General features: G+C 42.8%; 2 protein-coding genes across 4 annotated transcripts; one reads left to right on the top strand and one right to left on the bottom strand.

Moving 5' to 3' along the window:
- Window positions 1-10,891: 10,891 nt before the first annotated feature.
- ids (iduronate 2-sulfatase) lies at window positions 10,892-82,422 on the bottom strand. The gene is made up of 10 exons (XM_063061146.1): window positions 82,245-82,422; window positions 63,039-63,175; window positions 60,893-61,070; window positions 42,783-42,871; window positions 40,771-40,971; window positions 35,578-35,748; window positions 21,898-22,024; window positions 18,468-18,641; window positions 15,381-15,645; window positions 10,892-14,279 (listed from the first exon to the last, which is right to left on the bottom strand). The coding sequence occupies exons 1-10, from the start codon at window positions 82,357-82,359 to the stop codon at window positions 14,267-14,269; spliced, it is 1,470 nt and encodes a 489-aa protein (XP_062917216.1). The 5' UTR covers window positions 82,360-82,422; the 3' UTR covers window positions 10,892-14,266.
- A 14,083-nt stretch (window positions 82,423-96,505) lies between these two features.
- On the top strand, window positions 96,506-247,008 carry zgc:66433 (uncharacterized protein LOC321250 homolog). 3 transcript variants are annotated; one of them, XM_063061145.1, is made up of 12 exons: window positions 96,506-96,646; window positions 192,309-192,385; window positions 205,726-205,888; window positions 215,432-215,564; window positions 218,754-218,912; window positions 220,057-220,125; window positions 224,704-224,895; window positions 229,254-229,353; window positions 231,465-233,045; window positions 234,796-234,977; window positions 235,524-235,641; window positions 243,154-247,008. In XM_063061145.1, exons 2-12 carry the CDS (start codon window positions 192,319-192,321, stop codon window positions 243,321-243,323), a joined length of 2,934 nt encoding a protein of 977 aa, XP_062917215.1. In that variant the 5' UTR covers window positions 96,506-96,646; window positions 192,309-192,318; the 3' UTR covers window positions 243,324-247,008. The 3 variants fall into 3 exon arrangements, with proteins under 3 accessions (XP_062917215.1, XP_062917214.1, XP_062917213.1); XM_063061144.1 differs by lacking the exon at window positions 96,506-96,646 and adding an exon at window positions 150,494-150,781 and having other exon boundaries at window positions 243,157-247,008; XM_063061143.1 differs by lacking the exon at window positions 96,506-96,646 and adding an exon at window positions 150,494-150,781.
- Window positions 247,009-288,358: the final 41,350 nt, after the last annotated feature.

The following is a 288,358-nucleotide window of genomic DNA, read 5'->3' as shown; positions in this document are numbered from 1 at the left end:
CTTTGGCTCAAACAGGCTTTGGCGAGAACAGGCAGAGGCCAGGGTAGGTTCTGGTAAGTTTTTTTTGTTCAGATTGTCTAGCGTAGAGAGAATGCCAGGCAGGATGTTGGAATGCTCCTCTTGCAGAATGTGGGAAGTCAGGGAGCCCTCCGGTGTCCCTGACAACGACACCTGCAAGAAGTGCATCCAGCTGCAGCTTCTAACAAACCACGTTAGGGAACTGGAGCAGGAGCTGGGTGACCTGCGGATCATTCGGGAGAATGAGGAGATTATAGATCGTAGCTACAGGGAGGTAGTTACGCCAAAGGAGCAGAGGACAGGAAATTGGGTCACTGTCAGGCGAGGGAAGAGGAAAGGGCAGGCAGAGAATGGTTCCCCTGTGGCCATTCCCCTCAACAACAAGTATACCACATTGGATACTGTTGGGGAGGATGACTTACCTGGGACTAGCTGCAGTAGCCGGATCTCTGGCACTGAGTCAGGCTCTGCAGTGCAGAAGGGAGGGGGGAGAAAGAGGAGACCAGTAGTGATAGGGGACTCGATAGTTAGAGGTGCAGATAGGAGGTTCTGTGGTCGTGACAGAGAATCCAGGATGGTTTGTTGCCTCCCAGGTGCCAGGGTCAAGGATGTCTCTGATCGATTGCATGACATTCTGAAGTGGGAGGGTGATCAGCAGATGTCGTGGTGCACATCGGTACCAATGACATAGCAAGGAAGAGTGAGGAGGTCCTGGAGAGTGAGTATAGAGAGCTTGGTAGGAAGTTGAAAAGCAGGACCTCGAGGGTGGTAATCTCAGGATTGCTACCTGTGCTACGTGCCAGTGAGGGTAGGAATAGGATGCTCTGGAGGAGGAACAAGTGGCTGAGGAACTGGTGTAGGGGGCAGGGTTTCAGATTTCAGGATCATTGGGACCTCTTCTGGGGCAGGTGAGACCTGTACAAGAGAGACGGGTTACACTTGAACCACAGGGGGACCAATATCCTTTCAGGGAGGTTTGTTAGTGCTATTGGGGAGGCTTTAAACTAGATTTGCTAGGGGGATGGGAACCAGAGTGCCAGAGCTGACAGTGTGGCTGGGGTGAAAATAAATGATGTTGAAAGTTTAAGCAAATCCGCTGATAGAAAGGTTGTGAGTGGTGGTAAAAATCTTCTGAGGTGTATATATTTCAATGCTAGGAGTATTGCGGGGAAGGCGGATGAGTCGAGGGCGTGGATTGACACGTGGAATTATGATGTTGTAGCAATTAGTGAAACTTGGCTACAGGAGGGGCAGGACTGGCAGCTTAATATTCCAGGGTTGCAATGTTTCAGATGTGATCGAGGCAGAGGAATGAAAGGTGGGGGAGTAGCATTGCTTGTTAGGGAAGATATTACAGCAGTGCTCAGGCAGGACAGATTAGAGGGCTTGTCTACTGAGTCCTTATGGGTGGAGCTGAGAAACAGGAAAGGTATGGCCACATTAGTGGGATTGTATTACAGACCACCCAATAGTCAACGAGACTTGGAAGAGCAAATCTGCAGAGAGATAGCAGGCAACTGCAGGAAACATAAAGTTGTGGTGGTAGGGGATTTTAATTTTCCATATATTGATTGGGACTCCCATACTGTTAGGGGTCTAGATGGTTTAGAGTTTGTAAAATGTGTTCAGGAAAGTTTCCTAAATCAATATATAGAGGGACCAACTAGAGGGGATGCAATATTGGATCTCCTGTTAGGAAACGAATTAGGGCAAGTGACAGAAGTCTGTGTAGGGGAGCACTTTGGTTCCAGTGATCATAACACCATTAGTTTCAATTTGATCATGGACAAGGATAGATCTGGTCCTAGGGTTGAGGTTCTGAACCGGAAGAAGGCCAAATTTGAAGAAATGAGAAAGGATCTAAAAGGCGTGGATTGGGACAGGTTGTTCTCTGGCAAAGATGTGATTGGTAGGTGGGAAGCCTTCAAAGGGGAAATTTTGAGAGTGCAGAGTTTGTATGTTCCTGTCAGGATTAAAGGCAAATTGAATAGGAATAAGGAACCTTGGTTCTCAAGGGATATTGCAACTCTGATAAAGAAGAAGAGGGAGTTGTATGACATATATAGGAAACAGGGGGTAAATCAGGTGCTTGAGGAGTATAAGAAGTGCAAGAAAATACTTAAGAAAGAAATCAGGAGGGCAAAAAGAAGACATGAGGTTGCCTTGGCAGTCAAAGTGAAGGATAATCCAAAGAGCTTTTACAAGTATATTAAGAGCAAAAGGAATATAAGGGATAAAATTGGTCCTCTTGAAGATCAGAGTGGTCGGCTTTGTGCGGAACCAAAGGAAATGGTGGAGATCTTAAATAGGTTTTTTGCGTCTGTATTTACTAAGGAAGCTGGCATGAGATCTATGGAATTGAGGGAATCAAGTAGTGAGACCATGGAAACTGTACAGATTGAAAAGGAGGAGGTGCTTGCTGTCTTGAGGAAAATTAAAGTGGATAAATCCCCGGGACCTGACAGAGTGTTCCCTCGGACCTTGAAGGAGACTAGTTTTGAAATTGCGGGGGCCCTGGCAGAAATATTTAAAATGTCGCTGTCTACGGGTGAAGTGCCGGAGGATTGGAGAGTGGCTCATGTTGTTCCGTTGTTTAAAAAAGGATCGAAAAGTAATCCGGGAAATTATAGGCCGATGAGTTTAGCGTCAGTAGTAGGTAAGTTATTGGAGGGAGTACTAAGAGACAGAATCTACAAGCATTTGGATAGACAGGGGCTTATTAGGGAGAGTCAACATGGCTTTGTGCGTGGTAGGTCATGTTTGACCAATCTGTTGGAGTTTTTTGACGAGGTTACCAGGAAAGTGGATGAAGGGAAGGCAGTGGATATTGTCTACATGGACTTCAGTAAGGCCTTTGACAAGGTCCCACATGGGAGGTTAGTTCAGAAAATTCAGTCGCTAGGTATACATGGAGAGGTGGTAAATTGGATTAGACATTGGCTCGATGGAAGAAGCCAGAGAGTGGTGGTAGAGAATTGCTTCTCTGAGTGGAGGCCTGTGACTAGTGGTGTGCCACAGGGATCAGTGCTGGGTCCATTGTTATTTGTCATCTATATCAATGATCTGGATGATAATGTGGTAAATTGGATCAGCAAGTTTGCTGATGATACAAAGATTGGAGGTGTAGTAGACAGTGAGGAAGGTTTTCAGAGCCTGCAGAGGGACTTGGACCAGCTGGAAAAATGGGCTGAAAAATGGCAGATGGAGTTTAATACTGACAAGTGTGAGGTATTGCACGTTGGAAGGACAAACCAACGTAGAACATACAGGGTTAATGGTAAGGCACTGAGGAGTGCAGTGGAACAGAGGGATCTGGGAATACAGATACAAAATTCCCTAAAAGTGTCGTCACAGGTAGATAGGGTCGTAAAGAGAGCTTTTGGTACATTGGCCTTTATTAATCTAAGTATTGAGTATAAGAGCTGGAATGTTATGATGAGGTTGTATAAGGCATTGGTGAGGCCGAATCTGGAGTATTGTGTTCAGTTTTGGTCACCAAATTACAGGAAGGATATAAATAAGGTTGAAAGAGTGCAGGGAAGGTTTACAAGGATGTTGCTGGGACTTGAGAAACTCAGTTACAGAGAAAGGGTGAATAGGTTAGGACTTTATTCCCTGGAGCGTAGAAGAATGAGGGGAGATTTGATAGAGGTATATAAAATTATGATGGGTATAGATAGAGTGAATGCAAGCAGGCTTTTTCCACTGAGGCAAGGGGAGAAAAAAACCAGAGGACATGGGTTAAGGGTGAGGGGGGAAAAGTTTAAAGGGAACATTGGGGGGGGCTTCTTCACACAGAGAGTGGTGGGAGTATGGAATGAGCTGCCAGACGAGGTGGTAAATGCGGGTTCTTTTTTAGCATTTAAGAATAAATTGGACAGATACATGGATGGGAGGTGTATGGAGGGATATGGTCCGTGTGCAGGTCAGTGAGACTAGGCAGAAAATGGTTCGGCACAGTCATGAAGGGCCAAAGGGCCTGTTTCTGTGCTGTAGTTTCTATGGTTCTATGGTTGACACAATTACAAAGTCCTTAGTGGTGTAAAAGTGGTCTTAGTGGTATTCTGAGGCAGGGAGTAAGGCACAGCAGGTTGGTTCAAGAACCAAATGGTTTGAAGGAAAGTAGCTGTTCTGGAACCTGGTAGTGTGGGACTTCAGTCTTCTGTTGCTCTTGCCCAATGATAGCAACAAGATGGCATCGCTGGTGGGGAATCTTTGATGGAGGCTGCCTTCTTGAGGCAGTGCCTGCTGTAGTTATGACTGATTCTGGGGACACATATGCCCATAATGAATTGGGTGGAGACCACCACTTAGTAGCTTGTGTTCCTCCACAGTCTAATTACTGTACCATATCCAGACATAATTACATCATGATTATAAAGCTACAACTGTGCAGAATATACACTGTGGCCACTTCATTAAATACATCTCATTTATGCAAATATCTAATCAGCCAATCCTGTGGCAGCAATTCAACACATAAAAGCATGCAGTCATAGTCAAGAGGTTCAGTTGTTGTTCAGACCAAACATCAGAATGGGGAATAAATGTGATCTAAGTGACTGGTTGCGGAATGATTGTTGATGCCAGATGGGTTGCCTTGAGTATCTCAGAAACTGTTGATCTCTTTTGGTTTTTAAACTCTCAACACTCTCTAGAGTTTACAGAGAATAGTGCAAAAACAAAAAAAAAAATCCAGTGAGTGGCAGTCCTGTGGGCAAAAATGCCTTGTTAATTAGAGGTCAGAGGAGAATGGCCAGACTGATTCAAGGTGACAGTGATCTAAGTAACCACATGTCACCATCAGCGATGTGCAGAAGAGCATCTCTGAATGTACAGCGCATCAAACCTCGAATTGCATGGACTACAGCAGCAGAAGCCCACAAGCATACACTCAGTGGCCACTCTATTAGGTAGAGGAGGTACACAATAAAGGGGCCAGTGAGTGTAGCTTTGGAGTTAGGGAGAGAAAATGAAGGTAGAAAAAGAACAAGAGCCACAAAGATAGACAGGGAATTCAAGTTGAACTTTTAGTGTATAAAACAAATTAACATGCAAAAAGGGTCCTGGTTGCTTGCGTCAAAATAAAAGTTTAATGCGAGGATAGACCATCAAGGTCAAAAAAAAATCCCGCTTACACCTGCTCATGAGGCTGCCAAATCTGCTTTCACACACTTTGGCTGTATTTCTAGATCCTCGTTTTCAGTATTCACCTGCCGCATCAACCCAGGGCTGATTTCCTGTTGGTTTTTATACAAACACAAATCAAAAGCTGTGCAGTTTGGGGAAAATAGGCCCAAAGGGCCTGTTCCTATGCGCTACTGATTCTGTATGTTCAACTTCATCTGCTTGTTTTTATAAAATCCCATTGATATAATCTCAGTGGCCTCTTTATCGTGTACTTCCTGTGCCTAATAAAGTGCCAGCAGAGTATACGCCTGTGGTCTTCTGCTGCTGTAGCCCATCCACTTCAAGATTTGACATGTTGTGCTTTCAGAGATGCTCTTCCGCACACCACTGTTGTAACATGTAGCTATTTGAGTTACTGTCACCTTCCTGTCAGCTTGATCCAGTTTGGCCATTCTCCTCTGATCTCTCTCATTAACAAGGTGTTTTTACCCACAGAACTGCCACTCACTGGGTGTTTTTGTTTGTTTGTTTTTCGCACCGTTCTCTTTCAACTCCAGAGACTGCTGTGTGTGAAAATCCCAGATCAGCAGTTTCTAGGATATTAAACCATCTTGTCTGGCATCAACAATCAACCCACAGTCAAAGTCACTTTTCTTCCCCATTCCCCATTTCATCTGAACAACTAAACCTTTTGACCATGTTCGCATACTTTTATGATCGGCTGATTAGATATCTGCATTACCGCGCAGATGTACCTAATAAAGTGGCCACTGAGTGTATCCTTTGTTTCTTAAGTCTTTTCCAAGCTTCCTCTCCAGACACCATCTTTTATACATCACATCCACAACATTCTGAGAGATATTTTATTGTACTTCAGAACAGTCTGTCTCTGTACACAGATGTTTCTCTTCTGAAGCATAAAACACCCAGTAAAGATAATTTCTCTACCAAGGAAGGTCCCAAGCCCAGCTGCAAAAGGAGGAGTGCTGGGCATAGGGCTAGCAACCCCATCCTGTATAAACTCAGAACTACAGAAATACCAACAGAAGCTCCAAAGGCCTCATCACTTTGAGAGGAAGGATCTGACACCAAAAAGATGGACTACTTCTCAGGAAAACTTGAAAAACTGGCCCAGGACAGAAGACTTTGGCAAGTTGCTGTTGGCGGTAGGGGTGTTGGGTTTAAGGAAGGAAAGGTTTATTTCATAAGACCATAAGACAAAGGAGCAGAGGTCGGCCATTTGGACCATCGAGTCTGCTCCGCCATCTTATCATGAGCTGATCCATTCTCCCATTTAGTCCCACTCCCCTGCCTTCTCACCATAACCTTTGATGCCCTGGCTACTCAGATACCTATCAATCTCTGCCTTAAATACACCCAATGACTTGGCCTCCACTGCTGCCCGTGGCAATGAATTCCATAGATTCACCACCCTCTGGCTAAAAAAATTTCTTCGCATCTCTGTTCTGAATGGGCGCCCTTCAATCCTTAAGTCATGCCTTCTCATATTAGACATCCCCATCATGAGAAACAACTTTGCCACATCTACTCTGTCCATGCCTTTCAACATTCGAAATGTTTCTTTGAGGTCCCCCCTCATTCTTCTAAACTCCGAGGAATACAGTCCAAGAGCGGATAAACGTTCCTCATATGTTAACCCTCTCATTCCCAGAATCATTCTAGTGAATCTTCTCTGTACTCTCTCCAACGTCAGCACATCCTTTCTTAAATAAAGAGACCAAATCTGCCCACAGTACTACAAGTGAGATCTCACCAGTATCTTATAGAGCCTCCATTTGACATAAACTCAGTTTCTTCAGAAAAAGAAAGACATTTCTTTTTAATTACAAATAACAGAATAGCATTCAGAGAGAAGGTGCAATAACCATAACCTTTCATTCAATGTAGAAAAACAAAGTAACGGCTATCAATTTCAGGCAAGCAAGAAGGTATGAACAAGCTCCATTACTCCTGAACAGTGGAAGGAGTCTCCAGCAATACTCCATGATGGCATGGAAGGCTCAGCAGTGCCTGTACTATCTTTGGAGTTTAAAGAGAGCAAAAGCTGCTAGTAAATCTTTATCGATGGTAGTGGAGTGTATTGTGACCTACTGCATGACAGTATGGCAGACCAACCAAAAAGCACATCAATGAGTGATCAGGACAGCTCAGAACATAGAATAGTACAGCACAGTACAGGCCCTTCAGCCCACAATGTTGTGCTGACCCTCAAATCCTGCCTCCCATATAAGCCCCCACCTTAAATTCCTCCATATACCTGTCTAGTAGTCTCTTAAACTTCACTAGTGTATCTGCTTCCACCACTGACTCAGGCAGTGCATTCCACACACCAACCACTCTCTGAGTAAAAAACCTTCCTCTAATATCCCCCTTGAATTTCCCATCCCTTACCTTAAAGCCATGTCCTCTTGTATTGAGCAGTGGTGCCCTGGGGAAGAGGCGCTGGCTATCCACTCTATCTATTCCTCCTTTTATCTTGTACACCTCTATCATGTCTCCTCTCATCCTCCTTCTCTCCAAAGAGTAAAGCCCTAGCTCCCTTAATCTCTGATCATAATGCATACTCTTTAAACCAGGCAGCATCCTGGTAAATCTCTTCTGTACCCTTCCCAATGCTTCCACATCCTTCCTATAGTGAGGTGACCAGAACTGGACACAGTACTCCAAGTGTGGCTTAACCAGAGTTTTATAGAGCTGCATCATTACATCGCAACTCTTAAACTCTGTCCCTCGACTTATGAAAGCTAACACCCCATAACTACCCTATCCACCTGTGAGGCAACTTTACTGTTACATAATATAGAAACATAGAAACATAGAAAATAGGTGCAGGAGTAGGCCATTCGGCCCTTCGAGCCTGCACCGCCATTTATTATGATCATGGCTGATCATCCAACTCAGAACCCAGCCTTCCCTCCATACCCCCTGACCCCTGTAGCCACAAGGGCCATATCTAACTTCCTTTTAAACATAGCTAATGAACTGGCCTCAACAGTTTGCTGTGGCAGAGAATTCCACAGATTCACCACTCTCTGTGTGAAGAAGTTTTTCCTAACCTCGGTCCTAAAAGGCTTCCCCTCTATCCTCAAACTGTGACCCCTCGTTCTAGACCTCCCCAACATCGGGAACAATCTTCCTGCATCTAGCCTGTCCAATCCCTTTAGGATCTTATACGTTTCAATCAGATCCCCCCTCAATCTTCTAAATTCCAACGAGTACAAGCCCAGTTCATCCAGTCTTTCTTCATATGAAAGACCTGCCATCCCAGGAATCAATCTGGTGAACCTTCTTTGTACTCCCTCTATGGCAAAGATGTCTTTCCTCAGATTAGGGAACCAAAACTGCACACAATACTCCAGGTGTGGTCTCACCAAGGCCTTGTACAACTGCAGTAGTACCTCTCTGCTCCTGTACTCGATAATGCTCATCACAGGACACAACTACCAGATATGGAAACCAACTACAATTCACAATGTCCACGATGGGTTCTCAAAATCATGATGGATCATCCCATCCCAGTAATCACTCGTTTAATCTCCTCCCATCCAGCAGGAAATACAGAAGCATCTCTGCATGGACAACCAGACTGAAAAACAGCTTTTTTTCCCCCAGGGCTGTCGTGCAACTGAACAATGTCCCATTTTAGAGCTGCTTTGAATTCAGTTGCATCTTAGATGCCACTCTAAGTAACTCAGATATTATTTTAAATTTGTTTTTAGTAATTGAATCTCCAGTATGCTGTTCTGTACTGAATGAAATAGCACTGCAATCTCACTGTCCTGAGCAACTAACTAACTTAAAAACCAGACAAGATGGATCACATTCACATCAGCTTTACTCCTGATCTTCTGTACTCCACAATCACATTAAATGCTGGGCTCTGGCAAATATCACAGCATCTGTGGAAGGGAATAAACCATCACAGTTTTAAGCTGAGACTCTTCATCAGGACTGAAAAGGAATGAGGAGAAGCCAGTATGAAGTGTAAGGAGAGGAAGGAGAACAAGCTGGTAGGTGATAGGTAAAATCAGATGAGGGGGAATGTAGGTGATGGAGGATGACTGAAGAAACTGGGAGCTGATAGGTGGAAGAGCTATAGAGCTGAAGAAGGAGGAATCTGATAGGAGAAGACAGGGCACCTTTATCTCTTCCACCTTGTTTATGCTGAGGCAAATCTTTCCTTATTAACTGGTAAAAGATTCTCCAAAACCAACCAATTATGTTGTCACCCATATGGAATTGTTTTAGTAAGTTGCAAGGCCATGGGCCACAAGACCCTAAGGGATGGTTATAAAACTGCTGAGATGATCACTACAGTCTCCCTCCCCCCCAATTTGTGACATTTACCGGAAGCTTTGTTGAGGATCCCTACCACCCATCCCACAATCTCTTTGACCCATTAATGTCAGGAAGGAGGTACAGGAGCATCAAATCTAAGACTGTCAGACTGGCTAACAGCTTCTTCCCTTAGGCTGTGATACTAATGAATACCCTGCCACCACCGAGGTCTCATCACCAGGACAGCAAGCAGTTTAATGTTCACCGTATACCTATGCAATACACCACATGTATTTAACTTATTTATAGTAACATTTTGCTTTATGCGCTGTGTGTGATGTATGTGTAATGCCCAACTGCTGTGCTGTGAGGTATTTCATTTTAGCAGTTTTCTATAAAAGCAGTGTGCCCTGCTGGAAAGTGTGTCTTGGCTTCGGCTGAAGATAAGGAGCCACGTTGTCCAACCTAGGAATGTTGCGTCAGTCAATCAGAATTGTGGGATGTGAGAGAAGGTTCTGGAGAGGTGGTGGGCAGGGAGAGTTTTCTGAAGGACAGTGGTCTGGTTTGGGGTCACCTGGCAGATCCCATCCGAAAGGAGACAGTATTGCAGGGAGTGCCTCACGAGGCAGAGGATTCCAAGAAGGGAAGTACTAGCTGTGGTTGGTGAGGAGAATTCAGCGCCATGAGTAAAGCAATACGCCCAACTATTGCAGAAACGAGCTCCAATGTCTATGTGCATATTTAGACTGGATTAACTGTAATGGGCCCTTTTGCCTTTCTTTTTCTTTCTCTGTTAACTATTTGATAAAGTTGAAAATTGGTAAATATACTTTCTTTATAATTTTATGCTGCTGTATGAACTGTCATTCCTGGACTACTGATAACTGTGTATGGGCAGTATTTACACAGCATTCGCTCAAATCGAGGTTCCTTTAATTGAACATCCCAACGTTCCTGTTTGGTTGCACCCCAAATCATACCGACCCTAGACATATATTGCTTATGAAAGGTAGCCTTCTCACCATTTAGTCACATGGCTGTTAGCCTGTGGCCTGTCATGTCCATTCTGGGTCACTCATCAGCTCTCATCTGTGCTTCCTGCAAAGGTTTCCTGTCATCGTCAGGACACAATGGAGAATCACCATTTATATAATCAAATGGCGATAAATTTGAATGACAATTCCCATATCATGCAGAGCAGACCTGATGGACCGAATGGCATAAGTTTGCTCCTATGTCATTTATGTATGTCAGATGGTTTGCACAGACGTCAAGGGATGAAGAGCCTGTTTCCCTCTTATATGACTATTTTACATTAGAATGTCAAGAGCAAAACTTGCCAAAAAAGAAAACATGTTCAGTTAATTTTTCATCAAATTTAGTCACAATAATTAAGGCAAAACAGGACTGACATTAAAAATACCAATTTTAATCATAATGTTCACTTATGACTTGCAGTACAGCTATGTTATCAAAACAAGCGTATTGTAAATAATTACAGAATTCAATTTGTTCCTGCAGTAGATATCTCCTCTTTTGCCAGCAGGGGTCAGGGTCAGGAAGCATTGCTGTCATTCACCACACTCAAATTGACTGTGGGGACCTCAAAAGCAGCTTACACGAGTGAAAATAGTTACAAATGAGTCCGAGATGGTGTTTTACAAAATACCATATGTCTCCAATGCTGACAATTGCAAGTACTTAAAACATCAGTGGATCGTAATGTTAGATGCTTGCAAATTCAACTCAAAAAAGTAGAAATCAACAATTGTCTGCATTCTTCCTATTACATCCTTCAGATCAAATTAGGAATACCTACGTTGATTTTTACATTGTCCTATGCGGCCCCCAAATTAAGTCTGGCTCTCTGCCTAAGCAATCCAGTCAATCCCATTACCCAAAAGCTCAACTTTTTTTGATCTCCAGCATCTGTATGGTCCCATTTGGGAAATAAAAACAAGTGAATCTTTTCTTTCCCACACCTCTTTAAAGGTGTAAATTCCGATCACGATGATCCTTGTATAGAATGGTATCTCTTTAATGATGACCCCTGGATCTTCAATGCCTCTGGTTATTAAACATCCTGTCTGTGGGGACAACTTCTTTTGTTGTTGCACTATATTCCATATTTCTATACTCAGTGGCAAGTTTATTAGGTACAAGAGTAGAACCCGATTTGTTCTTCTCCTGCCTTAGCCCATCTACCTCAAGATTCAACGTGCTGTGCATTCAGAGATGCTCTCCCACACAGCACTATTCTAATGCGTGGTTATTTGAGTTATTGTTGCCTTCCTGTCAGCTTGAACCAGTCTGACCATTCTCCTCTGACCCCTCTCATTAACAAGACGTGTTTGCCCACAGAACTGCTGCTCGCTGTGTTTTGTTTTACGCACTATTTTCTGCAGACTCTAGAGAAGGGGTTCCCAACCTTTTTATGCCAGAGACCAATACCATTAAGCAAGGGGTCAGTGAGCCACAGATTGGGAACTTCAGTTTTAGAGACTGTCAAGCATGAAAATCCCAGGAGATCAACAGTTTCTGAGATACTGAAACCACCAACATTCATTCCACAGCAAGTCACTTCGATCACATTTCTTCACCATTCTGATGTTTGGTCTAAACAACAACTGAACCCCTTGACCATCTCTGCATGCTTTTAAACACTGAGTTGCTGTCACATGATTGGCTGATAAGATATTTGCATTAATGAGCAGGTGTATAGGTGTACCTAATAAAATGGCCAATGTACCTAACCTAGGAGACTGGCCTGGAGTCTCAAAATATTTATATTCACCGTGAAATTTTCTTATAATCTATTCTTCTCATACTTCCATCAAGCCTCCTCCGCCCACCCCCCCCCCAGGATCTATATCTTATTTCCTGCATATTTCAAGAACAAACTGCAGAGGACAATTAATCAAATATTCAGAATGTCACAGGAAGAGGAAGCTCATGCCGTCGCAGGTAGAAAATCCGAACACAACACCTACAGTGGTGGGTTAGGACTGAAACTGGAAGACGGACAGCAGCCCCACGAGCTACATCATTTGCCACTCACAGACCCAATGCTGAGCCCTGCTCAACCTTGGCTCCAACCAGGACAGTTCTTGGTTCTCTGCGGACTGGGCCTTGATTCCTTCTAGCTGTTCTAAGGAGTCCGTACATTCTCCCTATGTCAGCCACTCCCCCCCCCCCACATTCCAAATATGTATGGGTTAGATTTAGTGAGTTGTGGGCAGTGAGCATGCTCGGCTGCCACTGAAAGCGTGCAAAACTTGCGGGCTGCTCAGCACAAGTGTCACTGATTTGATTTGACACACACAACACATTTCACTGTCTGTTTCAATGTACAAGTAACACAGTTCCTTAAGGTTTTTATAGTCAGGGGTGGGTCCGGAGAGGGTAGTGGAGATAAGCTCTCGCTATCTATTAAATGCTCCCACTGGTGCTCCTGCCCTTCACGTGCGGCTAAGCAACTAAGTCCGGCGGGACCTTTCTTTTCCACTGGCAGGAGAAGGGGAAAATGTGGGTTACTGGCACCTTAAAACCAATTGCACCAGGCAAATAAGGCACGTCAGCCAGGGCTGGCAGCTCATTGAGGAGGAAAACTCTGATCTCAAACCTCCACTGTTTTGCAGCTAGACCCACTCATGGGGAGGATTTTGGGAGTAAACACGGAGGGAAAAATCCAGAGCTGGAGTCCCTAAGGCAGTCCTACATCGAGTCCAACACTGACTGGCAACTCCTGCGATGCAGCTGGTGCCAAACTTCTTCAGTCTCTGCCATTCCTTTGGACTCATCAGGGGAGCCTGCTGTATGGGCAACAGCTTGCCCTCCACAACACACTGTCCTGGTTTGCATATCACTAGAACAGCTAGGACACAACAACCACGCTCGAAACCAACCAACAGAGGGCCTCGGGCCCAAACATGTGACAAATAAAGCTATTCTTTATCTTTAGTGTATCCATGCAACTGAAACTCCACGTCGCTTTAAACAATCTGCTTTGCACCATCAGTCCTTCCCATTCCATTGAGGACATTTGAAAGAAATGTCAGTTTAGGCCTAATGGCCATAACCACAAAGGACCTTCCCTTAGTGAAATATTAGGCAGTCCACACCTTTAAGCTTCACAGCTCAGTCACAGTCCTGCTCCTAATAGTCAAGTAACAAACCTTGTTCAATAGTCAAGAAACAAAGAGTGCAAAGTGAAAGTGGTGGGTACACTCCAGCCCGTCGCAGGCAAAGCCTGCCCCCTCATGGAGTGCTGCCACAAGAAAGGAACACCCCTCATCAAGTACACCCACCATCCCAGGCAATGCTCTCTTCTCAATGCTACCAGTCAGCAGGAGGCGCAAAAGTCTTAGGTCCCACACTAACAGGTTCAGTAACAGTTATTACCCTTCAACCATTAGGCTCCTGAACCAGTGTGGATAACTTCAATCACCTAAACTCTGAACTGATTCCACAACCTACAAACTCACAATCAAGGACTCTACAACTCACGTTCTCATATTATTTATTATTTTTACTTATACCATTTGCCTTCTTTTACACATTGGATATTTATGTATAGTTTTTTCCACAATTTCTATTGTATTTATTTTCTTGCAAATGTCCACAAGAAAATGGATTTCAAGGTAGTACATGGTGACACACTGTATACATACATACGTTGATAATAAATTTGCTTTGACTTTGGATCTGTTCTGAACCTCCTCAATGTTCCTCAGTCAGTGCATCTGATCCATGGAGCCTGAGAGGAGCTGTAGCTGGACATACGTCCTCCAGACATCGTCACCAGGGACATTCATCCTCATCACTTGATGACCCTGTTGTAATTTTTTTACATATATTTAGAGATACAATAAAAGACTTTGCTGCCCAACAAGCACGCGTCACCAATTACACCCATGTGACTAGTTAACCTTCCAGCCAGCACGAGGAAATCTGCAGATGCTGGGATTTCAACCAACACACATAAAAGTTGCTGGTGAACGCAGCAGGCCAGGCAGCATCTCTAGGAAGAGGTACAGTCGACGTTTCAGGCCGAGACCCTTCATCAGGACTAACTGAAAGAAGAGCTTTTAAGAGATTTAAAAGTGGGAGGGGGAGGGAGAGATCCAAAATGATAGGAGAAGACAGGAGGGGGAGGGATGGAGCCAAGAGCTGGAGACACATTCCAAGAAAGGATATATGGCTGTGATAGTGAGCACGTTCCAAGAAAGGATATATGGCTGTGATAGCGAGTTCCAAGAAAGGATATATTAGTCCTGACGAAGGGTCTCGGCCTGAAACGTCGACTGTACATCTTCCTAGAGATGCTGCCTGGCCTGCTGCACTCACCAGCAACTTTTATGTGAGAACCTTCCAGCCAGTACATCTTTGAAATATAGGAGATATCGGAATAAAAAAATACCAGATTTAATCATAACAGTCCCAAACCCGGTGCAAAAGGAGAAGGGTTGTCATGGGGCTGTAAAACCCCATCCCATAAAATCGCAGATCCCATAAAATCCCAGAGCTACAGAAAAGCCAACACAAGAGCTCCAAACACCTCAGCCCAGGGATCGGAAGGATCTTTGCCTAGAAGACATACAAAGTCGTGTGCTAAATGCAGAAGCCACAGGGCCGATGAACTTTCTATAATCCCAGGACAGAGAACTTTGGTGAGATTCTGTTAGCAGCCCATGCCCTTGCAGGGAGTGATGGGCTCAAGCAACAGCAGCAATCCTCAGGTTTTAATTAAGGCTGAAAATTTGCGGACCACCCCAACAAATTTTGCATTGTTATATAGGTTGTCATCTTGTCCCGGGTCAGTTTTATAAAAATAGAGCTCTCCGGCATGAACGTCACTGAGATTGGCTCTGAAAGTGGATGGGTTATAGCTGACCCACAGGGTGTATCTGTAGTCAAAAGAGCGGATGGAGTACCCCATGATTCGAATATCCTTCAGCAGAGGGATGTCGGAGTTCAGCTGGGGTTTGTCTGCTGGCCGGGGATACTGGGTGAAGGCAAATGATTCTCCCTTGCTTCTGGTGGTGTCAGCGTTTAAACGACTGGCCAGAGCCCATCCTTCCGTGCACAGCTCCACGTGAAAGGAAGACGAGGGACACGCAGGTGGCACAGGTAATCCAAGGAGCTCACAGAGCGTTGGGAAAAGGTCAACCAACTCCACATTGGTTTCCACCATTGAGACTGCAACACAATTCAAACACTTCAGTTACTCAAATTAAAAAAGGAAAAAAAATAAAATGCCCCTATATGCAGAAAGTCTTTTTCTTAAAGGAAATAAAACTTTATTCATAATAAAAATAATTTACAAGAATAAACCATTCAATGCCTTTTCATTCCTTTCATTCATAGTCAAAGCATTCCGTACTATTCTATTGCACTCATACACATCAATAGAACTGTTGCCACTCTGAGGTGGTATACCGTTACAATAAAACCCAGCTCCTCCCTCACAAAGTTCAAAAGTTCATGTAAATTTATTATCAAATGAAAAAAGATTTTCTCCAACAAACAGATCCCAAAAACGTTTACTACCCAACCTGTCCCATTCTTTAAAAACTAAATCAGTCATGGAGGGTTTAAAAAAAAATTAGAATAAGTGGGACTTGAAAGGGAAAATCTCAATAAACCAAAATGTTCTCTAAATTGTATCCAGATCCTCAGAGTCTGTTTAACTATTAAATTATCAGTTAGTTTACTTACAAACAAAGGAAGTAAGGATCCAAGAAGAGAAATAATAGAAAATTTATTGACAGTGTTAGCTTCTAAAGAAACCCATACCGGACAGTCTACACGGTTAATATAATATAGCCAAAACGCAAGATATTGTATATTAACTACCCAGTAATAAAACCTAAAATTAGGTAAGGCTAAACCTCCAGACTTTTTAGATCTAAATATAGCTTACCCAAAATTCACTTTTTTAGATATCTACAAATCAGAGACTTCCCAAGATCTCAATTATGCACATTTCCTATAAGCTCAGATAAGAACTTACGAGATGTAATTTTTAATTTGACACCTTTTTATAATGGTTCAATATCTAACATTTGTGGTATGTTACTGGAGACTAGGAATGTTCCTTTAGACAAAATTAAGAATCTCTGAGAACACGATTTACAGACATCAATATCTGAGGAAACTTCGAATGAAATTTTTAACTGGTTAATACTTCATCGCTATGTGCTCGCCATTCCCACATACAATTTAAGGTGGTACATAGAGTCCATATGACTAAAGATAAGCTTTCTCGTTCTTATTCGGATATATCACCCTACTGTGACAGATGTAAAAATGGAAAAGCTTCATTAATTCATATGTTTTGGACTTGTCCATGTCTTGAAAAACATTGGAAGGAAGTTTTTCAAACTTTTTCTTTACTTTTCAAAGTCAATTTTAAGCCTAATCCTTTGATGGCCCTGTTCGATATTGTTGCCGGACAAGATATCAAGCTGAAGACACCTGATTTACATATTTTGGCATTTAGCTCTCTTATAGCTAGGAGGGCACTTTTGTTTAAATGGAAAGATGTTTTTCCTCTTACTCATGCTCAATGATTATGCGACGTTATGTCATGCTTTGATTTGGAGAAGATTCATTGTTCAATTTCTGAATCTCGTCAGAACTTTCAAACATTATGGAGGCCTTTTCTGAATTATTTTCAAAACTTTTAAAACCTTTAATTCATTGTTTAAATTCAGATGCTGGCTATTATTAATTTTTATTATATGAGAAGGTACTTTACCTTTTTTTTCTCCTTAATAAACAGCTTCGGTCTTGGTAGGGGTTAGACTTTTTTTGTAATAAATTAGTATATTTCAATATAACTATTGATTAACTTACATGAATACAGGGTAATGAGATTGTTATGAATAGATATAATGTAATTGGTAGTTTTTATCTTTTCTGACCTTTTATATATACTTTCTTCCACTCTGCATTCTTCCATGTAGAAACTAATAAAAATTTTGAAAAGTAAATTTATTATCAAAGTACAGAGCAGTGGCTGATTGGCAAGAGGCAAACAGCAAGAATATAGGGCGCCTTTTCAGGTTGGCTACCAGTGACTAGTAGTGTTCCACAGGGGTCTGTGGTGAGACCGCTTTTTACGTTATATGTCAATGACTTGGATGACAGAATTGATGGCTTTGTGGCCAAGTTTGCGAACGATACGAACATAGGCACAAGGCCAGGTGGCTTTGAAGAAGTACAGAGGTTACAGAAAGAGAATGGGCAAAGAAATGGCAAATGGAAGAGTGTGGGGAAGTGTATGGTCATGCTCTTTTGGTAGAAGAAATAAAAGGGTAGACTATTTTCTCAATGGAGAGAAAATACAAAATATTGAGACACAAAGGGACTTGGGAGTCATTGTGCAGGATTCCCTAAAGTTAACTTACAGGTTCAGTTGATGGTGAGGAAGGCAAATGTGATGTTAGCATTCAATTTGAGAAGACTAGAATATAAAAGCAAGGATGTAATGTTGAGGCTTTATAAAACACTGGCGAGGCCTCACTTGGAGTAGCGTGAGCAGTTTTGGGCTGCTTATCCATGAAAGGATGTGCTGACATTGGACAAAGTTCAAAGTAGGTTCACGAAAATGATTCTGGGATTGAAAGGCATGTCATACAAGGAGTGTTTGATGACTGTCTCTCCACTCACTGGAACTCAGAAGTACGAGGGGAAACCTACCATTGAAACCTACCAAATATTGAAAGGCCTCGATCAAGTGGATGTGGAGAGGATGTTTCCTATGATGGGGGAGTCTAAGATCAGAGGACACAGCCTCAGAATAGAGGGCGTCCTTTTAAAACAGAGATGAGGAGGAATTTCTTTAGCCAGAGAGTGGTGAACCTGTGGAATTTGTTGCCACAGGGAGCCATGGAGGCCAAGTCATTGGGTATATTTACTGGTAAAAAGTCTCGGCCCGAAAAGCCGACTGTTTACTCTTTTCCATAGATTCTGCCTGGCCTGCTGAGTTCTTCCAGCATTGAGTGTGTGGTACCTACCTCTTGGCAGCTTCCCCACTTTACTGGTAAGAGGACTGATAAAGGGAAATATCCTTTGCTTTGGAAGAGGTGAAGTCGCAGTCAGCCCTGGCACGTAAAGCATCAAAGGGACGCGAGTTGCCACGTCAAAATTGCTGTACTTGGCCCATTCGCCGTGCTCACCCAGTGACCAACCTAATGGAGACGAGAAGAAATATCAGAAAGAATTCGAGATCTTATAGGTCTTCAGTAGTGAGCATTGCAAAGTTCAAAGTAAGTTATCAAGGTATGTATATGTCATCATATACTACATTGAGATGCATCTTTTGCAGGCATTCACAGGGAAAAAAATAGAATTTACGAAAAACTATACATAAAGATCAAGTTTAATTATCATTCAATCATACGTTTCCAACCAAATGAAACAGCATTTCTCTGGGACCAGGGTGCAAACTACACCATCAGCAGCACACAGCACATATAGTTATGACAACAGAAAAAAATACAGTCATATAAAAAATGAGATAGCCCAAATCCCAGAGTAGCATGGCATGTAGATTGGTGTTGTCCTGGTCCAGCTTGTTCTTCCACCGAGTGTTGCTGGACAGCAGCCAACTCCTACCTGAGTGCAGATTCCAGCACACCTAAAGGCCTCTGCTCTCTCCCACACCTCCTCGGCATCTTCTGTTCTGGATGGCTGCAACAGGTGACTCGAGGGCACGAGGGCCAGGTCTGCACCACAACTAAGGCAGAACAGCTCTCTCGCCGGTCTCGCCAATGAATCAGTAAACCGGACATGCAGTACTCTATATTACCAATGTCCAACAGGGTCTTGCAATCACCTGAAAAACATCCAAGACTGGTACCATTTGTTGGACTATGCACTCCCTTGGCACAACCATACTTAGCAAGTCCAGGAGACAACACAACAACTTGCGCAGTAAGTCCAGCTCCATTGCTATCAATGGGGTGGACCTGCAGTACTTAACATTCTTAATATCCAGCAGTGCCTTGTGATCATAAAAAAGCACAAAAGAATGAACAGTTACACCTTTGGTTGGATGGGAGAGACCACTGCAGCCAAGAACATCACCATCTTCCCAAAGATTCAGAAAGACTGACAAACATCCAACGTGCAAAAGAAGAGAAACTGTGCTAAGTGGTTGAGTAATCCTTGGCAAGTTAACAAACATGTAATTCTGAAGAAGTTTTTCCAAGCTGTTTTCCAAATTTCTCTGCTTGATTTGTTTTCCTTTACCTAAGCTCTCTAATGTCCCTGAGGAATTCCTTCATCACAGGAATTCCATTCACATTCATTCTATCCTCCCTCAGCAGTCTCATGCAATTTCCAGAAATCAGAGTTCCCAACCTGATTTCCACTGACGCCTCAGTTGATGGTAGGGGTTTCATAGCATAAAAGAGGTTGGGAACACATCAATTTCACATGCTAGATGTTCCCTTACGTCCCATCTCAATGAGATTCTTGTGACATTATCGATGAGACAACCAGGCTCCCTGTCTAGGTACCTCCTTAGTTTTGACAAGCATTCAAGCCTGAAGGGTATTATTAAAACACAAAATGAACACGAGTCCCCATTTTTCTAATCTCCAGTGTTATACCCGGTATCACATTCTTTCCCACGTCTTAATGTTGAAGTCAGTTTAAGTAAACCCAAATATTTAGATTATGCTGCAACAAAACTTCAATTAATTATTTCACTATCCAATCTCATAGTGAAGTTTACAAACACTTGATTTCACTTCTTTTATATACTGGATGTGGTTGAAGCAAACTCCTTCCACGTTATGTGCCAAGTTCAAGACTCTTCAGGAAATTTGCACTTACCCTATCTGCACTCATCATAATTTTATATATGTCTATCAAATCTCCCCTCATTTTCTTATGCTCCAGGGAATAAAGCCATAACCAAATTAACCTTTCCCTGTCACTCAGATCCTCAAGTTCCGGCAACATCCTTGTAAATTTTCTCCGTATGACAGTCATAGAACACTGTAGCACAGAAACACTCACAACACTCTGCAGGAACTCAGCAGGTTGGGCAGCATCCGTGGAAACGATCAGTCAATGTTTCGGGCTGGAACCCTTTGTCAGGACTGAAGAGGGAAGGGGCAGAGGCCCTATAAAGAAGGTGGGGGGAGGGTAGGAAGGAGAAGGCTGGTAGGTTCCAGGTGAAAAACCAGTAAGGGGAAAAATAAAGGGGTGGGGGAGGGAAAGCAGGGAAGTGATAGGCAGGAAAGGTGAAGAAGGAATAGGGGAAAACACAATGGTAGTAGAAGGAGGTGGAACCATGAGGGAGGTGATAGGCAGCTGGGGGAGGGGGCAGAGTGAAATAGGGATAGGGGAAGGGAGGGGGAGGGAATTACCAGAAGTTGGAGTTGGAGAACTGCAGCACAGAAACAAGCCCTTCGGCCATCTAGTCTGTGACAAAACATTAACCTGCCTAGTCTCAACGATCTGCACCCAGACCATCGTCCTCCACACCCCTCCCATCCATGTCTCTGTACCAAATTTCTCTCAAATATTGAAATCGACCCCACATCCACCACTCCTGCTGGTAGGTTGTTCCACACACTCACCACCTTCTGAGTGAAGAACTTCTCTTCATATTTCCCTTCAACCTTTCATCTTTCACCCTTAACCCATGACCTTTAGCTGTAGTCTCACCCAACCTCAGTGGAAAAAGCTTGCATTTCCCTGTCTATACCCCTCAATTTTATATACCTCTATCAAACCTCCCCTCATTCTTCCATGATCTAGGGAATCAAGTCTTAACGTATTCAACCTTTCCCTATAACTCACATCCTCAAGTCTAGTCAATATCCTTGTAAATTTTCTCTGTACCCTTTCAACCTCATTTACATCTTTCCTGTAGGTAGGTGAAGGAAACTGCACACAATACTCCAAATTAAACCTAACAGAAGTCTTATATAAACATAACGTCCCAACTCAACATGACATGCCAATTCCTGTACTCAATACATTGACTCATGAAGGAATATGTGCCAAAATCTTTCTTTACGACCTATCCACTTGTGACGACACTTTCAAGGAATTATGGATCTGTATTCCCAGATCACACTGTTCTACTGCACTCCTCAGTGCCCTACTGCTCACCGTGATAGACCTACCCTGACTGGTCCTCCCATATGGCAACATCTCACACTTGTCTGCATTCAATTCCATCTGCCATTTTTCAGCCCACTTTCCCAGCTGGTCCAGATCCTGCTACAACCTTTGATAGTCTTAAATTTGACACTTGGTAGTTAGTCACTCTTGATCGTTTTAACATCTTCCATGTTGGTAGATAACTAGACCTACACACGATACTCCAAATTAGGTTAGGCCTCATCAACGTCTGATGAAATTATTTTACCTGTATGCAATATCAACAAATATACAAACGGCTGAGTAGACCCAGTAGCTCCTCACCGTGGTCAGACGTAAACACGATGATTGTATTATTGGCCAGCCCCTCCTCCTCCAATGCATTCAACAGTCGGCCCACTTCACTGTCCATATAAGAGACTGCAGCAAAGTAACTCTGGCGGATCAGCACCTACAAAATATGAAGGGCACACTGGGGTAAATCTGTGAATGACGCACAGATTGGAGGACGTCATGGACAGCAAGGAAGGATATCAAAGCTTCCAGCGGGATCTGGACCGCCTGGGAAAACGGGCTGAAAAATGGCAGTTGGAATTTAACGCAGACAAGTGTGAGGTGTTGCACTTTGGGAGGACAAACTAGGTCTTACACAGTGAGCGGTAGGGCACTGGGGAATACAGAACAGAGAGATCTGGGAGTGTAGATCCATTATTCCTTACAAGGAGAATGGGGTTCAGAGTGATATGGATCAGCTGTGACAAAACGGCGGAGCAGATATGTTGGGCCAAATGACCTAATTCAGCTCCTATGTCTTATGGTCTTAGGGTCTTGTGAAAAGTGGTATTACAGGTAGATGAGGTTGTAAAGATAGCTTTGGCACATTTGCCTTCATAAATTAAAGCACTGAGATGGGATGTTATGTTGAACTTACAATATACAAGACATTGGTCAGGGCTAATTTGGAGTATTGTGTACAGTTCTGATCACCTACCTACAGGAAAGGTATTAATAAGATTGAATGAGTGCAAAGAATATTTACAAGAATGTTGCCAAAACTTGAGGGTCTGACTTATAGGGAAAGACTGAGTAGGTTAGGAGTTTAATCCCTAGAAAGTAGAAGATTGAGGAGAGGTGTGATAGAGGTGAACAAAATGACTAGGGGTATAGATAGGGTAAAGAGTGACAGGGCAGAGATATGTCTCTACCAAAGGAGGTGCAAGGCACTCAGTCCCTCCGCTAGCCTGTAGGTCATGCTTGGACAAAGTGTAGCACCTGCTTAGCTCTCCACCACCCCCCGCCTCACTTGCACCACACTGATCACGGTCTCATGAAACCATGAGAGCAGATGGGCGTATGAGCAGCTGATGCACATCTCAAGTCCTGGTTATGCAGCCACTGACGCCAGGCAGGCAATCTCTGAAGAGTATTGATAATGGCTGGGGTCACCCGCTTTGTAAAGACGCTGCCCAGAAGAAGGCAATAGCAAATCACTTCTGTAAAAAAACTTGTCAAGAGCAATCATGATTATGGAAAGACCACGATGGTCTACGTCATACATCACAGCACATAACAAACAAAGAGAAGGTAAATGCAAGCAGGCTTTTTTCCACTGTGGTTGGGTGAGACTACAACTACAGGTCATGCATTAAGGGTGCAAGCTGAAATGCTTATGGGGAACATGAGGGGCAGCTTCTTCACTCAGAGTGGTGAGAATGTGGAACAAGCTGCTAGCAAAGTGGTGGATGCGATTTTGATTTCAACATTTAAGAGGAATTTGGATAGGTACATGGATGGGATGGGTATGGAAGGCTATGTCCAGGTGCAGCTTGGTGAGACTAGTGATATTAATAGTTTAAGACAGGATGGGTCAAAGGACCCGTTTCTGTGTTGTATGCTCTCTGACTCAAATGGTATGGGCTTGTAGCCTCATCCCCCTTCCCCCCCCCCGGTGTGGGGTCACAGGGACAAAATCCTGAATTGCCCACCACATAAGGTGGCGAGTCACCTCCCCTGTCAGACTTTTCCCAAACAGTTGAGCAGTGTTAAAGAATCAAAGGAAGCCTTTTGACGGTGTTTCTATAAAATTAACATTTGACATCAAGAGGTTTGTTTTCCTCTATTTACCGACTCCAGAAAGAGCCAAGCTCAGACAAACATGTAAGTTGATGTTCCAGAAGCTAGAGGAAATGAGCAGATCAGACAGTATCAGTGGAGGAAAATTTACAGCCAACATTTCATCTGGACTGCAAAGAGGCGAGATAGCTGGTATAGAAAGGTAGGTGAAGGAGTGGAATATGTCAGTTGGATCGGGTGAATGGGCTGATAGGAAGGCAAAGGTGAAGGGAGGAAATTATGTCAGAAGTTTGAAGGTAATGGGTGGAGTTCATTGCCACAGCTGTGGTGGGCAAGTCATTGGGTATACTTAATCATAAGTTTATAGAGCACTTTTCATACAGATGATGTAGTTCAAAGTGCTTTACAATAGGATAAAAGTACAAACATGAAAATAAAAATAAGAAAAAAATACAAAAATAAGCATGAAAGTAAAAGGCAAGGAGAGGTTAGTTAAAAGCAAGGTTAAGTAAATAGGTTTCGAGCTGGCATTTAAAAGTGTCAACTGAGTCTGCATCCCTTGCAGCTTTAGGTATTGAGTTCCACAGTTTAGGAGCATAGTTCGAAAAAGCTGACCTGCCAATTATCTTTCAAGGGAAATAACTTAATTTTAAGAGACTGGAGCAGGACCTGAGAGCTCGAATATGGTTATAAAATGAAAGAGATTCTGTGACGTACTTTGGTCCCAGACCATTGAGAGCTTTAAAAGCAAGTAAGCGATCTTTAAAATCAAATTCTAAGAGATACAGGAAGCCAATGCAGAGTAGCTAGCACGGGAGTGATATGTTCCTTAACCTGGTGTTAGTTAGAAGTCTAGTACCGGTGTTCTGAATGAGTTGGTTAGTCAATAGGTTGCTTTGGAAGGCTAATAAAAAAGTGCATTGTGGTAATCTCATCTATTCAATCATCATCATCATAGCTTGTTACACCAGATAGCCAGCCACTCTAGTGTTGTTTAGTTGATGTTGAGCAGGTGAATCAGGTGAGAGTGGGCAGTTGCGCAGAACGTGTTCAACATTCTGCAACCTTTCGCCACACTCACAGGATCCGCTGGTCTTTAAACCCCATATATCTATTCAATATAAAGGTGTGAATTAATTTTTCAGCATCATTATGTGGCAGAAAGGGACGTATCTTTGCAACATTTCTCATGTAGAAATGCTGCTCTGGTCACTTTATGTGGGATTTAAAAATCAAATATGAATGAAGGGTAACACCCTGGTTAGTGCCTTCTGATTTTATAAGGGGAGCCAAGTTCCTAAGTTTAACAAGAAGTTTATCTCTTTTGGATTTGGGACCTATCAAAAGTATTTCAGCTTTATCTTCACTTAGTTTTAGGAAATTGTTGCTCATCCAGTTGTTCACTGTAGCCATACCAGAAGTCAGAAAAGATTCTCGTTATAAGACGACAAGACACAGGAGTAGAATTAGGCCATTCGGCCCATCAGGTCTGCTCCACCATTCTATAATGGCCGATTATGTCGGGCTTTGTCATAACAACAAAGGCGGACAAAGACAGACAGGTCAGAGCAAGGTGGAAAGGTGAACTAGTGTGGCAGGACGGTGCCAGGAAGCTCAGGATCAATATCTCATCTACGTTTGGTTTCTCCAATGTAGAAGGAGATCACATGGGGAACACTGAGTGCAGTTCACTGGACTGGAAGATGTACAAGTGAATCATTGTGCGGGAGGGGCTTCACGTTTTAGTTTGTTTTTCTTTGGGCTATATACATTATTGAAGTACTGGTTGCGTCCTTTTCCCCGGTATCTTTTGTATGTTCTGTTTCCTCTCCGGGTTTGTGGGTCGCGCCTATTGTCAATCCTCCTTGTCGTGGGTTGACTTTAGGATTTATGGAGTCTATTATTAATTTTGTCTCCTGGAATACTAATGGTCTTAATCATCCTATTAAAAGAAAAAAAGTTTTTAAAGTGTTCCGGAGACTTAAAGCACAAATTTTATTTTTACAAGAGACCCATGTACGGAGGGGGGACAGACTACGTTTTTTCAAATTCTGGAAGGGACAACAATTTCATTCGAACTCCAATGCTAAGATTCGAGGCGTCTCTATTTTTATAGATTCCTCAGTTACTTTTATACAACAGGATATTATCTCTGATCCGAATGGTAGATTTTTATTGGTTAGTGGTTAGTGGTTTACTATTTAATAAAAAAGTAGTTTTGGTTAATGTTTATGCTCCTAATATGGATTGTCCGGAATTTTATAAATCATTGTTTGATCAGTTTCCGAATTTGAACGAGTTTTCATTGATTTGGGGCGGAGATCTTAATACCTGTTTATCTCCAGCTTTGGACCGTTCGGCTCCTTTACGGACTTTACCTAATAAATCTGCAAAATTGATTAATTTTTTCCTTTCTGATTCTGGGTCGACGGATATTTGGCGTTTTCTGCATCCTCAGGAAAAAGATTTTTCCTTTTTTTCACATGTTCATCATTCCTATTCAAGAATTGATTATTTTTTTATTGATTCTCGTCCTTCAGTGATTAAATGTGATTATGATTCTATAACCATTTCGGATCATGCTCCACTTAAGCTTTCTATTAAAATTATGGCCAATATACCAAACAATAGACAATGGCGTTTTAATTCGCTGTTGCTTCAGGACTCGGACTTTGTTAATTTTATGAATGAACAGATTGAGCTTTTTTTTATAATTAACCATACAGAAGATATTTCGGTTAACACTCTTTGGGACACTTTTAAAGCCTATATTCGGGGTCAGATTATTTCGTATTCCGTTGCTTTGAGGAAGAAACAGAAGCAGGAGGAGATGGCAATTGTGGACAAGATTAAAGAAATTGATAAGAAATATGTTATGGCTCCTTCTGAGGAGCTATACAAACAAAGAACTGAACTTCAAATGGAACACAGTTTACTACTCTCGTCCTCGATTGTAAACCAATTAAAGAAAACAAGAAGTGATTTTTATGTTCACAGTGATAAAATTGGCAAGCTGCTGGCTAATCAATTGAAATCTAATTATGTTAAATCTCAAATCAATCAGATTTATAACCAAAATGATCGATTGATATTGGATCATGTGGGGATTAATCAAACCTTTTGTGATTTTTATTCTTCTTTATATCAATCAGAGTCTCCTCGAGATTCTAAATATATGAATGATTTTTTAGATAAGTTAGACTTTCCTCAGATTTCACAGGATATGTCTTCTTTATTAGATACTTCCATTACAATGGATGAGATTAAGAATGTTATTTTTTCTATGAATCTGGGGAAAGCTCCTGGCCCTGATGGGTTTACCGTTGAATTTTATAAATGTTTTGCTTCTTTATTGATTCCTTGGCTCTATAAGGTTTTTGAGGCTTCTTTGAAACTTGGTAAACTTCCGGAATCTTTTAATAGAGCATCAATTTCTTTAATACTAAAGAAGGATAAAGACCCTGCTCAATGTGCATCTTATAGACCAATATCTTTATTAAATGTTGATTCTAAAGTTTTTTCTAAGTTATTAGCAAATAGACTAGAAAAAGTACTTCCTTCTATTATTTCGGAAGACCAAACGGGTTTTATTAAAGGTCGTTACTCTTTTTATAATATTCGTACATTGTTAAATATTGTTTATACTCCCTCACAAAATGTTCCTGAGTGTGTTATTTCTTTAGATGCCGAGAAAGCTTTTGATAGAGTAGAATGGCCTTATTTATTTAAGGTGCTTGAAATGTTTAATTTTAGCCTGAAATTTATATCCTGGATTAAACTGTTATATCACTCCCCTGTAGCCTCGGTTCGTACTAACTCTTTAAACTCACCTTTTTTTCCTCTCTTTCGTGGTACTCGACAAGGCTGTCCTCTTAGTCCCCTATTATTTGATATTGCATTAGAACCTCTTGCAATTGCTATTCGAGAATCTTCAAATATTACTGGGATAACTCGGGGATTAAAGTCCCATAAATTATCACTCTATGCTGATGATTTACTTTTATATATTTCTAATCCTGAGAGATCTATTCCTGCTGTTTTAGAGTTATTAGCACAATTTGGTCTTTTCTCAGGTTATAAATTAAATCTTAGTAAGAGTGAACTTTTTCCGATTAATAAACATCTTCCCTTATATTATAAATTTCCATTTAAATTGATTAATAATTACCTTTCATATCTTGGGATTAAAATTACTTGTAAACATAAAGATTTATTTAAGACTAACTTTTTACCATTAATAGACCATATTACTCAACTTTCATCTAAATGGTTTCCTTTATATTTAACTTTGATTGGTCGTATTAATGCAGTTAAGATGTTTTTTTTGCCAAAATTTTTATATGTGTTTCAGGCATTACCAATTTTCGTTCCTAAATCTTTTTTTGATAAAGTCGACTCTAAAATTTCTTCATTTATTTGGCAGAATAAGAATCCGAGACTGGGTAAAATACATTTACAGAAAGCTAAGAGAGATGGAGGTTTAGCATTACCTAACTTTAGATTTTATTATTGGGCTATTAATATTCGACATATGAAATTTTGGTTACTTGACCGGGATATACTATCTATTCCTAAATGGGTAGCATTGGAATTACAATCTGTTCAGGGTTATACACTTGGTTCTATTTTAGGTTCATCTCTTCCTTTTGATTCGAAACGCCTTAAGCAGGTCTCTAACCCGATCGTTAAATATGCTTTGCGTATTTGGTTTCAATTCAGAAAATTTTTTGATCTTAATCAATTCGGGTTAGCGATTCCTATTTTAGGTAACATATTTTTTCCTCCCTCTTTTACGGATCGCGCTTTTCAAACTTGGAAGACTAAGGGTATTTTACGGTTTTTGGATTTATTTTTAGATGGTTCCCTTATGTCTTTTGAACAATTATCTAATAAATATAACCTATCAAGAATACATTTTTTTAGATATTTACAAGTTAGAAATTTTCTAAGTACTATACTTCCTTCCTTTCCAATGCTTCCTCCTATATATATTTTAGATTCGATAATTAACTTTAATCCATGTCAGAAAGGTGCATCGGCTATGATTTATAATATTATTATGAAACTCAGGAAAGTTCCATTTGATAAGATTAGGGTAGATTGGGAACAGGGATTGGGGCTTACCATTTCTGTGGATGATTGGGGGCAGATTTTACAATTAGTTAATACTTCCTCTATTTGTGCTAAACATTCCCTAATTCAATTTAAAGTGGTGCATAGAGCACATATGTCCAAAGATAAGTTAGCGCGTTTTTACTCGCATATTAATCCTTTCTGTGATAGATGTTCGGGGCAGATAGCCTCTTTAACTCATATGTTTTGGTCTTGCCCTACTTTGGAAACTTTTTGGAGAGATATTTTCAATATTATTTCTAAGGTATTAAATATAGATATCTCTCCTCACCCTATTACTGCTATCTTTGGACTACCTAAAATTTCTAGTAATCTTTCCCCTTCAGCCCGTAGAATGATTGCATTTCTTACTTTAATGGCGAAAAGATGTATTTTACAACATTGGAAAGAGCTTAATGCTCCAACTACCTTTTTTTGGTTTTCTCAGACGATTTTATGTTTGAATCTGGAGAAAATTAGAAGTAACCTTTATGATTCTTCATTTAAATTTGAACAGATTTGGGGACCTTTTATTCGATATTTTCATTTAATGTAATATTTACCCTTCTTGTTTTTTTTTCACTGTTTTAATGGAGGTCGGGATTGAGGACGTGATTTTAAGTTTAACTCTGTTTGGTTTCAAGTTAGCCCATTGCTTTGCTTTGCTTTTAGTTAGTTGCACGGTGGGTTTTTTTTTGGGGTTTTTTTTTCTTTTTTTCCATTGATATATATAAAATCTAGTATACTATTATGTTATCTTGGTTTCTTATGCTTAAATTACATTGTTTGTAGTATTTTCTTTTTGGTATTGTTATCTTTTGGAATTTTATTATACTTTAACATTGTATTAATGTTTATATGGCTTACTTTTTTTGTATACTTACTCAATAAAAAGATTTAAAAAGAAAGAAAGTGAATCATTGCTTCACCTGACCTTTTGGGGTTCCTGGATGGTGGCAGGGGAAGCAACAAAAAGGTATTGCATTTGCTGTGGTTATATATCTGTGGAATGGGAGTAGTCGGTAGACAATGGAAGAGAAGACTGGGGAGTTACGAAAGGAACACCTCCTTCAAAACCCTGAAAGGGAAGGTGAATCCCGCCCAAGGCTTTTCTGTTCATTTGTTCATGTTCGCCCTTTCTAACCGCTCCCACCAATTTACCAACTAGATGATCTTGATTACACCACATCCTCATAGCAATGCTGGGCTCAACTCATTAAAGATATTTTCTATCCCTTCCTCACCCAACTTCAACTTAAAACCAACCTATCCTCTCTCTCCCAGCCCTGATAAAGGTCATTTGAACTGAAACATTAAGCACCTATCTTTCCACAAATGCTGCCTGAACTTTTAAGTGCTTCCAGTATTTTCCGCTTACCCATCTCTAACAGCATATTGCTGACTTGTTTTTCTCCAAATTGATAGTTTTAAAACTAAAGTAACACACACAAAATGCTGGAGGAACTAAGCAAGTCAGACAGCATCTAGGGAGAGGACTAAACATCAACATTTCAGCTGAGACTACTTCTGGTCTGCAAAGGAAGGGGAAAGACGCCAGAGTAAAAAGGTGGGGGGAGGGGAAGGAGGACAGCTAGAAGGTGATAGGTAAAGCCAGATGGGTGGAAAGATAAAGGGCAGGAGAGTAAGGAATCTGATAAGAGAAGAGAGTGGACCATAGGAGAAAGGGAAGGAGGAGGGGACGCGGGGGAGGGGATAGGCAGGTGGGAAGAGGTCAGGGACCAGAATGGGGAATACAAGAAGAGGAGAGGGGGAGGGAAAAAAAATTACTGGAAGGAGAAATGGATATTCATCCCATCAGGTTAGAGGCTACCCAGATGGAATATAAGGTGTTGCTCCTCCACCCCAAGGATGATCTCATTTTGGCACAAGAGGAGGCCATGGACCAACATGTCGGAATAAGAATCGGAAGTAAAATATTTGGCTACTGGCTTTTGGCGGATGGAGCGATCCTCGACAAAGAGGTCCCCCAATTTACGACGGGTCTCACCAGTGTAGTGGAGGCCTCGTCGGGAACACCAGACAAAATAGACGTCCCCAGCAGACTCGCAGGTGAAGTGTTGTTCACCTGGAAGATCCGTTTGGAGCCCTGAGTGGAGGAGAGTGAGATGGTGAATGGGCAGTTTGCAGGGATAAATGCCGGGAGGGAGATAAGTGACGAGGGAAGACTGGACAAGGGAATCGCAGATGGAGCAATCCCTGCGGAAGGTGGGTGGGGAGGTAAAACTATGCTTAATGGTATAATCCCTTTGGAGATCGTGGAAGTTGTAGAGGATGATGTTTTGACGTGGAGGTTCATGGGGTGGTAGGCAGTTAAAATGTTCAGACATTTCTGCCTTGTTATTCAGAATATTCCTCCAAATTGTTTCAGATTTAAGATGGGGTGTTATCATCATCAACCCCATCCGAGATATACAATTGTGTGTTATCTGCATAACTAGAAATCTCTAATGATATCTCCTAAGGGGAGCACGTACAAAGACAAGGGTAGGGGACCAAGGCAGATTTCCTGAGAAACACCAAAAGACATATTGTATCTCTTAGAAAACTGGTCTCCAAGACAGACAAAAAAATTCTCCGAGCTATATGAATGAAATCAATTAAGGGCACCACCAGAAAAGCCAACGCAGTTCTCAAAGCAATCTAGGGGAATACTGTGATCAACTGTGCCGAAGGCAGCACTTAGATCTGGAAGAATTACTTATATGGTCTCCTTCAGCTTTCTGTGTTTTCTTTCTTGCTGCCAATTGGCGGCTGGGCAATATGTTAGTTTTTATGCGAGGGAGGGGTTGGGGATTTGGGGTCTGACGTTCTTGTTGGCATTTTTCCGTGTGGGCAAGCTGTTAGTTTTTTGTGTGAAAGAGAGGGTTGGGGGTTTGATGTTATTGTCACTGTATTTGTTATGTGGGAGGGGGTTGGGGGTTTGACTTCCTGCTACTGTTTCCTGGCTGGGCGATCTGTTAGGTTTTGTGCGAGGGAGGGGTTGGGGGTTTGGGGTTTGCTAGTTTTGTTTCTTCTACTTTTTCGTGTGGGGGGGTGTTGTTTCAATGAATTCCATCATTTTCCTGTATTTCATGGCTATCTGGAGAAGACAAATCTCAGTGTTATTCTGCATACACAGTTTAATAAAATGAACCTTTGAACCAGAACCGAGGCCCTGTTGGCATCAGTGCTGAGCCTAAGGTAACTGACAACTGCGACAAGAGCCATCTCCGTAATTTAAACTTTTCTAGCGTATTGTTCTCATTCAGAAAGTTGTTGAGTTGGTTGAAAATGACTTTCTGCAGAATCTTGCCCAGGAAAGGAAGATTTGATATGAGCCTGTATTTAGCTAGTATGTCACTATCAAGGTTTGGCTTTTTAAAGTAAGGGTTTGACAGCCACCGTCCTGAAGGCATCTGGAAATACTCGGCTTCAAGAAATGTGTTTATAATTTTCCTAACAGAATTGAAAACACTAGTAAAAGAGTCCTTAAAAAGTGTGGTAGGGACAGGGTTGAGATAGCAAGTAGACTGTTTACTCTTTGTTACAATCTTATAGTTCTTAATCAGAAATACAAGTTGATACCTCTTATCTGAAATACTCGGCGTTGCAAGTGTTTCAGACTTGGATTTTTTTTTCAGATTTTGGAATGTATAATGAGATACCTTGGGATCACCATCATTTCTGACTGAATATCTATGCTCCTGGTAAGCAGTCTTTGTCTTACTCTTGGTCATCACACACATGTACTGAGCAGTAAAAACTATAACATGCTATTAATGAAAATGTAATGTGTGCAGGATAACAAAAGCAGCATAGAGCCATCAGAATACCTCCAAAATGCCAGCGAACATGACCAACAGCACATCCTGCTGATGGTTCACCAAACTACTGCTTTTATTAATACTACTTTTAAATATGATTCTACTAAGCTGTGTGCACTTGGAATCTGTAATTTACACCTTACTACTGTGTTTTTGGACTGATAGAGCGATCTGGTTCTTTGCCATCTCCGAGTGAGTTCGGTGAGATTGGGAACAGAGTGTGCAACTTGGAGGTCTGGCAGCCTGAAAAGGACCACAAGCCCATAATCGACTCCTCTCCTTCTCTCCGACTGAGGGATCGAGCCCATGTTCAACTCCATTGCTTCCGTCCAACTGAGGCATCAAGGTAGATGTCGATGAGGATGAGGGCGGAGGACGGGCAGGTGTTTGGCGCCGCCTGCCTGCGTTTGACCGGTCTTCCTCTCCCTGTTGCTGACTGCTGCCGGAGGAAAGTCTTGGGATCAATGTTGCCAGGATTGATTGTTTTAGGGTGACTCTGAGATTCGTGTTGCATGTGTTCCTGGATTCTGGTTACTCGTTTTTTCGCTGTTCTCGAGCGGTTTGATTGGTGTGACTGGGCAATTGGCAAGCAAGGGCCCTGCGGCCCACATTGGCTTGTGGTGTGGCAAAGAACTGAACTAAACTCAATACTACTGATTTGATGTTTGATATTCTATGTGCTGTTCGCTTGCTTTTTGTCACTTGTGCAATTTCTTTTTTTTCCCCCACATGTTGGGTGTTTGATGTTTTCTTTGAAAGGGTTCCATTGTGTTTCTTTGTTTAGTGTCTGCCTGAGGAAGGACGAATCTCAGAGTTGTTTTGTATATACATACTTTGATAATAAATGCACTTTGGATCCTTGAAACAGCTGTTGAACAACAACAAAGGCAGGCTTTCAGTCTCCACCTATGATGCCATGGTTTGAATAAAAGGTTAGAGTGCACTATGTGTATTTTACTTTTTTTTAGGTTTATAAAAACAATCAGCTTTGCAGACTTCTGGTGTTAGATTCTCATCAGTGACAATCCTCAACAACTAATGCTTCTGCTGCTTTGTGATCAGCAGGCACTCTATCACCACAAATCTTTAATAATTTAATGTTATGCATTTCCTTAAATTTCTGCAACCAGCCTGCTGCATATTCACAATTACCTTCAATTTTCAATTTGTTGTGATAGATCTTTGCTTGTCTCATGGTCAGCATACTGTTAAGTGGCATACGTGCTTACAAATCCACTCTTTCAGAACACGATTGAGATCTTCATTTTTTTTGTCTTATGCAGTCTATTTTCTGTTTTTCATTCATTTCTGTTAATTCCATGTGTGAGGTCACTTCTCAGAACTGTCTGCAGTGCACAGAGAACTCCACGTCGCCTGGGAACCTTCGAGTGCCTCGTGGAATTTTCCATTTGTCAGTGCTCAAAAAAAATCACAAATTACTCAGGTTTTCGAACTTTGGATTTTCAGGTAAGGGATACTCAACTTGTAACTTTTGACATGGTTGCCACCTTTCTAAGAGGTTGGCTGAAGAGGTATGGAAGTTGATTTTAAAAAATTGCAAATTCCTCACATATTGTGAGAAATGCTTGACTGAGGACATTATAGGTTGGGGCAGGGTTCCACAGTCGGTTTATAGTTGAGAACAGTATTCTTGAATGCCTGCTATTCTCTGTAATATTCAGGGAGAAATTGACTTTTCTTGCAGAGCATATAGCAGTGTTATAGGAGCCTAGATTTTCCTTCTATGTGGTCATGGCAAACTTGAGACATGCAGCAATGTTTTCTCCATGGTGTCCTCCCATGAACACCATTTTTGTTCAGTGTTTTTCTTATAGTGCACACATGAACAGAGACTTTAGCAAATTCTGGAGATTTCTGCAGGTCTTTTGCTGTTACCTTTGTGTTTTTTTTACCTCCTTCAGCATTGCACATTGTGCTCTTGGTATGATCTTTACAGAACGTCCACTCCGAGGGAGAGCAGCAACAATACTGAATTTCCTCCATTTGGAGACAATTTCTTTTACTGTGGACTGAGGAACACTCAGATCTATAGAAATGCTTATGCAGTCTTTTCCAGCTTCATGCATCTCTATGATTCTTCTTCTAAGGTCCTCTGAAAGTTGTTTTGATTGAGGTATGGTGCACATAATGAGATCTTTCTTGAAAAGTGCAGGCTCTGTCAGTAACCTGACCTTGTGTGTCTTTTTAAGGGCAGAGCACCTCTAAAAACACACCCCCATTGTTAAGTTATTGATTGGAACACCTGACTCCAAATAGTTTTTGTAGAAGGCATTACCCCAGAGGTTCACATACTTTCTTGAACCAAGACTATGATTGTTGAAATGGAGTACCCAGTAATGACGGGAAGTAGTACAACTGCTTGTGTCTTATTAGCTTAGGCAAACTGTGTTTGTCTATTACTGTGACTTAGATGAAGATCAGACCACATTTTATGAGTAATTAATGCAAAAAAACAGGTAATTAGAAAGGGTTCACAAACTTTTTCTTGCAACTGTAGGCCATTTGGCTCATACAGTCTGTTTCACAATTCAATCAATGGTGATTTATTATCCCCCACTACCCCATTCTCTTGCCTTCTCCCTGTAACCTTTGACACCCATACTAATCAAGAGTCAATCAACCTCTTCTTTAAATATACTCAATGACTTGGCCTCCACAGCCATCTGTGGCAATAAATTCCACAGATTCACCACCCTCTGACTAATTAGTTCATCTCTGTTCTAAAGATACAACCTTGTATTCTGATGCTGTGCTCTCATGTCCTAGACTCTTCCACTACTGGAAATAGCCTTTCCACATCCACTCTATCTAGGTCTTAGGTTTCAACTAAATCCTCCCTCATTCTTCTAAACTCCAGTTAATACAGATACAGAGCCATAAAACACTCTTCACACATTAACCTTTTTATTCCTGGGATTATTCTCATAAGCCTCCTCGAGACCCTCTCCAATGCAAATGGAGATGAAATGTGTACCTGAAAGTCATCAGGAATGGGTCCATATGGAAAACTGATGTTGAGTGCCTGGACATCATGTCTTGATCTCACGTCAGTCCATGGATTATACGCCACTGGAGGTAGTTTCAATGGGACTTTGGGATCAGGTGCAAGGTGGATCTCTTCGCGTGGATACAATTTTAAAAACTCCTAAACAGAACAAAATCTAGAAATTAAATTTACCATTCTAGTGACAGAAAAAAGACACTGGCAAAATACATTTAATGATGCCTGAAAGGTGCACATCCTCAAAACCCAGTTCTTTATTCACAGTTTTTAAAAGGTCACGTTAATGAACTTCAAGAATTGTAGTATCATAACAAGACTAGCTTGTAAAGTTCCACTAAAATTCTTCTTCTTAAACCCGTCATATCGACTGGGGCATAGGCCGCCAACAGCAGCTCAACAGTCCTGCACCACTCTCTCAAGTTGCCCCAGGTGTAGCACATCTTCTTGGTGTATCCTTTCTCTCCCGGGGATGAGATTGTTGGAGCTTCTGTGGCATTTAGTTTTTACAGGATGGGGTTGATAGCCTGCAAGTCTAACACTCCTTTTCTCATCCAGGATTGGGACCTTCCATGGTAGAGTTGTAGGTTCCCATACCTGCACCTGAATTTTAGTTCAAACTCTCCAACTGACTGCCATTCTCCCATGTTGCAACATTATACTCAATCAGGATAGTATTCATAGAACAGTACAGCACAGTACAGGCCCTTCGGCCCATAATGTTGTGCCAACCCTTAAACCCTGCCTCCCATATAACCCTCCACCTTAAATTCCTCCATATACCTGTCTTGTAGTCTCTTAAATTTCACTAGTGTATCTGCCTCCACGACTGACTCAGGCAGTGTATTCCATGCACCAACCACTCTCTGAGTAAAAAATCTTCCTCTAATATCCCCCTTGAACTTCCCACCCCTTACCTTAAAGCCATGTCCTCTTGTATTGAGCAGTGGTGCCCTGGGGAAGAGGCGCTGGCTATCCACTCTATCTATTCCTCTTAATATCTTGTATACCTCAATCATGTCTCCTCTCATCCTCCTTCTCTCCAGAGAGTAAAGCCCTAGCTCCCTTAATCTCTGATCATAATGCATACTCTCTAAACCAGGCAGCACCCTGGTAAATCTCCTCTGTACCCTTTCCAATGCTTCCACACCCTTCCTATAGTGAGGCGACCAGAATGGGACACAATACTCCAAGTGTGGCCTAACCAGAATTTTATAGAGCTGCATCATTACCTCGCGACTCTTAAACTCTATCCCTTGACTTATGAAAGCTAACACCCCACAAGCTTTCTTAACTACCCTATCTACCTGTGAGGCAACTTTCAGGGATCTGTGGACATGTACCCCAAGATCCCTCTGCTCCTCCACACTACCAAGTATCCTGCCACTTACTTTGTAATCTGTCTTAGAGTTTGTCCTTCCAAAGTGTACCACCTCACACTTCTCCGGGTTGAACTCCATCTGCCACTTCTCAGCCCACTTCTGCATCCTATCAATGTCTCTCTACAATCTTCGACAATCTTCTACACTATCCACAACACCAACAACTTTTGTGTTGTCTGCAAACTTGCCAACCCACCCTTCTACCCCCACATCCAGGTCATTAATAAAAATCACAAAAAGTAGAGGTCCCAGAACCAATCCTTGTGGGACACTACTAGTCACAACCCTCCAATCCGAATGTACTCCCTCCACCATGACCCTCTGCTTTCTGCAGGCAAGCCAATTCTGAATCTAACTGGCCAAACTTCCCTGGATCCCATGCCTTCTGACTTTCTGAATAAGCCTACTGTGTGGAACCTTGTCAAATACTTCACTAAAATCCATGTGGATCACATCCACTGTACTACCCTCATCTATATGCCTGGTCACCTTCTCAAAGAACTCTATCAGGCTTGTCAGACACGATCATGATTCACAACAAAGAGATACTGTGAAACATTAAAATTAGAACTTCAAATAAACACAATTTCAGTGATAATTAAACTTAATATCAGCCAATCAACATGGGACAAAGGTCTGCACTGATCACCAGGATCAAGCTCCCTCCACTGCTGAGAAGACCTCCAGGGTCTCCCCTCTCCCCCTATTGCTGACAGGGTCACCGGGGGTCTCCCTCCTCACTATTTTATAATTATTACTGGGAGTGTTGCCTGAAGCATTGTTGAGGATCCCTCCCTCCCATCCCACAATCTCTTTGACAGTCAGTAATGAGGCACTTTCCTTCATGAGGGATGTCACTCTAGCTGCAGACCCAACAACATTATTTTCAAGATTAAGAGGGAGGTCACCTCAACCCAATATTGACCGCCAACCTAAAGCTCTTACAAAAAAAAAGCGAGAACTCTTGAGGTCTCCTCTATATTGGGAAGACCGGACACAGACTGACAAACCCACTTTGTTAAGTGCCTTTGCTCTGTCTGCAATTCTAGCCAGGACCTCTCAGTGGCTAGTCATTCCAATTCCACTTCCCATTCCCACACTGACATGGTTGTCCTTGGCCTCCTCCACTACCAGTTCAAGGCTAAGTGCAAATTAGAGGACCAGCACCTCATGTTCAAACTAGACATGTCCAAACTGGTGGCACAAACACCAAATTCTATACCTGGTAACTATTCCCTCTTCTGTCCGAACCCTTTATCTCTTCTCCTTGCAGCAGACTCAAGTGGCCTAATTTTGCTCCGATGTCTTATGGCTTCATCCAGCCATCCCCCATCTTTCACCTTACCACCCTCTCCACCTGCCCATCACACACACTGCTCCCTCACGGGCTGTACACCCCATCTCCCTCCCAAATTACATGCTCAACCTTCCTCTCCTGTCAAATTCCTACAAAGAGTAGCGGAAAATCCTACAGAAGGTAATGGATACGGCCCAATCCATCGCTAATAAAGCCCTCACCACCACTGAGCACATCTACATGGAGTACTGACGCAGGAAAGCAGCATCCGTCATCAGGGACCCCCACCATCCAGGCTATGCTCTCTTCTAACTGCTGTCATCAAGCAGGTACAGGAGCCCCAGGACCCACACCACCAGGTTCAGGAACAGTTACTACCCCTCAACCATTCTGAACCACAGGGGATAATTTCTCTCACCCCATCATTGAAATGTTCCCACAACCTATGGATGAATTTTCATGTACTCTTCATCTCCTGTTCCTGATATTTATTGCTTAAGTATTAATTATCGCCATCGTTTATTTTTTCTTTTTGCATTTGCAGTTTGTTGTCTTTTGTACATTGTTGTCTGTCCTGTTGAATGCAGCCTTTCATAGATTCTATTATATTTCTTGATTTACTAAGAATGCCAGCAAAAAATGAATCTCAGGGTTGTATACAATGACATATATGCACTTTGATTATAAATTCATATTAAGCTTCGACAATTCCATCACCTTCAGCCTTCTGTCACCTAAAACCTTCCAGCTATTGACATCAGTACCACTCTTCGACAACCCCCTCACCTGGTTGACACTTCCCCACCCGGATCCACCTATCACCCACCAGCTCTTGCTTCTCCTCTTCCCCCCACCTTTCCATACTGGCCAACTCCCATCTATTCTTTCAGTCCAGGAGAACGGCTGAAAGTTCAAAGCACATACATATCAACATATACAACCCTGAGATCAATTCTCTTGTGCACATACAAAACAAACCCATTATAGAATAATAACCATATTAGTATTAACGAAAGACCGCACCAACTTGGGCTTCCCACCAGCGTGCAAAAGACAGCAAACACTGCAAATACAAAAGGAAAGAAATAATAATAAATAAATAAGCCATAAATATCAAGAACACGAGATGAAGAGTCCTTAGAAGTGAGTCCATGGGCTGTGGAAACATTTCAATGATAGAGGGAGTGAAGTTGAGTGAAGCCATCCCCTCTAGTTCAAGAGCCTGATGTTTGAGGGGTTCCTGAACCTGGCGGTGAGACTCCTGAGGCTCCTGTACCTTCTTCCTGATGGCGGCCATGAAAAGAGAGCATGTCCTGGGTGGTGAGGGGGTGGGGCTCCTTGATGATGGATGCTGCTTTCCTGCAACAATGCTCTGTGTAGATGTGTTCAATGGTGGGGAGGGCTTGACCTGATATATCGACAGTCCATTCTTCCCCCAGCCCACCCCCCCCCACCAAATATGCTGCCTGACTCGCTGAGCTCCTAAAGCACTTTGTGTATCATTCCAGAATCCAACATCTGCAGTCACTTGTGTCTCCAGAAATGGATGTTATTGCATTTCACTACAGAAATATGAAGGTGATTTTCAAATGGATGAAGCCAAATAAAAGCCAAATAATGTTAGGCAGTGAAGTCTCTTGACCAGTGGTGGCAAACCTACTTTGGGAGTATGTGCCCAAAATGGCAACAATCTTCTGAAATATTCTCTCCCATGTCATGGTAATTTTTAGTAGAGATTATCATTGATTAAGGAATTAATTACAATAATCATGGTCTTTAAGGAAAATAGAGGAATCCCACTGATTATTTTATCTTTTTATCTTTTATTTTTATGTTTGGATTTTATCACATTGTAAAACACTTGGATTTACATCACCTGTATGAAAAGTATATAACTAAGTTATTATTATGTGTATTCATTGTTTTATTAAAGATATAGAGACAAACTGAAATAAACAAGATTTTAGAAAACATTTTCAAATATTAATACTAATCTTTTAAGATGATAATTGAAAAATAAAATTCATGCAGGTGCTAAACTACATACAGTATTTACTGTCATCACTAAATATCCAGTGCTTGCTCACAAATGACAAAAGAATAAATATAAATGACGAAGCTATTGCCAATTGGCCCAAACAGTTCTATCTGACACGTACACCAGATCTGTGAGGATTTTATAACGTATCATTCAATGTAACATGTTCTCACAACTACCTAGCTGGCCCCAAACCCTTGTGAGACATTTCCTGTGAAAACACCTCACTGCTCTCACATTGTAAAAAAATTATTTGCTGCTTCATCTGGCAGTGAAGATAATGCCGATGTGGCTTTTCATTATGGGCGGGGCATGAAGATTCAAGAGGCGACACTGCAGGCTGTGTGCCAACATTTTTGATTGTGCCACCTTGGGCACCTGTGCCACAGGTCTGCCACCCCTGTTCTAAGCAATAATGTGCAAACACAACAGTACTTTTAACTTGCTACCTGTGGATATTTGAGTGGAATGTGTGGTTTATGATAACCAACGGCTAAAAAGAACGAGCTTCCGGTGTTTTTCGTATTTTTCAGTAAACGAATTGCTTCATTCGTGCTCTGGATATCAGGCAGTGTGCGCTCTGGCATCTCCTCCACATCCACTGGACAGACCAGGTTTGCATATCTTTTACCATCTGGTCCTTTGCACACCTAATTGGAGATAAACCACAGGTGAAAAAGGTTCGCCGCCTGAAACATTGAACATTTATTCCTTTCCACAGATGCTGCCTGATCTGCAGAGATACAGAAGCCTGAAGACCCACACCTCGGGGTTCGACAACAGCTTCTTCCTTGTCAACATCAGGTTCTTGAACTGACCTGCAAAATCAAAACACTATCTCAAACAATACTTCTTTTCCACCCTCTCAATCTTGTGCCAGTGTCATTATGTTGTTTCTGTTGTTTATTTTTGCACAAGTCTATTTAATTTGATGTTAATTTTTGCTTTGATATACTGTACTGCTACCGCAGAAAGCTGATCTTCATGGCACTTGTACCTACGTCTGCGCACTCACTGGCCACTTTATTAGATACACCTGCCCATTAATGCAAAATACAATCAGCCAATCATGAAGGTCTTCAAGCATTTTTCTGAAGTAAATTGTGGTAAACTATCATCGCAAACAATGAACAGTTAAGCGAAGGAAAAGCAAATTCGCAATATGTGCCCTGATGCTACACTTGGAGTTGGTGCCATACTGGTTGGAGTGAATGATTCGGAGAGCAGAAGGTGAGACAGGGGAATTCCGATGCATGTCCAACTAACCTAGGTGCAAGGGTAGATTGCTACAAACGCCAAGCTAATTTGGAGGGGTCAAGAATGGCTCTTTGGCAGCGAAATCTTGACTTGGAACATATCACTGGGCAGCAGGCTCTAAGCCTGGAGCAATTCGCCATGGCGAAGCCCAGGTCTTAATGCGAAGCATGATTCGCTGTTTGAACAATTTAAACGCCAGTCCAGATAGACTGGAAAGGCAGAGTGTTGAGTGTTGGGTGAAACCTAGGCCCAGAGCCATTTGCTATGGCAGAGCTCAGGTCCTAATGCGAGATATGATCGACTGTTTGGGCAATTTAGTCACCAGCCCAGATAGTCAGGGGAGCTCTCTCCACAATGCTAAGACAATGAGATTAAATCCAGCTGCTGTGCTTGCAAACTTTGCAGTGATTTGTCCTGCTAATGTGGTGAACTAAATACCAAGGCTTTGGGCCTACTTCAGGCTGTTCCCGGGATTTGGAATTAAGGACTCTATTTGGTTTGGAATGCTGTTATTGCTTGAATGATGTTTCTTTTTTTTTACCCCTATCTCTGTAAGTACTGGGGTTAGTCTCTTTTTTTAAATTGGGTTCTTTAAGGTTCATTGCTTTGCGACTGCCTATAAGCAAACAAATTTCAAGGTTGTATAATTTATACATTCTTTGAAAGTAAATGTACTTTGAATCTTTGAATGTGCAGCAACTTAATGCATAAACGCATGCAGACATGGTCAAGAGGTTCAGTTGTTGTTCAGTCCAAACACCAGAAGAAATGTGATCTAGGTGAACTTTGACTATGGGATGATTGTTGGTGCCAGAAAGGGTGGTTCGTATCTCAGAAACTGCTGATCTCCTGGGATCTGCCACACACAGCTGTCTTTAGGGTTTACAGAGAATGCTGCAAAAAGCAAAAAAAAAAAAATCCTGCGAGTAGCAGTTCTGTGAGTGAAAACACTTTGTTAATGAGCGGTCGGAGGGGAATGGCTGACAGGAAGGCGACGGTAACTCAAATAACCACACGTTACGACACTGATGTACAGAACAGTAGCTCCAAACGCACGTCAAACGTTGAAGTGGATGAGCCACAGCAGCAGAAGACTGAACATTCATTCCAAGTGGCCACTTTATTAGCTACCTCCTACCTCCTGTATCTAACAAAGAAGGCACTGAGTGTAGGTCTATGACAATAAACTTCAACTTGGACTTGCCTTGGCATTTTTATATTTCTGTGTTGAAGGATGAAATGGAGGGAACGACCAGCTGTACGGATAGTCATCAGTATAATTGGACACGATTCCTAAAAGATGAAGAACACCAGTTAAGCTTCAGGCTCCTGAGTTATGACAGATAACCACCCAATGATTAGAGTCGAAGGGCACTACAACACAGAAACAGGCCCTTCCACCCATTCTGTCTGTGCTGCAAATGGAGCACACTCTTCTGTACACTTCCCTTCCATGTAGCCATCCAAATTTCTCTTAAACATTGAAATCAAACGCACATCAACTGTACCTCTTCCTAGAGATGCTGCCTGGCCTGCTGCGTTCACCAGCAACTTTGATGTGTGTGGATTGCACATCCACCACTTCCGCTGGCAGCTTGATCCACTTCCTACCACCCTGAGTGAATTAGTTGTCTTATTCTGACACATGTAATAAGAATGTTGACCAAAGACGTGCAAAGGTTTACGGGGTGTAAAATTCACAGCAGATTAACAGATAGGACAGTTATCTTCACACAAACTACCATCAGCTTGACTCTGCACCCAACTCAATGCTTTGACCTTCTGGGAGAAGATACAGGAGCTTGAAATCACCCATGTCTTGATGAAATAATGGCTTGTTCCTCACTGCTGTCACAGACTCCTCAAGCAACCCGTCTGTCACATTCCCTTTCAGTGGTGCTGCCATGTTGTCGCACTCTATTCTACCTCTCAGTTATTCTGTTATTGCCACTTCAGCATTCCTTTTTGCACCATTTTATTGTTCTGCATTTGTCACTGTGTTTATTCGAACAATGCACACAGTGAGCAGAGACTTCAGATTGATCACATGTACATTGAAAAACAAACAAGCCGGGGGACTTCCGGGTCATCAAGGGAATGGCGGCGTAAGGAAAAGGTCTCTCGACAAAAAAGAAGGTAAACTGCCCCAAAATCGAATTTAGACAAATACTTAATATTGCATAACTATATTAATAAAAGGGGCAAGGATGATGTCTAAGAACAAGATTAAAAAGTCCGCTCCGAAGGCTGATAAACACAAAGAGATGCAGCAAGGCGAAGGGCCTATCTCCCCCACGGCAAGCCAGGACGGAGATAATGAGGGGGAATCGGTGACTCTGTCTTTGATTCTCGGAGAGATTCGCGAGTTCCGACAAGATAACAGCAAACAGCTGGAAGATATTAAAGGAGAAATAGTAAAAACTAACTCGCGGATACATGAAGCCGAAGCGAGGATTGTTGGAATTGAAGAGAAGCTACAAAATGCCGAGGAATTGATAGCAGAAATGCTGACGCTACAAGACCAACTCCAGTGGAAACTAATAGATCAAGAAGGCCGCTCGAGAAGGGAAAATGTGAGGATCTACGGAGTTCCCGAAGGAACCGAAGGTAAACCCGGATTGATGATTCCCTTCGTGGAGAAGCTGCTTAAAGAGAACCTTGATATACCAGCCGCAAAAGACCTACAGATAGAAAGGGCTCACCGCGCGTTGGCACCACAGCCTCCGGCAGGCGCCCAGCCCAAATCGATTCTGATCAGATTTCTCAGTTACAGAACGAAGGAAGAGGTGCTTAAAAGAGCATGGCAAAAGAAAGGTTTCATGTGGAACAACTGTAAAATCAGTTTAGACCACGACTACGCACCGGGGATTCTTGCCAGACGGAAGGAATATACGGAAACACGGAGAGTCCTGAAGGAAAACAACATCAGATTCCAGACCCTGTATCCAGCTCGGCTGAGAGTCTTTTACGACGAAGGGACAAAAACTTACGCTACGGTGGAGGAGGCAGCGTTGGACCTGGCGGACCGGGGACTACCTATTAGAGTTATCACCCAACCAGAGTCGCTACTGGAGAGGATTCGGCAGAAGTCGTGGCAGTCAGTGGGGCGAGGACGCTCCACTCGAAACAGAGTGTCAAACTACAAGGAAAAGCTGCAAATATTCAGACGCGAATGTACAGAGAATACAGATTAATTAAGAGAAATGACTGAAAAGAGTAAATCAGACTTAAAAGTAAAATGAAAACTGGTAATTGAAAATAATCTAGGCGGAATAACTTGAATGATAGCAATATGGTCGAGACATAAATAGGAGAAAATTCTCTATGATTATTCAAACTGCTGAGGGCCCTCTAACACAGGGTGAAGATAGAGGTTATCCCTCTGAACTGAGGCGGGTCGGTGCTCAGGCCTCACTGTGGGAAGTCGGGGAAAATTTTCAAATGTTATACGTTCAGAAATGTCTAGGGTGTGGTTATATGTCTTGGTTTACTGTTGAGAAGGGATTGCTTACTGTTTGGTTAGAAAAGGAGAGTGCTTTTTTTCTACTAGAGAAAAATGCAAACTGAATTGGTAAAAATAATTTCCTATAATGTTAATGGGGTTTTGAATCCAATTAAAAGAAATAAGATTATGTCTAAATTGAAAAAAGAGAGGGCACAAATAGCTTTCCTCCAGGAAACACATATTAGCCAATCTGAACATGGAAAATTAAAAAGAATGGGCTTTAAGCATGTATTTTATTCATCATATAAATTGAGTCACAAAAGAGGGGTACCTACTTTAATATCAAGTACTCTTAATTATGAACATATTTCAGAGACTAGAGACAAAGAAGGACGGTTTGTAAAAATCACAGGAAGAATAGAAGGTACAGAAATAACATTGCTGAATGTTTATGCTCCTCCAGGTAGTGAATGGTCATTTTATAGACACATTTTTGACCTAATGGTCAGTTCTCGAGGGGTAGTAATTTGTGGAGGGGATTTTAATATTAGATTAAATCCTATATTAGACTCTTCAAGAATAGTTACTCAGAATAAACCTCTGACTCGGAAAGTGAATTCATTGATGGAGGAGTTGGGAATTATAGATGTCTGGAGGGAATTACACCCTACTAGTAAAGATTATACATATTACTCTTTCCCTCATTCAGCCTATTCAAGGATAGACTATTTCTTTATCTTTAATACAGATAGACTCAGGATAAAAAACTGTAATATTGCAACAATTGATCTGTCGGATCATAGCCCAGTCTCTATGTCTCTAATCCTGGAAAGGAAAATGAGGAAAACACTATGGAGGCTAAACTCACATATACTTAATAACCCAAAAGTAATGGAGAGATTAAGGGGAGAAATCAAAGAATATCTAGACCTTAATGACACGGGAGAAACATCACCAGTGATTTTATGGGATACATTGAAAGCTGTACTGAGAGGGAAAATTATTTCCATTACTACTCACATGAAAAAAATCAATGCACAAAAATTAGCAGACCTTCAAGGAAAATTAAAACAACTTCAAGTTGGAGATAGCAACAAAAGTAATTCAAATCGAAAACAGGAAATTAGGAAATTGCAAAGTGAAATTGATGATATTTATACGTTGGAAACTCAAAGAAATTTTCTTTACCTGAGACAAAAGAATTATGAAGTAGGAGGTAAATCAGCTAGATTATTAGCATATAAATTACAAAAACAACAAGCAGACAATACAATTCATAAAATAAAGAATCCAAAGACAAAGCTTGTGGAGAGTACAATAGGGAAAATTCAAGAGAGTTTTGAAACGTATTATCGAGAGCTGTACTCCCAACCCCGGGCCCCCAATGAGCCCTATATAGACAGTGTATTGAATTTTTTAGATCTACCTAAACTTACAGATTTACAAAATGAAAGTTTATTAGAACCAGTAACTGTCAAAGAACTGAACGTGGCCATCTCTAGGTTAAAGGCTGGAAAGTCCCCGGGTTCTGATGGGTTTACCTCAGAGTGGTACAAGTCCCTGAAGACACAGTTAGCCCCATTACTACTTAACACCTTTAATTGGATCTTGCAGAGAGGAGAAACTCCACCTTCCTGGAGAGAAGCGATTATTTCAGTTATTCCTAAAGAGGGTAAAGATAAACTAGAATGTGGCAATTATCGGCCAATTAGTGTTCTTAATTTAGATTACAAACTATTTACATCTATATTAGCGCGCAGATTGGAAAAGCTTTTACCTGGCCTAATCCATTTAGACCAGGCTGGATTTATTCAACAAAGACAAACACAGGACAACATAAGGAGAACTCTGCACATATTAGAACAGGTTAATAAGAATGAGACAGAGACAATGGTAGTAGGATTGGACGCTGAGAAAGCTTTTGATTCGGTTAGTTGGGCATTCCTATACAGAGTGTTAGGAAGATTCGGCTTTCAAGAAAGGTTTATTAAAGTAATTCAGACTCTGTATGACAGCCCAACAGCCTGAATTAAGATAAATGGGGACCTCTCTGACTCCTTCATAGAGTGCCTCTAGAGACACTAGACAGGGATGCCCAATTTCTCCTCTCCTTTTTGCGCTATATATTGAACCACTTGCCCAACTAATAAGACAGAGCGAAATCGTAAAAGGTATCAAGGTGGCAGGGATTGAACAGAAAGTGTCGTTATTCGCAGATGATGTTTTGGTCTATCTGAGTGAACCAGAAAAATCATTTATAGGATTGTTTACACTGTTGGATGACTTTGGGAAAATATCAGGTTATAAAATAAATGTAAAGAAAACGCAGGTTATGTCCCTAAATTATACACCATCCAAAAAATTGCAGGATACATACGATCTTAAGTGGGAAGCTAAATCATTAAAATATTTAGGAATAACCCTGCCGAAGGATCTTTCAACACTGTCACAGGTAAATTATGGGCCATTAATCTCAGAGATAAAAGCAGATATGCATAGATGGAATCTTATCCCCTTTTTAAGTTTAAATTCAAGGATAAATACTATAAAAATGAATATTCTTCCTCGGTTATTATATCTTTTCCGTACTTTACCAGTGGAGGTGGATGATAATCAATTCAGGGAATGGGACAAATGGATTTCCCGCTTCATTTGGCAAGGAAGGAAACCTAGAATTCGATATAACACTTTACAGTTAGGGAAGGAAAGAGGAGGTATGGTTCTTCCTTGCCTGAGAAATTATTTTTATGCCTCACAGATAACCCCTCTGTTATATTGGTGTAATAGGGAATATAAGGCTAGATGGAAGGAAATAGAATTTGGATTAGTTGACAGTTTTCCTCTTCAGGCCTCAATAGCTGACAAAGGATTGATGGCCCAGTTGGAAAAATTTAATAATGCTTGGATAAATCTTACATTAAAAGTATGGCAGAAGGTGGTTAATTCATGTGGAATTAATAACATGCTAAAACTCTTTAGATGGTGTGCATATGATACCGAATTCCTTCCCAACAGAGGAGATAAAAGATTTGAGCTATGGATAAAGAAAGGTCTTACAACCTACCTCTCATTTATAGATAAAAGAGTATTACAAAGTTTCCAAATCCTGCAGGACAAACAGGGCCTCGAACATAATGACTTTTTTAGGTACCTTCAAATACGAAACTATGTTAACCAGAGTTGTAGATATACAGACCTATCAACAGTAGAATTAGAATTTTTCAAGATTCTGAATTCGGCTTGCAGTTCAATACCTAGTAAATCAGTTTCTCGCCTATATAATGCACTCTCCCATGTTAAAAATGTAAATACACTGTATATTAAAGAGAAGTGGGAGAAAGAAGCGGGGTTGGTACTTTCAGAGGAGGCTTGGGGGAAAATCTGCAGCTTTCAATGGTCCTCGACTAATTCTTTGACTTGGAGAGAACATTGTTGGAAAAACATTATAAGATACTTCAAGACCCCATATCAGGAAAAATATAAAGATACAAATGTGATGTGTTGGAGAAGGTGCGGCTCTAAGGAGGCAAATCATTTTCATATTTTCTGGGATTGCCCTAAATTAAGTCTATTTTGGGAAGGTATTCATAGAACATTAGTTAAGGTACTTAGGTCCCAGATACCTCTGAACTTTGAGACGCTCTATTTGGGGCATGTATTGTTCCTTGAACAGAAGGAAGATATAAAGTTGCTGCAGGCCCTCTTAGCGGCAAGTAAGAAATCAATCACTAGAAAATGGCTAAATCCAATACCACCTACATTAGAAGATTAGTACGAAATTATCTTGGAAATATTTAAAATGGAAAAGTTGACCTACTCCCTGAGAACTCAAAAAGAAACATTTTATCAAATCTGGAATAAATGGATTGAATATATAACCCCAATGCGAGCAGACTTTAGATGACTCTCCTAATGATTTATATTGCTCTTCTCATCAACACAGTAATATTGCTAACGTAAGCACCCCTAGTCTAAATGTTTGTTGTTTTTTTTTGGAAAATAGAGATTTAACTCAAGTAAAGGGAAAGATTTGGGAAAGGGATAAAAAAAAATGAAAAAATTAAGTAAATAAGTACATAGGGATTGGATAATTATGTCTGCGGGCAGGAACAAGCACGAACAAATTGGGATATAAACACCTACAATGGTTGGTATATAGGCTTGTATGACTTAGCCTAATAGGTTAGATTTACCACAGTACATAATTATCTATTTAAATGTTTATTTTGCTTTTATATCATCTCAATGTGTACTTAAGAATGTATAAATAATTGTAGTTTTATACATATAAAAAAATGGAAAAGGTTATATGTGTGAAAAAAGTACATGATAATTGTGAACTCCTTATCCAAATAAAAATAAAATTTAAAAAAAAGAAAAACAAACAAGCCAATGCTGGTGTTGGAGACCACGCACGGGAAATTATCCTGTATGACCTGCCCGCTGATCCAATCCAGTAATAATGTTCAAAAAGTCAAAAAATGTATTGGATCCTTTATTAGTAACCAGCAAAACAAACAACCTTGAAGTGATGAAACTAATGAAACTAAAAGCAGCGATATGAAATGTACTTAATCAAAGTTAAGTGGTCAGTAAAAGATATCACACCCAGCAGACCCTAGCTCTAAACTGCCCTGGACAAAGTGTGAATATGTAACCAAACCCTCCGCTTCTACCACGTCCCCACCCACATGACTAGCTACCATAATAAACAAGCAACAGAGAACACAATGCAGATTGAAGACAGATGCACGGCTCCTACACGTGCAGTGAAATGCACCTTTTGTATTAACAACACAATCTAAGGATGTGCTGGGGGCAGCCTGCAGTGTTGAGCAGCAGTTCTGTGGGCGAAAATACCTTGCTAATGACAGAGGGCAGAGGAGAATGACCAGACTAGTTCAAGCTGCCAGGAAGGTGACAGTAACTTAAATAACCACACGTTACAACAGTGGTGTGCATGAGAGCATCTCTGAATGCATAACACATTGAACCTTGAAGTTGCTGGGCTACAGCAGAAGACCACATTGAGTTCCACTCCTATGGTCACTATTATTGACACTCCTGTACCATAAAGTAGCCACTGAATGTAACTGCGATCCTGCAGACAACAGCACGTAAAGAAAGCACAGCAACACCTTTATGTTCTTAGAAGTTGGCGAAGATTTGGCATGACCTCTAAAACTTGGACAAACTTCTACAGATGCGTGGTGGAGAATATATTAACTCGTTGCAGCACGGCCTGGTACGGAAACACCAATGTCCTTGTACGGAAAAGCCTACAAAATTTAATGGATACAGCCCTATCCATCATGAGAAAAACACTCCCCACCACATCTACAAGCAGCACTGTTGCAGGAAAGCAGCATCAATCATCAAGGACTCCCAGCACCTAGGTCATTCTCTCTTCTCGTTGTTGCCATCAGGAAGGAGTTACAGGAGCCTCAGGACTCTCACCACCAGGTTCAGGAACAATTATTACCCCTCAACCACCAGGCACTTGAACCAAAGGGGATAACCTCACTCAACCCCATCAAGGACTCTTCATCTCATGTTCTCCATATTTATTATTACAGGTTTCCCCCGCCATCTAAAGGTAGCGTGTTCCTATGAAACGGTCCGTAAGCTGGAAGCGAAGAAGCAATTACCATTTATTTATATGGGAAAATTTTGTGATGGTTCACAGACACAAAAATAACCTATCAAATTATGCCAAATAACACATAAAACCTAAAATAACACATAAAACCTAAAATAACAGTAACATATAGTGTGACAAAAGACCAAGTTATCAGAAGATTGATGCCGATGAGAGAGATAAGAGAGACAATGGGGAAACATTCAAAATGTTAATGAGAGACGAGAGAGATTAACGAAAAGAGACACAGTTCCGAGTATTGACAGACCGGTTGCTTTGAACCTGAACTATTTGAAGTTTGATGGACAGGCGATACCCCAGCAGGGGGATAAAAGGAACAGGTTCGTTAAGGCACGACAGACTCCATGAGATAACGAAACCCTGGAAGTGCGGTGTGCCCCCCCCCCACAAGTTGGTGGGAGTTTTGGAGGTCTGATCGCAGGACCGACTATAGACGCAAAGGGTGAAAAGGTACGATCGGCGGGAACCTGGTGTGTGTGTCCACCCTTGCCTGGGTGCCAGGTTCACTGCAGAAGAACGGTCGTATCCGGAATGGAGGGGTCACAGTCGGTGACCTCGGAAGACAATAAAGGGTTCGCCCGAAAGCTAACTGCGAAGAACATCAAGGTCTGCTGAATCTGATTTGCATATCTTTTTCTCTCTCTCTCTCCAACGGCACAACAGCGATTGCTGCGAACTGAACTAAGCTGAACTGAACTCTGCGTCACTTGAGACTGATCATTTTACCCCTAGACTGCGATAAAGCTTGATTGATTCCTATTATCCTAGTTCTGTGTACATGTATGTTTTATCATTGCTAACCTGTTGCATTTATATCCTTATAATTAGAGTACTGTGTAACTTATTTCTTTAATAAAACTTTCTTAGTTCCAGTAATCCAGACTCCAACTAAGTGGTCCATTTCTGCTGGAATGAAATCGAGCCACACACACAAAATACTGGAGAAACTCAGCAAGCCAGCCAGATAGGCCCAAAACATCAACTGTACTTTTCTTCCCATAGATGCTGCCTGGCCTGCAAGTTTCTGCAGACATGCCATGGAGCATTTTGACCGGATACAACACCACCTGGTATGAAGGTTCCAATGTACAGAATCAGAAAATGCGGCAGGGGCTTGAAAACTCAGTCAGCTCCATCATGGCCACTAGCCTATCGAGTTTTCAGGACATCTAAAGGCGATGCTTCAAAAAGGTGACATTCAGGTTCCGGTGACATCATCGTCCAGAACGGCAGTTTAAATCAATAGCTCCTCCGGAAAAACACATATTTTGCCCCATTAATCCATCAAATACAAGATCTTTCAAAAATATCTGAATTAATAAGGGGGGCAAGAATGGGGAAAAAGAATGGAGATAAAAAAAGCATCACTGTGGAGCCTATGGATGAGAGAGGTGCAGCGCGTGGCTCTCCTACCTTAACACGTGGTAGCAAGGCCGACAATGGGCCTCGTTCAGGCGAAGCGGCAAATATGATAAAAATTCTGGAAGAGATACGGGGATTCCAGAAAGATATAAAACAGCAATTAAATGATATTAAGTCAGAGCTCGCCAACGTCAATCAAAACATAGCGGTGGCAGAGACACGAATTGAGAAGGCGCAAGATCGCGTTCAAAACGTAGAATGGATACTAAGTAAGACAATAAAAATATTAAATCAACAAGGAAGTAAACTGCTTGACCAGGATGGAAGATCACGATGGAAAAATATCAGGATAACAGTGTTCCTGAAGGAGCGGAGGGTTTGTCTATGATGGAGTTTGTAGGAAAGTTGCAGCTGGAAGTGCTGGAGATTCCCTCGACTATGGAGCTTGAAATTGAATCCATGTGCTTCGTCCCGAGGCCTCCCGAAGACAGAGAAGATAAGCCACGCTCAATAGTAATTAGATTCCTTCGATACAATACCAAGGCGGAGATTCTCCGAAGAGCCTGGGGCTGGGGTAAGATGAGGGTGTTTTTGAACGGAAAATTAGTATATTTCGATCAAGATTACCCCCCGGCAGTAATGCAGAAATGTAAGGAATACTCTGAAGTAAAGCCAATATTAAAGCAAGGGAAGATTAGATTCTGAACTCCGTACCCAGCTAAACTGCGCGTTTTATGAAGATGAAATGCAACCTTATCAGACAGTGGAAGAGGCGACTACAGACATGAAGAACAGAGGGCTGCCCGTTAGCATGGTCAAACCAAGAGATAGCCTGGCTGAGCAGTTATCCCGATCTGCTTGGGAAATAGTCAGAGAACCGAGAAAGCAGGGGACGGGAGGAGGGCGAGAAAAGAATATCAGGAAGAGACTGTGAGTTTTCCGAAGACAGCCCTCAGCCCCTCCAGAAGAGCCATAAGGTTTGGCTAACTTTAAAAGTGTTGATAAGCTAAACGGAAACAAAAATAGACGGTGCCATACCTATCTCAAGAAATACTTATTATAATGTGGATTTTATATTACTCAATTTTTTTTTGTTCACTCGTTCACTCCGTTCTCCCCACTTAAATGAGAATATATATGTGTGTGTGTGTGTGTGTGTGTGTGTGTGTGTGTGTGTGAGTGTGTGTATGTGAGAGTGTGTGTGAGTGTGTGTATGTGAGAGTGTGTGTGAGTGTGCGTGTATGTGAGAGTGTGTGTGAGTGTGCGTGTATGTGAGAGTGAGAGTGAGTGTGAGTGTGAGTGTGAGTGTGAGTGTGAGTGAGTGTGTGTGTGTGTGTGTGTGTGTGTGTGTGTGTGTGTGGAAAACACAGGGAAATCTTTTCTGTGTAATGGACACAGAATCGTTCACTTACTTTTATGGGTACTGCAATGGGGGCCCTCAACTCACAGGTAGGAGAGGCTATCCCCCACGGCTAGATGTTTCCTCAAACTCAACCCAGGGTCATCTACTGGAGACCTCAGCCTTGGAATCACACTCCCGTTGTCTTTTTTTTATTATTCACGTTTCTTGGTTCTTATTTGTTCAGGGAGTAGATCGATTAAGCTTTATTCTGCTAATTTCAATGATATATTGACAGATAAATACACATGGCTAAGGATAAATTAAAATTCATTTCTTTTAATGTCAATGGGCTGTTAAATCCAATCAAACGCAGTAAAATTCTATCCAAATTTATAAAAGAACAAGCCCATGTAGTACATCTACAGGAAACTCACTTAAGTGATAATGAGCATGGAAAACTAAAGAGAATGGGCTTCACTAATTTGTTTTTCTCCTCATATAAATCAGGACACAGGAGAGGAGCTGCTATTCTTATCTCAAGCAAGCTAAATTTTGAAAAGGTATTCGAAATGGGAGATAAGGAGGGCAGATATATTCTGATAAGGGGGAATATAGATGGAAATTCAGTTACTCTTTTGAACATATACGCACCCCCATGAAGTGATATTAGTTTCTTTCAGAAAATTACTAATATTATGGTAATAGAAACAGAAGGTTTCCTGATATGTGGTGGAGGCAAAGTTAGACTCTTCCAATAGAAAAAACCTATGAATCAAAATCCTTACATAAGAAAGTTAGTACACTCATTAGTCTGCCCCCCCCCCATTCTGTATATACAAGAATAGACTATTTCATAACATTTGGAAAAGACTATGAAAATACTGGCGTGGAAATTGGAAAAAAAAAAGATAGCAGAAAATAAAATTCATAGAATTACAGATCCAAGAACAAAAATGATAAAAAAAAAGCTAAGTGAAATTCAAGAAGCTTTTGAAATGTTTTACAAAACTCTATATTCCAAAGCTCCAGGGGGAAGCATAACCCAAATTGAATTCTCTAGAGATACCCACTTTAAGCGAAGAACAAAATAGAACGATGACTGCTGACATGACTGAAGTTGAACTAAAAGCTGTAATTAGTAGGCTTAAATTAAGCAAGTCACCAGGATCGGATGGGTATAAGGCAGAGTGGTACAAAGAATTTTAAAAATGAGTTAATTCCTGTCTTACTCCCCACACTGAACTGGGCTCTAAAAAAGGCATAAATGCCCCCCAGCTGGAAGGAAGCGATAATCTCAGCTATACCAAAAGAAAGCAAGGATAAAATGGAATGTGTGTCATTTAGACCAATATCTGTTCTTAATGTAGATTATAGATTATTTACCTCCATCAAGGCCAAACAATTAGAAGAGTTTCTACCCATACTGATACACAAGGATCAGACAGGTTTTATACAACAACGCCAAACACAAAACAATATACGAAGGACACTTCACATTATGGATCATATACAAAAAAAAATCGACGCAATAAGCATGGAGACTGAAAAGGCATTTGATTCGGTTAATTGCAATTTTCTTTACAGAGTGTTACATAGAATTGGGTTCCATGACATAATTATTAAAACTATACAGGCAATATATGACAATCCTACTGCTAGGATTAAAATCAATGGATATTTATCAAATAGTTTTACCCTAGAAAGGGGCACGAGACAGGGTTGTGCATGGTCACCGCTGCTCTTTGCAATATATATCTGGAAGCATTAGCTCAATACATCAGACAAATTGAAGATACCAGGGGAATTACTACTAAAGGGACAGAGCATATGTTACGCGGATGACATTTTGATCCATCTAGGGCGATCAACATACTCTTTACCTAAATTAATGCAATCCTTTGAACAATATGGCCAATTATCAGGATACAAGATCAACATAGATAAAGCCCAATTACTTTCATATAACTATAGCCCACCAAGAGAAATTGAAAGTAGATATCCTTGGGCATGGCAAACAGAGTCTTTCAAATATTTGGGCATCATTATGCCAAAAGATTTGGTAAAATTATCAGAATGCAATTATCAGCCTATATATAAAAAAATTAAGGAAGATACAACAAGAGGCAACCTAATTCCTTTTTTAAGTCTCAGTTCAAGGATTGAATCTATTAAAATGAAGATACTACCCAGACTACGATATCTCTTTCAGACCCTACCAATAGAGATTAATCAAAATTAATTCAATGAATGGAACAAAATGTTATCAAGGTATATATGGCAAGGTAAAAGGCCTAGAGTTCATCTCAAAACTGAAATTAGCCAAGGAAAAGGGGGGATGGGGCCTACCTTCTCTTAGAGGTTATTATTTTGCAGCACAGTTGAGAGCTGTGATATGCTGGTGCAACCCATCATATGATGCTCAATGGAAAAGCATTGAGGAGAGGATACTTCCCATCACTATACAGGCAATTTTGGCTGATAACAACCTACAAAGGTACATAAATACTATTGATAACCCATAGGTGAAATGACTCATAAAATATGGAAAACTATTATAAAAGAATATAAACTAGAGGGAAATATTGCAATTGCAATAAATGGTGTGCATATGACTTGGATTTTACGCCGAATAAACTGGATGCTAGATTTAAGGACTGGATAGCTAAATGAATAACAGTTCTTTGCAATATAATGAAAGGAACACTGTTCAGTTTTGAAATGCTTAAAGAGAAATACTTATCAAAAAAACAAGACTTTTATCAGCATTTACAGATGCTACAGTATGTTAATAGGATAGTTAAAAATGTAACCAAGGCAAGAACAAGTTTGATAGAGCTATTCAGAAAAGCATATAATTCAGATAACAGTAGTAGAATTATTTCAAGCATGTATAAGGGTTTGTCAAATCTTAAAACACATTCGACTTCATACATTAAAACAAAATGGGAGAAGGAAGCAGGGATAATTATATCTGAGGAAGAATGGACAATAATATGGAGGTATCAATGGAAGTGTACCAGTTCACAGAAATGGAGGGAATTCGGATGGAAAAACTTGATAAGATATTTTATTACATCCTCTCAGAAATCCCATTATGACAGTAACCTTCCTGTTTGCTGGAGAAATCGTGGAAATCAATATGCAAACCATCATCATATTTTCTGGGAATGCCCCGTTATCAAAGACTATTAGAGTGGGATACACAATGCCCTACAAGACATCTTTAAATGCAAAATACCCTTAGAAAGTAAGACCATATATCTTGAGTATATACCTCAAGAATGGTTGAAAAGAGATAAATATTTAATGAATATACTGCTGGTGGCTGGTAGAAAGACTCTTACCAGGAAATGGTTATCACAGGAGAGTCTAACTTTAAACGCATGGATGGAAATTACAATGGACGTTAACAAAATGGAGAAGATAACAGCATCTGTTAATCATAAGTTGGAACAATTTGATTCATACTGGAAAAAATGGTTTAACTACATAACACCTCATAGGCCTGATTTTATTCTCGCAAATCAATGAATATGTTGTAAAAAAAAATCACTCCCTACTTGTACATAGTTTTCTCCTTTTGTTTGTTCTTTCTTTCCACTCTTTTCTACAAGTGTATGCCTCAGATGAATGTTATGTGGAGATATGTGGCATATATGACTATATGATATATATGCACAATATCTGAAATACATCTTACGGAAATGTTTGTTTGATGACGAACTTCAATAAAAAAATAAGTTACAAAAAAAAAGGCGGCATCCATCATTAAGGACCCCCATCATCCAGGACATGTCCTCTTCTCATTGCTACCAGCAGGAAGGAGTAGAAGACTCTGAAGGCACACGTTCAACATTTTATGAACAGCTTCTTCCCCACTACCATCAGGTTTCTGATCAGTCCTTGAGTCACTATTTTTGATCTTCTTTGCACTATTTTATTTTTCCTGGAATCATAGAAAAGTACAGCACAGAAACAAGCCCTTTGGCTCATCTAGTCCATACCGAACAATTTTTTGCCTACTCCTACTGAGCAGAACCCAGACCATAGCTCTCCATACCCCTATTAGCCATGTACCTATCCAAACTTCTCTTAAGCATTGAAATCAAGTTCACATCCCCACTTGCTGATCCAGTTAACCACATTACCATCGGGATCGCTGATATAGATGACAAACAACAAGGGACCCAGCACCGATCCCTCTGGTACTTCACTAGTCACGGGCCTCCAGTCAGAGAGGCAACCATCTACTACCACTCTCTGGCTGCTCCCACAAAGCCAATGTCTAATCCAATTTACTACCTCAACTTGAATGCTGAGCGACTAAACCTTCTTAACCAATCTCCCATGCTGGACCTTGTCAAATGTCTTTCTAAAGTCTATGTCGACAACATCCACTACCTTGCCTTCAGCAACTTTTCTGGCAACTTCCTTGAAAAACTCTGTAAGATTGGTTAGATATGACCTACCCTGCATGAAGCATGCTGACTATGCCTAATCAATCCACATCTATCCAAATACTCATATAACCGGTCCCTTACAATACTTTCCAACAACTTTCCCACTCCTGATATCAGGCTCACTGCCTAATTTCTTGATTTATTTTTAGAGCCTTTCTCAAACAGTGGAATTACATTAGCTACCCTCCAATTCTCTGGTACCTCACCTGTCTCTAAGGATAATTTAAATATCTCTGCTGGGGCCACGGCAACTTCTGCAGTTGCCTCCCACGGGGTCTGAGGGAACACCTTGCCAGGCCCTGGGGATTTATCCACCCTCATTTGCCTCAGACCCAGCTGGTGGCGTAGTGGCATCAGCGTCGGACTTCGGGATGAAAGGTCCCAAGTTTGAATCCAGCCGGCTCCCCTCCACACTTTCCATCCGTGCTGGGTTCCGAGCTGGTGATCTCTTTGGAAACTCACCCGGCAGAAGGCAATGGCAAACCACTGCTGTAACTTGCCTCATACGTGTTCCCCACTACCTCAGAGAGGTGTGGAGGGAAATCGTTCACTAACTGGAGAAACTCCAGATGCGACGTACCATCATCACCAATTTGCCTCAAGACAGTAAACACCTCCTCCTCTGTAACCTGTATAGGGTCCATGAAGTCGATGCTGCTTTGTCTTATTTCTATAGACTATGTGTCCATCTCCTGAGTAAATACAGATGAAAAAAAAACATTTAAGATCGTCCTCATCTGTTTTGGCTCCACACATAGATTTTCAACAGGACCAGTTTTGTCCCTTGCAATCCTTTTGCTCTTAACTTAGGACTCTCCTTATCTTGTCTGCTAGGGCAACCTCATGCCTCTTTTAGCCCTCCTGATTTCTTCCTTAAGTGTTCTCTTGCATTTCTTATACTCCATAAGCACCTTATTTGTTCCTACTTGCTTATACCTCCTACACAACTTGCCACAATATCTCTTGAAAACCAAGGTTCCCTAAACCTGTTATCTTTACCTTTTGTTCTAACAGGCACATACAAGCTTTGCGTTCTCAAAATTTCCATTTTTGACAGCCTCCCCTTTACCAAGTACACCTTTGGCAGAAAACAACCTGTCCTAATCCACACTTGCCAGATCCTTTCTGATACCATCAAAATTCACCTTACTTCAGTTTAGAATCTCAATCCGAAGCCAGACGTATCTTTTTTCCCCATTTGTACTTTTAAACTAATGGTATTAGATTAGATTATGAGGACACTCAGTCCTCGTTTATTGTCATTTAGAAATGCATGCATTAAAAAATCATACAACGTTCCTCCAGAATGATATCACAGAAACATAACACAGACTAAGACTAAAACTGACAAAACCACATAATTATAACTTATAGTTACAACAGTGCAAAGCAGTACTGTAATTTGATAAAGAGCAGACCATGGGCACGGTAAAAAAAAAGTCTCAAAGTCCCAACGGACTCATCATCTCACGCAAGCAGCAGAAGGGAGAAACTCTCCCCGCCATGAATCTCCAAGCGCTGCCAACTTGCCGATGCAGCACCATTAGAAGCACCCGACCGCAGCGGACTCTGAGTCCGTCCGAAAACTTCGAGCCTCTGACCAGCCCCTCCGATACAGTCTCTCCGAGCACCATCCTCTGCCGAACGCTTCAACCCTGCCCCAGCCGCCGAGCAACAAGCAAAGCCGAGGACTCAGGGCCTTCTCCTCCGGAGATTCTGGACCACACAGTAGCAGCAGCAGCGAAGTAAGCATTGCAGAAGTTTCACCAGATGTTCCTCTGTGCTCTCACGTCCGTCTCCATTAAATCAGGATTGTGCACAGCACCCTACTTGACAAATAACAGACATCACCACCGGAGTGGCCGCTGCGAGCTGCGTTGCGCCGCCATCTTCTCCTCCCTCCTATGATCACTAGATGCCAAATATTCCCCTACACAAACTTCTGTCATCTGCCCTGTCTCATTCCCTAACAGCCGATCAAATAACACATACTCTCGCGTTGGGACTTGTATGTACTGATTAAGTAAATTTTCCTGAACACATTTGACAAAGTCTATCCCACTTAGTCCTTTAACAGTATTGGAGTCCCAGTCAATAATATAAGAACTTTATGCTTCTTGCAGTAGTCTGCAATCTTGCTACAAATTTGTTCCTCTAAATCCCACCGACTGTTGGGTGATCTGTAATATAGCCCCATTAACGGTGTCATATTTTTCTTATTCCTCAGTTCCACCCATTACGCCTCAGTGGACAATTATAACCATATATAACCATATAACAATTACAGCACGAAAACAGGCCATCTCGGCCATTCTAATCCGTGCCAAACTCTTACTCTCACCTAGTCCCACCGACCTGCACTCAGCCCATAACCCTCCATTCCTTTCCTGTCCATATATCTATCCAATTTAACTTTAAACGACAACATCGAACCTGCCTCAACCACTTCTGCTGGAAGCTCGTTCCACACAGCTACCACTCTCTGAGTAAAGAAGTTCCCCCTCATGTTACCCCTAAGCTTTTGCCCTTTAACTCTCAACCCATGTCCTCTTGTTTGAAACTCCCCCATTCTCAATGGAAAAAGCCCATCCATGTCAACTCTATCAATCCCCCTCATAATTTTAAACACCTCTATCAAGTCCTCCCTCAAGCTTCTACGCTCCAAAGAATAAAGACCTAACTTGTTCAACCTTTCTCTGTAACTTAGGGGATGAAACACAGGCAACATGTTAGAAAATCTCCTCTAGTCTGTCCTGACTGAGCACTGCCGTGACATTTTCCCTGACTAGTAACGCCACCCCTCCTTTCATCCCTCCCACTCTGTCGCGTCTAAAACAAGAGAAACACAGAATATTGAGCTGCCAGTCCTGCCTCTCCTACAACCACTTGTCATATCTTATTGTATAATATAGCATTTTTTTTGTATTGCATTGTACTGCTGTTACAAAACACAAAAAAAAAGCTTACATGCCAGTGATAATAAAACTGATTCTGAGCGGAGGGTCTGAATGTCGTCCTGTGGTTCCTTGACCGGACAGAAACTTACCTGGGTGAAAGACTTTACCCACTGACATGGTCAGGAAGCCATTCATCTTCAGGTACTGGGGCAGCGTAGTGTAGTTCCCTGCATGAGTCCTCCAATAGGAATGGTGATCATAAAGGCGGGTGGTGTCGGGGCGTCGGCTGGTCAGGAGCGATGTTCTGCTGGGTCCACAGAGAGCTTGCTGCACAACAGGGAAAGCAACAGTGGTAAATGGATCAAACTTTTCCCCAACCTACTACAAAACTCTGTCAGCGTCACAGAGTTTGGTGGTGCTGGATCAACACGTTTCCCAAGTGGCCCAGTCCAACACGGGTAAAGCCCTCTCCACTACTCAGCACATCTACAGGAAGCACAGTCACAGGAAAGCAGCATCCGTCATCAGGGACCCCCAACCATCCAGGCCAAGCGCTCTTTTTGCTGCTGCCATCAGGAAGGTGGTACAGGAGCCTCAGGGCTCTCGCCACCAGGCTCAGGAACAATTATAATCCTTCAACCATCAGGCTCTTGAACCAGAGGGGAAAACTTCACTTGCCACATCACTGAACTGCTCCCACAACCTATGCACTCACTTTCAAGGAATCTTCACCTCATATTCTTGTTTTTTTTTCCTTTCGTGTTTGCAGTTTGTTGACTTTTGCACACTGGCTGTCTGCCCTTTTGGGTGATGTCTTCCACTGATTCTATTATGGTTATTGGATTTACTGGCTATGTTTACAAGAAAACTAATCTCAGGGTTGTATATGGTGACATATATGTACTTTGATAATAAATTTACATTGAACTTTGGGATTCCTGAATGTTATTGTTGTTAAATATTAATACCCATTGACCATCACCAATTTTTAACCGAGGCACCACAGAAAGCATCCTATCTAGATGCATCGTGGCTTGGTACGACAAGTGCTCTGCCTGTGGCTGCAAGAAACTGAGACCTTCATAGACACAAATCAGCACATCACGGAAAACAGCCTCCGTTTTATGGACTCTGTCAACACTTCTCGCTGCATCAGTAGAGCAGCCAGCTTAATCAAATACCCTACCCATCCCATAAAATCTCTTCCCCTCCCGTCGGGCAAAAGATACAAAAGTCTAAAAGCACATGCCACCAGGCTCAAGTATAGCTTCTATCCCACTGTTACCAGACTCTTCAACAGACCTATTGTACGATAAGATGGACTTTTAGTTTCACAATCTACTTCGCAATGATCTTGCACTTTATCATTTACCTGCACTTTGTTATTCCTGTAGCTTTTACACTTTATTCTACATTGTTATTGTTTTACCTTATTCTAGCTCAATGCACTGTAATGATTTGATCTGTAAGAACTGTATGAAAGACTCAAAACATTGACAGTTTTATCTCTCTCTCCCCAGAGAAGCAGCCTGACCTGCTCTTCCAGCATTGTGTGTGTGTGTGTTGCTCCAAATTTCCAGCATCCGCAGAATCTCAAGTTTATGTACATCTCACAGTTCTAGTAACCCAAGTTGAACCCTGACCTCTGCTGTCTGAATGGAGATAGCATGCCCTCCACAGCCAGACGGGTCTTCCCCGGCTGCCCTGGTTTCCTTCCACGTACTAATTTTCCTTAAGGCTAATTGGCCCCATAAATACACCTCACCTGATTGGCTGTCAGGAGAATCAGGGTGGAACTGATAGGCCAGTGAGGGAGAATACACTCAGTGGCCACTACGTTAGATAAAACCGCTCACCTGAACATTAATGCATAAATATCATCAGCCAATCACGTGGCAGAGTATTCATGTATGCTTAGATGACAATTACACTTGAATTGAATCATTATCCCTCTCAACTCCATTCTCCTGTCTTCTTTCCCTGTAACCTTTTGCGCCCTGACTAATCAAGAACCTATCAACCTCCTCTTTAAATATACCCAATGATGGCCTCCACAGCCGCGTGTGATAATAAATTCCACAGACTCACCATGCACTGGCTAAAGAAATCCTTATCTCTGTTCTAAAGGGCCATGCTTCTATTCTGAGGCTGTGCCCTCTGGTGCTAGACTCCCAGAGTACAGGAAACATCCTCTCCATCTTCACTTTCTCCAGATCATTCATTGAAGTGTAGGTAATACCAATACATCACAGGATTCAGAGGTATATTTTTATATACTGGAACTATTTAACTTACTTGGGCAAAAGCATTATTGAAAACAAAGCTCTTGGATGCAAGTTGGTCAATGTTTGGTGATAAGACGGTAGTATCTCCATAGCATCCCAGACTGGTGCGCAGATCATCAGCAATGATGAAGAGGACATTCATTTTTCCTGATGGGAGAAATGAAATTATAAATGCTAGAGAAAGAGTGAACTTATCCTTGAATTTAAAAGCACTGAAAATGACAGATTGGATCAGTTAACATCATTCTATTTGAGAAGGTCCATGAGATGTGTGGGTTTCACACTCTTGCCGTAGGCAGTACTCTCTTTCCACCAGTGACTAAAAGTGTTGATTCTGAAAAGGTTTAGAGCAGCGTTTCCCAACCTGGGGTCATGGCATTGGTTCAAAATTAATTTATTATCAATGTATACAACATACAACTGTTGCAATGTGAGCATTATTAAAAGCAAGTTAATACTAATTAGGATAATGGGGGGGAAGGGGAGTTTCACTTCCGTTCTTTTCACTTCCAGTGTGCTCTGTATATAGAGTTCCTGCCATGCCGTACGGGTTGTGAAAGCCTCTGTATATACATAACGGTTTTGACGTTCGAGATAAAGTTGTGACTTTGGGCATGAAATTGTCAAGTGTGCCTTTTTCGAAGTAGAAGTTACCACATATTTTTGGCAACGAGGTGAACTGGTTTTGTGGACGTGTCAGCACATATCGAACGGGAGCAACAGCTCCGATAAGGGGCCTCACGTTCAGATGGCTACGTTTGGGACTATCAGTGAATTTGTGAAGGTTATGGAGGACTGGCCAGAGTATGAGGAAAGGTTGGGACACTTTTTCTGTGCCAATGGAATTACTGAGGAGGCTAAGAAGCACTATATTCTCATGGGTATGTGTGGGGCAAAGACTTACACGCTAACAAGAAATTTAGCCACACCGCGGAAACCGGGGGAAATTCCATATGACGAACTGGTCAAGCTCGTGGGGAACCACTACAATCCGAAACCTTCTGTGATAGTCCAACAATGTAAGTTTCACAGCCGTTTCGGGAAGCCAGGTCAGTCTGTGGCCAATTTTGTGGCCGAGCTTCGGCAGCTGTCGGAGCATTGTGATTTCGGAGCGGTGTTGGAAGACGTGCTCCGTGACTGATTGGTATGCGGCATTAATAATGATGGCATACAACGCCACCTGTTAGGGAAAACCCCACCGCTGACTTTCAAGAAAGCCTTAAAGATTAGCCAAGGCATGGAGATGGCTGCTAATAACGTCAAGGATATACAGAAAGGACATGGGGGTGGGGGGGTTTGCAGTCAGCGGCAGTGCACCAAGTCGGGAGGGAGACTGGTAAACAGGCAAAGCGGGTGGAATGTTTCCGGTGTGGAGGGACGCACTATGCAAATGATTGCAAATTCAAAGACACTGTCTGCCGTGCTTGTAGCAAAAAGGGACATTTAGCTAAAAAGTGCAGAAATTCAAAGGCTGGGCAGGGGAAAGCTCTACAGGCTCAGGCAGCCACACGCCACCTAGAAGATGCAGATGAAGAGGCAGTGTGTGCCTTCAACATGTTTGGAGTGGAAACAGATGAGGAACCACCTGAACCATATTATGCCACATTCACTGTCAAGGGAAAGGACATTAAATTTGAGATTGACTCAGGGGCTACTGGATCGGTCACTGGAGAGGAGACCTACAGGAGGACATGGGGGTCCAACCTGCCTCCCATCAAACCGTCAAAGCCCATTCAACCCAGCACTTAAGTCGATCAAACCTCAGGTCTTAACGAATTGCCTCCTAGTCCAAAGGGAAGTTAAAGGCCAATGTTTGTGATGATTGGTTTCCAGAAAAAGGAGTGATTAACAAGGTATTTACTTGTTTTCTTTGTCTCATCGGCCACCAGCCAGAAGTCACTGAGATTCACCAGTGCCATCTTAAACAGGAAGCTGGCATTAAAAAAAAGGATAGGAACCCTGTTTTAGAGGGATATGGGCCAAACACCGGAAAATGGAGTAACTGCACCAGGCAATCTGTTAGGCATGCAAGTGCTGGTCCGAAGGGCCTTCGTCCGTGCTGTCTCACTGTACCCCGTATCTGGGCTACCAACATGCGGTGACACAGGAAACCGTAGATGTTGGAACAAAGAAACAAATTGCTGAAGGAACTGAGCCAGTCAGGCAGTGTCTGTGGACACAGGGGACAGTCAGTGTTTTAGATCAAGGCCCCGAATCGGGATTAGATAGACTGAGTGCACCCAGTCTTTTTCGCAGGATTGGGGAAATCAAACCCTTGAGGCCACAGGCTTAGGGTGAAAGGGAAAGGACTCAATAAGAACTTCCTTTTTTACATAAATGGTGGTTTATATATGGAATGAGCTGCCAGAAGAAGTGGTTAAAGCAGGAACAATAACAACTTTTAAAAGGCACTTAGACAGATACATGAATTGGAAAGGTTTAGAACGTTATGGGCCTAACACTGGCAACTAGGACTAACTGGACCGGGGCACCATGGTCAGTACGGACCAGATGGGACGAACGGCCTGTTCCCATGCTGCATAATTCTAGGAACTCTAAATGCAAAGAATGGAGGGTAATCTGTGGTGCATCTTATGGTGTCATGTCTACAATGGAAATGCTGAAACTCATCATCACTGTGACATACACTCAATGGCCACTTTATTACGTACACCTACACATTAATGGAAATATCTAATCAGCCAATCATGAGGAAGCAACTCAATGCATAAAACTACGCAGACATGGCAAGCGGTTCAGTTTTTGTTCAGACCAAACATCAGAATGGGGAAGAAATGTGATCCAAGTAACTTTGACCTTGGAATGATAGTTGGTGCCATATGGGATGGTTTGAGCATCTCAGAAACTACTGATCTGGGATATTATTGCACAAAAGACTCTAGAGTTTACAGAGATTAGTGTGAATAATTTTAAAAACAACGTCCAATTTCACCTTCAGTCTGTCAGTAAAACCTGCCAATCAATCTATGGACTGTATTTATTTAAAAGGATTTTCAGCTGTCACAAGCTGTCTGTGTTTAGGCAGAAGGAAATGATAGTGAATCCCAATTACGCTTCTCAAAATATTAGTACTGATTAATACCGCTAACTGCTTAGCAGAAGTGAAGACAGAAATTCAGTCTTGTAGTACCAGATTTTTGCCCACATTTCTGGGCCCAGGCCCATTTTGATGTCTAAAACCAGAAGGCATGCTTTTAAAGTGAGAGTGGACAGTTGGAAGCTGTGCAGATCAGAATAGTTTTATTTAATTCACAGAGGTTAGTGGGTGTCTGGGATGCATCGGTAAGGGTGGCAGTGGAAGCAGATTCAACAGAAACATTCTTAGATAGGCATATGAACATGCTGGAAATGGGGGGATGTGGACATTGTGTAGGGGGAAGGGATTTATTTACCAGGGCATTTGATTACTAATTTAATTAGTATGGCACAAATATGGGATGAAGGACTGGTTCCTGTGCTGTAATATCCCATGGGCCACGTTCAATCCATCTTCAACTTCTGGTTTAAGGTGTCGCTGGTGAAACACACTGACACCTTACTAGTGCAAATAAACCTACTAACTACTCTGTTAATCACAAGTTTTCTGGACACGATCACTGCAGTCAATAGCCTGTTACGACCTGTCATTTTTGCGGTGTAAACTGGAGTCTCAAAGATGCAAAAGGTTGCCGTGTGATGGGTATAGACCTAATCCAGGCAGCAGGGCCCCAAGCCCAAGAGCGAGGGATGAGACGATGTTTGGCCATGCTGGAGGGGCCTCGAGACTGAATTGAAGTGGCAGGGCCAGGCGTCCAAAAGTGAAAAACAAGCCGACAGTCGGCTGGGCTGGGTTGTAAAGGTCAGGATGTCAGGGCCAGAGGTGGGGGACAGGCCAGTGATCAACTCACTGCTCCACGAGGTTGACTTGTCTCTGTACTGAACTGAGGCTGTGGCCTGCAAAAAACAGAGCCCCAGACCGGCTACAGTGACAAGCAAGCTTCGTGGCTGTGGACTCACTTTCATGAACTTTACTCCTGGGTGTTATTTATTTACTTTTTATTGTTAGCACAATTTGCTGTTCTTTATTTTGTACATGGGTGTTTAGCGATCCTTTTTAATGGGTTCTGTTGGATTTTTGACTGCCTACAAGATGGTGAATCTCAGGGTTGTATATAGTACACGTACTTTGGTAATAAATAAACAGACTCTTCTCTCGTAGAGCTGACACTTTCCACACCTGACTTCATGGACTCTGTCTCATAGCAACACTACCACCACTTAGACACGACAAACCCCCTTCACCAGAGGCGCTACCCCACCCTGGGTTTTGTTTTTTGTGCTCTAATCATGCTTTCTTATATAATTTATGTTTACATTATGTTTTTTTTTTGTGAATGCTCACTTGAAAAATTGGGAGAATGAAGATCATATTGCTCCTAAGCACATCTAACCCAATAAATTATTAACAGGGACTGCATTGTAATGCTGCAAATTAAAGAGGCTCATTCTAGGCCAGCGAAAAATCTGGCATTGGAAGGCCAGCTCAAGCAGACGTTTAGTTACTACCTCACATTCCATCATCCTCCTCTACTCTCCATCTTGCCCAATCCAACCCATCCCATCCACCGCAAACCCCGGTCACATGACCTAAACCAAATACCCTCCGTGTCAATCTCAGAGCCTCGTCCTACTCCATGCACATCCCTCTCACCGCTGATGACAGGCCTCTTTACACCCAAAACAGACTTGCACATGCTCCCTCCCTTTCAGATTCACAACCAACCCCTATGGCTGGCCTCTCTTTTCCCTGCGACCCTCGAGACGGCGGTGTGTTTACCAGACATATCTTTCTCTCTGCACCGATGCAGCACACACAAAAAAGGCCTTCTTTCATGCCAAGCCAACACCAGTTTTACAGGAACGTGTTGTGTACACAGTAGTTGTGCTGCACCACATTACTCAGCGTTTCAGGAAACAGTTTTATTGTTGTAGCCCAGGTCAGGCAGACCTGGCGGCAGTTCAAATGTTCAAGAATTAACGAAGATGTAGAAAGCTGTAAACTCTGCCCATCTTTCCTTGCCATCGGTAATATCTACAGGAGTTGCAGCCTCTGGAGGCAACATCCATCACTGAATATCCCTACCAAAGTTCATTATAAGTTATACAACCTTGAGATTCATCTGCTTACAAGGAGCCAGTAAGCAAGAAACTCAAAAAAACCCAATTAAAAAAAGAAAGACCAACACCCAATGTGCAGAGAAAGAGGAAAGAAACACAAATCGTACAAACAAAAGAAGCGAGCAACAGAATTCCGAACCAAATTGAGTCCTTAGATCCGAATCCTGCAGCAGCCGGAGTAGGCCCAAACCCTCGGCCTCAGTTCATCATGTAGCAGGGTAAATCGCCGTGAAGCTCGCAGACACAAGGCGCGGAGCAGCCGGAGCAGTCTCGCAGCCTCAGCCAAGTTATGCCACCTCTCACAGCTACCATTACATATGAGATACATGTAAAAATCCTGACTGTCAATAAACTGTACACGCTGGAAATCAGAATTTTTAAAAGATTGTGGGCTATGTTGGCACCAAAATGTGGGAAGACACTAGAGGGCTGCCCCCAGCACATCTTGGGTAATATTGGTCATTAACGCAAACTTCACATTTCACTCTATGCTTTGATGTATTCACAATAAATTAATCTGAAAGCTACTTTCCCTCAACCATTTGTTTCTTGAACAAATCATAATCACTACCTCCGTGTAGCAACACTATAATAACCTTGCACTCTAATGGGAATTTTTTTGTGTTCTAATAGCGATTTCTTGTGGGGAGTATGGTGTGGACCAGGGAGAGATAGCACCTCTGGTGGAGGGGTCTGTCATGTCTAATCTGAGGCAGTGAACTCGCCATTGGTCCACACCGGACACTCAGCTCTCACAGATGACTCAAATGTGTTTAAATGCAGCAACAGCCACACCCTGGTACACCACTTCGACGGGCGAGCTAAACCAAGTGAGAGGAGCTGGTGGCCTCATACCCGGATGAGATAGAGACCTGCCTGTCCAAGAAAACAAAGTTAGCTCCAGTAGACTGGGCAGATGAGATCCAAGTCAAAAAGGTGATATTGCAATGCTTTGTGGAGATTGAAGGGCATGACAAGGCAATGGTCATTCACTGCAACCACGGAAGACTCCAGGCTGTGACACTTGTTCAAACCAGTGGACCCAGACTTCTGAGGTCAAGAGAGTGGAACAGCTCCAGTACAACGCTTTTCCACTTTCAAAACTCTCCTGCACAGGTTTCCTGTCATCAGCGGACAACCACCACAGTGCTTTCTTGTATAATTTATATTTACGCTTGAAGCACCTTCAATTACTCCAAAAGATTGAGGTTTGGTAAAATATTGAAAAGCTTTTATTCGCTGTACAATACAACCTCCACAGTGAGTGTCTGCCCCCGGACTGAGGGGGAGGGGCAAGGCGAACACCTTTATACAGGACTCTGTGGGAGGAGCCACAGGGGCAGACAGCAGAGGGGTGTGTCCAGACAGGTAACCGAGTTACAACATATATACATGGTTTACCACATTCACCCCTCCTTTTTTTTTTAAAAAGAGTCCCGCGGGGTGAAGTGACTGACAATATTTACAAGAAGTATATTTACAGGTTAAGTCTATCAGGCGGTCGAGTCCGTCGCTGTGATCTACGTAGCCCCGCTGGTGATTGCATCAGTGATGGCTGTTGTGCTGGCTCCGGCCTGACTTCAGGTGCCAGCACGTTAGGCGTCGGTAATCCCTCGTGCGTGTGTGTCGCGCCCGGTATAGGAGTGTCATGTGGTGTCTGTATAGGGTTTGGGGTGCACGGTGTCTTGTAGGTACATACATGACACCGGGTATGGGGTCAATAGTCACCACGGAGTGTTCAGGGTAGGGGCCCGGAGCTCCTGAGGGCGCCAGGTCGTGGATGGAGACCGTGTCCTCCCGCCCATCAGGTAAAACCACGTAGGCATACTGGGGGTTCACATGAAGTAAGTGAACACTCTCGACTATCGGGTAGTATTTATTGCTCCTCGCATGTTTCCGGAGCAGCACTGGCCCCGGGGACATCAGCCAAGATGGTAGGGTGGTTCCAGTGGTCGATTTTCTGGGAAAAGAAAAGAGCCGCTCATTAGGGGTGGCATTGGTGGCTGTGCATAACAGGGAGTGGATGGAGTGGAGTGCCTCAGGAAGGACCTCCTGCCAGCGGGAGACCGGCAGTCCCTTTGACCTGAGGGCTAAGAGTGTGGCTTTCCACACTGTGCCATTCTCCTTCTCTACCTGTCCATTCCCCCGGGGATTATAGCTCGTGGTCCTACTGGTTGCAATTCCCCTAGCCAGTAGATATTGGCGCAGCTCGTCACTCATAAACGAGGACCCTCTGTCACTGTGGATATAGCATGGGTATCCGAACAGAGTGAAGAGCTTGCGCAGGGCTTTTATAACTGACGTGGTAGTGGTGTCGGGGCAGGGGATGGCAAAGGGGAACCATGAGTACTCGTCAATTACGTTAAGAAAGTACACATTGCGGTTGGTGGGGGACGGGGGCCCTTAAAGTCAACACTCAGTCGCTCAAAGGGGCGGGTGGCCTTGATGAGTGGTGCCTTTTCGGGTCGGTAGAAGTGTGGTTTGCACTCTGCGCAGACTTGGCAGTCCCTGGTCATCATCCTGATCTCCTCAAGGGAGTAAGGCAGGTTCCGGGCTTTCACGAAGTGGAAAAGCCGGGTGACTCCCGGGTGGCAAAGGTCTACATGTAGGGTGTATAGCCGGTCGATCTGCGCGCTGGCGCATGTTCCCCGGGATAGGGCATCGGAGGGCTCGTTGAGCTTCCCAGGCCTGTACATGATGTCATAGTTGTAGGTGGAGAGTTCGATTCTCTACCTCAGAATTTTATCATTTTTGATTTTGCTCCGCTGCTGATTATTAAACATGAATGCGACTGAGCGCTGGTCAGTTAGCAGGGTGAACCTTTTGCCGGCAAGATAGTGCCTCCAGTGCCTTATAGCTTCCACTATGGCCTGGGCCTCTTTCTCTACCGCAGAGTGCCGAATTTCAGGGCCTTGAAGGGTACGGGAGAAGAACGCCACTGGTCTTCCTGCCTGGTTGAGGGTAGCAGCCAGCGCAAAGTCGGAGGCGTCACTCTCTACTTGGAAGGGAATGGCCTCATCCACCGCATGCATTGCTGCTTTGGCAATGTCCCCTTTTATGCAGTTGAAGGCCGCGTGGGCCTCGGCAGAGAGGGGGAACGTGGTGGACTTGACCGGGGACGGGCCTTGTCTGCATAGTTAGAGACCCATTGGGCGTAATATGAAAAGAAGCCCAGGCACCTTTTGAGGGCTCTGAGGGTATTGGGAAGAGGGAGTTCCAACAAGGGGCGCATACAGTCGGGGTCAGGGCCAATGATTCCATTCTCCATGACGCACCCAAGGATAGCAAGTCGGGTGGTCCCAAATACACACTTGTCCTTGTTATAGGTGAAGTTGAAAGATTTGGCCGTTTGGAGAAATTTTTGGAGGTTGTTGTCATGATCCTGCTGGTCGTGACCGCAGATGGTGATGTTATCCAGATATGGGAACGTGGCCTTCAGTTGGCACTGGTCCACCATCCGGTCCATTGCCCTCTGGAAGACAGATACACCATGCGTGACACAAAAGGGGAAGCACAGGAATTGATAAAGCCTGCCGTCCGCCTCGAAGGCAGTGTAAGGGCAGTCCTCCCAGCGGATGGGGAGCTGATGGTAAGTGGATTTTAGGTCCATGGTCAAGTACACCTTGTATTGTGTTATCTGATTGACCATGTCCGCGATGTGGGGTAGAGGGTACGCATCGAGCTGCGTGAACCTATTGATGGTCTGGCTATAGTCCACGACCATCCTATTCTTCTCCCCGTTCCGAACAACGACCACCTGCAACCTCCAAGGACTTGTGCTTGCCTCAATGACCCCCTCCCTGAGCAGCCGCTGCACCTCCGACTTAATGAAAGCTCTGTCCCCCGCGCTGTACTTCCTGCTTTTAGTTGCCACAGGTTTACAGTCGGAGGTCAGGTTGGCGAACAGCGGTGGGTGAGGGATCCTGAGGGTGGAGAGGCCGCAAGTGGTGTCGGTAGTGTGGCAGTTGGCATGATGTTGGGTGGGATGCGCGGGTCGGTGTGTGTGTGTGTGTGGTCAGTAGCTGGGTACGTGACATATCTCTACAAAACAGGGGATTTATGACAGTAATTGGCGGGAGGGGCCCATCATACTTCATTGTCACGCTTTTCAGGTGGCTCTGGAAGTCCAACCCCAACAGCACAGGGGCACACAGTTGAGGCAAGACCAGTAACTTAAAGTCCCGATATTCTGTGTCCTGCACCACTAGTGTCGCTACACAACCCCCCCGGATGTCTGTTGTATGCGACCCGGAGGCCATGGTGACCCTCTGACTTACTGGCCGTATCATGAGTCCACAATGCTGCACCGTGGCCGGGTGGATAAAACTCTCCGTGCTGCCTGTGTCAAACAGGCAGCTTGTCCTGTGCCCCTCCACCAGGATGTCCATCATTGACCTTGCGAGCTGGTGGGGAGCGCTTTGGTCGAGGGTCACGGAAGCCAGGGTGGGGTCGCTGTCTTGGTCCGGCACGGTGGGGTGGCCCGTGAGCACCCGTTGGTCGTAGGCGGTGGGAGGTGGCGCCGACCAAGATGGCCGCCCCCATGTCTCGCACGTGGTGGCAGCGTGCAGGGAAGATGGCGGCCCCCATGTCTCACACGTGGTGGCAGTGTGCAGGGAAGATGGCGACCCCCACATCTCGCACGTGGCGCTGCTCGATCCCGCTTGCGGTTTTGACTTACAGACCTTGGCGAAGTGGCCCTTCTTTCCACAGCTGGAACAGGTAGCTTGTTGGGCCGTGCAGCGTTTCCGGGGGTGCTTCTCCAGCCCGCAGAAGTAGCACTTCGCGGACTCACGACTGGCTGCAGCCGAGGTCGATTCGCCGGCGGGTTGCGGGGTCTGCGGCGCCCACGAGGCCATCGGGGGATCGCGTGCCTGGAGAGCCTCGCAGTTATGCAGAGCGGCCTCCAACGTATCAGCCAGCTCGATCGCCGAACTTAGGGTAAGATCAGCTTTTTCCAGCAGCTGCTGGCACACGTACACTAACCTGGTCCCCGTAACGAAGGCGTCTCTCACTAGGAGTTCTGCATGCTGCACTGCCGTCAGCTCCTGGCAATTGCAGGCTCGCACGAGTGTCTGTAGGGCCCGGACAAACTCAGCATTCGATTCCCCGGACCATTGTTGCCGTGTCACTAAGCGATGCCGAGCGTAGACGCTGTTTATCGGCCGCAGGTATTGTCTTTTGAGTGCGTTCATCGCGCCGTCGTAGTTCGGCTGGTCTCTGATCAGCGAATAAACCCGTGGACTGACCCTGGAGAGTAGAACTCTGCACTTCGCTACGGGGTCGGTCGCTTTAATCTCCTCTAGATACGCTTCGAAGCAGGCCAGCCAGAGTTCGAAAGCGTTTCCAGCGTCAGGTGTTTGCGGATTGAGGTCTAATTTTTCTGGTCTCAGGGTCTGTTCCATGTTTTAAAACGTACAGCGAATAAAATTGAAGCACCTTCAAAAGACTGAGGTTTGGTAAAATACTGAAAGGATTTTATTCGCTGTACAATACGACCTCCACAGTGAGTGTCTGCCCCCGGACTGAGGGGGAGGGGCAAGGCAAACACCTTTATACAGGACTCTGTGGGAGGAGCCACAGGGGCAGTCAGCAGAGGGGTGTGTCCAGACAGGTAACCCAGTTACAACATATATACATGGTTTACCACAACGCTTAATTTGTAAATGTTTAGCCTCCAATGTTTTATGTGTGATGTTACTCCGGGTACGTTTTTCATTGCATCTGTGCATACGCATGTACTTGTGAGATGACAATAAACTCAACTTAAAAAGGCAATATCAGAATCAAAGCCCCTTTTATTTTTGATCTTTCACTCAGTTTTTCATTTTGAATCCCATCTTTTCACCTGTTTCTCTATGAGCTGATCACAGCCTGACACGCACTGAACTCTGACAGGTATCAAACCATGAAAATGCTGTGTTCTCATCTGTGGGCACAACTTCACAGGGCTAGCACAACAAGAACAACATAGCAGCTTCCTGCAATTCAAAGTACAGGAACAGGCCCTACGGTCCACCATGTTAAGCTAAACTAAGACCATAAAACAGAGGAGCAAAATTAGGTCTTCTGTCCCATCAAGTCTGCACCACCATTCCATCATGGCTGATCTATTATCCCTCTCAACCTCATTCTTCTGCCTTCTCCCTGTAACTTTTGACTAATCGAGAACCTATCGATTTCTGCTTTAAATATACCCAATGACTTTGCCTCACAGCCGCCCGTGGCAATGAATTCTATAGATTCACCACCCTCTGGCAAAGAAACTCCTCTTCCTCTGTTCTAAAGAAATGCCCTTCTAATCTGAGGCTGTGTCTTCTGGTCCAAGATTCCCCCAATACAGGAAACAACCTCTCCACGTCCAGTCACAGTTCAAAGTAAATTTTATTATCAAAGTACATATATGTCACCATATACAACCCTGAGATTCATTTTCTTGGGGGATACTCAGTAAATCCATAACAAATTAATAACCACAACAGAATCAATGAAAGATTGCACCAACTTGGATATTCAGTGTGCAAAAGACAGCAACTGCTCAAATACAAAAAGAAAGAAATAATAATAAATAAATAAGCAATAAATAGCGAGAACACAAGATGAAGAGTCCTTGAAAATGAGTCCATTGGTTATGGGAACACTTCAATGATGGGGCAAATGAAGTTTAGTGAAGTTATCCTTTTGGTTCAAGAGCTTGATGGTTGAGGGGTAATAACTGTTCCTGAACCTGCTGGTGTGAGTCCTGAGATGACTGTACCTTCTAGGCGCACCATCGGGAAGGCAACTCGTGTGAACAGCTCCAAGGAAACCATCAAATACTGTTGTTTCAGTCTGTTATAGCTGAAAACCACAACTACATTTGACTGTTCAGTCAGTAACCTATTTTAATGCGATTTAAAAAAATCTATTGCCACTGAAAGTCGGAACTCAAATGGACTCAGATTGCTGGCGCCGATTCCCCTTTAAGGCAGCGGAAGACAGGATGCCTCGCTGGTTTTAAAGTTTGTCTAACGAAGCGTGGCTTTCAACTCCCAAACCCGACTATCCTGCTGGCAAACGTACAGTCTCTGGTGAATAAAATTGACGATCTCAGGGCTAGAGTGCTGTCCCAGAGGGACATTAGGACCAGTTGCGTTTTTTCTGTTTCACCGAATCTTGATTAACCCCCTGCATTCAGGACACAGTGATACAGCTTCACAATACACCACCAAGACAGGACTGCTGGGTCTTTCAAGGGCAGAGGAGGTGGAGTATGCTTTACGATGAACTCCTTGTAGTGTGCAAACATTACAGTGCTAGCCCAATCCTGGCCACCAGACCTAGAACACCTCCCGATCAAGTATCATCCATTTGATTTGCCGCGGGAGATTTCAGCAATCATTTTGGTAGTAGTGTACATCCCACCTCAGGCCAGCGTCAAACAGCCTCAAGATGAACTGAGCATTGTGCCGGCTTCCCAATGCAGGACACCACAGCGATGTAATAAACAAGCATGAAGCAGCACATTGAATTGAAGTGACTTTATTTCTTACATCCTTCACATACGTGGGAGCAAAAATCTTTACGTTACACCTCCATTTTAATGTGTAAGTTATAGTCATTAGTAATAAATATTATGTTACAATAGTATGTACACCCTGATGCCTTCCCTATCATTTTGGGGGACTTAACAAGGCCAGCTTGAAAAAGTCTCTAAATAATTATTACCAACAAATCAGTTGTAGTACCAGAAGAACCAACAAACTTGACCACTGTTACACAACCATCAAGAATGCTTACCATGCTATCTTTCACCCGCACTTCGGAAAGTCTGATCACCTAGCTGGACCTCTACTCCATGAATATAGGCAGAGACTGAAGACCAGTAGTGAGGATCAAGAAAGTATGGAGAAGAGAAGCACAGGAGCGCTTACAGGACTGCTTTGAATCAGTGGACTGGACTGTATCTAGCGATTCATCTTCAAGTCTGAATGAGTATGCCACAGCTGTCACAAACTTCATTAAAACCTATGTGGATGAGTGTGTGTCTATGAGAACTTACTCTACATACCCAAATCAAAAGCAGTGAATGAACCAGGAGGTTCATAGTCTGCTGAGAGCTAGAACAGTGGCTTTCAAGTCCAGCGACCCATGTCTGCACAAAGTATGACCTGGAGGGTTAGCTCAAGAGCTAAGGAACAATTCTGAATGAGGTTGGAGGTGACACACACAAAACGCTGGAGGAGCTCAGCAGGCCAGCAACATCTATGGAAAAGAGCACAGTCGACATTTCAGGCAGAGACACTTCACCAGGACTAGAGAAAAAAAGATGCGGAGTAGATTTAAAAGGTGGGGGGAGGGGAGGGACAAACACAAGGTGATAGGTGAAACCGGGAGGGGAAGAGGTGAAGTAAAGAGCTGGGAAGTTGATTGGTGAAAGAGATACAGGGCTGGAGAAGGGGGGGATCTAATAGGAGAGGACAGAAGGCCATGGAAGAAAGAAAAGGGGGTAGGAGGAGCACCAGAGGGAAGCTTTGGGCAGGCAAGGAGACAAAAGTGAGAGAGGGAAAAGGGAATGGGGAATGGTGGAGGGGCGGGCATTACCAGAAGTTTGAGAAATCGATGCTCATACCATCAGGATGGAGGCTACCCAGACGGAACATCAGGTGTTGTTCCTCCAACCTGAATGTGGCCTCATCACGACAGTAGAGGAAGCCGTGGACTGGCATATCGGAACAGGAACGGGAAGTGGAATTAAAATGGGAATTAATTTCCTGTAACTTCACACCCTCCCCAGCTTCACCTGTCATATCCCTCCCCTTCCCCACCTTTTAATTTTTGTGTGCGTTACTTGGATTTCCAGCATCTGCAGATTTTCTCTTATTTGAGGTTGGAGGTGAAATCGGAAGCACATCAACTCTGGCAGGATTTGCACTTCCTACAAAGTGAAACCTAACACCATGAATGACAAAGATGCTTCACTCCCAGATGAGGTCAACACATTTTATGCTCGCTTCGGACCTAATGTGCTCCTAGCATATTGATGCAGCTATAAAGACAACAAGACAGTAGTTTATCACCTAAAACACTTGAAAACTTCTAGATATACTGTGCAGGGCATTCTGACTGGCTACATCACTGTCTGGTATGGGTTGGGGGGGTGGGAAATCAAAGTAAGCTGCGGGAAGTTGTAAAATTAGACAGCTCCATCACGGACACTAGCCTCTGTAGTATCCACAACACCTTCAAGGAGCAGTGCCTCAGAAAGGCAGCGTCCACTATTAAGGACGCCCACCAACCAGGGAAACCACCACCATCAACCATGCCCTCTTCTCATTGTTACATCAGGTAGGAGGTACAGAAGCCGGAAAGCACACACTCAGCAATTCAGGAACAGCTTCTTCCCGTCTGCCATTCAATTTCTGAATGGACATTGAACCCATGAACACCACCTCACTACGTATTTTTTTATTTCTGTTTTTGCACCACTTATTTTAATTTTACTTTAATATTCATTTGTATACTTACTTTAACTTGGTTTTTTTCTACATTAATCATGCATTGCATGTGCGCATGCGCCGGTCGTGCATGCAGCCTGGTACAGCCGTTCCGATCTATTCTTACTTTCTTCTTCTTACATTATTTTTCGTATTTTTTTTTCTCACGGTAACACGTCAAAGCTGCACCCTCTCTAACATGCTGGTAGAGGGAGTTTTATTTGGGTTTTCTTTAGGGCTGGAAATGGTTACATCCCGACACGCGGGACAGAAGCAAGGTCGCATTGTGTATTCCACGGACCAGCAAATGCCGGCCGGTTTAGCGAGCAGAGCGGCGGACACCCCGCTGAAATCCAGAGGAAAACACACAGAGGGGGATCACAAAGCCGAGGAAAGAGGACCGGGTCGAGACAACAGAGACTTTTGGAGAAGAGGAGTTTCGTGGGTAATACCGTTCCGCCTGACCGGAAGTACACCGAGAGCAGTAAGCGTGAAGGATTGGGGTGCTTACTGTTCCGGCTAACAATGGATGGTGCAATCCGGGGTATATTACCATCGAGGAACGTGTTTGCAGACTGGATATTGAACTTTTTACTGTTGGACTTTGGCCACATTCCACCGTGATACAACACTTGGCGGCACGGGAGGCCGTTCCTGCCTGTGGCCATCGAACGTGCAGCTCCTCCCGTGGAGGGTCAGACACCCTGAGCCAAATAGACTGGTCCTGGACTTATTTAACATCTGGCATAGTTTTGCATTCTGTTGTTTGATTGTTGGGGGTTTTTTGTATTGCTATATTTACGCTCTATTCTTGGTTGGTGCGGCTGTAACGAAACCAAATTTCCCTCGGGATTAATAAAGTATATCTATCTATCTATCTGTACATTGCATTGTAGTGCTGCTGCAAAGTTAACAAATATCACGACATATGCCGGTGATATTAAACCTGATTCTGATTCGAAAAGGAGAATGAAACTACAGATACAAGGATCCCTACAGCACTAGGTGACCCTGTGATCCCTGTCTCAGGGGCCAACATCAGGCTGCCTTTCAAGAGGGTGAAGCCTCAGAAGGCGACATGCCCCGATGGAGTAGCTGGTAGGGCACTGAAAACCTGTGCCAACTGACTGGCAGGTGTGTTCAAAGACATTATCAATCTCTCATTGCTACAGTGAGAAGTTCTCACCTGCTTCAAAAGGGCAATAATTCTACTTGTGCCCAAGAACAGGGTGAGCTGTCTTAACGACTATCGTCCAATAGCACTTACATCTATAATGATAAAGTACTTTGAGAGGTTGGTTATAGCTAGAATCAACTCCTGCTTCAGTAAGGACCTGGACCCACGGCAATTTGCCTATCACCGCAATAAGCTGTTGTCTATTGACTACAGCTCAGCATTTACCACAATCATTCCTACGGTTCTGATCAAAAAGTTCCAGAACCTGGAGCTCTGTATCTCCCTCTGCAACTGGATCTTCGACTTCCTAACGGCAAGAGCACAATCAGTGCAGATTGGAAATCTTCACCTCGCTGACAATAAACACTGGATGTATACTTAGCCCACTGCTCTGCTCTCTCTACACCCACAACTGTGTGGCTAGACACAACTAAAATGCCATCGGCAAATTTCCTAACGATACAACCATTGTTGGCGGAATCTCAGATGGTGACAAGAGGGCGTACAGGTGTGAGATATGTCAGGCAGCTGAGTGGTGTCGCAGCAACAACATTGCACTCAACATCAGGAAGACCAAAGAACGGATTGTGGACCAGGAATGGTAAGATTACAGAACACACACCCGTCCTCATAGGGGGATCAGAAGTGGAAAGAGTGAGTAATTTCAAGTTCCTGGGTGTCAATATCTCTGAGGATCTATCTTGAACCCAACATATCGATGCAGCTGCAAAGGAACGACAGCAACTATATTTCATGAGGAGTTTGAGGAGATTTGGCATTTCAGCAGAAAGGCTTGCATTCTAACTAGCTGCATCATCAACTGATATGGGGGATGGGTGGCTACTGCACAGGATCGAAGTAAGCCGCTGGTCAGCTCCATCATGGGCACTAGCCTCCAGCCTCTATGACGTACAGGACATTTTCGAGGAGCGATGCCTCAAAAAGGTGGCATCCATCATTAAGGACCCCCATCACCCAGCTCATGTCTTGTTCTCATTGCTACCATCAGGTAGGAGGTACAGAAGCCTGAAGGCACACACTCAACGATTCAGGAACAACTTCTTCCCCTCTGCCATCTGATTTCTGAATGGACACTGAACCCATGAACACCAGCTCACTTTTTATTTCTAATTTTGCACTACTTATTTAACTATTTAATATATGCTTATTGTAATTCAGGGTTTTTTTTTCTCTGTTATGTTTTGCATTGCTGCTGCAAAGACAACAAATTTCACAACACAGGTCAGTGATATTAAACCCGATTCTGATTCTTCCTGGGGCCCTTGTACCTTCTTCCTGAAGGCAGCAGCAAGAAGAGAGCATGTTCTGGGTGGTGGGTGTCCCTGATGATGGATGGTGCTTTCCTGCGACAGTACTCCATGTAGATGTACTCAATGTTGAGGGGGGCTTTACCCATGATAGACTGGCCATATCTACTAATTTTTGTAGGATTTTCTCAGCTCCCTGAAACCTCCCTCTGGCTCCCCTCCTCCTTTCCTTTTTCCCATGGTCCACCCTCTTCTATCATTAGATTCCTTTCTCTTCACCCACCTACCACCTCCCAGTTTCATCCCCTCCCCCACCCACCTTCCCCTCATCCAGCCTCACCTATCACCTACCAGCTTGTACTCCTTCCCCTCCCACCTTCTTATTTTGACTTCACCACCCCCCCCCCCATTTTCCAGTCCTGATGAAGGATCTCAGCCAAAACATTGACTATTTATCCCCTTCCATAGATACGGCCCAAATTATTGAGATCTCCCAGCATTTTGTGTGTTGCCCAAGATTTCCAGCATCTGCAGAATCTCAGGATTCATAGAAAGATTTTCACTCTACCATACATGTGACAATAACCTGCGTGCCTCTCATTATTTCATAAACATCTATCAGATCTCCCCTCAGCCTCCACCTCTCCACAGAAAACAACTACGTTTTTCCAAGCAGCACACAGAGAACACAAGAGGAACCAAGCAGGCCAGGCAACATCTATGGAAAAGTTGACGTTTTGGGCCAAGACCCTTCATTAGATGCTGCCTAGCCTGCTGAGTTCCTCCAACATTCTGTGTGTGTTGCTTGGATTTCCAGCATCTGAAGATTTTCTCATTCTTGTGGAACTAAGTTTGTCCAACTCTTTATGTAGCACATGCCTTCTAATCCAGGAACACACTCTTCTGCACACTCTCTCAGGACTCCACACACTTTCTGGGGAGAGCAGAATTGAATGCAATACTCCAGGTGCAGCCTAACCTGTTGAATAACACTGCAACTTCCATGACTATTGAACTCAATACCTAGACTACCAAAGGCAAGCATGCACGGTATCAACTTGGATTTGAACCCCAAGATCCCCCAGTACATCAACATTATTTTCAGGGTCCTACAATTAACTCATAGTTATCCTTCACATTTGATCTCCCAAAATGCAACTTCACAAATAGAAAATCCACTTTTACTATGATCCATCTCACATGTGGCCAGCAAACATTTATGACAATATTTAAGGCGCCCACTAAACATTGAATTCCTCCAAGAGGACCACAACCTTGTTGTGGTTTAGAGGTTTTCAAGCCTCAATGACCCAGAGAGCTATGTTGACCGGAGTCAGGACTTTAAGCTTTAGCTCTTGGTAGAGTCACCCATGCCAAGCAGATCAAAGGGTAGAGACCAGACAAAGAGTGGTCCACTGGTCCTTCAGGTTTGGGGGTTCAGCTCTGGGCTAACAACCCTGACCGGTAAAACAAAATTGTTACAGAAACAGCAATGAAGAACCCTTCTACAACTGAGTGACAGTATTCCTGAGTCTCCATCAGGGACTTGCATGACTGACAGTGGTGAAAGCCCAGAGGAATCTACTGACACAATGAAGGAAGCTCTGAACACTGCCAGAGATGCAAGACTTCATTGCTGTCCTAAACATCCACAGTGTAACAGGCAGTAGGTGAGTAAAGGTAGAATTAGACATTAATGTTTATAGATTATTCAAGGGGACATAATTTTAAGGTAATTGGAGGAAAGTACAAGGGGGATGTCAGAGGAAAAGTTTTTTTCTTACACAGACAGTGGTGGAACACACTACCAGGGGTGGTGGTAGAGGCAGGTACACCAGCAACATTTAAGAAACTTTTATTGTGGGCAGCAGGGCCTGTGCTGTGCTGTCTTATGGGTCTAATGTTAATTACAAGTCAGGAGTCATTTCCCTCTCCGCAGATGCCGCCTACTGAGATTCCTTCCCGTAACACATTTTGCGTTACTGTGTACAGTGAAAGACTTCATTCCACAAAATACTGGAGCGGGCTGATTTCTGCTACCAAACCCAGCACCCAGCGACAGCGCTTGGGTTCCCCAATCCCGGCACTGAGCCGCAGTTCCCGCAAAGGCCTTTCCTTACCTCCCTCCCGTGCCAAGTGCGGGGCTGCTTTAGTTCGGGCTTCGCCGTCTCCAGTGCAAAATGCCAGCACCGCTAGGAGCCCCAGCACTGCTCGCGATCCGCAGCCCCGCTCCATTGAACGTTCAGCCCCCGCCAATTCGCAATCTCTCCGCTAAGGCGCACTTCATGTGACCCGACCGACGCCGCGCAAGTCCCGCCTCTGCCTGCAATCCGCCCTCCGAATCAGCATCAGGTTCAATATCACCGGCCTGTGTCATGAAATACTGTATATCGTTTTGCAGCAGCAGTACGTTACAATACATAATAAAAATATAAATTACATTAAGACATATAATATATATCTATCTATATATATATATATATTGTGTGTGTGTGTGTGTGTGTGTGTGTGTGTGTATAAAAATTAAGTTAGTGCAAAAAGAGGGGAAAAAGTGTTGTAGTGTACATTGTCCATTCAGAAATCTGACGGCTGAAGGGAAAAAGCTTCCTAAAACGTTGAGTGTATATCATCAGACTCCTCGATGAGAGAAGGACATGTCCTGGCTGATGGCGGTCCTTAATGACAGATGCCGCCTTTCTGAGGCAATACCTGTTGAAGATGTCCTGAATGCTGGGGAGGGTAGAACCCACGATGGAGCTGGCTGAGCTTACAAACTCCTGCAGCTGTTTCCGAATATGTGCAGTGGCTGCTCCACACCGGACAGTGATACAACCGGTTAGCATGCTCTCCCCGGGCTGCTGAGTTCCTCCGGCAGATTGTTTATTGCTCCAGATTCCAGCATCTGCAGTCACCTGTGTCTCGGTGGACTCGTCCTGTCAGCACCTACAGAGGAGCTGTCACTCAGTTGGGTCTCTTGACACAATGTTGCTTATGTTTTTAAATCAAATTGAAGATAACTGCCGTCATTTACCCATTTAAGTTGAAGGAGGTCTAAGTCATTTTAAGTACACTCAGCCGCACACAGAGGTCCCAGACTTACTAACGGATTTTGGAATGGTGTTCCGCCTCCACATGGAGCCCTGGGGCAAAGCTCAATCCTTTTGTCATTTCCCTTTGTTTACCCAGGGGAGACTCAGTCGGCAGACCTGGGACCAAGCACAGGAACCAAGGTCCACAGGTGAGATCGCAACACAGTAGGAAATAAAACAAAGGAAGGTGAAATCATTTTTAGGAACTTAGAACATAGAACATTACAGCACAACACAGGCCCTTCAGCCCACATTGTTTTGCCACCCTTTTAAGCTACCCTAAGATCAATCTAACCCTTCCCTCCCACATAGCCCTCCCTTTTCCTCAACTCCATTCTATACCCCTTGGTTCAGTCCCTTCCCATCTACATCCATGACATTTCTCATGCCTTCGATCTCCTCAGTAACTCTCAATTCTCTGTCCTGGCTGTCTCATCTTCACCATGGATATTCAGTCCCTATACACTTCTGTCCCCCATCAGGAAGCCCTCTAAACCCTCCGCTTCTTTCTTGGCAAAAGAACCAACCAATCCCCCTCCACCACCAATCTACTCCTTCAGGAAGAACTGATCCTCATCCTGAACAATTTTTTCTTCAGTTCCTCGCACTTTCTCCAAACTCAAAGAGTAGCAATGGGCACTCACATGGACCCCAGCAATGCCTGCTTCTTCGTCGGCTCTGTAGAACAGTCTATGTTTGAAGCCTTCCCTGGTTATACTCCCCAAATCTTCTTCTGTTACATTGCCAACTGCATTGGCGCTAACTTATGCAGCCACCCTGAGCTCGTCAATTTTGTCAACTTTGCCTCTCACTTCCATCTTGCCCTTAAATTCACTTGGGCCATCTCTGACGCCTCCCTCCCCTTTCTCGATCCCTCTGTCTCCATCTCACTGGAGACAACCTGTCAACTGACAACTTTTATAAAACTACTGATTCCCATGGTGAGACCCATCATAAATTGAGGGACCGCTACCCACCCTATCTCCTGTAAAACTGCTATTCCCTTTTCTCATTACTTTGTCCATGTCACAGCTGTTCCCAGGACATGGCTTTCAATTCCAGGATGCTGGAAATGTCTTCCTTCTTTAAACACTCCCTCCACTATTGATGCTGCCCTCACCCCCATCTCCTCCATTTCCCATACATCTGAGGTCACTCCATTTTCCCACCGCCTTAATAGTGATAGAGTTTCCCCTGACCTTACGTACCACCCCATCAGCCTCCGCATACAATTCTTCATCCTCCACAACTTCGGCCATCTCCAAAGGGATCCTACCACAAAAGTATCTTTAACTCTCCCCCCACCCCCACTTTCCACAGGGACCGCCCCCTCTATGTTTCTTTTGTCCATTTGTCCCTCCCCACTAATCTCCCTGCAAGCAGCTAAGTGCCCCATCAGCCCATCCCCTCCTCCCTCACCTCCATTCAGGGACCCAAACAGTCTTTCCAGGTGAGGCAACACTTCACCTGTGAATATGCTGGTGTCATCTATTGTGTCTGGTGCTCCTGATGCAGCCTCCTCTACATTGGTGAGACCCATCGTAAATTGAGGGACCGCTTTGTCGAGCATCTCTGCACCATCCACCACGAGTGGGACTTCCCGATGGCCAAACATTTTAATTCTGCTTCCCATTCCCATTCCAACATGTCGGTCATGGGCCTCCTCTTGTGCCAAGATGAGGCCACTCTCTGGGTGGAGGAGCAACACTTTGTATTCCATCTGGGTAGCCTCCAAACTGATGGCATGAATTTCAATTTCTCCTTCCAGTGAACAAATTCCACCCCCACCCCCTGCTCCTCTATTTCCCACTCTGACCTTCTCACCTGCCTATTACTCCCACCGCACCCCCCCCCCCCCACGGTCCCCTCCTCCTTCCCTTTCTCCAATGGTCCACTTTCTTGTCCTATCAGATTTTTTCTTCTCCAACCCTTGACCTTTCCCACCCACCTGGCTTCTCCTTTCATCTTCCAGCTAACGATGTTCCCCTCCCCCCCCCAACCTTTTATTCTGGAGTCTTCCACCTTCCTTTCCAATCCCTTTGAAGGGTCTCAGCCTGAAACGTCGACTGTATATTCATTTCCAGAGATGCTGCCTGACCTGCTGAGTTCCTCCAGCATTTTGTGTGTGTTGCTCCATTTTTCTATCTTCCTTGTGCTTATCTAAGAGTTTCTTAAATGCATCTGCCTATATAAGCACCCCTGGCAGCACATTCTAGGTACCCACCACTTTCTGTATGAAAAACATACCTCTGACATCCCCTGTATACTTTCTACCAATCACCTTAAAATGATACTGTCTAACCATAGCTGCCCTGGGGAAAAAGTCTCTGGCTGTCCACTTGAACTAGGTCTTTTTTGTTTAGATTTAGTTTAATGTTTTCAAATATTTTACCTACTTTGAATTTTTATAAGGATAAAGATTAGATTTATTTGACACACGTATATTAAAACATTGAAACATACAGTGAAATGCATCATTTGCGCCAATGACCATCACAGTCTGAAGATATGTGACGGGCAGCCTGAAAGTATCACCATGCTTCCGGTGCCAACAGAGCACGTCCGCACCTTACTAACCCGCACAAATCTGTCTATGTTTGGGATGTGGGAGGAAACCGAAGCACCTGGAAACTCACGTGGTCATGGGAAGAATGTACAAACTCCTTACAGACAGCGACAGGAATCGAACCCTGATCACTGGTGGTGCAGAGCCTTGTGCTAGCTGTTTGTATTAGTTCCATAGTTTTGATGATTTATGTATATTAGGGGTTTATATTGATATTTTAAAAATATTATTTCTTGCTTTAGTTTAATTTTTTAAATTATTTGCATGCTTTCAGGAATTCTGGATTTTCTTATTCATATTTCTGCTTCCACTACCTCTTGACAAATGTTTCAGAGATTGAGAAGTGAGACGTATAGTAGTCGATGGAAGGGAGGCTGGTTTCCAATATGTACTGAGCTGTGTCCACATGTTTCTGCAGTTTCTTGCGGTCATTGGCAGAGCAGTTGAATAACCAAGCCATGATGGGGTGCCAACAGCCTTGCTCTTACAGAATAGTGGGGCTGACGTGAAGGGCTGAATTGCCTGCTCCCTCTTTCTTTTTCTTAGGGGTGCTGTTTATTTGGTCTTTAACATCAACTTTAAACATGGTGAAGGAGAACAAGTGTTAAAACCTGTTCTATACTAAAGAGAGTAACTCTGACTAGAGGCCGAGTCTTGCAGTTAAAGGTTTAAAGTCAAAACATCAAAGTAAATTTATTACAAAATCATGTAGGTATATGTGACCATATACAACTCTGAGATTCATTTTCTTGCAAGGATTCACATTAGAACAAAGAAATACCATAGAATCAATGAAAAACTACACATAAAACAACCAATCTGCAAAAGAAGACAAACTGTGCAAATACAAAAATAAAACGAATAATAAATAAATAGATAAACAGACAAACAAACAAATAAATAAATAAATAATACTGAGAAAGTGAGTCAGTAGGTTGTGGAATCAGTTCAGTGTTGAAGTTGGGGAAGTTATCCATGCTGGATCAAGAGCCTTATGTTTCCAGGGCAATAGCAGTTCCTGAACCTGGTGATGTGGGATCTAAGGCTCCTGTGCATTCTTCCTGATGGCATCAGCGACCAGCGAGAAGAGAACATGATCTGGATGGTGGTGTTTCTCGATGATGGATGCTGCTTTCTTGTGTCAGCGCTCCCTGTAGATGTGCTCAATGATGGGGAGAGCTGATCCTGTGACGTACTGCGTCATAGCCACCAATTTTTTGTAGGCTTTTCCATTTTTGGGCATTGGTGTATCCATACCAGGGCATGATGCAACCAGTTCTGGTTGGTGTTCGATTTTATAGTTAGCTCGTCATTCTTCTTCACAGAGTCTGTCTGTCTGTTTCAGTTAAAATATATTTTCTGGATTTTTGGTTTGTGGTTGGTTTATTTTCTCTGCATTCTTTCCTAAATTGCCATCTGTGGTTCAGTGGGTAGTACTCTTGCATCTGAGATAGAAAAATGTGATGAAGGCAGAGATTTTGCACAAAATTCCAGGTTTCTATTTCAGCAGAGATGGAATGTGGTCCGATCTGAACTCCAGTCATTTCTGGAAACACATATTAATGTACAACTCTTGCATGTCCAGTTTCTAACTGACCTGCTTATATTACAATCTCAGATGATGATGAGGAAACATACAGGAGTGAGATAGATCAGCTGGTTGAGTGATACCACAACAACAATCTTGCACACAATGTCAGTAAGACCAAGGAATTGATTGTGGACTTCAGGAAGGGGAAGTCAATGGAAATCATAGCAGTCCTCATCGAGAGACCAGTAGTGAGAAGTTTCAAGTTCTTGGGTAAACACTCTGAAGATCTATCCCGGGTCCACCATATTGATGCAATTACAAGGAAGGCAATTCAGCAGCTATATTTCATTAGGAGTTTGAGGACATTTGGTACATTACCAAAGACTCCAGCATACTTCTACTCTGGAGAGCATTCTAACTGGTTGCATCATCGTCTGGTATGGCAGGGCCACGGCACAGGATCAGAAAAAACTGCAAATGGTTGCAAATTCCAGAAATTCCATCATGGACTTCAACCTCCCAAGCATTGAGAATGTCTTCAGGCGATGACTCAAAGAGGCAGTGTCCATCATTAAGGACCCCCATCACCGGAGCCATGCCCTCTTCTCATTGCTGCCATCAGGGAGAAGGTACAGGAGCCTCAAGATGTACACTCAATGTTTCAAGGACAGCTTCTTCCCTTCCGCCGTCAGATTTCTGTGTGGACAATGAACCCATGGACACGACCTCACTATTTTTGCACTACCTATTTAATTATGTATACAACACCCAAAAAAAGTATTCACCCCCTTTGGAAGTTTTCATGTTTTATTGTTTTACAACATTGAATCATAGTGGATTTAATTTGGCTTTTTTGACACTGATCAACATAAAAACACTCGAGTCAAAATGAAAACAGATCTCTATAAAGTGATCTTAATTACAAACATAAAACACAAAATAATTGATTGCATAGGTATTCACCCCCTTCGTCAGTATTTAGTAGATGCACCTTTGGCAGCAATTACAGCCTTGAGTCTGTGTGGATAGGTCTCAATCAGATTTGCACATCTGGACACTGCAATTTTCCCCATCCTTCTTTACGAAACTGCTCAAGCTCTGGGAGGTTGCCTGTGGATCATGAGTGAACAGCCCTTCTCAAGCCCAGCCACAAATTCTCAATTACATTGAGGTCTGGACTCTGACTTGACCACTCCAGGACATTGACTTTGCTGTTTTTAAGCATTTCCTGTGTAGTTTTGGCTATATGCTTGGGGTCATTGTCTGACTGGAAAACAAATCTTCTGCCAAATCGCAATTCTGTTGTAGACTGCATCAGGTTTTCCTCCAGGATTTTCCTGTATTTCAATGCATTCATTTTACCCTCTGCCTTCTCAAGCCTTCCAGAGCCTGCTGCAGTGATGTACCCCCACAGCATGATTCACAGTAGGGAAGGTGGGTTTTTGATTACGTTTGGTGTCTGGCTTGTGCCAAACATAGTGTTTAGTATGATGACCAAAAAGCTCAATTCTGGTTTCATCAGACCATAGAAGCTTCTTCCAACTGACTTTAGTCTCCCACATCCCTTCTGGCAAACTCTAGCTGAGATTTTGTGGGAGTTTTTTTAACAGCTGCTTTCCCTTTGCTACTCTCCCATAAAGCTGTGACTGGTGAAGCATCCAGGCAACAATTGTCGTATGCACAGTCTCTCCCACCTCAAGCACTGAAGCTTGTAACTACTCCAGAGTTGTCGTAGGTCTCTTGATGGCCTCCTTCATTTGTCCCCTTCTTGCACAGTCACTCAGCTTTTGAGGACAGCCTGCTCCAGACAGGTTTACAGCTGTTCTATATTCCACCCATTTCTTTATTGACTTAACTCTACTCCAAGTGACTTGGAAATTTTCTTGTATCCATCCCCTGACTTGTGCTTTCAAATAACCTTTTGGCGGAGTTGATTGGAGTATTCTTTTGTCTTCATGGTGTAGTTTTTGCCAGGATACTGACTCACCAGCAGTTGGACCTTTCAGATACAGGAGTATTTTTACTGCAGTCAATTGAAACACCTTGACTGCACACATCTCCAAAAACAGATCTCCATTTAACTAATTATGTGACTTCTAAACCATTTGGTTGTACCAGTGATCATTTGGTGTGTCATGTTAAAGTTGGGGGTGGGGGTGAATACTTATGCAATCAACTATTTTGTGTTTTACATTTGTAATTAATTTAGAGCACTTTGTAGAGATCTGTTTTCACTTTGACACAAAAAAGTCTTTTTCCTTTTGATCAGTGTCAAAAAAGCCAAATTAACTCCACTGTGATTCAATGTGCGAAACAATAAAACATGAAAACTTCCAAGTGGGATGAATACTTTTTATAGGCACTGTATATATTGAATTATTGTAATTTTTACTTTGTTGACTATTGCACAGTACTGCATCCACAAAACCACAAATTTCAGTGATATTAAACCTAATTCTGATTCTGATTCATTGATTAAGTGGAAAGAATTGGCAACAAAAGATTGGTATGGCTTTCCAGAGTCATTATCCAGTCCGAGGACTGAGGAAGAGTTGTTTTCCGGGGTCATTTTGTTTCAGCTTTGCTTTAAAAGGCAAATATCCAAATGTTTAAAATGTAATATGGAGGACAAATGTACCAGTTGAGCTGTATGTATGTCTCCTGTAAGGTCATGGAGTAGAATTCCCTTTTCCCTATTTCTGCCAACAAATGCAATGATTGACAGACCAATGGTCAATGACTGCACAAAAAACTGGAAGAACTCAACAGGTCAGGCAGCATCTATGGAGGTAGATGGACAGTCGAAGTTTTGGGCCTACACATCCACGTTAATCTAGAGATCTATCTGAGCAACACCTGTTTGCCGTCATTTGGCCCATAACTCTCTAAAACCTTTTCTATCCATGTACCTGTCTAAATGCCTTTGGAACAACAAACTCAGAACATATGTAAGGGGGTTTTGTCTTTTATGTTACTGTGTAGGCCAATTAAAATGGCTTCTTTGTTATGTTACACTTGGGAATGCTTCTTTGTTATGTTAAACACTGAGAAAGTTCTTGCGCTAGCAGCTTGTTTTGGGTTAGACTGTGATAAGAAGATGTTACGAACCAATTGGGATAGTTGTTATGCTTTTGGTGTATCTGTAAGATATTGTATGCGTAGGGTTTTTGGAGGGAGAACACGGGAGAGAGAGACAGAGGATGGACCAGGTGCGGTGAGTCCGCTAATGGGGTCGGACCCCGAGCGGGGCGTTCGGCGAGGAGACGAGACGGGGACGGACTCTTGTGGAGCGTTTGGTCAACCACCGTTGTTGGTCCCAGGCAGCTGGTCGAGGTGGTCCGAGGAGTTGCAGGGTGAGGAAGAAGGGTCCTGAGCTCCAACTGTTTGTGCACGAAGAGATTGAACTTTGATAAGTGTGGCGCCTTTTATTTTCCTTTTATATTTTATTCTCTATTAATTATATAGTTCCGGTAATATCTATAAACTGTAAATTATTTAATCGTATCTGGTGTATTGTCTGTTATTTGGACGGGGTGGGGTACATCACACAGCATCCGCACAAACTGATTCCCCAGTTTGGCGGGGCCAAGGGCTGTTTCCCTAGATGACAGCGATCCGAGCAACCCTGAGGCTGGCCAGGGGGGCTACACATAAAACAATAGAACACAGGAACAGGCCCTTTGGCCCACAATGTTGTGTTGATCCAATCAAGTAGGTATCCCATCTATTCCCCATTGCCTACACGGTGTCCATTACAGGAGTCCACCCTCCCTGCTCATGGACTGTTTATCTCAATTCCATCAGGAAGGAGGCTACATAGTATTCACACCAAGACCACCAGACTCAAAAACAGTTACTTTCCCCAAGCAACATTTCCACCCACTAAATCACCCCTCCACAACTCCAGCCACCACTGCTTTATCATTACCTTTCAGAGTACCCTTATGTACAGACACTCCTGTGCCTAGCGTCACTTTATGGAAAAAAGACCATAAGATATAGAAGCAGAATTAGGTCATCTGGCCCATCGAGTCTGCTCTGCCATTTCATCATGACTGATCCAATTTTCCTCCCAGCCCCAATTTCCTGCCTTCTCCCCATATCCCTTTATGCCTTAACCAATAAAGAATTTATCTAACTTTGCCTTAAATATAAATAATGGCTTGACCTCCACAGATACCTGTGGCAAAGAATTCCACAGATTCATCACTCTCTGGCTAAAAAAATTCCTCTTCATCTCCATTCTAAAAGGACACCTCTCTATTTTGAGGCTGTGTCCTCTAAAACCAGAGGACACTCTCCCACCATAGGAAACATCCTCTCCACATCTACTCTGTCAAGGCCTATCACCATTCAATGATATCACCCCTCATTCTTCAGAATTCTAGTGATTACAGGCCCAGAGCCATGAAAAGCTCTTCGTATGACAAGCCATTCAATACTGGAACCATTTTTGTAAATCTCCTTTGAACTCATTCCAGTTTCAGCACATCGTTTCTAAGATAAGTGGCCCCAAAACTGCTTACAATACTCCAACTGAGGCCTCCTTAGTGCTTTATAAAGTCTCAACATTACATTCTTGCTTTTATATCTTAGTCTTCTTGAAATGAATGCTAACATTGCATTTGTCTTCTTCGCTCCAGACTCAACCTGCAAATTAACCTTTAAGGTATCTTGCACAAGGACTTCCAAGTCTCTTCGCAGCTCAGTTGTTTGTATTTTCTCTCCATTTAGAAAATAGTCAATCCTTTCACTTCTTCTACCAAAGTGCGTGACCATACACTTCCTGACACTGTATTCCATCTGCCATTACGATAGACTAACCCCTATTGACATCAACGGATCTGGGGTTGAGAGGGTGAACAGCTTTAGGTTCCTCAGCATACACACCACCAACGATCTCACATGGTCTGTACATACCAGCTGTGTGGTGAAGAAGGTACAACAGCGCCTCTTTCACCGCAGATGGTTGAAGAAGTTTGGTATGGGACCCTAAGTCCTATGAATTTTCTACAGGGGCACAATTGAGAGCATCCTGACTGGCTGCATCACTGCCTGGTATGGGAACTGCACCGCCCTCAATCACAGGACTCTGCAGAGAGTGATGCGGACAGCCCAACACTTCTGTAAATGTGAACTTTCCACTATTCAGGACATTTACAAAGGCAGGTGTGTAAAAAGGACCCAAGGGATCTCTGGGGACCTGAGTCACTCCAACCACAAACAGTTCCAGCTGCTCCCATCTGGGTAAAGGTACACAGTATAAAAGCCAGGACCAACAGGCTCCGGGACAGCTTCCTCCACCAGGCCATCAGACTGATTAATTCATGCTGATACAATTATATTTCTATGTTATATTGACTGTCCTGTTGTATGTACTATTTATTATAAATTACTATAATTTCCACAATGCATACTTAGACAGAGATGTAATATACAGGTTTTTACTCCTCATGTATGTGAAGGCTGTAAGTAATAAAGTCAATTCAACTCTTTCTTTTCCCATTCTCCGAATCTGTCCAAGTCCTTCTGTAGCTTCTCTACTTCCTCAAAACTACCTGCCCCTCCACCCATCTTCATATCGTCTGCAGACCTTTCAACAAAGCCATCAATTCCATTATCTAAATCATTGACATACAACACAAAAAGGATCAGTCCCAACACAGACCCCTGTGGAACACCATCAGTCACTAGCAGCCAGCCAGAAAAGGCTCCTTTTATTCCCACTCTTTGTCTCCTGCCAATCATCCACTGCTTTATCCATGCTAGAATCTATACTGTAATACCATGGGCTCGTTGCTTGTTAAGAAGCCTCATGTGTAGCACCTTATCAAAAGCCTTCTGAAAACCCACGTACACTACACTGGTTCTCCTTTGTCAGTTCTGCTTGTTACTTCTTCAAAGTATTCCAACAGATTTGTCAGGCAAGATTTTCCCTTGAGGAAACCACGCTGACTACGGCCTATTTTATCATGTCCTTCCAAGTACCCTGACACCTCATCCTTAATAATTGACTCCAACATCTTCCCAACCACTGAGGTCAGACTAACTGGCCTATAGTTTCATTTTTTTTCTTCCTCTCTCTCTTCTTGAAGCATAGAGTGACCTTTGGGATTTTCCAGTCTTCTGGAACCATTCCAGAATCTAGTGATTCCTGAAAGATCATTACTAATGCTTCCACGATATCTTCACACACCTCTTTCAGAACCCTGGGGTGTATGCCATCTGGTCCAGGTGACTTACTACCTCAGACCTTTCAGTTTCCCAAGAACCTTCTCTCTAGTTATGGTAACTTCACACACTTCATAACCCCTGACACCTGGAACTTCCATCATACTGCTAGTATCTTCCGCAGTGAAGATTGACACAAAATACTTATTCAGTTCGTCCACCATTTTCTTGTCCCCCATTATTGCCTCTCCAGCATCGTTTTCCACCAGTCCAATATCCACTCTTCCCTTTCTGTTACACTTTATATATCTGAAGACATTTTTAGTATCATCTTTAGTATTATTGGCTAGTATTCTATCTTTAACTTCTTAAAGACTTTTTCTAGTTGCCTTCTGTTGGTTTTTAAAATCTTCCCAATCCTCTAACTTCCCATTAAATTTTGCTCTATAATATCCCCTCTCTTTGGCTTATATGCTGGCTTTGACCTCTCTTGTAAGTCATGGTTGTGCCATCTTCTCTTTAGAATACTTGTTGTTCTTTGGGATGTGTATATCCTGGGCCTTCTGAATTGCTTCCAGAAATTCCAGCCATTGCTGCTCTGCCATTATCCCTGCCAGTGTTCTTTTGCTAACAGTTCTGGTCTACTCCGCTCTCGTGCCTCTGTAATTCCCCTTACTCCACTGTAATACTGATATATCTGACTTTAGCTTCTCCTTACAAACAGTCTATGTATATAAGCTCTCTTAGTACTGTATTTATATTTATTGTATTTTTGTATTATTGTGTTCTTTATCTTATTGTTTTTATTTTATGCTACATTGGAACCAGAGTAAGAATTATTTTGGTTTCCTTTACGCCTGTGTACTGGAAATGACACTAAGTGATGAATCTCTTGATTCTATCAGAAATTTGCTGCGGAGTATTGGTCACAGTGCAACGTGGAACAGAAAAAAACAACATTCTACAATGATAAAGATTTATATAAAACATGAAGTTAGAGTTAAGGACAGATATGGAAAAATGTACATTATAAAAAGTAGTTTCAGGTGTTTACAATGCAGTGCAGTGATGGAGGTAATAGATGGCGCTTGGGTGCGAACTAGAATGTTTGATCAGATTAACTACCTGAAGGAATAAACTTTTTAGATGGCATGATGTTTTTGTTTTAATAGCTCCATATCGCTTTTCAGAAGGGAGTTTCTGGTGTCAAGTTGTTGTTGCTTTAGCTAAAAATATGATGTTGGTTATGGAGACACAAGAGACTGCCCATTCTCTATTCTAGAACAAATAAACCGAAGTGCTGGAAGAACTGAAAGGGTCAGGCAGCATCTGTAGAGGAAAATGGACTGTTGATATTTTGGGTTGGGACACCGAGTTGTAGGGAATGATTGAAAAGGTTCAGACTTTATTCCCTGGAGCATAGGAGAATGAGGAGAGATCTTACAGAGGTACACAAAATATGAGAGGTATCATTCATTCATTATGTCCCATGTTGTATGACATGGTTGATCATAGTCTTCCCATGACCACGATTATTCTCGGCAAATTGTTCTATGGAAGTGGTTTACTATTGCCTTCTTTTGGGCAGTGTCTTTACAAGACAGGTGACCCCAACCATTATCAATATTCTTCAGACACTGCCTGCCTGGCATCAGTGGTCACATAACCAGGACTTGTGATATACACCAGCCACTCGTACAACCATCCACCACCTGCTTCCATGGCATCTCATGACTCTGATCAGGGGGACAAAGTAGGTGCTACACCTTGCCCAAGGGTGACTTGCAGGCTATCGGAGGGAATGAGCACCTTACACCTCCTTTGGTAGATACATAATTCCACCCCGCCACCCATTGTAGGCTATAGATACATTAAATACATGGAGGCTTTCTCCCATGAGGTTGGATGAGACTGGAACTAGTGGTCAGATGTTTAGAGTAAAAATTGAATTATTTAAGGGGAAATTTCATTCAGAGGGTGATAAGAGTGTGAACAAAGTGGTAGATGCAAGTTCAGTTATAACATTTAAGAGAAGTTTGGATAGGTACATTGAAGAGAGAGGTATGGAAAGCCGTGTCCTGGGTGCGGGTAAATGGGACTAAGTAGAGAAACAGATTGACACAGACTAGATGGGCTGAAGGGCCTGTTTATGTGCTGTAATACTCTATGACTCCATGACTTTGTCTGGACTAAAGGAGCAGAGAAGAGGTAACCATTATAAATAGGTGAGAGGGTAGGGTGGAGTACAGGCTGGCAGGTGATGGGTGGATGTATTTGAAGAGCGGTGAAAGGCAGATGGAGGAGGGGAGAATGGGAAAAGCAAAAAAGGCTGGGTAGTGAGAGGTGGAGGCAGCAAATGGCTGTGGATGGTGGAATTTGTTGGGACAGGAAGGTGGAGCATGTACCAAATACAGGAAGTGAGGAGGGCAGATAGGAAGAGCGGGGAGAGGGCACCCATTGGGAGGAGTGTGGGTGTGATTTGGGCAGGTAGAGTGGGTGGGGAAGGGGAATGAAACAGTGTGAGAGGGGACTAGATATTTGTGTTGGGGTGTGTCTGTGTGTGTGTGTGTGTGTGTGTGTGTGTGTGTGTGTGTGTGTGTTGAGGACCTGGTTATATCTGGGAAAGAAAGAGACTGAGGCAAGCAGGAGAATTCAATGTCTATGCCAGAGGGTTGTAGACTACAAAGGCAGAGTATGAGGTGCTGTTCCTTTAGTTTGGGCTTGGTCTCACGGAGTGAAGGAGACCCAAACACGAGCTCAAGGAACAGCACCTCAAGTCTCTCCAGTACTCTGCAACCCAACAGCATGAGCATTGAATTCTCCACTTTCCATGTGGTGGACTATAGCCCGTGATCTTGGTGGACTATGATCTGGTCTGGAAGAAAAGGCACCCGCTCACCATACAATGCACCCCCTGTTAGCATTCAAGACTTGCTGCTTACGTAGTTCTGTGCAGTTTCTCTGTAGATTTATGGACTTTGCTTCTCCCCGTATAAGGAAAATGACGCGGGGGCGAGGCTCTCCAAAGCAATTTAACTGTGTGATCCCGACGGATAAAAAAAACAGAGGGTAGGAGAAAGCTCCAAACACGAGCAAGGAAAACATTTATGCTAGATTATATTTCTTTAAAGGAAACGAAAGTCGCTGAACAGAAGACCCGAGACAGTAAGAATCTCTTGATATACTGTGCTGAATGTTTACTTTGTGTTAAGGGGATTTTGCTGTATCCGAGGAGAGTTCGACTCTGTGGAGATAATGACCTTCGGAAGTCTGAACTTGTGGCTGGGGACTGGGTGGTGGGGGTTGTTCGATGCTCGGTTTTCAACGTTTGCGAGCGGTTATCGACGCGCTGAGACACAGGTCCCTTTGTGGACATCGGATGCTGAGTTAACAATCGTTGTTCACTGGATTAACAACAACGTCCCCCACCCCAACTGAATTTAGGAAACGTTTAAGAAAAGTTAGGTCTGGTGTCTCCTAGTCTGCGCTTACACACTCAGACACAATAAACAGGACCCGGTCTGGTATTGGCGAGCAGTCAATAGGCGGCATTGTGTGTGAAAAGACGTGTCATTTTCCCCCGAAATTTATGAGCGATGACTTATATTGGGGTGGCCCAGCTTATAGAGACCTTGGTGAAGATCATTACTCCTCATGACCTCTGATTTCTGCTGTGCTCCACACGGACGATACTCTGGGGTAAAGACACTGTTGTCTAAACTGAACAGATTTCTACCCGTATAGTGTATCTGGCTTTACAGCCGCGGACCATATTTGCTTCAAATCAAAGCTTACTGCTCTAGTCTTTTGCTGGTAAAAACTTAAATGATCGCAAACATCTCAGTGTGCGGATTTGCCTGCGCACCTCTAACAGGATGGCCCCAAGAAGAGGGAGGTGTGCTCGGCATTGAACGATGGATAACTATCCTCGTACGCGAGGTCAGACGGTCAGTGCGGTGGGTCGGCGGTTCAGTAGACACTGGATGCAGTGGGGGGAGAACAGTAGGAGATAGTTTACCGCTAACTCACTGCCGTAGTGGCTTGGTTATTAATGGTTTCCAAGGCACCGGTCATAAAAATGACTGGAATTTTGAAGCTCGTCTCGGTCAAGAGTTGAAGGAAACTCCGTTCCTTTTTCACAACCTGAGAACACAAGAAAATGGGGGCGGAGGTAGACCACTTGGCCCTCATACCTGCCCTGCCAATCAATGCATGATTGACTATGGCGACATACAAAAATGCTGGAGGAACTCAGCAGGTCGGGCAGTATCTGGAAGGGAAGTGAAGGGTCTCGAAACGAAACGTCTTCTGTCAATTTAAGTCATTCAGCACAGCGGCACAGAAACAGGCCCTTCGGCCCATCTGCTCCATACCGAATTGTTATTCTACCTAGTTCCATGCTGCACGAACCACAAAGGGTGACTTTTTTTTGGTGATGCTGGCTGAAGGATAAATATTGAGCAGGACACTAGAATCAGAATCAGGTTTATCATCACTAACATATATCCTGAACCTGTTGTTTTGCAGCAACAGTACAGTGCAACACATAAAAAATATATAAATTACAATAAGAAAAATATATATTTAAAAAGTAGTGGAAAAGAAAGCAAAAATTGAGATCAACACTATTTCGGACCAAAACATCGACAGTACTCTACAGATGCTGCCTGGCCTGCTGAGTTCCTCCGGAATTTTGTGTGTGTTGCTGGGACTTTCTGCAGATTTTCTCTGGTTTGTGATTCAGAAATAGTGAGGTGGTGTCCATGGGTTCACGGTACATTCAGAAATAACGTCGCAGTTAGCGCAAGCATTATTACAGCTTCAGGCGTCGGCGTTCAGAGTTCATTTCCCACACAATCCGCAAGAAGTTTGCACCTCCTTCCCGTGAAGCACACGGTGCTCCGGTTTCTTCCCACATTCCAAGGTTGTACCAGTTATATTGTAATTTGTCCTGTGATTGGGGTAGAGGGTTATATAGGTGGGTTGCTGGGTGGCACGGTTTGTTGGGCCAAAAAGACCTGCCTGGCACTGTATCCCTAAATAAATCAAAGATCAAAGTACATTTATTATCACAGTATGAATACAGTATACAACCTTGACATTCGCCTTCTTGCAGACAGCCACAAAACAATGAAGCACTGTAGAACCAGTTTAAAGAAAGCCCCACATAACAAGACCATCAAAGGCACGAAAGAAAGAACAAATCGTGCAAACAGCAAAAAATGACCAAATAACATACAAGACATTAAACATCAAATTGTAGAGCCCCAAAAGTGAGTCCACAGCCACGAGCTGCCAAGGTGAGCAAAGCCAGTCACTGAGCATCAATAAGTAAATAGATAGATAGGTAGATAGACAGATAAAGAAATAAATAAATCTGATGGTGGAGGGAAAGAAGCAATTCCTAAAATATTGTGTATGTCTTCAGGCTCCTGTACCTCCTCCACAATAGTGGCAATGAGAAATAATGGGATTATGGTAGTAATGGCATAAATACTTTGCTCTCCTGAATAGTGTGATGGGATGAATCTGGTCTCAGGGAGAGGAGAGAAAGAGCCTTTATTTGACTTTTCCAGGGGTTTCTGGGACAGCGAGGATACATGTTGAGTTTAATTACATACAAAAAAAAAACAAGAGATTTGCTCTCTAATGAGCTAGCAGTAAAGCTTTGAATCTTAAATCTGTTATTTTTATTTTAAAAAAGTTTGGAATTTAATCACAGCCTGGTACAAAGAGAACAGATATTCCCCACTGCCATCTCCTCCTCGTGTGGGCATAAAGACAAGTTGTTAAGATAACTCATGGCAATTATATATATAGCTACCACTTCATAGTGAGTATGTAATCTTCAGCAGACTGAGATAGTAATTTTCCCTGACTTTAAATTATAGCATTCTGCAGAACAAAGAAAATAGCTCAGCATCCAGAAATTAACCGCTTGACCTTGGTTGACAAATATGTCCTTGCTATTGGTGGTGGCATAAGCTGAAAAATGACATTCAGACTTAAAGCACTAAGTCATAGCCATGTTCCATGAACCAAGGGAGACAGTACTCTATATCATTATAAGGCTATCATGCTCAATATTTTCTCCTAGATCCCCATGTCTCCGTTCAACAACAAGAGTGTGGCAGGTAACATAATGCTTTACAGCACCAGTGAATTGCAACCAGATACTCAATACCCTCCACTGACTCTAAGGAGTTTGTACTCTCTCCTGGTGACCACGGGAGTTTCCTTCAGGAGCTCCAGTTTCCTCCCACATTCCAACGAGGTAAATGTTAGGAACCCCGGGAATCAACTCTGGATCGAGAAAAATCAGGACTAACGCAGTGTTTCGACCCAGAGTGCTGCCAAGTCCTTTCCCTCCCACAGATGGTGCTCAACTAACTGAGATCTTCATGTAGAGTATTTGTTGCTCTGTATTCCAGAATTGGCAGTCTCCTGAATTTCCAACCCAGGAATTAATCTTCACCACCTTCAAGGAAGGCAGATATAACATTTCCTTTATAAAGGGAACTAAATTGTGACTTCCTCCTCATTCTAGTCAGGATAATGCAGGGCAATTTTCTACACTGTTGTGAAGATACTCATGTTGTGGCTATGATACGAATGCCTGGATAATGTTAGCACCTTGTTCAATGCCACTCTTAGAACTGATGGAGATTTCTTTCCTTAAAGGACTGTAATGTAACTTGTTTTACAACACGTCAAACATTTTTGAAGTTGATTGTATTGCCGACAACATTCTGCTTAAATCAGAATCAGAACCAGAATCATAGAATCATCGAGGACTACAGCACAGAAACAGGACTTCAATCCATCTAGACCATGCTGAACTATTATTTCTGCCTAATCCTGTCAATCTTCACCTGGAACATAGTCCTCCAAACACCTCCCTTCCATGTACTTATCAAAGCCTCTCTTAAATCTGCAAGTGAACCCACATCCACCATTTCCACTGCCAGCACGTCCCTCACTTATATTCTTAGTGAAGAAGTTCCCTTTCAGATTCCACCTAAATATTTCACCTTTCACACCCATGACCCTTAGTTCTAGTTTCACTCAATCTCAGAGGAAAATGTCTGCTTGCATTTACCTTATGTGTACCTCTTATAATTTAGTATAGTTCTAACAACTCCCCCTTCATTCTTCAATGCTCCAGGGAAAAATGTCAAAATGCTTTCAACCTTTCCCTATAACTCAGTGACATCCTTTAACCCAGTAACATCCTTTAAATTTTCTCTGTACTGATTCAATCTTTACTGCAGTTAGGTGACCAAAACACACAATACACCAAATTAGGCCTCAGGAAATCCTGATACAAAGTCCACATGACATCTCAGTAACAGCCTGATAATATATCAAAGACTCCCTTCTGGAAAGTGCTTTAAGACTGTTAAAGTTCAAAGTAAAATTATTATCAAAGTACATATATATCATTATATATAACCCTGAGTTTCACTTTCTTGCAGGCATACTCAATAAATCCAATAATAGAATCAATGAAAGACGGCACCAACAGGGCAGACAATTGGTGTGCAAAAGAGACCAAACTGTGCAAATACAAAAAGAAAGAAGAAGAAGATAGAAACATAGAAGCTTAGAATAAAATACAGCACAATACAGGCCCTTCAGTCTACAATGCTGTGCAGAACATGTACTTACTCTAGAAATTAACTGAGGGCTATCCATAACCCTCTATTTTTCTGCGTTCCATATACCTGTCCAGGAGTCTCTTAAAAGACCCTATCGTATCCGCCTCCACCACCATCACTGGCAGCCCATTCACACACTCATCACTCTCTGCATAAAAAACATACCCCTGACATCTCCTCTGCACCTACTTCCAAGCACCTTAAAACTGTACCCTCTCGTAATAGCCATTTCAGCTCTGTGAAAAAGCCTCTAACTATCCACACGATCAATGCCTCTCATCATCTTATACACTTCTATCAGGTCACCTCTCATCCTCCGCCGCTTCAAGGAGAAAAGGCCAAGTTCACTCAACCTATTCTCATAAGGTATGCTCTCCAATCCAGGCAACGTCCTTGTAAATCTCCTCTGCACCCTTCCTATAGTTTCCACATCATTTCTGTAGTGAGGTGACCAGAACTGAGCACAGTACTCCACGTGGGATCTAACCAGGGTCCTATATAACTGTAACATTACCTCTCAGCTTTTAAACTCAATCCCACGGTCGATAAAGGGCAATGCACCGTATGCCTTCTTAACCACAGAGTCAACTTGCGCAGCAGCTTTGAGTGTCCTATGGACTCAGACCCCAAGATCCCTCTGATCCTCCACACTGCCAAGTCTTACCATTAATACTACATTCTGCCATCATATTTCACATACCAAATTGAACCACCTCACACTTATCTGGGTTGAACTCCATCTGCCACTTCTCAGCCCAGTTAAGCATCCTATCAATGTCCCATTGTAACCTCTGACAGCCCTCCACACTATCCACAACACCCCCAACCTTTGTGTCATCAGCAAATTTACCAACCCATCCCTCCACTTCCTCATCCAGGTCCTCTATAAAAATGGCTAAGAGAAGGGGTACCAGAATAGATCCTCGAGGCACACCACTGGTCACCAACCTCAATGCAGATATGACCCGTCTACAACCACTCTTTGCCTTCTGTGGGCAAGCCAGTTCTGGATCCACAAAGCAAGATCCTCTTAGATCCCATGCCTTCTTACATTCTCAATAAGCCTTGCATGGGGTACCTTATCAAATGCCTTGCTGAAATCCATATACACTACATCCACTGCTCTATCTTCGTCAATGTGTTTAGTCACATCCTCAACAAATTCAATCAGGCTCGTAAGGCACAACCTGCCTTTGACAAAGCCATGCTGACTATTCCTAATCATATTATGCCTCTCCAAATGTTCAGAAATCCTCCCTCTCAGGATCTTTTCCATCAACTTACGAACCACTGAAATAACACTATAATTTCCTGGGCTATCTCTACTCCCTTTCTTGAAAAAGGGAACAACATCCGCAATCCTCCAATCCTCTGGAACCTACCCCGTCCCCACTGGTGATGCAAAGATCATTGCTAGAGGCTCAGCAATCTCCTCCCTCGCCTCCCACAGTAGCCTGGGGTACATCTCGTCCGGTCCCGGAGACTTATCCAACTTGATCCTTTCCAAAAACTCCAGCACATCCTCTTTCTTAATGTCTATATGCTCAAGCTTTTCAATCTGCTGTAAGTCATCTCTGCAATTGCAAAGATCCTTTTCTGTAGTGAATAATGAAGCAAAGTATTCATTGAGTACCTCAGCTAATCCTGCTCACTGAGCCTTCTCATGGCCCCTTCTGGCTCTCCTAATTTCATTCTTAAACTCCTTCCTTCTGACCTTATAATCTTCTAGATCTCTATCATTACCTAGTTTTTTGAACATTTAGTAAGCTTTTCTTTTCTTCTTAACTAGATTTTCAACAGCCTTTGTACACCATGGTTCTTGTACCCTACCATCCTTTCCCTGTCTCACTGGAACGTACCTATGCAGAATGCTATGCAAATATCCCCTGAATATTTGCCACATTTCTGCCGTGCATTTCCCTCAGAACACCTGTTCCCAATTTATACTTCCAAGTTCCTGCGTGATAGCTTCATATTTCCCCTTACTCCAATTAAATGTTTTCCTAACTTGTTTGTTCCTATCCCTCTCCAATGCTATGGTAAAGGAGATAGAATTGTGATCACCATCTCCAAAATGCTCTTCCACTGAGAGACCTGACACCTAACCAGGTTCATTTCCCAATACCAGGTCAAGTACAGCCTCTCCTCTTGTAGGCTTATCTACATATTGTGTCAGGAAACCTTCCTAAACACACTTAACGAACTCCACCCCATCTAAACCCCTTGATCTAGGGAGATGCCAATTAATATTTGGGAAATTAAAATCTCCCACTATGACAACCCTGTTATTATTAAACATTTCCAAAGTCTCCCTACCTGCTCCTTGATGCTCCTATTACTATTGGGTGGTCTATAAAAAACACCCAGTAGAGTTATTGACCCCTTCCTGTTTCTAACTTCCACCCACAGTGACTCAATATCTCCATATTATCTACAATATCTCCATGACTTCCTCCTTTTCTGCAGCCATGACACTATCTCTGATCAGCAGTGCCACGCCCCCACCTGTTTTGCCTCCCTCCCTGTCCTTTCTGAAACATTTAAAGCCTGGCACTCTAAGTAACCATTCCTGCCCCTGAACCATCCAAGTCTCTGTAATGGCCACAACATCATATCTGCAAGTACTGGTCCATGCTCTAAGTTCGTCCATTTTGTTCATGATGCTTCTTGCATTAAAATAGACACATCTCAAATCATCGGTCTGTGCGTGTCCCTTCTCGATCACCTGCCTATCCTCTCCAGTTTAAACTCTCCCCAATAGCCTTAGCAAACCTTCCTGCTGGGATATTGGTCTCCCTCGGATTCATGTGCAACCCGTCCTTTTTTGTACAGGTCATGCCTGCCCCAAAAGATGTCCCAATGATCCAGAAATATGAATCCCTGCCCCCTGCTCCAATCCCTCAGCCACGCATTTATCCTCCACCTCACTCTATTTCTGTACTCCCTGTTGCGTGGCACAGGCAGTTATCCCAAGATTACCACCTTTGAGGTCCTGCTTCTCAATTTCCTTCCTAACTTCCTGTAGTCTGTTTTCAGGACCTCCTCCCTTTTCCTACCTACATCGTTGGTACCAATACGTACCACCACCTCTGGTTATTCACCTTCCCACTTCAGGATTTCGTGGACGTGATCAGAAACATCCTGAACCCTGGCGCCTGGGAGACAAACTACCATCCATGCTTCTTTCCTGCATCCACAGAATCGCCTGTCTGACCCCCTAACTATAGAGTCCCCTATCACTGCTGCCTTCTTCCTTTCCCTCCTCTTCTGAGCCACAGGGCCAGACTCTGTGCCAGAGGCACAGCCATTGTTGCTTCCCCCAAGTAGGCCATCGCCCCCTAACAGTACTCGAACAGGAGTACTTATTGTCTAGGGGTACAACCACTGGAATACTCTCGTATCTGACTCCTGCCCTTCCCTCTCCTGACTGTTACCCACTTATCTGTCTCCTGAGGCTCCGGTGTGACTACCTGCCTATAGCTCCCCTCTATCACCTCCTCACTCTCCCTGACCAGACGAAAGTCATCGAGCTGCATCTCCAGTTCCCTAACCCGGTCCCTAAGGAGCTGCAGCTCGACGCACCTGGTGCAGATGTGGCCGTCCGGGTGGCTGGGAGTGTCCAGGATTTCCCACATCAGACACGGAGCACAGAGCACAGAGCACAGAGCACCGGCCTCACAGACATACTTCCTGTTTCTATTCCTCACAGGTAACTTACCTCGCCTCGACCCATTATCACTGAAGCCCTACCACTCTGCCTCAGATCACTCTGTCGATGACCGCTCCACTAGGCAGTGTCTCCCTTTTATGCGTGAACCTTCCCTGCTATTTAACTCATGATTGGTGCTCCAGTTATAGCCACTGATAGGCCACGTACAATGGACTAACGCTCTCGAAGCTCCTTTTTTAAATAACCACTAACGACCTACGAGAAATCCCTCTTGGTAACACTCACTTGACACCACTGATAGACAACATACAATGGTCTAATGCTCTCGAAGCTCTCGAAAATATAATAATAATAATAAATAAATAAGCAATGAATGTTGAGAAGATTGGATGAAGGGTCCTGAAAGTGAGTCTATAGGTTGTGTGATTAGTTCAGTGATGAGACAAGTGGAGTGAAGTTATCCCACACTGATTCAAGAACCTGATGGTTGAGGAGTAATAACTGTCCCTGAACCCAGTGGTATGAGCCAGGAGGCTCCTGTATCTTCTTCCTGATGGCAGCAGCAAGAAGAGATCATGACCTGGGTGGTGGGTGGCCTTGATGATGGATGCAGCTTTCCTGCGACAGCACTACGTGCTGATGTACTCAGTGGTGGGGAGGGCCTTACTCATGATGGACTGGGCTGTATCCACTGGTTTTTGTAGGATTTTCTGTCCAGGCTGTGATGCAGCCAGTCAATATACTCTCCACCACACCAAAGAAGTCTCATGCCATCTTTAAGGTTTCTTTCTCCAGACACTTCATATGATCGACCATTCTAGTTCGCACCCCCAACCCCCTCTATTTGCTACTTCCATCACTGCACTGTACTGTAAACACTTGATACCACTTTTTATGATGTTTGCATTGTAAGTATATACAAATATTTAACTCTTTATGCACATTTATGCTGTACCTAACTGTGTAGATGTAATACTTTATTCTTCATAATTGTTGAACGCTGTTGTTTTCTGTTGCATGTTGCACCTTGACCAACACACCACAGCACATTCCTAATACGCGTAAACATATGTGGTGAATAAAGTTGATCCTTGTTTCTTGATCAGTGCACAGGCAAAGGTATAGACTTTCATTAATTGTCAAGACAAAGAGCCACATGTATATATAATGGCAACAGAGGTCCTTGCTGGAACGGAGATGATTGAATACTTCCCCCGTGTACCCTGGGATTGACATTGTACAATAGTTCTACTCTACAACTGAATTGGATTTTGATGGGGAGATAATGTTGCTTTTAACCTACTCCAAGATCAACACACCCACAAAATTCTGGAGGAACCCAGCAGGCCAGTCAGTATCTATGGAAAAGAGTACAGTCGACGTTTTGGGCCACAAACTGTTGGCAGGACACAGATTTCGGCTCGAAGCGTCAACTGTACTCTTTTCTATAGATGCTGCCTGGCCTGCTGAGTTCCTTCAGCATTTTGTGTGTGTTGCTCCGATTTCCAGCATCTGCAGATTTTCTATGTTTGCTTATGTAAGAGTTTCCTAAATATCCCTAATGTATCTGCCCCTACCTCCACACCCCGAGCAGGACATTTCATGCCGCCACCAATATCTGTGTAAAAAACATACCTTGGACATCCCCCACCCCCACACCCAATATACCATTGAGTACTGTCTGCTCTAATTCATAGTTTCTGTTTCTGTTTTCTGTCATCAAATAACATCTAGTTGTGAATTTGCCTTCATCTTGAACAGATTAGTGCAATGTGCAGGCTCGTTAAATAAACCAAATGCGCAGGCTAGCACAGTAACACAGAGTGGATTAAGATTAATTGGGACACATCAGGGCCAGTACATTTTGGCCCAATTAAGCGGCTGCCCCAATTACAACACACACAAAATGCTGGAGGAACTGAGCAGGCCAGGTAGCCTCTATGCGAAAAAGTAAACAGTTGACATTTTGTGCCAAAACCTTTCATCGGGACCATGTTACGTTTGTTTTTAATAAAGACAAACCTGGCATGGGTAGCTATTAGAACATTTTTTTACAGAAATCTGTTCAACACTAAGTGTGTGCGATCTGCTCACCATCAAAGCCTCTGCTCCTACTGAAGGTTCTCAGCCCAAAACTTCGGCTGTTTAATCATTTCTATTGATGCTGCTTGGCCTGTTGAGTTCCTTCTGCATTTTGTGTGTTGCTTTGAATTTCCAGCATCTGCAGATTTTCTCTTGTTTATGGTGCTGTCCTAATTAGTCAAAGTTTCATGGAAATAGTTAAAAAGGTATAAAAAAAGACAAATTAAGTAACGAATTGCATACTTAAATGAAATGCAGAAAAAAAATCAGAACTTCGAATATTCCTATAGTATTATGAAACTGCATGTTAGTTCCTAATAGTTATTGATGGAGGAAATCATCCAGTGTCCACAATGAATAAAAATCATCGCAGACACCCTATGCAGATAATGGACAGCCTTCACACAATACTATTGACAATTACATCCTCCAAATCTTCATTTTCATTGTAACATTCAAGATGATTGTCGATACCTTCAAATTCTTTGTAGTTCCTAACTCGATGAAGTTGTGAAATCATTTCATTTTCACACCCAGCTGTTTCTGGCATCTCCAAGTCTGAATGCTTCAAACCACAGTGAGGAAAAGAGTTTAAAATTATCTTACCGCTTATTTCTCACTGACTATCTGTGATAAAAATCACTGCTTTTTGAATGGAAACACACACAACTGATGCTGTTTAAAAACTGTTCAGTCTAAGCTTGATGTAGCATTAACGGCCACACGGATCTCATAGTACATCATGATGTTCTTTATCAACCATAGCTCTGCATTCAATACTATCATCCCCTCAAAACTAATCAATAAACTTCAAGGCTCTGGCTTCAGCACCTCCTTGTGCAATTGGATCTTTCATTTCTTCACTTGCAGACCCCATCAGTTCTGATTGGCAACAACATCTCCCCTACAATCTCCATCAGCACAGGTGTACCACAGGGTTCTGTGCTTAGCCCCCTGCTCTATTTGCTTTACATTTATGACTGTGTGACTAAGCACAGCTCAAATGCCATTTTTAAATTCGCTGATGACACCACTGTCATTGGCCAAGTCAAAGGTGGTGATGAATCAGCATATAGGAGGGTGATAGAAAATCTGGCCGAGTGGTGCCACAACAACAACCTCTCACTTAATGTCAACGAGACCAAGGAACTGGTTATTGACTTCAGGAGGAGGAAACCAGAAGTCCATGATCCAGTCCTCAACGGAGGATCAGAGGTAAAGACAATCAGCAACTTTAAATTCCTCAACACACATCAAAGTTGCTGGTGAACGCAGCAGGCCAGGCAGCATCTGTAGGTGCAGTCGACGTTTCAGGCCGAGATCCTTCGTCAGGACTAACTGAAGGAAGAGTGAGTAAGGGATTTGAAAGCTGGAGGGGGAGGGGGATATCCAAAATGATAGGAGAAGACAGGAGGGGGAGGGATAGAGCCAAGAGCTGGACAGGTGATAGGCAAAAGGGGATACGAGAGGATCATGGGACAGGAGGTCCGTGAAGAAAGACAGAGGGGGGGAACCCAGAGGATGGGCAAGAGGTATATTCAGAGGGACAGAGGGAGAGAAAGGAGAGTGAGAGAAAGAATGTGTGCATAAAAATAAGTAACAGATGGGGTACGATGGGGAGGTGGGGCCTTAGCGGAAGTCAGAGAAGTCGATGTTCATGCCATCAGGTTGGAGGCTACCCAGATGGAATATAAGGTGTTGTTCCTCCAACCCGAGTGTGGCTCCATCTTTACAGTAGAGGAGGCCGTGGACAGACACGTCAGAACGGGAATGGGACGCGGAACCAAAATGTGTGGCCACTGGGAGATCCCGCTTAACCTTCCTTCACTCTTCCTTCAGTTAGTCCTGACGAAGGGTCTCGGCCTGAAACGTCGACTGCACCTCTTCCTACAGATGCTGCCTGGCCTACTGCGTTCACCAGCAACTTTGATGTGTGTTGCTTGAATTTCCAGCATCTGCAGAATTCCTGTTGTTTGACTTTAAATTCCTCGGTGTTGTCATTTCAGAGAAGCTGTGCAGGACACAGCACGTCCTTAGAAGTTTGCAAAGGTTCAGAATGACATCTAAAACTTCCGATAATGGCTGCACACTCCCTCCCCACAACCGTTCCCATTTCCCTCTCTCACTTTATCTCCTTACCTGCTCATCGCCTCCCTCTGGTGCTCCTCCCCGCTTCACTTTCTTCTATGGCCTTCTCTTCTCTCCTATCAGATTCTCTCTTTTCCAGCCTTTTATCTCTTTCACCAATCAACTTCCCAGCTCTTTACTTCAGCTCTCCCCTCCTCCCAGTTTCACATATCACCTACTACCCTATATTTCTTCCTCCCCTCCCCCACCATCTTATTCTGACCTCATCTTTTTTTTCTCCAGTTCTGAAGAAGGGTCTCTGCCTGAAACGTCGACTGTTAACTCCTTTCCATAGATGCAGCCTGCTGAGTTCCTCCAACATTTTCTGTGTGTTGCCAGGGCTTTATCTGTGATGGACTGGGCCGGATCCACTGCATTTTGTAGGATTTTCCATTCAAAGGATCTGGTGTTTCCATACCAGGCTGTGATGCAGCCAGTCAATATACTCTCCCCTACACATCAATAGAAGCCTGTCAAAGTTTTAGATGTCATGCTGAATCTTCACAAACTCGTAAGGAAGTGCGGTGCTTTCTTTGTAATTGCTGTTATGTGCTGGGCCCAGTACAGCTCCTCCGAGATGATAACACCAAGGGATTTGAATTTGCGGACCCCGCCATCTTTGTTCCTCTGATGCGGACAGGCTTATTGATTTCTGGTTATCAGTTCCTTGGTCTTGCTGACACGGAGCAAGAGGTTGTTTTCATGGCACCACTCAGACACATTTTCAATCTCTCTCCTATGTGCTGATTCATCACCAGCTTTGATTTGGTCTACAACAGTGATGTCATCAGCAAACCTGATTATGGCATTGGAGCTGTGCTTAGCCACACAATCATAATTGTAAAGTGAGCAGAGCAGGGGCTAAGAACACGTCCTCGTGGCAGCGATAAGAAGAGAGCGTGTCCTGAGTGATGGGGGCCCTTAATGATGAATACTGCCTTTTTGAGACATCATCTTTTGAAGATGCTCTCAGTACTATGGAGGCTCTTTCTGAGTTTACAGCTCTCTGTAGCTTTTTCCGATCCTGTGTGGAGACCCCTCCATATTAGACATGAAAGGCTCGGTGGCCTCTTATGATCACGAGTTACAATAGTTTCCTGCACATGACGTCACCTTCCAGTGATCCACTCTCCACACAGACACTCCCCTGAAATCACTGTTTTCCATATATGTGATTAAAAGGCAGCTGAAAGATCGTAAGAATTCAATGTAAGCCTAGACTCAGCAGATAACTGCATGTTACAAAGAAGGCTCCATACTGAAATACAGGTCAAGTAGTCAGCAAGCTACCAGCTCTGGCAACGTTCACTTCCAGACACTGAACGTGTTTGTACTCTGCCCTGTGTGTATTATTTTGACCCCAGAGACAGCTGAAAGGATTAGTTATTCCCTCACATTAGGCTGTGGCAATACTTCTGAATCAGAACCAGAATCAAGTTTAATATCATTGGCATATGTCGTGAAATTTGTTATTATGTGGCAGCAGTACTTTGCAATACACAATAATAAAAACTGTGAATTATTGTAAGAAATATATATATATATATATACACACTTATTAGATAAGTAGTGCAAAAAGAGAATAATAAAGCAGTGAGGTACTGTTTATGGGTTCAATATCCATTCAGAAATCAGATGGCAGAGGGGAAGAAGCTGTTCCTAAATCATTGAGTGTGTGCCTTCAGGCTTCTGTACCTGCCCCCGATGGTCACAATAGGAAGAGGGCTTTTTCTGGGTGATGGGGGGTCCTTAATAGACAACAGGCTGGCACTAGTTTTCTGCCAAAGCAGCCCCTCTTTTGGTTGGTAGATTCAGCGGTATATTCTTGATTAATTCTGCGAACTAATGTACAGCGCATAGGAATTGTGTAACTATCTGGTAAGAATGGAAGGGTATAATAAGAGGGTAAGATATAGATGTGGAATTAAGCCATTGGCCTTGCGAGTCTGCTCCACAATTCATCTAATATTCAGTTGAATTTATCTAATATTCAGTAGCTGATCTTTGTAAATCCACTGGGGAGGCTGGAGGCCCAATGGCTGCAAGTTCACCATAAGTTTATTATCAAAGTGCATATATGTCACCATATAAGATACTGAGATTCATTTTCTTGTGGGCATACTCAAAAAATCCAAAAACCACAATAGAATCAATGAAAAGCCACACCAACACGGAGGACAACCAGTGTGCAAAGGACAACAAACTCTGCAAATAAAAATAAACAAATAATAATAATAAATAAATAAGCTATAACCATTGAGAACGAGATGAAGAGTCCTTGAAAATGAGCCCATGGGTTATGGGAACAGTATAGCGCAGGGTCAAGCGAAGTTGAGTGAAGTTATCCCCTCTGGTTCAAGAGCCTGATGGTTGAGGAGTAATAACTGTTCCTGAACCTGGTGGTGTGAGTCCTGAGACTCCTGTACCCCCTACCTGATAGCAGCAGTGAGAAGAGAGCATGGCCTGGATGGTGGGGATCCCTGATGATTGATGCTGTTTTCCTGCGTCAGTGCTCCACGTAGATGTGTTCCATGATGGGGAAGGCTTTACCATGATGGACTTGGCAGTATCCATTACTTTTTGTTGGATTTTCCATTCAAGGGCATTGGTGTTTCCACATCAGGCTGTGATGCAGCCTGTCAATATACTCTCTACCACGTATCTATAGGAGTTCGTCAAAGTTGATGGGCGATGGATTGATAGATGGTCCTTCTCTCAATTCCCCTGTCTCTGCTATGTCTGCTCTCAGCATAAGGCTTTTCACTCCAGAATGAAGGTGATGTCCTCCTTCTTCAAAGAAAGGGGTTTTCCTTCCTCCACCATCAATGCTGCACTCAACAGCATCTCTTCTATTTCATGCACGTTTGCTCTCACCCCCTCCTCCTGCCACCCCAACAGGGATAGGGTTCCTCTTGTCCTCACCTGCCACCCCTCCAGCCTCCATGTCCAGCTCATAATTCAGCATAACTTCTGCCAGCTCCAACAGGATTCCACCACCAAGCACATCATTCCCTCCCTCCCCCTCCCATTTAATGCTTTCCTCAGGGATCGCTGCCTATGCGACTCCCTTGTCCATTCGTCCCTCCCCACTGATCTCCCTCCTGGCACTTATCCTTGTAAGCGGAACAAGTGCTAAGCCTGCCCCTACACCTTTTCCCCCACTACCATTCCGGGCCCCGAATAGTCCTTCCAGATAGGGCGACACTTCACCTGTGAGTCTCTTGGGGTTATCTACCGTATCTGGTGCTCCCGGTGTGGTCTCCTGTATATCAGTGAGACCTGGCATAGACGGGGAGACCGCTTCGCTGAGCACCTACACTCCATCCACCAGAAAAAGCAGGATCTCCTAGTGGTCACCCATTTTAATTCCACTTCCCATTCCCATTCTGACATGTCAGTCCATAGCCTCCTCGACTGTCACGATGAAGCAACACCTTATATTCCATCCGGGTAGCCTCCAACCTGATGGCATACACATTGATTCCTCGATCTTCCAGTAATGACTGCCTCCTCTCTCTCCCTCATCATTTCCCTCTCTCACCTTATCTCCTTACCTGCCCATCACCTCCCTCTGATTGTCCTCCCCCTTCCCTCTCTTCCATGGTCTTCTGTCCTCACCTATCAGGTTCTCCCTCCTCCAGTCCTTTATCTCTTTCACCAATCAACTTCCCAGCTCTTTACTTCACCCCTCCAACTCTCCTGGTTTCACCTATCACCTACCACCTTGCACCTCTTCCTCTCCTCCCCCTGTCTTCCTGCTCTGACCTTTCATCTTTCTTTCCGGTCCTGATGAAGGATCTCCACCCGAAACATTGACTGTTTTCTCTTTTCCATCGATGCTGCCTGGCTAGCTGAGTTCCTCCAGTATTTTGTGTGTGTTGCTTGGATTTCCAGCATCCGCAGATTTTCTCTTATTTGTGACAGATAAAGCCCTCCCCACTATTGAGCACCTAAAGTGTTTTCACAGGAAAGCAGCGTCCATCATCAAGGAACACACATCAAAGTTGCTGGTGAACGCAGCAGGCCAGGCAGCATCTCTAGGAAGAGGCACAGGCGATGTTTCAGGCCGAGACCCTTCGTCAGGACTAACTGAAGGAAGAGCTAGTAAGAGATTTGAAAGTGGGAGGGGGAGGGGGAGATCCAAAATGATAGGAGAAGACAGGAGGGGGAGGGATGGAGCCAAGAGCTGGAAAGTTGGTTGGCAAAAGGGATATGAGAGGATCATGGGACAGGAGGCCCAGGGAGAAAGAAAAGGGGGAGGGGGGAAAACCCCAGAGGATGGGCAAGGGGTATAGTGAGAGGGACAGAGGGAGAAAAAGGAGAGAGAGAGAAAAAAAAATGTGTGTATATAAATAAATAACGGATGGGGTACGAGGGGGAGGAGGGGCATTAGCGGAAGTTTGAAAAGTCAATGTTCATGCCATCAGGTTGGAGGCTACCCAGACGGAATATAAGGGACCCTCGCCGCTCAGGTCACGCTGTCTTCTTGCAGCTGCCATCGGAAAGAAGCTACAGGAGCCTCCGGACTCACACCACCAGGTTCAAGAACACTTATTACCCCTCAACCATCAGGTTCCTGAACCAAAGAAGATAACTTCACTCGTCCCATCACTCAACTGTTCCCACAACCCAAGGACTCACTTTCAAAGACTTTTCATCGAATTTTCTCAATGATAATTGCTTATGTATTTATTTATTTATTGTTATTTCTTTCCTTTTGTATTTGCACAGTTTGTTGTCTTTTGCACACTAGATGAATGCCCAGGTTGGAGTGGTCTTTCATTGATTCTATTGTGGTTATTATTCTATAGATTTATTGAGAATGCCTGCAAGAAAATAAATCTCAGGGTTGTCTATGGTGACATATGTGTACCTTGGTAATAAATTTACTTTAAACTTTGATTTAAGAGACCCTTGATAGGCACATGGATGTGAGGAAAATGGAGGATTATGGGTGTGTAGGAGGGAGGGGTTAGATTGATCATTCAGGAGATTTATATAGGCTAGCACAGCATAGAGGGCCAAAGGGCCAGTACTGTACCACACTGTTCTATGTTCCATGAACTCAACCATTTTCACCTTATAACTCATAGTTTAGGCTAAATACCAATCAAGTCACCAAAGAAACACATTCAGTTTTTCACTATTCCATTTTACTAACAGCGGAAGGGAAATACTGATGCACATCACTATGGATTCTGACAAAATGTTGTAGACCAAAACACAGACTTTACTTTCTCTCTACAAATGCTGTGACTTTCTAGCACTTTCACTTTTTATTTCAGATGTCCAGCACCTGCAGCTTTGTTTTTTGTATACTTCCATTCCACAATAACCATTAACCCATGCTGTACATTCCAAATGCCTTTATTAATTAGAAACATGATTAACCACATCTGAATTCTTAATCAGTGAAGTGTGTTTTTGGCAAATTCATTGTGTCATTTGAGAGTGTTTATTTGCCTTGAACTTGCTTTTGTTTGCCCTTATGTTTGCTAATCTCTTTATTGATTACTCTAAGTGCTAGTGAGGTAATTCTTTTCACTATAGAGAGCTATCTTGGCAGGAGTTGACAGACATTATGGATCGCAATTGGACTTTTGACTGTGCTGACATTTCTGGGTTTGTAATATTTAATGCTGCCACTCAATTTCTGTTGTAACCACTTCAGAGTCTTTTTTTTTGATGCGTCAGCTCTTACGTCACTTTATTTTCATTTTCACTTTCATCGAAGCTAAACAGGCCAACTTCTCTTTATAAAGATGGGACAATGGCTGAAAGCACTTCACAGCAAAAGAAAGCGAACAAAATGACCATTAAACTGATCATGAAAGGTTCTGTGGATGCTGGAAATTCTGATCAACACATATGAAATGCTGGAGGAACTCAGCAGGCCAGTCAGCATCTACTATATGGAGAGGAATATACAGCTGACATTACGGGTCAAGCCCTGATGAATTCTTTCAGCATTTTGCTCAGGACACCAAAAACTGAAGAAGAGAATGTTGGGAGAGAGGATCAACTGTTTGATCCGAGAGCTGGATTTTTAAGGAGAATCCTAGTGGAAGAACTTGAAAAACAAGGATTTGAGGACCTGAGTCATAGGGAAAGGTCGAATAGATTAGGACTATATTCCCTGGAGTGCAGGAGAATAAGGGAGATTTGATATACAAAATTATGAGGGGCATAGCTGGGATTAATTCAGGCAGGTTTTTTTTCCACTGAGGTTGGGTGAAACTAGAACTGCAAGTCATAGGTTAAGGGTGAAAGGTGAACAATTTAAAGGAAACTTCCTCACTCAGAGGTTAATGCGGGTGTGGAATGAGCTGCCAGTGGAAGTGATGGATGTTGGTTGGATTGCAACATTGAAGAGAAGTTTGGATAGATACATGGATGGGAGGGGTATGGTCCAGGTGTGGGTTGGAATTAAGTACAATAACAGCTTAGCACGGACTAGATGGGCAAAAGTGCCTATTTCCGTGCTGTTGTGCAGAGATTTTAGATCTTACTCTTTCTTAATCTTAAAAGAAAGGGTGAAAGGGAGGAGGAGGAGATTCAGGGAGTGAAGTCTAGGCTGCTAAAGGCAAGTTATGATTTATTTATTCATTTTTATTTATTTAGTGATGGATCGCGGAGAAGGCCTTCCTGACTAATTGAGCCACATCACCCCAGCAACCCCAACAACCCCGGTTAACCCTAACCTAATCACAGGACAATTTACAATGACCATTTAACTTTTGGACTGTGGAAGTAAACCGGAGCACCCGGGGAAAAGCCGGGCATTCCACAAAGAGGACGTACAGAGACTCCTTACAGAATGGCACCAGAATTGAACTCCAAACTCTGGATTGCCCAGAGCTGTAATAGCGTTGTGCTAACCACCGCGCTACCGTGGGGTGACGAGGAGGGCAGTGGGAAGATGGAACTGGAATTGGAATTAGTTTAATGTTGACACAGTGAAAACTTGTTCACACAAATCAAATCATTACGTTGTGTGTTGAGGTAGAATAAGGTTAACCAAGGAGTAGTGATTTGGACATCTCAGGTTGAAGAAGGGTGTAGAAATAAGGAGGTGTGAAGCCATTTGGACAGGATCTATAACGTTGAGGCACTGATTCAAGATTCAAAGTACATTTATTATCGAAGTGTGTATACAGAATACAATTCTGAGGTTCGTCCTCCTGCAGGCAGCCACAAAACAAAAACTATGGAACCCGTTCAAGGAAAACGTCAAACGCACAACATGCAAAAATAAATTGGGCAAACAGCAGAAAGCAAGTGGACGACACCTAGAAAATGAAATATCAGACCAGGAGTTTAGTAGTATTCAGTTTAGTTCAGTTCAGCGTCATGCTGCTAGCTCACTGCAGGCCACAGGGCAAAGCATTCTTCACTGAAGTGCTCCAGACCGCATTGATAAAAATGCTCAAAATCACCCAAAGAGAGAGTAACCAGAATCCAGGAACACATGCAACATGAACCCCAAAGACCCCCAAAACAAATCCACAGACTGGTAAACACAAAATAATCTGCAGATGCTGTGATCAAAGCAACACCTTCAGTACGCTGCATGAACTCAGCAGGTTGGGCAGCATCAGTTAGAAATGATGAGTCGATGTTTCAGGCCGGAACCTTTCACCAGGACCAAAATGTCGACTCATCATTTCTAACTGATGCTGCCCGACCTGCTGAGTTCATCCAGCGTACTAAAAGTATTCCACAGACTGGGATACAATTTTAGGTCAGGGAGAGGAAGGGTAAGAGCCAGAATTTTATGGTAGACCTTTAGAAAAATAGAGGATGAAAAGTTTGAGGTGTTTGCTGTTGGCTGTGAAAGCATGATTGGAACTTTAAGGCTGCCTCTTCAGGTTCAGAATCATGTGATTGACTTCCTTCTGAGGTTGCACTGTAATGCTTGTAATGCTCTCTGAGTTTGAGAGCCTGTGCAGTTTCACACACACATAGTTACACGAGGATGCTGGACAGTTCAAATGGGTAACTTGCAGAAGCAAGTTATCAAAACAGTAGAGGAGGAAAGCCTGGAGTTTGAACAGAGAGCTGAGATTTCACACAGTTTGGCTCAGTTTGAGCCGCACCCAGGTTCTGAGTAATTATAATAACTTGATTTTACCTGTTTGACTGAATGGGAGGGATTTGGAGGGATATGGCTTGCAGAAACAGGAATATAGCCTGCTCCTATGCTGTACAGTTCTACACTCAGTAGCCACTTTATTAGGTACCTCCTGTATCCAATAAAATGTCCACTGGGTGTATGTTCATTATCTTCTGCAGCTGCAGCCCATCCACTTCAAGGTTTGACATGTGCACTCAGAGATGCTCTTCTGCACAACACTGTTGTAATATGTGGTTATTTGAGTTACTTTCGCCTTTCTGTCAGCTTAAGCCAGTCTGACCATTCTCCTCTGACCTCTCTCATTAACAAGCTGTTTTCGCCCACAGACCTGCCACAAATGTAAATCATTGTCACTCACCAGAGTTCTTCAGCAAGACTTTAGTGCAGTTTCATATTAGTTTCCACAATGCCTCAGTGGCCACTTTATTAGGTACAGGAGTGGAACTTCATTGCGGTCTTCCATTGCAGACCATCACCTCCCTGTCAGCTTGAACCAGTCTGACCATTCTCCACTGACCTCCCTCATTAACATGCTGTTTTCACCCACAGAACTGCCACTGACTGGATGTTTTTCCTTTGTTTTATTCCCATCGTTCTTTGTAATCTCTAGAGACTGTTGTGTGTGAAAATCCCACAGATCAGCAGTTTCTGAGATACTCAAAACATCCCATCTGGCACCAACAGTCATTCTACGGTCAAAATCACTGAGATCACATTTCCTCCCCATTCTGATGTTTGGTCTGAACAGCAACCGAATCTCTTGACCATGTCTGCATGCTTTTATGCATTTAGTTGCTGCCACATGGTTGGCTGGTTAGATATTTGTATGATATCATTAGATGAACAGGTGTACCTAATAAAGTGGCCACGGAGTGTATGTTCTATGTTCCCAGCTTCTTTTCCAGCTGCCTTGCCTAGAGCAGAGGGTTAACAAAGGCTCTACTCCTGATGAGCCAGTGTGTAAACTCTCAGTCTAGGTCTGTTATGGGCAATCATCATCATCATTATGTCGTGTCATGTGGCATTTTGGGTTGGGACACTGAGTTATAGGGACATAGAAAAATGAGGGGAGATCTTGGGGAGATCTTAGACAGATATACAGAAGTATGATGGGTATCCTTCATTTGTTATGTGCCATGTCGTATGACATGGTCTATGACCGTTCTGGGCAAACTTTTCTGCAGAACTGGTTTGTCATTGCCTTCTTCTGTGCAGTGTCTTTACAAGACGGGTGACCCCAGCCATTATGAATACTCTTTGGAGATTGTCTGTCTGGCGTCAGTGTTGCATAACCAGGACTTGTGATATTCACCAGCTGCCCATATGACCATCCAGCACCTGATCCCATGGCTTTACGTGACCCTGATCGGGGGGCGGGGGGGGGGGCGATAAGCAGATGTTACACCTTGGCAAAGGGTGACCTGCAGGCTAGCGGAGGGAAGGAGCACCTTACGCCTCCTTTGATAGAGACATAACTCCACCCGGCCACCCATCTTGGATAATATGCCCAGAGATACCATCAGCATCCACCTCACATTCTGGTGTTAAATGTACTGTATATTGGTAAATAAATTGATTTATTATTGTCTCCTATACTTTGTTTTAGCCTGCTATCCATGCAGGTCATTTCATTACACAGTGCATTGAGGTATTGTGAGGAAAAATAATAACAGAATGCAAAATAAAGTGGCTATATTTCATGAGGAGCTTGAGGAGATTTGGTATGTCACCAAAAACACTCAAAAATTTCTACGGATGTACCATGGAGAGCACTCTAACTGTCTACATCACTGTCTGGTATGGGGGTGAGGTCGGCTACTGCACGCGATCAAAATAAGCAGCAGAAAGTTGTAAACTTAGTAAGCTCCATCATGAGCACTAGCCTCCCTAGTATCCAAGATATCTTCAAGGAGCGAGCCTCAAAAGGGCAGCATCTATTATTAAGGACTCCCATCACCCGTCTCTCATTGTTACCATCAGGAAGGACGTACAGAAGCCTGAAGGGACACTGTCAACAATCCAGTAACTGTTTCTTCCCTTCTGCCATACAATTTCAGACTGGACATTGAAACCATGAACACCACCTCACTACGTATTTTTTATTTCTAGCTTTGCACCACTTATTTAATTTTAACTGTTTTATAAAATAGTTAAAGTATTTCGTTTATTCACATTTTTCCTCTGTTATTATGTATAGCATTGTACTGCAGCCTCAAAGTCAACAATTATCACAATGTATGCCGGGATGTTAAACCTGATTCTGAAAAGTGTTACAAATACAGAGAAAGGGCAGTGCAGGTGCACAATACAGTGAAAGATACTAATAAGTTAGATTTGAGTTCAAAAGCCCATTTTATTGTACAAGAGGTCTGTTCAATAATCCCACAACATCCAGATAGATGATGTCCTTGGGTCAAGAGATGCATAGCATTTGTATCTTCTGTCCATTTGTAGGGGGGAGAAGAGAGAATGACTGGGGTGAGTGGGTTCTTTGGCTGCGTTACTAAGGCAGCAACAAGTGTAGACAGAGTCCATGGAGGGGCGGCTGGTTTTTGTGATGTGCAGAGCTGTGTCCACAACTCGACCAGCCACAGAACTCCAGGTCATAAATTAATTAAATTTGGTGCAAAAGACCCAGAGAAAAAAAACAAATAATGTTTCTTGGTTTCATATCAAGAATGCACACATTAGAATGGTATTCCAACTATTTAGGTCAGCTGTATTTCGGAAGCCACATTAAAGAGAGGAGATGGAAGTGTTTGCCCAAAGTTACGCAGCAAGGAAATGAAACAGCAATTCTTCATTCAGATTACAACGGGCAAATCTGCAAATGAATGCGGCTACATCAACAGAAAAAGGCAAATTTTGATCAAGTGCTTCCTGCATGACTTAGTCAGCATGTGTTCGGGAATTAAACTGAGCTCCTTTCTCAAAGGGCAGGCACAGGCACGGTGGGTAAAAAAGTCTCCTCCTTTGTCCCTAGAATATTTTACACTATCATTTTTCATCTCAACCTGAGCCAGAGGAAATCGATTTTGAAACAGCTCCAGCCAGGGGACTCCAGGTAATCTTGGCATTCAGCATCTACAGATAAATACTGCTTGAGTAAAACAAATCCTTACTTTCTTTCCAACAATGTCCGTAACCTGGTTCCAGTGAACATTAGTAGGGAAGTTCCCAAACTCTAAGCATTTTAGTGTGTTTGCTGAGTTCATAGCATCTTTTCATGGCCCATGTTCCTTCCATTCCTCCAAGCTGGCCACTGACAACAAGTTATTTGTTGGGAGACCTTGATAAAAAAAATTGGCAGTTTTTTTCTCAAGAACCAGATGGTATAGCAGGGGAGTGTAGGACCAGAGAGGTCCTTGCTGCCCAGAAAATAAAGACATCCCTTCAGGACAGAGTTGAAGAGGAATTTTTTCAGGCAGAGGCTGGCGAATCTACAGAATTTATTGCCACAGATGGCTGTGGAGGTCAAGTCATTGGGTATATTTGAACTAGAGGTTGATAGGTGTTCTTGATTAGTAAGGTTAAGGGAAGAAGGCAGGAGAATGGGCTGAGGGAGATAATAAAACAGCCACGATTGAATGGCAGAGCAGATTCGATAGGTTGAATGCCCTAATTCTGCTGCTATGTCTTATCATCTTATGGTCATAGCTACCAACCTATAGCCAGAGGCAAAGCTTATTAAAGCAAGAAGAAATGGATGATTCACATTGAGGCTTCCAGCCAATGTGCGTTCCTTATTCATTGACTACTGCTCAGCCTTCAATGCCAAGCTACCAAATAAGCTCATCTCTAACCTCCTACACCTTGCGCTTGTAGCCCCCATCTACACTAACTTCTAGGCTGCTTGACTGACAGACCTCAGTTGGATAAAATTGGTCATAAAGTTTCATCCACCCTGACCATTTACACTGATTCTCCCCAGGGTTGTGTGCCCAGTCCAACGTTCTACTCCCTGTATGGCCATAACCGTGTGGTCTGTTCCACCACTGGCTTAGTCTCAAAGTTCACCGATCACCCTACTGTTCACCGATCAGCCGGATCAACCACAATGCGACGGAGTACATGAAAGAGCTTGAGAACCTAGTCTCATGGTGCTAGAATAACAACCTCATCGTCAAGGACCACACCACCAACCAGGCCGTGCTCGCTCCACGCTGCTGCCATCAGGAAGGAGATACAGGAGCCTCAGGATCCACACCACCAACTTCAGGAACCGTTATCATCCCTCAACTATCAGGCTCTTGAACCAAATCGGATAACTTCACTCACCCCAACACTAAACTGTTCCCATAACCTATGAACTTACTTACAAGGACTCTTCATCTCATGTTCTTGATATTTATTGTTTATTTGTATTTACTGTGAATGCCCACAAGAAAATGAATCTCAGGGATGTATGTGGTGACATATATGTACTTAGATAATAAATTTTCTTTGAACCTAGTCTTTATTGTCAATAAGGCTCAAGAGATGATTGGCGACCTAAGAAAAGAGGAGGGTGAACTCCACCCTAGTCTCATCAATGCAGGGTTAGTAAGCTAGTGAGGTCATGTCATTCAACAAGGTAAAGACTATTACAGACATCCCACCTCTCCCGGAAGTTCTGGGAGTCTCCTGCATATTGATAGTGGCTCCCTGATGCCCGCAAATTATATACAATATCACGGAAATCAATTTTTTTGAGAGCGAGCGCAAGAAAGCAAGAGAGAGCGCGAGAGCGACCACGAGAGAGAGCGCGAGAGCGAGAGACAGAGAAAGACAGAGAGAGAGAAAGAGAGAGAGAGGGAGAGCGCAAGAGCGAGAGAGAGAGAAAGACAGAGAGAAAGAGAGAGAGAGGGAGAGCGAGAGAGAGAGAAAGAGAGAGAGGGAGAGCACGAGACAGAGAGAGAGAGAAAGACAGAGAGAGAGGGAGAGCGCGAGAGAGAGAGAAAGAGAGAGAGGGAGAGCGTGAGAGCGTGTGAGAGAGAGAACACGCCATGGCAGAGTGTTCCAAAAAAAGAAAATATAAAAAGTACATCACCACAGACTACACTAAAGTGTACCCCTGCCTAATAGGGGTCAAAAATAATGACAGTGTTGCTCACTGCGCTGTTTGCAACAGTGACTTTTCTATTGCCCATGGTGAGTTAAGACTGTAAAAGGCATGTTGAGGTGAGTTTAACAGGTGTCATTCGTTCATTAGTATAGCTAACGTTATTTAAACTAGCTGGCTAGCTGCTCAGGAGCTACTCTATTGCAGACATCTCACCTGTCCCGGAAGTTCCGGGAGTCTCCCGCAAATTGATGGTGCTACCTCCCTGAAATGAGTTTTTGCAGGGTGGGATGTCTGCTATTACGACAAGCAGCATAGCTGAGATCAACAAAATCATGATCACATGATCTTTTTTTTTGCTGCCCTTTGTAGTTTTGGTCCCTGACCTACAGGAAGGATATCAAAAAACATTGAAAGAATACAAAGAAAATTTACAAGGATCAAATCAAGTCAAATTGAGTTTAATTATCATTCAAACCATACATAGATACAGCTGAACGAGACAATGTTCCTCTGCGCCCAAGATGCAAAACAGTCCAAATAGCAAGCAAACATTCAAAAATAGCAAGTAACATAATTTGAAATATTGAGAAAGAAGCATATTCATTAAAAAAAAACATATGTAGCCCAAGACCTTGGGTGACAATGTCCAGCAATCAATGTTACAGTTTCCCGGCAGTGTACAAATGCACACAATCCAGCCTGTTATTCCACCACTCGAACACAGGAGGGCAGCACCAATGGGCAAGGCCAGGCCCCAGCTGATCTCAACCACACTGTAGCGCTTCCACATCTCTCACCTGGTCTGCAGTAGCAGGCAAGCCCAAGGCTTGACGCCCAGTTCTCACTACAATTGAGGCTACACAGCTCCCATATTGACTGTCCCTCCACCAGACAAGGGCACAGATCTGTGGCAGTTTACATTATCACTGTCCAACAGAGTCTTGCGATCGCAAATGAAGCGTCTGAGGCAATCTCCCACGGTTATACTGCACCAACTCTGATCTTCCGAGTAGCAGGCAGTAACACGGTCTGCAACCAGGTCAGCTCCCCCGAACCCAAACCGGTTCCTCTGACACATCAGCATGCTCCTCTGATATCTCCATAGGCTCCTCCGATATCCCAACAGGCTCCTCCGATATCCCAATGTGCTCCTCCGATATTCCAACAGGCTCCTCCAATATCCCAATGTGCTCCTCCAATATCCAAACGGGCCCCTCCAATATCCCAACGTGCTTCTCCAATTTCCCAATGTGCTCCTCCGATATCCCAACAGGCTCCTCCAATATCCAAACAGGCCCCTCCAATATCCCAACGTGCTTCTCCAATTTCCCAAAGTGCTCCTCTGATATCCCAACGGGCTCCTCCGATATCCCAACGGGCTCCTCCGATATCCCAACGTACTCCTCCAATATCCCAACATGCTCCTCCGATATCCCAACGTACTCCTCCGATATCCAGACGTGCTCCTCCAATATCCAAATGTGCTCCTCCGATATCCTAACAGGCTCCTCCGATATCCCAATGGGCTCCTCCAATATCCCGACCAGTTCCTCCGCTATCCCAACCAGTTCCTCTGATATCCCGACGGGCTCCTCTGACATCCAGACCGGTTCCTCTGATATCGCAACCAGTGCCTTCAACACCTTGGCTGACTCCTTCAACAACTTAGCCGGCTCCGCCACCGACACCAGTCCAGCTACTCCGATCAATGAGCAGCTCTCTGATGGAATGGTTCTGCACTACCCGACGTCCTTGGAGTAGAATTGTCTTTGGATCATAAGGCACAAATTTTACAAAGGGAAAAACGCCTTTGGTTGGCTCTCATGAGGCTGCCGCATTCGCACGTGCCGCCATCTTACTGGAAGTCATGCATAATGGACATTGCCAAATCTTAAAGTCTTGAATGATAGGGAAGGGTTGAATAGATTAGGACTTTATTCCTAGAGTGTAGGAGAATGAAGAAAGATTTGACAGAAACATACGAAATTATGAGGGGCATAAATAGTGTATGTGTAAGATGGGTTTTCCCAGTGGGGTTGGGTGAGACTAGAACTAAAGGTCATACTGTAGGTTAAGAGTGAAAAGTGAAATAGAGAACATGAGGGAGATCTTCTTCACTCAGAGGGTGGTTTCAGTTTGGATGGAGATGCCAGCAGGAGTGGTGGATGTAGGTTTTAAGAGAAGTTTGGACAAGTACATGGATGGGAGGGGTGAGGTCCAGGTGTGGGTTAATGGGACAGATCCTGTAATGACAGTAGAGAAATAAGTGGGGTGAGTAAAATCATTAATTTGCTCATCCGCAGTCACCCATTGAAAGTGGTGGTGAGCATCCTTCATGAACCACTGCAGTCCCTGAGATGTGGGTAGACCCACAATGCCGTTTGGGAGTGAGTTCCAGGATTTTCACCCAGTTTGAAATAAATTACAATAGGGGACACAAGGATGAACTGTGACTGTCATGCTTTGCTGGAATGGAGGAGAAGAATTGATGGGCCAAATGAGCTAATTCCACTCCTGTGTCTTATTGTCTAATATTATACTCTTCTTATCCACAACAGAAATGTGACCTTTAAGTGTATAGCTTTTTATACTGAGTTATTTTTAAATGCAATATTGTGCAAAATAAGTCAATACTGGATTGACTTGTGTATTTCATTGCAATTCATTTGATATTGTTAAAGGTGAAAATCTGGGGTGAAAGGTTAGAGCGAAGGTCAGAATGTAGTGTCATGTTCTAATGAAGAAGTTTCTCGGGAGATTATTCTTCAGTGAGTTTAATTGATTGTTCATTGGCACTTAGTTGGCTGGCAGCAACGGGTAAATAGATACAATAGGTAATTTGTCTTGTGTCATCATTAACAATGTTTACTTGCCATGAGAAATTGCGGTATTGGGAAAGGTGGAAATTGGGCTCAGTTCTGTAAAATATCCCCAATAAAATTTTAAAAAAATTAGAGTTATCACTATTCCATCAAAGGTTATGATGAGAAGGCGGGGGAGTGGGACTAAATGGGAGAATGGATCAGCTCATGATAAAATGGCGGAGCAGACTCAATGGGCCGAATGACTGACTTCTGCTCCTTTGTCTTATGGTCTGTTCCATCTCACTGTGTTATAAGTCAGAGTGACTAGCAGGTCTGTTGATAATAATAGTGAGCTCACAGACATAAGTCCACCTCTTCAGGATTGAAGTTTATTCATCATGTGTATATCAAAACATACAGTGGAATGTGTTGTTTGCGTTAACAACCAACACACCTGAGGGTGTGCTGGGGCAGCCCACAAGTGTCAGCACACATTCCGGCACCAACATACCATACCCACAATGCTCGGCAGAAAAACACAGAGCACAACAAGCAGCAGAATGACAACAGCAGAAACAAGCTCCATTCCTCCCTCTTCACCATGACCACATAGAGTGTTTTAACCCCAGGACAGGCCTCCAGCATCCAGAGGACTCAGGCTCAGGCCTGCAGACAGTGGGCTTCGATCTCCCCAGTGGGCTTGTTGTGTTTCGCAGACTCGGCTCCAGTCAATGGGCCTCAGCTACCAGACTTCTGATTCGACCTTGATCCACAGCATTGGTGTCAGGACATGCTGATCACCAAACACTAGGCCTCAAGCTCTGGACTCAGTGATGATAGGACCCCTAACAGTAGGCCTCAAAACTCTGGTTTCACTGATTCATGAAACCAGAGGGTCTTTGGAACTGGCCGCTCCTCTCCCCAACCTCAACTACAAAGGCAAATTACAGTTCTTGGAAGTTCATTCCAATCCAAAGGAAAAGGGCAGACAGAAATTAGAGGACTATGATGATCTCGCATAACTCAATGCATCATGCAGTCAATGAAATGCATATTTTTAGAAGGGTAGTTACTGCAATTGACAAACAACAACTTCCCGAAAAAAGCTGTGAGATAATGATTAGTCCACCTGCTACTTGAGTCATGTTTGGAGAGGGATGAATATTGGTCAGAACATCAGGATGAACATTTCTGTTTTTTGACCTCATGGTGTCATGGGATGGCTCCACTCAACCTATAGACAGGACGGTTAGTTAAGAAATGGCAAGGGTAAAAGGACCCTAATGGCAGTTGTATACGGGCCTCCACACAGCAGGCGGGATGTGGATTACAAATTATAGCAGGTGATAGAACAGGCATGACAGAAAGGCAATGTCATGATAATCATTGGGGATTTTAATATGAAAGTGGATTGGGCAAACCAGGTCAGTACTGGACCTCAAGAGAGAGAACTTATAGAATGTCTAAGGGCAAACATCAGGAATTCTGCAGATGCTGGAAATTCAAGCAACACACATCAAAGTTGCTGGTGAACGCAGCAGGCCAGGCAGCATCTGTAGGAAGAGGTGCAGTCGACGTTTCAGGCCGAGACCCTTCGTCAGGACTAACGAAGAATCTTCATCAGAATGTCTAAGGGATTGCTTTTTAGAACAACTTGTTGTTGAGCCCACTAGAGGATCGGCTGTACTGGATTGTGTGTTGTGCAAGGATCCAGCGGTGATAAGAGAGCTTAAGGTTAAGGAATCCTTAGGGAACAGTGATCACAATATGATCGAGTTCACATTGAAATTTGAGAGGGAAAAAATAAAATCCAACGTGTTGGTGGAATAGAGGAAATTACAATGGCATGAGAGGGGAACTGGCTGAAGTTGACTGGAAAGGGACATTTGCAGGAAGGACAGCAGAGCAGCAATGGCAGGAGTTTCTGTGAAAAATGAGGGAAGTGCAAGACAGATATATTCCAAATAAGAAGAAATTTTCAAAGGGAAGAAAGACACTACCATGGCTAACAAGTGGAGTCAGAGCCAAAATAAAAGCAAAAGAGAGGGCATACAAGGAAGCCAGAGCTTGTGGGAAGATAGAGGATTGGGAAGCTTTTAAAAACTTGCAGAAGGAAACTAAGAAGGTTATTCGGAAGGAAAAGATGAATTATGAGAGGAAGCTGGCGACTAATATCAAAGAAGATACTAAAAGCTTTTTTAAGTATTTATAGGGTAAAAGAGGGTAGATATATGACCAATACAAAATGATGCTGGAGATAATGTAATGAGAGATGCAGAAATGGCAAAAGAACTGAATGTGTATTTTGTATCAGTCTTCACAGTAGAAGAAGTCTGCAGTATACCGGACACTCAAGAGAGTCAGGGAAGTGAAGTTTCTGCAGTAAAAATTACGACTGAGAAGGTGCTCAGGAAGCTTAATGGTCTGAGGGTGGATAAATCTCCTGGCCCTGATGGAATACATCCTTGGGTTCTGAAGGAAGTAGCTGGAGAGGTTGCAGAGGCATTAACGATGATCTTTCAAGATTCTGGCTTTGTACCGGATGACTGGAAAATTGCAAATGTTACTCTGCTATTTAAGAAGGGTGGGAGGCAGCAGAAAGGAAACTATAGACCTGTTAGCCTGACATCAGTGTTTGGGAAGTTGTTGGAATCGATTGTTAGGGATGAGATTATGGAGTACCTGGAGGCACCTGACAAGATGGGACAAAACCAGCATGATTTCTTGAAAGGAAAATCCTGCCTGACAAACCTACTGCAATTCTTTGATGAAATTACAAGCAGGGTAGAGAAAGGAGATGCAGTAGATGTGGTGTACTTGGATTTTCAGAAGGCCTTTGACAAGGTGCTGCACATGAGGCTGCTTAGCAAGATAAGAGCCCATGGAATTACAGGGAAGTTACTATCATGGGTGGAGCATTGGCTGGTAGACAGAAAACAGAGAATGGGAATAAAGGGATCCTATTCTGGCTGGCTGCCGGTTACCAGTGGAGTTCCACAGGGGTCGGTGTTGGGACCGCTGCTTTTTACGATGTATGTCAATGATTTGGACTACAGTATTAATGGATTTGTGGCTAAATTTCCCGATGATACAAAGCTAAGTGGAGGAGCGGGTAGTGTTGAGGAAACAGAGAGCCTGCAGAGAGACCTCGATAGTTTAGGGGAATGGGCAAAGAAGTGGCAAATGAAATACAGTTTGGAAAGTGTATGGTCATGCACTTTGGTGGAAGAAATAAACGGGCAGATTATTATTTAGATGGGGAGAGAATTCAACATACAGAGATGCAAAGAGACTTGGGAGTCCTTGTGCAAGATACTCTAAAGGTTAACTTCCAGGTTGAGTCGGTTGTGAAGAAGGCGAATGCAAGGTTAACCTCTTCCTAGAGATGCTGCCTGGCCTGCTGCGTTCACCAGCAACTTTTCTGTGTGTTGAATGTAATGTTGGCATTCATTCCTAGAGGTATAGAATATAAGAGCAGGGATGTGATGTTGAGGCTTTATAAGGCACTCGTGAGACCACACTTGGAGTACTGTGTGCACTTTTGGGCTCCTTATATTAGAAAGGATATACTGACATTGGAGAGGGTTCAGTGAAGATTCACGAGAATGAAAGGGTTACTGTATGAGAACATCTGGCAGCTCTTGGGCTGTATTCCCTGGAGTTCAGGAGAATGAGGGGGGATCTCATAGAAACATTCCGAATGTTAAAAGGCCTGAACAGATTAGATATGGCAAAGCTATTTCCCATGGTAGGGGATTCTAGAAGAAGAGGGCATGACTTCAGGGTTAAAGGACGTCCTTTTAGAACTGAGATGCGGAGAAATTACTTTAATCAGAGGGTGGTAAATCTGTGGAATTTGTTGCCACGAGCATCTGTGGAGGCCAAGCCTTTGGGTGTTATTTAAGGCAAAGGTAGATAGGTTCTTGATTAGCCAGGGCATCAAAGGGTATGGAGTGAAAGCAGGGGAGTGGGGATGTCTGGAAGAATCAGATCAGTCCATGGTTGAATGGCAGAGCAGACTTGATGGGCTGAATGGCCTCCACGTCTTATGGTCTTATGGTCTAGGACCTAAGCTGAACAGTGTATCCAAAATAGCATTCCTCGTGTTCATCAATGTAATCCAACCCCAAAATAAAACTGGACAAAGGTGAGGTATATATTTTCATCCAAGTACATTTCTTTGGATTGAACAATGATTCTATGAGGCAAGTGCTACCCCGATCTCTATGGTGACCATCTGATGAGCTATAGTTGCATTGTGGGTAAGTTGCTGGTCCTGTGTCAGAAATCTAGGCCATTGATACAGAGACAGGAGTGTGACTTTCACTACTTCATGTCATCAATTATAAGTAATAAAATCAATATGGAATTTAAAGAAAAGATCATTCATGGTGACCAATGTTATATATAACAAAAATAAACCCTCTGGTTTACCATCAATCTTTAGGAAACAAAATTCATTGCAATGCAGACAAAATGCTGGAGGAGCTCAGCAGGCCAGGCTACACCTATGGAAATGAATAAACAATTGATGTTTGGGGCTGAGACCCTTCTTCAAAATTCATTGCTTGCATTTGTTCTATTTGTCACTCTGTTGTTCAGGGACATTTAAGGACAGACAATAAATTCTGTCATGTGTAAATGAATAAATATGGCAAATTATAAAAATGTTATTGGCAACATGAGTCTAACTCCAATTGTGTACTCATCAAACCACACATTTATTCAGCACAGAAACAGGCCTTTTGGCCCATCACTTCTGTGCCAACTTTTCTGTGGTAGTGTGGGACCGAAGGCTCCTTCCTGATGGCAGCAGCCAAAGAGAGCATGGCCTGGATGGCAAGCCATCAAAATACCTCACTCAAAGGGTATCTTCCTTAAATGGCCCGCACATTCATTCAAGTAAAGCAAGTAACTGTCACATTTGAATTAAGTTGCATTAGTAAGCAATGTAATTTAAAAAATTATGGAATTAGCCTTTTGAGATGCTTTTGTTTCGATGAAGTATCATGAATATTAGCTCAAACAGGAGACGTCCTGCATTTCGAGTAACAGGAAGCATTCATCTTCCTGCTGATAATTCCACATGTTTACACACAGTTGATAGACAGCTTCCTTTCATTAGCTTAATGAGTAGCTTCTCTGTGCTGCCGCTACAGACCTTCCTATGAACAATGGAATATTAAAAACAGTTCAACATTCTAACGAGAGCCACATCCATATTAAACTGAGAGATCATAAAAGTAACACTATAACTTAGATCATCTGCTTCTTTTATCCAGTTTCTACTTCGTATTATTTTCTAGAACTCACACAAAATTAACATTTCAAAGTAATATGGGAAACTAATATCTTAATATATTTATCTTTGTTTTAAGTCTGAATTGCAAGGGAGAATTAAAGTAAATTTATTATCACAGTACATACATGTCACCATATACAACCCAGAGATTAATTTCTTGCAGGCATACTCAGCAAATCTATAGAATAGTAACTATGATAGGTTCAGTGAAAGATCAATCAGAGTGCAGAAGACAACAAACTGCGGAAAATGCAAATATAAATAAATAGCAATAAATAACGAGAACATGAACATGAAGCCACTTCAGCTTAAGACTGATTCTCTCCATGGGATACAGTCCTCTATGGTTACATCACATTTGGTACTGTTTAGGTGAGGCCACACTTAGACCATAAAAATTATAAGACACCGGAGCAGAAGAAGGCCATTTGACCTATCGAGTCAGCTCCACCATCATGGCTGGTTTAATGTTCCTCTCAACCCCATTCTCCTGCCTTTTCCCTGTGACCATGACACTCTGACTAATTAAGAATCTATCAACCTCCACTTTAAATATACCAAATGACTTGGGCCTCCACCATCATCTGTGGCCATGAATTCCACAGATTCACTGTTCTCTGGTTAGCACAATGCTTTACAGTATCAGTGACTTGGGTTCAATTCCCACCCTGCCTATAAGGAGCTCGTACATTCTCCCCATAATCATGTGGGTTTCCTCCGGGTGTTCCAATTTCCTCCCACATTCCAAAGTTGTACCGATTAGTAGGTCAGTTGGTCATTGTAAATTGTCCCATGATTGGGGCAGGGTTAGATTGGGGGTTGCTGGACAGCAAATCTCGAAAGGCCAGAAGGGCCTACTTGGTGCTATATCTCTAAATAAACAAACAAACAAACAGGCCTCCACAGCCAACTGTGACAATGAATTCCACAACACACTCTGGCTAAACAAATTCTTCCTCACACCTGTTCTAAAGGGACACCCTTCTATTCTGAGGTTGTGTCCTCTGGTCCTAGACTCCCCCACTACAGGAAACATTCTCTTCACATCCAATCTATCTGGATGTTTCAATAATCGCTAGGTTTCACTGAGATCCCCACCCCTATTCTTCTAAAGTCCAGAGCCATCAACCACTCCTCATCTGTTAACCCTTCCTTTCCTGGGATCATTCTGGTGAACTTCCTCTGGAACTTCTCCAATGCCAGCACATCCTTTCTTAGATAAGGGGCCCAAAATGACTCACAATACTCCAAGTGTGGTCTGGCCAATCCTTGTAAAACCTCACCTATGTATGAAGTGTTGTTTTGGCCTCACTTGGAGTATGTTTTAATCTTACAGTTTTAGTTACAGTTTGGTTTAATTGAGCTACAGTTCTAGTCACCCTGCTGTAGGAAAGATGCTATTGAGATGGAAGGAGTGCAGAGATTATATAGTACATAGTCGTTGCCAGGATTCAAGGGATTGAGTCTTGGAGAGAGGATCACCACGTTGGGACGTCATTCACTGGCGTGTAGGAAAATGAGGGGTGGTCTTAATAGAGTTATATAAAACCATGAGAACCATAGATACAGTAAATGCATGCAGTGTTTTTCCCAGAGTTGGGTATTGAAAAAGTAGAAGATCTAAACTTAGGTGAGAAAGGAGAGATTTAATAGGAACCTGAGGGGCAATTTTTTAATCAGCAAAATGGCCAATATATGGAATATGCTGCCAGAGGAAACCATTGAGGCAGATACAGTACTGTGCAAAAGTCTTAGGCACACGTGTATAGCTAAGGTGCCTAAGACTTTTGCACAGTACTGAACATTAACAACATTTAAAAGCTACTTTGACAGGTACATGGGTAGGGAAGGTTTTCAATGATATGGGCCAAATGTAGACAAACAGATCCTGCTTAGATGGAAATCTTGGTTGGCATGGACCAAATAGGCCGAGCAACCTGTTTCTGTGCTATATGACTCTATGCCACCATGCCACCATGCCTCCAATATTTGGTTTCAGAAGCGATCAGTCGGTTGATATGGATAATTAACCTTTAAACAGTTAACACGTGTTTGTGATCCACGATGTGTCACCACAAGCAGAGAAAGAAAGTACAAACCTGCATTCTCTGAAGTAACTTTGAAACTGTCCTGGACACCTTACAATCAGTGAAGTACCTTTCTGGTGAAGTCATAGTTGAGAGGAAGTTTAGCAGCATAATACTAAAGTAACATTGACACGGACAACCACAGGATCCCAGTAAAACCCAACAATAGAATCATCGTATCTTTTGGCCCATCTCATCCATGCAAACACCAATACCCATCTAGGCTAATCCCATTTCCCTGCAATAGGCCCTTATCCCTCTGCATATTTCTTATCCAAGTACCAGTCCAAACACCTGCCTTCACCACCTCCTCTGGCAGCTCCTTCCAGATGCTCATCACTTTCTGCATGAAAAATTACTCTCAAATTTCATTTGAGTTATTTGAATTATTCATAGAACACTACAGCACAGAAAGAAGCCTTTCAGACTATCTAGTCTGCTCCGTACCAGTAATCCGCCCAGTCCCATTAACCTGCACCCAGAACATAGCCCTCGGTAGCCATATCATCCATGTAACTATCCAAATTTCTCTTAAGTATGGAAATTAAGTCCACATCCATCAGTTGCGGTGGCAGCTTATTCCACATTCTCACCACCCTCTGTGAGAGGAGTTTCCTGTTCTCCTTAAACATTTCACCTTTCACCCTTAACCGATGACCTCTGGATGTTTCACCCAACCTCAGTGGAAAAAGCCAGCTTGTATTTACTCTCACTATACTCCTCATAATTTTGTATACCTCTATCAAATCTCCTCTCAAACTTTCACATTCTAGGGAATAAAGTTCTATCTTTTTCAATCTTTCCCTATAATAGACCTATAATAGATATAGACTTTCACCCCAAGGTCCCTCTGAATGTTAGTAAATTTGCATCTGATTGGTTGGAAATACTGATTGTTCAATATCAGGCTCACTCATTAGTGTGGGATGTGAGTTAGGGTCCAGAGTACCAATGGGCTGTGTGACCAGATCCAGGGATCTGGAGTGCAGCTAAGGCTGGGGTCTGGACTGAGAGCTAGGTGTGCTGCCAGACACCAGTGGTCACAAACACATCTACAGGAGGTACTGCCACAAAAAGGCAACGTCTATCATCAAAGGCCCCCAACATCTGGGCTATGCCATCATCCCACAGCTATCAGGCAGGAGTTACAGCAGCTGGAAGTCCCACACCACCGGGTTCAAGAACATCTAGTAAAGGCATCCAAGACCATGGATCTGTGCCTGGAAAGTCTTCACTCTCCAGGGCGCAGGCCTGGGCAAGGTTGTATTGAAGACCAGCAGCTGCCCATGCTGCAAGTCTCCCCTCTCCACGACACCAATGTTGTCCAAGGGAAGGGCATCAGCACCCATACAGCTTGGCACCAGCGTCATCGCAGATCAATGCTCAAGGACACAACACGTGGCCTCGGCTGGGGCTCGAACTCACAACCCTCAGGTCGCTAGTCCAATGCCTTAACCACTTGGCCACGTGCCCACAAGAACATCTACTTCCCTTCAATCGTTCAGTACTGGAACCAGCCGACACATCCCTAATCATGACCTCAATATGGCAACGCTTCGACCACTTTGAACTGCAATGGACTTTGATTTTTTTAAGTTCTATTGGTGTTCTTTCTTGTAAACTTCTGTATAATCTATGTTTAATTTATGTTTTTTTAATTTAAGTAGAGTAATGGAGAGCAATGCACTGTATCGTCATTTAAAGCAGAATATCTAATTATTATTATGGTCCTGCTGTGGGGACTTTCTAAATGCAAACTGGCTGCTAATTTTATTTATTTATTTAAAGATACAGCACAGGCAGGCCCTCCTGGCCAACCAAACTGCTTCCACTTATTTAATCCGAGCCCAATCACAGGAAAATTTACAATGTCCAATTAACCTGCTAACCAGCATGTACAAAATGCTGGAGGGACTCAGCAGGTCAGGCAGCATCTATGGAAAAGAGTAAACAGTGCTTGGATTTCCAGCATATGCAGATTTTGTCTTGTTTGTGATTGGAAACCTACTAACCAGTACGTCTTTGGACTGTGGGAGGAAACCGGAGCACCTGGAGGAAACCCACACAGTCATGGGTAGAAATTTCCCACATTACAACTGGATCCATACTTTAACAATATTAAATCATCCGTAAAATCCTTTTAGACATCATGAGTTCAGAAATGGAAAAGAAAAGATTGTTTTTCTGTATCACTTATCAGCGGATTATGTTGTCCTCAAGGCCCTACAGCGCCGGAGACTCCAATTGGTTAGTAACTATCTTTTGACACGCCGATATCCATCTCACAGTAATAGAATGTTGCTGAATTTCAAGAACTGGATATTTTGTAAAGATACAGGTATTTATCACACGTACACTGAAATATTGAAACATGCAGTGAAATACATCATTTTGCGTCAACAGCTACCGCCGTCCGAGGATTGTGCTGGGTGCAGGATGCAAGTAGTATACCATGCTTCTGGCACCAACATAGCATGGCCATAATTTACCAGCTGTATGTCTTTGGAATGTTTGCGTGGAAAGAAAAAGGGGAGTTTCCTGGTTTCCAACACACACAAGTGCTGGAGGAACTCAGCAGGCCAGGCAGCATCTATAGAAAGAAGTACAGTCAACATTTCAGGCTGAAAGCCGACTGTAAATTTTTTCCATTGATGCTGCCTGGCCTGCTGAGTTTCTCCGGCATTTTGTGTGTGTAGCATGGACTTCCAGCAGCTGCAGATTTTCTCTTGTTTGGGGTTCCCTCATGTGGTCATGAAGACAGCGTACAAACTCCTTACAGACGGTGATGGGAACTGGACCCCAATCACCAGTGCTATGAAGCGTTACTCTTACAGCTTTGTTACCATGCTGTCTCCGGCGCGGGGGGGTGGGGGGAATGGACTGTAGAAACAGGTTTCTGTCAGTGACAGTATGTATCAAGATGTCTGTATGAGGAGCCACTTTGATATGTGGTCACTTAGAAAATTACAGCACCAATAGTAGCTCATATAGTAGTCGAACCTTCTCCGAGTTGGGTCGTCACCTTGTTGAGGTGGAGAGGCAGGTGAGTGCCTGAGATCCCAAGAGTGTCTGGAGCTTAGTTGCTGGTAGGGTTACGGAGCTTGACGGTAAGGTCAAGGGGGAGGTTCCAGACAAAGAACAATACAACCAAAGCCCCAATGGTGGAGCTGGTGGAATATGATGACAAATCACTATGGCACTGAAGGTGGAGGAAGGCTGTAGCAGGGAAGGGCCCTCAGTCGTTGTGCACTCCACCTCTGGACCCTGACCCTGATCTGTCAAGGACGGCGTGGTACCTCCCCATGCAACAGCCTCCCCACGTTAAAACAAACTCACACCCAGGCATTTTCCATTAAGGGAAGGCAGCACAGTAGCCTAGCGAGTGGTTAGCACAAGGCTTTACAATACAGGCGACTCGAGTTCAATGCCTGCTGTTGCCTGTAAGGTGTTTGTATGTTCTCCCCTTCACTGCATGGCTTTCCACCGGGTGCTCCGGTTTCTTCCCACAGTCTAAGGATATACCAGTTGGTAGGTTCATTGGACATTGTAAATTAGACCATAAGACATAGGAGCAGAAGTAGGCCATTTGGCCCATCAGGTCTGCTCCGCCATTCAATCATGGCTGGTCCGTTTTTTAATCTGCTCCTCAACCCCATTTCCCAGCCTTCTCCCCATAACCTTTGATGCCATGTCCAATCAAGAACCTATCAATCTCTGCCTTAAATACACCCAATGACCTGGCCTCCACAGCTGCATGAGGCCACAAATTCCATAAATTCACCACCCTTTGGCTAAAGAAGTTTCTCTGCATTTCTGTTTTGAAAGGACGTCCCTCTATCCTGAGGCTGTGCCCTCTTGTCCTTGACTCTCCCACCAGGAGAAACATCTTTTCCACATCTACTCTGTCTAAGACTTTCAACATTCAAAAGATTTCAATGAGATCCCCCCTCATCCTTCTGAATTTCAGCAAGTACAGACCCTCATATGTTCCTCATATGATAACCCTTTAATTCCTGGAATCATCCTTGTGAACCACCTCTGGACCCTTTCCAATGCCAGCACATCTTTTCTAAGATGAGGGGCCCAAAACTGTTCACAATACTCAAGATGAGGCCTCACCATTGCCTTATAAAGCCTCAGCACCCTGTCCTTCCTCTTGTATTCTAGACCTTGAAATGAATGCTAACATGGCATTTGCCTTCTTCACCACCGACTCGACCGGCAAGTTAACCTTCAGAGTGTTCTGCACAAGGACTCCCATGTCCCTCTGCATCTCAGATTCCTGGATTTTCTCCCCATTTAGAAAATAGTCTGCACATTTATTTCTACTACCAAAGTGCATGACCATGCATTTTCTAACATTGTATTTTATTTGCCACTTTTTAAAATCCATTTTCCTAATCTGTCTAAGTCCTTCTGCATCCTACTTGTTTCTCCAACACTACCTGCCCCTCCACCAATCTTCCTATCTGCAAACTTGGCAACAAAGCCATCTATTCCATCATCTAAATCATTTATATACAGCATAAAAAGAAGTCGTCCCAACACCGACCCCTGAGGAACACCACTAGTCACTGGCAGCCAAGCAAAAAATGATCCTTTTGTTCCCACTCGCTGCCTCCTACCAATCAGCCAATGCTCTAACCATGTTAGTAACTTTCCTGTTATACCATGGGCTATCCCATAATAAGGCTAGGGTTAAATCAGGGGATTGTTCAAAGGGCTGAAAGTGCCTATTCTGTGCTGTATCTCAAATTCTAAAAATCCCTTGGGAGAACATTGTACTTGGCCTGAGTGGTCACACTACTACTAGTAATGTATAAATGATATGAACGTCTTTGCTGGTTCCAGTGAACAAAGTGTGACTGTTCTGAGTGGGAATGCTGTGCATTAAATGACCTGAAGAAGCAAATCTATATGTCCCTTTGTTTTCTCTGCAGACATCCAGAAAGAGGATGATTGATAACATCAGGACTGACTTACCAGTGGATCTAACTAGTTTAAAGTCAATAAACAGCCATTCATAACTAATTCAATTGTAAATTAGTAGATAATAAGCTTCAAGAAATAATTAACCTGCCTCGTCAACATGTATATAAGCAGATTTTCACCATTAAGTATCCACTAACAATGTAAATGTGGCTGAGATTAATGTGCCCTGGATCAATTAATGTCAGTAATAAAACCATCAATCAAAAAGAAGAAATTCTGGAAAATAAAACACTGCTTTGTAAATCTTAAACTCCTCCGTAGAGGTGCTTTAAATCATACTGCAACAAAATCACTTTGTATGCACTGAATATTCTGGCATACCTCAATATTTTTTCTGCTCAGGAAGTGGCAAACTAAGTACAGTACATACTGAGGAAGTCGGAAATGAACCAAAATTCCATCCATCCCACCAAAATCACAGGCCTTCAGTCTGGGAAAGCACAATTCTTTCCAAGGAATGTTGAAGCAAAGGTAGAACAGGGAACATGCACTCAGTAGTCACTTTATTAGGTATGTCAAGAATTTGCTGTGTGTGAAGATCCCAGAAGGTCAGCAATTTCTGAGATACACAAACCACCCCATCTGGCACCAACAATCATTTCATGGTCAAAGTCACTTCGATCACATTTCTTCCCAATTCTGTTATACAGGAATTTTATTTCCCTCACCACCAGGTTCAGAAAGAATTATTACCCCTCAACCATCAGGCTCCTGAACCGGTACGGAGAACTTCACTCACGGCAACTCTGAACTGATTCCACAACATATGGACTCAATTTCAAGGGCTCTACAACTCATGTTCTTAGCTTGCTTTATTTATTTGTTTGTTTGTTTATTCATTTGTTTGCTTTTTTACACAGTTTGCATAATGGTCATTTGTCAGTCTCTGTTTCTGTGCATTTTCTCACTGATTCTATTGTAATTCCTTGTTCTACTGTGAATGCCTGCAAGCAAGTAAATCTCAGGGTAGTACATGCTGAAATTTTGATACTTCCATAATAAATCGGAAGCTTTTATACAAAGGTATGTGCCTAAAATGAAGAAAGAGCAGTAGATGTAGTGTATATGGATTTCAGCAAAGCACTTGATAAGGTACCCCATGCAAGGTTTATTGAGAAAGTAAGGAGTCATGGGATCCAAGGGGACATTGCTTTGTGGATCCAGAACTGGCTTACCCACAGAAGGCCAAGAGTGGTTGTAGACAGGTCATATTTTGCATGAAGGCTGGTGACCAGTAGTGTGCCTCAGGGATCTGTCCCGGGACCCCTACTCTTTGTGATTTTTATAAATGACCTGGGGATGAGGAAGTGGAGGGATGGGTTAGTAAGTTTGCTTATGACACAAAGGTTGGGGGTGTTGTGGATAGTGTGGAGGTCTGTCAAAGGTTACAGCGGGACATTGACAGTTAGCAAAACTGGGCTGAGAAGTGGCAGATGGAGTTCAATGCAGGTAATTGTGAAGTTGTTCATTTTGGTATGTGAAATATGATGGCAGAATATCATATTAATGGTAAGTCTCTTGGCAGTGTGGAGGATTAGAGGGATCTTGGGGTCTGAGTCCATAGGACACTCAAAGCAGCTGCGCAGGTTGACTCTGTGGTTAAGAAGGCATACGGTGCATTGGCCTTCATCAATCGTGGAATTGAATTTAGGGGCAGAGAGGTAATGTTGCTGCTATATAGTACCCTGGTCACACCCCACTTGGAGTACTGTGCTTAGTTCTGGTCGCCTTACTACAGGAAGGATATGGAAACCATAGAAAGGGTGCAGAGGAGATTTATAAGGATGTTGCCTGGATTGGGGAGCATGCCTTATGAAAACAGGTTGAGTGAACTCGGCCTTTTCTCCTTGGAGCGATGGAGGATGAGAGGTGACGTGATAGATGTGTATAAGATGATGAGAGGCATTGATCGTGTGGATAGTCAGAGGCTTTTTCCCAGGGCTGAAATGGCTGCCACAAGAGGGCACAGGTTTTAGGTGCTTGGGAGTAGGTACAGAGGAGATGTCCGGGGTAAGCCTTTTACACAGAGAGTGGTGAGTGCATGGAATGGGCTGCCGGCAACAGTAGATACAATAGGGTCTTTTAAGAGACTTTTGGATAGGTACATGAAGCTCAAAAAAATAGAGTGCCATGGGTAACCCTAGTAATTTCTAAGGTAGGGACAGGTTCAGCACAACTTCGTGGGCCAAAGGGCCTGTATTTTGCTGTAGGTTTTCTATGTTTCTATGTTTCTATGCAAAATGGGCTGCCGGGGTTGTGGTGGAAACACACAATAAAGCATTAAAGGGTATTTTAGAAGACACATAGATATGTATGAATGTGCACCCTCTGCCTGGGTGAAGTGGTCCTGATGAAGGGTCTCAGCCCAAAATATTGACTGTTAATTTCTCTCCATAGATGCTGCCTATCCTGCTGAGTTTCTCCAGTGTTTGTGTAATGTGGGTCATGTACAGGGCGGAGAGATTTAGTATAATTCAGCAGCAACACGCAAAGGAGATGGAGAAACTCAGCAGGTTAGGCAGAATCCATGGAGAGAAATGAACAGCTGACATTTCTTACGCTTGAAGGCCTCCTCAACCCAGTCTTCCAAAGGCACTAACAAGAGAAAATCTGGAGATGCAGGAAATGCAAGCAATGCACACAAAATACCGGAGGAACTCAGCAGGCCAGGCAGCATCTGTGGAAGAGAGTGAACAGTCGACATCGGGCCAAGACCCATCCTCATGAAAGGTCTTGGCCTGAAACGTCAACTGTTCTCTCTTTTCCATAGATGCTGCCTAGCCTCTGAGTTCCTCCAGCATTTTGCGTGTGTTGCTTCCCAAGGCACTGTCAATTCTACCATGACCACCTGCTTCGAGGTTTCTGACAGAACGGTTATGTCACAAAGAAATTCCAGTTTGTCCAGCCTCTCCTAATTGCTCATTCCCTCTAATCCAGGCAGCATCCTGGTGAACCTCTTCTGCGTCCTCTCCAAAGCCTCCACATCCTTCCTGTAAAGGGGGTGACCAGAACTATAAGAGGGCGTGGATGAGACTTATTGGGTGGTTGCAGGGGTGAAATGTTTGAGCTGTGGAGGATGGCCTGGAGGGACTGGCCTGCTTTCTCTGGAGCAGAGGAACGCTGAGTTGAGTTTTGAAGGAGGTTGCCTGGTCCACTCAGCCCTCCCCACACACTCTTCCATTACCCTCCATGGTCCTCCAATCACCTCCTGTCTTCTCGTTCATCTCTCTCCCGCTCCTCTTTACACTGATTGCCTTCCCTCTCCACTCCTGGTCCTGACAGAGGGCTTCAACCTAAAGTGTCAACAATCCCCTCTCCCCACACCCCCACCCACAGATGTTGCTCAACCTACTGAGTTCCTCCAGGAGATTGTTGCTGTAGAATTTTTGCAAAACTTTACAATTTTCAACACATCCCCAGTTTTGGGGCTTCTTAACTAAGAAAGTATCTCGGAAGGAACCAGGGGAATTTCATGAGAATGATTCCAGGAATGAAAGGGTTAACATATGAGAGGTGTTTGATGGCTCTGAAGCTATAGCCACTGGAGTTCAAATGAATGAGGGAGGTCTCATTGAAAGCTATTGAAAATTGAAAGATCTAGATTGAGTGGATGTGGAGAGGATGTTTCTAATACTGGGGGAGTCTAGCACCAGAGGGTACAGACTCAGAATACAAGGACATCCCTTTATTTCAGAGATAAGGAGGAATTTTTTTAGGCAGAAGGTGCTGAATCTGTAGAGGCCAACTTATTAGTTATATTTAAAGTGGAAGTTGATCGGTTCTTGATTAGTAAGGGCATCAATGGGGAGAAGGCAGGAGAATGGGGTTGAGAGAGATAATAAATCAGCCATGATTGAACAATGGAGCAGACTTGATGGGCTGAATGGCCTTATTCTGCTTCTGTATCTTATGGTAACTTTTTTGTGGTGAGTGTTCCTTATTTCCATGGTTTTGCATATGAAGCCGTATTTCTTAACATGACAGCAGAATGAATATTTAACATTAACTTTAAGGTTATGTCTCCTTATTTCACCCTCCCAAAACATCAACTGCTATAAATATCTTGAACAACTCACTTACTTCATCCATTAATCCTTTATATATAATTAAACAAAGTTCATTCTTTACAATACCATGCCTGCTAATTTGAGAGTATGATTGTTTTTATCAACAGAGCGCAGAGTAGGCCATTCTGCCCTTTGAGCCATGCTACCCCAGCAACCCCCAACAAACCTGATTAATCCTAAACTAATCATGGGACAATTTACAATAACCTATTAACATACCCAGTACGTCTTTGGACTGTTGGAGGAAACTGGAGCACCCAGGGAAAATCCCATGCATTCTATGGGGAGGACATACAGAAACTCCTTACAGAACAGTGCTGGAATTTGACTCCACACTCTGGAATGCCTCAAACTGTAATAGTGTTGCACTAACCACTATGCTACCATGGATTGCGGTGAAGTTAGACTGCAATCCCACCAAAACCACTTTATCCTTCCTCAGGTGCACTGTATATTGTTAGTTGATGGTTTGAAATTGAGTTTATTGTGTTAAAAGATTAAGAGATTAGAGATTATTTTATTTGTCACATTGGAGGCGGATACAATAGGGTCTTTTACAATAGGGTGTGGAAGGGTATGAACGACATGAAGGAAATCTGGAAGTCTAACCTGACCAGAGGGCTTAAAAAGAGGATCTTCATAGCTGTCATAGAGTCTATTCTCTCGTACGGATGCAAGACATGGACACTCACCAGGACTATGCGAAAGTTTCTAGATGGTTGCTATACACAAATGCTCCGGATGGCTCTTGACGTGAGTTGGCAACAGCACATGACGAACGTCGAGCTCTATAACAACCTACCGATGCTCACCACTAAAATCGAGGCGAGAAGGCTGCAACTAGCGGGGCACTGTCTATGGCACCCCGAGCTACCTGCCAGCCTAGTCATCATATGGGAGCCCAAGCATGGGAGGATGAACCCTGGGCGCCCTCCCAAGACTATGGTCAATACTCTCCTAGAAGGAAGTGGCGCAGCTAATGTAAATGAACTGAACACTCACTGATGAGGGAGAGGGAGAAGTGGAAAGTCTGTCATTGTGTCTGATGCCGGCCCCCTAGGCCTGAGTTGATGTAGTAGTTTTGAGAGACTTTTGGATAGGTACATGGAGCTTAGAAAAATAGAGGGCTATAGGTAAGCCTAGTAATTTCTAAGGTAGGGACATGTTCAGCACAACTTTGTGGGCCAAAGGGCCTGTATTGTGCTGTAGGTTTGCTATGTTTCTATGTTTACATCAAAGCAGTCAGTGAAATCCGACATTTTTGCATCAATGACCAACAAGGTCTGAGCATGTGTAAAGGGGGCAGACTGCAAACATTGTCATGCTTCCAGTGCCAACATTGCACACCCAGAACTTACTAGCCCTAACCTGAACCATTTGTCTTTATAATGTGGGAGGAAATTGGAGCATTTAGAGAAAACCTATGCAGCCAAGAGGAGAACATTTAAACACCTTACAGACAGTGGAGGATTCAAACCCAGATCACTGATCACTGGTTCCTTAGATCAGAGATGCAATGGATTTTCTATAGTCAGAGGGTGGTGGATCTATGGAATTCATTGCCACAGATGGCTGTGGAGGCCAAGTCACAGGGTACATTTAAAGCGGAGGTTGATAGGTTCTTGATATGTCAAGGTGTCAAAGGTTACGGGGAGAAGGCAGGAGAATGGAGTTGAGAAGAGTAATAAGTCAGCCATGATGGTATAGTAGAGCAGACTTGATGGGCTGAATGGCCTATTTCTGCTCCTATGCCTTTTGGTTTTGCTAACTGCTTGGATACTTTTCCTCAAAAACCGCACCTTTTGCCCAACCCTCTTCCTTTCTGGTTTGTCTAAGTTATTAATTATTCATTCTTGCTGCAGATGACCCTTACACTCCTAATGGATACACGATCCTGATCATTTTTGCATCAGACGTATTGGAGTCACAACCCTCCATTCTGCCTGACAGATTGAAGACATTATGCTGAAGGGATTATTTTTCAGCCTTTGCAATGGGTTTCTGGCTGTCCTCCCATCTGCCACTTAATGTGAACACTTACTGTCAGTGGCCACTTTATTAGGCAACTCCTGTACCCAATAAAGTGGCCACGGAGTGTACGTTCATGATCTTCTGCTGCTCTAGCCCCTCCACTTCAATGTCCAATGTGTTGTGCATTCAGAGATGCTCTTCCGCACACCACTGTTGTAACACGTGGTTATTTGAGTTACTGTCACCTTCCAATCAGCTTGATCCAGTCTGACAATTCTCCTCCGATCTCTTTCATTAACAAGGCATTTTAACCCAAGGAACTGCCACTCACTGGATGTTTTGTGTTTCACACCATTCTCTGTAAAATCTAGAGACAGCTGTGTGTGAAAATCCCAGGAGATTAGCAGTTGCTGAGATAACCAAACCACCCCGTCTGACACCAGCAATTATTCCACAGTCAAAGTCACTGAGATCACATTTCTTCCCCATTCTGATGTTTGGTCTGAACAACAACTGAATCTCTTGGCCATGTCTGCATGCTTTATGCATTGAGTTGCTGCCACATGATTGGCTGATTTTTGATATTTGCAGGGATGTGCAGGTGTACAGCTGTACCTAATAAAGTGGCCATGGAGTGTAAAATATTGTGGCCTAACTCATGGCAAACTTTTCTGCCATTTTCTCCTGTGTTCAGTCCCTTGGGTTGTGCTGGGACAAGGTTCAAAATATCCTTAGGCTTGATACAATTTTGATTTGCTCCATAGTTCTGGCCTGTAACACCCATTATAAACCGCAACAATTTTCTGAAAACTCTGCAACTTGTGCATTTCCCTTTTTTTTTGATGGAGCCATTATGTGAAATGCAATGCAATAAGATCATGGAGATGTACAGAAAAGATACCGACTGTTTTAGCTCAGCATATCCTTGCAGAAAATTATACCTACCCAGAGCTATACGCAGGATGCTGGAGGTATTCAGTATGTCAGGCAGCATCTGTGGAAGAAATAGAGAGAGAGAGATAAATAAAGAGAGAGAGGGAGGGAGAGAGAGAGAGAGAGAGAGAGCCGAAGTCTTTGCACAGTGCTGTAAGCTGCTTTTTATATCATTTTCTGTGTGGGTTAATTTTGATTTGACTTGAAGTACATGGTGGAAAGCCAGCCATCTCTATCTTCACTTTATTTCACCATTGAAACAGCAGCATCTGTGAGTCCTAAGTTTTTGTTAATATGGATGAACATTCAGTACATACAGTACTGGGCAAAAATCTTCGGCGTCCTAGTCATAAACATATGCCCAAGTGTTTTGCACAGTGTTGTATATGTAAGGTCAATTAGATAGATTTTTGCATAGCAGGGTAATTAAGGCTTCTGAGGTAAAGACCATAAGACTATAAGATATAGGAGCAGAATTAGGCCATTTGGCCCATCGAGTCTGCTCTGCCATTTCATCACAGCTGATCCAATTTTCCTCTCAGCCCCAATCTCCTGCCCTCTCCCCATATTTGTGAAAGGAAAATCATGTCTGACGAATCTCATAGAATTTTTTGAGGATGTAACTAGTAGAGTGGATAGGGGAGAACCAGTGGATGTGGTATATTTGGATTTTCAAAAGGCTTTTGACAAGGTCCCACACAGGAGATTAGTGTGCAAACTTAAAGCACATGGTATTGGGGGTAAGGTATTGGTGTGGGTGGAGAATTGGTTAGCAGACAGGAAGCAAAGAGTGGGAATAAACGGGACCTTTTCAGAATGGCAGGCAGTGACTAGTGGGGTACCGCAAGGCTCAGTGCTGGGACCCCAGTTGTTTACAATATATATTAATGACTTGGATGAGGGAATTAAATGCAGCATCTCCAAGTTTGCGGATGACACGAAGCTGGGTGGCAGTGTTAGCAGTGAGGAGGATGCTAAGAGGATGCAGGGTGACTTGGATAGGTTGGGTGAGTGGGCAAACTCATGGCAGATGCAATTTAATGTGGATAAATGTGAAGTTATCCACTTTGGTGGCAAAAATAGGAAAACAGATTATTATCTGAATGGTGGCCGATTAGGAAAAGGGGAGGTGCAATGAGACCTGGGTGTCATTATACACCAGTCATTGAAAGTGGGCATGCAGGTACAGCAGGCGGTGAAAAAGGCGAACGGTATGCTGGCATTTATAGCGAGAGGATTCGAGTACAGGAGCAGGGAGGTACTACTGCAGTTGTACAAGGCCTTGATGAGACCACACCTGGAGTATTGTGTGCAGTTTTGGTCCCCTAATCTGAGGAAAGACATCTTTGCCATAGAGGGAGTACAAAGAAGGTTCACCAGATTGATTCCTGGGATGGCAGGTCTTTCATATGAAGAAAGACTGGATGAACTGGGCTTGTACTCGTTGGAATTTAGAAGATTGAGGGGCGATCTGATTGAAACGTATAAGATCCTAAAGGGATTGGACAGGCTAGATGCGGGAAGATTGTTCCCGATGTTGGGGAGGTCCAGAACGAGGGGTCACAGTTTGAGGATAGAGGGGAAGCCTTTTAGGACCGAGATTAGGAAAAACTTCTTCACACAGAGAGTGGTGAATCTGTGGAATTCTCTGCCACAGCAAACTGTTGAGGCCAGTTCATTGGCTATGTTTAAGAGGGAGTTAGATATGGCCCTTGTGGCTACAGGGGTCAGGGGGTATGGAGGGAAGGCTGGGTTCTGAGTTGGATGATCAGCCATGATCATAATAAATGGCGGTGCAGGCTCGAAGGGCCGAATGGCCTACTCCTGCACCTATTTTCTATGTTTCTATGTTTCTATATCCTTTGCTGCCCTGGCCAATCAAGAATCTATCAAACTCTGCCTCCACAGCTGCTTGTGCCAAAGAATTCCACAGATTCACCACTCCCTGGCTAAAGAAATTCCTCCTCATCTCCATTCTAAAAGGCCGCCCCTCTATTTTGAGGCAGTGTCCTCTGGTCTTAGACTCTCTCACCATAGGAAACATCCTCTCACATCCACTCTCTCAAGGCCTTTCACCATTCGATAGATTTCAATGGGGTCACCTTCCTTCTTCTGAATACTAGTGAATACAGGCCCACCCAAAACTATTAAATGCTCTTCATGTTTGATGAAGACCATAAATAAAGTTCTTCAGTAAGAGCTTAGATTAGTGGCCAGCGCAAACATCAGAAGTTTTGAGAGGAGGAGACTTCAATCAAGTCCACTGCCTAAGGATAAAAGGCAGCAACGGGTCGCTACAGCAAAAAAGAGCCTTGAGCAGTGGCCTATCCGTGTTTGGGATTAATTAGCAAAAGCAAGTTAAAAGAAGGCGGGGCAAGTACAGTGGCCATCATCTGAGTGGTCATAGTTAAAGCTCTTCAAGGCTTCAGCGGCTTTGATCAGAGAAAGCAAAGGAAAGAAAAGATCAAGTTTTTTCATGCTCCTCTTTATATCTGCTCAGCTAGGACAGTAGAGATGCCAGGCAGGATAGTGGAGTGCTCCACTTGCAGGATGTGGGGAGGCAGGGAGACCTCCAGTGTCCCTGACGACTACACCAGCGAGAAGCGCATCCAGCTGCAGCTTCTAACAAACCATGTTAAGGACTTGGAGCTGAAACTGAATGAACTCCAGATCACTGGGGAGGCTGACAGGGTGATAGATAGGACATACTGGGAGGTCACAGGAAACTGAGTGACGGTCAAGAAGAGGAAAGGGGTTAAGAAGCCAGTGTGGAGAACCCCTGTGGCCATCCCACTCAAGAACAGGTAAATTACTTTGGATACTGTTGGGGTGGGAGGGTTGACCTAACAGAGGAAAGTCACAGTGGTAAGGTCTCTGGCATTGAGTCTGCCTCTGTGACTCTCTGTGACTCAGGAGGGAAAGGGGGAGAGGGGGCACACTGTGGTGATAGGGGATTTGTTAGTTAGGGGAATGGACAGGAGGTTCTGTGGGCAAGAATGAGATTCCCAATTGGTATGTTGCCTCCTGGGTGCCAGGGCCCAGGACATCTGGGATCTAGTCCTCAGCATTCTTAAGTGGGAGAGTGAACAGCCAGAAGTCGTGGTCCATGTAGGTACCAATGACATAGGTAGAATGAGTGATGAGGTTCTGCATAGAGAGTTCAAGGAGTTAGGTGCTAAGTTAAAGGTCAGGGCAACCAGGGTTACGACCTCAGGACTGCTACTCATACCACATGCTAGTGAGGCCAGAAGTAGGAAGATTATACAGTTTAATACATGGCTAAGGAGTCATGTAGGAGGGAAGGCATAAGATTTTTGGATAGTTGGGCTCTCTTCCAAGGAAGGTGGGGCCTGTACAGAAGGAGTGGTTTGCTCCTGAACTGGAAGGGGACTAATATCCTAGCAGGAAGGTTTGTTAATGCTGTACGGCGGGGTTTAAACTAGCGTTGCAAAGGGATGTGTGTACGTAATAAAGAACTTCAATTCCCAGTGTGCAATGTTAGTGGTTCACCCAAAGTGGAAGTGACGTTGGTGAACTGGGAGCACGCGCTGAAGTGTGAGGCTGGAAGCCATGACTGTCTCCTATTAATAAATGTGTTAGAGTTAAAGAACAAACATAGCAGTAGGGAAGGGAGCATCTGTGGAAAGATCAAAAGGGTCGGTGCCACAGGTCTTCCATTTGAGGAGTTGTGCCTCTTACTCATTCTGTGGCCTCTGCCTCATCTCCTGGGTGAACCCATATTTTACAAACACAAGAGATTCTGCAGTTGCTGGAAATCCAGAGCAACTCACACAAAATGCTGGAGGAACTCAGCAGATCAGGCAGCATATTTGTAGAGGAATAAACAGTCGATGTTTTGGACAGAGCATGTGCTGATATGCTTCATATCCTCAAAGGTTTTTCACAGTAGGATGGTGAAAAAAAGCAACCAGAATACTTTCTGTACTTTGTTGCACTTCTAACCTTAAAAAAGAGAACATATGTTGCCTGTTGCAGGTGGATTAATAATCAGATGCCATAGATTTATAGATTTAAATTAGTTATCAAAGAAGACCATAAGACATAGAAGCAGAATTAGGCCACTTGTCCCATCAAGTCTACTCCATCATTCAATCATGGCAAGATAATTTTTTTCTCCATCCTCTGCCCCACTCACTGGCCTCCTCCCCGTAACCTTTGATGCCATGGCTAATCAAGAACCTATCAATCTCCACCTTAACTCAATGACCTGGTGTACGCAGCTGCCTCTGGTAACAAATTCCACAAATTCACCACCCTCTAACTAAAGAAATTTCTCCACATCTCTGTTTTAATGGATGCCCCTCTATCCTGAGTCTGTGCCCTCTTGTTCTAGACTCCCCCACCATGGGAAAAATCCTTTCCACATCTATTCTGTCTAGGACTTTCAACATTCCAAAGATTTCAATGAGATTCCCCCTCATCCTTCTAAATACTTTATGCCAACTTGTGTATCTACAGAACACTTCTTATTTATCTGCTAATATTATTTCAATAATATTAACAGATAGATGTTAATACTATCTTATTGGTTGTATGGGATGTATGTATACTGAGTTTTGCACCTTGGTCTCAGAGGAACGTAGTTTCATTTAGCTGTATACATGTGTATGGCTGAGTGACAATAAACAAACTTGAACTTGGTCTACACAGAAAGGCTGGGTCGAGGGGCTTGATTCTTTGCTGAGTAGCTCTATGACTCTCGGGAGTTATCGGGGCATGGACCAATAGTTTTTTCTTACTGAGAACTGCTTTGAAAACAGCACTAAAGCCCCACCACCCTTGGCCAGAGTGCACTCATTTGAAAGTTGTTGGGAGCTGATTATGTGAGGTTTTTTTTATAATGGATAGTTGGACAGGACCTGAAGAGGTCGCAAACACAAGAGATTCTGCAGATGCCGGAAATCCAGAGCAACACATACAAAATGCTGGAGCACCTCAGCAGGTCTAGCAGCGTCTGTACCTACCTACTGCCTACTATGCTGTCGGCATTTAGGGCAGCAATGAAAGTCCTCCATCTCTGGTGATGTTCAAGAGTTTCTTCATCATATCAGTAGTTTGGTCTTCACTACTGTCAGTCGTGCAAGTTCCGGGTGGAGACTCAGGAGACTCCAATACAGGAGGAATCTTCATTGCTGTTTCCATGATAGTTTTGTTTGACTAGTCAGGGTTGTTAGTCTTGAGCTGAAGCCTCAAACCTGTAGGACCAGCGGAACACTCTTAGTCTGGCCTCTACCCTTAACTTGTTTGGCATGTGTGACCCCAGCAAGAGCCAAAGCATAAAGCCCTGACTCCAGCTAATAGCTCTCAGGGTCATTGAGGCACACAAGCCTCCAAACCAGGACAAGGTTGTGGTCCTCTTGGAGAAGGCAGCGTCTATGGAGTGGATTAAAAAAGTCAGCACATTGTGCCGAGACTCGTCCTTTGGAGAAGTTGAAGTAATGAGACTAAAATGTAAGTAATCTGAAGAGCTTGCACAGGCAAAGTGCTTAACCAAACATTGACAGGAAATACTAAATGCAATTAAAGAAAGATCTTATGCAGACTTTTAAAATGGGAGTGAAGCTAGGAATGGCAGTTTTAAGCCCAGCGAGTGACAAACCCATTCTCGGCAAAAACACATCATTTCCACATTTAATCAAGCACGTCATTTTGCAAAGCAGGACTTGATGGGCCGAATGGCCCCATTCTGCCCCTATATCTTATTCCCTTAAGAGTAACACACACAAAATACTGGAGGAACTCAGCAGGTCAGGCAGCATCTATGGAGTGCAATAAACAGTCAAGGTTTCTGGCTCAGACCTACCATCAGGACTGGAAAAGTTACATTCGTGAGACTTAAGTGCAAGTAATCTGTCCTGATGAAGGGTCTCAGCCTGAAATTTTGACTGTTTATCCACTTCTATAGGTGTTACCTAATCTGCTAAATTCCTCCAGCATTTTGTGCCTGTGCTTCTGGATTGCCAGCATCTGCAGAATCTCTTGTCGTTATCATTTCCTCAATGCATTTTCTCCCCTTTTAGCAAGCAAGGGAAGTTATTGACTGTATTGATAAAAAAAACACAATGTCAAGCTACATATTTGGCCTGTTAGATATCATGGGCTTGGAGAGTAGAGTCGCTGGGGAGGAGGTCGGGTCCCTCGGGAGTAGTGGCAGTGTTTACATGTGCAGAATATTTTGGAGGCTGCAGCGATCCGGCGAAGGGGGCCTCTTATTCGTGTCTTTCTTGAGAGTGAACAGTGCCTAGAGTTGGCTTGTGATCAGACACATTGTGGATTCGGGGTGTGGGGCCAGTTTACTCAAGACAGAACCGCTGACCGGGAATCATGTCTTGGAGAGCGTGAGTGGGGAATGCGCTCTCTCTGACCAGTGATGGCGGGGCTTTATTGCTGTCTTCGAGGCGGTTCGAGGTAAGAAAAAAAGTTGTTTTATTTTCTTAAAGAGGTTGAAAACGTTGTTTATATTGTGCGGGAACAGAAGGTTTCTCCGCAAGTCCGCGTGAGTTACAGATACCCAGTAACCAAGTACAATTTAGTAGGAGGGGAAGGACTTTTACAGCACGGAAGATTTCTCTGAACAATGAACTTATTGAAAGAAATATTTCTGGTTGAAACGAAAAATTTTCTTTTTGGGGATGGTTTTGGGTCATGACAGTGAAATCTGAGTTTATTTTGCCTCTGCTTTACCGGGAAGGCGATGGGAAGAGTCGGCGTTACTTTAAAAGCGGCCATAGTATTCAGACAGTAACAACGAGTGTCCCGCTCTCTGGGAATCCTTTATCACCAGCCTCTCGCTGGTCTCACACTTTCTGAAGTTTAAATCAGTAACTCATTATGGACACTGACTTGGATGTGGAACGTGAATCACTTTCGAGACACCGCTTGTCCTACAGCCCGTCTCGCTGACTACAATAATAAAGCGAAGCATTCTCCTAGTGAACAGCGTATTTTTACAGGATAATGATTCACACAAGGAAGTTTTCGCTGCATATTTTTTGGTGGCGGGAGAGATAACATTGATTTTAATAAGAACAACCAGCCCCGCAGAGACGATAAACTGCCTGCTCAGATAGAATGCAAAAGCCAAGAATCCTGCTTTATTATTAATTAGGAGGATTTTAAAACGAGAACGCTGGCCCCCAGTTATCGATTCACTGGGACAATTAAGAGTTGCTCCCTCTGGAGGTGATGACTTTACAAGCCGAGTACTGACCCAGGGTTATCAAGCACCCTGAAGGAGAAGGAGCGTGTGAGGTCGCAGACTGCGTGCTGGTTGCAAAGGATGAGAAATGCCCAGACCATCCGGCTAACTATGCCAATAGATAACAGTTGAAACCCAAGTCAACTGTTCCTGCCGCCTTCCGATCTCACTGGTTATCCCGAATGCCTCTGGAATCTCCCCTCTCAAAGTGTCATATAGACTGTAAAAACATAGGAGCAGAGTTAGGCCATTCGGCCCATTGAGCCTGTGCCCGCATTCGATCATGGATCCCTCTCGTGCATTCATGTTCTTTATTCTTTATGTTTCTTACAGAAAGTTGGACAGGTACACGGATGGGAAGGCTGTGGGGGGCTGTGGTCCAAGTACAGGTAGATGGGACTAGGTAGAATAATACTTTGGCGTGGACTCGATGGGCCAAAGGGTCTGTTTCTGTTCACTCCCTGACTATGTATTTCTAAGCAATTTTCCTAGCCTCAGTTCACCGTGGATTCTGTTTAAACTTCTCCCTGCCCCAGTACACCTACTTACTGCTTACTGCCCAATATACCAACTGGTGTTTTGAGCAGCTATGGAGGTTCTCCAACATAGCTCTCCAGATCATTGAGTCATCGAGGCATGCAAGCCTTCAAACCTACTGACAAGTTTGGTGTCTTCTTGGAGGTGCCTCAGTACAGTGGCCAACCTAATCAAAGACACCACCCACCTCAGATTTCTCTCTTCTCCCCTCAGGCAGAGGATACAAAAGCATGAAAGCACATATCACCAGGCTCAAGGACAGCTTCTACCCGGCTGTCGTAAGGCTAGTGAATGGTTCCCAAGTATCATAAGATAGATTCTTGACCCCACAATGTATCTTGTTAGAACCTTGCACCTTATTGTTTATCTGCTCTGCGTTTTCTAGGTTAGTGTTCCCTTCTACTGCCTCAATGCACTGTTATAATGAAATAATCTGTATGGATAGCATGCAACACCAAGGTTTCACTGTCCCTTGGTCCATGTGACAATAATGAACCAATTTACCACAAAGCACATTGCAGTCAATGAAGTATGCTGAACTGGGACGGCACAATGCTTTACAGAAACAACCTCCTGGGGTTCGGTTCCCTGCACTGCCTTCAAGGAGTTTATATGTTCTCCCCATGATCATGTGGGTTTCCTCCGGGTACTCTGGGTTCCTCCCACAATCCAAAGACCTACCGGTTGGAGGTTAATTGATCATTGTAATTGGTCCTGCGATTTGGCTAGGATTGCTGGGCAAACCTCAAAGTGCTAGAAGGGCCTGTTCTGTGCTATATCTCAATAAGTCAGTAAATAGATAATTTAGCTGATGATACCTAATTCATTCTGCCTGCACAGTGTTGCTATCCCCTCACTGCCTGCATATTCACATGCCTGTTTAAGATCCCCTTAAATACCTCTATTGTATCTGCCTCCCCGGCAGCACTTTCCAAGCTCTTACCACACTGTGTAAAACAAAACTTGCCCTCACAAATCTCTTTTGAACTTACCCCCTCTCACCTTAGGTATATACCCTCCAGTTTTAGACATCTTGACCCTGGGGAAAAGATACCAGCTGTCTTCGCTGTCTGTGAATCCAATAACTTTATATAATTTTTGTCAGCAAGTTGACAAGGTCCATGTGCGAGCCGCAGACCCTGCTATATGTGGGGCAGGAGGGAGTTAATGAGTGGGCAGACATCATGTGAAATAAGTCCTGTGCATCTTTGGCCAGCTTTTTGCTTGGTCTATACATCCTCCCCTTAACGAGATTCAGAGTGTCAGTGCCGTCCCGATGCCTCTTCTCCATTTTGAATGATCACAGACCGGGGGCTCATGTGAGTCAGTATGGATGTTGTATTTATTTCAAGAAAACCTTTGAGAAAATCATAGAACAGAAGGTTCAAACATTCGACAGTTCATTTATTATCGAAGTACGTATGCAGAATACAACTTTGAGATGATTCTTCTCCAGATAGCCATGAAACAAAAACAAGATCAGAACTATAGTTTACATGCTAATTGTTAAAGAAAATCTTCATAAACAGGCTTTGAGTAAAAGCAGACTCCTGAAAGAACATCATTAGTTTCACTAACCCTCCCCGCTTGACCCTGAAGAGAGAGACTGAGCTCCAGACAGTTCTTTAGACTATTAAAATTCCTCACCAGAAATTCAGTACAATCTTGTTCACTTCGGTTTATCTGGTGGCCAGATGAGTTTCCGTGGAGTGGTTTAGATCTGTTTTCTTATTGGGACAAGGAGCTTCCCAAAGTCAACCCAAGAACACAGAGCATCTCCAACTGACAGCAGACTGACCCTGGAGCAGAGCGCATGACCTGCCTGTTGGGAGTCAGGCACGTAACTGCTTGAATTACCAGCTTTCTGCTAATTAGTTTGCAATGAACAAACATTTCTTGCCACCAGCACTGAACAGCTGGTGTACCCTTCCTGGAACCTTCCTGCTGGTTTGATATGAGCAGAATTTCAAAATAAAGATGCTACATTTTGTTAGGTTTATACAGTGTTTAGTCTGAATCAGGATCCGGTTTAATATCACTGACATATAGAATGTCATAAAATTTGTTTTGTAGCAGCAGTACATTGCAATACAATATAATAAAAATTATAAAGTACAGTAATATATAAAATTAAGTAAGTAGTGAAAAAAGAACAAAAAAACATGGTCCATGGGTTCATTGGTCATTCAGAAATCTGATGGCAGAGAAGGAGAAGTTCCTGAAACATTGAGTGCATCTTCAGTCTCCTGTACCGCCTCGTTGATGGTAATAATGAGAAGAGGATGAGTCGTGGGTGATGAGATCCTTAATGATGGATGCTGCCTTTTTTAAAGCATCATCTTTTGAAGATGCCCTGGATGCTGGGGAGGCCAGTGTCCATGATGGAGATGGCAGAGTTTACAACTTTCTGCAGTTCTTTCTGATCCTGTGCAGTGGCCTCTCCATACCAGATGGTGATGTAGCCAGTTAGAATGCTCTCCACAGTCTGGTTAACGATGATGGAGTGAGAGGAAGCATTAAATCTTAATAATAAATGAGACACAGGTAAAGATAATCTTTAAGATTTAATCGTTAACTTACAAAGTATCTCATCTACAACCAATCCCACTGAATTAAAAAGATTGAGGTCATATAAATTTATCAGAAATGCGTTCAACAGTGAGTGGAGAAAGTTCACTGTGAACACTATTAATAGGGCCAGTTGTGAAGTTAGAAACTGTGTACTTACTTACTGCCTGTTAACGCCGCTGGTATTTAGAGCAGCAATGAAGGTTCTCCATCTCTGGTGATGTTCAAGGCTTCCTTAATCATGTCAATAACTTCCTCTTGGTTTTCACTACTGTCAGTCATGCAAGTCCCTCGTGGAGACTCAGGAATACCTTCGCACTCAGATGTAGAAGGATTCTTCTTTGCTGTTTCTGTAACAATTTTGTTTTATCAGTCAATGTTGTTAACCCTGAGCTGAACCCCTGAACCTGGAGGCCCAGTGGACCACTCTTAGTCTGGTCTCTACCCTTTGACCTGTTTGGCATGGGTGACCCTACCAAGAGCCAAAGCTTAAAGTCCTGACTCCAGTCAACATAGCTCTCTGGGTCATTGAGGCTTGCAAGCCTCTAAACCACAACAAGGTTGTGGTCCTCTTGGAGGAATTCAATGTTTAGTGGGCGCCTTAAATATTGTCATAAATGTTTGCTGGCCGCATGTGAGATGGATAATAGGAAAAGTGGATTTTCTATTTGTGAGTGGGTAACTCCATTCACCACAACACTCTTGATTCAATGATCCATGGACTCACTTTTAAAGACCCAACAACTCATGTTCTCAATATTTATTGCTTATTTATTTATTTATTTATTTATTATTATTGTTGTATTTTTATTTTTCTCAGCTGAAGCTGGTAAACCTGAGGTACAGACTCAGCCAAACACACTCATTTCTCAATCACTGTGAACTTTCAGATTAATCTAGTGGTGCATAACTATTGCTGTGTAGGCCTAATTGTTTAATGCTACTATGTAGTGACTTTCGGATAATGCCAGTTGTAGATATTACTATTGGGACAATGTAAACCCTGTTCATATTCCATAGTCTTTCAATTTCCTCTTTTAATTCAGCATATTTCTAGTGATTTTCACTTATTTCTGTATGTTACGTGTGTTTGGAATAGCTACGTCCATTAAGTAAGTTGTTCTTGCTTGTTAATCTGTAATATTATGTCCAGATGGTTATTAAAAATCAAGGGTTCGCAAACTTTTTTTATGCCATGGACCAATACCATTAGCAAAGGGTCCATAGACCTGTTGTAGATTGTCCTATCTGTAATAGTGGATCAGTCGTAATATAATTTGTATGACTCTGACTCTAAAACTGGATCAGGCTTGCATTCATAGTCGAGTATGGTTTCTTCTACAAGTTTGAATTTTAAAGCATGATTTTAATGAATGAAGTTTGTTACTTGATTATGCCTGTGTAAGTAATCAGATGACATTAAACTGCTGCAGGGTCCTGTAATGTGTTGGATTATTTCTGGTTTCTCTTCATATTTTCTGCATTTGTTGTCTGATGTTGTTGGCATTTTGTTATGTATTTTTGATCATTTTTTGTGTGAACCACCTGGTCCTGTATTGCCACAAGGAACCCCCTCAGTTTCTGGGAAGAGTTCTACAACTTTGAGCAGATGTTTGACACTTACTTGTCGACCTCTAGTCTCCTCAGATCATGGAGATGTCTTCCATGTGGATTCATGCTTTCCCACTGGGTAACTTTTTCTTCTGTAGTGATAATTTCTTCATTTTTCTGGGTTGTGCTTTCTTTTAAGTTTAATGGTATGTTTTTTTTTATGAGAATTGCATATGCTTGTGTGGAATGCTGCATCCTGTTTTTATTGATGAAAATATATCTGATTCTGATATCCTTAGAAGTTTTATATGACTGTGTGTCAATTTTTTTGTGTTTGTTATTCCCTTTCCCCCTTCTGTCTTAGGAAATGTTAATCTAAATGCATTTGAATGTACATAATGTTCTCTGAAATTTGTCATTTCAGTTCTTATTTTTCTTTGTGAATTTTCCAAATCAGTTTCAGACCAAGATATTATGCCAAAGGACTATGTTAATATGGGAAAAGCGAGTGTTGCCTTTCTTATATTTTAACCATTGAGCTCTGTTTGGCAGATATTCTTAAGCCTTGAAGTAAATTTTGTCAAACTTTTTCCCTTATCACACTATGATCTATTTTCTACCTTGTTCATATCCCAGATACCTATATGTTTTATATTCATCCACTGGCTGTAATGCATCCTTCTGCTCTGTTTTATGTTCTACTAGCTCTGTTGCACTTTTCTTTGTATTTAACATTCTGCACTTATCTAGTCCAAAGTTCAAGTTTATATCTTTAGAAAATAGTTCTACTATTTGAATTAATTGTTTTAGCTTTACTGATGAAGGAGCATGCAATTTCAAATCATCCATGTATAGAAGGTATATCAAGGACTAATTTGTTTGTGTGTCTCTGATTCGATCCCTATTTTCATCTGATTCTGTAAACTAGAGAGAGAGTTTAAAGCTAGACAAAAGCACAATGTGCTCAGAGAGTCACTCTGGAAAATGCCTCAGTTTATTTTGATAATGGTGTTTTTTTGGTTTTTTTTTGGAAAGGGTGATTATATTACTCCAATGCAATGCCATAGGAACTTCACAAGTATTGAGTGTAGTTTATAGATACAGTATTCAGAACTTCTATTAACCATTATCATTACTATTATTACTGTTGTTATTTTCTTTATTTTTGTATTTGCACAGCTTATTGTCTTTTGCATATTGTTTGTCTGTATTTATTATGTGTGCTTATTCATTGATTCTTTTGTGTTTCTTTGTATCTACTGCGAATGCCACAAGAAAATGGACCTCAGGGTAGTATATGGTGGCATTCTAAGTCTGCTTTGAACTTTGAACTTGAGCATGAGAGCTACAGATACCATTGTTGGGCTTCTGGTCTACCCCACTGCAATGACAGATGTTATTATCTCTTGATTAACATCGATGTGGATTTGAGATAGCGACTTGACTTTGCCTTTTTCCCACCATGGAGAAATCTTGTTCAGATAAACACAGTGAGTGTTAGCTAAGAACTTCAGGTTAATTGATAAATTTCACAAGAGTGCTTCTGTGTTGCTATTTCTTTGGCTTTACATCTCGAAGATGGAGACCAGGATAAGTCACGCAAAATTCTAGTGGAACACAGCAGGTCAGGCTTCGTCAATGGAAAGGAATAAACGGTCAACATTTCAGGCCAAAACCCTTCATCAGAACTCATTGCAGGGTCTTGGCCCAAAATGTCAACTGTTCATTCCTCTCCATAGATGCTGCCTGAGCTGCCGAGTTCCTCCAGCATCAAGTGTGCTGCTCTGGATTTCCAGCATCTGCAAAATCTCTTGTGTTCTGGAATAATTCATCTTGCTTTCATACATTCATCAGAATGAAGGGTTCGTTTCTTGGCACCTACCAGGTTAAGTTGTAACACCTACTCCTTCCCACATCTTCTGCCCTATATGTGATACACCGATTGACCACAAGACATCGGAGGAGAATTCGGTCATTTGGCCCATCGAGCCTGCTCTGCCATTTGATCATGGCTGATTTACTTACCCTGTCAACCACATATTCCAGCCTTCTCCACATAAACCTTGACACCCTAACTAATCAAGAATCTATCAATTTCCGCTTTAAATACATCCAATACATCCTACACAGCCATCTGTGGCAATGAATTTCATAGATTCGCCACCTTCTGTCTATAGAAATTCTATAATGGGCATTGGATTTATTGAGTATGCCTGGCGTCATCTGTCTATTTTGCTGATAAATTAACTTTTGAACTGTATTTAAAAACGCAGATGCAAGGAAATCTGCAGATGCTGGAATTTCAAGCAAAACTGACGAAGGGTCTCAGCCTGAAACATCGACTGTACCTCTTCCTAGAGATGCTGCCTGGCCTGCTGTGTTCACCAGCAACTTTTATGTGTGTTTTTTGAACTGTATGAAGCTTTTAAGGGGCTTTTAATGCTTCTCTTCCCAATTTGTTTATTATAAATGATAAAACAAAATTTCAGGTTATCTTGCCAGATATCAGAATGTGCTGGACAGCAGATGGACTGCTGAGGTCCAGACATAGAATGATCCATTTCCGGGGACGTCATAAAGGAGACACAAAGGAGACTGCAGATGCTGAAATCTGGAACAATGCGCACAACGTACCGGTGGGACTCAGCAGTTTAAGCAGTATCTATGGACGGGAATGAATTATAACATTTCGGGGCAAGACTCGGCTCCTATTAAATACACATTTCCCGTAATTCCTCATTAATCCCATATATTTGGACAAGGCAGAATAACAGTTTGGCTCAGATTCGATGGGCTGAAGGGCCTGTTTCTGTGCTGCAGTGATCTGTGACTCTTGAAGTGTCTTGACCCAAAACATTGACTGTTCATTCCCCTCCATAAATGCTGCCTGACTTGCTGAGTTCTTCCAGAGTTTTGTGTGTTACTTAGAGGAGGTTGAAGTACCTGTGAAAAGGACCAAACACACCTCCAAAGCATTTATTGAAACTTTTTTTAACCTTCTCTCAGTGACCACATGAGCTTCCCCTGGGTGCTCCAGTTTCCTCCTACATCCCAAAAACTTGTGGACCAAACGGGCTGCTTCTGTGCCATCTCTCTCTGATTACGACCCAGTCCATCACGAGGAAAGCCCTTCCCACCATTGAGCACATCTACATGAAGTGCTGTCGTAGGAAAGCAGCATCCATCATCAGGGACCCCCACCACTCAGGACCTGCTACTGTCATCAGGAAGAACATACAGGAGCCTTAGGACTCACACCACCAGGTTCAGGAACAGTTACTACCTCTCAACCATCAGGCTCTTGAACTGAAGGGGATAACTTCACTCAATTTCACTTGCCCCATCACTGAAATGTTCCCACAACCAACTGACTCACTTTCAAGGGCTCTTCATCTCACTTTCTCAATATTCTTTGTTTATTTATTTATTAGTGTTTATTTCTTTCTGTATCTGCACATTTTGTTGGCTTCTGCACTCTCGTTGAACACCCTAGTTTGTGTGGTCTTTCATTCATTCTGTTATGGTTCTTTTTCTGTAGATTTATTGAGTATGCCCACAAGGAGATGAGTAACAGGGTTGTATTTCGTGACATACTGTATATGTACTTTGATAATAAATTTACTTTGAACTTTGAACGTTGTACTTTAATATCCAAATATAATTAAATTTACTTTGTTACACTTATTGGGATTGAATCATTTTATATAATTTATATAATCATGCTCAAAGCCCAGTTGAAGATATATTTTTAACTGATATAAACTGAAAAATCACACTCAAAGCTCAGCTGAAAGTATATTTTTTAAATTATGTTTTTGCCATTAGAACTCCTTCACAATAATACACATAAGCCATGCAAAGTTTATGGCTTTCATTCATATTGCTGGGAAAATGCTGCATTAGGCAAGTAATAAATCCTAGTCCCTTGTGGGATACCCTGCTCAGTGACGGGCTGGTGGTAAATTTGAAAAAACATAACATGTTGAATGTACATATGTAATTATAACCAATTTCAATTCAGTTGCACTTTGTGGGGCTTATAAATTTATTCAGAATTTGATTGAATTTTTATGTAATAAAATAGCTCATTTAATAAAAATAAATTAAAAAATAAAAAAAAATACAAACCCAGTGCCTGTCCAGGCACCGAGCACTTTCAGTGAATCTTCATCTCATGTTTTTGATATTTATTGCTTTTATTACTATTATTATTTCTTTTTTTCTTTTATTTTTTTGTACTTGCACAATTTGCTGTCTTTTGCATTGGTTGTTTGTCCATTCTGTTGGGGAGGTTTTTCATTGATTCGATTGTGTTTCTTGTATATACTGTGAATGCCCACAAGAAAATAAATCTTGGTGTTAATTCAGTTAATTCAGAAACAAAGGTTCTGAACTTAAAGAGGGGTAACTTTGAAGGTGTGAGAAGTGAATTAGCTAAGATAGACTGGCAAATGACACTTAAAGGATTGACGGTGGATATGCAATGGCAAGCATTTAAAGGTTGCATGGATGAACTACAACAATTGTTCATCCCAGTTTGGCAAAAGAATAAATCAAGGAAGGTAGTGCACCCGTGGCTGACAAGAGAAATTAGGGATAGTATCAATTCCAAAGAAGAAGCATACAAATTAGCCAGAGAAAGTGGCTCACCTGAGGACTGGGAGAAATTCAGAGTTCAGCAGAGGAGGACAAAGGGCTTAATTAGGAAGGGGAAAAAAGATTATGAGAGAAAACTGGCAGGGAACATAAAAACGGACTGTAAAAGCTTTTATAGATATGTAAAAAGGAAAAGACTGGTAAAGACAAATGTAGGTCCCCTGAAGACAGAAACAGGTGAATTGATTATGGGGAGCAAGGACATGGCAGACCAATTGAATAATTACTTTGGTTCTGTCTTCACTAAGGAGGACATAAATAATCTTCCAGAAATAGTAAGGGACAGAGGGTCCAGTGAGATGGAGGAACTGAGCGAAATACATGTTAGTAGGGAAGTGGTGTTAGGTAAATTGAAGGGATTGAAGGCAGATAAATCCCCAGGGCCAGATGGTCTGCATCCTAGAGTGCTTAAAGAAGTAGCCCAAGAAATAGTGGATGCATTAGTGATAATTTTTCAAAACTCGTTAGATTCTGGACTAGTTCCTGAGGATTGGAGGGTGGCTAATGTAACCCCAATTTTTAAAAAAGGAGGGAGAGAGAAATCGGGGAATTATAGACCGGTTAGCCTAACGTCGGTGGTGGGGAAACTGCTGGAGTCAGTTATCAAGGATGTGATAACAGCACATTTGGAAAGCGGTGAAATGATCGGACAAAGTCAGCATGGATTTGTGAAAGGAAAATCATGTCTGACGAATCTCATAGAATTTTTTGAGGATGTAACTAGTAGAGTGGATAGGGGAGAACCAGTGGATGTGGTATATTTGGATTTTCAAAAGGCTTTTGACAAGGTCCCACACAGGAGATTAGTGTGCAAACTTAAAGCACACGGTATTGGGGGTAAGGTATTGATGTGGATAGAGAATTGGTTAGCAGACAGGAAGCAAAGAGTGAGAATAAACGGGACCTTTTCAGAATGGCAGGCGGTGACTAGTGGGGTACCGCAAGGCTCAGTGCTGGGACCCCAGTTGTTTACAATATATATTAATGACTTGGATGAGGGAATTAAATGCAGCATCTCCAAGTTTGCGGATGACACGAAGCTGGGTGGCATTGTTAGCAGTGAGGAGGATGCTAAGAGGATGCAGGGTGACTTGGATAGGTTGGGTGAGTGGGCAAATTCATGGCAGATGCAATTTAATGTGGATAAATGTGAAGTTATCCACTTTGGTGGCAAAAATAGGAAAACAGATTATTATCTGAATGGTGGCCGATTAGGAAAAGGGGAGGTGCAACGAGACCTGGGTGTCATTATACACCAGTCATTGAAAGTGGGCATGCAGGTACAGCAGGCGGTGAAAAAGGCAAATGGTATGCTGGCATTTATAGCGAGAGGATTCGAGTACAGGAGCAGGGAGGTACTACTGCAGTTGTACAAGGCCTTGGTGAGACCACACCTGGAGTATTGTGTGCAGTTTTGGTCCCCTAATCTGAGGAAAGACATCTTTGCCATAGAGGGAGTACAAAGAAGGTTCACCAAATTGATTCCTGGGATGGCAGGACTTTCATATGAAGAAAGACTGGATGAATTGGGCTTGTACTCGTTGGAATTTAGAAGATTGAGGGGGGATCTGATTGAAACGTATAAGATCCTAAAGGGATTGGACAGGCTAGATGCAGGAAGATTGTTCCGGATGTTGGGGAAGTCCAGAACGAGGGGTCACAGTTTGAGGATAGAGGGGAAGCCTTTTAGGACCGAGATGAGGAAAAACTTCTTCACACAGAGAGTGGTGAATCTGTGGAATTCTCTGCCACAGGAAACTGTTGAGGCCAGTTCATTGGCTATATTTAAGAGGGAGTTAGATATGGCCCTTGTGGCTACGGGGGTCAGGGGGTATGGAGGGAAGGCTGGGGCGGGGTTCTGAGTTGGATGATCAGCCATGATCATAATAAATGGCGGTGCAGGCTCGAAGGGCCGAATGGCCTACTCCTGCACCTATTTTCTATGTTTCTATGTCTATTTTTCTATGGTGTTGTATTTTGTGACATATATGCACTTTGATAATAATTCACTTTGAACTTTGAACCTTGAATACGTAAGGCAACTGACCAGCACTGCTTGTAAATATAAATGACCAGATGAAGTTTAAAATCATGCTGGCAGAGTATTCCTGAGGATTTTACCATAATCCTTACTGTGCTTGGAAAGCCTACTCTTAGACAGTGTGTCGATTCCTGGAAATGGCTTAAAGACTTGAGTGCTCGGTGCCAACCCGTGCCTGTAGTATAAACAGGGAGCTTGCACTTTTCTATTTTATTTGAAAGCTGTCATAGTTCAATTGTGCTTGAGATATTGATGTACAAGAATTGTAATAACTCCGGTACTGAGCTAACTTAAATTTCCCATATTTGGGGTTGGAATAGTTGTGGTGGTTTTCCCCCGTAGCTGAGTGCAGGAGTTGAAATATTATATTGCAGTTGTACAAGATGTTGGTGAGACTGAACTTAGAGTGGTTGCCCCGTTATAGGAAAGAATTATTTTATTATTTATTTATTTAGCGATCCAGCACAGTAAATGGCCTTTCAGGTCCAATGAGCCCATGCCTCTAGTTACACCCATATGACTAATTAACCTACTAACCCGTACGTCTGAGGGATTATAGACAGGGTGGCTGCATACCGTCTTTTTCCAGGAAGAGGCACTAAAAACTGGAAGGCAGAGGTTTTAATTGAGAGAGGAAAGATCTAAAAGGGACCAGAGATGCAACTTCTTCATTCAGAGGGAGGTGAGTACTGTATGTGGAATGAGCTGCCAGAGAAGGTGATTAAGGCAGGTACAATAATAACATTGGAAAGACGTTACATGAGGAGGAGGAATTTAAAGGGATATGGTACAAATGCAGGCGAAGAGATAATTTCAAACAAGGTTGAAGCAACATCAGATGCATGATAACTGGCAGGGCTTGGAAGGCATTACTTCCTACAAAGCAAAACCCAACATCATGAATGGCAGCAATGCTACACTACCAGCTGAGCTCAATGCCTTCTATGCCCGCTTTCAAAGGGAGGACACAACTACAGCTGTGAAGATCCCTGCGGCACCTGATGACCCTGTGATCTCTGTCTCAGAGGCTGATGTTAGGCTGCCTTTAAAGAGAGTGAACCCTCACAAGGCGAAAGGTCCCGGTGGAGTACCTGGTAAGGCTCTGAAAACCTGTGCCAACCAACTGGCAGGAGTGTTCAAGGACATTTTCAACCTCCCACTGCTACCGGGGGAAGTTCCCACTTGATTCAAAAAGGCAACAATTATACCAGCGCCTAAGAAGAATAATGTGAGCTGCCTTAATGATTATTGCCTGGTAGCACTCACATCAACCCTGATAAAATGCTTTGAGAGGTTGGTCATGACTAGACTGAACTCCTGCCTCAGCAAGGACCTGGACTCATTGCAATTTGCCTATCGCCACGACATGTCAACAACAGATGCAATCTCAGTGGCTCTTCACACGGCCTTAGACCACCTGGACAACACAAACACCTATGTCAGGATGTTGTTCATCGACTAGCTCAGCATTTAATACCATCATTCCCACAATCCTGATTGAGAAGTTGCAGAACCTGGGCCTCTGTCCCTCCCTTTGACAGGCTGCATCACTGTCTGGTATGGAGGGGCTACTGCACAGGACCAAAAGAAGCTGCAGAGGATTGTAAATTTAGTCACCTCCATCTTGGGTACTAGCTTACAAAGTATCCAGGACATCTTCAAGGAGCGGTGTCTCAGAAAGGCAGCGTCCATTATTAAGGACCTCCAGCACCCAGGGCATGCCCTTTACATCACTGATACCATCAGGTAGGAGGTACAGAAGCCTGAAAGCTCACACTCCGCGATTCAGGAACAGCTTCTTCCACTATGCCATCCGATTCCTAAATGGACATTGAACACTTGAACACTACCTTACTTTTTTTTGATATATAGTATTTTTGTTTTTTGCACTATTTTTAATCTACTCAATATATGTATACTGTATAAAGTATACTTAATAAGGTTTACTTATTATTTTTTTTTCTTCTATTTTATGTATTGCATTGAACTGCTGCTGCTAAGTTAACAAATTTCACGTCACATGCCGGTGATAAGCAACCTGATTCTGATTGTGATTCTGATTCTGAAATGGGACTAGCTTGGTGGGCACCATGGATGGCATGGACATGTTGGGCTGAAGGGCTTTTCCACTGCTGTGTTTTATGATGACTCTCTAGTTGTAATAACGTCACGAATGCTGTGGCTGGGTTATCCTTGGTGAGTTAACTAGCATGTAGTTCCGAGGAAGTCTTTCCAAGTTGCTTTCTGTATTTCTCTGCCTGGATATGCTTTCATTTGGCTAACCTCTCTAACCTGTCCCTGAGGAATTCCTTCACAGGAATTCCATTTACATTCATTCTATCCTCCCAAACATTTTCCAGAGATCGGGGTATTCAACCTGGTGTTCACTGACCCCTTGGTTAGTGGTAGGGGTCCATGGCATAAAAGAGGTTGGGATCCCCTGGGTCAGACACACTCATCAATTTCACATGCCGGATGTCCGCTTACATCCCGCCTCAATTAGATGCTTGTGACATTACTGATGAGACAACCAGGCTCCCTGTCTAGGTACCTCCTTAGTTTTGACAAGCATTCAAGCCTGAAGGGTATTATTAATAGATAGACCTACAACACCAGGGTCATAAACAGTTACTACCCCTCAACCATCAGGTTCTTGAACCACGGGGCATAACATCACTCACCCTAACACTGAGATGTTCCCACAGCCTATGAACTCACTTTCAAGCACTCTTCATCTCAAGTTCTCAATGTTTATTGCCTATTTACTTATTATTGTTTTTTTGTTTATTTCTTTTTGTATTTACAGTATGTTGTCCTTTGCATATTGGTTGTTTGAACATCTTGTGTGCGGTTTTTCACTGATTCTATTGTTCCCTTGTATTTACTGTGAATGCCCGCAAGAAAATGAACCTCAGGGTTGTATATGGTGATTTATATGCACTTTGATAATAAATTTACTTCGAACATTCAACATTGAGTCTCCATTCCTCTAATGTCCAGTGTTGTACCTGATATCACATTCTCTCCCATGTTTTAATGTTGGAGTCAGTTTAAGTAAACCCAGACATTTAGATTATGTTGCAACAAAACTTCAATTAATTATTTCAATATTCAATCTCACAGTGAAGTTCACAAAACATGCTTTTACTTTTTTTAAATACTGGAGCTTGCTGAGGTAATCTCTGCGTTGGAATTTCCCTTTTCTCTGCACAACATTTCAGAAGTCAGCCAAGGGTAAACCAGCTGTATTCTATTACACATTTATAAACATTTGATGTACTCAGACACAGTGTAAAATAAAATAAAGATGTCTACATATATGACATATATCATGATATCATGTCCTTACACACACACACACACACACACACACACACAAATATACACATAGAGATGCATGTGCACAAACACATACATACTATGTGCATACCCACACAGACACACATAAATACTCACGTATGCATATTCACACAAACACATGGCAACACAGCAGCGTCGCGGTTAATGCAATGCTTTACAATGCCAGGGATTACAATCGGGGTCCAATTCTTGCCGCTGTAAGGAGTTTGCACTTTCTCCCCATGACCACGTGGGTTTCCTCCGGGTGATCTGGTTTCCACCCACATTCCAAAGATGTGCAAGTTAGGGCACCAGAAGAACGGCGATACTTGTGGGCTGGCCCCAGCACATTCTCTCTCTCTCTCTCTCTCTCTCTCTCTCACACACACACAATACAGGAAAATGTGTCAGAATATAAAAAGTAGTGGATACAGCCCAGCCAGTCCATCTCAGGTAAAGCCCACCCCACCCACCACAGAGAACATCTACACAGAGTGCTGTCTCAGGAAAGCAGGACGCCTACCAACCAGGTCATGCTGTCTCCTCGCTGCTGCCATCAAGAAGAAGACAATGGAGCCACAGGACTCACACCACCAGGTTCAGAAACAGTTACTATCCCCCAGCCATCAGGCTCTTGAACCAGAGCGGATAACTTCACTCAGTGTCATTCAGCACAACACTGAATTGTTCACACAACCAATGGACTCACTTTCAAAGGCTCTTCATCTCATGATCTCACTATTTATTGCTTATTATTTATTATTTTTTCTTTTGCATTTGCATTTTGTTGCCCGTCCACCTTGTGTGCAGTTTTTCATTGATTCGATTGTGTTTCTTTGCATTAACTGTGAATGCCCGCAAGAAAATGAATCTCAGTGTTACATATGATGACATACAAGTACTTTAGTAAGTTTACTTTGAACTTTGTACATGCTCAACCGTGTAATATTGAGATTTCCCCCCTCTGCCAGAGGATTGTGAATTTTTGGAATTTTCTACTCCAAAGAGCTGTGGAGGAGTCAGTGAATGGATTTAATGACTCAGAACAATATTTCCATATCATTCAAATTAAAATTTATGGGCATCAAAGAGGAAAATGGGATCAACAACAATGTTCAGATAAACCACAATAAATGTTCAAAGTTCAAAGTAAATTTATTATCAAAATACATATATATCACCATGTAGTATATGTCAAAATACAAAGAAACACAATAGAGTCAATGAAAAAATGCACGTAACAAGACAAACAACCAATATGCAAAAGACAATGAACTGTGCAAATACAAAAACAACTAAATAATTAAATAATAACAATGATGATAATAATAATTATTATAATAAGCAACAAGTATTGAGAACCTGAGATGAGAAATCCTTAAAAGTGTGCATGGGTTGTGGGATCAGGTCAGTGATGGAGTCAGTGAAGCTGAGTAATGTTGTCCCCTCTGTTAAAGAGCCTGGTGATTGAGGGGTGAAAACGGCTCTTTCAGTGGGACAGCATGACCAAATCGTTTGGCTTGTGTTCCTCTGTCTGTACTGTACATACAAAGACACGGTGCTATATTACAATAGGGATTAAACTTCATCAGTAATCTGCTGCCTGTAGAGGTGACCTGAGATCTTAAAAGACTCTTTATGAACGTGATTTTCTTCCTTTCTCAAAATTATTGTGCACAGAGACAATGAAACATTCAAAGCAAAACTACTGCCGACAGTGAAACGTTCAGTTCATAATCAGGTTTAGTATCACCGACATATATCGTGAAATTTGCTGTTTTGCAGCAACAGTACATTGCAATATAGAGTTAATATATTAAAAATAAGTTAAATAGTGCAAAAAGAGAGGGGGAAATAGTGAGATGGTGTTCAAGGGTTTATTGCCTGTTCAGAAATCTGATGTTGGAGGGAAGACACAGTTCCTGTCCTGTTGAGTGTGTGTTTTCAGGCTCCTGTGCCTCCTCCTTGAGGTTAGCAATCAGAAGAGTGCATGTCCTGGGTGACTGGCATCCTTAATGATGTATTCCGCCCTTTTGAGGCATCACCTTTTAAAGGTGACCTGGCTGAGGAGGCAAGTGCCCATGATGGATCATGATACGAACATAGGATATAGGAACAGAATTAGGCCATTTGGTCCATCAAGTCTGCTCTATAATTTCATCATGGCTGATCCAGTTTTCTAATCAGCCCCAATCTCCTGCCTTCTCCATGTATCCCTTCATGCCCTGACCAATCAAAGACATATCAAGCTCTGCCTTAAAAGACTTGGCTTCTACAGCTGCCTGTGGCAGTGAATTCCACAGATTCACTACTCTTTGCCTAAATAAATTCTTCCTCATCTCCGTTTTGAAAGGACTCCCCTCTATTTGAGGCTCCCTCCATTGGAAACATCCCTTCCACATCCACTCTGTCAAGGCATTTACCAATCGACAGGTCAGCTCTCATTCTTCTAAATTCCAGCGAATACAGGACCCAAGCCATCAATCAGCCTTCATATGACAAACCGTTTAATCCTGCAATCATTTTCGTGAACTTCCTTTAAACCCTCTCCAATTTCAGCACATCCTTTCTAAGATAAGAGGCCCAAACTGCACACACTATTCTGAGTAGGGCCTCACCAGTGCTTTATGAAGTCTCAACCTTACATCCTTGCTTTTATATTTTAGTCCTCCTGAAATGAATGCTAACGTCACATTTGCCTTCCCCCTCACCCCACCACAGACTCAACCTGGAAATGAACCTTCAGGGATTCCTGCAGAAGGACTCGTAAATCTCTTTGCACCTCAGATTACTGTACTTTTTCTCCATTTAGAAAATAGTCAATCTTTTCATTTCTTTTCCAAAGTGCATGACCATACATTTCCTGAAACTGTATTTCATCTGCCACTTCTTTACCATTCTCTTAATCTAAGTCCTTCTATAGCTTCCCTTTTTCTCAAAACTACCTGCCTCTCCACCTATCTTTATATTGACTGCAAACTTCACAACAAAGCCTTCAATTTCACCATCGAAATCATTGACCTATAACGTAAAACGAACCCGTCCCAACAAAGACCCGTGTAGAACACCACTAGTCACTGGCAGCCAACCAGAAAAGGCTCTCTTTATTCGCACTCTTTGCCTCCTGCCAATCAGCCACTGCTTTATCCATGCTAGAATTTTTCCTGTAATACCATGGGCTCGTAGCTTGTTAAGCAGCCTCATGTGTGGCACCTTGTCAAAGGCCTTCTGAAAATCCAAGTACACAACATCAACAGATTCTCCTTCGTTTATCGTGTTTGTTATTTTTTTGAAGGATTCCAACAGATTTGTCAAGCAAGATTTTCCCTTGCGGAAAACATGGTGACAATGGCCTATTTTATCATGCGCCTCCAAGTACCCTGAAACCTCGTTCTTAACAATCAACTCCAACATCTTCCCAACCACTGAGGTCAGACTAACTGGCCTTTCTTCTGCCTTTCTTCCTTCTTGAAGTGTAAAGTGACATTTGCAATTTTCCAATATTTCAGAACCATTCGAGAATCTGGTGATCCTTGTAAGATCATTACTAATGCCTCCATTATCTCTTCAGCAACCTCTTTCAGAACCCTGGGGCGTACACCATCTGGTCCAGGTGACTTATCTACCTTCAGACTTTTCAGTTTCCCAAGAACCTTCTCTCTAGTAATGGCAATTTCACACACTTCATGACTCCTGACACCTGGACCTTCCACCATACTGTTGGTGTCTTCCACAGTGAACACTGATGCAAAATACTTATTCAGTTCATCCTCCATTTCCTTATCCCCCATTACTACCTCTGATGTTCTTGATTAGTCAGAGCATCAAAGATTACAGGGAGAAGGCGGGAGAATGGAGTTGAGAGGGATAATAAGTCAGCCATGATGGAATGGCAGAGCAGTCTCCATAGGCTGAATTGCTTAATTCTGCTCCTATGTCTTATGGTCTTATTTTCTTAATTCCAGAGGACATGAGTGAACCTGTTGAGTTTCAGATGACAAAGTAACTGCTTGATAATTGTCCTTTCTGACAGCAACTATCTGTATTTATACAGCGCACTTAACCATCCTTAGGTACAATTAGGATGGACTCAGTGTCGGCTGTGGTCGGCTGCTTCCAAGGCATCAGCAATTTAATGGTGCCTGGAGGTTTATGGCAGGGAGTTTCTCCCTTTTGCCGCCTGCTATCGCGGACGTGGGAGTTGATCGACTCGGGGACTTTGAGACTTTTTTTACTGTGCCCATGGTTTGTTCTTCATCAAATTATGGTATTGCTTTGCACTGCTGTAACTATATGTTATAATTATGTGGTTCTGTCAGTGTTAGTCTTTGGTTTGTCCTGTTTTCTGTGATATCACTCCAGAGAAACATTCTATCATTTCTTAATGCATGTATGCATTTCTAAATGACAATAAAAGAGGACTGAGTGTTCTCATAATCTAAATTAGACAAAACTCTACAAACTGGATATTGAGATTGGAGGTTAAGGACATTGGTTTTAATGAGCATTATAAAGGAGATGACAGTGACTTAGCCCTTTTCATGCCTTGTTTGTGCGGCTTCAGAGCTGCGTGTCAGACATGGCTAGAAGCAGCACTGTATTGGTTCTCTTCCTATTTACCCTGTATACTTCAGACTTTAGATATAACACTGAGTCATGTCATCTGCAGAAATTCTCTGATGAGTCAGCAATAGTTAGGAGTATAAAGGGAGAATGGGAGGATAAATACAGGGTCCTAGTGGAGGACTTTGTCAAATGGTGCAAACTGAATCATCTGCAGCTTATCATCAGTAAGACAAAGGAGATGGTGATGGACCTTAGGAAAACTAAGCCTGCACAGCTCCCTGTTACTATTGATGGTGAGGACCTACAAGTACCTGGGAGGGGAAAAGAATGACAGTCTTGAGTGGAGCACCAACACAGAGGCTGTGTACAAGAAGGGCCAGAGTCACCTCTACTTCCTGAGGAGACTGATGTTCTTTGGAGTATGCAGGCCTCTCCTTCACATATTCTACCTTTCTGTTGCCACCAGTACAGTCTTCTATGTGGTGGTGTGCTGGGGCAATGACATTAACACAGGTGATGCCGACAGGCTCAATAAACTGATTAGAAAGGCTGGTTGTTATAGGAGTCAAACTGGACACATTGGAGGCTCTGGTAGAATAAAGGACCCTACAGAAAATCCTGGCAATTCTGGATGGTGTTTCTCACCTTTTGCATGCCACCTTGGCTGAGCAGAGGAGCACTTTTAGTAACAGACTAAGACAACTGCACTGCTCCAGAGAGTGCTACATAAGGTCATTCTTACCCTCAGCCAATCAGCTCTATAATGAGTCAACCTATCTTGTGGCACAGTGGGTGGCATTTTTTGCCACTTCCATAGCATTTGAACGTTTTTTACGAGGCTGGGTTGCTAGCTCGACACAGATGGAAAGTGTGCAAGGAGCCAGCCGAATTTGAATTCTGGACCATTCGCCTTGAAGTCCGGTGCTGATGCCACTACACTACCAGCCAGTCAAATGTTTTAAATTCAGCTGAATTTAAATTTCCAAGCGATGACAAATGAGAATTGAATGTATATTGCCGGCTACTCGATCGCTACCCTATTACCACGGCCACAGCTTATACCCAGCAGGAGGCATAGTCCCCAGCCTGGCCAAGATGTAAATTAACGGGGAGTGACACACACAAAATGCTGCAGGAACTCAGCAGGTCAGGCAGCATCTCTGGAAATGAATAAACTGTCGACATTTCAGGCCAAGTCACTTCATTGGGGCTGGAAAGGAATGAGGAAGAAGCCAGAACAAGAGGAGGGAAGGGGAAGGAGTTCAAGGTGGATGGTGATAGGTGAAGCCAGGTGAGGAGGAAAGTAGGTGGCGGGGGGAAGGGGGAATGAAGTGAGAAGCTGGGAGGTGATAAGTTGAAGAGATAAAAGGCTGAAGAAGAAGAAATCTGATGGAGAAAAGAGAGTGTACTCTGGGAGAAAGGGAAGGTGGAGGGGCACCAGAGGTAGACAGTAAGCAGTTGAGGAGAAGAGAAAGGGTAAAAGGGGAGCCAGAATGGGAAATGGAAAAAGCGAGGAGGAGGAGGGTGGAGAAATTACAGAATGTTAGAAAAATTAATGTACATTCTATCGGGCCGGAGGCTACCCAGAAGGAATATGTGGTATTTCTCCTCCAATCTGAGAGTGGCCTTACTATAGCAATTGAAGACAATCCATGGACAGACATGTAACAGTAGCAAGGAATAGAATCAACATGATTGGCAGCCGAGACACTGAGTGAACATGGAACACCCAGACACTCATCCTGTTAAGGCTTCATATTGCATCACAAAATCAGCAATAAAGTAATTTATTTGAATTGAGATTGCAAGCTCTGTTACTGCCAAATAATGAATCTTGTTCACACCTTCTTATCATTTAGCACAGAACTGCTGTTATTGATGGCTTACTGAATCCACTTCTTGCCTGGATCCACAATCTACTTCTGGATGAAGTAGGCTTCATTGTTAAAGTGTGTTTTCTTAATAAAATTAATTAACAAAGGAAGCAGTTATCGCTGGAAAGGAGGTCTCCCACAATATAGTTATGTTTATTTTGGTACTGTTTTGTTCCTCTTTCACGATGTAATAATTCAAAAAAGAATGTTGAAAGATTGGTAATAGATTTTGTTATGAACAAAAACAATTAGCAGATCAAACCATGACGTATTTAGTCTCCAAACTGGATTTTTTTCTCATTGCTATTTAATGGAGAATATATTCTACCATATATTTATTTCTAATCAGACAAGGTGTAAGTTTAAGGTGATTGGAGGAAGTATAGTTCAAAGTAAATTTATTATCAAAGTACATTTATGTCACCACGTGCGACCCTGTGATTCATTCTCTTGCAGTTGTGAATCCGAACTCTGCAAGTGAGGAGTGGATGTCAGAGATATGTTCTTGCACAGAGAGTGGTGTGTGCGTGGAACACCCTGCTGGAGATGGTGGTAGAGGCATATAGCTTAGGGACATTTAAGTTCTCTATAATGGGTCTATTATGAAGGTACAGCATTGACAAAGCCAAGGGAATGACCCTTGAGAGCACATTGTGAAAAAATGATAGACTCTGCTGTTATAAGACCATTAATGGCAGATGCATTGGGCGCATTTAAGAAAATCTTCAATAGTCACATGGACGATAGGAAAATGAAGGGTTACGCGGGAGGGAAGAGTTAGGCTGATCTTTTTTTTAAATTAATTTTTGTATTCATTTCTACAGTGAAACTACAGAGAGAAAACCCAACAACAAAATGGAGATATATACAGTGCAAAACAAGTCCAATATGTAATTCATAACAATAAGAAAAAGCACCCAAAAGAGAATTACGTAAAATTAATAAGACTGATCTTAGAGTAGGTTAAAAGGTCAGCACAACTTTGTGGGCTGAAGGGCCTGTATGGTTCTGTAATATTTTATGTACTTCATGGCAATGCAAGGGTTAAGCTAGAACAACAGAAGAAAACAATAACGGTAAAACAAGCTCCTTTCCTCTCACACACTTACCCAATCACTCACACATACAGTCTTCCAAACTCAGAGTTACTACTCACAGACGTCAGACGTCTGACTTCCCCAGTGGACTTGCATAATGAGGGCTCGATGTCAGGCATCAACTTCCAGACTTCCCGTCAACATTTGGGCATCAGTATCCAGTACTGACCTCAGCACTCCCCGATGACAGGACCACGAACTCAGACCTTGAATTCTGGACTCCCCGGTTTACATATCTAAGTCCGTCGTGCCTCCTGCCCAATCCTAGGACCTGCCAACATGGGAGGACTCACTACCCTGGGAGGCCTGCAGCCCTTGTCCTCACCAGTCTTTGTCCACAGCACATTGTTTTTGTTCTTGATTCCTCATCACTGGAAGATAGGGTGTGCACAATGACCCTCAGACCAATGACCAGACCAAAACCCTCGGGCCTGAAGACTCTGAGATTCCCTGAGCCTGAGAAAAGGCTGTGTACAATGACCCTCAGGCCTGAAGACTGATCTACTTTTCAATTACATTGTGATTAACTTCCCCGCTCCATTTTATACTCTTTGTTCGACATCTCATGATACTTTTACGTAAAACGAAACATCATTCTTAGCCTTAAAAGCACTAATCTTCCTGCAGTATCTCTAGTTCTTTACAGAATGAGAATGCAAGATACCTATTACTCTTAGCAACACACAACATAAAATGCTGGAAACGTCTTGGGCTGAGACCCTTCTTCAGGACTAAAAAATCAGCTGTTTACTCTTTTCCCCTGCTGAGTTCTTCCAGCACTTTGTGTGTGTTGCTCTGGATTTCTAAATCGTGGGCATGATACGTTGGCACCTGAAGCATGGCGACACTTAGACCATAAGACACAGGAGCGGAATTAGGCCATTCAGCCCATCGGGTTCATTCTGCCATTCCATCATGTCCAAACTTGCGGGCTGCCCCCAAGCACAATCCTCGAAAAGCATCGCTGATTGACGCAAAAATGACACCTTTCACTGTATGTTTTGTTGTTTCAGTATGCATGTGAGAAAATAAGTCAATCTTTAATCTTTGATTAGTCTAATTAGGCATCATTAGTTTAATTAATTTGGCCAAATGTCGTGTGCCGAAGGGGCTATTCCTGTGCTGTACTGTTTTATGTCCTATAACTCTGTTCTGCTTGCAGAGAAGATTATCACTTAATCTCTAGTATATTCACAGCCACCGAAGTCCAGGACATAATGCCTATCTAATTAGCAAAAGCAATTCCATTGACTAGAAAGAAGAGATTGTATTTCTCCAGCACCTGTCACATCCCCCAAAGTACCTGACATCCAATTCTGCATTCTTCTGAAGTGTGCACAGTGTTCTAATATGGAAAATATTATTCCTGCTCAGCAAACTCCCACAGACAATGTGATGCAACCAGGAGGATTGGTTCTGCTTATCTTGAGATAGCTATTGGCCAAATTGCAGGGGATATGTGATTTCAAGATACTTTTATGGAGTAGCAGTTAGTGCGACGTGATTACAGTTCGGGGCACCAGAGTTCAGAGTTCAGTTCCAGCACCGTCTGTAAGGAGTAGTACGTCCTTCCTGTGAGCACGTGGGTTTCCTCCAGGTAATCCAATTTCATCCCACAGTCCAAAGGCAAACCGGTTAGTACATTGAATGGTTATTGTAAATCATCCGGAGACTAGACCAGGATGAAATCAGTGGGCTAATGGGTGGTACAGCTCATTGGGCCAGAGAGCCTGTTCCACAGTGTGTCTCTAAATAAATAAATGTAACAAATTGGGGTCCGCTTTAACAAGCACCTCCACTCCATCCGCCAAAAGCGGAACTTCCCGATGGCCAAACATTTTAATTCCCATTCCCATTCCTGGTTTGACATGTCAGTCCTTGGCTTCCTCTTCTGCCAAGATGAGGCCACTGTTGGAGTGAAGATGCAAATCCTAATATTCCGTCTAGGTAGCCTCCAACCTGATGGCATGAATATTGATTTCTACTTCCAGTAAAAAAAATTCCCTCCCCCACCCCTCTTCCCCTTTTCTTCACTGTTGCCTATAACCTCTTCTCATCTGCCTATCTCCTCCCCTGGGTCCCCTCCTCCTTTCCTTTCTCCTATGGTCCACTCTCCTCTCCTGTCAGATTCCTTCCTCTCTAGCCTTTACCTTTCCCACCCACCTGGCTTCACCTGTCACCTTCTAACGATTCTCCTTCCACTCACCCCCCCACCTTTTTATTCTGGCGTTTTCCCCCTTCCTTCTCAGTCCTGAAGAAGTGTCTCAGACCGAAACGTTGACTGTTTATTAATTTCCACAGATGCTGCCTGACCTGATGAGATCTTCCAGCATTTTGTGTGTGAGACTGAGAATGTAGCTGGCACCATGAAAAGTTAGTTGCAATGTTTGGTGCAATTGGTATTTCAGTTCTGGTCACCTCACTATAGGAAGGATGTGGAAGCATTGGAAAGGGTACAGAGGAGATCTACCAGGATGCTGCCTGGTTTAGAGAGTATGCATTATGATCAGAGATTAAGGGAGCTAGGGCTTTACTCTCTAAAGAGAAGGAGAATGAGAGGAGACATGATAGAGGTATACAAGATATTAAGAGGAATAGATAGAGTGGATAGCCAGCGCCTCTTCCCCAGGGCACTACTGCTCAATACAAGAGGACATGGCTTTAAGGTAAGGGGTGGGAAGTTCAAGGGGGATATTAGAGGAAGGTTTTTTACTCAGAGAGTGGTAGGTGTGTGGAATGCACTGCCTGAGTCAGTGGTGGAGGCAGATACACTAGTGAAATTTAAATGACTACAAGACAGGTATATGGAGGAATTTACGGTGGAGGGGTTATATGGGAGGCAGTGTTTAAGGGTCGGCACAACATTGTGGGCCGAAGGGCTTGTACTGTGCTGTAGTGTTCTATGTTCTATTACAAACATGACTCTATTTCAGTCAGTACATTTGGCAGTGAAGAGATATGACACATTCTGAGGTTATGAGAGATGCAGAAAGAAATGATACAGATTTATTTGCCATAATGTCATACATTTTGAGACCAACAGTGGTGGGCAGGGGGAATGTGGAAGGCAAGGAAGAGGGAGTTCCTGAGCCTCAGAAAATCAAGTATTTGTTGTCCTGAAATTAATTTTGGAAAATGTCTGTGCTTTTTGATTCATAAGCACAGCATGGGCGGAGCTCAATTAGTAAATGTTTTTATGTATTCGTCATAAACCTCAGAAGCTATGAAAGACAGTAATTAGATGCTGCCCGACCTGCTGAGTTCCTCTGGCACTTTATATGTAATGTTTTCCAGCATCTGCACAACCCCTTGTGTTCAAAACAATAGATATATTTCACAATAGTATCAACATGTGAAGGAAATTATCATGAGTGCCCGAACATTTTCAGAGAATTCCTTGGAATCAGGAGGTATGTTGTACTAACAAAGAATCCCCAAGAGTGCATCATAACTTATAAATGAATCCGAAGACCATATGGGTACATACAGGGATTCCTGGGGCAATACAAAATTTGCAAAGATCCCCAGAGGTATAAGATAAGACATAGGTGTGGAATTAAGCCACTCAGCCCTTCAAGTCTGCTCTGCCATTCTATCACGGCTGATTTATTACCCTTTTCTTGTCTTCTCCCTGTAACCTTTGATGCCCAACTAACAAAGAACCCATCAACCTCCACTTTAAATATGCCTAATAACTTGGCCTGCACAGCTGTCTGTGGCAATGAAGTCCACAGATTCAACACCCTCTGGCTAATGAAATTCCTTCTCATCTCTGTTCTAAATAAACATCCCTCTGTTCTGAGGCTGTGTCATTTGGACCTAGACTCCCCCACTATAGGAAACATCCACTCCTGATCCCCTCTATATAGGCATTTCAATATTAGATAGATTTCAATGGAATCCCCTTTCATTCTTCTAAACTCCAGCGAGTACTGGCCCAGAGCCATCAAATGGTCCTCATACTTTAACCCTTTCATTCCCAGAATTATTTTGGTGAAACTCCCCTGAACCCTCCCCAATACCTGCATATCTTTTTCATTTAAAACACAGATATCATGTATATGTGTTTTAAACAGAATTCCTGGGAATGATTCAGCTTTTCTGGCAAATTTAGGCAACCAATTTTTACAAGATTGCATAAACAGGAAAGTGAGCAATGTGCAAATAATCTTGTTGGAATGGCAATGGGGAGAAAACTTCTGCTTTAGTATATAGTGACTTCTGGCAAATGTTAGAGAAACTCAGCAGGTCAAGCAGCATCTATGGAAGAACAATTGGTATTTCAGGCCGAGACCCTTCATCAGCACTGAACAGGAAAGGGAAGAAGCTAGAATGAGAAAGTAGGTGGAGGTAAGGAGTACAAGATGGAAGGTGAGAAAGAAGGTAGGTGGGTGGGGGACGGTTTGGTCTCCCAAACAGTATTCTAGGTGAGGCAACACTTCACCCATGAGCCTGTTGTGGTATTGTGTCCAGTGCTCCCGATGTTTCCCTCCATTGGTGAGACCTGATGCAGATTGGAGGACCGCTTTGTTGAACACCTTTGCTCTGCCCTCACAAGATAACAGGATCACCCATTTAAATTTGACTTCCTATTCCCATGTCTGTCCATGGTCTCCTCTACCGTCACAATGAGGCCAAGCTCAGGTTGGACGAACAACACTTCATTTTCCATGTCGGTAGCCTCCAACCTGGTGACATGAACATCAGTTTCTCTAACCTGATTATTTTCCCTCTTCACCTTCTCTCTTTTTGTATTCCGCATTCTGGCTCTTCTTCTCACCCCTTCTATTCTGCTCATCCCTCAATCACCTCCCTCTGGTAGTCCTCCTCTTTCCCGTTCTCCCCTGATCCACTGTCCTTTCCTATCAGATTCCTTCTTCTTTAGTCCTTTACCTCTTCCAGCTATCACCTCCTAGCTTCTCACTTCATTCCCCATCCCCACCCAGCCATAGTCTCGCATATCATCCGGCAGCTCGTAATCCTTCCCTCTCCCCCTCCCTCACCTTTTTTATTCTGGTTTCTGCCCTTTCCTCTCTAGTTCTGATGAAGGGTCTCAGCCAGAAATACAGACTGCTTATTTTGCTGCTTGACCTGCTGAGTTCCTCCAGCATTTTGTGCATTTTGCTCTGGATTTCCAACATCTTGTGCCCCATCTAAGAAAGTTCTATTTGCCTTCATTTGTCCCATATCCCTCTAAATCTGTCCTATCCATGTACCTATCCCAGTTTCTTTAAATGTTGTAAATGCGCCTGCTACAATCACTTCTTCTGGCAGTTCATTCTATATTCGGACCACCCTTCGGGTGAAAAAGCTGCCTCTCAGGTTCCTATTAAATCCCTTCCCTCTCACCCAAAACCTATGGCCTCTCGTTCTTGATTCCCCAATGACTGAATGTATTTACTATACCTATGCTCCTCATGGTTTTATTAAGCTCTGTAAGATCATTCTTCGTGCTCCTACACACCCCGAATAAAGTTCCAACCTGCACAACATCTCTCCATGACTCAGTCCCTTGTGTCCTAGAAACATCTTTGTTGATCTCCTTTTCACTCTTGCCAGCTTAGAGGCATTTTCAGTTCAGTGTTTAGGTGAATGAAGTTATCCACACTGTGGGTGGTGTCCTGTTGCGATTTAAATGAATCTCAGGGTTGTATATGGTGACATTATATGTGCTTTGATAATAAATTTGCATTATTGTTTTGTTTGCTTTTTGATTCTGTACAGCGAGAGCTCAGGGAAACCGGCATCAAATTCCCTGTATGTGTTCACATACTTGGCGATAATAAAGGATTCTGATTCTGATTCTGATCCTGATTCTAAATTTACTTTGAACTTTGAATCATTGGATTAGATTCTTATATGTGCAAGCCTGGATTTTTCTGTTTCTCTTTCCATGGATACTCCCCGAAGTGCTTAATGTTTACAGCATGTTCTGCTTTGGAAGAATCTGGTCATCTAAGTGGGGGATTAAAATTTTTGCCTATGTTAAATTGATTATTTCCTTTAAGGGAATCTCTGTGCATAGCAGCACGCACTGTTTTGCCAACACTCACAACTTGTCGGTTATTTGGAAGTATCCTTGAGTCAAATGGGAAATTTAAAGCCTTACTTTACTGTTTAAATTTCTTGTGCAAAGCGCACATGCTAAATAAACGTAGCTTACTTGTCACCGGTGAATAGCAATGTGAAGTCAGTAATGATTGAGTTTCTTAATTGCAGAAAGTGTCGTTTTCTCCAAGTTAAGCATCACTTCTTTCTAAATCATGCACAGCCTGAACATTGGCTTCTCCTTCAAAGTTCAAAGTAAAACTTATTATCAAAGTGCATGTAGTACTGTGCAAAAGTCTTAGGCACACTTATGTAGCTCGGGTGCCCAAGACTATTGTACAGTACTCTATTTGTCAACATGGAGCAGAGAGTGAGTTTGTAAATCTGGCGGGAATAAAAGATGGTGGGAATGGGAATGGTGAGGGTAGAGCGCCATGGGAGGGGTGTGGGAAAGATGGCAGAGAAGGAGTGCCAGGGCAGGGGGCTGGCGTGGGTGCAGACACACCCAACATTGAGACACCGAGCAAGGTCATTTGATTCCAAACAACTGGTTTATTGATCATTTCAGAAAGCATCTCTGGTGCTTCCCATATATATGTGCCTAAGACTTTTGCATAGTACTGTATTAAAGTTTATTTGATTTGATCTTTAAAATAAACCAAGCCCGGTATATTTTCACAGTGATGATAGATTAACTCTCTCCAAATGTAAAATCTACTCATAACCATTCCTGCACGTATCATCATTATTGTCTCACTGAGAGATGGGAGGCTGAGAAAGTTGCGCTGGGCAGTAACACATTGGTGTCAGTGTCAGCAACATTTGTGCACATAGATGCCGAACTAGGCTATTCGGCTCATTGAGTCTGCCCTGCCATTCAATCATGGCTGACTTATTATCCCTCTCAACCCCATTCTCCTGCCTTCTCCCCATAACCATTGATGCCCTGACTAATCAAGAACCTATCAACCTCAACTTTAAATTTACCCAATGACCTGGCCTTCACAGACAATCCGTAGAGCTTAATAACTTTATAATTGCCTCTAAATGGATTTACTCTGCTTAGCTAAGCCTTTGATCAAACAATATCTCAGTCTATATCCATTTAACTCACCTTTTCAATCACCTTACAGTGGCTGAGTTGAACATCAAGTGATAGATCCACTTGGAATGTAGATTATCAGTATATGATGTCCTCTGATTCTATTGATTGTAAATCTGTCTTGTTCTGCCTAGTGATCAATACCACATTAATTCAGCGTGGTTACAGAGCAGATGGTGCAGTGGTTAGATTACAGGCCTAGTAACTAAAGACATGGACCATTAATTCAGAAACAAGAGTTCAAATCCCACTGTGGTAGCCAGGGAATCTAAACCTAACTACTTAAATAAATCATTAAAATGATCTCTGCCAACATAACAATGAAGAATTCAGATGAAGATTTATTTATCGAAACACACAGTGAAATGTGACATTGGTGTTAGCAACCCACGCACCCAATGATGTGATGGGGGCGAGGGGCAGCCCATAAGGATCATCACACACTCCGTCACCAACGACGCATGTCCACAATTCAGGCAGCAGCAACGCCAACAACAGCACCCTTGCCAGCCCCTCCCACCCACTCACTTACACACAGTGTGAGTGTGTGCATGAAGGCGTGGACAGGAAGGAGAGGGTGGCATGGTAGTGTGGTGGTTGGCGTAACTCTAATACAGCAGCAGCTGTAAGATCGGTGTTCAATTCCTCCCACTGCCTCTATGGAGATTATACATTCTCCCCATGATCATTTCATTTCCTCAGTGTGCTCCGGTTTCCGCCCACATTTCCAAAGACATGCAGTCAGGGTTAGTGCTATGTTGGCACCGGAAGTATGGCAACACTTGCGGTTGCTCCCCAGACAACCCTCGCTGATTTGATTTGCCGCAATTTCACTGTATGTTTTCATGTTTCAATTATAGAACATGGAACAGTACAGCATAGGAAGAGGTCCTTCAGCCCACAATGTTGTGCTGAACCAGCTAAGAAGTAAATTAAAATTATTTCTGTCAAATAAAACTAACCTTTATTTATTTTTGAAAACTGAACACAATAAAGAAAAAAAGTTATCAGTGTGAAAAATAATATTCCCCCAACCCACTATTGAAACTTAAAAGGAAACAGAAATATAATAAGAGTTTCACAGTCCAAGGAGCAAGGAGCACCACAATTCTGATTGGTGATAAATTTTTCCATGATTAAAAACCAAATGTATGTTATCTTGCCACAGTTCTACTGCTGAGGGCAGTAACTTGAGGCTAATTAATTGCAGTGGGAAATTCTCCTGAGAATGAGAGTCTATGTTAAGAACAATGATGCCCTGAATCAAGAGGCTTAGAAGGTCTAACAGTATCTGGAATTCAATAGAAATTTCAGAAGACTCATTTATATCTTTATTTTTCTAACATCCTTCATTTCAGAGAGTTGAAGAGTGATCTTTTTGGTGGGCTATTTTCCTGATTGGAAGAGTCATTCATTCTTATATCATTCTACCATTCACCTGATGATAAACAAGCCCAGATGTTCTGATGGAATGTGCAAAGCTTTTATTCCCTCATTCTCCTACGCTCCAATGAAAAGAGACCCAACCTGAGAAATCTCACTTCATAATTCAATCCCTCAAGTCCTGGAAATGTCCTCGTAATATCTCCTCTGCACTCTTTCCAGCTTCTTCTCCCACTTCGAAAGTACATTTATTATCAAAGTATGTACACATTGTTCACCCTTGAGATTTGTCTCCTTACTGACTGCCACAAAACAAAGAAACCCAATAGAACCCATTAAAAAAAGACCATCGAATACCCAACGTGCTGAAAAGAAAAGACAAATTGTGCAAGCAACAAACTGAAATTTAGGAAAGTGAGTCTACAGCCACAAAGCAGTCATCACTGCAGCCATTCCAGTCGCCAGTTAGTTGTAGGCCACTGCCTCAGTTCGGCGCAGAGATGATAAACCTCACGGAGCTTCCTACAGTGAGCGAGTCTAGGACCAGAGGACACAGCCTCAGAATAGAAAGGCATCGCTTTAGAACAGAGAGGAGGAGGAGGAGGAATTTATTTAGCCAGAGGATGATGATCTATGAAATTGCCACGATGGCTGCGGAGGTCAAGTCATTGGGTATAGTTAAAGTGGAGCTTGATCAGTTCTTGTTTAGTAAGGATGTCAAAAGTTATGGGGAGAAGCCATGAGAATAAGGTTGAGATAGATAATAAATCAGACATGACTGAATGACATTTGATGGGTTGAATTACCTAATTCTGCTCCTATGTTTTATGGTCTTATGATCTTCCAACATCCTAGGGATCACCAGAAACTCAACAGAACCAATCACATAAAATTCAGTCATTCGTTATGTGCCATGTTGTATGACATGGGTGATAATAGTCTTTCCATGATCATGATTGTTCTTGGCAAATTTGTCTACAGAAGTGGTTTGCCATTGTCTTCTTCTGGCAGTGCCTTTACAAGACAGGTGAGCCCAGCCATTATCAATACTCTTCAGAGATTGTCTGCCCAGCGTCGGTGGTCACATAACCAGGAACTGTGATACGCACCAGCTGCTCAGATGACCATCCACCACCTGCTCCGATGGCTTCATGTGACCCTGAGCAGGTGTTACACCTTGCCCAAGGGTGATCTGCAGGCTAGCAGAGGGAAGGAGCACATTACATTTACTTTGGTAGAGATGTAGCTCCACCCTGCCACACTAATCACATATAAGCTGTGGCTAAAAATGCAGGTTATTCTTTCCATCTCTAGTACAGAAAATTTCAAGAAGTTTCATATCATATATCAGTGATAATAAATCCGATTCTAAAAAATCGAGTATTCCATCTGGGTAGCCAACAACACATATTCTGGCTGGGCAGTCTCCACCTGATGGTATCAACATTAATTTCTTGAACTAATGGAAATGCCACCCCCGCCCGCACCCTCTCCTTCACCATTCTCCATCCCCTGGTAGCAGCAGAGATACCGAGAAGCAGATTGGGATGCAGATTTTGGAAAGGTGCAAAAATAACAGGGTGTTATCACGGGTGACTTTAACTTCCCTAATATTGATTGGCACCTGATTAGTTCCAATGGTTTAGATGGGGCAGAGTTTGTCAAGAGTGTCCAGAATGGATTCCTATCACAGGATGTTGACAGGCCGACTCGGGAGAATGCCATACTAGATCTAGTACTAGGTAATGAACCGGGTCAGGTCACAGATCTCTCAGTGGGTGAGCATCTGGGGGACAGTGACCACCGCTCCCTGGCCTTCAGCATTATCATGGAAAAGGATAGAATCAAAGAGGACAGGAAAATTTTTAATTGGGGAAGGGCAACTTATGAGTCTATAAGGCTAGAACTTGCAGGTGTGAATTGGGATGATGTTTTTGCCGGGAAATGTGCTATGGACATGTGGTCGATGTTTAGGGATCTCTTGCAGGATGTTAGGGATGAATTTGTCCCGGTGAGGAAAATAAAGAATGGTAGGGTGAAGGAACCATGGGCGACAAGTGAGGTGGAAAACCTAGTCAGGTGGAAGAAGGCAGCATACATGAGGTTTAGGAAGCAAGTATCAGATGGGTCTATTGAGTAATTTAGGGTAGCAAGAAAGGAGCTTAAGAAGGGGCTGAGGAGAACAAGAAGGGGGCATGAGAAGGCCTTGGCGAGTAGGGTAAAGGAAAACCCCAAGGCATTCTTCGATTATGTGAAGAACAAAAGGATGACAGGAGTGAAGGTAGGACCGATTAGAGATAAAGGTGGGAAGATCTGCCTGGAGGCTGTGGAAGTGAGCGAGGTCCTCAATGAATACTTCTCTTTGTTATTCACCAGTGAGAGGGAACTTGATGACAGTGAGGACAATATGAGTGAGGTTGATGTTCTGGAACATGTTGATATTAAGGGAGAGGAGGTGTTGGAATTATTAAAATACATTAGGACGGATAAGTCCCCGGGGCCTGATGGAATATTCCCCAGGCTGCTCCACGAGGCGAGGGAAGAGATTGCTGAGCCTCTGGCTAGAATCTTTATGTCCTCGTTGTCTACGGGAATGGTACCAGAGGATTGGAGGGAGGCAAATGTTGTCCCCTTGTTCAAAAAAGGTAGAAGGGATAGTCCGGGTAATTATAAACCAGTGAGTCTGTGGTGGGAAAGCTGTTGGAAAAGATTCTTAGAGATAGGATCTATGTGCATTTAGAGAATCATGGTCTGATCAGGGACAGTCAGCATGGCTTTGTGAAGGGCAGATCATGTCTAACAAGCCTGATAGAGTTCTTTGAGGAGGTGACCAGGCATATAGATGAGGGTAGTGCAGTGGATGTGATCTATATGGATTTTAGTAAGGCATTTGACAAGGTTCCACATGGTAGGCTTATTCAGAAAGTCAGAAGGCATGGGATCCAGGGACGTTTGGCCAGGTGGATTCAGAATTGGCTTGCCTGCAGAAGGCAGAGGGTTGTGGTGGAGGGAGTACATTCGGATTGGAGGGTTGTGACTAGTGGTGTCCCACAAGGATCAGTTCTGGGACCTCTACTTTTCATGATTTTTATTAACGACCTGGATGTGGGTGTAGAAGGGTGGGTTGGCAAGTTTGCAGATGACACAAAGGTTGGTACTGTTGTAGATAGTGTGGAGGATTGTCAAAGATTGCAGAGAGACATTGATAGGTTGCAGAAGTGGGCTGAGAAGTGGCAGATGGAGTTCAACCCAGAGAAGTGTGAGGTGGTACACTTTGGAAGGACAAACTCCAAGGCAGAGTACAAAGTAAATGGCAGGATACTTGGTAGTGTGGAGGAGCAGAGGGATCTGGGGGTACATGTCCACAGATCCCTGAAAGTTGCCTCACAGCTGGATAGGTTAGTTAAGAAAGCTTATGGGGTATTAGCTTTCATAAGTCGAGGGACAGAGTTTAAGTTTCACGAGGTAATGATGCAGCTCTATAAAACTCTGGTTAGGCTACACTTGGAGTATTGTGTCCAGTTCTGGTTGCCTCACTATAAGAAGGATGTAGAAGTATTGGAAAGGGTACGGAGGAGATTTACCAGGATGCTGCCTGGTTTAGAGAGTATGCATTATGATCAGAGATTAAGGGAGCTATGGCTTTACTCTTTGGAGAGAAGGAGGATGAGAGGAGACATGATGGAGGTATACAAGATAATAAGAGGAATAGATAGAGTGGATAGCCAGCGCCTCTTCCCCAGGGCATCACTGCTCAATACAAGGGGAAATGGCTTTAAGGTAAGGGGTGGGAAGTTCAAGGGGGATATTAGAGGAAGGTTTTTTACTGAGAGAGTGTTGGTGCGTGGAATACACTGCCTGAGTCAGTGGTGGAGGCAGATACACTCGTGAAATTTAAGAGACTACTAGACAGGTATATGGAGGAATTTAAGGTGGGGGGTTATGTGGGAGGCAGGGTTTGAGGGTCGGCACAGCAATGTGGGCCGAAGGGGCTGTACTGTGCTGTACTATTCCATGTTCTATGTTCTATCCCCTTTTCCCTCTCTCACCTCATCTCCTTGCCTGCCCATCAACTCCCTCTGGTATTCCCTCCCTTTCTTTCTTCCATGGCTTCCGTCCTCTCCTATTAGATTTCCCCTTCTCCAGCCCTGTATCTCTTTCACCAATTAACTTCCCAGCTGTTTGCTTCACCCCTCCCCGCAGTTTCACCTATCACCTTGTGTTTCTCCCTCCCCTCCCTCCACCTTTTAACTCTACTCCTCATTTTTCTTTCTGCGGTCCTACTGAAGGATCTCAGCCCGAAACGTCAACTGTACACTTTTCCACAGATGCTGTCTGGCCTGCTGAGTTCCTCCAGTAATTTATAAGTCTCTACAAGCTTTGCACATCTGGACACTGCAATTTTTCCCCATTATTCTTTACAAAACTGCTCAAGCTCTGTTAGATTGCATGGGGATCATGATTGAACTCCCCTTTTCAAGTCCAGCCACAAACTGTCAATTGGATTGAGGTTTGGACTTTGACTTGGCCAGTCTAGGACATTAACTTTGTTGTTTTTAAACCATTCCTATGTAGCTTTGGCTTTACGCTTGGGGTCATTGTCTTGCTGGAAAACAAATCTTCTCCGAAGTTGCAGTTTTCTTGCAGACTGCATCAGGTTTTCCTTCAGGAATTCCCTGTATTTTGCTGCATTCATTTTACTCTCTACCTTCACAAGCCTTCCAGGGCCTGCTGCAGTGAAGCATCCCCACATCATGATGCAGCCACCACCATGCTTCATGGAAGGGATGGTGTGTTTTTGATGATGTGTAATGTTTGGCTTACATCAAGCATAGCGTTTAGTCTGATGGCTAAAAAGCTCAATTTTGGTTTCATCTGACCATAGAACCTCCTTCCAGCTGACTTCAGTTTCCCACATGCCTTCTGGCAAACTCTAGCTAAGATTTCATGTGGGTGTTTTTCAATAGTAGCTTTGCTACTCTCCCATAAAGCTGTGACTGGTGAAGCACTCAGGCAACAGTTGTTCTATGTACAGTCTCTCTCATCTCAGCCACTGAAGCTTGTAACTCCTCCAGAGCTGTCATAGGTCACTTGTTGGCCTTCCTCTTTCGACCGCTTCTCACACGTTCACTTCAGTGTTTGAGGACAGCCTGCTCTGGGCAGATTTACAGCTGTGTCATATTCTTTCCATTTCTTGATAATTGATTTAACTCTACTCCAATGGATATTTACTGACTTGGAAATTTTCTTGTATTCATCTTCTGACTTGTGCTTTTCAATAATCTTTTCATGGAGTTGCTTGGAGTGTTTTTTTGATTTCAAGGTGTAGTTTTTGGCAAGATACTGACTCACCAACAAATGGACCTCCCAGATTCACCTTGACAGCACACAGGTGACCTCCATTTAACTAATTATGTGACTTCTGAAACCAATCAACTGCACAAGTGGTGATTATGTGTGTCAAATTAAAGGGGGTGAATACTTAATGCAATCAATTATTTTCTGTTTCATATTTGTAATTAATTTAGATCTGTTTTCATTTTGACACAAAAGAGTCTTTTTCTGTTTAATAGTGTCAAAAAAAGCCAAATTCCCTGTGGTTCAATGTTGTAAAACAATAAAACATGAAAGCTTCCAAAGGGCTTGCAGGACCTGTGTGTATAACTGGTGCAAGAATCAGTGAGGGGGTGGAGATACGTCTCTAACCAAGGACATGTAAGGCACTCCTTCCCTCTGCTAGCTTGCAGGTCACCCTTGGGCAAGGTGTAGCACCTACTTAGCCCCCAAGTCATGGTCACCTGAAGCCATGGGAGAAGGTGGTGGATGGTCATATGAGCAGCTGGTGCATATCACAAGTCCTGGTTATGCGACCACTGACGCCAGGCAGACAATCTCTGAAGAGCATTGAGAATGGCTGGGTCACCCATCTTGTAAAGATACTGCCCAGAAGAAGGCAAAAGCAAACCAATTCTGAAGAAAAATTTGCCAAGAACAAACATAGTCATGGATAGAAAAAATGAATAAGACTAATAGTGTGAAGAGGGTGTTCCTCACAGGCAATGATCGGATTAAAGACAGATGAGAGACCAAGATAACCCCCATCCTACAAGATGGCACATAATGATGAGGATGAGTGCAAAAAGAGAAAAAAAAAGAAAAAGTAGCGAGGTATTTTTCATGGGTTCAATATCCATTCTGAAATCTGATGACGGAGGGGAAGAAGGTGTTCCTGAATCATTGAGTGTGTGTCTGCAGGCATCTTTACCTCCTCCATAATGACAGCAATAAGAAGAGTGCACGTCCTGGGTGATGGGGTCCTTAATGATGGTTTCACCTTTTTGAGGCATCGATCCCTGAAGATATCCTTGAAGACGTCTTGAAGATGTCTTAAAGAATATAAAGCCAAAAGAATTTATGTTAGTTCATTTGGAGGCAGGCAGTAAAACAAAAAGAGATTGCAGATGCTGAAAATGTGGACTCACGTCCTCCTCCCACTGCTCTTTTATTCTGGCTTCTATCACCTCCCTTCCAGTCCTGATGAAGGATCTTTTTCCTCCATGGATGCTGCCTGACCCCCTGAGTTCTTCCAGCTGTGTGTGTTGAGGAGGTAAAACAGAAAATAATGGACGATTTGTGGGGAGGGAATATCAAAGGAAAACCAGCAGATGCTAGAAGTCTAAAATAAAACAGAAGACGGTGGAAATATTGGGCAGGTCAGGCGGTGTCTGAGGAAAGAGAAACATTGTGAATGATTCAGATCAAAGACCATTCATCAATCAGAATCTGTACCGGGTGTTAAGGAATGGAATTAGTCTCTAATACATTGGGAAAAAAAATCAGGTTGGAAACTCTCCATGGACTGTCTGCTTTCTGTACAGCCCAAGTTCCCAGCTCTGTGACTGCATTATCCCAAGGACACGAAAGAGACAGCGTGAGGGGGAGGAGAGGCAAGTTAGATTAACACCAATCACATATCAAAGTAAACCAAGTGAATATTCGATGACTAGATTTGCTGCTATACTTAGAATTCAGCAACTTACAGTAATAAAAGTCCTTTTTTTCTGTTTGGAAGTCATGCGACGCAAAACAGCCACTAACAATCAGTGGGATATTATAAAGGTCCACATTTATGTAGGAGAGACTGAAATATCTCCCAGATACACTCCTTTTGGACTGTCATTTTTTCCATGCTTTCATTAGTTAGACCATAAAACATAAAGCAGAGTTAGGCCATTGAACCCATCGAGTCTGCTCTGCCATTCCTCATGGCTGATTTATCACCTCTCTCAACCCCATTCTCCTGCCTTCCCCTCAGAACCTTTCATGCCTTTACTAATCAAGAACCGATCAACCTTTGCTTTAATACCCAAATACAGTCATCCGCAGCAATGGATTCCACAGATTCACCACCCTCTGGCTAAAGAAATTCCTCCTCTTCCCTGCTCTAAAGTGATGTTGTTCTATTCTGAGGCTGTGCCCTCTGGTCCTAGGATCCCCCATTGTCGGAAACATCCTCTCCATGTCCACTCTATCTGAGTCTTTCAATATTCGATAGCTTTCAATGAGATTCCGCATTCTCCCTCCACCACCCCCCCGCATTCTTGTATACTCCAATGTGGACAGGCCTACAGCCATCAAACACTTCACTTGGAGTAATAGAGTCAAAGAGTAATACACCATGGAAACTGGCCCTTCGGCCTATTTCATACACGGTCTAGTTTCATTTGCTCATGTTTGACCCAGGTTTCAAGTTCCTGGGTGTCAAGATCTCTGAGGACCTAACCTAGTCCCGACATACCGATGCAGCTATAAAGAAGGCAAGACAATGACTATACTTCATTAGGAGTTTGAAAAGATTTGGTATGTCAACTAAAACACTCAAACACTTATTTAGATTTACCCCGGAGAGTATTCTGACAGAATGCATCACTGTCTGGTATGAGGGGGCTACTGCACAGGTCCAAAAGAAGCTGCAGAGAGTTGTAAATTTAGTCGGCACCATCGTGGGTACTAGCCTACAAAGTACCCAGGATATCTTCAAGGAGCGGTGACTCAGAAAGGCAGTGTTCATTGTTAAGGACGCTCTACTCCCAGAGCATGCCTTTTTCTCATTGTTACCATCAGCAGCCTGAAGGACACATTCATCTTCTTCCCCTCTGCCGTATGATTCCTAAATGGACATTGAACCCATGAACACTACCTTACTTTTTAAATAGATATTATTTCTGTTTTTGCACGATTTTAATCTATTCAATATATGTATACTGTAATTTATTCATTTATTATTTATATTTACTCTTTTTCTTCTATATTTTGTATTGCATTGACCTGCTGCTGCTGAGTTAACAAATTTCACGACACCAGACAGTGATAATAAACCTGATTCTGATTCTCTAAACCTGTCCCATCCATGCACTTATCTGAACATTTTTAAATTATTGTTAATGCAATTTGCTCAAATACTTTCTTTAGCTGCTCATTTCCTACACTATGTTCCATCTGCCACTTCTTTGCCCATTCTCCTAATCTATTTTGCAGACTCTCTGCTTCCTCAACACTACCTGCCCCTCCACGTATTTTTGTATCGTCCGCACAGTTTGCCACAAAACCATCAATTCCGTCACCCTGATCAAGTGAAAAGAAACCAACTCTGCAGAACATCACGAGTCACCAGCATTCCATATATAGACCGCCTTCTATGTAAAGAACTCACTCCTCAGTTCCTTTTTTAATCTTTCCCCTCTCGATTTTGGTTAAACCTTCCTTTGATAAAAAGACTCACCCATTCGGTTTACAAGCACCTTAAGTAGGATTCCTTTTCAAATCCTTCTATTGCCCTGTCCTTTCCATACTCCATAAGACCCCACTAATCATAGCCCCTTCACATTTCTCCAATCCTAGCTCTTGGACATTTGGAATTTCCTTTGCTTCACCATTGAGAATCATATCTTCAACAACATTTAAATCCCATCCTCACTGCTCTCCTTATTTATTATGTCCCTTAACACTGGCCTTTTTAAATTAACTCTGGGTTAGCTGACCTTCTGTCTGGGAAATTCACCTCCATTTTATTCAGATAAGTGTAAGGGTTTGCATTTTGGGAAACTTTTAATTCTACAACTCATATTATCGGTACACCTGGGAGGTTATGTACAAGATGTTGATGAGGAATACTGTGTTCAGTTTGGTCACCCTGCTGAAGGAAAGGTGACATTTCAGCTGAAAAGAATGCAGAAAACATTTATGAGAATATTGCCAGGACTTGAAGGGGTGTCGAGAGGATGTACAATGTTTCTCACTGTTCATTAAATGTTTCTTATTTTTTTGCGCCATTCTCTGTCAACTCTAGAGACTGTTGTGCATGAAAATCCCAGGAAATCAGCAGTTTCTGAGATACTAAAACCACCCAGTCTGATACCAACAATCACAGTCAAAGTCACTTAGGTCACATTTCTTCCCGGCACAGTAGTGTAGTGGTTAGCATAACACTTTACAGTACAGGTAACCTGGGATCAATTCCTGCCACTGCCTGTAAGGAGTTTGTACAATTTTCCAGTTTCCTCCCACAGTCCAAAAATATATTGGTTAGTAGGTTGATTAATTATTGTAAATTGTTCCGTGATTAAGGTTAAATTGGGGGTTGCTGGGCAGCATGACTCGAAGGGTCTATTTCATGCTTTATCTCATTAAATAAATAAATACATGATATTTGTTCTGAACAACAACTGAACCTCTTGACCACGTCTACATGCTTTTATGCATTGAGCTGATGCCGCATGATTGGCTGATTAGATATTTGCATTAACAAGTAGGTGCACCAGTGTACCTAATAAATTGGCCACTGAGTGTATGTGCAAGTTATCTCCATTGGTTTTATCTGTGTTATTGAATAGGCTGGCAGAATCTGTAATTTGAGGTTTATAATTATATGGAATGACTTAATTCTAACTTTCTCTCCCCCTGCCTATATCACAGAGACCATATCATGGCTACAGCATTGCCGGACACAAGACAGACATCAGAGATGGAAGAATTGAATGATGAATATTCAGGTAAACATTTTGATGAGACCCATTTAACATACTTCTGCAGGTTGAAAGAGCTTGATATTGAGATTAGTTTGATAGTTTCTTGTCGCTGGGTAAGATGATGTTCTGATATCATTAGCAATAGGAGATTAGATACAATACCACACAGTTCTCACAAAACTAGAATTGGACTGCCACAGTGTTCACCATATTCCTTTATCTCGATGGTCATTAGTGTTGAGATTTGGAGTCTGTTGTTATGTGTATTAGAATATCAGAAATCAAAATCATCTTCTTTACGAAAAATGACATGTTCTAAACATCTCAAACTTAAGAGCTGATTATTGACTACAGAAGGAATAGGTCGGGGGTCCATAAGCCACTAAAAATTTTGACAAACATTATTTCATTGGTTAATAGTTTGCACAGGCTCAATGGAGTGAAGGCTTGTTCCTATGTTGTATCTCCCTCTGACCCTATGACTCTATCAACAGTAGGCCCAGGCATCTCCACGCTGTACTGGTAGTCAAAGGTGGTGTTCCTATCCCACTCAGTTAGTCACGCCCACACGGGAGAAGCTCACGTACTGTACAAGCAGGGCTATCAAAGTTTCACACACAACACGCTGGAGGAACTCAGCAGGTCGGACAGCATCCGTGGAAACGATCAGTCAACATTTCCATGGATGCTGCCCGACCTGCTGAGTTCCTCCAGCATGTTGTGTGTGCTGCTTTGACCCCAGCTTCTGCAGAGTGTTTTGTGTTATCAATAAAGTTTAGTTGAGTGTCCTGCATGCTGGTGTTTCGGTATGCTCTGCTCTATCCTTCCATAATGAATACAACGTGTTGTCAGAAGTGGTTGATCGTTGATGAATTGGTCTACAGACCAAGTGAGATCCCCAAAAAAAAAGAATTTACAGTAAGACTGTTCTTGTTTGTATATATCCACGAAAAATATCCAGAGACTTATTAACCTAAACTGTCTATGCTAGTTTGCTATCTGTACGCACCATGAGGCATGAGCTGGGAAAGGGGCAGGGTTGCGAGGCAACACTCTCAAGGTACAACCAAAAGTGGATACATTGTAATAATCGGTGGGCCAGTAGCCTGGGGTAGTGCACAGAGACACAGCCACAGCAGAGAAGTCAGTCAAACACTCAGGGAGAGAAAAGGAGACATTTGTAATCCAAATAAATAAAACAATAAATAAATAAACAGGAAACTGTAGCAAATACCTGCAGTACCTAGATCTACTTACCTAATAAAGCCCCCTGACACATTTGATTTCTCTAAACCAGGGGACCTCGAGACATTTAGGGTTGCAAGCTATCTCACTCGGGCTTCAGATGAGCATTAAGCAGATTGATCTACCTTGTGGGTGACAAAGCAGATGACATCATGGGTGGATTCGGACTGACAGATGCTCAGAAAAAGGAGTACGAAACAGTGGAGAATAAATTCAAAGAATATTTCACAGGAAAATGAAATGTGATGTATGAGAGTGCAAAGTTCAACTCCAGAAAACAGGAGCCAGATGAAAGCGTAAAGGACTTAATCACAGCATTGTATGTGTTGTCAGGCAACTGTGCATATCGAAATCTGAGAGATGAGCTCATCAGAGACAGGATTGTTGTCAGGCTACTAGACACCAAATTGTCAGAGAGACTTCAGTTGCAGGCAAATCTCAGAGAAAACTATTACTATGGTCAGGCAGGGTGAGAATGTTCATCAGCAACAGGCAGAACTCGGGCATGAAAATGATTCTAGAGTAGGTTATATGGTCGGCACAGCATTGTGGGCCAAAGTGCCTGTAATGTGCTATAGATTTTCTATGTTCTATGTTCTAAAGCTAGAAGCTGTACAAAAAGAAGGCAACAAGCAAGGTGCGGTCAGAGAGAGGTGACGGTAGAACTCAGCTCAAACAAAACAGACAAGCGAAACAAACAGCAGGCAAAATGTCCAGCTGAAGGAGATACTGCAAGTCTCCATTCCACATTACAAAGTTCTGTCCAGCAATAGAAGTGAAATCCTACCAATGCAATAGAATTGGCCAAAAAAGAGCTGGCGTCACACAAAAACAGCTGTTTAGGAGGTCAAAGAACACCATGATTCAGGCGGAGAGAGCTTTCCTTGGGGCTCCAGATTCAAATAGACAAGATTGGTGTACTAAGGGTTCAGTTACAAAATGAGGCAGTGACCTTCAAAATAGACACTGGGGCAGGGAAATGGACATTGATGTTTCAGGTTGAGACCCTTCACCTGGACTGCTGAGGTGTGGTAGCAAGTCTGTGTGAGCATATGATTGAAAAATCAGAGAGCAGAAGAGATCAATGAGGGGGAGCAGTGACAGAGGGTCTCGCTGAACTCCTGTTGAAGAGAGCGTCAAAAGACACTTTTCAGCGTCATCAGAGACCCAGCTTTGTTCACTGCTAAGTCCGTGAGCAGAAATTTTAACTACTGGAGACTTTTGGGAATCCCTTTGAAAGCCAAAAATCAGGTCTGCTCCAAAAATGTGTCCCAATCCTGACTTTAAAGACCACCAGTAAGACACTCCCAATAACAACTTCTTTCTGAGCAGAAGCTTTGAAAAACTTTAGTGCTGGAGGAGCCATCTATCAGGAACTTGGATGGTTTTGTACAAAACCTATTTAAAGTGAGATTTCATACAGAGAGCAGATAAGAATCAAACATGACCCCGACTGTATTGCCCACCTATCCTCCTCCATTATACTCCAATTTACTCTGATGTAAAGTACTAGCTGCAAGTTTTCACAAGGATACATGAAAATGGGAGCTGGAGCAGGTCACCTCACCTTTCAACCCTGTCTTGCCTTTCAATATGATCATTATTTGTTGTAATGCACTGTGTTGTATGACGTGGGCGATTATAGTCCTTCCATGACCATGATTGTTCTTGGCAAATTTTTCTACAGAAGTGGTTTGCTATTGCCTTCTTCTGGGCAGTGTCTTTACAAGATGTGTGACCCCAGCCATTACCAATACTCTTCAGAGATGGTCTACCTGGTGTCAGTGGTTACATAATCAGGACTTGTGATACGTTTCAGTAAGATTATCCCTCATTCTGAACTCAAAACCAAACTGTTCAACATCTTTTAAAGATAAAGATGAGCTTGATTTGTCACATACACTACATTGAAACAGAATGAACTGCACGGTTTTGCATCAATGACCCACACAGTCCGAGGGGCAGCCCGCACCGGGCGCCAACCTAGCATGTCCACAACTTACTAACTCTAAGCTGTGCACTTTTAGAATGTGAGAGGAAACTGGAGCACCCGGAGGAAACCCATGCACTCACGGGGAGAACGTTCAAACTCCTTACAGGCGGAGGCAGGAAAATGAACCCCAATCTTCCAACTGCTGGTGCTGGAAGGCATCACACTAACTGCTATGCTACCATACTTCCCATGACGCTACCTTGACATCCACAATTAATGCTCTCATCCCAGAAATTTTCTCCTCAAATTGAACAGTAAGACATGGAGCAGAGTACCCAGCTGAAACAGAAGTTTAGTAAAACATGTTCGTCCCTTCACTGAACATACTCATGAGCGTATGACTTACCTGGGTGATGGCTGAGTGGAACTCGTGCCAAAGAAAACAACCACTCACGCAAACAATTTGAATTTTAATTAAACTTTTTTAATAGATTTGCAGCTTTATGTGAGCTATGAAGCAACCACGTGTTTGTATTTGGTGAATCCTGATGAAAAATCTTGGCCCAAAACATCGACTGTTTATTCCTTTCCATAGATGCTGCCTGCCCCACTGAGTTCCTCCAGCATTTTGTGTGTGTTCCTCTGAATTTCCAGCATCTCCAGACTCTCTTGTGTTTATGTGTTCGTATTTGGCAACTTTCTGAGTAAAATGTTGTGTGCTATTAGGACAAGATGTTTCTTCAAGCTAATTACAAATTAAAATCAATACAATTAGCAATGCAGTGTTGGTATGAGATATCTCAAGCACAAAGATGAAAAGACTTTGCTGACTAGTACAATAGTGCAACATGTTACAAAATAACCAGATTAGATTCTGTTTAAACTCAGTATCAGCCTTCTGCAAGAAAATTTCTCTTTTCCAACGTAATGGAACGGCTCTTTGATGTAACATCTCAAATTGGTTCCTGACACCAACGGAATCTGACTCAGAGCTGCAGGGCACTTTTCAGTGCCTACTGATGGGTCTCGGCCCGAAAAATCCACTGGACTCTTTTCCATAGGTGCTTCCTGGCCTGCAGAGTTCCTCCAGCATTTTGTGTGTGTTGCTTAGATTTCCAGCATCTGCAGATTTTCTCCTGTTTGTGATAAGACCATAAGACCTAGGAGAAGATTTAGGCCATTTAGCCCATTGAGTCTGCTCCACTATTCCATCCTGGCTGGTTTATTATCTCTCTCAACCCTTCTAACCTCTCAAATCTTCTAACCATTCTATCCATTCTGGTACCTTTCCCATAATACCATGGGCTTTTAATTTGTTAAGCAGCCTCATATGTGGAACCTCGTCAAAGGCCTCTGAAAATCCAACTAAACATTCACTGACTCTCCTTTGTCCATCCTGCCTACTACTTCCTCAAAGAATTTCAACAGATTTGTCAGGCAAGATGTAGCCTTTAGAAAACCATGCTGATTTTATTTTATTTTATCATGTGCTTCCAAGTACCCTGAACCCCATTTTGAGTAATGCTCTTCTATTCTGAAATTGTGCCCTCTAATCCTAGACTCTTTCAATATAGGAAACATCCTTTCAACATCCATTCTATCTAGACCTTTCAATAGGTTTCAGTGAGATCTCCCCTCTCATTCTTCTAAAGTCCAGAGCCATCAAATGTTTCCTCACATGTTAAACCTTTCATTCCCAGGATCATTCTGGTGCATCTCCTCTGGACTCTGTCCAATTCCAGCACATCCTTTCTAAGATAAGGGGTCTAAAACTGCTCACAATACTCCAAATTTGTTCTGACCAAAGCTTTATAAAAACTCAGTCTACACACACATCAACAGAATAAAAACTGGAACTACTGAAACTGATCTGATGATTTGTTTTAGGATTAGATCTGCTGACAGTCAAAATGTAACCTTTATTTTGGTAACTGAAGCTCTTGGCTGTTCTGAACTGGGAGGACTGAGTCAAGCAACGATCAGTATAACAATGACTCATGGGATTAGTCTTGCTGGTTCCCTTTCCAAGCCTTTTATTTTGCTGCAGCTCTTTGACTGTGGCTCACAGTTAGAAGAATCTCCTGTGATGGGTGAAACTCTCCAGCATTCGTTGATTCCATACGCACTGACACAACACTTATTACATGAGTTCAAATGGGCGGTGCAGTGGCAAAACTGTTAGGGTAATGCTTTACAGTGCCTGCAACCGGGCTTCAATTCCGCCACCGTCTCTAAGGAGTTTGGGTCCGCTCTCCCCGCGATCACCTGGATTTCCTCTGGTTTTCTCCCACGTTCTAAAGATGTGCATGTTAGGGTTAGTAAGTTGTGGGTATGCTGTGCTGGTGCCAAAAGCGTGGTGACACTCGCGAGCTGCCTCCAGTACACTCTCAAATTGTGTTGGCCATTGACACAAACAACCCATTTTGCTGTATGTCTCAGTGTACGTGTGACAAATAAAGCCGATCTTTTATCTTAAACACGAGAAATTCTGCAGATGCTGGCAATCCAAAGCTACACACACAAAATACTGGAGGAGCTCAGCAGTCAGTCAGCATCTATGGAAATGAATAAACAGTCAGCATTTCAGGCTGAGACCTGAAGCCTGTCCTGAAGAAGGGTGTCAGCCCAAGACTTTGTTCATTTATTTCCACACATGTTACCTGACCTGCTGAATTCCTCCAGCATTTTGTTTGTGGAATCTTTTCTCTTTACTGGGTTTTGTATGCTCAACAGATTTGGTTGAATTCATTCATTTACACGCAATTAATTCATCTCCATGTACTCTCTACTCAAACCGACTGCATAATGTGTGGTCTAAAAAGGGATCAAGGTTGCAATGCAAGATATGTTCTTCAACAAAAGAATACATTCTCTGCCTCACTCTGAGGCTTCTTATTCCACGATCATTGCACTATTTGTATTGGCCTTAGATCAAAATGATCTTACAGTCTCTGTACAGCATCTTTAACCGAGATATCTTCCACCCTGCAGAGGGTGAGAAGATTTGCCAGTAGGCCACATACTTCTAGGTACGAAACCACCAAGAAGATTGCTGTAATGCCCTTTCATAAGACCATAAGACATAAGAGCAAAATTAGGCCATTCAGCCCATTGAGTCTGCTCTGCCATCCCATCATGAGGACCTCCACTGGTCGAGGTCTGACATGGATGTTTTGTCCTAGCTGTCTACGTGATACGCAGTACGATATGGAGAGCAAGCTGTTGTCCATGCAGCAGGCACCCCCTCTCCATGCAGCTGATATATCCAATGGAGCATCAGAGACACCAGTTGCAGTTTGGCACCAGCAGTGTCACAGCAGTTGTCAGTCAGAGTTGAACTGAACATAGGACTGCCTTAGGGACTCCTGTTCTGGATGTTTCCTCGGGGTTTACTCCTCTAGCCTTCTCGATAAGTGGATATAGCCGCAAGTCAGCGGAGGTTTGAAATCAGAGTTTTCCTTCTGCTAGATGAGTTGCAACCACGGCTGATGAGCCCCATTTGCCCAAATCCCATCATGGTTTTTTTATTATACCTCTCAACCCCATTCTCCTGCCTTCACGCTGTAAAATTTTGACAGCCTCACTAACCAAGAACTGATCAACCCCTGCTTTGAATATATCCAATATTTTGGCCTCTACAGCTATCTGCAGCAATGGTTCAGCACCTTCTGACTGAAGAAATTCATTCTTATCTCTGTCCCTCTTTTTTCGGTGGGAGGAGAAGATGGTGGCGCGATGTAGCGCACGCAGCCACTCTGAAATGATATCGTATTTGTGAAGTAGGATGCCGTGCACAATCCTGATTTGATGGAGACAGCCGTGAGAAGCACGGAGGAACATCTGGAGAAACTTCTGAAATGTCCGCTTCGCTGCCGCTGCTACTGTGCAATCGAGAATCTCTGGAGGGGAATGCCCCAAATCCTTGGCTTTGCCTATTGCCTGTTGCCGAGGCTGGGCTCGAAGCGCTCGGCAGAGATGGTGCTCGGTGCTAGAGGGCTGGTCGGAAGCTTGAAGTTTTCGGATGGACTCAAGAGTCAGCTGTGGTCGGGTGCTTCTAGGATGCTGCATCAGCAAATTTGCAGAGCTGGAAGCTCATGGCAGGAAGAGTTTTTCTTCTTTCTACCGTCTTCGTGAGATGATGGGACTTGCGAGAAACTTTGAGACTTTTTTCTACCGTGCCCACGATCTGTTCTTTATCAAATTATGGTATTGCTTTGCACTGTTGTAACTATATGTTATAATTATGTAGTTTTTGTCAGTTTTTCAGTCTTGGTTTGTCTTGTGTTTCTGTGATATCATTCTGGAGGAACATTGTATCATTTCTTAATGCATGCATTACTAAATGACAATAAAAGAGGACTGCGTGTCCTCATAATCTAATCTAATCTGAGTCTGTTCCCTCTGATCCTAGATGCACTTACTATAGGAAAGATCTTCTCCACATCCCCTCTATCCAGGCCTGTCACAGTTTTCCATCCTTCAAGATATTATTTGATTGAGAAGACATAGCCTTGGTTCTGATATAGCAGCTGCAATGGTTCTGAAACTCCGCCGCTCGGGATGAGGGTCCCAATCACAGCTTGTTGTCCTCTTCCCATTCGGCAAAGGTGGTACAGTAGCACAGTGATAAACTCAAGCTCAATTCCTTTACAGTGCCCGCTGCCAGATTGGGGTTCAATTCCTGCCTCTGTCTGTAAGGAGTTTCTACGTTCTCTCTGTGACCACACGTATTTCCTCCAGGTGGTTTAGTTTCCAAAGGTGTACAGGTTAGGGTTGATAATTTGTGGGCATGCTATATTGGCGCTGGAATATGTTGACTCTTGAGTGCTGCTCCCAGCGCATGTTGGGACTGTGTCGGTTGTTGACGTAAGTTTATGCATTTCACTGTATTTTTCAATGTTTCAATGTACATGTAACAAATAAAACTTATCTTTATCACTCCCTTGAAAACTGTGACGGCCTCCAGTATCACAGTGTTACACATGATCTCACATTACTCTAATGGCTCCCCTCCCCCAGTTCCTCTGACTTTGAGAGATCACAGCTGCCGACATAAATCAGCCTTTTAGAAAGCCCATGTGTGGAGCGGGCTTTCATCTCTTTTACAAATATCTTCATCCGCCCTCACCTCTCTGTCACTTTTACTCCCAAAGAAGGATCATGGTATTTAGGGCTTTTATCATGAGTAATAATCTCTGTAGTTGAACTGTTCACAAGGAAACCCTCTGCTTCAGTAACTCTGCTATCCTCCAGAACATTGATTGATTCAGATTGATTCTTAGAACCCCAAACTTTGAATTCCATTCCTTGACAATTTCATCTTTCTTTTCTCTTAGACACACACTTTGAATAATCTACTTGTCACCTGTATAAATATCTCCTCATGTGGTTCAGATGTAACCAGTTAGTGCATCTGTGGAGCGTTTCAACACCTTCTACTCTGATGAGTGTATTAGACAAATAGTGCCTGTAAATTGTGCCTGAAATGCTTCACATAGATATCAAAGGCATCTAAATCAGATTTCATTAAATGATGCTGGTGGAGAAGATTAGATAAGGATTAAAGATGAATTCTCTGTGTTGTCAGACAAAAGTCTCAAAATTAAATGGGTTATCCCAAGAAGTGTCAAACAAACCACTTATGTTTGATCCAATGCAGAAGATCACTGGTTTTAATCTTTCATGGCCAGCTTCAAACAACAACCACATAAGCTACAGGAGAAGTCGAGAACTTTATGACGTTTCTCCAACATGGCTCTGGCAAGACACAGTGACATTTTGCAGGCAGCTAACAAAACTACTGACTATTTTACTAAATATACTTTTTCTGGACTATAATCACTGCAATCTGAAATGTGTAATTTCCCATTGAGAGTTGTGCTTTTGAACCGTCTGAACGATCTGGTGTTCTTGCGGCGTCCTGAAGGATTCGGCGAACTGGACTCTCAAGAATGTAGGTTTGGCTGTGGTAGTCATTGCGGGAGTGGACTGCAGGCCAGATTGAAACCTCAGGTTGGATTGAAACTTTAGGCTGGAGTGAAGCGGCAGGGCCTGGGCCTGAGAGTGAAAAAGGAACCAACGTTTAGCTGATTTAAGTGCCGATCCAGATTAAGAAGATTCAGGGTCCAGCCCCAGGGTGGAGGACGAACTGGTGTTCAGCTCGTTACTCCACATCAGCCAGGATCACCTGGCTTTCCCTGTCTCAGCGCTGACCGACTCAGAATCAGAATCAGGTTTAACATCACCGGCATGTGTCGTGAAATTTGTTAACTTAGCAGCAGCAGTCCAATGCAATACATAATATAGAAGAAGAAAAAAGTAAAAATAAATAAATAAGTAAATCAATTACAGTGTATGTATATTGAATAGATCAACAGTTGTGCAAAAACAGAAATAATATATATTTAAAAAGTGAGGTAGTGTTCATGGGTTCAATGTCCATTTCGGAATCGGATGGTAGATGGGAAGAAGCTGTTCCTGAATCGCTGAGTGTGTGCCTTCAGGCTTCTGTACCTCCTACCTGATGGTAACAATGAGAAAAAGGCGTGCCCTGGGTGCTGGAGATCCTTAATAATAGACACTGCCTTTCTGAGATACCACTCCTTGAAGATGTCCTGGATATTTTGTAGGCTAGTACCCAAGATGAAGCCGACTAAATTTATGACCCTATGTAGCTTCTTTTGGTCGTATGCAGTAGGCCTCCCATACCAGAGAGTGATGCAGCCTGTCAGAATGCTCTCCACAGTACATCACAGTACAGAAATCTTTGAAAGTTTTTGTTGACATACCAAATCTCTTCAAACTCCTAATGAATTATAGTCACTATTTTGCCTTCTTTATAGCTGCATCGATATGTTGGGACCAAGTTAGGTCCTCAGAGATCTTGACACCCAGGAACTTAAAACTGCTCACTCTCTCCACTTCTGATCCCTCTATGAGCATTGGTACGTGTTCCTTCATCTTATCCTTCCTAAAGTCCACAATCAGCTCTTCTGTCTCACTGACACTGAGTGCCAGGTTGTTGCTGTGACACCACTCCACTAGTTGGTATAGCTCACTCCTGTACGCCCGGCAGCTGTGGCCTGGATTGGTTTCACTCACCTGAGTGCTGAACTGGCACTGGGGCAGGGATTCATGTTCAGGGACTCTACGGTTCATGTGGTTAAGAAGGCATACAGTGTATTTGCCGTCATTAATCGTGGAATTGAATCTAGGAGCCGAGAGGTAATGTTGCAGCTATATAGAAACATAGAAAATTGGTGCAGGAGTAGGCCATTTGGCCCTTCGAGCCTGCACCGCCATTTATCATGATCATGGCTGATCATCCAACTCAGAACCCCGCCCCAGCCTTCCCTCCATACCCCCTGACCCCCGTAGCCACAAGGATCCTGGTCAGACCCCACTTGGAGTACTGTGCTCAGTTCTGGTCACCTCACTACAGGAAGGATGTGGAACCATAGAAAGGGTGTAGAGGAGATTTACAAGCGTGTTGCCTGGACTGGGGAGCATGCCTTATGAAAACAGGTTGAGTGAACTCAAACAACCGGAATTCTGCAGATGCTAGAAATTCAAGCAACATACATCAAAGTTGCTGGTGAACGCAGCAGGCCAAGCAGCATCCTGAGTGAACTCGGTCTTTTCTCCTTGGAGCGATGGAGGATGAGAGGTGACCTGGTAGACATGTACAAGATGAGGAGAGGCATTGATTGTGTGGATAGTCAGAGGCTTCTTCCCAGGGCTGAAATAGTTGCCACAAGAGGAAACATGTTTAAGGTGCTGGGGAGTAGGTACAGAGGAGATGTCAGGGGTAAGTTTTTCACTCAGAGAGTGGTGAGCGCGTGGAATGGGCTGCCGGCAACGGTGGTGGAGGCGGATACGATAGGGTCTTTTAAGAGACTTTTGGATAGGTACATGGAGCTTAGAAAAATAGAGAGCTATGGGTAATCCTAGTAATATCTAAGGTAGGGACATGTTCAGCACAACTTTGTGGGCCAAAGGGCCTGTATTGTGCTGTAGGTTTTCTATGTTATTTTTAACTTTTTTATTGCTTGCACGATTTGTTCTTTTTTCGATCATTGGGTGATTGTTGTGTGGGGTTTTCCATGGATTCTATTGTGCTTCTTTGTTTTGTGACTGCCTGCAAGAAGGTGAATGTCAAGGTTGCATATGGTATACTTACTTAGATAATAATTGAACTTTGAAATTTGAACTTTGAGTGAGGGTGCCAGAAGAGACCTTGGGATATTTAACAAGTCAAGGTCAAAGTGGGGGTCATTGTCATACAGACATGTATGCACAGGTACAATGAAACACTTAACTTTAATTATATTTATTTATTTTATTTTAGCAATACAGCACGGAGTAGGCCCTTCGCCCTTTCGAGCCATGCTGCCCCAGCAACCCCCTACAAACCCGATTAACTCTAACCTAATCATGGGACAATTTACAATGACCAATTAACCTTTGGACTGTGGGAGGAAACCAGAGCACCCGGGCAGAGAGGACTCACACATTCCACGGGGAGGACGTACAGACGCTCCTGCAGAATTGAACTCCAAAGCCCAGAACTCCTCGAGCTGTAATAGCATCGTGCTAACCACTACGATACCGTAGAGCCTCACTTGTAACAACATGAAGGGCACAGAGCATCCTATAAGCGTATCCGCAAGAAAAATAGAAAATAAATACAGTTTTTATGAGAAAGAATACAATTTAAATGAAGTCCATTTCAGTGCAAAGTGATCGAACTGTTGTACCAGTTGGTTCAAGAACTGAAGAACTGAAGGAAAGTAACTGTACTAGACCCTGGTAGAGTGGGATTTAAAGCTTCTGTACTTCCTGCCCAATGGTTTCCACTGTCCAATCTTGTTTACAATCGAATTCCTGTTCTTACTTAGTGCGAGACATTTGTTTTTGTTAAAATTCTTTTCTTCTAGTTTTATTTCAATGTCTTCCTTCACCAGGCAGTCCTAAAAGCCATTGGTGTGGCACAGTAGTTTTGTGGCATCAAAGTCAATTGTATGGCCATTGCAAATGCAATGTGGGACAAAATGGGACAGTGGAATGCTGATTGGATGACGGCTAAGCAATCAGGAGGGATGGACGATGGGGGTATAAATACCACTGGACTAGACATGCCCAGGCATCATCCCTGATGAATTGGCAGAGTTTGTCATTGAAACATTGGTTAAAATCGATACCTGTGCCAGGCTGGAAGCCCGAGAAGAGTTTATTCATCATATATGCCAGGAAAGCACTAGATCCTTCTTCATTTAATTACTTGTTCAAGGCTCAGGAATTATTAGTTTATCAGGTTCAAGAACAGCTACTTCCCGTCGACCATTCTGTTCTTGAACCAACCAGCAAAACCCTAACCATCAGTTTAGCAACACTATGACCACTTTGATCACTTTGCATTAAAAATGACTTAGTTTTATTTTTCAAATTGTACCTTCCTGTAAAAATCCTGTATACTTTATGTTTAATTTATTTTTCTCTTGTGAATGTTGTGTACCTGATGCTCTGTGCCTAAGTTTTCCATTGTACCTGTCCAGACATGTACTTGTGAATATGACAATAAACTCAATTTTGACTAAATTAGTTTAGTTTTGGGTGGCAGGGTGGAGAAAAGTCTCTACCAAGGGAGGTGTTAAGCTTTCCTTCCCTCTGCTAGCCTGCAGGTCACCCTTGGGCAAGGTATAGCACCTGTTCAGCCACACCCCCTCCCCCCGATCAGGGTCACGTGAAGCCATCAGAGCAGGCGGTTGTATGAGCAGCTGGTGCATGTCACGTCCTGGTTACGTGACCGCTGACACCAGTCAGACAATCTCTGAAGAGTATTGATAATGGCTGGGGACACCCATCTTGTAAAGACACTACCCAGAAGAAGACAATGGCAAACTACTTCTGTAGAAAACTTTGCCAAGAACAATCATGGTCCTGAGTCCATAATCGCCCACATCATATGAAATGGCACAACATCTTGGGCTGAGGGTCTTTTCCTGAGCTGTGCTGTACTGTTCCCTGTCTGAGGCTGACCATGGAGCCCATCTAGTGAATCCAGTTTTCCTGTATTTGTCTGACTAAACTACCCCGTACCCACACCTGAATGTCTACCCGAGCCCAAACCCATCCTACCAAATCCTGAATGCCTTATCACTCTAAGGGTTGAATTTGTTTTCAACAGGTAAGAAGAAATCAAAGTTTAAAACTTTCAAAAATTTTTTCACCAAGAAGAAAAGGAAAGTGACAGCAGCACCCAAAAGAGAAAACAATCTGAAGCCAAGCCAGTCAAGTACGGACGTCAGCACAGCTGAACCTTCTGAAGCACAGCCGGACTCTGAGACAGGGTAAGAGTTCTTAGGGATCTAGCAAAACGGGGCACTAACTTCCAAAAGCATATCAGGGCCAAACCTTCAATCCCACTGTTAGCACACTCTTGAATGGACCCCTCATAAGCGAAAAGATGAACTTGATCTCCCAATCTACCTCATTGCCTTTGCACTGGGACAGTTCCACTCTTGCTCACTGGGGTGTGAGGCCCGCTGATTACACTCATCTGGTTTAGCCTGGTTGTTGAAGCAGTCAGCCAGGGTGTGGCCTCTGTCACATGCAACCAGCTACCTGGAGCCACAGGTGAGAACTGAGTGTCTGGTGGGGACCAAAGGTGAGTGAGCTACCCTGAAATACACTTTACATGCCCCTTCACAAGAGGTGCTACCCCTCCCTGGACACCCCTTACACCCTATATGTGGCAATAATCAACCAGAATCTCCGGAGGGGAAGGCCCCGAGTCCTCATCTTTGCTTGTTGCTCGGCGGCCGGGGCGGGGTCGAAGCGCTCGGGAGAGATGGTGCTCGGTGCTCAGTGTCGGAGGGCTGGTCGGAGGCTCAAAGTTTTCGGATGGACTCAGGGTCGGCTACAGTCAGGTGCTTCCAATGCATCGGCAAGTTTGTGGCGCTTGGAGTTCATGGCAGGGAGAGTTTCTCCCTTCTACCGTCTGTGTGAGATGATGGGGCAATCGGGACTTGAGACCTTTTTTTACCGGGCCCTTGGTCTGCTCTTTATCAAATTACAGTATTGCTTTGCCCTGTTATAACTATATGTTATAATTATGTGGTTTTGTCAGTTTTAGTCTTGGTTTGTCCTGTGTCTCTGTGATACCTTTCTAGAGGAACTTTGTATCATTTTTCAATGCATGCATTTCTTAATGACAATAAATGAGGACTGAGTGTCTTCTTAATCTAATCTAATCTAATCTAATCTAATATCATTATCTCCTATTGGTAACATTGATGAACCTGTGGATGTGAACCCCAAGTTCTCTGTGTTCCCCCACACTTCCAAGAATCCTGACATTAACCCTGTACTCTGCCTTCAAGTTTGATCTTCCAAAGTGAATCACTTCACATTTTTCCAGATTGAAATCCATCTGCCACTTCTTAGCCCAGTTCTGTATCTTTCCAATGTCCCATTTTAATCAATGACAACCTTGTACACTATCCACAACACCACCATCCTGCATGTCATCTGCAAGCTTACTCCAGTAAATCCTTTAGAATTCCATCCCTTTTCCACATCCAGCACTGTGATTTCATTATATTCAATATAGATTTAAGAGAATTGTATATTAATCATCAATGATGGGTCTCATCAGCAAGAACAATGAGTCAGCATACAGAGAGGAGGTGCAGCGGCTAACGGACTGGTGCAGACCCAACAACCTGTCTCTGAATGTGAACAAAACAAAAGAGATGGTTGTTGACTTCAGGAGGACACGGAACGAGCACTCTCCACTGAACATCGACAACTCCTCCGTAGAGATCGTTAAGAGCACCAAATTTCTTAGTGTTCACCTGGTGGAGAATCTCACCTGGTCCCTCCAACACCAGCTCCATAGCAAAGAAAGCCCAGCAGTGTCTCTACTTTCTGCGAAGGCTGAGAAAAGTCCATCTCCCGTTCCCCATCCTCACCACATTCTACAGAGGTTGTATTGAGAGCATCCTGAGCAGCTGCATCACGGCCTGGTTCAGAAATTGCACCATCTTGGATCGCAAGACCCTGCAGCGGATAGTGAGTTCAGCTAAGAAGATCATCGGGGTCTCTCTTCCCGCCATCACAGACATTTACACCACATGATGCATCCGTAAAGCAAACAGCATTATGAAGGACCCCACGCTTCCCTCATACAAACTCTTCTCCCTCCCGCCATCTGGCAAAAGGCACGAAGTATTCGGGCTCTCACGACCAGACTGTGTAGCAGTTTCTTCCCCCAAGCCATCAGACTCCTCAATACCCAGAGCCTGGACTGACACCAACCTGCTGCCCTCTACTGTGCCTATTGTCTTGTTTATTATTTATTGTAATGCCTGCACTGTTTTGTGCACTTTATGCAGTCCTGGGTAGGTCTGTAGTCTAGTGTAGTTTTGTGTTGTTTTATGTAGTTCTGTGTAGTTTTTTTATTGTTCATGTAACACCATGGTCCTGAAAAACATCTCGTTTTTCCTGTGTACTGTACCAGCAGTTATGGTCGAAATGACAATAAAAGTGGATGGAAGCAATGAGTGCATCAGATATTTTCCTCATTATTCTATGGACCACTTAACATGACTAATGAAATATCATTAATGTTGTAAATATTAATATATCAGATCGATAAATGACAGCTTCTTCTCCATGTCATACTGATAGATCCATTAAAAGTCCATTGTATTGAAGTTACCTGTCCCAATTCTATAAGAACAGAAGAGCATCAAACATTGTTGGTTCATTATGTGCTGTGTCATTTGATATAGGCTGTTTTGGTCTTTCTATGACCATGATTGTCTGGGCAAATTTTCTAAAGAAGTGGTTTGCCATTTCCTTCTTCTGTGCAGTGTCTTTACAAGATGGATGACCCCAGACATTATCAATACTCTTCAGAGATTGTCTGCCTGGCATCAGTGGTCACATAACCAGGACTTGTGATATGCACCAGCTGCTCATACGACCATCCATCACCTGCTCCCATGGCTTCACGTGACCCTGATTCGGGGGGGGGGGGGGCTGAGCAGGTGCTGCACTTGGCCAAGGGTGACCCGCAGGTTAGTGGAGGGAAGGAGTGCCTTACCTCTCCTGCGGTAGAGATGTATCTCAACCCCAGCATCCAAAACATAAAACATAGGAGCAGAATTAGGCCATTTAGTCCATCGTTTGCTTCAACATTCCGTCATGGCTGATTTATTATCCCTCTGAACCTCATTCTTCTGCCTTCTCCCCGTAATCTTTGACATCCTGATCAATCAAGAACCTCTCAACATCCACTTTAAACCTACCCAATGTCTTGACCTCCATAGCCAACTGTAGTGATGCATTCCACAGGTTCACCACCCTCTGGCTAAAGAAATTTTATTAATTAGTAGCATATAAAAGACATGGAGAGTACTGTGAGACATTGTAGTTTCATCTGTGGCAAAATAAAGCACTGTCAATATTTGGCAAATTGAAATCAAAAATGAAGAATCTACGATTATTCAGCAGGTCAATCAGCCTCTGGGGATGAGAAATGTGAGTTTAGTTTTTATTTATTTACTGAGATACACCACAGAAAAGGCCCTTCTGGCTATTTGAGCCACTCTGCTCAGGAACCCCTGAATGAACTCTAGCCTAATCACAGGACAATTGACAATGACCAATTAACATATCAACTGGTATGTCTTTGGACTGTGGGAGGAAGTCCACGTGGTCACTGGGAGAACGTACAACTCCTTACAGGCAGCGGCAGGAATTGAACCTGGGTCGTTGGTGCTGTAAAGCGTTGTGCTAACCACCCTGCTACCGTGCTGCCCTGGTTTCAGGTTCGTGACCTTTGATCAGATCAGGTGAACCATTTCCCATGAAAGGTCATTAAACGTATGGACTTAGTTTCTCCTTTACTCTCCACTGAACTGCCCATGCACACTTTTTCAGCTTGAGAGTCTCGGCCAGTCAGATTACTTTATGATACAAACTCTTGCAAAATAATAATGTGGCATGGTACAGAAGACAGTTTTTGTGCTAACAGCAGTTCATTGAAAGAGCTAAGCACTTACTCCCACACCTGAAAATACGACCACTTCAAACAAGGTGAAGATCATGAAATTACCAAATGAATGAGTTTAAGATTATGATTGAAAATAGGAAGATATTTCCACTTCTAACCACATCGAGATAGTGCAAAAAGAATATTAGAATGCTGTTATGGAGAAGGTGCAGTTCAGCTAGACAAACAAGGTAAGGGCCATGATGAGGTAGATTGAGTTACAGAGAGTTTATCTTTATCATCCAAGAAGTGTGTTCAGGAGTCTTGTAACATCAGGGTAGAAGCTGTCCTTGAGCCTGCTGGTGCCTGCTTGGAACGCGATTTGAAACTCAGAAGGAATAAACACAAGAGATACTGCAGATGCTGAAATTCTGGAAAAGACTGTAAAATGTACAAAGTGCTGGAGGAATTCAGCAGCTCAGGCAGCATCTATGGGGTTGACTGTTTATTCCTCTTCATAGATGCTGCCTGACCTGCTGAGTTCCTCCAGCGTTTTGAGTCTGTTATTCAGGAGAAGTCTTGTTGACCAGAGGGAGGTGAACTCAGGGAATGTTGGCGAAGAATAATTTAAAGCTGTGAATTTCCTGCTGAATTCTACAGTAGTTTAGTGGAGGGTTAAACCCATACAGAGTGGGTGACCCTGTGAAATACAGCAATAATACTTCACAGCCTGATGGCACATTTAAGACGTATTTCCTGCCTCTTCTCAGGAGATCACCACCTTGTGGTGGTGGGGAGGCATGTGAGTTCCTGAGGTCCCAACAGCGACACCGTCTGTAACTTCGCTCCTGGTTGGGTCAGCCATGGTGGGTGAAGGTTCCACAAAGGGACCGATCCAACCGAGACGTCAAAGATGGAGCTGGAGGAAGATGATCGCAACGGCAGTGAAGGTGGAGGAAGGAAGACTGCAGCTGCGAAGGGTCCCCAGTTGTCCTGCACGCCATTCCACTGGACCCTGACCTCTGATCTGTCAAGGACAGTGTGGTGGCCACCCATGTATCAGCCTCCCCACGTTAAACCAAGTCACGCACAGGCATTCTCCATTAAAGAAATAACCCCTTGGGAGAACATCATACTCGACTTGATTGATCACACTTCTACGACTATTTTCTGTTGCGAGACCATTCGGCCTGTTCTTGAAATGTTGGTCTCAGTCCCCGTTCTTGTTCTTGGCATTGTGAGTGTCAGCTGCAGCTTGTGGATAGCATTCTTGTACCTGCGTCAGACGACAGTTTAGTTCCCGAGATTCACACCTGCAGCACAGACATTACTAGCAATGCCAGCATTAGGCACGGGGCTGGAGATTGCATGTGGTGAAGAAGAGAAAATCTATTGGACTGGTGCATTGTTCAGTGCATGAATCATAAAAGCACAATAAAAGCATAGACTATTTTCTAAATGGAGAGAAAACAGACAAAGCTGGGGTGCAAAGGGACTTGCTAGACCTTGCGCAGGATTCCCTAAAGATTAATTTGCATGTTGAGTCTGTGGTGAGGCAGGAAAATGCGATGTTAGCGTTCATTTTGAGAGGACTAGAATATAAAAGCAACAATGTAAATCTGATGCTTTATAAAGCACTGGTGAGGCCTTACCTGGAGTATTGTGAGCAGGTTTATTCCCCTCATCTTAGAAAGGACGTGCTGAAGCTGGAGAGGGTTCAAAGGAGTTTCACGAAAATGATTCCAGGATTGAATGGCTTGTCATATGGAGAGCGTCTGATAGCTCTGAGCCTGTACTCAATGGAATTTAGAAGAATGAGGAGTGGCCTCATTGAAACCTCTCGAATGTTGAAAGGCCTCAATAGAGTGGATGTGGAGAGGATGTTTCCTGTGGAGGTGGAGTCCAAGACCAAAGGACACAGCCTCAGAACAGAGGGGCATCCTGTTAGAACGTTGATGAGGAGGAATTTCTTTAGTTAGAGAATGATGAATCTGTGGAATTCCTTGCACAGGCAGCTGTGGAGGCCGAGTCATTGGGTATATTTAAGGCAGAGGTTGACAGATTCTTGATTAATCGGAATGAAGGGATACAGGGCCTATATCTTACGGTCTTACAAGATATTCTTTCTTTTCAAATGTTTTTATTATTATTATCCAAAATTATCAAGAGTACATCGAAGTAGACAACACTTAACAATGTCTCAAGAAAAAAAAACTTTGTTTTAAAGATTGAAAAAATTTTGGTGACAAAAAAAGAGGGAAAAACCCTACTAAAGCAAAGAAAAGTGAGAAAAAAAAAACCCATTAGGTGTTCAACCCCGGAGCCATGCGTCATACAAAAAGCTTCTAAAGATAAACATCAAACCGCCAGCAAGAAAAAAATGTACTAAAAATTTACAATTAGATTGTGGAGGAAATCTATCAGTTAACTCAAATGAGAGTAACGAGCAAATGAACCCCATCTTTTCTCAAAATCAAACATAGGTTCAAAGGTTCGACTTCTAATTTTCTCCAAACTAAGACATAGCATCACTTGAGAGAATCATTGTGACAAAATGGGAGCTGACGTATCCTTCCACTTCAACAAAATGGCCCTACTAGCTATCAATGTATCAAATGCAATAACATGTTTGTCAGACAAAAAGATACTGTGGATACTTTGAGGAATTATTCCAAAAAGCACAGTTAATTTGTTAGGTTGTAAATTAATTTTAAGTGCTTCAGAATTGTAGAAAAAACTGACTTCCAGAACTGTCCCAGTATAGAACAGAACCAAAACATGTGTGTTAGTGTAGCTGTCTCAGTTTTACATCTATCGCTGTAACTATCAACATTAGGGAACATTTTAGACAATCTCTCCTTCATCAAATAGTAACAATGTACAATTTTAAATTGAATCAGTGAATGACTAACACAGATCGAAGAAGAGTCAACCAACTTCAGAATCTGCGTCCAGTCCTCCGTCATAAAAGTCAAATTAAGTTCCTTTTCCCAATCTTGTTTAATCTTAAATAAAGGACGCTTACAATGGGATAAGCATCCTTTATTTAAGATTAAACAAGATTGGGAAAAGGTATTCTTATAAGATAAGTGGATTCTGGTTCATTGGGCCATCAATTAATCGGGGCAGTTCCTTATTTGGGACAACACTTAAAGAACACAAACTAATTGAGAAAATAGCTGGGATTCCCTTATTTATTTGGGACACAATGTCACTTAATTGGAAACTGTTTCTAACTTGTGTCAGTTGCATGCACTTGCTACGCCGTGCTTTGAGTGAACAGTTTTTAAATAGTGTCAGTTGCATGTGTTTGTGGTCAAAAAGCAGTGATTTTTGTCACTGATAGTTGGTGAGAAATAAGCCATAAGACAATTCAAAACCGTTTTGCTCACTGCAGTTTCAAGCATTCAGGCTTAGAGATGCCAGAAAAGGCCAGGAGTGAAAATGAAATGATTTTACTACTTCAACAAGTTAGGAATTACAAAGAATTTGATGGTATCAATAATCATCTTAAATGTTACAATTAAAATGAATATTTGGAGGATGCAATTGTCAACAGCATTGAATGAAGGTAGTCCATTATCTAGACTAGGTGTCTGCGCAGATTTTGTTCATTTACAATCAAAAGAACACAATGGGGATGAATTCTTCCATCAATAAGTATTAGGAACAAATATACAGTTTTCTACCACTGGTACTGGTAGTGCTTTAACTTGTTCTGTATTTTCATTTAAATACTTAATTTGTTACTCGGCTTGTTTTTACATAACTTTTTAGTTATCTCCATGGAAGTTTGGCTAATTAGGGAAGCCGCTTAATTGGGCCAAAATGTATGGCCCTGATGTGTCCAATTAAGTGGAATCCACCGTAATACAACATAAAGAGGGCAACATACAGTACTGTGCAGAAGTCTGAGACTCATATACAGTATATAGCTAGGGTGCCTAAGACTTTTACACAGTACTGTATATGTTAACGTGGAGCGGAGAGCAGGTTTGTAAATCTGGCAGCAGCAAAGGATGTTGGGAATGAAGAGGGTGGAGTGCCACAGGAGGAACAGAGAAGGGGAGGGGGATGGTGCGGGTGTAGACACCAGCCCTAAGACACCAGGTAAGGTAATTAGATTGCGAACAGTTGGTTTATTGATCATTACAGAATGTCCATTTGAGGCTTCCTGCTCCCTCCCCTCTCCCTTCCTCTTTTCCCAAACATGATTCCCCTCTCCCTGCCCCTCGCCAGTCTCAGTCCACAATAGAGACCCAAATCAGAATCAGGCTTATCATCACTCACATATGTCATGAAATTTGTTTTTTTTTCACGGTGGTTGTACAGTGCAATACATAAAATTACTACAGTACTGTGCAAAAGTCTTAGGCACCCAGGCTACGTGCCTAAGACTTTTGCACAGGACTGTACTAGTGTCATGAGAAGGGGTAATCCATTGTTGGATCCTGATGTTTTTATGATCCAAAGTTCTTCAGAAGTCAAGTCAAGTCAAGTCACTTTTTATTGTCATTTCGACTATAACTGCTGGTACAGTACATAGTAAAAATGAGACAACGTTTTTCAGGACCATGGTGCAACATGAACAATACAAAAACTACACTGAACTACGTAAAACAACGCACAACTACACTAGACTACAGACCTACCCAGGAGTGCACAAGGTGAACAAAACAGTGCAGGCATTACAATAAATAATAAACAAGACAGTAGGCACAGTAGAGGGTATAGTAGGTCGGTGTCAAACCAGGCTCTGGGTATTGAGGAGTCTGATGGCTTGGGGGAAGAAACTGTTACATAGTCTGGTCGTGAGAGCCCGAATGCTTCGGTACCTTTTGCCAGATGGCAGGAGGGAGAAGAGTTTGTATGAGGGGTGCGTGGGGTCCTTCATAATGCTGTTTGCTTTACGGATGCAGCGTGTGGTGTAAATGTCTGTAATGGTGGGAAGAGAGTCCCCGATGATCTTCTCAGCTGACCTCACTATCCGCTGCAGGGTCTTGCGATCCGAGATGGTGCAATGAGGATGGTTAATAAGGAGTCATAAAACGTTTTGCCTACGGCCCTTTTATTAAGTGTTACAAGAGAGGAAAGTGAACGAGAAAGTGCTGAGAAAACAAAGAGAAGAAGGCAAAGGAAAAAGTACTCATGGTCTTCCCATACTCAGACTAGAGATAACGAAACTTTCAATGATAACGATTCACCTATAAAACAGCCAGATTCAAGTAGCATGACACCTGCAACTGTAAACTTAGAGGTTTTTAGAAAAATACAAATGCAACTGCACCATAACTACTGGAAAATTCACTGAAGATTTACCTTAATACAGATGATTGTACAAAAATACTAGCAGGCTTTGGAAAGTTGAACTACAAGAAAGATAATTCTACCCCCCAGTCCAACAATATGCATGCAATATTATTCATCTAATATAACAAATGACAGTTACCAACGTTAGATAAAAAAAATGTTTTTTAATTAGTCCATTATCGTCATGTGTACCGAGATACAGTGAAAATCTTTGCTCTGAATGCAATCTAGACAGGTAATTCCATACAGAAGTACATGGAGATAGCACAAAGGGGAAAGTAATAACAGAATGTAAAATATAGTTACAGGGAAAGTGCAGTGCAGGTAGACAATGAGGTGCAAGGGCCATGATAACGTTGACTGAGAGATCGAGTGTTCATCTTTATAACGTCATTCAAGACTTTTATAACAGCGCATTGCAGCTGTCTTTGAGTTTGGTAATGTGTGCTTTCAGGCTTTTGAATCTTCTGCCTGATGGCAGTGGGGAGAAGAGAGATTGACCAGAGTTCTGACCAAGCATATTTGTGATTATCTATTATCTGATAAACTGTGAAGTTAAATTCATTAATATTTATTATTTCAGCTCCCAAAGTAATATCGGAAGCAGAGCTTTCTCGCATGACAGTATTTTCATCCCTGAACTATCCATCTCGGAGTCAGTGTCAGTTCGAGGAGCGTCCCAGGAAAATGTGGCTGGCAGGGTGAAAGCTTTACAGGTGAGTGTTGAGAAAGTATAGAAGACAAATTGGTCCATTATGTTATTTATTGCCAGTTTCCAATCAATTCCCAGCTAATTCTACCTCTTAGCACTTTACATCACAGATGATTCCAGATGCTCAGGGAAGTGTGAAAAGTATCATCAGTTTTAAATGATGATTTGAGAAATTAATGGCTTAGAGTGGTCAGAGATGAATGATTGGTCGTGGGCAAGCCAAATACAATGGGGTATAACGTTCAAAATGAAGCTGGGCTGACCTTTGTTTACTGCACAAAGATGGGGGAAATTCTAGACATCTCTGCCTCCTGAACAATGTTGGGGTCCTGAATCAACTGAAAATTTCCACAACTTGTTGGATAAAGCAATTCCATAAAACCATAAGACATAGGAGCAGAATTAGGCCCATCGAGTCTGTCTGCTATTCCATCATGACTGTTCTATTATCCCTGTCAACTCCATTCTCCCACCTTTTCCCCATAACCTTTCACGCCCTGACTAATCAAGAAAATATCAACCTCCACTTTAACCCAATGACTTGGCCTCCACAGCTGTCTGTGCCAATGAATTCCACAGATTCACCACCCTCTGGCTAAAGAAATTCCTCTGCATCAAACTAAAATCAAACTGAGTGCATCAAACTAAAATCAAACTGAGTGCAATCGAGCTAAAATCAAACTGAGTGCATCAAACTAAAATCAAACTGAGTGCAATCGAGCTAAAATCAAATTGAGTGCAACACACATCAAAGTTGCTGGTGAACGCAGCAGGCCAGGCAGCATCTATAGGAAGAGGTACAGTCGACGTTTCGGGCCGAGACCCTTCATCAGGACAAACTGAAGGAAGAGCTAGTAAGAGATTTGAAAGTGGGAGGGGGAGGGGGAGTTCCGAAATGATAGGGGAAGACAGGAGGGGGAGGGATGGAGCCGAGAGCTGGACAGGTGATTGGCAAAAGGGATAAGAGAGGATAATGGGACAAGAGGCCCAGGGAGAAGGAAAGGGGGAGGGGGGGGAAAGCCCAGAGGATGGGCAAGGGGTATAGTGAGAGGGACAGAGGGAGAAAAAGGAGAGAGAGAGAAAGAATGTGTGTATATAAATAAATAACAGATGGGGTACGAGGGGGAGGTGGGGCATTAGTGGAAGTTAGAGAAGTCAATATTCATGAGTGCAATCAAACTAAGATCAAACTGAGTGCATCGAACTAAAATCAAATTGACTGCAATCGAACTAAAATCAAACTCAGTGCAATCGAACTAAAATCAAACTGTGCAATCGAACTAAAATCAAACTGAGTGCATCAAACTAAAATCAAACAGAGCGCATCGTACTAAAATCAAACTGAGTGCATCAAACTAAAATCAAACTGAGTGCGTCAAACTAAAATCAAACTGAGTGCGTCAAACTAAAATCAAACTGAGTGCATCAAACTAAAATCAAACTGAGTGCTTTGAACTGAAAATCAAACTGAGTGCATCGAACTAAAATCAAACAGCGCATTGAACTAAATTAAACTGAGTGCGATCGAACTAAATTAAACTGAGTGCAATCGAGCTAAAATCAAACGTGAGTGCAGTGAACTAAAGCTGTCACTCAGTCAAGATTCAAGTATATTTATTATCAAAGAATGTAAAAATTATAAAACATTGAGATTTGTCTGCTTACAGGCAGCCACAAAGCAAGAAACCCAAAAGAACCCAATAAAAAAATAAAGACCAACACCCAATGTGCAGAGAAAAAGAAAAAAAAAACAAATCATACAAACAATAGTAACGAGCACAGCATTCCAGACCAAATTGAGTTCTTAGATCCGAATCCGCAGAGCTGCCCAAAGTAGGCCCAGATCCTCTGTCTCAGTTATCATATTAGCGGGGCAAATGGCTGCGAAGCTGGTAGACACAAAGCTCAGCAGCTGGGCAGTCTCACAACCTCAATGTCATGGAGAGGAGTGAGTATTATAGGAAAGTGAGCAGAATCAGCCCAACTCTGGCCTCCGGTCCTGACAGCCTGCCTTTCCAGACTATTGGGCCGGCGTTCAAACAGCGGATCGTGCCTGGCATCAGAACCCAGGCCCTGCCACTGCGAAGTGCTGTTCAGCAGCTAAAGCAGCAGACTGGTACCACATCGAGTCTAGCAAGGAGAGCGGCCTTTCCTCATGCTGTAAGTTTGATGTATGGTAACTGCTGATTATTCACCTGAATCACAATTTGAGTCCACGAGTAATATTCCGATAGTGAAATGCAGTGGTTTCTCATGTGTTTATTTATTTAGAGATACAAAGCGGAATAGGCCCTTCTGGCCCTTTGAGCCACACCACCAGGCAGCCCACCAATTTAAACCTACAGGCCAATTTACATTGACGTATTAACCTACTAACCAATATGTCTTTGGACTGTGGGAGGAAACCCAAGCACCTGGAGGAAACCCATGCATTCCATGAGGAGGATGTTCAAATTCTTTACAGAGGATGCCAGAATTGAACTCCGAACTCCGACGCCCCAAGTTGTAATAGTGTCGCACTGACCACTACGCCACCGTGGCGCCCAAATATTCCTGTAAGGATGCGTGGTCCAGCTGTTGCTAGTAAAAATGATCACCACAGGTGAACCAGTTGTTAACTTGAGTCCAGAGGAAGCAGAAAGGGTACAACTTTTCTGCCATTTAGATTCAAGGTTCAACATTCAAGGTAGCTTGATGTCATTCTTCAATAGTCAAGAATGAAGGAGAATGAAATGATTGTCACTCCGATCTGATGTAGCATAAAAAAAACACAATTTTAAATAAACACAATAAATATCAATTTAAAATCAATCCTGTAAAACACAGTATACAGTATGTTATGTACACAGACTGATTGTATGTACGTAAAGTGACGCCAGGTGACGTGTATGTAGTGGTGGGGTAGGGTACTGGGTGGAGGTGTTGATCGGCCTGATGACTTCGGGGAAGTAACTGTTTTTGTGTCTGGTGGTCCTGGTGTGGATGCTACATGTAGCCTCCTCCTTGATGGGAGTGGGACAAACAGTCCCTGAGCTGGGTGGGAGCGATCTTTCATGATATTGCTGGACTATTTCCTGTATATTTATCCTTGATGGTGGGTTGGCGGCAGCCTGGTGCTGGTGGAGCACTGGGAAATCAAGAGGACAATGGTATGAAAACTTACGTTCAGTTATTAGCCGTTGCTTTCTCTCAGCTACAACTTGAACAGAACATCCGACTGTCTTCCCCCGGTATGATGATCCCTTCCGTAAAGAACGAGGATGCGGGCACGATGTCCGAGGACGACGGGCTGCCCAGGAGTCCTCCAGAAATGTCTTCTCTTCATGCAGTCCTGAGGTGTTCAACGCCGAAGGTAGAGCAGGGTCCTCTGGTGAATGGAGAGGGTGTGAGAGGGCGGGGTGAGTCCATCAAGGCCAAACCTGTCTGCTTGCTTCATAAAGTTGCTGTGTTGATTCTTCTTGCCAGCCAAGTGAACTAGCCATCTAGAAATGGCCAATTTTTCTTCATAAATGTTGTGTGGACCTTAGAACTTTGATCCAGTCTGTCCAGTAATTTGTGACCTTAAAGGAACATTGGAAAAATCTCCATGTCAAACAGTCATACAACAAGGAAGCTGGCCCTTTGGCCCAGCTCGTCCTTGCTAGTTGTGTTGCTCAGTGAGCTACTCCCACCTACCCGCATTCGGCCCCTTGCCCTATAAACCTCTCCTATCCTACCAGTTATCTAAGTGGCTTTTAAATGTTGCTAATGTTCCTGCTTCAAGCACTATTTCTGGAAGCTCTTTCTAAGTGCACACCACCCTTTGTGTGAGGAGGCTGCCCCAATGTCCCTGTTTAGTCTTGCACCTTCAATTATAAACCAAACCCCCTTGTTCTCGATGCATCCTCCCTGGGAAGAAGACTTTCACCTTGCCTAGGCCCCTCATGATCATATATACCTGTATCAGGTCACCCTGCATCTCCTACATTCCAGGGAACAAACTCTTAGTCTGCACAACCTCTCCTAGTAACTCAGGCCCATAAGTCCAGGCATCATCCTGACAAATGTTCTTTACATTCTCTTAGTTCGGTAACATCTTTCCCATAACAGGGTGACGAAAATTGTACACAATACTCCAAGTGCAGCCTCACCAACATCTTATAAGTTCACAGCAGCCTGAGAAATCTGTTCCCACTGATGGTTTTGCATGTACGTACCTAGTTAGACACTGGCACAAACAAGAGAAAATCTGCAGATTCTGGAAACCCAAGCAACAAGATGCTGGAGGAACTCAGCAAGTCAGGCAGCATCTACAGAGGGGAATAAACAGTTGAATAAATAAAGCCAAGCCTTTCTCTACATGAAATATTGACTGTTTATTCCTCTCTATAGATGCTGTCTTGCTGAGTTCCTCCAGCATTCTGTGTCTGATATTCAAGATTCCCAGCATCTGCAGAATCTCTTGTATTAGCCAACCTTTTCCCTTGATTGACTCTCTTTCTGTTTCCATCCCACAGTGTGCTGTCCTTGCTGAGCGGCACAATTCTTTAAGTTTAGGGGGAACTGAGAGCGAAGATGAAGAACTGGTGAGTATTCAACTTGTTTGATGATGGTATTTAATGTTTCTTTGTTCATTATGTACCCAGTCGTGTGACGTGGGCAGTCATGGTCTTTCCATGACCATGATTGTTCTTGGCAAATTTTTCTACAGAAGTGGTTTGTCATTGCCTTCTTCTGGGCAGTGTCTTTATAAGATGGGTGACCCAGCCATTATCAGTACTCTTCAGAGATTGTCTGCCTGGTGTCAGTGGTTGCATAACCAGGACGTCTGATATTCACCGGCTGCTCATATAACCATCCATTACCTGCACCCATGGCTTAACGTGACCCTGATCGGAGGTGGGGGGAGCTAAGCAGATGCTACATCTTGCACAAGGGTGACCTGCAGGCTAGCGGAGGGAAGGAGCGACTTGCGTCTCATTTGGTAGAGACATATCTCCACCCCGCCACACAGATATTTAATATCGTATATATAATTCCAGACAATGATGCTGTAAGTTCAAATTATAGATGAGATGAGCACTTCAGAAGGTAATTTGACCCATTTTGTCAGTGTGGCTTCTTTTACCTCCACTATTAACCTGTCATTACAAAAACAGAAGATGCTGAAAGCACTCAGCAAGTTCTCCTCCACCCAGGCCATGCTCCTTTTTTGCTGCTGCCATCGGAAAGGAGGTACGAAAATCTTAGAAGATCCCACACCACCAGGTTCTGGAACATTTATTCCCATAAAACCATTAGGCTCCTGAACCAACTTGATAACTTCATTCACCTTAAACTAAACTGACTCCACAGCCTATTGACTCGCTTACAAGATGTCTGCAAATTATATTCTCAGTATTATGTATTTATTGATTTATTATTATCAATATCTTGTATTTGCACAGCTTGTCTTCTTTTGCACATTGGTTGCTTGTCTTTGTTTATGCATAATTTTCATTAATTCTACGGCATTTCTTTGTTCACTGCAAGACAATGAATCTCAGGATAGTACGTGGTGAGATACACATACTTTGATAATAAAATTACTTTGAGGTTGTCCCAATCCCGTCACGGAGGAGGCTACGTTGCATCTCGGCCAGGAACACCAGACTCAAAATCAGTTACTTTCCCCAAGCTGTCAGGCTGATCAACACCTCCAGCCACTCCCACTACTTTATCATTTCCCGTCAGTCACCTTACGTACAGACACTCCTGTGCCTAGCATTACTTTATTGACATGCAGTCAATCTATGTATAAAGTCTTTGGCACATGCAGCAAAATCTGTAAAGCAAAGATGCTTTCAACAATAATGAATTGAAAAGTTTCTAAGTATCAAAAAAACTTACTAAGCAGTAAAAATCTAAATCAAGTCAATATTTGGTGTCACCACCCTTTGCCTTTAAAACTGCATCAATTCTCTTAAGTACACTGTCGTGCAGTTTTATTAAAAAAGTCAGCTGATAGGTTATTCCAAGCATCTTAGAAAACTTGCTGCAGATCTTCTGCAGACTTAGGCTGTCTCATTTCCTTCTGTCTCTCCAGATAATCCAGACAGCCTCGATTATGTTGAGATCAGGGCTCTGTGGAGGCCAGACCATCTGAAACGTATAAAAAATCTAGGGTGCCCAATACTTCTGCATAGTATTGTATATAAGCTATCTTATATTTATTTATTGTGTTTTAGTTATTATTTTATTAATTATTGTATTTTTTGTGCTGCATCGGATCTAGAGTAACAATTATTTTGTTTTCCTTTACACTTGGGTATTGGAAATGACTTTAAATAATCTTGAATCTTGAAGGTTAGGCAGCATTTGTGCAACAAAAAGAGCATTAATTATTCAGGTTTTTATTCGAATCTTTTGACAAATGTTAAACCTCCCTCTCCCGCCGCAGATGCTACCTGATTTGTTAAGTGTTTATATTGCAACTATTAGTGTTTCATTGCCAGTAAATCACTTGGGATGTCGTGAAATTGTGGATGTTACTACATACGGTACTGTGCAAAAGTATTAGGCACATATATACATAGCTAGGGTGCCTAAGATTTTATACATTACTGTGCTTGTAGAGAGGAGAGTGAGTTTGTAAATCTGGCGGGAGCAAAGGATGTTGGGAATGGTGAGGGTGGAGCGCCACAGGAAGAGTGTTGGACATGTGGCAGAGAAGGAGTGCCGGGGCGGGGAGTGGTGTGGGTGCAGACGTACCAAGCCCTGAGACCCCAGGCAAAGTCATTTGATTCAAAATCATTGGTTTATCGATCATTGCAGAAAGTCTTTCTGGTGCTTCCCACTTCCTCCCCTCCTCTCATCCGTGATTCCCCTCCTCCTGCCCCTTCCCTCTCCCAGTCCACAATAAAGACCCATATCCGAATCAGCTTGTTGATATGTCTTGAAATGTCATGAAATCACTCATATGTCATGATATTTGATTTTTTTTTGCGGCAGCAGTACAGTGCAATACATAAAATTATTACAGTAGTGTGCATTCAGTGGCCAGTTTGTTAGGTACAGGAGTAGAGCCCAGTGTGGTCTTCTGCTGCTCTTGCCCATCCACTTCAAAGTTTGTCATGTGCAGGGATGCTCTTCTGCATACCACTGTTGTGACACATGGTTATTTGAGCTACTGTCATGTGAAACAGTATGGCAATTCTCCTCTGACCTTTCTCATCAACAAGACAATTACACCCACAAATATGTTGCTTGCTGGATGCTTTATTGTTTCTCGCACCATTCTCTGTAAACTCTAGAAACTGTTGTGCATGAAAATCCCAGAAGATCAACCATTTCTGAGATACTCAAACCACCCCATCTGGCACCAACAATTAATCCATGATCAAAGTCACTGAGATCACATTTCTTTCCCATCCTGTTGTTTGGTCTGAACAACAACTGAACATCCTAACCATGTTTGCATGCTTTTATGCATTGAGTTGCCGCCATATGACTGGCTGTTGAGATATTTGCATTAATGAACAGGTGTACAGGTGTACCTAGTAAAGTAGGCACTGAGTGTAGGTATAACCTCTTGCACATGTCATCCCAACGTGCTTCACTGTTAGTGGGACTCCTATAGTTGCAATAAATACAGAAAATGTTGGCAATACTCAGTGGGTCGGGTAGCATCTGGGGAGAGAGTGACAGACTGAACATTTGTCAAAAAACTCCAATAAAGATTTCTTGACCTAAACCATTATATATTCTGCCCAAGACCTCAAGAAACTTCAGAGAGTTATGGACACAGCTCAGCACGTCACAGAAACCAGCCTCCCCTGTATGGACTCTATCAAAATTTCTCGCTGCCTCAGTGAATCATTCAACATGATCATAGACCCTACCCACCCAGAGCATTCCCTCTTCTTCCCTCTCCCATCGGGCAGAGGATACAAAAGCCTGAAAGCACATATCAGCAGGCTGAAGGAAAGCTTCTGTCCTGCTGTTATCAGACCCTTGAATAGTCCCCTAGTTACATTATTCCCAGTATTTTACACTTTCTGTCTTAAGCAGCATCTGCAGGAATGGTTACATTTCAGGTCAACAATTCCTTGTCTGAACTAGGAGTAATAAATCAGTATTGATCTCAAAGGAATGTGGAGGAGGGATGGAGAGGGTAAAAAGTTTTCTGACGGATAAGCTGTAAATGATGTAATTTGGTTTGTTGGGGAGTAAGGAAGAGAAGATGCAATACTTCGTTCCCTAGTACACTAAAATGGACTCTTAACCTCACAATCTATCTGGTAATGACCTTGCACCTTATTGTCTGCCTGCACCGCACTTTCTCTGTAACTGTAACACTTCATTCTGTTATTGTTTTACCTTGTACTGCATCAATGCAATGTGTAATGAAAGTATCTATATTGACAAGATGGAAGACAGATTTTTCACTGTACCTTGGTACATCAGACAATAATCAACCAGTATGCCAACTTAATTTACAAATTCAGTGAAACTTCAATGTACAATATTCTACAACTGGACTGAAAAGAACAAATAAACCCACAAACGTACACTGTGTCCACTTTATCAGGTACAGAAAGTATGTAGGATTCTCTATTCTTTAGTTTTCAGTTGTAGAAGTTCAAAGTACACTTATTATCAAGATCTATATACATTATACAACCTTGAGATTCACGTCGTTACAGGCAGCTAGAAAACAAAGAAATCCAAAGGAATCCATAAAAAAAAGACTGTCAAACACCCACTGTGCAGAGAGATTAAAAAAATTGTGCAAGCAATGAAAGTAAGCAAATAGCATTCAGAACAAAAGAGAGTCCACAGACACGAAGCCTGGAGCAGGCCACAGCTACAGCCTCAGCCTCAGTTCAGTGCAGAGCCGAGTAAACATTGCAGACCCTCAGACACGGAGCCCGGAGCAGAAGAGTGTACCATTGAAGTTTCAGTCAATTTGTGATAACTAATTCAAAAGGAAAAAGAGAAATGTTTCCGTGGAAGTGCAGGGGTGGGACACATCCATGAGACATATGAAGTGCACATAATAAATGACTCAGAACAATTACAGAAAAGGTATAAAATGTCTTTCAGTGACATTTGGCACAAGAGCTGTGAATTAGAACGAACTGTTGTTATAGTAGTCCAAACTTTTCTATATTTTTATTTTACAGATATCCTTGATGCCTTCTTCCAGACCCCTCTCTCCACTGGTTCTCATGACGACCAGCTGTGACTCACTTCCTGTTGACTTCAGCTCCCCAGCTAGTTCACACGTTTGTCTGAACAACACTGCAGCTAAGCACAAGATTGCTGTTAACCCTCGTAGACAGAAGATCCGTAGCAAGCAGATGAAGTCGATAATTGTAAGAATGTAGTTTCCATGAACAAATGCAAAACAAAAAGCAGAAGCATGCAAGATACTTTGACATAATTATCTACATATTGCACTGCAATCCAGACAGTGGTGCGTGATAACTCTAAATCAGCATTATGAAATGCATTCAAAAAGAAAAAAAATCGAAATAGGCTTTGAAGTGTATATTTAACTGAAATAAAACAACTACAATAAGTAATAGGGTCATAGAAAAGTACAGCGCAGAAACAGGCCCTTCTAGTCCATGCTGAACATTTAAACTGGCTACTCCCTGATGCTTAATGCAAACTGTGAGGCACTCTATAATGAGCCAATTTAGAGTCATGGACTAATACAACATGGGAACAGGCCCAACTCCTCCATGCTGATCAAGGTACCCACCTAAGCAAGTCCTATTTGCCTCTGTATAGCCCATATCCCTCTAAACCAGGGGTTCCTAACCTGCGGTCCACGGACCCCTTGGTTAATGGTAGGGGTCCATGACATAAAAATGGTTGGGAACCCCTGCTCTAAACCTTTCCTATCTATGAACTTATCCAACTGTCTTTTAAATGTTGTTACTTAACTTGCCTCAACAACTTTCCCTGGCAGCTCGTTCCATGTACACACCACCCCCTTTCATAGGGTCATAGAAAAGTACATCACAGAAACAGGCCCTTCAGTCCATCTAGTCCATGCCAAAATCATTTAAACTGCCTACTCCCGTCGCCTGTACCAGGACAATAGCCCTCCATATCCCTACTATCCTAAACTTCCCCAAAATGTTGAAATTGAGCTTGTATGCACCACTTGCACCACAGCTCATTCCACATTCCCACGACCCTCTGGGTGAAGAAGTTTCCCCTCGTGTTCCCCTTAAACTTTTCATCTTTTACCCTTAACCAATGACCTCTGGTTGTAGTCCCACCCAACCTCAATGGAAAAAGCCTGCTTGCATTTACTCTATCTATACCCCTCATAATTTTGTATACCTCTATCAAATCTCATCTTAATTTTTTACATTCCAAGGAATAAAGTCGTAACCTATTCAATCTTTCCTTATAACTCAGGTCCTCCAGGCCTGGCGGCATCCTTGTAAATTTTCTCTGAACTCTTTCAACCTTAGTTACATCTTTCCTGTAGGTAGGTGACCAAAACTGCACACAATACTCCAAATTAAGCCTCACCAATGTCTTATACAACTTCAACCTAACATCCCATCTCCTGACTTAATACTTTGGTTTATGAGGATCAATGTGCCAAAAGCTTTCATTACAACCCTATCTACCTGTAACATACTTTCACTGAATTATTGTCCTGTATTTCCAGATCCCCTTGTTCAACCACACTCCTCAGTGTCCTACCATTCACTGTGTAAGACCTACCCTGGTTTATCCTACCAACAAAAAATGTCTTTCCCCTCTCACTTTAAACCTGTGCTAAAGTCATATAACACAGAAACAGGCCTTTCAGCCCATTTAGTCTATGCTGGACTATTATTCTGCCTAGTTCCACCTGGACCATAACCCTCCATACCCCTCCCGTCCATGTCGTTATCCAAACCTTATATGCTGCCTAGTTTTTGGTTCCATTTCCCTGGAAAATAGGAAAACATAGTAAATTTTATCCAGGATTTAGCATTTTGTTAAATCTAAATGGGAGAACAGGAATGAAAATAATGCTTAGACTCACAGTATTTTTCATCAACTGTTCAGAATCTGTGTCCATACAGTCGGTTTCCTCGCTATGGATCTGGGTTATTTTCATAGCTGAATGTGTTTATGTGTTTAAAGTGACAGACTGTCTAGGAATTGGAACTCAGTCTTCAAGTTCAAGTTTATTGTCATTCAACCATACACATGTATACAGTTAAATGAAACATTGTTCCTCTGAGGCCAAGGTATAAAGCACGGTACATACGGTCACACAGGGGCACAGATGGTTATGATCCAGCACATAAGGACACAAAATAACAATCAGCACAAGTTCCTGAGTGACACGGCCTGAAGATTTGACTGGTTGACATAAAGCGTGAGTGTGAGGTTCATGTTTCTGTAAGACAGTGTAATGGTACTGACACTATTATAATAAAACAAATAAGTATGTGAAACAGCAACAATAAAAGATGAAAAGTGGTCAGTGCAGGATGAGAGTGTGTTTGTCAGTTGGGGAGTGGTGGCGGCTTTGGGGGCGAGAAGGATTACAGGTTGGAGATGTGTGCTGGGCTGGCAGCAGGGTGTTAGCAATCTAACTGTCTAATCTTATTTCAGGAGCTAAACAAATGTTGATAGCCATAACATCCCCCCCAAAAAATCATGCTTTGGTAAAATTCACTCTTTAAGATTATCAGATTGGTTTTCTACTTGTGATATGAATAATAAAGTATAATCATTGTTGTATCCACAGCAGCTGCTTCCACAGATTGTAGCTGCCACTTCCTGGCTGTAGGAATCATGGGAAATGGGCCATGAACTTAAAGACCTCTTTCTATGAGGATCACTGTAGGTTGCCATGGAGGTGAGGGAACCCATGGGGTAGAGACTTGGAGTCATCAGCATAGAAAAGGGTTCTTCAGCCAAGTAGCTCATGGAACTGGAACTTGGAAATGGTTTACTATTGTCACATGTACCAAGGTACAGTGAAAACCTTGTCTTGCACATTGTTAATACAGATGAATTTATTACACAGTACATTGAGGTAGAACAAGGTAAAACAATAACAGAACACAGAATACAGTGCAGTGGCTGCAGAGAAAGTGAGGCGTCCCTGGTATGTGTGGTGGAATGGAGGGAGGGTGGGTAGAATAATAAAAGGAACTAATGTTGGATTAGTGTAAAGGATGGTGGATGGGCTCAGCATAGACTTGCTGGACCTCCTTGCTGTATGTCTCATGGCTCTATTTGGAGAAGGTTCTCCACACTAGTTCCAGAATGAGCAGGTCAACATGCACTGAACCAGGAAGCAGAACAATAGGAATTCTTGTATAGTTCCATTACTAAGATCAATGATTCTAAGCCAGTGTCCTTTCATGACTGCCATCAAACGTACTGAGTTGTGGCATGGTAATATAGCGATTAGCATAACGCCAATATAGCGCCGGCAGTCCAGGTTCAATTCTGCCACTGTCTCTAAGGAGTTTATAAGTTCCCTGTGACCACGTTGGTTTCTCTAGTCTCCTCCCACATTCTAGAGATGTACGCATTAGTAGGTTAAATGGTCACATGGGTGTAATAGGGTGGCCCAGGTTCATTAGGCCAGAAGAGCCTGATATCGTGCGGTATCTACAAATTAAAACATAAATAAATAACGAGAAGAAGCTGGGAGAATTCACATCTCAGTGTAAGCCTTGTGTTGTGGTTAATGCTAGGGAACATAGTTAATCATGATCATGCCACGTAAATTGATCGGGGTGGTTGAGAAGGAGTTTGGTGTGTTGCCCTTCATTAGGAGAATGAGCTCAAGAGGGATGAAGTAATGTTGAAGCTCTACAAAACCCTGGGGTTGGACCACACTTGCGAAATTGTGTTCAGTTTGGGTCGCCTCATTACAGGAAGGATGAGCAAAAATCTTAGACACACCCATATAACTAGACTTTTGCACGATACTGTATTTGTCAACGTGGAGCAGAGAGTGAGTCTGTAAATCTGGTAGGAGCAAAGAATGTTGGGAATGGCAAGGGTGGAGTGCTGCAGGAGGAGTGTGGGACAGGTGGCAGGGGAGCGCCAGGGGCAAGGGGTGACGCAGGTGCAGGCACACCCAGCCCTGAGACACCAGGCAAGGTCATTTGATTCCAAACAATATATATATATATATATATGTGCCAAAGTCTTTTGCACAGTAATGTATATGCTTCAGAGAGGTTGCAGACCAGATTTACAAGGGTGCTGCCTGGATTAGAGAATCTGAGGATAAGTAAAACAAGCTGGGGCTTTTCTCTTTGGAATGAAGATAAAGGATGAGAGGTTACTTGATAGGGGTGTACAAGATGATAAGAGGCATAGATCGAGTGGACCTTTTCTCGCAGGGTGGAAATGGCTCATATGAGAAGGCATATTTTAAGGAATTTGTAGCAAAGTATAGGGGGATGTTTTTTACACAGAGGGTGGTGAGTGCCTGGAACACCCCACCAGGGATGGTAGTGGAGTCATATACATTAGGGACGCTTAAGAAACTCTTAGATAGGCACATGGATGATGGAAAACTGGAGGGCTGAGGAAGTGGGAAGAGTGATTGACCTTGGAGTAGGTCAAGGGTCTGGCATAACATCATGAGCTGAAGGGGCAGTACTGTGCTGTACTACGTTTTATATTCTATGTATTATGATGTTTTAAAAGATTTATAAACTAACTTAATATTTCAATCCCCTAGAGAGAAAAATCTGGTGGTTCAGAGGATAAAGGGAAAGGTGAAAGGAATCAGGTTGGCGCTACTGTAAATCAGCTGCCAAATGAATGTCAACAGGAAAACGGTATGTCCTTTACAACTTCAGTACAAATATCTAACGAAACAATAGCCTGACTGGAGATAATTGATTAAAGAGAACTAAGCTATCAATATATTCTGATAGCCCAATTCTCCGACGTAGTAGTTAGGGTTGGTCAGTGAAAAACCCACTTAAATTCCTTGTTCCTCTCCAAAGGAAAAAAGTCACAACGAGTTGGTGAGCAGTCCAGTGAACATTCCTCGCACTGTTTGTTCTGGGATCTTTCTCTGCATGAAAGAGCTTCGCAGCAGTGATCCCCACCCCTCCCCCCAGTTCATTTATCCAGTTTATTCTTTTCTTTGGATGCAGCTCTTGCAGGCAAAGCCAGTGTTTGTTTTCCAAAGCAGTGTAGGAAAGGAACAGAAATATAGGAGAAAAGAAAAATTCCTTTCTCTCTCTCAATGATGTCCAGCCATTCCAAAAGCCAATGAAGTCCTCTGTGAAACTGCTTTAAAGTAGATTTGGTTGATTATGGAATGACAGAAACATAGCAATCATTGTCCATGCCACCAACGACCGAGATAAACACCAGTTCTAGCACTTCATCAATAAGAATCCGTGAAGTTTATTGCACATCACGCATTTTCTGGTACTTTGTGTCCTCACTGCCCTTTCAGGCAAAGTTCCAGATCCCCAACCCTTTAGATGAAGAAAAAAGTCAACCCTCTCTAATTCTGTTATCTTAAAACCCTTGCTTTCTAGTTATCAGTCTCTCCACTAAGGGAAATAACACCTTCCTTTTTTTTACATAAGTTTATTCACTAACAAAAACACTATATAATAATCAAACCATCATAACTATCTACTGTTTCAAATTAAAATGTGATTATTATTATCTACAGTGCACTATAGCCACGAAAGTCACACTGTTGTGGAGGGAATGTTTCCTATAGTGGGGGAGTCTAGGACCTGAGCAGAGTTGCCCAACTCTGAGAATACAAGATATCTCTTTAAAACAGAGATCAGGAGGAACTTCTTTAGCCAACGGGTAGTGAATCTGTGGAATTAATTGCCACAGATGGCTCTGGAGACCAGGTCATTGGGTATATTTAAAGCAGAGGTTGATAGATTCTTGATTAGCCAGGGTGTCAAAGTTTACGGGGAGAAGGTAGGAGAATGGGGTTGAAATGGAAAGTAAATCAGCCATAACGGAATGGGAGAGAAAAATTGATAGGCTGAATGACCTAGTTCTGCTCCTTTGTTTGATGGTCTTATGGTCTAAATCTCCCCTCAGGCTCTTGCTCCTCAGAAAGATCAGCCTAGACTGGCCAAATTTTCTTCATGAAGAAACCTTTTCGTCCTTGTAAATCTCCGCACCCATTCTATAGTGTGACAAATGAAACCGTGCACTATGCTTTAGCTGTGGTCTAAATAAACTTTGCCCTGTGCTAACCCTGCGTTCATCCTCCCATCCCCCCTTTATACACCCAACTATTGCTGAGTCATCAGAAAATTTCTGCAGATGACATGACTCAGTGTTGTATCTAAAGTCTGAGGTATACAGAGTAAACAGGGAGTCAATACAGTCCCCTGTGGGGCCCCAGTGCTGCTTATAGTCATGTCTGACACACAGCTCTGAAGCCACACAAACTGTGGTCTGCCAATCAGGCAGGATAAATGCAAGCAGTTTTTTTCCACTAAGGTTCACTAAGACTACAACTGGAGGTCATGGGTTAAGGGTGAAAGGTAAAATGTTTAAGGGGAACATGAGGGGGACTTTCTTCTCTCAAAAAGGTACTCAGAGTATGGAACAAGCTGCCAGTGGAAGTAGTGGATGCTGGTCTGATTTCAATATTTAAAAGAAATTTGGATAGGTACACAGATGGGAGGGGTATGGAGGGCTACGGTGCGGGTGCAGGTTGATGGGACTAGACAGATTACTAATGCAGGACAGACTATATGGGCCGAAAGGCCAGTTTCTGTGCTATAGAGTTCTGTGATTCTAAAACTAGCATTGCAATTAAAACCACATAGCAGCAATAAAACTGACTATTAGACAAGTCTGAGATTTGAAGTTTAATGTTGTTGCTCATCATTTTCATTATTGTAGAATGATATTAAATAATGCATCTCCTCTGGTTTTCCCTATGAAACAGATGCATTGGTGGATGGTGACATTGATGTTCATTTTAATAAAATGCCTTGTCCAAAGATTCTTGAAGTGAATAACGAGGAATGTGCAGAAAAAGTTCCAAACATTTCCAAAACACTTGCCACCTCTGATAGTCACAGTGCAGAGCCTGAAGATGCATCCGATGGTGAAGTCACCAATCTGAATACAGATACATCACCTAGCACTATAAATCAAGAGGTACTTCCTTCAGAACCAGTCTTTCCTTCTGAAAGCATGCCTGACACTGAGAAGAATCCCATTGCTGGGCAGTTGGGACAAGAAACTGTTCTGGTTCATGAAGAGGATTCCAAGTTATCTTCAACAAAAGCCGTCATTGACATAAAGGCAAATGATGCATTGCCATCTGGTACCACACCAGTGACTGTTGCTGATTCACTGGACTGTCTTGAGAATAGAATTCAGGAGGCAGACAAATCCACGACTGGTGAAGGTTTCCTGTTGGGGGAGGTTGAAAGAGATTTGGTTTCCACGGGCGCAGTCACAACTCCATCTTTGAAATGCAACTTGGCTGCCCAGCTCCAGGAAGAAGGACAAGGGGGACCAATTTTAAATAAATTAAGTGCACCAGAACATAGTTTTACATCTAAACAAGCAAAGGGAGTGACACCCTCTAATGAGAAGTTGGGTTCATGTAAAGAGTGCCAAGAAGGTGTGGAAAGTAGCCTGACAGATCAGTCAGTCATGGAAGGGACAGATGTTGAGAGCTTATTAAATCAAAGACCAGAACATGTTCCAAAGCCATGCAATGAGTTGACAGACAGTGTTGGCATTCTATCTGAAGATTTAGTAAAACAATCTGAGCGATCTACCTCACAATTCACCCACAGTCAGGCACAGCCTGAGCTTTCTGTTCCAGATGAGCTGTCACAGGAACATCTTAGGCCTAGTAATCAAGGCTCCATCAAGTTCTCAATCGCATCTGCTTGGCAGAGATCCATAATGGATACCAGGAGAAAGAACGTGGACTGGAATCTTCAGGCAGTGCCAAAATCGGGCTGTTGCGAAGATAGATCAGAAGGCAGTGCCAAACAAGATTCAACAGCTCAACAGATTCTTAATCTGCCACTGAAAGTGAAAGCTGATGAAAATGAACAAGCATCTATGGACAACAATCTCCTAGATATAGAACGACAAGCAGAAACTGAACAGGATACCAAGGGAAGTCCATTTGGTGTCAGGCTGAGAAGAACTTCACCTCTTTACAAATATTCGACAGAAGGTAGTATTGAACATACAGTAGAGAGAAAAGACCCTGCGGGAGAAACATTGCAGTTAGCAACACAAACCCCAGCACTCCGGAAAGGAGATAGTGCCACAGGTGGGCAAGCAGGGGCCTCTTTGTCAACTGGGACTGAAAAAGATATCGGTAAAAAGGCAGCCAAATCACTGCCAGAGGATCAGAGGGCTCAGTGTCCAATGCCTGAGATACATGATTCACTGGAGACCTCGACAGAAACTGCTATGGAAGAAAAGCATCTTGTTTCTCGAGGAAATAATGAGAGAAAGAATAGTGAAACCTATGTGGAATTCGGTAAAACATCAGGTGTGGAATTTTAGTTTACTTTGACCTATGACTTGATCTATACTTTATACTTTATATTTTATTGTCGCCAAACAATTGATACTAGAACGTACAATCATCACAGCGATATTTGATTCTGCGTTTCATGCTCCCACTTCCATCAGCAGTTAACAATGATGTTGAGATGAGGTGATGGAGACTATTTCACACCATTACTAATGGTAGTAGACAACATTGTGGTAACATTACACAATTTCTCTATGGTTGTGCCAACATTATTTTCTATTGTTTAACTGTATATGCTCTGTTTATGAATCCTCCCCCTCCTCTTCATTTAACGCTGCTATCTTAAAGAAATTTGTTCTTTTGCAAGGGCAGAATGTAAAGCATAAAAGATATTATACATTATGAGAAATATATTAAAAAATAAAATAGCGAGGTATTGTTCATGGGTTCTTTGTCCATTCAGAAATCCGATGGTGGAGTTGTTGCTAAAATGTTGAGTATGCATCTTCAGGCTCCTGTATCTCCTCCTTGATGGTAGGAATGAGAAAAGGACATGTCCTGGGTGGTGGACAGACATCCCTCCCTGCAAAAACTCATTTCAGGGAGGTAGCACTGTCAATTTGCGGGAGACTCCCGGAACTTCCGGGAGAGATGGGATGTCTGCAATAGAGTAGCTCCTTAGCAGCTAGCCAGCTAGTTTAAATAACTTTAGCTATGCAAATGAACAAATGACACCTGTTAAACTCACCTCAACATGTCTTTTACATTTTAACCCACCCTGGGCAAAAGAAAAGTCACTGTTGTAAACAGTGCAGTGAGTAACACTGTCATTATTTTTGACACCTATTAGGCAGGGATACACTTTAGGGTAGTCTGGGGTGAAGTACATTTTATATTTTCTTTTTTTGGAACACTCTGCCATGGTGCGCTTTCTGTCTCTTGTGCTCTCTCTCACTCTCACTATTTCTCTTACTCTCTCGTGCTCGCTCGCTCTCAAAAAAATTGATTTCCGTGATATTGTATATAATTTGCGGGCATGAGGGAGTCACTGTTAATATGCAGGAGACTCCTGGAACTTCCGGGAGAGGTGGGATGTCTGGGTGGAGGTCCTCAGTGATGGGTGCCACCTTGACGCTCTCCACTTTAGCTATTCAATTTGGGATAGAGTTCCATATTCTGACCACCCTCTCGATAAGGAAACCTCCCATTATTAGTTTCCCTCACATTTTTACAATCTGTAGCTTTGGTGTCCTTACCTTATTTAACCACCTCCAGGCTGTGACTACCTCAGCCAGAGAGTAGTAAATCTGTGAAATTCATTGCCACAGACTGCTGTGGAGACCAAGTCACTCGGCAGATTTAAAGTGGAGGTTGATAGGTTCTTGATTAGCAAGGACGTCAAAGGTTACAGGAAAAAGGAGGGAAAATGGGGCTGAGAGGGGATACTAAATCAGCCATGATGGAATGGCAGAGCAGACTCGATAGGACAAATGGCCGAATTCAGCTCCTATGTTTTATGGTCTTATAGCCTCAGCTTTGGAGAAAATTGATACTTCAACAATTATCTTAACATAAAATTATTATATATGCTCCTGCATTAACTTGCAGCTATTAATTGGGCATTGAGTTCTCAAAGTTACCTTCAAGTGCCCCTGAGAGTAAAAGGAATATTTTACATAGCCTGGTGGATCTAAGCAGATGATCAGATCAGTACTTGTTTCCTTTCACTGGAAAGTGTGTTTTATTTCCCAAATCTATTACGCAGAGAGGAACTCTATTCCAGCCAAACCCGAACCAGCAGACAGTCCAAGAGTCAACGCCTCAGAGCCAGCCTGGGTCTCCTTAGCAAGACAGAAACAGAAAGGCTTTCAAGACCAGTATGCAGGGACACAGGAAAAAGCCCAGCTTCTGGGGGAGCAATCCCTGATTCAAACAGACACAAAAACGGTAACATTTATTAAATAATATTCATATTGAACACTTAATTGCAAACTCTTACCTCTTCTCGTCTGCCCATCACCTCCTTCTTCCCTTTATTCTATGTTCCACTGTCCTCTCCTATCAGATTCCTTCTTCTTCAATACTTTCCTTCTTCCACCTATCACTTCCAGGTTCTCACTATATTCTCCCTCTCCCACCCACCCACCTTTCACGCTCATCTGTTCTCACCTATCTCTTGTCAGCTTGTACTCCTTCCCCTCCCCACAACTTCTTATTCTGGCTTCTGTCCCCTTCCTTCCCAATCCTAATGAAGGGTCTCAGACCAAAATCGTGATCGTTTATTCATTCCCATGGATGTTGCCTGTCCTGCTGAGTTCCTCCAACATATTGTGTGTGTAGCTTTGATTTCCAGCATCTGCAGAATCTCTTGTGTTTGTAATTGAGAAAATGACTTGAACACCAAATCCATGCCTTTAGCAGTTACCAAACTGAATGATGTAACTCAATTAATGTGCTATGAGTTAATTAACTTCAATTTCTTTTCCCTATAAGGAAGCGACAAAGCACCTGATAAAGAAGGTTGCAGATAAGGAGCCTCCCTCTGGCATACAGAGCAAGGAAATGAAAACAAGTGTGAAGGAGGAATACCTGTCCAGGATAACCACTCAAGGTATGGTACAAGGCCTTAGCATAGCATTAGCGCCATTGTTTTACAGCGCCAGCCTACAAGATCAGGGCACAGTTTCCGCTGCTGTCTGCAAAGAATTTGTACATTCTTTTCATGATCAAAAGGGTTTCCTCCAAGTGCTGCAGTTTCCTCACACATTCCAAAGCCATACATAGAAACATAGAAAACCTACAGCACAATACAGGCCCTTCGGCCCACAAAGCTGTGCCAAAAATGTCCTTACCCTAGAAATTGCCTAGGGTTACCCTTAGCCCTCTATTTTACTGAGCTCCATGTACCTGTCCAAGAGTCTCTTAAAAGACCCTATCATATCCGCCTCCACCACCGTCACTGGCAGCCCATTCCATGCACTCACCACTCTCTGCATAAAAAACTTACCCCTGATATCTCCACTGTACCTACTTCCAAGCATCTTAAAACTGTGCCCTCTCGTGCTGGCCATTTCAGCCCTGGGAAAAAGCCTCTGACTATCCACACGATCAATGCCTCTCATCATCTTAATACACCTCCATCAGGTCACTTCTCATCCTCCGTCGCTCAAAGGAAAAAAGGCCGAGTTCACTCATAATCAGTCATACTTTATTGATCCCGTGGGAAATTGGTTCCTGTTTTCATAAGGCATGCTCCCCAATCCAGGCAATATCCTTTTTTTTTAATATAATTTTTATTGAATTTTCAAAATAAATACATGAAAAGATAGTATCTACCCTCCCCCCCCCCCATATATAGTCCTACCTAAAAAGGAAAAAAGAAAAAAAGAAGAGCCGCCTGGGTGTTGGAAGGTTTCCACATGCTCCATGAAATCAAAATAAATTTGGTATACTTATTCGTTATTTTCCCCAAGGGACCAAGATTTTTATCGGAGCACTTAAATATGCCATCTTATCTTTTGTAAATAAGGGTGCCAAATATTCAAAAATGTTACATATTTATCTCTTAAATTATAAGTAATTTTTTCAAGTGGAATAGAACTAGCCATTTCTTTATTCCAACGATTCGTATTTAAACACGAATCAGATTTCCAAGTAACTGCTATAGTCTTCTTAGCTACTGCCAATGCAATTTTTATAAATTCTTTCTGATATTTATTCAATTTAAGTTTCGGCTTAATCCCTTCAATATCACCTAATAGAAATAATACAGGGTTATGTGGAAGCTGAGTTCCAGTAATTTGTTCCAATAAGACTCTTAATTTTAACCAAAAGGGTTGAATTTTAAAACAAGACCAAGTAGAATGTAAGAAAGTACCAATTTCTTGATTACACCGAAAGCATTTATCGGATAGATTTGAATTTAATCTATTTATTTTTTGTGATGTAATATATAATTGGTGTAAAAAATTATATTGTACTAATCTAAGTCGAACATTTATTGTATTTGTCATACTATCAAGACAGAGTCTTGACCAATTTGTTTCATCAATATTAATATTCAGATCTATTTCCCATTTTTGTTTTGACTTATGGATTCCTTGTTTAATTGTCTGTTTTTGAATCAAATTATACATACAAGAAATAATTTTTTTAATTTTCCCTTTTTGAATTAAAGTTTCAATTTCATTAGGTTTTGGCAAAAACATTGTTTGACCCAGCTTACCTTTTAAGTAAGCCCTTAATTGAAGGTAACAAAAGAAAGTGTTATTTGATATTTTATATTTATCCTTTAGTTGTTCAAATGACATCAATATACCTCATTCATAACAATCTCCTATAAATTTAATCCCTTTTTGGTACCAATTATATAAAAGTTGATTGTCCATTGTAAAAGGAATAAGTCTGTTTTGGAACAAAGGTCTCCTTGCTAATAAAGATTTCTGTATTTCATTATCAAGATTTATCTTATTCCATAGATCAATCAAATGTGTTAATATAGGAGATTCTTTCTTTTCCCGTATCCATTTAGATTCCCATTTATATATAAAATCTTCAGGTCTATTTTCTCCTATCTTGTCTAATTCTATTTTAATCCATGCTGGTTTTCGATCATCGAAAAAGGATGCAATAAATCTAAGTTGATTTGCTTTATAATAATTCTTAAAGTTTGGAAGTTATAACCCTCCTAACTCAAATTTACATGTCAATTTTTCCAATGATATTCTTGACATTTTACCTTTCCAAAGAAATTTTCTCACACATTTATTTAACTCTTGAAAAAATTTCTGTGGCAATTGTATTGGTAATGTTTGAAACAAATACTGTAATCTAGGAAATAAGTTCATTTTTACAACATTGACTCTACCTACAAATGTTATTGGTAGTATCATCCATTTGTCAAGATCTTCTTGAATTTTTTCAATAGTGGTAAATAATTAAATTTATATAAATTCTTTACATCATTATCAAGTCTTATATCTAAATACTTTATACCATTTACCAGCCATCTAAATTGGGTTGCTAACCGACATTGACTATAGTCTCCTTTAGTAAGAGGTAAAATTTCACTTTTATCCCAATTTATTTTATAACCTGATACCTTCCCATATTCATCCAATCTAGAAGATAATTTATGTAACGAATGTTGTGGGTTTGTTAAGTAAATCAAAACATCATCAGCAAAAAGATTAGTTTTATATTCCTCCTGATTAACTCTAAAACCCATAACATCTGGATCAATTCTGATTAGTTCTGCTAATGGCTCTATCACCAGTACAAATAAAGCGGGTGATAATGGACAACCTTGTCTAGTTGACCTTTTTAACTGGAATGGTGTTGAAATTTGAGAGTTTGACACTACTTTAGCCTTAGGGTTAGAATTTAAAATTTTAATCCAATTTATAAAAGATGTTCCTAACCCACATTTTTCTAATACTTTAAATAAAAAATCCCATTCTAATCTATCAAATGCTTTTTCTGCATCCAAGGCTACTACTATACTCTTCTCGTCCCTTTTTTGTGCCAAATGAATTATACTAAGTAGCCGAGTTACATTATCTGCCAATTGTCTATTTTTAATAAATCCTGTTTGATCCATATGTATTAATTTTGGTAAGTATTTAGATAACCTATTCGATAAAATTTTTGCTATTATTTTATAACTCGTATTCAATAAAGAAATAGGCCTGTATGATGTTGGTTTCATAGGGTCTCTGTCTTTTTTTGGCAATACTATTACAATTGCTGTTGAAAAAGATTCCAGGAGTTTATGTGTTTTTTCTGCTTGACGTATTAACTCCATAAAGAGAGGAAATAATAAATCTTTAAACTTTTTATAAAATTCAGGTGGAAAACTATCTTCTCCTGGAGATTTATTACTTTGGAGTGATCCTAAAGCTTCTTCAACTTCTTTTAATGTAAAAGGCATATCTAATCCCTTCTGTTCTTCCGAATTCAATTTTGGAAGAGTTACTTGTGATAAAAACCTTTCTATCTCATTAACATCATTTTGTGATTCTGATTGATATAATTCAGAATAGAAACTTGGTCTTAAAGAAGGTATGGAGGGAGAAAATCCAATAGAATTTTTTCAAAAATGGATCCCGGAAGTTTTGCAAATGAAAGAGGAGGTTCGATCAATTGAAATTGAGTGGGCACATAGAGCTCTAAGACCAAAACCACAAGATGACCAATATCCACGATCGATTTTAATAAAATTCTTAAGATTTCAAGACAAGGAAAGGATTCTACAGGCAGCTACCCAAGCTGCCAAGAATAGAAAAGGCCATTGATGATTCAAGGGAACAAAGTTTTTTTCTACCCTGACATAAGTTATGGACTTTTGAAGAGAAGGAAGAAATTTAATCCAGTGAAAAAAATCCTATGGGATCATGGTTATCAATTTATATTGTGTTATCCTGCAACCTTGAAGATTTTTTTGCCTGGTGGAGAAAAAAGATTTTTTGATGACTACCAGAAAGCGGAGCAGTTTGTGCGAGATTCTCTGAATATTCACCAGATACAAGAACAAATCCAGGGGAGCGAGATAGATTGAAGATGAAGACTGGCTCAAAGAATGGACTTGTTGGATTTTTGGGCGGATGAATATATAAATATATTATTAATTATACGAGGCGGGGAAGAAAGATTAAAATTTGAAGAATACTAGTTGGGAATAGTAACATTAATTTTGTTTATATATATATAATTTTTTTTGTTGTGGGGGAGCTGGAAGAAGCACTGACCAATTGCTACACTAATCATGTGTGCAAGCGTGGCTTTAGCCACAACCCGCAAAATGGAGGGGGGTAGTGTTGTGTATCTTTTCATTCACAACATTAGTGGGGGGGGTATTTTGTTTTTTCTTTTTTTGCATCTTTTCTATCTTTTTTTTTCTTTTTGCCTGGAGGGTTGGGAGGGAAACACGTAGCAACATGATGAAGTTCAAAGAGATTCCCCAAGGAACTATGAGAGTTGAGAAGATAAGTAATGTTTTAGATTGGAGTAACTTTGTTAAGAATAATGGGTAATTTATAGAATTTTTTGAGTTTTAATGTTAATGGGCTTAATGGACTTAATGGACCAGTGAAAAGAAAAAGAATCTTAACACATATTAAGAAAATGAAGATAGATTTAGCCTTTTTACAGGAAGCGCATTTAACAGAAATAGAACATCAGAAACTAAAGAGAGATTGGGTGGGTAGTGTTGTTGCGGCTTCATTTAATTCAAAAGCGAAGAGAGTAGCAATTTTGATCAATAAAACGTTACCAATTAGAATACAAAATGTAATAACTGATTCTGCGGGGAGATATGTGATTATACATTGTCAACTTTTCTCTGAATTATGGACATTTATGAATATTTATGCACCAAATGAAAATGATGCAAAATTCATACAAGAAGCTTTTTTGAATTTGGCAGATGCACATGAAAAAATATTAATTGGAGGAGACTTTAATTTTTGCTTAGACCCAATCTTAGATAGATCAACTAAGGCTGTTATAAAATCGAAGGTAGTAAATCTAACTTCATCATTGATGAAAAATTTAAATTTGATTGATATATGGAGAAGAATCAATCCTAAAGAAAGAGACTATTCGTTCTATTCCCATAGACATAAAACTTACTCAAGGATAGATTTTTTCCTATTATCAATGCATATTCAACACAGAGTGAAAAATATGGAATATAAAGCTAGAATATTGTCAGACCATTCTCCTTTATTAATGACAATAATAATGGCTGATAAGGAAGAAGTGGCTTATAGATGGAGATTTAATTCAACGTTATTAAAACGTCAAGATTTTTGTGATTTTATGAAAAAGCAGATCCAATTTTTTTTTGATACAAATTTTCATTCAGTGGATGATAAATTTATATTATGGGATGCGATGAAAGCATATTTGAGGGGCCAGATAATAAGTTATACATCTAAAATTAAGAAAGAATATATGGCAGAATTAGATCAATTGGAAAAAGAGATTACAAAATTAGAAAAAGAATCTCAAAGATATATGTTGGAAGAAAAACGAAAGCAACTTGTCAATAAGAAGTTACAATATAATACGCTTCAGACATATAGAATGGAAAAAGCAATTATAAGAACTAAGCAAAGGTACTATGAGTTAGGTGAGAGAGCACATAAAATTCTTGCCTGGCAGTTGAAAACAGAACAAGCTTCCAAAACAATAAATCCAATTAGAACAAGCGCAAATAAAATATCTTATAAACCTCTTGAAAATGAAACCTTTAAAAGTCTCTATTCTGAATTACTTCAGTCAGAATCACAAAATGATGGCAACATCCTTGTAAATCTCCTCTGCACCCTTTCTCTGGTTTCCACATCCTTCCTGAGGTCATGATCATGAGACATAAGAGCACAATTAGGCCATTCAGCCCATCGAGTCTGCTCTGCCATTCCATCATGGCGGATCCCAGATCCCACTCAACCCCATACTCCTGCTTTCATGCCATGTCCTTTGATGTCCTGACCAATCACGAAACTATCAACTTCCACCTACAATATACCCATGGACTTGGCCTCCATCACAGTCTGTGGCAGAGCATTCTACAATTCTCCGGCTATAAAAATTATTTTTTACATAAGAACATAAGAAATAGGAGCAGGAGTAGGCCATCCGGCCCATTGAGCCTGCCCCACCTTTCAATAAGATCATGGCTGATCTGTCCGTAAACTCAGCTCCATCTACTTGCCTTTTCCCCATAACCCTTAATTCCCTTACTTTGTAAAAACCTATCTAACTGTTTCTTAAATATATTTAGTGAAGAAGCCTCAACTGCTTCCCTGGGCAGAGAATTCCACAGATTCACCACTCTCTGGGAAAAACAGTTCCTCCTCATCTCCATCCTAAATCTTCTCCCCTGAATCTTGAGGCAATGTCCCCTAGTTCTAGTCTCACCTACCAATGGAAACAGCTTTCCTACTATCTTATCTATCCCTTTCAAAATTTTGTATGTTTCTATAAGATCCCTTTTCATTCTTCTGAACTCCAGAGAGTATAGTCCCAGGCGACTCAATCTCTCCTCATAGGTTAACCTCTTCATCCCTGGAATCAACCTGGTGAACCTCCTCTGCACTGCCTCCAAAGCCAGTATATCCTTCCTCAAGTATGGAGACCAGAACTGCATGCAGTACTCCAGGTGTGGCCTCACCAGTACCCTGTATAGTTGCAGTATGACCTCCCTGCTGTTGAATTAAATCCCTCTAGCAATGGCCAACATTCCATTTGCCTTCTTAATAAACTGTTGTACCTGCAAGCCAACTTTTTGTGATTCATGAACAAGCACTCCCAAGTCCTTCTGCACAACAGCATGCTGCAATCTTTCACCATTTAAGTAATAATCTGCTCTTCTATTATTCCTTCCAAAGTGGATGATCTCACATTTGTATTCCATCTGCCAGACCTTGGCCCACTCACTTAACCTATCTATATCCCTCTGCAGCCTCTCCACCTCCTCTGTACAATTTGCTTTTCTACTCAGTTTAGTGTCATCAGCAAATTTTGCTACGCTACACTCAGTCCCCTCTTCCAAATCATCAGTGTAAATGGTAAACAGCTGCGGGCCCAGCACCGACCCCTGCGGCACCCCACTCACCACTGACTGCCAACCGGAGAAACACCCATTTATGCCAACTCTCTATCTTCCATTTGTTAACCAATCCACTATCCATGCCAATACTCTTCCTCCGACTCCATGCATCCATATCTTATTCATCAACCTCTTGTGCGTCACCTTATTCCTGTAGTGAGGCGACCAGAACTGAGCACAGTACTCCATATGGGGTCTGACCAGGGTCCTATATAGCTGCAACATTACCTCTCGGAGGTTAGAAAATTGTGGGCATGCTAAGTGGGCACCAGAAGCATGGAGACATTTGGGGCTGTTCCCCTCATACCCTTGGACTGTGTTGTTCGTTGATGGAAACTACGCACTTCACTGTATGTTTTCATGTACAGGTGACAATTAAAGCTGATCCTTTTTGAATGAAGTAACAATTACCCAACTTACTTCAATGCAGACTTATGAAAGCTCAAGTCTAGATTCTGGGGTTTGCTTTGTTATTAAGATGATTGAGAAGACTTTTTTTTGTTCTTTCAGCAGGTTCACACCTACCGCCAAAGGCACAAGCCTGTGGAATGGGAATGAGGGAGAAGCGGCCAATGCCCAACACAAAGCTTGCCCCACTGGCTACCGTGGAGCCTCCATGGCTGGCCATTGCCAAGAAGAAGGCCAAGGCTTGGAGTGACATGCCACAGACTGTTCAATAAGAGCTGCTTCGAAATAGGACTTCAAAACAATATTGTTCCCCAACGCATCTCAGAGATCCATAGTGACCAGTTTGGTTGCTCATACTGAGACTGCTGGGGAATAAACTCCAGCCAGGAAGAAATAAAAGGATACAAGAGGGTAGAAAGATATGTTGGGTAATGTTACAAAGCAGGAACTTCTTATAGATCAATCATTATATCATACTCCCCTGCATTGGGGTATGGTAGCAAACCCCTATTTACAGGAATACAAGTTACAGGAATAGCAATCAGAGGCAGGTACTCATATCCAAAAGACACAAGTTCAAATCCCACCACGACTGGAGGGGAACTTTAGTAAATGATTCACTGCATAGATTCCCAGCTCCTAGTGATGGACGTGAAAGCATTCAATTGTTGTGAAATCCCAACGCTGATAGCCTTTGAGGTGGTCTAAACTTCTCGTCGTATATATGTGCCTCTAGACCCACTGCAGGATGTGGGATCTAAGGATGTCAAGGGTAAATAGGGATGTGCAATAAAGTGCTGTCCTTGTAACTATATAAATTAATAAATAAGGTATTCAGGTCTGTTAGTATCAATGGAAATAAGTTTTGGCAGGGTATTGAACAAGTGGCCCATTTCAATTCCAAACTGTGTTGTTCTGTTCTGTGTTTTATATATACTTGCATTAATCTGTTTTAAATAGCTTAATGCCTTTGCTAAAATAACAGCAGGGAAATGAAATATTTACTAATATCACCAACAATACTGTCCAGGCTAATAACTTCTTTTGTCAGTTTTTATATCTAAGCAGTTTCTAGCTTTGAAGTTAGTTTAAACTTCTCTGTTCAAGTGATTTAAAGATGTAATTTATTGGAATGGCTGGGTAACACCACAATAAATGTTCAACAGTAAACTCAATTTGCTTCTGGAATGAACGTCAGAAGAAAGTGACTGAATTTCCAATCACACAAGCAGCTAGTGTTACTTGAATAAGGTTTAATCTATCTTTAGCTGAAACCCAGCTGAACTATTTTTAGTTGGAACCCAAAGCGTAGAACAGTACTGCATAGAAACAGACCCTTCAGCCCACAGTGCTGTGCCAAGATAATTAAATGGCTATATAAGCTAATCCCTCATGACTGCACAATGTCTACATCCCACTCTGCACATTCACAAGAATCTCATAAACCTCTCTGATGTACTTGCCTCCTGGCAGAATATTCTGCGCACCCACCACTCTCTCACCTTGCACATCTCCTTTGTGCTTACCTTTACTGCATGCCCTCTAGTATTAGACATTTTGACATAAAGTTAATCTGTTATCTACTCTATCTATGACTCTCATAACCTTATAAACTTCTATCAGTTCTCCACTCATTTTCTGCTGTTCCAGAGAGAAGAACCCAATTTTGTCTAACCTCTCCCCACAGCACATGCCCTCTAATCCAGGCAGTGTGCAGGTAAACATCTTCTGCATCTCTCCAAAACCTCAGCATCCTTGCTTTAATGGGGTGACCGGAATTGAATGCAATAATCCTAGCCAGATTTTATAAAGCTGCCACATAACTTCATGAAATTTAAACTCAGTGTCTCCACTAATAAAGGCAAACATGCCATATGGTTTTCTTGCTGTGTTATCAACTTCATTGGCCATTTCTGGGGAGCTATGGACCTGAACCCAAGTTCGCTCTGTACATTAAGACCATAAGACATAGGAGCAGAAATAAGCCATTCATTCTATCGAGTTTGCTCTGCCATTAGATCATGGTTGATTTATTATCCTTCTCAATCCCATTCACCTGCCTTCTCCTTGTAACCTTTAACCCCTAGAACCTATTAACCTCCGCTTTAAATATAGGTTTAATGCAATGGACAGATCCTTCACCTCAACAACCTATGTCTATCCTAAGGCAATACTGATGAAAAGAAAGCTCCCTTTTCAATAACTGTATTTCATTTGGCCCTTGTTTCACAGCACTGGTGAGCTGGTGGGCAGAAACACATTGGCGGGACAGAGTAAATAAAGATTTGGCCAACACCCAAATGAAGTTTTCACACTGTCGTTTCTTGTTTGAGAAAATTGCAGCAGGAATTTCCACTAGTTAAAAATCTAATCATAGTAAAAATAAACATGTTTGCTCAAGAAATCCAAAACAAGTTCCACTGCCTTAGACGCTGCCAAAACTCTTGCATCTTATTCCACTTCAAATACTTATCCAATTTCCATTTAAATAATTATCAAATACTATTCAGCCATTCCCTTTGAAACATGCTTCAACAAAACCTTATGGAAAATCATTTGCCAAAAAATATAATCTCCGCATCAGAATCGGGTTTAATATCATTGTGGGCACGTGGCCAAGTGGTTAAGGCATTGGACTAGCGACCTGAAGGTCATGAGTACGAGCCCCAGCCGAGGCAACGTGTTGTGTCCTTGAGCAAGGCACTTAATCACACATTGCTCTGCAACGACACTGGTACCTAATGCCCTTACCTTGGACAACATTGGTGCCGTGGAGAGGGGAGACTTGCAGCATGGGCAACTGCTGGTCTTCCATACAAACTTGCCCAGGCCTGCGCCCTGTAGAGTGAAGACTTTCCAGGTGCAGATCCATGGTCTCCCAAGACTAACAGATGCCTTTATTTATCATTGGCATATTTTGTGAAATTTGTTGTTTTACAGCTGCAGTTCAATGCAATGCATATAATAAAAACAATTAATTACAATAACTATATATAAAAAAGAAAATTAAATTAAATAAGTAGTACAAAAGGAGAGGGAAAAATACTAAGGTCGTGTTCATGGGTTCATTGTCCATTTAGAAATCTGATGGTGGAGGGGAAGAAACTGTTCCTGAAACATTCGAGTAGGTGTCTTTAGGCTCCTGTTCCTCCTCCTCGATAGTAGCAATGGGAAGAGGTCTTGTCCTGGATGATGGGGTCCTTCATGTTGGATGCCACCTTTCTGAGGCACCTCATTTTGAAGATGTTCTCAATGTTGAGGAGGTTGGTGCCCATGATGGAGCTGTTTGAGTCCACAATCCTCTGCAGCTTTTTCCAGTCCTGTACAATGGTCCCTCCATACCAGATGGTGACGCAACCAGTTAGAATGGTTGCATTCTCCACTCTACATCTGTAGAAATTTGCGGGAGTCCATGGTAACATACAACTTCTCCTCAAACTCTTAATGAAATGTAGCCATTACCTTTGCAATTGCATCAATACGTTGGGCCCAGGATAGATCCTCAGAGACGTTGACATCCAGGAGCTCGAAACTGCTCACCCTTTCCACTGCTGATCCCTCGATGAGGACTGGTGTGCATTGCCTTGATTTACCCTTGCTGAAGTCCACAATCAATTCCTTAGACTTACTGACATTGCTAGTTGTGATTTGTAATTGTGACAGAAAGCTGTACTCCATCTCTAGAATTTATTTCTTCAGCTACATCCTTCAACCATGTCAGGGTAGTGTATCGTTATTACAGCGACATGAGTTCAATTCCCACTGTTGTCTGGAAGGAATTTGCATATTCTTCCTGTGACACTTCCAGTTTTCTCCGGGGGCACTGGTTTCACCCCTCTTGCCAAAGACATACAGATTAATAAGTTAAAAGGTCACATTGATATATTAGGCTGCATAGGCTTGTTGGGACTGAAGGACCTGTTTCCCTGCTGTGTTTCTAAATCAAATAAAATTATTCCATTTACAGCCTAGGCAATAATAACACTCTCACACTTTTTGTATCAGCTTGATGAAGATAGTTGTGTGGACTCAATGGATCAGAGGCTGGTTTCTATGACTGTAAACTCCATAACTGGCATGCAAATTGCAAAACCGGTTCTTCCTTATTAAAAACTGTTCAGCACGGACTAGATGGGCTGTAGGGCCTGACTCTGTGCTGTAGTGGTCTGTGACTCTGAGAACAGCACAGTACAGGCCCTTTGACCCACGATAATGTGCCGATCTTTTAATTTACTCCAAAATCAATCGAACCCTTCCCTGCCACATAGCCTTCCATTTCTCCATTATCCACGCACCTGTCTAAGAGTTTCCTAAATTTCCCTAACGTACCTGCCTGTATCACTACCCTTGGCACTGCATTCCACGTATCTACCATGCTCTGTGTAATAAAACCTACCTCTGACATCCACCCTATACTTTCCCCTTGTGTTAATGTTATAAACACAAGAGATTCTGCCGACACTGAAGATCCAGAGCAACACACACAAAATGCCAAGACTGAAACACGTCCTGATGGAGGGTCTCAGCCCAAAATGTCAACTGCTTATTTCCCACTGCAGACGCTGCCTGGCTCATGGAGTTCCTCCAGCAATTTAAGTGTGTTGCTCTACCTTAAAGTTCTGCCTACTTGTGCTAGTTATTTCCGCCCTGGGAAAGAGTCTTTGGCTGTCCACTCGATCCATGCCTCTTTTACAACTGGAGCAATGCACCCCACCTCCTCCTTCACACCAAAGTGAAAAGGCACAGCTTGCTCAACCTTTCCTCATAAGACTTGTAATTCACCTTGTTGACTGTTCTCAGCAATGCTTGAAGAAACCAGGGGGCTTGAATGCACCCGGGACGGATAATTCAGGTGATACGTCAAGCCAGGTAGTTGGATTGACTCAGAGGATTTGGCTCTTACTTTGAAGTTGGGTTCGTTCCATATTCACACTGTCAACACATGGTCAGGGTGTGGTCAAACTCACCTCATGTTCAAAGTAAATTTATTATCTAAGTATATATATATGTCATCAGATAGAACCCTGAGATTCATTTTCTTGTGGGCATTCACAGTAAATACAAAGAACACAATAGAAACAGTGAAAAACCATACACAACAAAATGGACAAGCAACCAATGTGCAAAAAAAAACAAACTCTGCAAGTACAAAAAATAATAAATAAATAAGCAATAAACATGAGAACATGAGATGAAGAGTCTATGGGTTGTGGGAAAGGTTCAGTTTTGAGGTGACTGAAGTTATCCCCGGCAGTTCTAGAGCCTGATGATTGAGGATACACTTGCAGTTAAAGACACTTAAAGGGCTTCATAAACAAAGTCTATACCATAAACAAAGTCTATAAAAAAATAGTCAGACAGTAAGGGCTGGTGTTTCAATCAGCTCTTGAGAAAAATGAAGCTAAAGTTTCATGTATGAACAGTTGCTTGAAAGCTCAAAGTCAGTTAGTAAAGACATTGTCTCCTAGTACCGAGGACACAGGCTCAGTCAGACTTCATCTGTGGAGTTTGCACCTTCTTGCTGTGAGCACGTGGGTTTTCCCGGCTCTCGTTTCCTCCCACATCCCAAAGATGTGCTGGTTAGTAGGCTTAATGGCCTCTGTAATTTGTCCTTATTTCCCAGGAGAGTGGGGAGCCCTGCAGGGAATGTCGGGACAATGTGAAAAATGGGACGCATGCAGGATTACTGTAAAGGAGTGGTTGATGGTTAGTGTGAAGTTGATGAGCCAAATGGTCTGCTCTTGAACAACATCTTCCTATGACTTTAACTCTCTACAGGTCTGTTGTTGACCAAGAGGAATGGCAAGCAACATCAGTGCCTTAAACTGCCACTGAAATTGGTTAAGTATATTCTGACAGCCTCAGACCCCAGCACACACTTAGCTTGTGTTGGTTGTTAACACAAATGACACATTTCACTCTGCATTTCAGTGTACATGTGATAAATAAATGAATCTGAAACTGCAACAATGCAAGATAGCCACGTGTGTAGGGGTTAGCGCAATGCTATTACAGCTTGGGGTGTTGGAGTTCAGAGTTCAAATCCAGTGCTGCCTGTAAAGTGTTTGTATGTTCTCCCTGTGACCCAGTGGGTTTCTTCCAGCTGATTTGGTTTTCTCCCACAGTCCAAAGACGTACTGGTTAGTAGGTTAATTGGTCATTGTAAGTTGTCCTGTTTTTGTCACCCATTTCAATTCTACTTCTCATTCCTGTTCCGGTATGTTAGTCCACGTCCACCTCTACTGCTGCGATGAGGCCACACTCAGGTTGGAGGAACAACACATTATATTTCTTCTGAGTAGCCGCCAACCTGATGGCATGAACATCAATTTCTCAAACTTCTAGTAATTGCTCCTTCCTCTCCTTCATCATTTCCCATTCCTGTTTCCCTCTCTCAGTCTATCTCATTACCTGCCCATCACCTCCCTCTGGTACTCCTCCTTCCTTTTCCTCTATGGCTTTCTATCCTCTCATGTCAGATTCCCCCTCCTCCAGCCCTTTATCTCTTTCACCAATCAACCTTTCTGCTATTTACTTCAACCTCTCCCCCTCTCCCGGTTTCACCTATCACCTACCACCCTTGTACTTCTTCCTCCCCTACCCCTCCTTCTTATTCTGACTTCTCATCTTTCTTTCCAGTCCTGAGGAAGGGTCTCAGCCCAAAACGTCGACTGTTTACTCTTTCCCATAGACGCTGCCTTGCAAGCATTTTGTGCGTGTTGCTGGCTGGTTGTTGGGTGGCACAGCTTGTTGGGCTAGAAGGGCCTGTTCCATGCTGTATGTCTGATAAAACATTTTCAAATGTGAAGAGTTTATCAATAAGGACCAAGGTTTTCATTTGGATGACACAGTTTTGTGTCTGCTCATCATGATGTGTAAACCATTTCCTGTTGTCTTATAACATCACAATCTCAGTTTCTTTAACTTAGATTTGATCATAAGGTTGCCAAAGGGAAAAGTTAGAAATTTACTTTGCAGTCAGAGGTCGAAGAACTTTGAAGGATTAAGGACAAGCATTTTGCTCCTTGAACCCGTTATGTGTCCAATTCAGGTCTCACTTATCAGTTTCAGCTCCCTTTAGTCTGCTGACCGGAGATGCAGAGATCTAGGAAGCTTCTATAGTTCCTGCGAACGCATAACTTTCCAAGAGTAAGAGATTCAGCGTTTTAAATAACTTTTCTTATATTTCAAAGCTAACTTTATTCATAATAACAAACATGGACTGCTCAGACATCTGATGGCGGAGGGGAATAAGCTGTTCCTAAATCATTGAGTGGGGGTCGTCAGGCTCCCATATCTCCTTCCTGATGGTGGTAAGGAGAAGAGGGAACATCCTGGATGGTGAGAACCAGCACTTCCTGGTCAACATATTCAGCGGTGTTAACTTTAAAAGGCTGCTCCAATGCCACTCATGGACCTCTGGGGTAACCCACCCTTTCATTGTTTGAGGGGCTTTCCCACCAAGCTCAGCCCCTCTATATCCCGTAGCGGATTGAGGCCAGACTGTCGTCCTTCCCCACAGAACCTTGGTGTTGGCTGCGCTGAGTTTCAGTGTGACCATCGGCACATCTTCCTGCAGCCTGGAGTCACTTGTGTGTGGAAAGTGCCCCTACAGATATCACTCCCAGAGTTCTCTGAATTCAGTGTGTATCTCCTGGCTTTGATTCACATGTCACGGTGAGGATTACAGGCTGTCAGGGTGTAGGAAATGGAAACAGGATTAGAAGCAGAGTGGATAAATATTGAAAAGGGCAACATTTGTATAAAAAAGGATTGGATGAGCTGGGATCAAACACCAAATGAACATCATTTTCAGAGTGCTGACATGACAGTACAAGTAAGAGGATCAATTTTGCCAACTGCTGGTAATTTTTTTGCTCCCCACCCCCCTCCTCTTTTCTTCTACTCCCCATTCTGGTCTCTTACCTCCTCCTCACCTGCCTATCACCTCCCCGATGCTTTTCCTCCTTCTCTTTCTCCCAGGGTTCACTCTCCCCTCCTATCAGATTCTTTCCTCTCCTATCCTTTACCTCCTCCATCGATCACCTCCCAGCTTTTTACCACCTCCCTCCCCCTACCCACCAGGCTTCACCTATCACCTTCTACCTTGTACTCTTTCCCCTCCATCCAACTTCTTATTCTGGCATCCTCCCCCTTCCCTTCACGTCCTGATGAAGGGTCCTGGCCCGAAACGTCTACTGCTTATTCATTTCCATAGATGCTACCTGACCTGCTAAGTTACTCCAGCGTTTTGTGTGTGTTGCTTTGGATTTCCGTCATCTGCAGAAGTTCTTGTGTTTATTACTAGGAAAAGGGTTTCTTTTCTCAGTTTAGGTTGACACAGTAGCACAGCGGTTAGTGTAAAACTGTGAGAGCCAGCAACCCGGATTCCATACCAGACGCTGTCTGTAAGGACTTTGTATATTCTCTCTGGGATGGCATGTGTTTCCTCCCACATTCCAAAGGCATTCCAGAAACAGTAAGCATGGCAGAGAGATCCTGGAATACAGGTTCATAATTCATTGAAAAGTGTATCACAGGTACATAGGGTCAAAATGAGAGATTTTTGGATATTGCATTTCATAAGTCACACTTTTGAGTGCAAGAGTTGGGATTTTTTGTTGAAGTTGTAAAAGACTTTAGTGTGGCCAAATTTGGAGCATTGTCTGTAGTTCTGGACACTTACTTACAGTAAAGTTAACATGATTAAGAAAATTTACAAGGATGTTGCCAGGACTTGACGGTCTAAGTTATAGGAAAAGATTGAATAGGTTAGGACATTTTTCCCTGGAGTGTAGAATGAGGGGAAGAGGGATAAGGAGGGCTATGGTCCAGGTGTGGGTCGATGGGACTAAGCAGAATAACAGTTCAGCATGGACTAGATGGGCCTAAGCATCTGTTTCTGTACCACAGCACTCTATGACTTGTCCAGGACTGAACCTCAGGCACAGACCTGTAAGGCAGCAGCTCTCCCCATCGGGTCACTGGGCAACCCAGAATACAACAATAACTGGAACTGCAACCCAACCAGACTTAACCAAATTTCACGGGAATTTTGCTTCCAAAGTACGATGCTCTGCATTTGTTGTCTGCTTAGCTCACTCACCCTGGCAGCATTATAGCAACAATGTGAGTATTGTACCAGGAAAGGCCTAAGGAATGGCGAAAGATGAGCTACAGCAGGTTAAACCTCTGATTATTGTCTAAACCGGCAGTTCTATACAAGGCGCCAATGCACAAGTTCTACTTGTCTGACATCGCCACCATGTGGAATCAAATATAATTACATCGTTTTCTCCAACTTCAGGTAATTTCCCACTTCCGTCTTTTCAATTCTCCACTCTGGCTCCCCTCTTACCTCTTCTCTTCTCCTCACTTGCTGATCACCTCCCCCGGGGTCCCTCCTTCCCTTTCTCCCATGGTCCACTCTTCTCCTATCAAGTCCTTCTTTCCTGTCCTTTATTTTTCCACCTATCACTTACCAGCTTCTTACTTCATTCCTCCTCCTCCATCTTCACTGCCAATCCCCTCCCCCAATCTGACCTCACCTATCAACCCCTAGCTTGTACTTCTTCCCCTCACCAACCTTCTTGTTCTGGCTTCTTCCCCCTTCCTTTCCTGTCCTGATAAAGGGTCTCAGCTCTAAACATTCATTGTTTACTCATTTCTATAGATGCTGCCTGATTTGTTGAAGTTCCTCCAGCATTTTGTGTGTGTTGCTTATAATGACTTATATGCTATTACCAGCAGATACAAAACATCTATGTTTGGACATCATTCAAACAGCAAAATATTATTATCTTATCAAAGAAAGGATGTGCTGACGTTAACATGAGGAAATCTGCAGATGCTGGAAATTCTAGCAACACACACAAAAAATGCTGGTAAACGCAGCAGGCCAGGCAGCATCTATAGGAAGAGGTACGGTCGACGTTTCGGGCCTTGGTCTCTTGGTCTCGGCCCGAAACATCGACAGAACCTCTTCCTATAGATGCTGCCTCGCCTGCTGCGTTCACCAGCATTTTTTGTATGTGCTGACATTGGAGGGCTCAGAGGAGGTTCACGACAACCATTCCAGGAATGAAAGGGTTAACATATAAGGATCGATTGATGGCTCCGGGTCTGTACTCACTGTACACCAAAGGACACAGTCTCGGAACAGAGGGTGTAGAGGAATTTCTTTAGACAAAGAGTGGTGAATCTGTGGAATTCGTTGTCATAGGCGGTCGTGGATGCTAAGTCATTCTGTATACTTAAGACAGAGTTTGATATGTTCTTGATTAGCCAGGGCATGAATGGTTACAGGAAGAAGGCAGAAGATTGGGGCTGATTCAGCCATGATGAAATGGTGGAACAAACTCAATAGGCCAAATGATATAATTCTATTCCTATATCTTATGGTCTTATATTATGAGATTTCACAGGATCTCCTGAAATGATGTTGGGAATAGTGATGTATTTATTGAAGGGTAGCACAAAAGAATAGAGTTAAGTTGGAAACTTGGCTGGAGTAATGATGCAACAACTGTGTCGGTTGTAATTGAAATGCAATCAGTGAGCACTTTATTAGGTACACCTGTACACCTGCTCATTAATGCAAATATCTAATTATCCAATCATGTGTCAGCAACTCAATGCATAAAAGCATACAGACATGGTCAAGAGGTTCAGTTGTTGTTCGGACCAAATATCAGAATGGGGAAGAAATGTGATCTAAGTGACTTTGACTGTGGAATGGTGGTTGGTGCCAGACAGGGTGGTTTGAGTTTGCCAGAAGTGACTGAGCTCCTGGGATTTTCATGCACAACAGACTCCAGAGTTCATAGAGAATGGTGGGGAAAAACAAAAAAGAAACATTCACTGATTGGCAGTTCTGTGGGTGAAACATCTTGTTAATGAGAGAGATCAGAGGAGAATGGCCAGACTGGTTCAAGCTGACAGGAAGTTGACAGTAACTCAAATAATCACACATTACAACGGTGGTGCGCAGAAGAGCATCTCCGAGCGCACAACACATCAAACCTTGAGTTGGATGTGTTACAACTGCAGAAGACCACAAATGTGGATCAGCCATGAAGCAGACTTGATAGGTCAAACGGCCCAATACTGCTTCTATATCTTGTGCTATGGTCGTACACTCAGTGGCCATTTTATTACTTTGATTAATAGGACTGGATGTTACAATCCCTAAAGTTTCTGCACTGCACTTGACTTGAGTGGAAGTAGTTCTTAAAGATGACCACTAGATGATGTTACTACCATTACGTCACATCTTCAGTTGTGTACCTCCACATCGCTGGGTGTTTCGGCCTTTTATCACAAGACACCCTCAGCCGAGGCAGGCCCCCTACAGGCTGATCAGACTTGGCTGTGTGTCACATGGTTAGTTTCTAGACGGTCACTTGTCAGCCCAGACAGCATCCCTTCTCTTCAGCCACGGCCAGTGACTGTTCATTTCAGCGGCATTAACAAGTGCTTTGATCGCCTTCCTATGGGCCTGCCCTCTGACCCCTACTTCCCTCAGCAGCCTTACGGTGGAACTGGCTACAAAGCCCCTGCACCCCACCTCGACTGGGCGCACTTTTACGTTCCTGCCTCGCTCCTCTGCTTCAACTGCCAGGTTGGCATATCGCAGCCTTTTCCGTTCATAAGCCCCATCCACAGCATCCTCCCCGGGGGCCGTCAGCTCAATGATGAAGACACGCCGGCAGGAGTTGGACCAAAGGACCAGGTCAGGCCGCAGGTTGGTCATTGCAACTTCAGATGGGAAGGTAAGTTTCTGGCCTAAATTAACACGCATTTCCCAGTCCCTGGCTGCACTCAGTGGGCATGAGTTGTGAGGCAAGGGGTTCGCCCCTGGTTTCTCTCCTTCCCGGATGAAGGATGGTAGTTGTGGGACTGTTGTCTGGGCATTGAGAGGCCTGGTGTTGGTGTTTACTCTCTTACATTCAAGTTCAGCTGCCAAACACCTCAGCACTTGGTTGTGTTACCAGGTGTATCTGCTTTGTGTTAGCTGGTCTTGCAACTAACCAAGATGTGCTTGAGGGATGCCGGAACTGTGCAGGGAGGACAGGCTGGATCCTCTCCCAGACAAAGATTTAGGTTTGTAGGAGAGGGCAGAACATCATATGTTGCTCTGATGATGAAGCTGTTTGACTCCATGCTCCCCAGCTCACTCCATCTGATTTTCCTCCTCTCAACACCCTCCCACCTCATCCAGCAGCCTTGCTTGGCTTGGGATGTTGCTTTGGCACATCTGGCTGCTGCTTCTTGGTGGCACACCTCTTCCACTACCAGGTGCCGGCGTTCAGTTGTAGTAGCCTTTTGCCAGGTAGGTTTCATCACTCCAAGGCCAAAGCCTCCTCTGCCCTGTTGGACATAGCCCACTATGTCCCGGAGTCGGAGGGCAGCTTCTGCGTCCAGTACTGCTGCGGCTGCGGTCTATTTCTTCCCTGTTGCTAGAGCAGGAGCAATGCCTCTTATGATTGGGTCCTGAGATTTTTTGGGTGTTATTTCCAGCCTTGCTTTAGCACATTTGTATTCCTCCACCAGGCTAGAAATTGGCAGAGAAAGGGCTCCGTTCCCGTAAAGTCCTATGCTGCTAAGGCATCTTGGTCGCCCAAGCCACTTCCTCACATGTGAGTTCACCAGCCTCTCCAGCCAATTTGCATGAGACATAGTGACCTCATAGATGGTAACTGGCCACATGAGTCAGGGCAGCAGTCCAAACTGAAAGCACCAAAGCTTCAACCTCCCTGGGAGAGCCGTGTTGTTGAATAGCTTGAGGCCACTGGTTGTATCCTGCTTTAGTTGTTACACCTGCTCTGTGTCTCTGGGGTCTGCGTTGTAGCAACATCTGAGGCTTTTGATGGGCTTCTCCAGGGCAGCTGGTATTGGCTCAGCGTTGATACAAAACCTTATGTCAGTGAGCCGGCCTTTGACAATTGAGATACAGCGAGACTCACTAGGTTTGATCTCCATTTGATGTTTCCTTAGAGTTTATCCAGCAGGCGTTTGGTGCATGCTTTTGTTGTTGTTATTGTGGTCATGTCATCTATGTATGCCCTGGTTGGAGGAAGACGCAGCCCATTCTTCAAGCATTTCCCTCCGACCACCCATTGTGATGCTCGGATAATGAGCTCCATTGCCATGATAAATGTCAGAGGAGAGATGGTACAGCCCGCCATTATGCCTATCTCAAGGTGCTGCCATGTGGAGGTGCTATCTTGTGTTGTGACACCGAACTGCAGATCCTGGAAGTACGCTTTGACCAGCTTTGTGATGCCCTCTGGAACCTGGAAAAAGTTGAAAGCTGCCCACAGAGTCTCGTGAGGCACCGACCCAAAAGCATTGGTAGGATCTAGGAAGACCTCATACAGGTCTTTCTTTTCTGTCCTGGTAGTTTGTATCTGGTGCCAGATGACATTTGCGTGTTCCAGACATCCACATATTCCTGCTTTCTGCACTGATGTGTCGATGAAGTTGTTGCTCTGCAAAAAGGCTGAGAATCTTTGAGCCACAACACCAAAGAAGATCTTTCCTTCCACATTCAGGAGACTGATCTGGCGGAACTGACTGATTGTCGAGGAATTCTTCTCTTTGGGATTTAGGAATTCTTCTCTTTGGGATCCTGTGATCCTGTTTCATGTAATTTAAATTACATCTGGGAATATTTTCAAAGAAGGAGTGTGCAGCTGAAAACTGGCAGTAGAGACTATAAATTCATATACTCTGTTTACTAGAAGCTCAACTCTGTTTCAATGCTTCTTGCCATCAACAGTTTCTGAGATACTCAAACCAGCCCATCCAGTACCAACAATCGTTCCGTGGTCAAAGTCACATTTCTTCCCTCCTTCTGATGTTTGTTCTAAACAACAACTGAACTTGTTGACCACGTCAGCATGCTTTCATGCATTGAGTTTCTGCTACGTGATTAGCTGATTAGATATTTGCATTAACGAATAAGTGTACAGGTGAACCTAATAAAGTGGCCACAAGTGTAAATTTTAAAAGGATTTAGGTTTTTAACCAGAAGGGGGAGAACTCAGCTGTATGTGGAGTATTGATTGTTTATGTTTCAGTGTTACTGAGCAGAATGTACACTGAGGATCAAAGAACATTACAGCACAGCTCAGGCCCTTCGGCCCATAATATTGTGCTAGCCTTTCAATTTATTCTAAGATCAATTGATCCCTTCCCTTCTAAATAGCCCTCCATTTTTCTATCATCCATGTGCCTATCTTAGAGTCTTGTAAATGTCTGTAATGTATCTGCATCTACTACTACCACTGGCTTGGCGTGCCACACACACACACCATTCTCTGTGTAAAAAAACTATCAGTAGGTTTCAACGGGTACATTTAATGTCAGAGAAATGTATACAATATGCATTCTGATATTTTTTGTCTTCACAAACATCCACGAAAACAGAGCAGCGCCCCAAAGAATGAATGACAGTTAAATGTTAGAACCCAAAAGCCCCCCCCAGCTCCCCCTTCCACACATAAGCAGCAGCAAAGCAACAACCCCCCTCCCCCACCAGCAAAAAAGCATCAGCACCCCCCACTGAGCACTCAAGCATGCAGCAAAGCATCAATAAAGACACAGACTTGCAGTACCCCAAAGACTACTCTTTCACCCGGTACTAGGACATACCACTGGCTCTCTCTCTCTCTTTCCCTAATAAGGGAAAAAGAGCTGTCTCCATTTCACAGTGAGAGGGGAGACATAATAAAGCAACTCATAGAAACATAGAAACATAGAAAATAGGTGCAGGAGTAGGCCATTCGGCCCTTTGAGCCTGCACCGCCATTTATTATGATCATGGCTGATCATCCAACTCAGAACCCCGCCCCAGCCCTCCCTCCGTACCCCCTGACCCCCGTAGCCACAAGGGCCATATCTAACTCCCTCTTAAATATAGCCAATGAACTGGCCTCAACTGTTTCCTGTGGCAGAGAATTCCACAGATTCACCACTCTCTGTGTGAAGAAGTTTTTCCTAATCTCGGTCCTAAAAGGCTTCCCCTCTATCCTCAAACTGTGACCCCTCGTTCTGGACTTCCCCAACATCCGGAACAATCTTCCTGCATCTAGCCTGTCCAATCCCTTTAGGATCTTATACGTTTCAATCAGATCCCCCCTCAATCTTCTAAATTCCAACGAGTACAAGCCCAATTCATCCAGTCTTTCTTCATATGAAAGTCCTGCCATCCCAGGAATCAATCTGGTGAACCTTCTTTGTACTCCCTCTATGGCAAAGATGTCTTTCCTCAGATTAGGGGACCAAAACTCACTGATTTATGGTGCTAAAAGGCTGTTGTGTCGCATTTTCCGAGCTCTGTGCCCAAAGAACTTGAGTCTCTGGGCACACAGCCAGCAGCCAGCTCGCTGCTTACGATCTTCTGTCTCCCACGATGCATCAGGCAGCGGTACCAGCCTTGAATCTGCCCACCTCCAGAGCCACAAAAATCCGACACCCTGAAAGCATGCTAGTCTTCCAGGCCGCATCCTTGGCATATCGAAAAGCAGCCGGTTGTGAGGCCCCGAAAGCGTGTCCCATTTCCTCAAAGGACTGAAGTCAGTGTGTAACTCCAGGTCAGGGTCTTCAAAAGAAACTTGAAAGTGGAAAGAAAGAGACGTCAAAGATAGAAATAGAGCTTTTTCCAAAGATGCAAGCGCCATCACCCTCCTAAATTCCGCCTTTCTTTGACATCCCTCCTGCATTTTCCTCCAATTATCTTAAAATTATGCCCCCTCATATTAGTCATTTCTGCCCCGGGAAAATGTCTCTGACTGTCCACTTGATCTATGCCTCTTATCACCTTGTACATCTCTATCAAGTCAGCTCTCATTACTACAGAGAAAACCCCTAGCTCACTCAACCATTCCAAACAAGATGTGTTTTATAATCTAGGCAGCATCCTAGCAAATCTCCTCTGCACCCTCTCTAAAGTTTCCATATCCTTCCTATAATGAGGTGACCAAAACTGAACACAATATTCCAAGTGTGGGCTAGCCAGGGTTCTGTAGAGCTCTTAAACTCAATTGCCCTGACTAATGAAGGCCAACATACCATACATCTTCTTAACCATCCTATCAACTTGCTCAACAACGAAATGATTACAAATGGAAAGTTAGTTATGTGTAAGAAAATTGAAATTGTGGACAATTGTGCATTTAATATTTCAATAATATTTCAGTAATCTTGTGTATATATTGTTTGATTAAGCTTTCTTGTTTATCTAAATAATTTGTTCGGAGTTATCAGTAAAAATATGTTAATTGCATATGTCATCACGCTACCGCGTTATACGTGTGCGCCTCGCTTAAAGTAAAGATGAATTTACACCCGTATCCCCAGACTCTCATCTCTTCTTTGAATTTGCTTAATGTTCTGAAGTTACAAAACGTAACAACTGTATTCAGAAGAGGAGATAGTAATAATGGGAATGAAGTGCTAAATTATACCTATGGTGATACAGTAATTAGCATTAACCCTGCACAGGTTCAGGGACCCAGGTTTGATCCTGACCTCAGGTGCTATTTGTATGGAGATTACATATTCTCACTATGAATTTCCATGACAGAAAGAGATGGACTGTTTTAGATGCTGCCGGGTGTGTTCGGTTCCTCCAGCATTTAGTGTGAATCATGATACCCTGAACATTTAGGCCCCAGTTTAGCTGCTACCCCCACTTGGACAAGCTCTATTGATGCTGAACCCAACACAAACTCCTGAAACGAAATCTCTGCTGGGATCTCTGCCTGTCACAAGAAAACATTACCAAAGAGAGAGAATGATTTCAAGGATTCATTGAAGACAATTAACGTGCCAGCTAGTTTTTTGGGATGTGGAAACTAGATTATCTGGAGGCAACCCACAAAGTCAAGATACAAGATTCAAGATGAATTATGTCAATGTACGTTTCGATGTACATGTGAGAAATAAGTGAGAATCTTGGATCTTGAATCTTGTATCTTGATCTTGCGGGTATTAAAGGGGGTGCTGTTGTAGTGTGTCAGACTGACCTCTACCTTGCTGAGGCCAGGTAGCAACTCTCAGACACCTTCTCACATCTACTCCTTGAAAGGAATTCACCCTGGATCATCAGGAAACTCTCTCCGATAGCATCACTGACCTCATCAACTCTCCACCAAACTCCACTGCCCCCAAACTCCTAGTCCCCTTACTCCACACTGCTCGCTTCTACCTCCTACCCAAGATCCACAAACCTGGCAGTCCGGGTAGGCCCACTGTCTCTGCCTGCTCCTGCCCCACTGAACCCGTGTCCTCATACCTTGTTCTTTCCCGCTCGGGTCAGGCTATTCCCAAGTACATCTGTGATATGCTCTCGATCTCCTCACTAACTTCCAGTTCCCTGGCCCTGATTGCCTCATTCTCACTATGGACGTCCAGTCCCTAAACACTTCTACCCCCTTCAAGAATGCCTTCAAGCTCTTCACTTCTTTGTCAATAAAAGAACCAATCAGTTCCTCACTACCACTATCTCCTCCGCCCGGCAGAACTGGTCCTCACCCTCAACAATTATTCCTTCAGCTCCTCCCACTGTCTCCAGACTCGAGGGGTAGCCATGGGCATCTGCATGGACCCCAGCTATGCCCGTCTTTTCATTGGCTATGTAGAACAGTTCATGTTCAAAGGTTTCACTATTAATGCTCCCCATCTCTTCATCTGCTACATTGGCCACTATACTGGTGCTGCTTCATGCACCCATGCTGAGCTCGTCAATTTCATCAGCTTTAGCACCAACTTAAGTTCACTTGGTCCATTGCTGACACCTCCCTCCCCTTTCTTGATCACTCTGTCTCCACCGCTGGAGACAAATTGTCAACCGACATCTTTTATAAACCTACTAATTCTCATGGTTACCTTGACTATATCGCTTCCCACCCTGTCTCCTGTAGAAATGACATTCCCTTTTCTCAGTTCCATCATCACCACTGTAACTATTCCCAGCATGAGGCCTTCCTTTCCAAGACATCAGAGATGTCCTCCTTCTTCAAAGAATGGGGTTTCCCTTCCTTCACTATTGTTGCTGCCCTCATCCGCATCTCCTTTATTTCTTGGACAGCTGCGCTCACACCATCTTCCCATCACCTTAACAACGATAGAATGCCTCTTGCCTTTACCTACCACCACATGAGCCTTCACATCCAACACACCATTCTCCACAACTTCCGCCAACTCCAAGAAACATATCTTTACCTTTCTCCGCCCCACTCTCCACTTTCCACAGGGATCGCTCCATCCATGATCCCCTTGTCCATTCGTCTTTCCCCACTAATCTCCCTCCCAGCACTTATCCCTAAAAGCAGCCAAAGTGCTATACCTGCCCATTCATCTCCTCCCGCACCTCCATTCAGGGCCATAAACAGTCCTAGGTCGGGCAACTCTTCACCTGCAGTTTTGCTGGGGACGTCTACTGTATCTGGCCTCCTCTCAATTGGCAAGCTCCATTGTAAATTGGGGGACCTCTTCATCAAGCACCTCCGCTTCATCCACCAAAAGTGGAAATTCCTGGTGGCCCAACGTTTTAATTCCAATTTCCATTCCCATCCTGGCATGTCGGTCTTATACCACGATGAAGCCACCCTCAGAGTGAAGGAGTAACACCCTATATACTGTCTGAGTAGCCTCCAACCTGATGGCATGAATTTCGATTTCTCCTTCCAGTAAAAAACATTTCCTCCCCTCACCTTTTCTTCTGTTCCCCACTCTGGCCTCTCACCTCTTCTCACCTGCCTATCACCACCCCCTGCTGGCTTTCCTCCTTCCCTTTCTCCTATAGTCCACTTTCCCCTCCTATCAAATTCCTTATCTCCAGCTATTTACTTTCCTTGAGACTTTTGCACACTACTGTAGTAATTTTATATATTGCACGGTACTGTTGCAAAAAAAAATCATGACATATGTGAGTGACAATAAACCTGATTCTGATATGGGTCTCTGGAGGATTGAGGGGGGGAAGGAGGCAGGGAGAGGGGAATCATGGTTGGGGAAAGGGGAAGGGAGAGGAGAGGGAGTGGGAAGAGAGATATTCTGTAATGATCAATGAACCAATTGTTTGGAATCAAATGACCTTGCCTGGTACTCAGGGCTAGCTGTGTCTGTACCCACACCACCTCCCTGCCCCTGGCTCTCCTTCTCTGCCACCAGTCCCACACCCCACCACAGCGCTCCATCCTCACTATTCCCTACATCGTTTCCTTCTTTTTTTTCTCCAGTCCTGATGAAGGGTCTCGGCCCAAGACGTCAGCTGTACTCTTTTCCATAGATGATGCTTGGCCTGCTGAGTTCTGATTTTTTTGTAGGGTCCAATGCAAAGTAGCTCACAGATATCTATATAATCCTCAGAGTTTCATTGAAGGATTATCTGGAGAAGGCAGAACAGTTTATTTTATTGAAAGGTAATTCTGTTCTGAATAACAAAGAAGACAAGATTGTGATACTATATTCAGGAAATTAGGTGAAGCAAACCCTTTTTATATGTTCTCCTTGGCTCATTATCTCTTTCGTAGCAGAAACTGAACATGAACAAATTCTATTTACATCAAATGCAGCTCATCAGCATTGGAGAGATGGAAATGCGTTCTGTGGCAGAGTTCATGCCTCTTACATGAAACTGTAATCAGAAGATGCAGTATTTCATCTTCGTGTTCCAATGCGAGGAAAACTCACTTTGATTTGTAATGTCTTTTAAGTCAATTCACTATACCAAGTTTCCACTGTGCCAGAGAGAAAATATGCAAATCACTGACACAGAATCGTAGTCATTAGAGCAGAGGTGCTACATCTTAAAGATATATCTTGAGGAAGCTAATGTTTAGTTGGATATTGGTTCAAATCCATTTCCACTTACATAGCATCTTTCAAAAATTCAGTCTGTTACAAAGCACCTTACACCAGTTCAATTAGGATGCAGAATTGTAATTTGTTCGGGTATTTTCCTTGCAGTTTAATTTTCCTATGCTTGCATATAATTGTTATATAATAAACCATAAGACAGAGGAGCAGAATTAGGCTATCTGGCCCATCAAGTCTGCTCCGCCATTCAGTCAAGGCTTATCCTTTTTCACTCCTTCTCAACCCCGGTTCCCAGCCTTCTCCCCGTAACCTTTGATACCATGTCCAATCATGAACCTATCAATCTCTGCCTTAAATACACCCAACAACCTGGCCTCCACAGATGCATGTGGCAACAAATTCCACAAACTCACTACCCTTTGTCTAAAGAAATTTCTCCGCTTCTCTGTTTCGAAAGGGCGCCCCTCTATCCTGAGGTTGTGTCCTCCTGTCCTAGACTCTCCCACCATGGGAAACATCTTTTCCACATCTACTCTGTCTAGGCCTTTCAACATTCAAAAGGTTTCAATAAGATCCCATCTCATCCTTCTGAATACCAGCGAGTACAGACCCAGAGCCAACAAACGTTCCTCGTATGACAACACTTCCATTCCTGGAATCATCCTTGTGAACCTCCTCTGGACCCTCTCCAATGCCAGCACATCTTTTCTAAGATGAGGGGCCCAAAACTGTTCACAATACTCAAGGCGAGGCCTCACCAGTGCCTTATAAAGCCTCAGCATCACATTCTTGTTCTTGTATTCTAGACCTCTTGAAATGAATGCTAACATGGCATTTGCCTTCCTCACCACTGACTCAACCTGCAAGTTAACCTTTATTGAAATGAATTGAATTGAATTGACTTTATTACTTACATCCTTCATATATATGAGGAGTAAATATCTTTATGTTACGTCTCCGTTCAAATGTGCAATGTTCAATTATAGTAATTTATAATAAATATTATGTACAACAGGATAGTCAACGTAACATAGAAATACAGTTGCGTCAGCATGAATTAAGCAGTCTGATGGCCTGGTGGAAGAAGCTGTCCCGGAGCCTGTTGGTTCTGACTTTTATGCTGCGGTACCGTTTCCCAGATGGTAGCAGCTGGAGCAGTTTCTGGTTGGAGCGGCTCGGGTCTCCAATGGTCCTTTGGTCCTTCTTACACACCTGTCTTCGTAAATGTCCTGAATAGTGGGACATTCACATCTACAGATGCGCTGGGCTGTCCACACCACTCTCTGCAGAGTCCTGCGATTGAGGGAAGTGCAGTTCCCGTACCAGGCAGTGATGCAGCCACTCAGGATGCTCTCAATTGTGCCCCTATAGAAAGTTCTTAGAATTTGGGGAGCCATACCAAACTTCTGCAACTGTCTGAGATGACAGAGGTGCAGTTGTGCCTTTTTCACCACACAACCGGTAGGTATAGACCACGTGAGATCCTTGGTGATGTTTATACCGAGGAATTTAAAGCCGTTCACCCTCTCAAACCCAGATCCATTGATGTCTATATGGGTTAGTCTGTCTCCAGTCCTCCTGTAGTTCACAACCAGTTCCTTTGTTTTTATGACGTTGAGGGAGAGGTTGCTTTCTTGACACCATTGTGTCAGGGTGATGACTTCCTCTCTATAGGCTGCCTCATTATAATTTGAGATTAGGCCAATCAGTGTAGTGTCGTCAGCAAATTTAGTTAGCAGATTGGAGCTGTGGTGGTGACACAGTCATGGGTATACAGAGAGTAAAGGAGGTGGCTTAGTACACAGCCCTGAGAGGCACCTGTGTTGAGGGTCAGAGGGTGTTCTGCACAAGGACTCCGAAGTCCGTCTGCATCTCAGATTTTTGGATTTTCTCCCCATTTAGATAACATTTATTTCTACTACCAAAGTGCACTACCGTGCATGTTCCAACATCGTATTTCATTTGCCACCTTCTTGCCCATTCTCCTAATCTGTCTAAGTCCTTCTGCGTCCTACCTGTTTCCTCAACACTACCTGCCCTTCCAACAATCTTTGTATCATCTGAAAACTTAGCAACAAAGCCATCTATTCCATCATCTAAATCATTTATATACAACATGAATAGAAGCGGTCCGAACACTGACCCCTGTCAATTCCACCAGGTTCATCAGGCAGAATTTTCCCTAAAGGAAATCATGTTGACTTTGTACTATCTTGTCCTGTGTCACCAAGTACTCCATCACCTCACCCTTAACAATTGACTCCAACATCTTCCCAACCACTGAGGTCAGGCTAACTAGTCTAGAATTTCCATTCTGCTGCCTTCCTCCTTCCTTAAAGAGTGGAGTGACATTTGCAATTTTCCAGTCCTCTGGCACCATACCAGAGTCCAATGATTTTTGAAAGATCATTTCTTATGCCACCACAATCTCTAATACTGCCTCTTTCAGAACACTAGGGTGCAGTTCACCTGGTCCGGGTGACTTATGTACCTTTGGGTCTTTCAGGTTTTTTGAGCACCTTCTATCTTGTAATTGTAACTACACGCACTTCCCTTCCTTCACACATGACAACATCAGCCACACTGCTAGTGTCTTCCAAAGTGAAGACTGATGCAAAATACTCATTTAGTTCATCAGCCATCTCTTTGTCCCTCGCTATTAATTCTCCTGCTTCACTTTCTAGTGGTCCTATATCCACTCTCATCTCTCTTTTATTTTTAACATACTTGAAAAAACTTTTATTATCCATTTTGATATTATTTGCTAGCTTGCTTTCATATTTCACCTTTTCCCTCCTAATGATTTTTTTAGTTGCTCTCTGTAGGTTTTTAAAAACTTCCCAATCCTCTATCTTCCCACTAATTTTTACTTTGTTGTATGGCCTTTCTTTTGTTTTTGCAATAGTTTTGTCTTCCTTTGTCAGCCACGGTTGTACTATTTTACCATTTGAGTATCTCTTCATTTTTGGAATACATACGTCCTGCACCTTCCTCATTTTTCCCAGAAACACACGCCTTTGCTGCTCTGCTGACATCCCTGCCAACAGCTCCTTCCAATTTACTTTGGCCAGCTCCTGTCTCATACCATTGTAATTTCCCTTACTCAACTGAAATACGGCTACATCAGACTTTACTTTCTCCCTATCAAATTTCAAGTTGAACTCAATCATATTGTGATCACTGGTTCCTAAGGGTTCTTTTACCTTAAGCTCCCTAGTCACCTCCGGTTCATTACATAACACCCAATCCAATATAACTGATCCTCTAGTAGGCTCAATGACAAACTGCTCTACAAAGCCATCTCATGGGCATTCAACACTCATTCTCTTGAGATCTATTACCAACGTGATTTTCACAATTGACCTGCATGTTAAAATCTCCCATGACTACCATAACATTGCGCTTTCGACTCTGTTGTCATCTATGGTCCACATCACAGCCACTTTTGGGAGGCCTTTTTATAACTCCTATCAATGTCCTTTTACCCTTGTAGCTTCTTAACTCAACCCACAAGGATTCAACATCTTCCGATCCTGTGTCACATCTTTCTACTGATTTGATGCCTCTTTACCAGTAGAGCTACACCACCCCATCTGCCTACCTTCCTATCCCTCCGATATAACATGTGATCTTGGACATTCCGCTCCCAACCACAACCACCATTCAGCCATGATTCAGTGATGGTTACAACATCATACCTGGCAATCTGTAATATTATAACAAGATCATCCACCTTATTTCATATATTACCCGCATTACGCTAGTATGATCTCCTAAATGCATGTAATTGTGCAGTAAACTTTTAAGTAATTGCAGTATAGCTGATTTGGGATTTTTCTAGAAGCTTCTGAGTTCTTTTTGCAGGAGGTGTCACTTGTATCTGGCCTTGTCATAGGTTAGTTATTATCACTGGGATGTTGTTTATCTCTAGTCTGAGTATGAGACCCCCACAAATTTTTTTGTTGCCTTTTCATAGTTTTAATCAAGTTTAATATCATTGGCCTACGTCATGAAATTTGATGTTATGCAGCAGTAGTACAATGTGATACATCGATGAGAGGGATTGATTGTGTGGATAGCCAGAAGCTTTCTCCCAGGGCTGAAATGGCTAACACGAGAAGATACAGTTTTAAGGTGCTTGGAAGTAGGTACAGAGGAGATGTCAGGGGTAAGTTTTTTACGCAGAGAGTGGTGAGTGCGTGGAATAGGCTGCCAGCAACAGTGGTGGAGGCGGAAACGATAGGGTCTTTTAAGAGACTGCTTGATAGGTACATGGAGCTTAGAAAAATAGAGGACTATGGGTAACCCTAGGTAATTTCTAAAGTAAGTACATGTTCAGCACAGCGTGGGCTGAAGGGCCTGTATTGTGTTGTAGTTTTTCTATGTTTCTACATGATAATAAAAACTGTGAATTATAGTAAGCATATATATATACAGTATATTTAAGAAGTTAAATAAGTAGGGCAAAAAAAGAAAAAAAAGTAGGGAGGTAGTGTTCATGGGTTCAACGTCCATTCTATTATGGTGTAACATCTTGCATAGCCAGCTTAAGGTTGGGGTTCAATTCCTGCCGCTGTTTGTAAGGAGTTCATACGTTCTCCCTGTGAGCATGTGGGTTTCCTCCGGTGCTCAGCTTTCCTGCCACATTCCAAAAGGACACACAGACATAGAAACATAGAAAACCTACAGCACAATACAGGCCCTTTGGCCCACAAAGCTGTGTTGAACATGTCCTTACCTGAGAAATTACCTAGGGTTACACATAGCCCTCTATTTTTCTGAGATCTATATACCTGTCCAGGAGTCTCTTAAAAAACCCTATCGTATCCACCTCCACCACCGTCGCTGGCAGCCCATTCCACGCACTCACCACTCTCTGCGAAAAAAACCTACCCCTGACATCTCCTCTGTACCTACTTCAAAGCACCTTAAATCTGTGCCCTCTCGTGCTAGCCAGTTGAGCCCTGGGAGAAAGCCTCTGACTATCCACACAACGAATACCTCTCATCATCTTATACACATTAGGGTTAGGGTTAGGAAGTTTTGTCCATGCTGTGCTGATGTTGGAAGCATAGCATGTCCCAGCACATCCTTGGATTACGTAGGTAGTTGACAGAAATGACGCATTTCATGATATGATTTGATATTTCAATGTACATGTGACAAATACAGCTGATCTTTGATTTCTTTTCCTTTGTTCTTTCTTTGTTCACTCTTTGTAACACTTAATAAAAAGGCTGTAACCACCTAGTGTTACACTTTGTTTTTGCCTTCTGAAGAATGTTGGATCAATCTCACGAGATCCAATAGGTTTCAATAGGTACATTTAATGTCAGAGAAATGTATACAATATACATCCTGAAATTCTTTTACTTCGCAAACATCCACAAAAACAGAGGAGTGCCCCAAAGAATGATTGACCGTTAAATATTAGAACCCCAAGTCCTCCCCCTCCCATACACATCAGCAGTAAGGCAACAACTCCCCCCCACTAGAAAAAAATCATCAGCGTTCCCCCCGCCCCACCGAGCACTCACGCGTGCAGCAAATGTACAGTTTGTGCTGTAATGCTGGAAATAAAACAGTAATAACTGCACCACAAGACATGGTAATACCCACATATTCAACTTTGATATGTTGGTCAAGGGACTAACAGCATGTTTTTTGCTTCATTGAAATAACGCCAAGGGATCTTTTATAAGGGACCTTTGTGTTTCTACTTATCTCACTCCAGTGGTTGTCTGACTCTCCCCCCACATCTCTGCATCTACCTCTCATTTTTTTCTCTGCCTTCATCTACTTTCCACTGTCTCCAGACTCCAACCCTCCCTGCCAGCCTGTCATCCCTCTCTCCGCCTCAGTCAGGACTCTGTTTTACAACTCCCCTTCTCCATTAGACCATAAAACCACAGGACGTATGAGCAGAAATAGGCCATTTGGCCCATCGATTCGGCCCCACTATTTGATCATGGCTGATTTATTATCCTTCTCAACCTCATTCTCCTGCCTTCTCCCTGTAACCTCTGACATCCTCACAAATCAAGAACCCATCAACCTCTGCTTGAAAGATTCCCAGTGATTTGGCTTCCCCAGTCATCTGTGGCAATGAATTCCATGGATTAACCACTCTCTGGCTCAGAAAATTCTTTCTCATCTCAGTTCTAAAGGAATGTCCCTCTATTCTGAGGCTGTGCCCTCTGGACCTTGACTCCCCCACCAATGGAAATATCTGACAACATCCACTCTATCCAGGTCTTTCAATATTTGACAGGTCTTGATGAAATGCCCCTCATTCCTCTAAGCTCCTCTTTATACCAGCTATTACCTGTCTCCACTTTCACCCCTGTTGCAGGGTCCTGACCTGAGATGTTAGCAATTCCTTCCTCCTCCCTCCCCTCCCCTCCCCACACAGATGCGGCTCCACCCACTGAGCTCTTCCAGCAGGCTGTTTGCTGCCTCAGATTCCAGCATCTGCAGTCTCCTATGTCTCCATGGGATCTTTAATATTCATCTGAGGAGATGGTCCAGGCCTGGGCTCAATGCTTCACCTGAAAGTGGGTATCTCTGACAATGCCGTATTCCGTAAGTACTGCACTGGTTGATGGTTGCCCTCTCCACCACTGAGCATATAAACTTGGAGTACTGGTGCATGAAAGCACCAACAATTATCAGGGATCCCAGCAATCCTGGCCTGCTTTCTTCTCACTACTGCCATCAGGAAGGAAGTGCAGGAGCCTCAGGACCTACACCACCAGTTTCAGGAACAGTTAGTATCCCTCAACCATCAGGCTCTTGAAACATCAGGAATAACTTCGCTCACCCTAACACTGAATAGTTCCCATAGCCTATAGACTCACTTTCAAGGACTCTTCATCTCATGTTCTCGATAGTTATTGCTTATTTATTTATCTGTTTATTTATCATTATTATTATTTCTTTTTTTCTTTCTTTTTGTATTTGCACATTTTTTTTTGCACACTGGTTGTCTGTCCGTCCTGGTGGATGTGGTCTTTCATTGCTTCTTTTGTGTTTCTTGCATTTACTGCAAATGCCCATAAGAAAATGAATCTCAGGGTTGTATAAGGTGACATATAGAGCATGTATTTTAATAAGATTACTTTGAACTTTGAACATTGGTTACATCCAGCCAGAACTTTATACAGTTCAGTACAGGTGTCAAAGGTTACGGAGAGAAGGCAGGAGAATGGAGTTGAGAGGGATAATAAATCAGCCATGATCAAATGGCTGACCAGATTCGATGGGCCGAATGGGCTAATTCTGGTCCTATATTCTATGGTCTTATGAACTAATATGAGCTGAAGTCTTTGATTTCTCATATTGTAAATAGATAGTTATTCATCTTTAAAAGCCAGCTGGACAGGAAAGGTTTAGGAAGTTAAGTGCCAAACATGGGCAAATAGGACTAGCTTCGATGGGGTTCTTGGTTGCATGGACCAGTCCTGGTTCTGTGCTATATGTCCTTATGGCTGTGTGACTCTGTTGCATATCTGCTGACTTATAGGCACTGACATTTAGAACATTGAACATCACAGCATAGTACCAGCCCTTCAGCCCATGATGTTGTGCTGATTCTTTTGAAAGTGCCCATGTGCCGGTCGTGCATGCAGCCTGGTACAGCCGTTCCGATCTATTCTTACTTTCTTCTTCTTACTTTTTAATTTACATTATTTTTTATATTTTTTTCTCACGGTAACATGTCGAAGCTGCACCCTCTCTAACATGCTGGTAGAGAGAGTTTTATTTGGGTTTTCTTTAGCGCCGGAAATGGTTACATCCCGACACGTGGGACAGAAGCAAGGTCGCATTGTGTATTCCACGGAACAGCAAATACTGGCCGGTTTAGCGAACAGAGCGGCGGACACCCCTGCTGAAATCCGGAGGAAAACACACAGAGGATGCCCAGGGGATCACAAAGCCGAGGAAAGAGGACCGGGTCAAAACAACAGAGACTTTTGGAGAAGAGGAGTTCGGTGGGTAATACCATTCCAGCTGATCGGAAGTGCACCGAGAGCAGTAAGCGTGAAGGATTGGGGTGCTTACTGATCTGGTTAACAATGGATGGTGCAATCCGGGACATATTACAATCGAGGAACGTGTTTGCAGACTGGATATTGAACTTTTTACTGTTGGACTTCGGCCACGTTCCACTGTGATACAACACTTGGCGGCACGGGAGGTTGTTCCTGCCTGTGGCCATCGAACGTGCAGCTCCTCCCGTGGAGGGTCAGACACCCTGAGCCAAAGAGACTGGTCCTGGACTTATTTTCCACCTGGCATAGTTTGCATTTTGTTGTTTGATTGTTGGGGGGTTTTGTATTGCTATTATTTACGCTCTATTCTTGGTTGGTGCGGCTGTAACGAAACCAAATTTCCCTCGGGATTAATAAAGTATATCTATCTGTCTATTTATCTATCCTAATCCAGAGTTCAGGCGAACCCCTCCCTCCCACTTAGCCCAGATTTTTTCTTTCTTCCATGTGCCTGTCTCAGAGTCTTTTAAGTCTCCCTAATGTTTCTGCCTCTAACACCACCCCTAGCATCATGTTCCACACTCTGTTTAAAAAACTTACCTCTGATATACCCCTATATTGTCCTCCAATTGCTTTAAAACAATGCCCTCTCATACTAGCCATTTCCACCCTGGGAAAAAGATACCTGCTGTCCACTCCAGCTACGCCTCTTATCATCTCACCACTTCTATCAAATCACTTCTCATCCTCCTTAGATCCGAAGAGAAAAGCCAAGCTCACTCAACTTACCCTCATCAAAAATGCTTTCTAATCAAGGCAGCATCCTGGTAAATCTCCATTTAACCCTCTCTAAGGCTTTCACATCCTTCCTATAGTAAGTTGACCGGATCTGAACACAATGCTCCAAGAGTAGTCTGATCAGTGTTTTATAGAACCACAACATTACCTCAGTCCCCTTACTAATGAAGGCCAACATCTTCTCAATCACCCTATTAACTTGTGTGGAAACTTTGAGGGATCCCTAGAAAAAGTCAAGAGTTTGATGTTTTACAGAAGGCCTTGTCAACAATTTTGGCTGAAATCCGGGAGTGAAGAAGGCCAGGACACATTTAAATATGTCCAAAATATTCTAACATGGACAAAGATAGTTCTCAGATTCACTTGCTACCACATCTATGGTATTGTAAAACTTAGTTATCGAGTAATATGTCAAAGAAACAGGCCCTTTGACCCAACTGATCCATGCAAACCAGAGTATCCTCCCTGCTAGTGCCCGATGCGCATGCCTGGCCCATGATCCTCCAAGCCACAGTATGGAGACCCTTCCCTTCCTGCTGCCATACAGGACACAGGAGCCTTAGGTTCCACACCATCAGGCTCAGAAATGTGCCTTCAACTTCAATGTGCCTTCAAATAATTACCTTTCAACTAACGGGCTCCTGAACCAATGTGGATAATTTCAACTCTGAACTGGTTCCACAACCTACAAACTCACTTTCAAGGACTCCATAATTCTTGTTCTCAATATCATCCATTCTTTCACTGATTCATTCATTCATGTATCTATCTATTTATTTATCTATCTATCTATCTACCTATCTATCTATCTATTTATTTATCTGTTTGTTTTTTTATTTATTTGCTTTTCGTGTTTGTATATTTTGTCTTCTTTTGCACATTGGTTGTTTATGAGTCTTCGTGCATAGTTTTTCATTGATTATATTCTATTTCTTTGTTCTGCTGTGAATGCCCACAAGAAAATAAATCTGGAAGTTGTATATGGTGACATATGTGTACTTTGATAATAAATTTACTTTGAACGATGAATTTTGAACTTTGAACTTTTTACTCAGAGTGGTGGATGCCTGGAATGCACTGCCTGGTAAGGTGGTGGAGGCAAATACATAAGAGGCTTTTACATTTGGATAGGTGCATGGATGTGAGGAAGATGGAGGGATATGAACATGATGTAGGTTGGAGGAATCAGTATCTGGATATTTTTGATTTGCTGTTTAGCTGGATCGGCATAACACTGTGGGCCAAATGGCCTGTTCCTGAGCTGTACTCTTCAATGTTCTATGTTTTTTGAAGCCTCTCCCTTCCATGTATTTATCCAAATGCCTCAAATGTTTTGATTGTACCACTCCCTCTGTGTAAAAAAGTTATTTCTCAGCTCTCCTTTAAATCTCTCCCCTCAATTCTTGTATCTGTGACCTCCAATTGAAGAAAAAAATGCCTGAAAATTGCATAAGTACATATAATTGAGATGATAGCTGAGAACTTCCTATTATTGATACATTTCCAACAAAATTTAAATGACTTACACAAAAGTGTCTGGCTCTACATCACAAAATCAATGGCTACTATCTTAAGATTTCCCTTTGTACTTCTTACTTTCCTGACTCAGAAACCATTAATGTGACTTACTGCTGAAGAATCAGAAATGGAGTGGTTCTTGCCAAAGTGGATGACTTTGATGGGAAGAGATGCTGACAGCAAATCTGAACCCAAATGCAGAAGGTCTAAGCCTACACAGAGATTCAATGGGTACAAAAACGAATTGGTACATTTTGACCATAAGACATCAGAGCAGAATTAGGCTATTTGGCTCCACCATTCAATTATGGCTGACTTATTATCCCCCTCAACCCCATTCTCCCGCCTTCTCCTTGTAACCTTTCACACCTTACTAATCATAAACCTATCAACCTCTGCTTTAAATATGCCCAATATTAAACACAAGAGATTCTGCAGATCCTGAAACTCCGGAGTAATGCACACAAAAAGCTGGAGGAACTCAGCAAATCAGGCAGCATCTATGGATAGGAAACGAGTTGATGCTTTTGACCGAGACCCTTCATCAGGATGTCTTGGTCTGAAACATCAACCCTTTAACCCTTTAACCCTTTCCACAGATGCTGCCTGACTTGCTGAGATCCTCCAGCATTCAAAGTGAAGAAGCTGGTCACTTGTGTGAAAAGACATATAGTAGGCTCACACACATACAGATGGAGTATGAAAGAGAAGGAATTAGATCATGTATGAAAAGTGAGATAAAAATTGATGCCTTCTCACCACTTCATTGGCTTATCATAGAATCATAGAGCACTACAACATAGAAACAGGCCCTTTGGCTCATCTAGTCCATGCCAAACTATCATTCTGCCTAGTCCCAACAAATTGCACCTGGACCATAGCCCTCCATACTCCTCCCACCTATCTACTATCAAAACTTCTCTTAAATAGTGAAATTGAACCGCATCCACCACGTCTGCTGGCAACTCATTCCACACATCTTCTGAGCGAAGGTCCCCCTCAGGTTTCCCTTAAACATTTCACCCTTAACCCATGACCTCTAGTTCTAGTCTAACCCAACCTCAGTGGAAAAAGCCTGCTTGCATTTACCCTATCTATACCCTTCATCATTTTGAATACTTCTGTCAAATCTCCCTTCTTTCTACTAGACTCCAGGGAATAAAGCCCTAACCTATTTGAGGAGATTACAAATAGGATAGATAAAGGGGATGCAGTGGATATTGTGTATTTGGACTTTCAGAAGGCCTTTGACAAGGTGCTGCACGTGAGGCTGCTTACTAATTTAAGAGCCCATGGTATTACAGGGAAGTTACTAACATGGTTACAGCATTGGCTGATTAGTAGGAGGCAATGAGTGGGAATAAAAGTATCCTTTTCTGGTTGGCTGCCAGTGACTAGTGGTGTTCTGCAGGGGTCAGTGTTGGGACCACTTTTTATAATGCTGTATATCAAGGACTGAGATAATGGAATAGATGGTTTTGTTGCCAAGTTTTCAGATGATACGAAGATTGGTGGAGGGGCAGGTACTGTTGAGAAAACAGATAGGATGCAAAAGGGCTTAGACAGATTAGGAGATTGGGCAAGAACGTGGCAAATGAAATGAAGTTCCAAGTGCTCCAGCCACGTTTTGTCACCCTGCAACCTTATCCTTCAATCTCTTTGAATTATGAAGGACAGCATGTGTATAAATGTTTCTCTCCAGCAGACTTCATCATGATCATCATGACTCTAGTATTTCTACTATTTTTCAATGTTTCTTAATTGTACATAAGATTTTTTTGTGTTCTATTGCTGAGCAGCAGTGAACCATCTGATGGGTCTATCAGTGTTCTCTTTAGGAACTAGTTGACTTGATCAGCATTTCTGATCTGGCTATTGTTCACCATTGCAGTTAATAAAAAAAATGCATAGTCATGCACTTTGGTAGTACAAATAAATGTGCGGACTATTTTCTAAACAGGAAGAAAATCCAGGAATCTGAGAGGCAGAGAGACTTGGGAGACCTTGTGCAGAACACCCTGAAGGTTAACTTGCAGGTTGAGTCGGTGGTGAGGAAGGCAAATGCCATGTTAGCATTCATTTCAAGAGGTCTAAAATAGAAGAGCAAGGATGTGATACTGAGGCTTTATAAGGCACTAGAGAGGCCTCACGTTGAGTATTGTGAACAGTTTCGGGCCCCTCATCTTAAAAAAGATGTGCTGGCATCGGAGAGGGTCCAGAAGAGGTTCACAAGGATGATTCCAGGAATGAAAGGATTATCACACAAGGAACATTTGATGGCTCCGGGTCTGTACTTGCTGGAATTCAGAAGGATGGGGGGATCTCATTGAAATCTTTTGAATGTTGAAGGGCCTAGACTGAGTAGATGTGGAAAGGAGTTTCCCATGGTGGGAGAGTCTAGGACACGAGGGTACAGCCTCAGGATAGAGGTACGCCCTTTCAAAACAGAGATGTGGAGAAATTCCTTCAGCTAGAGGGTGGTGAATTTGTGGAATTTGTTACCACATGCAGCTGTGGAGGCCAGGTCATTGGGTGTATTTAAGGCAGAGATTGATAGGTTCTTGATTGGACATGGCATCAAAGGTTACGGGGAGAAGGCCAGGAACTGGGGTTGAGGAGGAGATAGTAAAAAAGGATCAGCCACGATTGAATGACAAAGCAGACTTGATGGGCCAGATGGCTCAACTCTGCTCCTATGCCTTATGGTCTTATAGTCTTATGGTCTATTCTTTTTCAACATTTTTATTGATATTATATAAATTTCATGAATACAAATACAAAATTCATAAGGATACAAGTAAATAATATGAATTACATTACATTTAAATCACAGTAATATGATCACAGTATCCCATATTCCAAATCAATCATGTATAAAAAAAGATTGAATTATGAAATGAAATACAACAAAATAATTGTATTTTATTAAAATGGAAATCTACCCCCCACTACCAAAATGAACTGGTTGGTTAAAAAAAAAGAAGAAAAAAGAAAAATACCTTACCATATGATATTATAATAATAATGGCTTAGATCCATACTTTAATAACAGTTCAAAGATTATGAAAATAACTCAGAAAGGGTCCCCATAACATTAGTAAAGCATGTTTAGAATCAGAAATCTATCAACGAATCTTCCCTAGATCAAGGCGCAACATAACGTCAGATAGCCATTGAACATGAGTGGGCGGGGCAGCCTCCTTCCACTTGAGCAAGATCACCCTCCTGGCTTTAAAAGACATAAAGGCCAATATCCACAAATTAGATGGCTTCAATTTTGTAGCACTATCCTCTACAGTACCAAACAAGGCAGTCAAAGGATTGGGCTTAAAGCTGACATTGAAAAGTGCAGAAAAATTTTGAAATACATCTTTCCAAAATTTTTCAAGGCTTGGACATGTCCAAAACATATGAATTAGAGTGGCTACTCCATTAGTACATCTATCACAGTAAGGGGAAATATCTGCATAGAAACAGGAAAGCTTGTCTTTAGACATATGAACTCTATGCACCACTTTTTTAATAGATATTTTTACTGAAGCAAAAAAAAATCATATTTTATAAACAGGTGCCCTTTGAATTGTAATAAAGAATGACGAGCACATAATGAAGAATTAATCAATTTTAAAATAATCTTCCAGCTCTCTTCAGATATGAAAATCTGTAAATCCTTTTCCCAATCTCCTTTAATTTTATCTAAAGAGGCCTTTTTCAGTCCCAAAAGTAAACCATAAATGTAAGATATTGAACCATTATCAAAGGGTTTCAGATTAAAAATTGCATCTATTATATTCTTATCCGGACTTGTAGGAAATGTAAGTAATTGAGATCTTAAAAATCTCTAACCTGTATGTTTCAAAAAAAGTGAGTGATGGAAAAGTTAAATGTTTATTTTGCTTTTATATCATCTCAATGTGTACTTAAGAATGTATAAATAATTGTAATTTTATACATATAAAAAAATGGAAAAGGTTATATGTGTGAAAAAAGTACATGATAATTGTGAACTCCTTATCCAAATAAAAATAAAATTTAAAAAAAAAGAAAATTGCACAAGGGAAGAGAGATTCCCTCATGGTCTATTCAATCTTTCCCTGTAACTCTTGTCCTCAAGCCACAGAGTCTTAGAATCAGACCCTTCGGCCCATCTACTCCATGACAAAGTCGAGGCAACATCCTTGTAAATTTTCTCTACACTCTTTCAATCTTAATAGTATTCTTGTTTGTAGGTGACCAGAACTGCACACAATGCTCCAAATTATGCCTCAGTCACTTTGATTACTAATCCTACTGTGAGGTGCAGCTGCAGAAGGTCTAGTGGAGAGATTGAATATGTGTGTAATCAGATTTAAAATCCAAGCTTTAAGTATGACAAGTACTGAATAACACTCCATTAAATCAGTTCTTTAATCCCCTCATCCTGCAATAATTGTTCAACGTCCTGTTATCAAAAACAGATAAAGATAACATACACAAAATGCTGAAGGAACTCAGCACACCAGGCAGCATCTATGGAGAGAAATAAACAGCTGATACTTCAGGCCAAGACCCCTCTTCGGTCCTGATGAAGGGTCTCAGCCTGGAACATCTTGTACTTATTCCTCTCCCGCAATCCACCCCCCTCCACATTCTTATTCTGGCTTCTTCACCATCCTTTCCTGTCCTGAAAAAGGACCTCTGCCCAAAACATCAGCTGTTAATTCCTCTCCATACATGCTGCCTGACCTGCTGAGTTGCTCCAGCATTTTGTGTATGCCACTCTGGAATTGTCAAATGTGTTCAGGGAAGTTTCCTTCATCAGTATGCAGAAGTCCCAACGAAAGAATGTGTGATACTCGATCTGCTACAGTATTAGGGAATGAGACAAGGCAGGTGACAGAAGTTTGCATAGGGGAACACTTTGTATCCAGTGACCACAACGCCATTAGTATCAAAGTAAATATGCAAAGAAGGTCTGGTCTGTGGGTTGAGATTCTAAATTAGAGAAAGGCCAATTTTGGTGCTATCAGAAATGATCTAGCAAGTGTGAATTGGGACAGGCTGTTTTCTAGCAAAGGTGTACTTGGAAGTGGGAGGCCTTCAAAAACAAAACTTTGAGAGTACAAAGCTTATATGTGCCTGTCATAATAAAAGGTAAAAATAAGAAGTGTAGCAACTTTGGTTTTCAAGAGATATGGAGGCCCAGGTTAAAAGAAAAAAGGAGGTGCATAGCAGGTATAGACAAGTAGGAACAAATGAGGTTCTCATGGAGTACAAGAAATGCTAGAGAACACTTTAGAATGAAATCGGGAAGGCTAAAAGATGGCATGAAGTTGCTTTAGCAGACAAGATGAAAGAGAATCCTAAGGGATTCTACTGGTGTGTTAAGAGCAAAAGGACTGCTATGGACAAAACTGGTCCTCTGGAAGACCCGAATGGTAATCCATGTGTGAAGCCAAAATAGATGGGAGAGATCCCAAGTGAAGTCTTTGCATTTGTATTTACTTATGAGATGGATACAGAATCAATGGAAATGAGGCAAAGTGGAATCAACTTCATGGACCCTGTACAGATTACAGAAGAGGAGGTGTTTGATACACTGAGGCAAACCAGGGTTGATAAATCCCCATTGCCTGACAAGATGTTCCCTTGGACCCTACTGGAGGCAAGTGCAGAAATGACCAGGGCCCTAGCAGAGGTATTTCAAACATCTTCAGTGTTGGCACATGGCCAAGTGGTTAAGGCGGTCGTCTAGTGATCTGAAGGTTGACTGAGGCAGCTAGTTGTGTCCTTGAGCAAGGCACTTAACCACACATTGCTCTGCGACAACACCAGTGCCAAGCTGTATGGGTCCTAATGCCCTTCCCTTGGACAACATTGGTGACGTGGAGAGAGGAGACTTGCAGCATGGGCAACTGCCAGTCTTCCATACAACCTTGCCCAGGCCTGCGCCCTGGAAACCTTCCAAGGTGCAAATCCATGGTCTCACGAGACTAACGGATGCCTATATAAAAGTGACAGGAGAGATACCGGAGGAGTGGAGAATAGCCAGTGTTGTTCCACTGTTTAAAACAAGGATCTAAACAGAAAGCAGGAAATGATAGGCTGGTGAGTCTGACATCAGTTGAGGGAATGTTATTGGAAGGTATTCTAAGGGACCAGATATATAAGTATTTGGATTGACATGCACTGATGAAGGATAGTCAGCATGGCCTTGCACATGGTAAGTCACGTCTAACCAATCTTATAGAGCTTTTTGAGGAAGTTATGAGAAAATTGAATAAAGGCAAGGTAATGGATGAGGTCTACATGGACATATAAGGCATATGACAAGGTCCCACATGGGAGGCTGGTCAATCCAATCCTCAGCATTCAGGATGAGGTAGTAAATTGGATTAGTCTTTGTGGGAAAAGCCAAAGAGTGGTGGTAGATGGTTGCCTCTCTGACTGGAGGTCTGTGACTAGTGGTGAGTCACAGGAATCAGTGCTGGGTCCTTTGTTGTTTGTCTGGATGATAATGCAGTTAACTGGATTAGCAAATTTACAGATGATGCCAAGACTGGGGGTGTAGTGGTTAGTGAGGAAGGTTATCATGGCTTGCAGAGGGATCTGCATCAGCTGCGAAAATGGGCTGAGAAATGGCAGTTGGAATCTAATACAGACAAGGGTGAGGTTTTGCACTTTGGTAAGACCATCCAGATTGGTCTTACACAGTGAATGATAGGGCACTGAAGAGTGTGGTTGAACAAAAAGATCTGGGAATACAGGTACATAATTTGTTGGAAGTGGCGTCACAGGTAGATAGGGCTGTAAAGAAAGCTTTTGGCACATTGGCCTTCATAAATCAATGTACTGAGTACAGAAGATAGGATGTTACGTTGACGTTGTATAAGACATTCATGAGGCCTAATTTGGAGTACTGTGTGCAGTTTTGGTCACCTACCTCCAGGAAATATGTAATCAAGGTTAAAAGAATTAAGAGAAAATTTACAAGGATGTTGCCAGGTCTGGAGTACCTGAGTTATAAGGAAAGCTTGAATAGGTTAGAACTGTATTCTTTATAACATAGAAGATAGAGAGGAGATTTGATAGAGGTACATGAAATTATGAGGAGTATGGATAGGGTAAATGCAAACAGGCTTTTTACACTGAGGTAGGTTTGGACTGTAACCAGAGGTCATGGCTTAAGGGTAAAAGATGAGAAGTTTAAGGGAAACATGAAGGGAAACTTCTTCGCTCAGGGGTCATGAGAGTGTGGAATGAGCTGCCAGCTCGAGTGCTCCATGCATGCTCAAATTCAATGTTTAAGAGCAGTTGAGATAGGTTCTTGTCATTTTTCTTGTCATTATTCCCTAAACAATGCAGTATAACAACTATTTTACATAGCATTTACATTGTATTAGGTATTAGATAGGTTCATGGATAGTAGGGATATGGAGGGTTAATGTCTCCCGGTCCAGGTCATTGGGAGCAAGCAGTTTAAGTGGTTTTGCTATGGACTAGATGGGATGAAGGGTCTGTTTCTGAACTGCATTTCTCAATGATTCTATGAATCTATTTAGCATCTGCAGAATCTGTGGTGTTTAAGATTAAGATAGCAACTTGCCCATTCTGCTACTGAATGTTTAAAGTTACAGGTGCGTGATCAAGTGATAAATCAATAAAATATTAAAATTCATATTAACAATCGGGCAAGATCAGTTTTACCAATGCATTTATGAAATCACTTTACATTGTTTTAGCCTCTCTCAGTATGGGGCCAGTGCTAACAAGACTGACATATTCTTGGCTAATGCTAGTTTCCCTTGAACTATTAACTGTGGACGAAAAAGGAATGCATTTGACTTGCATTTTACACAATGGCCAGTGTCAATTTTCACTGACAGATGCAGTTTAATTGTCATCACGCTTGGTATGTGGAAAAGTTTGTTCATTGCAAGCTCTTGATGATGGCTGTTGTGTATTTACTATTTCAATAATATTTGAATAATCTTGTATATATATTGTTTGATTAAGGATTCCTATTTGTTTAAATAATTCATTATGGGTTATATGTATAAATATGTGAATCACATACGTCTTCACGCTATCATGTGATACGTAAACTCGAAGTTAGACCTGCATTTCAGACTCCCGGCTCTTGCTTTGAATTAGTTTAATATTTTGAAGTTACAAAGCGTAACAATGGCTGTGCTATTAAGACAGATATTTACATGGAAACTCAGCACTTCTTCACGCATTGAAATTCAGAGATAGCATACAATGTGCAGGCAGAAGGGATCTGCTCCACAGCCACTCTAGCTAGGCCTTCAAGGGTCAGTACTGGGACCGTTGCTTTTCACATTACTTGTCAATGATTTAGATAGTGGAATTGATGGCTTTGTGCCAAAGTTTGCTGAAGACACAAAGATAGGTGGAGGGGTAGGTAGTGCTGAGGATACAATTTGATTGCAGCAGCGCTTAGACAAATTGGAAGAATGGGCAAAAAAGTGATAGATGGAATACAGTGTTGGGAAATGTATGACAATGCATTTTGGTGAAAGGAACAATAGTGCAGACTATTATCTAAATGGGAAGAAGGTTCAAACATCAGAGGTGCAGCCTGACTGAGGAATCCTCGTGCAAGACTCCCAGAAGGTTAATTTACAGGTTGAGTCTGTGGTAAAGAAGCCAAATGCAATGTTGGCATTTATTTGAAGGGGAATAGAATATAATAGCAAGGAGATAATGCCGAGACTTTATAAGATACTAGTCAGGCTGCACTTGGAGTATTGTCAACAGTTTTGGGCCCTGTATCTCAGAAATGAGACTGAGGCTATGGCCCTATTACAATACCCCAAGTGTGGCCTGACTAGTGTTTTATAAAGGCTTAGCATTATCTCCTTGCTTTTTATCATATTCCCATTGAAATAAATGCCAACATAGAACATTGAACATTGAACGGAGAAAACAGAATACAGAATACAGAACATAGAACAAGGTACATAGAATACAGATCATAGAACGTGGAACATAGAATATAAACCATAGAACATGGAACATAAAACATAGAAGAGTACAGCATAGTATGAATATTTTGCTCAGTATTCACTACGGAAAAGGATGAGAGGTGACCTGATAGAGGTGTATAAGATGATGAGAGGCATTGATTGTGTGGATAGTCAGATGCTTTTTCCCAGGTCTGAAATGGCTGTCATGCGAGGGCACAGTTTTAAGGTGCTTGGAAGTAGGTACAGAGGAGATATCAGGGGTAAGTTTTTTACGCAGAGAGTGGTGAGTGCGTGGAATAGGCTGCCGGTGATGGTGGTGGAGGCAGATACGATAGGGACTTTTAAGAGTCTCCTGGATAGGTACATGGAGCTTAGAAAAATAGAGGGCTATGGGTAACCCTAGGTAATTTCTAAAGTAAATACATATTCAGCACAGCATTGTGGGCTGAAGGGCCTGTATTGTGCTGTAGTTTTTCTATGTTTCTATAATACAGGCCCTTCAGCCCACAGTGCTATGCTGATCTATTAACCTTCTCCAAGATCAATCTAACTCTTTTCTCCCGCATATTTCTCCATTTTTCTTTCATCCCTGTGCCTATCTAAGATTCTCTTAACTCTCGCCAATGTTTTTGCATATACCACTACCTGGCAGGGCTTTCCACACACTCTATCACTCTCTATGACAGAAAAACCCTACTTTTGTCATCCAACCTATATTTTCTCCATCACCTTAAAATCATAGCCTCTTGCATTTGTCTCTATTGATGTGTCTTGTCATCTTTTACATTTCTGTCAAGTCACTTCTCAATCTCCTTCACTCCAAAGAGAAAAGCCCTACCTCACTCAACCTATCCCCATAAGACATGCTCTCTAATCTAGGCAGCATCCTGGTAAATCTCCTTTAAAGCTTCCACAGCCTTCCTGCAATCAGTCTTGATGAATAGTGGACCAGGCTCAAAGTGAGAGGAGTAAATGGGCCTTCTGAGCTTGGGATCGAGGTGGGTGGAGGGGGTAAGGAAGGGACCTGAGGAGAAGTGTGTATGCCCCGGCTGAGTGGATGATCAGAATTTATCTGTGTGTTATTGATGATTATGAATGTATATGCTTTCATGCATGTGTTTTACAGGTGTATTTTGCATGTTTACATGTGTGTGATTCCATGTGTGCACACATGCGTGCGCATGTTCCACTCATTCTTGGACCTCGTTGCCATTGGATCAAGACCCCACTTCATTGACACCGGCTGTTCGCTGGTGTGCGACGTGCAACCCACATTGACAGAAATCACAGGCAGACACTTTCCACTCCCCAGTGGAGGCATATCATCCTTAGTCCAGTGAGCAATGAGTGCAAGCTATTACAGCTCAGGGCGTTGGAGTTCAGAGTTCAGTTCCCATGCCCCCTGTAAGAAAGTTTGTATTTTCTTCCCGTGAGCGTGTGGGTTTCCTCCAGGTGCTCTGGTTTCCTCCCACAGTCCAAAGACATACCGACTAGTAGGTTAATTGGCCATTGTAAATTGTTGTAGGTTTAGGCTAGGGTTAATTTGTTGGATTGCTGGGCAGTGGGCCAAAAGGGCTTGTTCCACGTTGTGTGTCTAAATGAAATAAAATAAAATAAATAAAACTGTGTAAGTAAGAAGGGAGCCCTCGTGTCCCACAGAACACTGGGTCCAAATTTCAGAGGGAGTGTGTGGGAGACAGTTGCTTCAAGCCACTACCAGAGAGCTGAATTCTAATAAACATCAAAATCTGCCCAGCAAGACCTACATTATCCTTCGGAAACAGTCCAAAGCATCGACTGAGATTACAAATATCCTACACTTGACATCCAAGTCATTTCAGTCTGCCAGTAATTGTCCTTTGTTGTATAATAAATATCACTGAGGTAATACTTAAAAAAAAAGCAATAGACAGATTTAGGAAGCAGGCTTTGCATAATTCCTGTATAAATCACAGGAAGCTGCATAATAAGAGCAAAGTTTGATTGATGTTATGAAACAATGGGCTTGCACCTAATGAATAATTAGAGCCCAAGGCAGCAAACCTGAAGATTATATATACAGTAAATAATAACTGCCTGAACAATGTGACAGGTGGCTACAAACAATCTGAGAGCACATGCGGTTTGTTAAAGCCTTCAATTATATCGGCTTTCAAGTCAGTTTAAATTATACGCCTCGGCATGAGCTGTTTCTGGGCCTTTTCAGCTTTGCCGTCGAACCTCTCCCACAATTCACTTCTCCCTTTGAATATCAGGACCTGATGTTCCAACGGGTAATGATATCTGTCCTGTTACTACGGTGACATTACTCCATGATGTCAAACAAAATTGTATAATCAGCTATTTGCTGGCATATCTATTTGCTTTCTTCCTTTCGCTTCACAACACAATAACACCTGTCGTGCGTCTCTTAAATAGAAGCATGATTATATAACACTGGCAGGTGTTCCACTTAGTAATTGCTTTTAACTTAGAAAATGTACTTGTTCATTCCAGACAGAGTGCATTTCCCTCTTATTCTCCATTTCCATCTTTCCAAGACTGATGTGTCACTTATGTGTACAGTCATAGAGTCATAGAACACTACAGGGCTGTCTCAGGACCTTCGGCCCATCTAGTCCATGCCAAACTATTATTCTGCCTAGTATAATCAACCTACACACAGACCATAGCTCTCCATACCTCTGCCATCCATGTAGCTATCCAAATTTCTTTTAAGAAAGTGCTGGATGTCCCTCATAATCTGATACACCTTTACCAAATTGCCTCTTGTCCTCCTACATTCCAAAGAGAAAAGCCATAGCTCGCTCAATCCTCCATTTTCACTAGCAGCTCACTTCCCACTCTCATCACCCTCTGAGTTAAGTTCCCCTTCCGATTCCCTTGAAATGTATCACCCTTCACCCTTACCCCAAGACCTCCAGTTCTAGCCTCACCCAAATTCAGTGATTACATTTACCCTGTCTATATCCCACATAATTTTGTAAACCTCTATCAAATCTCCACTCTAGGGAGTGAAGTCCTATCCTCGTGTTCACTGCTTCTTTACCGCAGGCATCAAAGACACAGGGCAAATGATTTAGATTAGGAGAGGGAAGGGATTAAGGAGTATTTCTGAGCTGTGTTTTGAACTGACTCACTGGTTGTTAAATGCATCAGAGTGAAGCCTCTAAGCTGGTCAGGACAGATTCCATGGCAGTAATTCAAAGAGAATTGGAAATATCTCGAGAAACACATACACAATGTGCTGGAGGAACTCCAGAGGTCAACAGCACTGATGGAGGGTAATAATCAAAGTTCAAAGTACTTTTATTATCAAGGCACCTATACTTTATACAGCCTTGAGATCCGCCTTCTTACAGGCAGCTATAAAACAAAGAAACTCGACAGAACCCATTAAAACAAAAGAAGACCACCAAACACACAACGTGTAGAGAAAAAGAGATGTGCAAACAACAAAAGTAAGCAAATAGCATTCAGGAGTGAAGTTCACAAAAGTGAGTCCACACTGTGACGGATGCAGGCCATAGCCACAGTTCGGTGCAGAGATAGAAACCATAGAAAAACTACAGCACAGAAACAGGCCTTTTGGCCCTTCTTGGCTGTGCCGAACCATTTTCTGCCTAGTCCCACTGACCTGCACACAGACCGTATCCCTCCATACACCTCCCATCTGTGTATCTGTCCAATTTATTCTTAAATGTTAAAAAAGAACCCACATTCACCACCTCATCTGGCAGCTCATTCCATACTCCCACCACTCTCTGTGTGAAGAAGCCCCCCCCAATGTTCCCTTTAAACTTTTCCCCCCTCACCCTTAACCCATGTCCTCTGGTTTTTTTTCTCCCCTTGCCTCAGTGGAAAAAGCCTGCTTGCATTCACTCTATCTATACCCATCATAATGTGATATACCTCTATCAAATCTCCCCTCATTCTTCTACGCTCCAGGGAATAAAGTCCTAACCTATTCAACCTTTCTCTGTAACTGAGTTTCTCAAGTCCCGGCAACATCCTTATAAACCTTCTCTGCACTCTTTCAACCTTATTAATATCCTTCCTGTGATTTGGTGACCAAAACTGAACACAATACTCCCGATTCGGCCTCACCAATGCCTTATACAACCTCATCATAACATTCCAGCTCTTATACTCAATACTTTGATTAATAAAGGCCAATGTACCAAAAGCTCTCTTTTACAACCCTATCTACATGTGACGCCACTTTTAGGGAATTTTGTATCCGTATTCCCAGATCCCTCTGTTCCACTGCACTCCTCAGTGCCTTACCATTTACCCTGTAAAGCTCGCAGACCAGTGAGCTGAAGTTCAGTGCAGAGTCGAGTAAAACTGATGGAGCCGGACTTTGAACCCGCCTGTCCCTCGCCTCCAGCCCTGACACCCTGTCCTTTTCAATCTGGCCCGGCACTTAAACAGATCAAACCTCAGATCATCGCTTGCTTTTGGACACAGGCCCCGTCGTTTCAATATGCTTTCATGGGGAGAATACACAAAATCCATATAGACAGTGGTGGGAAATGAACCCTGATCTTCCCATCATTGGCACTGTTAGGCGTTGCGCTACTGTGCTGCCACGAGTTCCCTTCCTGAGAACTTCCCATAAACAGAATCATTCACAAACTGGAAATGAACAGAGGTGGAATGTGGGAGAGGGCCATGGAAACAGCGGTTACGGGAGAGTGAGCAGCCGCCAGCCAGCCACACTGAGCCATCTCTGCTCGGCTCCACCCAGCCACTGATTATTGGGGCTTGAGGGGGTTCAGGAGTGTGAAGAGAAGGCAGGTGGAAAAACCCTATTCCCAAACACAAGAGATTTTGCTCATGCTGAAAGTCTTGAGCAACCCGCAGAAAATGCTGGCGGAAGTCAGCAGTTCAGGCAGCATCTATGGAGGGGAATAATCCGTCGATGTTTCGGGCCAAAACTCCATCATGGATGATCCCAAGCCGGGCTATAAAAGGAGGAGGGTTGGGCATGGGGCTAGCAACCCATCTCGCAAAAAACCCAGAGCTTCAAAAATGCCAACAGAAGTTCCAAAGACCTCATCCTTGGGCGAGGAAGGAGCTTTGGCTAGAAGACATATAGATAAGCTGTTCCTGGACTTGAAAGACTGGCCCAGGATGAAGAGTTCTGGTGAGCTGCTGTCAGCAGCCCATGCCCCAGTATGGATGACAGATTTAAGAAGGAAAAGAAGTTTTGGGCCGAGATGCTTCAACAGAACTGCTTTGAGCTGAGACCCTTCCTCAGTCCTGATGAGGGATCTTGGCCCGAAATGTCAAATTCAGATTCATTTATTTGTCAAATGTACATCAAAACTTACAGTGAAATGAGTCACGAGTGAAATGAGTCATTTACATTAACAACCAACACATCTAGTTTATGCTGGGGGTAGTCTACAAGTGTCACCACATATTCCAGTGCCAACATTGCATTCCCACCATGCTCATCAGTTCAACACAGAACACAGCAAACAACAAAACATCAACAGAATAAACAGTCCTGCCAAAGAGTTCCAGCCGGAAACATCGACTGTTCTTTTTCCATAGATGCTACTGGCCTGCTGGCCTCCAGCACTTTGTGTGTGTTATAGAGTCGACTTTTATTTTCCTCCATTGATGCTACCTGACCTGCTGTTCTGTTCTTACCTGACAGAAAATGAATACCTGGATGCAGGGGGCAAATCTGCCCCCAACCAAACCATCGGTCTCCCTGACTCTTGTTCAAAGTTCAAAGTAAATTTATTATCAAAGTGCGTAAATGTCACCACATACACTCAGTGGTCACTTTATTAAGTACACTGGTACACCTGCTCGTTAATGCAAGTATCTAATCAGCCAATCACGTGGCAGCATGCTTAAGCATGCAGACATGGTCAAGAGGTTCAGTTGTTGTTCAGACCAAACATCAGAATGGAGAAGAAATGTGATCTAAGTCACTTTGATCATGGAATGATTGTTGGTGCCAGATGGAGTGGTTTGAGTATCTTAGAAACTGGTGATCTCCTGGGATTTTCACAGACAACAATCTCTAGAGCTACACACACAAAATGCTGGAGGAACTCGGCAGGACAGGCAGCATCAGTGGAAATGAATAAATAGTCAACATTTTGGGCCAGGACCCTTCTTCAGCACTGAAAAGAAACTGGGAAGACCCCAGAGTACAAAGGCGGTGGGGAGAGAAAGGAGGCT

This window comes from Mobula hypostoma, chromosome 10 (assembly GCF_963921235.1).
Source record: "Mobula hypostoma chromosome 10, sMobHyp1.1, whole genome shotgun sequence".
Taxonomy (NCBI): Eukaryota; Metazoa; Chordata; class Chondrichthyes; order Myliobatiformes; family Myliobatidae; genus Mobula; species Mobula hypostoma.
The sequence above is the reverse complement of the archived record's forward strand: the minus strand, read 5'-3'. Positions and strand labels throughout refer to the sequence as shown.

Bases quoted from the DNA above. Each gene is read 5' to 3' on its own strand.
- zgc:66433 (XM_063061143.1), top strand. From the start codon at position 150,744: ATGGCGGGGCTTTATTGCTGTCTTCGAGGCGGTTCGAG. The intron at 218,913-220,056 runs GTAGAGCAGGGT...TCCATCCCACAG, and splicing joins TGAGGTGTTCAACGCCGAAG to TGTGCTGTCCTTGCTGAGCG. The intron at 229,354-231,464 runs GTATGTCCTTTA...CCTATGAAACAG, and splicing joins TGAATGTCAACAGGAAAACG to ATGCATTGGTGGATGGTGAC.
- ids (XM_063061146.1), bottom strand. From the start codon at position 82,359: ATGGAGCGGGGCTGCGGATCGCGAGCAGTGCTGGGGCTCCTAGCGGTG. The intron at 63,176-82,244 runs GTAAGGAAAGGC...TTCTCCCATCAG, and splicing joins GCACTTGGCACGGGAGGGAG to GAAAAATGAATGTCCTCTTC. The intron at 42,872-60,892 runs GTAAGTTTCTGT...TTCATCTTTTAG, and splicing joins GGGTAAAGTCTTTCACCCAG to GAATCGTGTCCAATTATACT.